Source organism: Molothrus ater, chromosome 1 (assembly GCF_012460135.2).
Source record: "Molothrus ater isolate BHLD 08-10-18 breed brown headed cowbird chromosome 1, BPBGC_Mater_1.1, whole genome shotgun sequence".
NCBI lineage: Eukaryota > Metazoa > Chordata > Aves > Passeriformes > Icteridae > Molothrus > Molothrus ater.
Genome location: NC_050478.2, coordinates 43183334 through 43471691, shown reverse-complemented (window position 1 = coordinate 43471691; position 288358 = coordinate 43183334). Strand labels below are relative to the sequence as shown.

The 288358-nt window shown below is 40.4% G+C and overlaps 8 protein-coding genes across 12 annotated transcripts in view; 4 read left to right on the top strand and 4 right to left on the bottom strand.

Annotated features, from left to right (window-relative positions):
* Positions 1–10958: 10958 nt before the first annotated feature.
* Positions 10959–32747, top strand: PIK3R4 (phosphoinositide-3-kinase regulatory subunit 4). The gene is made up of 19 exons (XM_036406356.2): positions 10959–11775; positions 13013–13146; positions 13318–13900; positions 15207–15341; positions 17210–17431; positions 18794–18967; positions 20109–20254; positions 21377–21580; positions 22368–22569; positions 24102–24301; positions 25239–25449; positions 25801–25966; positions 26419–26583; positions 27646–27857; positions 28142–28273; positions 29444–29544; positions 30547–30635; positions 31092–31197; positions 32136–32747. Exons 1-19 carry the CDS (start codon positions 11046–11048, stop codon positions 32304–32306), a joined length of 4083 nt encoding a protein of 1360 aa, XP_036262249.1. The 5' UTR covers positions 10959–11045; the 3' UTR covers positions 32307–32747.
* A 29678-nt stretch (positions 32748–62425) lies between these two features.
* On the bottom strand, positions 62426–71717 carry LOC129046644 (collagen alpha-6(VI) chain-like). The gene is made up of 6 exons (XM_054514348.1): positions 71274–71717; positions 69294–69384; positions 65740–66411; positions 64825–64918; positions 64348–64619; positions 62426–62671 (listed from the first exon to the last, which is right to left on the bottom strand). Exons 1-6 carry the CDS (start codon positions 71715–71717, stop codon positions 62499–62501), a joined length of 1746 nt encoding a protein of 581 aa, XP_054370323.1. The 3' UTR covers positions 62426–62498.
* Positions 71718–72392: 675 nt separating this feature from the next.
* Positions 72393–129478, bottom strand: LOC118695154 (collagen alpha-4(VI) chain). Its single transcript, XM_054514340.1, has 24 exons — positions 129283–129478; positions 99098–99441; positions 96050–96128; positions 95323–95468; positions 95136–95228; positions 93745–93798; positions 93207–93278; positions 92706–92732; positions 90205–90249; positions 89921–89974; positions 89633–89695; positions 88413–88478; positions 87264–87317; positions 86289–86324; positions 81498–81560; positions 80662–80724; positions 79915–79977; positions 78260–78322; positions 77770–77820; positions 76181–76216; positions 75991–76053; positions 75609–75671; positions 73380–73415; positions 72393–72482 (listed from the first exon to the last, which is right to left on the bottom strand). The coding sequence occupies exons 1-24, from the start codon at positions 129476–129478 to the stop codon at positions 72393–72395; spliced, it is 1920 nt and encodes a 639-aa protein (XP_054370315.1).
* A 123-nt stretch (positions 129479–129601) lies between these two features.
* On the top strand, positions 129602–161857 carry CAPN7 (calpain 7). Of its 3 annotated transcripts, XM_036399565.2 has the most exons (21): positions 129602–129749; positions 133709–133817; positions 134459–134616; positions 136864–136931; positions 138064–138264; positions 138666–138752; positions 139453–139579; positions 139908–139993; positions 141655–141748; positions 143329–143475; positions 145113–145219; positions 146749–146869; positions 147129–147273; positions 148780–148879; positions 150534–150669; positions 151135–151210; positions 153446–153591; positions 154321–154383; positions 156731–156861; positions 158039–158131; positions 158212–161857. In XM_036399565.2, exons 1-21 carry the CDS (start codon positions 129648–129650, stop codon positions 158354–158356), a joined length of 2442 nt encoding a protein of 813 aa, XP_036255458.1. In that variant the 5' UTR covers positions 129602–129647; the 3' UTR covers positions 158357–161857. The 3 variants fall into 3 exon arrangements, with proteins under 3 accessions (XP_036255458.1, XP_036255476.1, XP_036255467.1); XM_036399583.2 differs by lacking the exons at positions 150534–150669; positions 153446–153591; XM_036399574.2 differs by lacking the exons at positions 129602–129749; positions 133709–133817 and having other exon boundaries at positions 134526–134657.
* A 1091-nt stretch (positions 161858–162948) lies between these two features.
* On the bottom strand, positions 162949–214232 carry SH3BP5 (SH3 domain binding protein 5). Its single transcript, XM_036399594.2, has 9 exons — positions 214098–214232; positions 211862–211924; positions 201680–201808; positions 182669–182833; positions 174429–174559; positions 170522–170564; positions 168458–168677; positions 165089–165349; positions 162949–164401 (listed from the first exon to the last, which is right to left on the bottom strand). Exons 1-9 carry the CDS (start codon positions 214176–214178, stop codon positions 164220–164222), a joined length of 1275 nt encoding a protein of 424 aa, XP_036255487.1. The 5' UTR covers positions 214179–214232; the 3' UTR covers positions 162949–164219.
* Positions 214233–245233: 31001 nt separating this feature from the next.
* Positions 245234–254488, bottom strand: METTL6 (methyltransferase 6, methylcytidine). 3 transcript variants are annotated; one of them, XM_036405521.1, is made up of 6 exons: positions 254397–254488; positions 252322–252705; positions 251489–251623; positions 250111–250281; positions 248270–248411; positions 245234–245661 (listed from the first exon to the last, which is right to left on the bottom strand). In XM_036405521.1, exons 2-6 carry the CDS (start codon positions 252601–252603, stop codon positions 245513–245515), a joined length of 879 nt encoding a protein of 292 aa, XP_036261414.1. In that variant the 5' UTR covers positions 252604–252705; positions 254397–254488; the 3' UTR covers positions 245234–245512. The 3 variants fall into 3 exon arrangements, with proteins under 3 accessions (XP_036261414.1, XP_036261423.1, XP_036261404.1); XM_036405530.2 differs by lacking the exon at positions 254397–254488 and adding an exon at positions 254108–254215; XM_036405511.2 differs by lacking the exon at positions 254397–254488 and having other exon boundaries at positions 252322–254217.
* Positions 254489–254506: 18 nt separating this feature from the next.
* On the top strand, positions 254507–274512 carry EAF1 (ELL associated factor 1). Its single transcript, XM_036405542.2, has 6 exons — positions 254507–254614; positions 258067–258161; positions 261463–261599; positions 264123–264289; positions 270740–270970; positions 272875–274512. Exons 1-6 carry the CDS (start codon positions 254512–254514, stop codon positions 272919–272921), a joined length of 780 nt encoding a protein of 259 aa, XP_036261435.1. The 5' UTR covers positions 254507–254511; the 3' UTR covers positions 272922–274512.
* A 12584-nt stretch (positions 274513–287096) lies between these two features.
* The window catches only part of MTURN (maturin, neural progenitor differentiation regulator homolog), a 19980-nt gene continuing 18718 nt past the window's right edge, over positions 287097–288358 (top strand). The window contains exon 1 of the mRNA XM_036406852.2: positions 287097–287265. Within this exon, the coding sequence (XP_036262745.1) occupies positions 287104–287265 (162 nt within the window). The 5' untranslated portion in view covers positions 287097–287103. The remainder of the gene's footprint in view (positions 287266–288358) is intronic.

The following is a 288358-nucleotide window of genomic DNA, read 5'->3' as shown; positions in this document are numbered from 1 at the left end:
CAGCCCTTTTTGCAATAAGAAACGATAACTGTTAACAGGTTTTCTGGGGGAAAATAGAAGGAAAATCCACTTTTCTCGAAAAACTGAAAGGAGCCCTAAGCAATGGCTGAATAGGGTACTAGGGTTAAATATTTCATTATACTCACACTTGGAATTTCAGCCTCTTTTATGCATTCTACTTCCAGCTAGGACATAACAAGTAAAACTGAATTTTGGGTTTAGATACTAAAACAAGTCCATGTAGACAGTCCAACAGTTTCCTGGTGTTGTAATCATATTTCAAAAGTCCCATACCTCCTTGGTGATTTCTCATAGGCAGGTCCTCACAGTACTGACTCATTCTTCATAGCACAACTACAAACTGCAGCTCTCTTCTAGACCAGCTAGCCCACTCTTTTATAGCACTCTTCCTTACTAGTCACAGCTGTGGTCTATCAAGGGCAGGCCTGTTCCTAATCTTTGGTAGTTAGTACAGCTGAAACTCCTCAGGGGCAAGATTACCTTCTGCACCATCTTTATTTTCTTACATTCTATCCCCCCCACATCCTGGTGCAACTATTAATTCAGCTGGAAGTTTTTCTCAGCACTGTCATGTCAGACCTGGTGCTTTCCTTCTCTGCATATTTCTGTCCTATGTGGATGGGAAACCCACAGTCCAGGTCTAGCCATGGCTTTCCCAGGTGTCTGCTGTGCAGTTCTCCAGGAGTAGTGCAGAAAACAGGGATCCAATGTAATGAATGTACCAATGGCCAAATATCAGGCCTGACACTGGAAAGAAGGGTTCTTGACACTAGGCCTGGTTTTGAAAGACATTATGAAAAAAAGAAGACATAACATCAAAAAAATGCTCTCTTGGATAGACTATGAAGGAAGAAACCCTAGAAGATCAAATAAATTCAATTATTTCTTTTTGTTAGGACACAGCTGCATGCTCCTTCTTGAACAGACTGAATACATCTTTGACAGAACACATCCTCTTGCATCTTTGAACTCATCCAGTTTTGGTTGTTTGCCATGAGATACTGCCTTCTGATCCTTCTAAGACTCTTCCTTTCTCAAAGTCAAAATCACAGCAGCATTTCAGTAGCTAAAATAAATTACTGAACACTCTCATATCTTAATTTATGTACATATAGAACCATTGTTTAGTTGACATTTTCATCAGTTTAAATCTGCCTGGACATGGTGGAAGCAGACAGATTTCAATGGGAAATGAGAAATGTGCCCAATTGCATTATGGATTTTTCCCCTCTCTATCTCCTTTGGAAAGATCCATTGGTTAAACCCAACATGTGTGTAACACTGTCTACTAGGATCCAACATTACTGTTTTGCCCAGGCAGAATTCCCAGATATTTGGAAGGTGCACAGGTCAGAACAGATGTTCTCCTTGGCAACTTCATTTTTGTGAACTACCTTTGCAGCCTATAGCAAATTCCCTTCTATTTCTTATGGGTATCTGCAACATGAATAACAGTACAAATTTGTTGTGCTGCTCTGCCTATACCTGTCTAGGTAAGAAAATAAAATTGCCTCTTTTTCCTATTCACTACTTCAGGCTGCCAATAAATATGAAAACTCACAGTAACCACTCACATGATTAGAAGAGATTTTCATTGTTTTATAGCACTCAAGCAACACAGAACTGAGCTAAAGTGCTCAACATTTACATGGATTGTATTCAAATTAAAAACTGATGGGATAAACCCTCCAGACCTCATCATTAGCTCTTCCAAAGTAGCTCCACTTTATTTTGGAGTGAATTCAACCCTATGGACTTGGTATGTAGAACCAAGGGAAAATGGATTCTGGCCCTTTATTGCCTTCTGCCAATGGAAAAAAAATTCTATTCATACTTGACTAGCAGGCACACACAATAGTGCAATTTTGTTAGACTTACTCGCTGTTCTTCAGGAACACAAAAAGCACAGGTTCTTTTTCCTTAAAAAAAAAAAAAAAGAGAGAGAGAGAGAAATTACTTTGCAAAAACTTTTTCTTCATCTATTGAAAGAAGCTCGTGGCAATCTATCTTCATTTACACTGTAAGGGATCTGGCTTGGGTCCTGGAATAGACTCTGGTTCCTTTTAAAACAGGGAAATAGCTTCTAAATACATTGAGCTGCTTTTTAGAATTTATGAAGTAGAACACAAATCTAAGAGCTGGCAACATTTAGTGGTAATGAGGCAATTCTTACATGAAAGAGTTCATTACAGGATCAGCTCATGTTATTTTCCAGCAGCTGGAAAACAGAATCTTTCACAGCCTGGGAATGAAAAATCTCTCTATAAAATTATCTTGTGTATACCCTAATACACAATTAGTATAAGAAGGAAGCATAGCAGAATTCATCCTGCTGCTTCTAATGCAATGGGCTTTTTACTGAAGGAAGAATGGGTGTTTTACTGAAGGAAGAGTGATGTTTTCCTTGTCCAGTGCTGTTGTGCCAGCTGACCAGCAGCACATGGTGGAGAGTGGGTCTTGGCTGTGCTTTGCTCCTCTGCAAATGTTTTGAGACAACCAACATTGCTCCTGTATGAGGCAGAACCTGTCCCTGTAGTCAAAAAGCTCAAAGACAAGGAGCGTGTCTGGCTCTTAGTGCGAAGAGGAGGAATTTCCTTCCAGAAGCACTTTCTTAATCTGCCATAACTCTCCAAGTGGTCTTTCCTACTGTATTTTTGCCATCAGGTGGGTCCACAGCAGAAGTATGGCCCAAGAGGAGCTTGAAGTCTCCTCCCAGTCTCAGAGCTGGAGTGAGTTTGCCAGCACTGAGCCATGTAGATTCCTACTCACCAGTTCAGCCTTACTCTTTCACCACTCAGATTTTGACAAGGATGAGATGCAATCATGCTGTTTTTCTAAGTGACTGCATTGGCCAGCCAGTGGATGCTACTACAGGAGAAAATCCAGCTGCTTAGTGCCTCCTTTTTTTCTTTCATTTTTCTTTTTTTTCTTTCTTTTTTTTCTTTTTTTTTTCCTGGTGGTCTGCAATGTGCATGCTAAGAGATTCTCTAAATGACCCAGGGCTGCAAACACAACCACCCCAAAATGGGAAATATTTTCCCTTTAAGTTGCAGTCTGCTGCTGTTCAAAGTATTTTGAAAAGATGCTAAGATAACTATTACACTTCATTTGCTATCCCCAAGTGTACCCAAGTTCAAAGAATGCTAAAATCAGTTGAAAACAACAGGACAACAAAACATTCCACTCATCCTTTTTAAAGGTTGCAGAGAAGAGCTAGAACTTAGGCTTTCAAGAGGAACCCAGCCATCCAAAGTCAGCTGCAGTTTCTCACCAGTTATTGAGCTGGCTCCCACACTCAGTACTGGTGCAGAAGGGGGTGGTGGAGACCAAGGACAAAAACTGCTTCCCCAGCACTCAGTTCCCCAGCTGGCTGAGGCAGCTGGCTTTCATCACTATTTCCCTCCTCCCCAGGCAGGCATCATGCAAGGCTCAAACATGCCTTAGGAGTGAGGCCACAGAAAACAGCTAGGGAATCAGGAGGGTCTGGGGAAAGGACAAAGATGGACTGAAACCTATGAGGATTTTTAAAGAAGGGCATCTATAAGAAGCTTATTTTCTTGCAGAGGCTTGCAAACCTTACACTAGCAGCCTGACTGTAGTCAACAGATAGGCAAGCTGGGCACAAGCAGCAGTGTGAGTCGATGCCAGCAGTTATCACCATAATTCTTTGTCTCAGAAAAAAATGAATTATAGAGAACTACACAAGTTAGGTAATAAGCAATATGTTTTAAAAACGCATGGACTGCAGTTGCAAAAGTCAAGGAAGCTTGAAAACTCTTGATTAGAGTGTTGAGAAATCACAAAGTGCAATATTAGACTGCTAAACCAAGACAATTTTTTGCTTCAGACAGAAGATGCAAAAACAGAAACCAAAAACAACAACAACAAAAATAAACCACTAAAAAAAGGCTGGCAGAAAAAGAACCAGGTATCTCAGCTGCAAAGAAGGCCAAACTGTGAGCTAGAAACAGATTGCCAAAGAAGATACCCAAGCAAGTCAGCCAAGTATTTATTTTGATTCATACCCATGCTTGGCCCAAAGCCCCAAACACTTTTAAAATATACTACTTGAACAGTAAGAGTATGAGTGAAATTGCAACTTCAGCTTCAGATTAATTTTATAGCAACTTAAAGTTATTGTTGACCTTTAAAGAGCAACTACTAATGGTCTGAATTTCTGAGACAAGTGAATAAGCTCTGAGTGAGACATGAGAGAGAGAGAGAAATAAAATATACTCAAACAAACCAGTACCAGTAGCTTTCCTGGTAAGAGTTTTTTGTTATTGAGACAAAGAGGCTGCAGTTCTTGGCCTACAGCTCACCCAGGATGTATAGGTTTGCAGCAAGTTTCTGGCTGAATTTTTGCCTCTCTCTACAAGAATCCAAACTAGCTGTAGCAGTAGCAATTTCTGTCCTGAAATCCAATCTATAGCTCTTAGAGACTGTCATGTTGTCATGGCTCAGTGAGACCCAAAAAGAATTTCACTGTTGTTTGCAAACAGATTGATATGGATGAAAGTGAGGGTATGTTCTTCTGTGCTTGAGAAGATATAATTTAACACTCTTGGACCCAATTTTACCCTAATTATAGGCAACACAGAATTTTGCAGTGAAGTCAGTGGGCAGAAATCAGACCTCTTACTGTAGCCTGACAGACAAATAACAATCTGCTGCATAGCAGAATGTGATTTACCCTGTATGCTAAAAAATTAGTTTAAATAGCTCTATAATATTAGGGATTCTTCAGAAATGGAGGACCAGTGGATTAAGCTGCAAAAATGACAATGCACTGATTTGAAAAGAGCCAAGATGGTTTGGTGAACACCCTCCTACTCCTGGACACATTAGAGATGCATTTCTTGAAGCGGTGAACAGACAACAGCACTAAGGAATAAAGCCTGAAATGGGGGAAAGGAAGAAGGAGAAGGCAGTTCTCCAAAGATTAATCTGCTATTATATTTTTAAGACCCCTTTGTTATCACCAGCTTAATTATAACTAGATTTGCCTTGCTTTTTCTTACTCTCTTGCTGTAGCCAGAACTGGCAGTGACATTGCTATCCTTGAAGTAAGTGCTGATAAAAAGAAAATCCACAGGGAAGCCTGGTGTGTGGCTTTCCAGGCTCTTTGCGTGCAAGGAGTGAAGCTGTGGTTAATTACCTGCCTCCAGCCACTCCTTAAAAGCTGAAGAGCTTTTCTTTGTATGGCTACAGTAGCCATGGCAGCTGCTCATTTATTAGTTGCAGCACATATTAGAGCAGGCTGGGTAACAAGACTGTGTGCAAGGTGAAGATGTCAAATTTCTATTAAAAAAAAAAAGAGGCCAATAATCTGTTTACTGAGAGCAGGTAATGGAGGTGCCAATCAAAACCAGAAACTGTCATGCATTTCACCATCAGGGAAGAATGACTAACAACTGAATATTGCACTGAAGTGCATAATTATCTTCTGATCTAACTACCCCTGGCATCTGATAATAGATCCTTCACTAAAGATGGGCCTGAGTCCATCATTTTTATCTCAAATTTGAAAAAAATCTTTGACAGCAATATTAGTTGTATTCAGACCAGGATTTGGAGCTAAACAGTCTGACTGCAGCAAGAGAGAGACTCCACAGGCAAATTTCCCTGATATTTTACAGTTGCAGTGGGGAAGGGTAAGAGTGGAGAAGAAAGGGTACTGTTTGATAGCACAGTATAAACATTAGTGCTTCTGTCTCTGCCAGAAAGTTGTCATGGAAAGAATGGAAAGAATAAGGTGCAAATAAGGTTTTTAATGCTGTATGTCCATATGAGAAAATCATGAAGAGCAGAGATTCTGTTCTCAGTCCTTCCTCCTATGGACAAACCCAGTATCACTGTGGTTGCTCTCACACAGAGAGGCAGTATTATTGGCCTGGAGGACAATAACTCAGTTATGGGACTGACAACTATTTCACTGTCCTCTCACCTGACACTCCCATAGCTAACACCACTGACCAGCCAGATATTCCCAGCCTTGCATCACCTCTCCAGAGGTTGCCATTCCAATTCTCCTGTCAGTTGTGTGCCAGGCAAGCTTAAAACCTGACTTTTCTCAGTAGGCTTTCTCCTAAGTCTACCTGTTCCCAAAGAGCTCACTCTCACATCATCATCATCTTCCTTGCAAGGGAGGAATTGCTTTTAATTTCATCCAGATTTCACAGCAACTAGCACCTGCTAGCTGTTTTTCTCCCTGGGACATTTAATATTCAACCCCAGTTCTGTGCTATCTTTTGCCTCTACAATTCCAGCAAATGAGGACATGCATTTGCAACATGATACTCAGCCCTTTGTCAGCAGATGCTTTGAACAGTCTCCTCTATGTCTTGGTAAAATTATTTCCTACTGAGACAGGAACAAGTGGGGCATGGGAAACCAAAGCCCTGGAAATGGTGAGTTATAATTGCTTTGGGAAGGCATCCACTTTCCATAAATCCTGCCTATCTAAAACATGCTTTCAAAATGTGCTGGCCACTCTGTTAGACCCTCCCAAATTCTCATCAGCACACAAAATAAACAGATGAAACACAGAAACCTCTCAGCTTCCAGCAGAGGCCTGCTTCCTTGGAAACACTTGGCATTTCTGTGGGGTCACAGCCAAGACCAAGTCTGGATCTGGCAGAGAGCAACTTGTTTAGCACAGAGCTGGTACCTTTATTGAAGAACATGTTATAGCTCTGCCCAAGAGCCTAGTTTGGCATTTGTACCCTGGATTTCAAAGGAAGACTAAATAGTCACTGAATAAAATAAAAAAAAAAAACAAAATAAAATAAAATAAATAATAATACATAAAACAAAAAGTAAAATAGAATAATTTAAAAATTAAATTAAACTAATTTTATTAGATATATAAGGTGTTTGGCATTGGAGCTTAGGTTAACTAAACTAAGATACATGAAAATAAAAAGTATAAGTTGTTTGGCATTGGAGCTGACTTAGTCCAGTAAAAGATGACCATTAACTAAGTTGTGGCTAATACAGAAGAGCCATTTCTGAGTCTCAGGCAGAGGAATCACATGTAGGAAAGGGGAAATTTACACGCTTTAGTTCCTGAGATTAAAGAGTTACTCAAATTTCATTTGAAGCTCAAAACAGCAGCATTTACCTCAGTAAATCTCCACAGTTCTGCAGAAGAAAAAGAGTAAAGCATTCTTCTTGCTCCACTCTCCCTGCAAGGGGGTGGTTTTAAGAACTATCCACAGCTTGCAGATATGTTTAAGGCTTAGGTTTTTAAGGTATGTAATAGAACTCGCCTCTACAATTTCCATCTTTCTCTTTTTAATTCCCAAAGTTAAAAGTAACTGCAGACACAGAATAAAACTGCACTAGAATAACCTAGTGTAACCATGTGTGCTAGAGCAATTTAACTTGCTGTGTGGCAGAAATACTGAACTTGGTCTGAATGAACCATTATTAGAAGATTGTGTATGAAAGTACCACACATGACTGGATGCTTCTGAGTACATGGTGTGGGAGTGCAAGGGACTGACATCTACAACACAATGTGCTAGTGACTGAAATCAACTTTGTTTAAAATAAATACCATTTTCCCCTTCCATATGGTCTCTTGCTGAGTTTTGTGAAATTAATTTTATACCTGCTGCTTTGGTAGAAGGATCCAGGAGCAAGTGATTCTCATTCCAAAACAATTAGCACATGACTAGGGAACAAATCTGTCAGTATATCAGTCTGGAGACTAAACTTGAGGCAGTTCCCCTACCTTAGGTACTTTTAAAGAAAGTATTCTATAAACCATTTCTCTCACTCATTTAAGTCCCTGGGATCACTGCCATATTGCATGCAGTGCAGTCTTGCTAAATCAGCAGGACAGACTGTCACAAGATGTGATAGCACAGAATGGTGCTGCAGAATGTTTTAAATTGTACGGACATACTAATCAGGGGTGATGCACACAGATCCTGAATCCCTTTGCAAATTAGTAATTAAAAAAGCACCATTCCTAGAAAGTCAACTGACATATTAATGAACCATTTTGAAAGCAAAAAATCACCCAAAATGCTGGCATAGAGAATCATAAGAAATGAAAACCTTACAAACCCTTTTCAGTAAAATATACAGATTTGAGCATTTCAGAAGCTTTGTTCTTATTCCAAGATGCTCTAGATTGAAGACTCATTAAATCTTCTTTCTTCTTTCAAAGCAGTTTTGGTTTCACACAACATAAATATTTCCATAAGCCCTGGTCTGAGTAAATAGGTATAAATTCTTTGTACTGGGGCAAGAGCATTGGAGATCCATAGGACACACCACTGAGCCCAGGCAGTTTCCAGGCAATTTCCAGTCCTCATCCATGATTTAATGGAGACTTCTGATATGACAATGCTCTTTGCTTTTCTGTTTCTAAGCTCTGCTCTGCAGAAGCAGCAGAGTTCTGACATTTTCAAGACATGATGAAAGGCATTGCATTTGCATAGATACCCAAGGATGTTTGCTTTAGAAGGGAAACAGATTTGGGAGACAAGGAAAAATATGACAATATATTTGGCAACTTATATAATTTCTGTTAACTTCAGCATGATCAACAGCTAAAACTCTCTATTTTTGCTTCTTGTATATTTCTGAATAAATGCTGACCAAAGATGCCACAGTGAATTATAAGTTTTCCTTCCTATTTGTTTTTGATTTGGAGGAGCACCAAAAGAGTATACAACCTAGGAAGAAGAGGAGTTGAAAGGGGTGAGCATATACACAATTTGCTCTTTTTTTCCACTTTATTGCTCTGAAGCCATAAATGCACCTCCTCCATTTGTTGTGGCTAGTTTAGCCAAACTTCAAATAAAGATCACGAAAACATGCTGTTGTATCTCTCTCAGCACCTGTGCCCACACACGCTCCACATACACCTGGCAGTATGTGGAGGCTGTCACCCTGACACAGGTGGCTGAAAAACTGGCTTGAAGCATGACTCTAGCCCATCACAATCGTGTGCACAGGCAAGAAATCTGCCTTAGCTCGGAGACAGCAGCTATGGCTCAGCTTGGAGCAAAGTCTGCCTTTGTAGCAGCAGCTACAAAGAGCCCTGGCTATGAAAAAGCCCTGCCCTCTTTTGGAAATGGAACTTACCTCCTACGATCAAAGGCTGGAGTGCACAGCTAAGGTGCAGGGGCTGACAGATGCAACTGAGAAAACCTTCCCGCCCTAAATCCATTTATGTTTTCCATTAGAGAGAGCAACACCTCTGTAACTGTTTTGCAGGAAAGCCCATGGAGATTTTCTGATTACCTTTTTAGTAACTTATAACACAATCAACTACCAACTTAGCCAGACTTTTTAGCAGCCACTCAGTTGTCTCCTTAGACAGCTTTCTCCAGCCATATTATGCTCTAAAATGAGGGAATGAAGTTTTAGGTGATTAGGAAGGCTCATACCAGGGTACCATTAGCATACTGTCTGTTTCAAAGTCAAAAAGGAAGCACAATAGTCACCACTCCACATTCCCTTCCCTACCCACTATGACAGGAGTCAAACAGTGCTGTTTAGAGTGCTACAGCACAAAACCAACCTGCCAAGCTTCTAGCAGAGCAGAAAACTGAGTTATGTGCCTTCTCTTCCAAGCTCCCCTGGCACTTGATGCCTGCCCTACCTGCCCTCCAGGTAAAGGTCTTGTTAATGGAAGTTATGTCCAGATCATGGGATTCCAAAGAGAAAAAAATGGCATGACAGTTATGACCCTAGAAGGAACTGTGCCTAGGCACCAGTCTAACACCAGAAGGTTCCCTGCTTCTCACTCTCCTCACCCTGGTCCTAGTCCTAATTTAGCCCTAGGCCTGAACTAAGATTTCTGCCCTGGGACAGGATAACTCTCCAGGTGTCCATTACTGATGTGTGAGTCCTGCTGGCAAGAAACCCTCACTAGGACAACCCAAACCACTTTGAAGACAGCACGATTAAGTGACCTCACACATGGCTGGTGGCAATCTTGTATTAAGGAAAGTTTTGAGTATACAGGCACTGGTCTGTGAGACCCAAACACTACATCTTTAGTAATGCATCATAGGTAGCAAAGAAAGAACAAGGCAAAGGGAAAAGGTAAAGGAAGAATGAACAAACTCTGCCTTGGGCTTCTTCTTGCTCTCAAGCACTTTCAGATTAAACTGTGAGAAAGGCAATGATTTTGTTTGCCACAAAAAGGCCTTTTTCCTCATATTTCAGATATACCATGCGTTGTCAGGACAGACCTATAAGTGAAGCCACCTGAAAAAGCCTACAGGCACCCAGTGCTAAGGACCAGAAGGAAGCACGGCAACTCTTCTCCTGTTTGCTGAGAGAAGCAAATGACTGATGCTCCTGAGGCCCGTTCCACCAGCACCCCCATCTCCTACAGGCACCTTCCGACCCCGCACTGCTTGAGCTGGCTCAGCACCAGGCTCGCAGGAGACGCTGCACCTCCACAGCTCTTCCTTAACACGGCTAAACAAATAGACGGAAACAACTTGGAGCTGGCCTGAACACATCCCCCAAACGCTGCCGCCCTGGCCTCTTCCCATTGCAGAGCAAAAAAACCCAGAAAGAAATCCTTCCAGGGAACGGAGCTAGAGGGGGAGAAAAAGAAGTTCATCAGGAGGCCAGGCAGCGAGAGGAGCCAGCCGGCTGTCACCGCGCAGGCACCGCCGCGGACTCTCGGGGACAGCCGGGCGCCGCCGGCCGGGGCAGGATGTGAGCTCACGGCGCCGCCCCTTCCCCGCCCGCCCGGCGGTGCCGGTTCCGCCGCCCCGAGTCCCGCCTCGCTCCCTCTCACCGCCTCCGGGGCCGGGGGTCCCGGCTCCGCCTGGGCCGGTGAGTGCTGCGGGGGGCCCGCGCCCCTGGGGCCGGCCCGGGCGGCCGGGCCTGGGCAGCGGCGGCGGCCGGGCCCGCTCGGGGCGGGGAGCGCGGCCCGCGGGCCCGGGCAGCGGGGCGGACCCGGGGCTGCGTGAGATCCGCGCTGTGTTTGTCCGCCGGCAGAGCCCCTGAGCTCTCCGGTGCCCGCGGCCGGAGGAGGTGCCGCCATGGGGAACCAGCTGGCTGGCATCGCCCCCTCGCAGATCCTCTCGGTGGACAGCTACTTCTCGGACATCCACGACTTCGAGTACGACAAGAGCCTGGGCAGCACCCGCTTCTTCAAGGTGGCCCGAGCCAAGCACCGCGAGGGGCTGGTGGTCGTGAAGGTGTTTGCCATTCAGGATCCCACCTTACCCCTGACGAGCTACAAGCAGGAGCTGGAAGAGCTGAAGATAAGGTTACACTCGGCACAGAACTGCCTCCCCTTCCAGAAAGCCACCCTGTCCGAGAAGGCCGCCATGCTTTTCAGACAGTACGTACGGGACAACCTTTATGACCGAATTAGTACCAGGCCGTTCCTGAACAACATCGAGAAGAGGTGGATCGCTTTCCAGATCCTCACCGCGGTGGACCAAGCGCACAAATCTGGAGTCCGCCACGGTGATATTAAAACAGAGAACATAATGGTGACCAGCTGGAACTGGGTTCTTCTAACTGACTTTGCCAGTTTTAAACCAACTTACCTTCCTGAAGACAATCCTGCTGACTTCAATTATTTCTTTGACACATCTCGGAGGAGAACGTGTTACATCGCTCCCGAGCGCTTTGTCGATGGCAGCATGTTTGCCACAGAGCTGGAAAACATGCGGGACCCTTCCACTCCTTTGGTAGACTTGGCAAATAGCAATCAGCGAACAAGAGGGGAGTTAAAACGTGCCATGGATATCTTTTCTGCAGGTACTTGGAGCTATCAGGTGTTGTTTCTGACTAATGCAGTGCAGAAGAACTTTACTGGGTGTTTTTGATTCCTTTTTTCTTTCCTTACAGCAGGCTCGGAGAGCAGCATGTTAAAAACTTGTGTATTTTAAGCATAAAGACCCAAACCTTTTCCATTCACAGAAAAGTACAAAGACAACATAGTAGGCTACGTAAGTTAAGTGTATCACTATTATCTGAGGAGAGAAATCACAGACTATTCTGTTATGGCTCACCTATGCTCTTGGAAAGAGGTGGTTCTTCAAGGCACAGTCCATCATCTTCCATTGGCAGAGAAGCATGTGCCTCATGGGGCCTGAGAGGAGAAACCAGTCCATGGCCCAGTGCTGGGGGGACTGACACAGCTTTCAGGGTAATTTGGCAGTACTGGCTCTAGAAGCCCCTTTTTTTATTTTCCCCACAGGCACAAAGTGGAAGCAAAGTCCTGTTATGGTCCCACTCACGAATACTAGTTAAGAGTTTGACTGTGGGAGACTGCCTTGAGTCTTGGCCTTATCTTAAAAATCATGAGTTTAGCCCTTTTTGGGGGTTTTTTCTCCCCATAAAGTGATTGAAAATTAATTTGAAGGAAATGGTTACTTCATTTTACAAGTTGCTCTTATGGCCATACTTCCAGGACACTCCACAGATAAAGCAGACTATTGGGAGCAACCTGCAGGAGCATGTTCTTTGAAGAGAGACTTGTGTCATGTACACGATACTGGGGGTCTGGTTTTGGCAATCCTGTGTGAGTGAATATATGCTGTCCCCCAGCATCAGCTGTAGGAGCAGAAGTTATTCCTTTACTTTCTGTAAAAGGGCTGCTTAATTTTGACCTACTACCAGACCCGTGCTGACTTACCACTCTCTTCTTCCACATGATGGTGATGTGGGTTCCTTTTCTAGTGATGGATTTTCCAGCTGGCAGGTGGCTGAAGTCACTGCCTCATGTTTTCTAATTCAGCAAACTCCTCTGCTGTTGACATGCTTGAAATACATTACTTGGAACAGATTTCAGGGATCAAGTACAAAAGCCAGGGTTTGGAGCTTGAGATGTTATCTCCTTTCCGCAAATTAATTTGGCAACTCATTTGCCTTAATTTTAATTGAGCAAAGACTTGTTTAGGGTTTGTTCTTGTCTGCATATAGAAAACGAAGTTATAGTGTCTGTTTATAATCTTCTGACGTCTTTGACTTCCTTTTTTTCTTTCTGTCCCAGGCTGTGTAATAGCAGAGCTCTTCACAGAAGGTGTACCCTTGTTTGATTTATCTCAGCTTTTGGCGTACAGAAATGGCCTCTTTTCCCCTGACCAAGTCCTAAACAAAATTGAAGACCGCAGTATCAGAGAACTGGTAAGGATGGGCTACAGAATTAGAACCATCTATGTGTTCTGTTTGTTTATTTCACCTACTTTGGTGACAGATTGCTTATTGTTTGGGTTTGGGTTTTGATGTTTTTGTATTACAAATGTCTAAACCTCTGATCTTTCTCTCCCACTCCCTCCTACTTCTGTCTTTCTCAAGGTCACTCAGATGATCCATCGAGAGCCAGATAAACGTTTAGCAGCTGAAGATTATTTGAAGCAGCAACGTAACAATGCATTTCCTGAAATATTTTACACTTTCCTTCAGCCTTACATGGCCCAGTTTGCCAAGGAAACGTTTGTGTCAGCAGATGAGCGTATATTGGTAATACGTAAAGATCTGGACAACATCATTCACAATCTCTGTGGGCACGACCGCACAGAGAAGGCCGAGGGAGAGACAAAAGAGAATGGGCTGGTTATTCTAGTGTCTGTGATAACTTCCTGTTTACAGACTCTCAAGTACTGTGATTCAAAACTGGCTGCTTTGGAGCTGATTCTTCATTTAGCACCAAGATTAAGTGTAGAGATTCTTCTGGATCGTATTACTCCTTATCTGTTACATTTCAGCAACGACTCTGTGCCCAGGGTGAGGGCAGAATCTGTGAGGACACTAACTAAAGTTCTTGCTCTTGTCAAAGAGGTGCCACGCAATGATATTAACATTTACCCAGAATACATTCTGCCAGGCATTGCACACTTGGCCCAGGATGAAGCCACCATCGTCAGACTTGCATATGCTGGTAAGAGGACATCCAGTCAAAACTCTAAATCTTGGGCTTTTCTGTGTTATCTTAACTGTTTCTGTCAGCAAAACTCGCCAGAAGTCTCAGAAGTGACTGCAGGTATGACACCTGTAGTCACATTTCATTAGCCCTGATTGTTTCCATAAAATGGCCTGATGGAACTGAATAAATAAGAAACTAACTTAAAGCATCAGTGTGTTGCTGGGCTGCAGAGCTGTTTTCCAACAACATGCAATTTGATATGCAGGGGCTGAAATTAGATTACTTGCTCTGTAATAGACTGGCTTATACTGTAACAGATGTTTTCTTTAGATGTTATTCAGATGTGTGAGTTCTGCACAGTTCAGGAAGAAGCTTTGTAGTCATGCCCATGTTTGCTATTTACTCTGTGCCCTTACTCACTATGACTAGCACATTTTTATTAGATTTTGGGGTTTTTTTAGTTGAAAACGTCAAGTGATGTTTTTCTTTTGTTTACTAAGTAAACTGATAAAAATAATTATTGAAGACTTTGTACGCTTAATGAATAGAACCAATTGTTTGTGGTCACCATGATCAATTTAAATTTCAAATACATTAATGTATTTAAAGGTAGTCTAACTGGGTTAATTTCTGTTACACTTTTGGAAGTGGTCAGACTGGTACTTAAGAGTATTTGGCCTGGGCTGTGGACAGGCTCCATTGGCACGTTGCTGTTGCTTTGGATGACACTCAGAACGGCTGCTTAAGTGGGACTTCTGCCTTGATGTTATTGTTCCTGTGCCAGCAGTGGCTGACCCATATAATGCAGCCTGAGTTGCTTCAGCAGCTTCCAAATGGTGCAGAACGGTGCCAAATCGTCTGGATAGATACCCTGACAAATGTTCTAAAAGTGGATTCCAGGGTAACAAGTTGTTATTTCCTAGGATAATGTCCTGGTGTGGTGGTTTGTTGTTATTTTGTCGCAGTCTACTATGTGACAATGTTAGTTAATTCAGGCTATTTGGCCTTTACCTTCTATCAAATTATTTAGTTGCTAATTGGGCTTGTTCTAGAAGAATTACATTAGTCATTGTTACACCTAATATCATTAGGATTTTTCCACTTGTTTACATGACAAAAGTACTGTGTAATTTGATGTACTTTGGTAGCTTTGCTGGGAGTCAACAGCAGTGGGTTGACCAGAGCATCCAGTTTAATTTCAGTCCTGTTTGCCTGTTGTGACTGGTGTTGTCAGTGACTGTAATCTCTCTTCAGGGGGTCACCAGACTGATGTAAATTGGCAAAGTAGAACAATTCTTAACCAAAATGTTTTCCTTTGCAGAAAACATAGCACTATTGGCAGAAACTGCTCTGAGATTTCTGGAGTTAGTACAGCTGAAAAATCTGAATATGGAAAATGAACCAAATGGTGAAGAAATGGATGAAACATCTCACCCTAGTGATAACTATGACACAGGTAATGTCACTTTTTGCCTGCTTATAATAGCAAATCATGGGCCAAGGCTCCTAGGTAGCACTGAGCTATCTCATCTCTCAAAGCTTAGCCTTCCTATTAAATGGGAAGAATGTTTTGCCTTGACCAGTATCAAAGTGTGTGACAGCTTCCTGCGGAGACAGACACCTCTGCTCTGAATGTGGTGTGAGACAAAAAAGTACATAAATGAGCATATTTTTCTTTTCCAGAGGTCCTCAAGGTATTTGATTGTGATGCTGGTTGCTTGGTTGCATATCCAGCTTCACTTCCACCTTATCTCATAAACAAGACAGCTGCAAAAACACGCCTGTGTTCCAAATACTGCTTCTGGAGTGGGAAGCAGCGTTAGCTTTGGAAAATCTGTCAAATTCTAGCATAGTCATTGCACTGTATTTTTCATTCTTCCTTTTCTGTCCCTGTGCTTCACAATTCTTGTCTGTTTGCCTGGTAAAACTAAATGTGTGGATGCCATTTGGCAGTGACATTACTGTAACATTGTATTATAACTAGTGTTGAATGAATTAAAATCCTAGGGATAGATTTTCTTAACCTTTCCCTTTGTAAAGACACATGGTAATAAGCGACCTATGTGTCACCTCCAGTGCCTTTTAGTATTGCATGAATTCCCAGAAGAATGCTGGGCAAAACTAAGCTGGGAAGAGTTTGTGGTTAAAAACTGTCATTTCTCTTCTGGGCTAAGTAGAGCAATCTGTGACTAATCAGAGTTGGTAAACATCCTGCACATATTCCATTTGGGGAAAAGGCAATTATCTCTTAACTAGTTGCAGGATGATACTTTAAAATAAGACAGCAACAAATCTACTAAAACCAAATATAAAAGATCCTCTTCAAATTCCTTCATGTAAGGTGGGGGTGCTAGAATTGGTGAGAGAGAGAGGAAGCTCCATTGTTTGGGCTATGCTTCTAAGAATGCTGTCTCCTATCCCTTGAGATAGCTTGGAGATGAAGGAAATAACACAAAGAAGAAAGAAGCTTGAGTAGTTCTGTTCTTTTCACCCTTTTTGAAACCAAGCATGAGAAATTTGAACCCAGGAGGCAGATATTTCATGTGGCTGATGGACAGGGTCACAACAGAAAGCAAATTAGCTGGACTTCTCACTGCAGGTGACTGATAATCACCCCTCAAAACTGGTGCAGCAGAAGCTGAAATTTTTGTGTTGCTCGTTTGAGATCCTGCCTTGTAGTTTTCAATAATATGCAGTGCATTAACAATCTGTTATTTCCATTTAATAGAAATACTTGGTTTAATTGTGTCATGAAGTAGAAGCCATAGGCAAGGTCATCAAATTTTTCATCAGTATTGTTAGATTAACTGCAGAAATGTAATGAAATTGGAAGCACTCACTTTTTGAAGTAGTACACTTCATGCTTACTGAAGTGAATCTATCTGCCTAAATAAAGACATAGTCTTGATCTGTTGTCAGTACACAAATTTTGAAATTCGTAGTCAAACATATCAAACCAAAATTGCCTCAAAGCTGTGGTAACATTGCTGCTGACTCATTCTTATGCTTCTTCACATCTGCATATCATCTATATGTATAAAATGAGTGGAATGATCTTAGTGAAAGTTACATGTTTAGTATAAATTGATCTGGGTAAAAATGTCTCACATTTCTCTACTCTTTGGCTTTGTCACCACCTCATGCTTAGCCTGAAGTCTTTGGTAAGCCCTTGTTGGAACTGTTGAGGTTCTGTTGCATTACAAATTTTACCGAGCCAGGTGTTGTTCAGGATGACCTGTCACTGTAACTCCTTTAGCAGCAGGTGGTACACATGCGCACACTGTTTCTCCTCAGCCAAAATGCTCATCCTGTTGTCCCTTGCAGAATTGCAAGCCTTGCATGAAATGGTCCAGCAGAAAGTTGTGACTTTGCTAAGTGACCCAGAGAATATTGTGAAGCAGACACTGATGGAAAATGGAATAACACGTCTGTGTGTCTTTTTTGGACGTCAAAAAGCCAACGATGTTCTTCTGTCTCATATGATCACTTTCTTAAATGACAAGAATGACTGGCATCTTCGAGGAGCTTTCTTTGACAGCATTGTTGGTAAGTGTTTGGTTTCGGCCATACAGAGTGGAAAGAAAATAAATAAATTAACAGTTACCAGGATATGAAGAAATAAGTCATATAAAAGTCCTTTCTTATAAAGATTTCTAGAATTTATAAGAAAATACTTTTTCTGAATTATTGGGAGGAAATGTTTCATTAGGGAATGAAGATGAAACAATGTAGATACAAATGTATACTTCTTTTAGTCCAAATATTTAATACAAATACAACTGAAGCATTTAAGTCTAGAGTAGATTAACATTAAAAAATTGGAATTAAAATGTTTTTTTTCTTCTTTGAGTCTCTCCTATAGCCACTAACTTAAAAAGCTAAATTATGGCAAGTGATTACTAGGATTTCTGCAAGCTCTATAATAGATGCATCACTTCACATATGCACATGGTCCCATTCACTTCAGTAGATCCATTCGTATGATGAAAGCTATGCATTGGTATATGCTGAAGTTCTGACTGGAAAGGTTTTTTTAGTGGCTTAAAACATCACCGAAAGATTCTTGTTACTTCAGAATACTTCATAACAATTTAAAAAATCTTACCAATAATGACATCGGCTGTTAAGTATATCCAATGTTCCATGTATGTTGGAAATCCACATGACCATTGCTGAGAGTCAGTGCTCTGGATTTGTGGGTCAAGAAAACTTTCCCAAGTGCAGTTCCTGAGAGCAAAAATGGTACTTTAGGTGCATGGCAGGAAAAACAATCATGATCAAACTTTCAGTGGGGCCAGTATGGTACACATTCCATTGTAACTGGAAACCACAAAATTCTGTGCTGGCAAACTGCCAAGAAGTGATATTGATAACTTAACAGAAATTGTTTAGAAGGAGCAATGGAACAGCCAAAGCACAGGTCTGAGTGTCCTGCCTTCTTGCAAAAGACATAGAGATGTGTGAGGCAATTAAAAGTGAAGACATGTAACCTATGTTTTTAACTCCTTTCCCAGTGTCCATTCAGAACATCCACAGAAGAATTCAGATCAAGTTCCAAAGTTATGTTTTATTTTACTTCAGCCATTTGCACATCTTTAGAACTGAGCTCTCTAACTGGTATTTAAGTGCAGGCACTGCTGCCTGTGGCTGTGAGCAGATGCCCTTCTGTAGCAATGGCACTGAGAGTATTTCTCTTTCTAGTGCTGTTTCTCTCTCCTTCCTCCTTTCCTTTTAGCAAAGGATTGCAATGTCCAGCATTAAGACATAAACAAGTATATGGATTATTACCTTATTAGATTAGAAGCAATAAAGTTATTTTATGTTTACTCTTAATTCTGATAGGAAGACATAGAGTTTTCTGGTGTTTATCAGTTTGCTTTGGATTTTTATGTTATTTTTATGTTTCAGGTGTTGCTGCTTATGTTGGCTGGCAAAGCTCATCAATTCTCAAACCTCTGCTTCAGCAAGGTCTCAGTGATGCTGAAGAATTTGTCATTTATAAAGCCCTCAATGCTCTTACTTGTATGTGCCAGCTGGGGCTCTTGCAAAAGCCACATATTTATGAGTTTGCTTGTGATATAGGTAAGTTAGAATACTGGAGAATACTCTGTTTTCCTAGTAAAGAAATCTTAATTCTACATAAAGCTCCACTGTCGGGTTAGCTGTCCAGAATACAAACCTGTAGTTCTGTTTTAGAATCTAAAGAAAATTGTGGTATGGACCTACTGCTAGTTGAACCATGTTAGTGCTCAAGACTCTAAAATAATAGTTTTGGTGGAACAAATTGGATGCATTCTGCCAGATTTTATATAGGGCAGCAGCAAAAAACATTCACTCCAAAAACTTTCTGCCTTCAGATCTTTCCTTGATCTGCATGGCAACCTGCTGTAAAGAAAAAGTCCAGGATGCTTCTGGTAGTCCATCAGGCACATCGTTTTCAAACACTTATGCATTAGCCTTTGGAGATGAGAGAATTCAAACAATCATGATCCTTTATTATTCTAACACCAGAAAAACCTATTAACTCAATACATCCTTGGTTGCAGGGTTGGTCTCTCTTTCCCGATCAGGCTTATCAATTTAATTTAGATATGCCCAAGATTTAACAGCTATTTATAAAAAAAAAATACCAAATGATCTTTTGAGATGTAGTCTGCTGCTTCTTAATGTTATGGTTTTACAAATGCACTCAGAATTTGGAGCAGATGATCTGTGATTACATCTCATGACTAGATACAGTGCCTCGACAACAACTTCTTAAAGCCCACATAATTAGGGGGACTTCTGGGTCTCATAATTTCATAATATAAGTAGCGACTCTTCAAGGAAGAGAGGGAAAGCAGGAAGGAATAAAGTATTTACTTAAAAAGAAAATAATCTATCACCAGTTTTAGGATTCACTGTAATTGTTAAAATGTGGTTGAGATTTATTTTTGGATTCGTCTCCCTTGCAAATCTGTCGTTGACAATTAGGGATTGAAATGAGCAAATAAGGAAAATATGCTTTTTGGCAAGAGCAAGGAAATTGAGCAGCATGACTACAGTGAAATCCATGAAATAATTTCCTCTGTATGAATGTTTTAACCTTGTTGCTCTGGAAGAGAGAAGGCTCAGTTTGGGAGTAATTCTGTTAGAAGGAAATTACATCACAGGCTGCCATATGCAGGATGATCTCCTCTCTCCTATATGAATGATATATTTTAACAGCCTGTTTTTCTTTCAGCACCATTCCTGTGTCACCCTAATCTGTGGATATGTTATGGTGCAGTTGGATTTATCACTGTGGTGGCACAGTATTTGAATATTGCTGATGTCTATTGCAAGCTAATGCCATACCTCCATCCTTTTATCACACAACCAATAATACAGGTAATACTTCAAATAATATTAGTGGGAATGTCTGGACTAGCCATGATCCATAAGTTTGTTTTGGCCATGGTCCTGGCTGTACGGACCGTATGTACTTTTTTCAATTGAGATTACAGGCAATTATAGATTTTTTGATTTCTGCTATAAATCTCTGGCAGATTTATAGAATGGCCATTGCTTTCCATGTTTTAAAGACTGTTGTCTCAAACTTGTTGCAAAATGCAAAACATTTTACTTTTTACAAGGCCTAAATCAGCAGGTATGTTTTTAATTCAAGCCTTTTGGCCTTGTTTATAGTCAAACTCTTACAATATTGTGCTAGTTTATCGGAGTCTAAAAAGGATGGAAAGTTGGCTGTAAAACAAGTTGGTTTATGTTCTGTGCTTTCATCTACAAGACCAGTCTGTTAATTAGTGATTACCGTGCTTGTGATTTCACCAGAACCACTCCTGTGTTTCAGTGCTTTGCCAGGGGTCAGGGCACAATGCTCAGCATGAATTAATTAAGTCATTTACTATTAGTGCATGTCCAGGAATGACCTACATGATGCTGGTAATATGATCACATAGGCATCTTTGCATACAGCTTCAGGACCCGTAGACTGCACCTCTCAGGTGTTTTAATAGATAAAGAAGAAATAATTGCAGCACATACATTGAGAAATGTATCCTGTGTTTAATATTTTGTTGAAAACCTTGCAGATGGGAAATTCACTATAATAACATTTTTCTGTGTTTACATGTTCTTTGTGCTGTGTTTTAGGCATTGATTGGTAAATTTGTCTTGTTCACTTCCTGTGCCATATTAGTATCTAAAGCTTTTCTTCTTCATTTTAGTATATAAATCTTTTCTCTGCTATGCAACACTCTATTTATCGAGTAGTGGGTAACATGAAGTTGGATTGTCATTTTAAGTCTTCATTCTGGACTCATTTTGAAGTTGTTTTTCATGTAGACAGCCAGCTATGAGAAATACTTGATAGGAAAGAGGGGAAGAGAATGGAGAAAGTCTGACATGACCAACACAGATCTTATTTTCAAGAAAGGAGACAATTGTTGGTCTAGATGATTTGTACAGGTTACGTGGATATTATCATGTTGATTGATCTGTTTTGAATTGCAGGTAGACAAAGAAATAGTCCTGTTAAGTGTCCTTAAGGAGCCTGTCAGCCGTTCCATATTTGATTATGTCTTAAGATCAAAGGATATCACGAGCCTCTTCCGACACCTGCACTTGCGTCAGATGAAGAGAACTGGAGCTCTCTCTGAGTGCCCACCCCCAGAGGACCCTGCCATTGCACAGCTCTTGAAGAAGCTTCTTTCACAAGTAATTGGGTTTTATTTGTACTTTAAAAGTCAGGCTTGAGACTCTTGGGCTCTGTACACCTCGGCAAGCCCTGACCTTGCAGTTCTTCTGTGAAGGACTCCAGTCTGAGGTTCTGATCCCCCAAGCCATTAACTTCACTGATTTCAGTATATGCTTGTGGGACAAGTTGTTCAGAGCTTAAAGATGTTTAAAAGATCTGCCAGATGCAGAGACATACAAATACCACCTAAGTCTTTGAAAAATGGCTGTAAGTCTCAAATTTCTGATGCATCCTTGATGTGGCAGCTTTACAGAGCATTGCTGGATTAAGTGTATTGTGCTGGATAAAGGAGTATGTATTTGTCAAAGTGCTAGACATGTGTGCCAAAAGGAAATGGAGCTGGAAAGTCTTGAGGGTTATGTGTGAAGAGGGGAACATAAAGAATCACCCACGCAAAGTAGTGAGAACTGGGAAGAAAAAGGACTGTAGCTGTGTGGGGTTTTTCCCCCATGGCATGTGGGCTATGGGGTGGCAGCTAAGCAGATTGCATCAGAAAGTGATCCAGCAATAAATTCTGTTCCGCCCTTTCACTTTTCCTTGCCCCATTCCTTAGGAGGAAAGATGTTCTTACACTGCAGTAGCTTACCTTATGTTTTTTATGAGCAATGGACCAATGCTTTGAATTCTGGGAATGTGTTCTTCTGCACTTCTGAGCCAGTCATTAATTTTACTGCTTCTTAACTCTTCATGCCTTGATGCATGTTATTGTTAAGAGAGAGTAATATTACCTTTTCTTTTATTCTGTAGGGGATGACTGAGGAGGAAGAAGACAAACTGTTAGCACTGAAGGACTTTATGTTAAAATCCAATAAAGCTAAAGCCAATATTGTGGATCAGAGCCACCTGCATGATAACGGTCACAAAGGGGTGATTGACTTGTCAGCTCTGGGAATAACTGGAAGACAAGTGGATCTTGTTAAAACAAAGCAGGATTCTGATGACAAACGGGGTTAGTATATTTTGTCATCTATATAGTTGAAGTATAGCCTTCCTTTCAGGGTGTTCTCAGTAAATCAGGCTACATGACTATCACCATCCTCACTGAGTTTGCAATAGGAAAATTACTGCTTCTGTTTGAAATGTGAGGTGATTAAATATTCTCTGATCATTGAAAAATGGGGATTATTTTTTCCCCTGAGAATATTTTAAATTATTTTGACTGCATGTGCAGTTGTTCAGCTGATTGTGACAAACAGGACTCTAGTGACTCATAGCAACAGTGTAAATGTTGGAGGCTACACGTCTGCTCTGTCTCCTCTCAACAAGGGCTAAGCTTTTTAACTGTGAAATTCCTGGGTGTTTTCTTGAGGTAGCCTGAAGAAAACCAAAAACTCCTCAGGCTGGCACTGAGAGTTCCCAGCTGTTGCTCACCCAAGTACATGTGTTTTGGCCCTAGGGTTCTTCAGCTTCTCATCTACTCCCATTTTACTTTTTTTACCTGCTCTTCTTTCAGCTCAAAAACCTCTTACCTTTCCTTGTTCAGATATGAAAACCACTCGCTGCTAACTATTCCAGTTCTCTGTATCCTCAAAATTTTCATTTACCAGACTGTTTGAGCTTCCTCTTTACTCTCTCAAGCTTGTAATTCCCTCCTCTATTACATCACTGGTAGGTTCTGTGTTTTTACATATAGAAATACAGAAATATCTGTAAAACCTATAGCTATTAACATCGTTTTTCCAGAATTAGGGTGTTTTGCATATAATTGTAAAGGAAAGTACAGAAGTGTAGGATTTTTCTTTTTTTTTTTTGCATCCTTGAATTAGGAGTCAACATGATTTAAAACTAGTCTATATGAAGTCTATACTTGAAGTAATTTGTTTCACCCAAAGCTGTTACCCTTAAAGTCATTATGCCTTTAACTTTTCTTCACTGTCTTTGTCCAAATTTAATTTGTTCCATGGGGTTTATTTTTCTGTCTATATTTTACAGTTCTAAGTGACTCTAAAGGAATGCTGGAAATAAATAAATTTCCTATTTAGAGAGATAATGTACTTGAATCTACAGGTGATGTTGCAGTTATGATGGGAACTGATTGTATTTGACACCAACCATGATTTGTGTACTGTGCTGTTACAAATTTTTTCTTGATGCCCTGCTCGTTGCAGGGTGGTTGGACTAAATGATCCATGATTCTCTAAGAAAAATTGTCATATGGTGGAGTATAATCCTGCAGCCTTCTAGATGTAAGCTTTCCCTCTGGTGAAGTGATTTATTACATGAGTCAGCTACATGATCCAGAGGATGTGAACACATGAGGCAGGTGCTTTGTTTGGTTTCCCTTAAAAATGCTGTCAGCTGATCTCCACAACATAGCAGTAGGGATCTGGCCTGTAAACATTAGATTTCCATGTAGTCCCAAAGTAATGACAATCCTGAGTGAATGTTGTCATGGTAATGTTGGGGGTGTTTTGTTTTTTTCTTCTCCCACCTCCTCCTTCCCTTCCCTTCCCTTCCTCCCTCCCTCCTAACTACTTACAGCTAGAAAGCATGTAAAGCAAGATTCAAATGTAAATGAAGAATGGAAAAGCATGTTTGGGTCCCTGGAACCCACAAACATCTCCCAGCCAATATCCAAAGGACATGGGCAAACTACTGATCCTGAAGCCATCCAAGCTGGGAAGCCACTTCGTTCAGAGTCCTCAGCTGGCATTTGTGCCACTTTGTCATCCTCTCCACAGGTATACCTGAAAAATACTCTGTTTGCATCTTACCTAAAATGATAAATTGTTTAAAGTCAGGTGACTCTATAGGGATGTGATGTTCTTGTTTTGTTTGGAGGTTGACCTGGCCATGCTATTGGCTGGTGTCTTCTTCAGCAGAGTTGCTGACTTTGAAGCTTTAATTTTTAAATAGGAACTGAGAGAGGACTGAAATAAGTTTAGTCCCTTGAGCTTCACTAACAAATAGATGCTTTGCAGAGAGAGATGGGGCTTTGTGGATTAGACAATTATTATGTAAACTTCTCTGGCAGAGAAGACTTTTCCTCAACTTTAATGCCCTGATACATGTTGTGAGGAAGAGATATCATGGTTTTAACTTGGAAATCACAGTATAATTTAGACCTCCTGTACCTGTAATACTTAGTACTGGCTGGAGGAGGATAGGCTGGGAGCTCTGTGGGCCATGGAGGCATGTCTTGACACTGAACACTCTTTTCTGTTTGGCTTTTAGTTGGAGATTAGCTTCTGCTAGCTTTAATTGTGTCTACCCTGAACTATAAGGGAAACACTTCACACTTTGGTTTTTAAAGCCCAACATAAAAAAATTTGAGAGCTACCCTTTAATTTTGTCAGTCTTGGGACCAATAACTGCCTCTGTAATAATCACATTAATAGGTGTGTACAGCACATTATAGTTTCTTTAGACAGAATATAGAACAGAGTAGGCAAACAGGATAGAATAAGAGAATGTTAATCTTTTTATAAACAATAATTTTCACTAGTTTTATTGTCTTCATGCAAGCATTTTTTAAAATGCTATTTTACTGCTAATTGATTCAATAAAAAAAGATTTTTGCTATTTTTATTCACTGTGTGTGACACAGAAATCTTGTGAGGGGGATTTATCTGTGTGTAGAATGTAAGGCATATATTTTTAAGGGCTGATTTCCTACAGGCATCTGATGGAGCAGTTGTCCAGCCCAGGAAACCAACCCTGCAGGCTCTGAGCAGCACGATGTCCCCATCTGCACACCAGCTGCGCATCACCACCTGCAAAACTGAGCTGCAGCAGCTGATCCAGCAGAAGAGAGAGCAGTGTAATGCAGAGAGACTTGCCAAACAGATGATGGAGAATGCTGAGTGGGAGAGCAAGCCCCCACCTCCAGGTACATCACTGGCCACTGAGGTTATTAGATAAAAAATTATGTGTATGTATGTATGTATGTATATAATTTGAGTCAAGATATCATCCTTTCATGGAAAAAATGCAAAGAATGAGGAAAAGAAGAAATTCTCAGTTTAGGAAATGTGTTTACTGTGCAGAGCACCTATGACTAGTGTCTAATTTAGAACTGAGCAAGTAGGCTTTTGGCTTTAATATTTAAAATGCCTTAACACTGTTTTCAGTGCTGTCTGTGCTTTGCAGTTGTAAGGAGTATCCTGATATAGCTGTTAGTGGGTGGATCTAGGGGGACTTGCATGTTCCTGATTAGGTTGTGGTTTTGTTTTCCCTGTAGGATGGCGTCCCAAAGGGTTGTTGGTAGCTCACCTTCATGAACACAAGTCTGCCGTGAATCGCATTCGGGTCTCTGATGAACACTCCATTTTTGCCACTTGCTCAAATGATGGCACAGTGAAGGTCTGGAACAGCCAAAAAATGGAAGGAAAAACCACTACAACCAGGTAGCTTAAAAACCTGTGATAGTTGGGTCTGCAATTTTAGAGTGAAAAATAAAGTAGAGCAGGGAGCAAAATACGAATCACTTGTGGGTGTACTGGAAATATCAATGAAGAGATATATTAGTGTTCCTCTTGGCTTGCATCTATAATATTAGATTGCTGTTTCAGTTAGTTAATAAAAGAAAAAAATGCAAAGGGACTGCTTTGTAGCCATAATAATTACAGGCTTTTTGATTTCATTTCTGTACATATATAAATATATTCTGCTGTTGTTGTTTAAAGCCAACACTGGATTTTTTGCTTTCTCATTTTGGAACAGCTAGAAAATGTTATTTTCAGACCTTTCTCAAGAGCCATTGGTTTTAAGTTGGTGTTTAAGAGAAGTAATTTTTTTTTTAAGTGCCACCAAAAATAACCTCTTTTTCTCTCCCCCTATTTGTCTCTGTACTGTTTAGATCAATTTTAACATACTCTCGGATTGGAGGACATGTAAAGACACTTACATTTTGCCAAGGTTCACATTACTTGGCTATAGCTTCAGATAATGGTGCCATCCAGCTTCTTGGTATTGAATCCTCAAAGCTCCCTAAATCTCCAAAAATTCATCCAATACAAAGCAGGTATGTACTTCAAGCAATTAAATTTCATCACACACAGAGCTCAAGCTGTTACTATATTCCTCAGATAAGGTCTAAATTTGCTCTAGGCTTCCTGCTGGCTGAGCCCAGAGTGTACAGGAAGGCTGTAATCCATGTTCTTATCCTGCTTCATGAAGAAGGGTTGAAAGGCAACTCTGCAGAGCTGACCGTTCTTAGTTATAGGATATTTGTACTTCCTGCATCACTGAACACATTATGAGCTTGAAACAGCCATACAGAATAGTTCTCTGTTGTTTTAATTATATACTGGGATTGGTTAGTTCCTTTGTTACAGTCTTAATACTTACAAAGTGATTTTGAAAGTTCTTTTGCAGGTCATTAGACATACAGCATGTGATGTTGCTTGAGACCTGCTGTTTTTCCTCTTGGGCCCTTAATGTGATAAGTTGGTTGAGATACGGGTAATGGGATAGTATGTAAGGGAGTCTTTGGGCTTGATTTAGCTCTTTCTTACCTCCATATGAGCAGTGTTTGAATGTTTGGCACTGAAGCTACAGCTTGATCTTCCAGTTTGAGTGAGAGGTATGTCCAGGCCTCAGAATGGACTCACAGTACTGCTGGTGGGGTCTCACAAGTGTGGAGCAAAGAGAGGGAGAATCACCTCCCACAACCAGCTGCCCACACTTTTGATTCTTCTGTTGTGGGTGGCTTTTTTGGCTCTGAGCAGACATTGCTGCATCATTCTAAGCTTCTCATCAGCCAACACTCCAAGTCTTTCTGCTCAGGGCTGCTCTCAGTATATTCTCAACCCAGCCTGTATTTGTGCTTGGGATTGCCCCGACCCAGGGCACAGAGCTGTGTTTATGTTTGCAAAGGGCTGCTGACAGCCTTGCAGGTCCTATCAGCAGAGAGATTTGAGAGAGCATAAGCATCCATTGTACTGAATTCAGAAAGCTGTTTCTGGCAGATGCCTTGAGAAGTGACACAAAGAGGAAAAAGCTGCTCAGCATAAGATGTGGGAAGGAGTCTTAAACTTGGAGGGAGTCTTACCTGTGCCTAAATTAGTTTATTATTTTAACCCAGGTCGTTAGATCTGAAGGATGATGGCTGTGTGGTAGACATTCATCACTTCAATTCAGGAGCCCAGTCAGTTCTGGCTTATGGAACAGTTAATGGATCTCTGGTTGGATGGGATTTGCGATCCAGCAGCAATGCTTGGACACTAAAGCACGATTTGAAGTTAGGCCTCATAACTTCATTTGCTGTGGACATACACCAGTGCTGGCTGTGTATTGGTAAGCCTGTATTTCTTATTAGTTCCCCTTTCTTCCCTGCCCCCCTCTTCCTTATGGTTTTCTCTTACAGTAGCTACAGCTCAAGCTTTTGCTTGATCTGATTTTACTAGTGTATGCTCTTCTCAAACAAGAGGAGAGAAATATCTTCTCGTCTATTTTTGAGAAGCATTCTGCCTGCTAAGAACTCGAGGCTGAAGGCCATCTCCCTCAGAACATAGCACAAAGATAAGGGACAAAAACTCATATATTTATCCCTCTGACTAAGGGGAGCTTTTTCTCACTAGGAACGAGCAATGGTACCATGGCATGCTGGGACATGAGGTTTCAGTTACCTATCTCCAGCCACTCTCATCCTTCCAAGGCCCGAATCAGACGCCTGCTCATGCATCCTGTCTATCAGTCCTGGGTAATAGCAGGTAAAAGATGTCTTAAACTTACCTCACAGTTGCCAGAGATTGTGATTAAAGCAGCTTTTTTTTCAGCTTCTGCTTCAAGCCCTGGTGGAGAGTTGAAAAGAAGAAAAGTAGGGTTTAGCCATTGTCAAAATGACTGTGTTTACAATTCTCATGAGGGGCCCTCCCTGTGTGCTGTCCACCCCATCCCTTTTTAAGGACAGAATGTTACAAAAGATTAAATTCAAAGCCATGACATACATTGAAGATGATGGACAATCTGCTACCGCCTTCTATAGAGCAGAGATTGAATTCCAATTTCCCTTTCAACCTAAGCCAGCTGGGTCATGGGTTAGAACTTTTGGAAATCTCCAAGATTCCTCATCTGATACACTTACAGCTGCTTCATCCTCACTGCATGTGGCACTGTCATAGACTTTTATATGTTTGTGTCAGGAACACATTCTGAAATGGACAAATACCTTAAACTAATCCTAAATAACAAAATTTATCAAGTTGCAGTAAAACAAGAGTAGTTTGAGTTTATTTTACTTGCTTTAAGGCTTCACTTCCTATTCTGAGTTATTAACCACCCTGGGAGATAAAACAAACTCCTTGAAAGAACATACAAATAAAGCAAGTTTCACTGTGCTTTCCAGTTTGTTTCCTCGCTGTGAGAGACTAAAGGAATGACAGAGTTCGTAATTTTGGATTATTATTTAAAAGTCCTTGCCTGCTAGGTTGCTGCCAGGCTTGTAAGCAATCCCTTGAACAGAATTCTTTACCTGTCCACATGAGTGTGGAAGTTCATTGTAGCTACTGAACTCTGTAACTTTGGGTTGTTTTCTTACATGCATAGGAGTGTTCTCCAAAGTGTCCCTGAAGACTATGCTGAACAAACCACATATCCTTCTCAAAGAACACTGAGAAGTTATCTAGGGAGGGTTTTATAAAACTGAGGGTTTTATACATTTCTAAAAGGGTTGGGAATTAAATCAGGTTTCCTCTAAACACTTGTAAATCCTGCTTTTCAAGCAGTAAAACCAAAGTACTAAAGCAAGACTAACACAAATGCTGCAGGGAGCAACAGAGAGTGTCTCTGTGTCATACCCTCTATATGATGTCAGTAGAGCAAACAGCAAGAGCCAACCAATCTGTTTTGTACTTTTTGCACTGGCTTTATCTTTCCTGCAGCTGTTCAAGGCAACAATGAAGTCTCCATGTGGGATATGGAAACTGGTGATCGACGCTTCACTCTGTGGGCCAGCAGTGCGCCACCTCTTTCAGAACTGCAGGTCTGGTCTCTTTCTTTTCCAGTTTCTGTTGTGTAGCCAGGGTTAGAACAACCTTAGACTGATGCTGTGCATCAGTTCAGAACTTGCCCTGGGATTCATTTTGGCACCATAACTGTTTTACTTGTCAGAATTAAATGCCCTTTGTAAAACAGCAGTGTAACCTAAATCTTCATTGGCACCTTCCACTGTCTATGGAATGCACTTGTCGCACTCACTTGTTATGCCCAGCCATGTTCTTAGAAAACCAGTGAGCTTGTAAAGATTATGAAAAAGTCAAAATTCATGGTGTGGTATCTTGTACTTATTTTTGCTTTCTGTTCCTGGGGCTATGCATACTTCTGTAAACATCTGCTCTTTTACACATTCTTTCTGTAATATAATACCACTACTACACTTAACTGCTAGTTTAAAGCATGAAGTGGTTCTTCTTCAAGGACTTAATTGGAAAAGGAGCAATCTGGAATATGGTTCACAAATCCATAGACAAAAATCACCACAGCTGCTTCTATAAATGTTGTAAATGCCTATCTGGAATCTACTTAAACCTAAGTTTGTATGTGCCAAAAGGATTGCAGGTTGAGTTAATTTCAGTCCTGCCCTTTTTTACACAGGGGTCTCCATGATCTAAGATAGTTTTCTGTTGTATATCTGTCCCATTATGCCTTCATAGCCTAAAAATTTAAGCATCCATGTGCTTTTCAGTAGGATTTGCCTGCCTGATTCTTTTAAAAATAATCTCTCATCATTGAGAATGTAATTTCCAAGATTAAAAAAAAAAAAGATGATTACTGAGGGTTAATTCTGTTGTATTGCTCTGTAAACTGTAAGGGAGCAATTTACATTAATATATTAAGATGTGGCCCACTAAAGTGACTTGGCATTTGCCAGAAAGATTTGGAAACTGGGTGGATGAATGTGGCAAGGAATGCATTCCCTTTCTGAAGCATCATGTAACAGCTATTGCTGATAAGTTATTTTTATATATGCCTTTTTTCCTGCTAGCCTTCTCCTCACAGCATCCATGGAATATACTGTAGTCCAGCTTCTGGTAATCCCATATTACTGACAGCAGGCTCAGACATGAAAATAAGGTAATCAAACTAAACAACTTCCTTGTTTGTCACCCTCCCCTCCACCCCTGCTGGTGTACTAAATTTTGCCAAGTGTTGCCTAAGTAATCTCTAAGAGTCCAAAACAATAATACTGAACATGTGTTCATTAGTAAACACCAGTGGGCTGAGGAAATTGTTCTCAGCAAAAGGACTGCAGAACTTGGTGCTTCTCTGAAACATAATGTGTACTCTGAAACACAGTGGGTATCCTTCTGTAAAATTCTTCATGGGTTTCATGACAAAAACCAAAAATAACTCATGTGTGAGCTTGATATGAGCGTAAATTTATCTGCATTACTCCCTCCCGCTAAGTGTAGAAAGCAGATAGCATTTGAGCCCACTCATTTTCATCGTAAGAGCAAGACCACTTTCAAGCAGCTGTTTTAAGCTGATAGAATTGAACATCTCACCTTGATTTTGTTTCTTCATGTTTAGGTTTTGGGATCTAGCCTACCCTGAGAGATCATATGTTGTTGCTGGAAGTTCTTGCCCATCTGTTTCCTACTACAGGAAGATAATTGAGGGCACGGAGGTGGTTCAGGTATTTTGCTTTGTTTGATAGACACCTATTCTGCTTCCCTTTGGATGGCCCTATGGATTGTACTCTTTGCATGATGTCTTCAATCAGAACTCACTCACTCTTACGTTTTGTGGATGGTCTCAGCATTGCATGTTTTGGGCAGTTGGGAAGAAGTTACTTTAAAAGAAGTACATAATTTGTTTTTGACAGAATTGGGCTCAACAAATACTACTTACATGCAGAAGCCAGAGTCATATGTTCCTTTTGGGATATTGAAATTTAGACTTTTAACACTTTTGGCTTTGATCAGTGTTTGGAATGTCTTTTGGGTAGGACCTTAGCATGTGAGATGTACTGGCACCAGGATAATACAGTACCTGCATGCTGAAGTTTTTGTTACATCCTTCCGAGTGACTTTGGGAACTGGCAGTGTTCCTAGTTGTTAAATAGCACAATGGTTTGATTCAGTTCAACAAATTGAATGCTACTTCAAAGGTGACTAAAACAAGTCAGTAGGGGTCTACCCAATGCACTGTTTTTTAGTGTTTCTTCTCAAACTTCTATATTACGTTCATGCTATTGAAGCAGTTTTTATAAAAGCTTTGGGAAGCCAAGATGTATGTGTTCCTATAACTTTTTTCCCCTTATTGGAATATAAAATCTTAGTGTCATTGAAATAAATACGAGAAAAACCTCCACTGTTTACCTAATCAAAGAGCTATAGTGTCAGTTCAGATTAAGACTTAGACTGTGTATGATGAAAAGAGATGAACCAAGGAGTAATCCTGAGAAAACTGTCAAAAGGAGTGAGGTGGTATGTTTGGACATTTTTGTTTGATTGGCTTTTTGGTGGAAGAGGTTTTGTGGTCTTCTTAGACCCACAACCTAATATGGATGACAGTTTCTCTTTGCAAATGCTCACCCTCTGTAAATAGTATTTCTCACTTTGTTTTTTACAGGAAATTCAGAACAAGCAAAAGATGGGGCCCAGTGATGAGACCCCTCGGAAGGGTCCAGAGTCTCTCCCAGTCGGGCATCACGATATTATCACCGATATCGCGACTTTCCAGACCACACAAGGGTTTATAGTAACTGCGTCAAGGGATGGGATCGTTAAAGTGTGGAAATAAAAATTGTACTAATATATAGTATGTAAATATTTGTAATAAAGAAATAGTGTTATAATGAAGTTTTCAAGGACTGATTCCAGTTAATGGAATGGACTGGACTTTAAAAACTATAAAAACAACGATAAAATCAGTTACCTGTATCCTACCACCCTGTTGGCACTTCCTAATCACTTCTTATATTAAAGCTTTTTGGTATCCATAGCATTTCCTTGAAATAGCAGGGGATCTATGAAGTCACTTAGCTTGGTTTTGACTACACTGTTCTTCAAGAACCTTTCAGAAAATTATTTCAGGATGTCCCACATGACACATTCTAAATATGCATAAAGCAAAGAGCTGGTGTCTAACTGCTCCCGTGTTGAATCTGAGAAATGAAATGAGAACCAGTGCACTGATGTCCCTGTACATTCTAATAACTATAATAAAGTCCACTTGAGCTTCCCTGTTTGGTACTTGGGTTTCTTTACATCCGTGGTTCTGCTGCAGTGAATCCACAGTCTCAGCTGGCAGAGCCATTGGGCTCATTGTCATTTGAGATCATCTTAGCATTGTGTCAATTCTCAGCTGTCCTTTGACAGTGGTGTCCTTGCTCCTCAACTGTGCCTTGCATCCAGCTTGCTTTAAACTTGAGTCTAAGGCTAAGCTCTGCTGTCCTGGGAACCTAAAGCAGCACCACCAGGATGGTCTTCTCTGTCATTCAGTATGGACGTCAAAAATAGCCAAAACATGGCTTTCAGCAGGAAGTACTTTTTCATCATGGAATGTTCATGTGAGAGGCAGTTCTAAATGTCAGACAGGGACAGTAAATGTTCTCACTACTCTTCCACTATCTGATCCAATTCTTCAGATTTCCAAATCCTTGTCATACTTAAACTTTACTAACATTCCTTATCTGCAGTTCCAGGTACTACTTTTTCCCCTAAAACAGGTGATTGACCCCCTCTGCATGGATGGACTCAGAATGTCACTGACAACAAACAACATTAATTTTACATGTGTTCCTTGAGTGTAAGTGGAAAAAAATGGAAGCCTACTTCTCTACAGAGTATCCGATAGAAGCAGGGAATGATCTTAACTTGTGAACTGGGTTCTTTGAAGAGACAACACATGAAATAATGACTTGTTTAAAAAGTCTCAGAATTCAATGGATAGACTCCTTTCCCTAGTGAGTGCATTACTTGGATAATTTAGTGTAGTAGACATTGCCCCAAGTGTAACAAAAGAGGAAGTGGACTCAAGAACAGTGTGACATTTCTTTGCAGACCTTATCATTGCTGCTCCCTGTTATGCTGAAAGAAGATTTTTCTTGGCTTTGTATAGAGGAGCTGGTGCTGTCCCTTTATGTTGTATGAATTCAGAAATAAGGAAGGTTTTCTCAGTCCACTTATATCACAGAGCAGCAAGGAAGAGGGTGGTAAGTCAAGCTTTTTCTGTTGCTATATCCATTTGGTGTACAGTTCTAAACAGGTCCTTATTCACCTGGTGAAGGGAATCACCTTTGTGGCTGCATTGCTTGGTTAATGGTTCTGCCTACTGACAAAGTATTTTGATGAAAGAAGCAGATCAGTTTTCATTTTCAGGTGTTACAATCCACTGACACCATATGAAACTTACAAGACATTTTAAGTATTATGAATACATAGGACACCACAATGGTGGGTATAGTATTAAAAAGAATTTGCACTGAGACTGATCTCATGGAAAAATGTTGCTGGGTCACAGTCCAGGAAGACAGTGAGGTCTTCTCTGGTGTTACCTGTAGTCTCAGACTTTTAAAATCAGAGCTGGATTATTTAAGTTTAGGAGCACCTTTTAGATCAGGGAAGGAAAACACAACCATGATGCACTGCTGCACTGTAGACATGCAAAAGGGGGAAAAGAAAACAAAATTATATTCAATAATATTTATCAAACTCTTACATCTTATAGAATACTATTATATTAGTAGCATGGATTTTTCAACTTCTAACTTACTGTTCCCTGTAACAAGGAAGGCTTCCAGCTAAGTGAAAGTGCTGATTTACCCAGTAATTCAGGACATGTCTTCATTTTAATATTTCTCAGAGTAGCAATATTGGTTCAGTCCCTGTTTTCCCTCCCAAATCTAGAAATGGCAAATAAAACTCAGCAATTTCATCAATATTTAATCAAAAGCATCTTAGAACTCAGGAGCTTGGTGTTTCACCCACAATTCAAAACATTTCAAGCAGCTGGCTAAACCAGTCCCAAAGCCTGAAGTGCAAAACTGTCTTAGGAATTTTGCACAAAGATACAGGACATTGTGTACAGAAGCAGAACTGAGATTCAGTGAGCACAGGGGAATAATTTGTAGCTCCTTCAGGAAAAGTGGTCTTAAACTAAAATTATACCACACTGCTGACAGTTACAATTAGACAAGTTTTGGTGAAATACTTAAAGAAAAGACAAGGGGAGTGGAGACCGGATGTGAAAGGGCATGATATTTTCAGTGACGTTTCCTCTGGGTTTGTGTCAACAGAAGCTTTGTGTCCTCAGATTTGGCCTGGAGCAGAGCTTGGCAAAACTATAAAGGGAGGCTGAAGCAGTAGAATCCCATCAAAAGAAGGCATGGATTTTCTACCAGAAAGGCAATTCCATCTGTGCTAAAAGAAACTACAGAGACTGCAAAGGTGGAGAGCACAATCATGAAAGACTCCATTTAGCTGCCATGATGATGATGACATCCTATTGCTGTGTGACATTTAAACAAGGATAATGTTTTCAGATAACATATTCACAGTAGCATATTGAAGACTAGTATGAGGTTAAGAAAACCTTTCAAAAGTCATAAGTTATGCTGAAATAGAAAACACAGGAAAATAAACTTTGGAAACCATGTGTAAAACACAATATAGAAAATATATTCTCAGGAAAACATTCTGCAAGACATAAAAACAAATAATAAACTCCTTTCCAAATATATTGGGAATGAGAATCTGACAGTTTCTGTTTGGCCAATAATTGAGGAAGGTGTAAAAGATTTCAAACAAAACAAGGCCATGGTAGATAATTAGAAGGGTACTTTCCCTCTGTGTTCACTGTGGAGGAATTCAGGGGGGTTCCTGTGCTAGAATCTTGTCCCTTTTCTGCATATGTATGTGATGTGCCACAGGATCTCCCTGCCTGAAACATCTGCCAGCTTGGTAGGAGAGGTTTCAATCAGTAGTAAATTGCCAAGAGCAGAAAATTCTCATCTAAAAGATGATGTATTTTAAAGGGCATTAGGAATGAAACAGCCAAACTGCCAACTATGGTTTGGAGCCTCTTGCTTTAAATTGCTCTAGTTTTAAAAAGGTTGAATTCACACCAGATCTTTTAGAAAAATCCTGGGGAGTTTTAAGACCAGCCTAATGTATGCAGTAGGCAAAATATTATTAATTATAAAAAAAAAGCAGGGTTGGTAAAGACATCAATAAGTGTGCTCTATCAAGGAAGAGTCAAAGTCTAAGGTGGAGTCTTTTATCATAAACTCATCTTTGAAAGAATTGCTAGCCATGTGAACAGTACGTCTGGCAAATTCTCTTGCTTTTCTGGAAGGCTTTGGACAAATTACCCAATGGAAGCCTTCCAAAAATAATTAATGCTGTCATCTGATACAAAATATTCCCAGGATTAACACTGTTAAATACAGTTGTTAAATACTATTTAATTCTAGTTAAGACACAATATGTGATACCACAAATAGATCAGTTTTCACAGTGGAGTAAAGCCATCAGTAGAGAGAGATGACCTCTGTTTGCATAATGTTTATCAATGACTTAGAAAAGAGAAAGGAGCAGCAATATGCCCAAAGTGGCTGAAAACAGTAAGTTACTCGGGGCAGCAGGAACAAAAAAGTGGCTGCAGAAATTTTACATAAAGATTTCATTGTGATGGATGGCTGAATGATCCCATGTAAAATTAAATTATTTGGAGGTACAAATGGTGTACATGGTAAACACAGCCCACCCTTAACTTTGTGTTTATAATGAAGAGTCCTGAATGAGTCCTGGATACATAGTCCTATTCAGGGAAAAATGTTGGAATTATAACAGACAGTCCTATAAAAAGATTAACTCAGTACTCAATATTGATCCAGAAGTTAAATGTTAGATATTACAAGGGAAAGAATAGGATAATACACCAGTGAACAAATCCATGGTGCCCTCTTACTGCGAATAATGTGTGTAGTATTTCCCCTTAATAATGAAAATATATATAATACAACTGTGGGAGGCCTATTGTGGGTAAAAAATGGTTTCCACATAAAGAACCATTAACCAGGCTCAGAGTCAGCATCTGGAAAACAGAAGCCTGAAGAAAGAGATAACAGATCTGTAAATAAGCAATGGCAGGAAACACTGAATAGGCAATAACTGTTTGCTCATGTATTTAAGGCAAGAACAACAGAGTATCACCTAAAAGATGAGATAAACATGTACAAAAGAAGGTACTGTTTCATAAAACATGTCATTAAGTGATGAAACTCATTGTTTTGGGCTGTTCTGAACACCAATGTTTGCCTGTGTTCAAATAATACTTAAGTACATTCAGAGCCAAAAAGAATCCATTAAGGGCTACTGATAACAAAACTGATATATACAAAAAAGCCATATTGAAAATTAATGTTGTGGATTTGCAACAATTCCAGACTGAATTTTTACATGAGTGGCCTGTGAAAAAATAATAAATTTTTATTTGTGTGCACACAGTTTTCTGTAAAATGGGAGAGAAAAATGTATTTTTATTAAAATAACTTCCTGAATGGAATTCAGTTGCCATGAAAACAGAGATGGTTTGATGTTAGCAAGACTGTTATGAATTACCTGACTATTCTGCAATTTTAAAAATCCAGCCAGAATCACAAATCCCATTTCCTTCCAACTTTAAACACTCATGGGGTAGTATATCCTGACTACATAAAAAGCAGAGACTCAGTTTTGCTCAGATAATTTACTTGTAGTCAAAATTAGACCAGCTGGCATAAGGCACAAAGGTGCCATGGATTCTGGGAGGCAGAAAACCATTAGCATTACCAGTAAAGGAAAGCTGGCAACAGCTCTGAAAGTAGAAGGAAAAGTTCTATTTTTACCTGTGAAGATAACAGTCCAGATTTTCTTCTCCAACTAGGAGAGGGAAAAGCAAAGTGTTAAAAATCACTGTTTTTCATCCTGCACTGTAATGGGTTTGTGCTGTGCTGGTTGGAGCCTCCAAGAGACTCTTCTATTCCAGCTGACACCACTTTGGCAGCCTTCCTCAGGAATGCAGTGTAGGGATAATGACTGAAATGAAGCCCATTTTCTCACCTTATTATTTCCATAGCTCATTGATTTCTTCAAAGTGTCAGCTTCAAAAGAGATAATTACACATTAAATCATCACCTACATACATCTGTAAAAACTAGGTTTTGAACAAGTGAATCAGGGGCTAGAATAAAGTGAAATAGAATAGTATTACAATACATTACATTGGCATTACATAGAAGGGATTTGATAAGAGATACCAAGTACAGTCTCTTGGGAAGAGACCATATCACAAGAGACCTGGCTAGCATAATTAAGGAGAGAGAAGTTAATATTCTTAGATCCACAGAAAAGAAAGGCACTGCCAAAGAAAGTGGTCTCTCAAGGATTTATGGAAAGCAAGGACAAGAAGAGTATGTCTAAAAATCACAGGGGCGACAAAGACCTGAGAATTATGCAAGCGAGCAGAGTAACAGAAACAACTTGCTCTCAAATCCCAAATCCCAAATCAAGGATGGTTGATGTTACTGTTGCAAATGATCAGAAGGAGAATATTACATCTTTGAAGGTAACTGGGTCAGATGGGCTAATCTGCAAATGAAATTGACTTCATCCATGTACACACTGTACGAAAAGGTGACATTGCAAGAAGAAAAAACCTTTTTGTTATTTATCTCATTAAAATAATCACCACTGAATCTGAAATTAATTAATAAATACATGAATCAACATGAGTTACAGTAAATATTCTGAAGTGGTAATGGCAAGGACAAAATCATCTTCTATTGTTTTCAGAATGTCAAAACTTCCATTAAAAAATAGGAGCTTGAGCTTCCCACTAATCTCCTCAAGATGAGATTTACCTTGGCAGTTCTGTGTAAATACCACATCTGCCTGTGAGATGCAGTTTAGAGGGTCCACTTCTGGCACAGTTTACATGATCTCAGTGGAACCTGTGCTTGAGCCAAAGGCAGAATGCTTAGGAAAAGGTTGGAAATGAAAGTCAAACCATAACCATCTGCCAGCAGCAGCCACCAGAAACCAGAATGTAGTTTATTCTTCTGTGCTTCATCCCCTGAATATACTACTAACCAGGTTTGGACATTGCATTTTTATTACTACTTCTTGCAATTTTGGGGTGCATGAGTAAAGGCATCTATTTAAAATTACATTTTTAAATCCTTCTTTTTGATATCTCGCTTGTGTGTGGTTTTAAAAGAATGACTTTTCAAACAAAAATTGCAAGACTGCTTTAGCATCTGAAAAAAAAAAAGAGTAGCAAAAGTGAAAACAGAAATAATGTGTAAAGTCAGGAAATTCTCCTGGATGCAAAGCAAATTTTAAAAAGAATCTATTTCTAAATGCCAGCTGAGTTAACTATGCAGGGAAGAATGAAAAAGATATTGCCAAGGGAGACAGAACACTTGACTTTTAAAATTCATAAATCCTCATCTTGCAATAAAAATGTAACACAGCTAAATGTATAGCTCTGTATTAACCAGCACAAGCCAAAATTTTAATCTCAGACTGAGGCAGGAAAAGGCCATTATGTCCTAGGCCATAAAAAGGCTGAGTGAAAGAAAAAGCCCCTGGCATTCAATGATGCTTTTCCATCATACACAAGCCTCATACTGAAGAGTAGCACGTGCTTCAGAAGTCCATGCCTGTCAGTGTATCATAATACAAGACAGGCTATGCTGGAACATAGAAAAACCTATTGGTTTTTCTGTTTTGCTTGGAGAAAATGAGCATTTTATGCTGTATTATATTTTGTGAATATAATACAAAAGAAGAAAAAAAGGGATCAAAAGAGGAAAAAAAAGAATCAAAAAGCCAGAGTGAGTTAGTCAGTACAAAGCAGCCACTGGAAATTATACAGTCACAAGGAGTACTGTGGTTACCTTCACAGCAAGCTCAAAGGACTCAGGATCCAGAACCACAGGTTTAATCATGTATGGCACAAATTATGAAATAAATTTCTGGAACAGCTTTTATTTGACAGTTTGTCAGAGAAGATTAGCTGGAAATCTACTTCTTGTTTCATTTTCAGTTTAAAAATATGGCATCGTCCTGTAAAATTCTTCACAATCTCATAACCAGGGCTAGTTTTAAGAAGAAAGTTTTCAAAAACAAGTTTGCACATGTACAATGAAAATCTGGCTATTTTGAGAAGGAAGGGTGAAGTGTACCAGTCCTGTTTTTTACAGTTCTTTTCTAGCCTTCCTTCCAATGAAAATGACGTTGATATTGTTACAGCGTCTGTCTCTTTATTCTTGCCACAGTGGAATTTTGAACATGTTGGCCAATTTCAACTAAATGTGATGGAAAGGTAATGATCCCAAAGTTCTGAAGTTCCTGCAGAGTTTAGAAAGATGACAGCAGTACAGAGGTTAGGGACAAATTCAATGGTCTATTAAGAGGAAAAGCAGGGTGTGAGCTCAGATACTGTCCAGGAGAGATGTGAGTTCCTGCTGTCTAGGAGACACATCACATATACCCAGCCATGGCAATGAATAATTCTATGCATCCATGTCATTTTAGAGCTTCCTTTTGTTTTACAGTGCAATCATTACCAAGAAAGCCCAAGTACTTCTGTGCTAGACATGCTAAGACACGTGAAGTAAGAATCAAAGGTAAACTTCATAAAGAAAGGGGCAGATGGATCAAACAACTTCAGCTGTGTCACAGAATTAAGATGTCTCCAAGTAGTGAGATGATTTTTTGTTTGGTTTTAGGTTTTGTGAAATGGTTAAAATAGATGTAAGTTTCTTACTATAAATGATCTCTTTTTTGAAATATTTTGACTGGAAAAGAAAAGAGAAGGGTTTGAAAGAACAAGAACTGGCAGAACTGAATGGATTTCAGTGTTTAACTGTGCTCTGAAAGAGCAAGGAGAGAGAAGAGGAAATGATGCTGACAATATCATTATAAGCAGAATCAGGACAGTTGGGGTGATGACAGAGATCTGAGTGGGAGAGCCCCACTTTCAATTCTTTTCCTCCTTTCTTGCCCAGCATGGCCAAGGACACAACTTTTGCAAGAAGAGTATTAATTTTTTTCCCCCCATTTGAATGAAGAAGTAACAAATACTTTAGAAAAGACTTCTTGAACTGTAGAATGGAGAATGTGCAGTTTCCTTATTCCCCCATAGTCACCTATAGCTTAATGAAGGAAACAGTAGCCAGTCTTTTATGAATATCCAGATCCAATTCTTCTTTGACAGCAATTATACAAAAATTAATCTCTTCTATAAAGTTAATGTTAGTCTCCTTCTGTAAAAGAGGTTTAGTAGCTTATATTTAAGAGAAGTTTAGATCAGCGAGAAACCCAGTATATATGACATATCTAAAGTAATTTTACTGGCAATTCTGATAGTATAATATTTTTTTGTTTTGTAGTACAATTCTTCCATGTCATATTGGGTACAGCAAAATTCCACATTAAAGAGTTTAATATGTGAAGTGGTTGGTAATCTTAATAATATCAGAATTGACTGATCTATAAAAAGAAGCTGATATTCTGTGTCGAATATATTAAAATTAATAGGCTCAAAAGAGTGCACAAGAGAGAGCACATGCTCATTTCTTGCTGTTAATTTATTAAAATAGTCATCTGAAGCTTCATGAAAAGTGCAACCTTTGAGCAGTCAACATGTTTTCCAGTTTTATGACTTGAAATTACATAACTCAAATGACACTACAGTGTTGTGTCCCTACAAATTTCTTCTGTTTTTCTGTATCAGAATTCCATTACAGCCCAGCTCTTCACAAGGTTTCCTGGAAGATAAAGAAAACTCTTTTTTCCTTGCACTCAATCCTCTCATTTCCTTGATTCCTATACCTGTGGGGGACAATTCCATACTGTGAGATATCGATGAGGCTGTAAATAGCAAAAGGGATACATACATGCTATCTCACAAATATGCCAAATTTAATTTTTACTTCACAATTCTCTTTCATCTGAAAGAAATTGTCCTATGGATGATTTTCGTGCAGCAGATTTTAATAAGGAAGGATATACATTTTAGAGCAGCGCCATCAGGATAAATGGAAATTCTGCAATGTAGTTTTTTAACAGCAATGACAACAAAACAAAAAGTAAAAAGCAAACTTCACTGCACCTTGCAAATCAATTATCACCAGTAAAGAATAAACACAGGATAAACACTGTGGTAGGATGAAGCTTCTCAGTAGTCTCACCTGTGCAGTACAGAGGCTGCATATTAACATCAGAGCTCAAGTATATTTTCAGGTTTCTGAAAGCAATGGAGATATTTTATTTCTCTGAGGCATGAGGAACAGGTACTCTAATTTCAAAACTGTACTGTACTTAAAGTATCTTTCTAGGGACCTTGGACTCTGTAACTCTTGGAAACACTGAAGAGAAACAGACATCTCTCTGGAATGCAGCGTACTTCCAGAGTAAAATCATGAACAGCTTCTGCCTGTCTTCAGGTTACTGTGTGCCTTTTAAGCACATTCCTTCTCCCTTTCCCAGACATCTGACAAAACAAACACAAACATCTGCCTATGAAGACAGAAATTTATTTCTTTGGTCATTTCTCCCTATCTTCAGCGTCCTCTTTGTTTTCAAGATACCAACTATTTTGTTGAGGGAATCTCTTCCCAACTCATGTGCTTGAATGAGACTGTAGATTTAAAGAGTGCTCCTCTAGGAGCCTGTGATGGAAATAGATGGGAATAAAACATCTCTCATCACTGTGGAGCACTGTAGTCCCTAACAGCAAAATATAACTCTCTTTTTCCTCTGAAGGTTGCATGAGAAAAGAAAAAATGAAAAGCTGAAGATATGGAAAAAGATATGAAGATATAGAAACTGGAGAATCCATGTACTCCACCTACAATTAATTTGATATATTCTAAGTCTCTGCCCAAAGGACCTGAAATCCCTGCCTTCTGGCCCTCTTTTTCATAGAAAACTGCTGAAAATGATTTCTTGTCTGCAAGTTTTTAAAAGTGCCTTCATCAGATCATGATTTCAGCAAGCATTGCTGATGCATTGGGATGGGATAACAAATAGCAGAAAATTGCAAGGAAAAAACATTTCATCTCTTTATGGTGCTGACAATTTTCTTCTTATAACATAGTATCTGTGGTTGAAATTCACACCTTGAGAAAGGCATGAAAGCTAGAAAGAATTCAGAATAAAAGTTACAAAGCATGTTTTAACATTTGATTGCAAACCCCAAAACCCATTCTCAGGAAATGCAATTCAAGGAAAAGCTAAGAATGATTTGTAGGACTTTGTCTTGAAGAAGATACATTCCTTTTAGCTAAGCAGCTATTGACTATTCTGACACCTTCTCTTCAGTTCAGTTTTTATTCACCTAAATCTTGGAAACAGCATGGAGCTGAGAGAAGCCAAAACACAACCTTGTACTTTAAAAGGCTAGGTCTCAGCAGGTGAGTGGAAAAGCATCAGGCTTTTTGTCCCCCTTAGGGAGGATTCACTCAGAAAATGGATGGAGGCTTATGTGAATAATTCACTTGCAAATAGAGAAGGAGAAAAGCAATGAAAAGAACAGCTTGAAGCAGGGGCAAAACCAAAGTTGACTGTTACAAGTCAATAATAGTGCTATTATCAGCCATGATCCCTTGTAATGTGAACTGCTGCTAGAGAAAACTCAAAACAGGTAACTGCAGATAAGAGATGGTGATTCTAAACCAAGAAAATGGAAACAAGAACTCTCAACCAGCTGTTCTAGCTACTTTCCTCCAAGAGTAGGCTTTCAAAATCTTTGGTTTTTCTCATTATTATCACCATTTTTTCTAATGCAAGAATTCAAATTCTTCTCCAGGTTCATGCTAAAGCTGCCTTAACAAGTAGCTGTAAGAAGACAAAGTGCCTGCCTACATAACAGAGATCCTTCTGTACAGTAGTAATGGCAACCAGGAAAATGTTAGGAATTTTCACACAGTTCTTTGTTGTGCTTCAGGGAAATAAGCCTGAAGACAATGGCTTGGAAACTTCATGTTTCATAATGTCTTCATCCTTTTTTTGCTGATCAGAACTTTGGCTCTGCAGTCCTTTTGCAGCACTTTCCAGTGTGTGTCCTAGTGGACAGTTCTCTAGTGAATCTCTGCATTGCAAGTGAGCCCTTTGATTCAGTCTCAGAACCAACCAATGCCTTTGGCAGGAGAAATCACAAAACTGGTTGTCACCAGTGACTGTTTTCCTCAGTTTTGACTTCTCGTTTTTCATTGTGTTTATGCCTTCGTGTAACAACAACAAAAGCAGCATTTTAATATTAATATGTTGCAGCATTGGAAATTTTAGGGGCCCAATGACTATTTTCATGAGATTGTAAAGGTTTATTTAACCACAGAAATAACACAAGGGATGCCATTAATTGTGCATAACAATTTTAGACTTTTTCGAACATAGTATGATGTAAATTTCTAATGTGATTTTATAGTCCAGTTCCACTCTTTCTCTTTGCAAATCAAGCAGACTTTTACCAATCAAACAAAAAACTTTTTGAAAATACCCATGAAGGACAGTGCTCTGAAAGCAAATCTTATCCACTATTAACCCCTAATGTCCGAATAATTATTTAATGGACTTACACAGCTCTTTTATTCTGAAAGTGGAGTCTACGGTGCTTTTCCTTGGGCTCTTCTGATGTGTAGTTGTCCTCTCCTGTTCAGAAAACAGTAATAAAATGCATTAGTTTTATGGGATTCAGAAGATTTTGGCAAAGTTTTCCCTTTATCCAAGAATAGCTGCAAATTAAGTGACTAAATTCATTGAATTTATTCATTGATTTTAAATTCATTGATTTTATTCACTTACAGCAAATGCTACATATATATAGGAATGCTGTGGTGGTCTGATTCTGCACTTGTCAATAGGAAAATTTGAAAGAAAAAAAATGAAGGACCTAAATAAACTTAAATTTTGATGATTCTGAGGATTATATTTATACCTTATTTATTTCCTTAGTAAGGTGTTCTGACTTGTCAGTTAATATAGTGACAAGTCAGAACACTTTTTATATGGTCTATACACAATTTAACACACTTTGTAAAGGATACAGACAATCACTAGACTGTTCTCACTCTTATTTGACAGGCAGAGTTTATATCTTTACAGTAGCAAGAAAATTAGGTGCTAGAATTAATTCTGAACACAGTCCCATTTGCATTCTCTGTTTTTAAACAGCCCTGATGATGGCTGAATTTCCACTCTAACTATATGATGAATCTACAATATATGATCCCCAATATCTGACTGAACAACTTTCAGGAGTTTGTCACAGTCATATTTTCTGGAAAAATCCCTTTGTCCAGGATTCTTCTCCTGGGAAGTTGAGAAGCCTCAGAGAAAAGGAAAACAATAATCATCTGATTTACTTCTCCTGTGTTTTGCTCCTTTGGAATGTGTTTGGAGATTGTTTACCAACAGGTGGTTGTTTATTGGTTTAATGTGAATTGTTCTGACTTATTGGCCAATCAAGGTGAAGCTGTGTTGGGGTTCTGGAAGGAGTCACGAGTTTTCATTATTACCTTTCTAGCCTTCTGTAAGTATCCTTTCTGTATTCTTTAGTATAGTTTAGTTTAGTATTCTTTAATATAATATAGTATCATAAAAGAATAAATTAGCCTTCTAAGAACATGGAGTCAGATTCATAATTTTTTCCTGCCACGGGGCACCCTGTAAATACAATAGGAGTTACCCCAACAACTCTTCAGAATAAACAAAGGTAGTATTTTTGATTTCACTGTCATATATACAGGGGTCTAATGACCAGAATATCACCTGTCTGGGACAGAAACCCAGTGAGGCTTCCAGGTCATTTGGTGGCAGCTTTTTGGATCACTTACATTCTTGTTTATGAACTATGTCTCCAGACAACTGTTCATCCTTATGGAAAGACCTGAAACAGCAAAACTAGTTCTGCAGTGCCCTGTCTGTGTCTGCCCTCACACCACTGACTCTGCTTTAACAGATACAGCTTGAAATGAACTTCCTCGCATTTTTACAAGAAAGACAGTAAACTCCCTCTCTGCCCAGCACGTGACACAGAGGAAGCAGCAGCAGTGATCACTGAGATTTTACAAGGTGAACAAAGTTTGAAATTGTGCTGGATGCCAGAGTACACTGAACTTTACCAAATTACATAATCTTTTATAATCTTTTATTGTGGCATTTTTAGGCATTTTTTTTTTTTAATTCATTGGTTAAAAAAAAAAGTCACACCTTTTTGGATGAAGACAAAAAGTGCTTTAGGAAATAAGTTAAATCCAGTGAATGTGAAAGTGGCAGGTGAGGTCCCCCTGGACTCCCTCCCATGAGGAGGCCTGAGGCATATGAGCAAGAACAGAGATTTTCAGTAAGCCTCAGTCTCTCATCTGTTAACCTCTAAGCTGAGCATGATACTTGAGGAAAAGGAAGAGGTTTCCATTTCAAATAACTCATCTGAGATAGAAACCTCCAGAATGGGACTAAATAATTCAGTCTTAATGAGAAACACAGTTCCCCTTCGGGCTTTTTCACATGAGTTACATGGTACCTAATATAGTCTTCTCATAGACTATGTGTCACATGGAAGCACATGGAAGTGTGCTGCTTTTTCCCAGTTAAGATTATTTAATTATGCCAGTCAGAATGAAAACCTAATAGCTTAAAATAATCTTGGACGTTTCTCCATGAGTTTCAACTGCATGCTAGAGAAACACCACCTAATACATTTTTAATAAAGAGTTTTTCTTTATAATATAGAGCAAAAATCCTTAAAATTCATAAAATCCTTCCTACATAGCAGTATTATTATAATTTCTGCAACATCACATAGTATTTTTGGTGAACATTAACAGAATCTAAATCAATAGCTCAGTTTTCTTAATGTAAAAATCTTCTGTGTCCTTCTTACAATTAGTTTTTCACATATGCTTTTGCCCATTCCTAATCTGACAGAATAATACCTTACTCTCAACACAAAATTTATAGTTGTTCTACACTATTTTTAATATTTTTTCAGAAAAATACACCCTCATTCCACAACATGTTCTTTAATTCTAAGTATATGTTATTATATTTGGTCTTTTTCATCTAGTATGAAGTTACATTATTTCCTAGAACATTTATTATAGACAGATCACACTTCCCCGTAGGGCCACAGGGCAGTATTAAATTAATCACTACAGTAATGAACTCCTAACATTTTTTTTTTTTTACAGCATGTGACAAGAGTATAAAATCCTTTCAGAAACTAAACAGCAAAATAATAAAAAATAATCCATACTTAAGTGAATTTACAGCATGCAGTAATTTATATTAGAAGAAGAGCGTACCTATAGTAATTCTACAAAATGCCCTGTTAAGAACAACATGATTACTAATAATTTTGAGCTTTATTTCTTAAAATATAAGGGAAAAAAAGTAGAAAAACACCTCAAAAGAGGTTTTGTGTTCTTATTAGCTGCACTATGGGCACTACTAATTTCACCTCAAAATTTACAAGAGAACCAGTTCACTGGCTTGAGGATTTTGAAGTCATCAGTGACAAGGAACATCTACCTCAGCAACATAACTAATGGAGTTTTTGCAACAATGGATAGGAGAGATTGCAATGTAGATAACAACATCCAACTAAGTAGCCAGGCTGCTCAGCTGGTCCATGTGTCCCAGTTCCAAAGACTTCCTATGCTCATGCTCTTTCATAGTTTCTCTTTTGTGAAAACAGGGCATGAACTGTGTCAGTCTCACTGCCTCACAAGGGTGCTTTTTTCCAGTGTAGCTTCCCTGAACTCTGCTCCTAAAGCAAGATGGAAGAAGCCCATTTATCAGCCTTTCATCCATTTTCTTTAAAATAAATGGCAGAGAATGAGAAATAAGATCACAAGAGGAAAGCACATCAGGTGGAAGAAGGCAACTAATTTCTGAGAACTCATTTTGTAAAGTGAATCTGCATTCACTCATAGGCAAAAGTAGGTCAGACACATGTGAGAAGATGGCTCTTCACCAGAACAGACAAGTAGAGGCATTTTGCAGTTTTTCTCATGAAACAGAAGCTCCACACCCATTCATGCAGTCCCTCAAAACAAGAAACTTCATAATAACTGCTGGAATGACTTCTACTGCACTCATCTCAACAGCTCTCCGTAACAGCTTGTTTCACAGAAGAAGATGGTCCATGACTGTAAATCACAGCTCTTTTTTTCACTTTAGCACCTTGTAGTTCTCCTGAAAACATTCATGGCAACAAATCTCATCAAACATCTAGTGTCCTGTTCACTGGAGGATCTCTGGTGAGAAATATTTTTTAGTGCTTTGAGTAACATACTCTTGTTGTGAAACTCTGAGACGTAGATGAGGTGGTGGTAACAGGGTTGCAGGAAACAAAAAAGACCCCCAAATTATTTTGTTCTCTTGCATCTCAGGCACAGAGAGTAATACACATAAAAGCTATGTAACACAATGATAAACTACGTTCCACACTTGATAGAAGCTCAAAGAAAAATAGGGAGATGGACGAAAACCTGTCCAATGTATACTGAAGTGAAGCACAGAAGAATAAAAATTGTTCGGTTTTCTGAAAAGGTTTTACTAAGATATTTGAAAAATAGAGGTAAATTCTATTAGCACTATTTAAAGCTGGATAAGCTGCAGCAGAGAAAAGAAGTTGCTTTTCCAGCACTACCTAAACAACAGGGGTAGAAATAATCTTGGGTTTTGTCCAAGTTCTTGCAGGCTCAGATTCACCTGCACTCTGAACCTCTGGTAAATCTGCTGCAGCCTGAGCCCCCTTGCTGAGTGTGCCTGCAGAGGAAGGACCTGCACTGACCTCAGAGTGAGCCTGCAACAGTCTGCCTTGGGGTGTTTAGCTGGACCCTGCAATTTCAGCACACAATATTCCCTTTTAAAGCTCCTCTGTGGCACAGTGTGGGCCTACAATAATTCAAGTTCTGCAGTGAGGTTCAGATAGTCATTTGATGGTATTATTACTGCATTATTACTAAGAGAATTGTTCAGGTTTTATAATGAATGTGACATTTCTGTTGTGAAACATGTTTCATCTTGTAATTACTCCAGCCATTATATTACATCTAAAAGCAGAAATTGTGCTGATGAAAATAATCTGCTGCATCATGAAGAAAAATGTAATTTGAAAAAATCACAGGCTACAGCAAGCAACATAACTACATTAACAATAAGATAATTTATCTAGCACTAGTGAAGGGAGGAGATTACTGACTCACCATTCCAGCCAAATTCAGTGTAGGACAGGGGTTTCCATTATCATTTCCTGTACATAACTGGGATGGACACATCTGGGCATGGAACACGCCCAGTATAGTTAGTTAGTTAGTACTACACGGAGTATAGTTAGGGAAAAAAACCACACAAAGTAAAACAAAGGAGAGCAGTATTGAAATCAGAACAAATAAAGAGAACAAATAAACAGTTTTAAATAATGGCTGTGATAAAATTGTCAGCTCAGTGTGAAGCAGTGGAGGAACTGTTGGGTGTGAATTTAAAGAGAAAAGAGGGTCAGAGAAGGGACAAGGAAGGGCAGGGCTGAAGCTGCAAGACAATTAGAATTATGAAAGGTCAGGGAAGAATAATGCAAACTGTATGTCTCAGGGAAAAGTAGAAAGAAATAATAAAATAATAAGCACAGAAACATAGAGAATATGGGGAAATGACAAAGGAGGAACTCATACTACTTCATTATTGCCAGCAATACCCTTATAATGGTGTTAAATAAAATATCACTGAAACAAAAGGATACAAGACCCTAAGAAGACCCATGACCATTATTGTAAATAAAAATTTGTGATATAAAAAAGATTTGAAGAAACTACATCTAGTTTTAAATGCTGTTTTTCAGTTCATTTTCTCTTGCTTACAAATGGATGAGCAAGCTGAAGCTGCAGATCAGTAAACACCTGGCTCTATGAAGAATTTAACCCCTGTTAAGGAAACACGCAGCTCAGAGTGTTTGGTTGAATGGTCCCTACCATTACATAGGCAAAGTAGTTCACAGCTTATCAGATCTCTGCTAGGACAATTTGACAAATAAACAGTACCATTAGTATCAGTAACATAGGAGTAAGATGTACTGACCATCCCAGAACGGTAAAGAAAGAGAAGAAGAAAGTTTAGTTGAAAAACATTGCATCTAAAAAGTTTTTGAAACAAAAGCTGAAATCACTGTTGGAACACACACTGAATTTATTTTCCATAGTTCTACAGATTTTAAATCTTTCAGTGATTTAAGATGCATTACTGCCTTCCACTGCTATGTGTGCTTGCTAAACCCCTTTTGGTTTTATTGGAGAATGGAGAACAAGCAGGACCTGGGCCTGCTCCACACCAAACATTTTCATTGAGAGGTTTCTCTCAGATTTTATTATTTACTATTTTACTATTTGTATTTTAATTTTACTATTTGGCACAGCCACCTCCTAAGGAAATAGGATAGATAGACCAGGAAAAAGAGTGCCAACTTACCTCATGGTAACTGGAACCACTGGATACCAAGACACTTAACTTTTCTAATAGATTATGCTACAGTAACTTCAGTAAAATAAAGTAATCTAAACAGGCAAAAAAATACTTTTGCATTCTCAGCCCTAACATCATTTTTCAAGCACCTGCCTGCTAAGATCATACATTCACAGGAGTGCTGAACACAGAACCAATGTGATATTAGTAAATCAGGGAAGAAAGGGATTACTCAGCTTTACAATATCAAAACACAATTGAATGTTTATAGCTGTCTTTCTAGATGTAGGTAATGAACTGTCTTTGTAGATGTAGGTAATGAGTTCACATGGACAAGAACAAAAAGCCATACATGAGCACAGGAGTACTTGGTGAGGTGGTGTATTGTGTGTGTTTGTAACATGGACTTTGCTTGAGATATGTACAGAAAATCAGGCTTGTCCATTCAGTCATTTGCTCCCCTAAAAAAAAAAATAGAAAAAATTACAAGTTATGTTGTCTTCATCTCAGTTAATTGCTCAGATATTTTACTAATCATGGGGGAAAAAACCAATCAAAGCCAACAGTTATTTGCATTACACATTTTTATTTGTTTTATTTCATGTCTACTATGATTTGGGATACTGAAATTCCACAATAGAACTGAAGGTTTTACTACCTGTTATCTGTTATTTTAATTAAATATTTTTATATATAAGTATATATACACACATATACACATATATGTGCATATACATATAGATATATAATGTTTTTTCCATTTAGGTTGAGAAAACATCTGTTTCTTTGTTTGCAAGGACCAACCTCTAGTAGTTAGAAGAATTTTTGAACATGACTGTTGCAATTCATTTCACCTTTAATCCTATTTTGAAGCTGTAAGAAATTCACAGTATATCATCTCTACAAAGAAGTACAGGGAAAATACCACCTTAGCAAGAGCTGCAGACTTCTTAGCAATGGTAACAATTAGTGAGTGGAAAATGAACCCAATCTGTCATTTATACCGTGTTGAACTTGCAAAGCTGAAAGTCAAAGAGGAAATAAATATTTCTAAAGTGAGCCTCCTTCATTTGAGACTAAAGATACATACTGTTGAAGTCCCACAATGGCACTTGTAAAGAGTTTGTTAGAAGCACATAATTGCAAAATTTATGGTGCTACTGACAGTAATTATTCTCTTTTGTGTTACTTAAAAGGAGAGGCTCAAAGCATGAGTCAGGTACACTTTTGAAACGTGCACAAATCATGCATTTAGATGGTGACCTCTGAAAGTTACATTTATAAGTATACAATTAGCCACCTGCATTCAGAAGTACCTGATTTGTGCTTGCATACAGATGGATTCCCTGCTTCCTTTATTTAATAAAATATTGAAGTTCACAAGGTAATACAGTCATGCAATTTACAATGTATGGGCAATACATCATTGGAAGTCATCAGAACACTGCACAAATAACTACTCCAGACCACCACAACAGGAAGAAAATGTTCTGTTTCACTCCTTATTTTCCCTTAAAAATGAAAAAGAACAAATATAGTTTCCAGTAATGGCAAAACATTTGGAGTCTAGGTCTTACCCTGCATCCTGGAGATCCTCTGTCACTTCAACTGCCTTCCAGACCAGCAGGTCCTGGAAGAGTTCTATGAATAGTAGCACTGTACATATGTGCCATTCAAACAACATATAGAGGCAATATAAATTTTTTATTTTCTATTGGAAATTAATAGATTTCTTTCCTTCTTCTCTTATTTTCAACATGCTGAATTAATGGTAAATGAGAAATAAGAAAGAAGAACTTAAGGTCTGACACCATTTTCACTTATAAGACAACCTGAATGGATAACATCAAAACACCAATTTTCTTCTAGAAGTTCAGCTCATTTTTGTTAACTGAGTTATTCATCCAATATGTTCAAAGTCCATTTAAAAATACAGTCCTTAAAATAAAATTAGCACATGCTTCAGCAGGGAGCAGCCAGCCCTTGTCAGTCCCTGTCATTGCAGAGAACATCTGAAATTACTATTCAGCCATGCAAAATCTTGTGAAGAAAAGGGAGAAAGAAGCCACAAAAAACCAGGACAAAGAACTTAACGGGAAATAAAAGTGATCATCTCACTGCTCTTAAACCAGCTTATTTCTTCTACAGCAGTTTTTTACCTAAAAGGCAAGAAAGGAAGATGAATTGGAGCACATATAGTAGGAAATTCAGAGATGGTCATTGCTTCTGTTTAGTGTGACTTACACAAAGACAGAGTATTAAAAGCTTTTGCAAATGAGAGACATAACATTTAAAAATCAATACAAGTGTGAAATCAGCACATGTAAAGAAGGAATCTATTAAAAAAAAATTAAAGAGTATCAATGATGATGTACTTGTCATTCTGCCTCTATATATTTTTAGTCTGTGTTCTCCTGCAAGTCCCTTGTCCCCAGCTTTACCCTAGTTAGCTGGAAAAAATGCAATTAAAATCTGACAAGAAGTTCTTCTAATAAAAAAAACTAGCTTCTCAAGAAATTATGACAGCATTTTCCCTCTGAAACACAAGGATATGGAATAAAAAAATTAGTCATAGATTTGTGTAAAAAACTCAAACCAATTTTGCACAGTGACTCGTCAATAATTTTTTACTGGAGAAAAGGAAAATGAGATGCAGCTGTTACTTTACTGCAGCATCATAAGATAACAAAAGACTTGCAACATCTTGTTTCACAGAACTGAAAGTACTCCTCCTTTTAATCTGCCACAACTATCCTGTTGACTGGTGTGTTTTCTCCAAGTAATACTGTCTGTGGCAGAAGTGGGCTTTTTCCAAAGTGTGATTTATCTACTTGTTTACTGAAGCACACACTGATTTCCCATGAGAACAGTGAAGAGCTGTCAGTTCAATTTATTTAACAAAACTTCTAATTGCTCCCTAATTGCTGTGTAAGCACAAATCTTGGAGAAGATATTAACAGGCAATTTCTGTGCACAGAACATTGAAAATGTCCAGTGAGATCAACAAGAACAAGCATCTGGCAGATTTTCTGTATCCATGGGGCAATGCCTATCAGTCAGAAAACTGTGGAAACATGAAGTACTTCTTACTCTTGTTTATCCCATATAAAAATGACAAGTTACCAGAAAGCTTTGGGTCAGAGGTCTGCCCACAGTGTCACCAAAGCATGGTGTTCGGAAGAGCGAACCAGCTTTTTCTGTGGTGATAGCTCTGCATCCACAGAGAGTACAGATGTTAAGAATTCTTATTGTTTGAAGCCTAAAGTGAAGTACCAATTACACAGATCAGTCCTATTTATGCAATTTTCATTGTTTTGAGAATTGATTGGGGTTTCATACTTCACATTCAGCCTGAAAAAAAAATTCAGTCTTTTGTAGGGCTAAATTATTCCATCAGATAGTGAAAATCAGTTTACTTACTCTGTTTTTAAATTAAATACTAAACCACAATTATGCAGAATAATTGAGAATGCCATGAAGGAAGTGTGAGCATGAACAACAAAAAGATAAATACACACCTATGAAAATTCCAACAGCTCTTGAAAGCAAGTCCTTGCAAAAGCCCCTGTGCCATGACACTTGGAGCAAGAGACACAACCAGAAAGGAGACCAAGGAGCAAAGGTATTTCATTTCACTAATGAAATAACTGGAATTCCTAGAAACAAAAATTATTATAATTATTAGATTAATGGCATCAATTCATACTTGATAGTTTCTGCATGACCAAATCTGTGACCTTTCATCTTGTTTTCCGTCTTTCTTCTTACTGTAAGAAAAATTATTGTTATGAAAAACATTCAGACTTCAATCCTCAGCTGGTTACACATCCAGTACCTTATAATTAACATAGCATACTTTCAGTATATTCATTACTGGAAGACTCTTAGTTCCTGGTTTTTCTGTCCTTTTTGACCGTAAAAATCAACATGTACAAAAAAGTTCAGTTAACACACACAAATCATTAATCTGAGGGGTTTTTTCCACTTGTGAGTATTAAAAATGTTTACCTGAGGTCCTTTGTATCCCTTTTTGCATTGCAAGCCACTGTAACCAGGCTGTTCACAATTGTTCTGTTTCTAAATGACAACAAATCTTTTTCTTGTTAAGGCTTTTTTGTGTGACCTAACAGACAGCATATGTCAGATAATGACAGATAGTATGTCAGGATCCATTGTATCAAAAAGGTTTAACTTTTTCTTTACATTTTTCTCCTATGTGTAACATACTTCCTTGCATTTACAGATGTCAATGAAGATTCCAGAGGATCTATCTATTCAGTCTGATTTAAGCATTGAACACTGCAGACACAGAAAGAACTAGCAATCCACACAGCAAAAACAATTCAAAGTCAGTAATCCTGAAATTATACAGTGGTAATACTCTTGAAATAAAATCTTGTGTATGGACATTAAAAAATCATTTCATACTGTAGTCACCTGAAAAGACTTGCTAAGCACTAGGGCTGGTGGTGGAAGCTGACACAAATAAATGAAAAAAGAAATTTTATATATCTAACAATAATTACATGCAAGCTATAATTACCTAAAACTTGCAGTTTTATCTGTGCAATATTTGGAACAAATATAGCTCTGTGTATCCTTCAGCACTTCTATAAGGACAGAAAGGGTAAGAAAGTTTTATCTGGAAGTGAGGTACCAAGCAGTTCGTTTAGAGCATTGCACATGTGTTACAAACCACCTCCTGATAAAGACTACTACAACAATCTTATCTGTTTTTTCCCCTGTCCTACACTGGCCTCTTCTACTGAATGCATACCCCATTTTCAAAACTACCCACTGGCTATTCATCAGTAGTTTGCTCTTTTTCTGAAGAGCAAAAAGTATTTTATGTCCTATAATATCTCTTCTGACAGAAATTCTAACAAAAAGAAGTGCAAATAACTTTTTGGTACAAAGTTGTGCCTTGTGCTTGAGAGTTTATTAAAGACATTTCTCACAGGGACAGTTCCATGAAATAGCCATACTATTGTCCTTAAACCCAAACCCTGAGCAATAAAAGGTGACTAAGTGTTACTGATATCCAAAGTCACCCTTTTCTCCTTTCTTTCCAGGAACACCAAGAGATCTCATAGAGACAAAATATGGTATATTATTTCATTTTTACCACTCAGCAACTTTGAGGTCAAGAAGGCAAAAGAAAGGAAATAATGTATTTCTTTCCTCTAATTCCATCACCCCCATCTTTGCCATTGTTCCTGAAATAATAGACATGTGCATTAATTTTTTACATAAACAACCAACCAACCAAACAGAAAAAAAAAGGAATAAAAAAACCCCTAAACACAGGAATTAATGCTTGCAGATAGATTTCCAGATTTCCCATGTGTTTCCTAGGCAAAACCACAAACTGGGCACTGCAATAGATATCTGCACACAGCTTCAAAAAAAGTAACATTACCGTAATACTCACTGACATCTCTGCAAAACTCTCAAAATCTTCAATTATTGCAAGAGAGAACCCTAAAGAATACTGCATTCACAGATTCAGATTGTCTAGAGTAATACTCTACCCTTTTCCCAACAAATCCTTGCATCCATTAAAAGAAAAATTATGGCAAAAGATAGAAAAACATGTAATAAAAACATTGAAGAATTATTCTAAATCACAATTACACAGGATTTTCAGAATTTTTGTTTAATTTTTAGACCTCTTTTACCTGGATATCCCCCTGTTACCTTGTCTTCCTTTTAGTCCTGGTGGTTTTCTCTGAGCATCCTCTCTGAGGGGGATGAAAAGAATGGCTACAGTCAGAAAGCTGAAGAATCTGGTTTAACCATGCATGTGTAACAGGAAGAGCCAGCTCTATCAAAGTCTAGGTGCACCATGATTTTTTCCTCCAGTTTGAAGGAAAGTGGAAAACACTTAACTAGCCACCTATTAATCAAACAGTAACTATTTTTTTAAATGTGTTTTGAAGTTATTAATAAATGCCCTTAATAAATGGGCATGTTTGTGATTTCAGGAAGGCTGGGTATCTTATATTGCTATACCACTATTTTCCAAAAAAGGTTTTCATTTTCTTTTTAAAGTAATATGTGATGAAAATCTTTTTACAGAATATTGAGTGGTCACTTCAGTTACACTAATTTTAGTGGGAGCAAGTCTGTGCTCTAATATTTGATTTATGTGAACCTATTTTAGTTGAGAAGAATCCATTCCTATGAGTTTACTGATGACAGAACACTTGCTGCAAGAAAACATTTATTTTTCAAGATTATTAGTAAAGATGTGTGTATAAAAACACGTATATGTGTATTCAAGTCATTTGGAAACAATTGGCAGTGCCAACTACTGCAATGCAATATTTCTGGACATAAAGCTCTTTTAAAACCTCAGCAAGGCTACAGCCAAGCACCTAACTTCCTCACGAGCTCAGGCTCTGCTGATCTAAGGACTCTGGATGAGTCTCCACCACTTCATTACAGATACTGGGGGCAATCTAGGCACAGCTGAGATAGGGAGGCAGAACAAGAACAGGGATAAGATAATTGCAACATGGTCTTCAACGAAGAGAACATCTTTTTTGCAAGTGCTGGCAGTTCTGACTTTCAACTTCAATTTTTGTAGTTATAGAGTTGGCTCTTGATGGCCCTTCAGACATGCCCTTTCTTGGGGCTGTGGCTGCTAGCACTGCCTTGCCTTGGGAATTCTGTGGCACCTCAGAGATTTCTTGCCAAAGAAAGCGAAAAGATAAGAGAATCTAAGAACTTGAAGCTGTGGATTAAATTAGATGAGAAAACTAATTAAAGAAGAGGAATTATATGGTATTCTCCCCTTGGATCCAGCTAGAGAACATTGTCCTTCATGTCTCTATTACAGTAAACCCTTGACCTCCCTTGCTGTAGATTGCAGTTAATTGGTTTTTCCTGTGTTGTCAGCTATTTCTAAAGGTTAGCAATAAATGTCTGGAAAGGTGTAATACACAGCCTTCTTCAAAGAAGTGTTTTAATTTGAAGAAGACATCAAGCAGTGTCTGGTTGTCACAATCAAATACCATATTTCTCAGATGAAACTTGTATGATCTTCCATTAGACACACTGAAGAGCTAAGGCTTTTCTTTTTTCTTATTTATTTACTTTTTTTTTTTTTTTTCAGAAAGCAAGAATGGGATTTGGAAGTAAAAAGATTTTCCCTGAGATCTTAAAAACTGCTGACGGACATTCCTGGAAAATGAAACATGCACTCACCCAGAAAGAAAGCAATCTTGGCAGAAAAGGGTCATACAAAATGCTTCACTACACTACTTGACTCAGGAAACAGTGGATATACATGGCAAAGGTGTCTGTTGTCCAGAAGGTGCATCCAGGTTTGATGTGAGTTGGACTATGCCTGCTGCCTCTGAAGTCATTGGGATCTCTTGTTTTGCTTCCTGTGAGAGATACAGTGATGTACACCTGCTAACAGGCTGTCCTGCACAATTGTTGGAGAGCAGCACTGCCATGAGGCTGCCAAAAGACTTGCCCAGAGGTTCAGAGACTGTTTGGAAACTTTCTTCTCTCTTCTTTCATCTCCTGGGCAAGGTCAGGTCCCAAGAGCAGAAGACAGACCATGCAGGAAAGAGCACATAGAGCGCTCTCTGAAGGTAAAACAGTCAGGGAACATTGACCTTGGCAAAGCAAAGGTGATACCAATGAGCAGAAGGTGTCACCTAGAAGAACTTGCATCTGCAGAGAAACCTCCTTTGACCAAGGACCCCAGAGTGGTGCTACTCTGTCAAACCAGTTTCTCGGCTCGTGAAAACTCTTGGATTTGTCATTGATGGACAGCCTGATACAACACTAAAAACAGCTTCAGGCACTTGGACATTCCTTCACCTGACAGGCCTGACAGAGATCTGGACTTTGGCTATCCAGGCATGAAATTATCAGCCTTTACAAAACTCTATCAAAGACTGCGACCAGATTTCCACAGTAACTCAAGATTTGCTCAGAGATTTGTCCTAGTTGAGGGAAAGAGGTGAGGCAGGTAAGAATGGCTGATGACAACTATAACATAATCCATCTACAGAACTGCCGCTTTATGTAGGGCTTTTAAAAGGGCACAGAGAATCTATTTGGTCTATAAATAGAGCAAAAAACTTGAACATTGTGATGGTGTTCACAGGGGTTCTTGGATGAGGGAAGAGATGAGGATCTGACTCCGTATTTCAGAAGGCTTGATTTATTATTTTATGATATATATTACATTAAAACTATACTAAAAGAATAGAAGAAAAGGTTTCATCAGAAGGCTAGCTAAGAATAGAATAGAAAGGAATGCTAACAAAGGTTTGTATCTCAGGTTCTGTGTCCAAGCCAGCTGGGCTGTGATTGGCCATTAATTATAAATATCCAAGATGGGCCAATCAAAGATCCACCTGTTGCATTCCACAGCAGCAGATAATCAAAGTTTACACTTTGTTCCCGAGGCCTCTCAGCTTCTCAGGAGGAAAAATCCTAAGGAAAGGATTTTCCATAAAAGATTTTTGCGACAGAACATCAAGAAAGTTGGTCCCTTGGAGAGAAGAGCACACTGGAGCAGATTTGCTTGCAGGACTGGTGACTCTGTAGTGGTCCCATGATGGAGCAGCCTCTTCCCCAAAGGACTGCACTGTGTGGGAGGGACCTCACATCAGAGCAGGGAAAGAGTAGGAGGAGTGGCTTTGTGGTCACCTGGTGTCCAGACATGGTCAGCTCATGACCTGTAGGGGTGGAGAATCTTCTGGTGTTTGTTGGCTGGGGTAAAGATGATTTTCTTCACAATAGCTGGTATGGAGCTTTGTGTTTGTGATGAAAACAGTGTTGATAATTCAGGGATGTTCTGGTTATTGCAGAGCAGTGCTTGCACAGAGTCAAGGCCTCACCCTGCTGTGCCATCACAAAAGCTGAAGGGGCACAACGAACTGGGAGGGGACACAGCTGGAACAGCTGACCCCCACTGATCCAAGGGATGTTCTATACCACATGGCAACATGCTCAGCATCTAAAGATGGAGAAGATCAAAATGGAAGGTTCAGAGTGATGCCATATATCTTCCCAAATAGCCATTACACATGAGACAGCTCTGCTTCCCTAAGGATGGCTGAAATGCCTGCCCATGGGAAGTGATGAATGAATTCCTTGTTTCGCTTTCCTTGCATGCATGATTTTTGCTTTAACTATTAAATTTCCTTTGTCCCAACCTCTGAGTTCTCTCCCTTGTACATTCACAATTCTCATCCTTGTCTGCATGGGGCTTAGTTGCTGGCTGGGGCTAAACCATGGCAATCCTTTCTAGCTGCTGGACTAGTGTACAATGGGTTTGTCTTTGCCTGAGGTAGGAATAACCCAGACAGTTTTCCTCAGCACATTTTTATTTGCACTACAGGAATTCTATCCTCTTCTACAGTATGAAAATTATTGACTGGTCAAGGCCAGTCTGATAGGCACATTCCCTAGTGTTCACTAACCAGGTGGCCTTCACTAAATGCCAAAGCTGGTATTTGAAGATCCCACCACCTACTGCTCTCAGTGTTGTCTTTAACAGTCCATTACACTGTTTGATTTTTCCAGAGGCATGATCAGGAATGTGATACACCCACGCAAATGCCATGTTCTTTGGCCCAAGTGTCTACGAGATTGTTTAGGAAATGAGTTCCAATGATTCATTTCTTTCTGGAGTATACTCTGTCCCATAAGAACTGCTTTTCAAGGCCCAGGATGGGCAGTGGCATGGAGCACAGGGTATGTTTCCAGCCATCTGGTGGTTGCTGCCACCATTTTAAGCATGTGGCTCTTGCCATCACAGGTTTGCAGGAGTGTGATATAGTCAATCTACTATGCGTCCTCATACTTACATTTAAGTCACTGTCATCTGTACCAAAGAGGTTTCAACAGCCTGGCTTGCTTAATTGCAGTGCATTTTTCACATCTATGGATAATGTCTCTGTCTAAGTCCACTCCTCAGTCATGAGCCCACCTATGTGCTGCATCTCTTCCTTGGTGGCCCAAGGTGTCATGGCCCCACTGAGATAGTAATAACTCATGCTTATATTGTCAATCCACCTGTGCCACTTCTGTCTTGGCAGCTGCTGGTTATTCTTACGTACTTCAGTGGCCTGACTCTTGTGTAACATGAGCATCTACATGACATACCTGCACAATCAGATTCTCCACAGAGGCAGCAATATTTTACCACAATGTGGCAGCCCTGATGGGCTTAGCCCTATGCTGCCAGTTATCCTGCTTCCACTGCTGCAGCCAGAACCACAGGGCACTTGCTACCATCCAGAAATCATTATAAAGTGTTGACTACTTTTCCTACTCAACAGTAGTACTCAACTAAAGCCAACTGTATGGCTTTGGCCTCTGCAAATTGACTCAATTCACCTTCTCCTTCAGTAGTTTCTGTGGCTTGTAGAAAGGGACTCCAACAGTGGCTTTCCATATCTGATGCCTTCCCACATGATGGCAAGATCCAGCAGTAAACAAGGCATATTGCTTCTCACATTCTGCCGATTTATTATTTAGTGGGGTATTATCAACATGTGCTACCTCCTCCTCAGGTGACTTTCCAAAATCTTTTCCTCCTGGCCAGCTCATGATCACTCCCAAGATTCCTGAATGACTGAGGTTTCTTATTTGAACTCATTATGTGATCGGTGTGACCCACTTGCTCTATGTAGGATTAGTTGCATGACGTGCAGAGGAACATCCAATCCAACATGGGTAATCAGGATGCCAGGAGAAGCACCTAAAAATTTGGATCTCCTGTGCAGGTCCCTTCACTCTATTTTTTTTTATTGCAAAACTGGCTCTCAAAAGGATTTTGACTATTTTCTTCCCTTTCTCAAAAACTTTCTTAGCTGTATTGCCCTATACAATGGTATCATTGATGTACTGCAGGTGTTCTGTGTCTTCACCCTGTTCCAGTGCAGTCTGGATCAGTCCATGGCAGCAGGGCTTTGTTCCCACCCCTGGGGCAGTTGATTTCAGGTGTACAATGATCCCTCCAAGTGGAAGCAAAATGTGCCCCACACTCTGCCACCAAAGGGCTGAGGAAAAGGCATTGGCAGTGGCAACTGTGGCACAGCACTTGGCTGCCTTTGACTGCAGTTCATATGGAAGTTCAGCATGTCTGGTCCAGTGGCACTGAGCAGTGGCACCAGAATGACTTCATTCATAAAGTTCCCTTCTGATTCCTTCTACAAGTGGACAAGACCTTTCCATAGAGTCAGTATTATAACCAGCCCTTCCATTTTGCTCACTGTTGTGTATGTGATTCCTCTGAATCAGCAAAGCCTATATTTTCAAAGGGAAACTTTAAATTTTATTTAAGAAAAGCTGGCACATATTGTTTATATCCAGTGGCATATATCTTCATATATAGAATATATGTCATTATTTCCCTTTTTTTCTTCAGTAAGAAAAAATTTCTGCATAATTTTTACAGCTTTTCTTCCAGTTTAATCTTTTTTCTTTTTTTTTCAAGGGAGCATATAGAAAGATGCTGCTAGATCAATTCTTGTATCTTGTAAGTGAATCCACAGAAGAACAAAATGCCAGGTAAGTACAGCCACCTCTGCAGAATGGCCTGTGGTGACAAAATTAAATGCACCATGACTTCTACGGCAATAAAATGGGCAACAACAGAATTTCAGTAAGTCATCAGAGTATGAAAGCTCAGCTAAGTCCTACCCTTCTGCAGGGCACTGCATTTATTATCCTCAATCAGATGTCTTCAGGATTTTTTCTTTTTCTTGAGAGTAGCCATGAAAATCTAATGCTCTAAAAAAAAAGCACTTGTCTAATATCTAGTAACGAGGACAGTGGAGGACATGCTTATTTACCAATAGGAAGCCACACCATGAGAATACACTTACTCCTGCTTTAAGAACTAACAGCAGAAGTAAATAATTTGAGAATGATAGATTTTATTCACATGTTGGATTATTCATTAAAAAAAAAGAAGCAAAAAAAAAAAAAAAAAGAAGCCAAGAATGATGCTATGGTAATAAATCTTTTAAATCCTTTAAGAGAATTAACTTCTACGAATTCTGTCATTTGAGATCAAAATGCTTTCTGATATTTTCTACAAGCAGGATAAATGTGAGCAAACATCTCAAAACATTTTGATGTCAGTGTCTTGCATCTGATATTATTAATGTAAATCTCTGAGGCACTGCTTTGTTCTATGCAGTATACTCAGAAAGTGCACATTTTGGTACTTATGGAAGAAAGTCAGGTTTCAATACTTTTATGCCTTTTAAACAGCGTACCCTTGGCTAATTAGAGTTTCTCAATACTCAACACGTTAGATCAATGGAGAAATAGCCTAAGTTTTATTTTCACAATTACATCACCAGATAATAATTTTATAATCAAGTATTTCTTTCAACTGAAACATGGGAGCTGAGTGGGTATGTAAAGCTTCCTCTTTGAATGCCTTTTCCACATCAATCTGATAGTGTTTAACTGAAGAGTTAACTTAAGTGTCTCTACACTAGGAGGATTCTATACACAAGAATCCACATTCTTCTTGTGTTTCAAATCTATTTTTATTGCCTCCACAGCCCCCATACCAGAACTGACCACACATTTTCTGCTCTTTGTCGTAGTACCACTTCAAAATGTAATTCTGACATTCTCCACTATCTTGAACAAGGTCACATGCATCTGGAAAAGGGAAATAAGAGACAGATTTAATGAAAGAAAAATCCACCCTTCTCAGCATTGTAAATTCAGGGAAAAATAACATTCAGTGCAAACTGTCAGACAAAAGGAGTAGCCAGTGTTCAAGGTCTTACACAGATTCACTAAGTATTCATCTAGAACTCCACAGTGCCAGTGTGAAAACCCTCTTTTTATGATTGCTTTGCCCAGAAAGAATGTCTGAAACTAGATTTTTCATTGCCATAAATAGGACTGCTAAAAGGTGTTTAGTTTTCTAACGAAAAAAGGGTTTTTTAATGATTGTAAAATAACTATACCTGGTCAATAGAAACTAGGAGAATAAGCTTTTTAATAATTCCCCTCTTCTTTATTGCAACTTCTTATACTGGTATCCATCAATAAAATTTCATAAATTAGTATACATAGGTTGTTAAACTATCCATGGTAGTCTCTTAGTCAAATCCAAGAGTATTACAGATTAAATTGCATAAATTAGCAAAGTAGGTGAGAGGAGCATACTTAGTAGCAATCTGGTATTCAGTGAGAACAGTTCTAATGATCTTTCACCAGTGTAAATTCAGAGTTACTCAAAAGAAGACAGAAAGGCAGCTCTAGACTTTGGTGTCAGTACAATATTAAAGAGGAAGAACTGAGAAATAAAGAAATATAATGATACAACTTAAAGATTTAAAATTACATAACCTTCTCCTAATCAACTGAAAAGCAAAAATCTCAAGCAAGAGATGAGCACAAAGTACATCTCTCAAAAGGCAAGTTCTGGAACTGGGCTACATGTTTTTAGAAGTAAAATGTTGGGTCACTAATTAAAATACAGGATTGGGGAAGGCAGTTCACACAGCTCTCATAAGTGGCTTAGGTAGTTTCTTACTTAAGTGCAGTGACCATGACTACTTCATCAAAGGAAATATTTTATTAGTAAAGTATAAACAGTAACATATCTTCCCTTTACTGATCCTCTTTCATCCTGAATGAGGCTACAATTCCAGAACCATTCTTGAGTGGAGAGGGATGAAAAACGAAGGGATAACATCTGTTGAAATGAACTACCACACCCAAATCTATGCAGACACCTTTTCATTTATTTTCACATAACTTCTCTCTAATTATAGTTTAAACATAATATTCACTCAATAGTGTTACAAGAACGTTGGTGCCAAATAATCTCACAATCAGCTTCCCATGCCTATGTCTAATGGCAAATCTGCAATGAAAAATGTATCATTAGGAAGTACAGTTAAAACCATGAAGAATATATCTTTTGATACCTCTGCTGATGGATCCTGTTCTTCCTACTGGAACAGAATGTAGCAGAAATGTAATTAGTTCCTCCATGTTGAGCTAAATTAGCAACAGGATTAACTCACTAATTACAGAGCAACTTGGGGATTTTAAAATTATTGACTATTTTAGTAAGGGGGATTAGAACTTTACATGATATTATTACAAAAAGTTATAAATCAAAACTGAAGTTATAATGACACCTGTAGTTCAATCTTTAACTACTATATAGGTTTGGACTAAATACTAACATATGATGACTAAGACCTTTGGAAAAATGTAGCTGTAAATTCCTCATCTTGTAAAAATATTCAGTTGAGTCCTTCACAGTTTAGTCTTTTTACTGAATTAAAAAAGATTTTCATATTCTAGAATCATACCATAATCATTACAGCCACTTCTAGTTTCTGCTGTTGTCTCTAAGTTTTTCTTGTTCTTCTCCTGAGCTTTTCCACACTCTTGAGGCTTTTCCCTTTTAGCATTTTCCTCTGTGAAATACTCATTCTCCTCATAATCATCTCTCATTTCTGGCACTGTGTATACAGGTTCCTTGGTGTTCTCTTTCATACTCTTCATGACTCTACTTTCATTTTTTTCCATGTCTTCAAAAACTTGACTGGAATCACTTTCAGCCATTCCAGGAAAAGGTATCCTTCCAAGGAGAGGGGGAAAAAAAATTAAGCACCAATTTGACCTTAGAAAATGCATCTAGTTCATTCCTTCTGAAAAACATGAAAAAAACTTTTGACCCCAAGCCCATTTATGTTATAACTCCTTTGAATGTAAAAACTAACCCAAAGGGATAAATCTTACATTCAGAGGTATGTTCTCAAAAAGTTAAATAGGCAATTTCCAACCTTTCAGTCATGGATGCTTCCTGTTGTATGTCTCCCCGATCTAAGTTTTCACATTCTTCTTGAAGTTCAGGTGAAGGATAACTGTTCATTTCTTCTGTGAGAAAGCACAGGTGGCAGGGGTGAGTTTTAAAGTCCTCAAAAGTAGGATTAATAAAAACCACTACATGGCTGTTTTTGTGAACTGGAGTTTGTGTCTTTCAATAAGTAACACACTATATCCAGAGTGACTGACACTATGCCCAGAAACATGAAAAATATTATAGAGATCAGATAGATGAGAATGACTCCTGAACCAATCTTTTATATTTTGTCTTACTTTTTAATACACTATTTATCTTTCTATAGAAACTTTGACATCTCCAAGCATATGCTTATGATGAGGATTTTAAATAAATGGCAATTTCCTTTTTGTTATTCTCTTGTTTCCATGTCAAAGCATTTAAGACTAAGCATCTTCATGAATGTGTCCTGAAAAGTAAGTCCTGTGTCTGCTCTGTAGAGAGGTTGAAGTCAAATGTGCAAAATATTTATCTTGTACCTGCCCCAAAGCCTAAATAGGCATAAAAGCTCAGTAGATCTGCACTTGCCAATGGTCTGAGGAGAAATGTGGGCCTAAATCAGGAACATGACAGTTTTCTTAGCTGAAGAATGGTCTGTCTTTAGTGAAAGTGGAGTACACAAAGCCACACATTAAATAAAAACTTAAGGGGAAAAGACTACTTTAGAATAGAATGCTGTTCTGTCATTACTGGCACTTTTATTAATGTCCAGCATCTGAGGTAAACTAATCATGAATGATTAGCAGCAAAGTTATGACCAGGAAATGAATGACAGCACATATACACTGACTACCTTTTTCTACACAACATTTGTCTTTTTCCACAAGTGAAGCAAATGCTGCTGTGTGATACTTACGTTGTAGAAGATTTAGGAATGCCCTGCTAAACCTCTGAGCATATGCCATCTCTGGGGTGGAAAACCTGCCCAGTGTCAGTGAGTGCTGATCTGTGGGGGAGCTTGACAGCTCCATCAGCTGATTGTCACTCACATCACTGCCAAGTGCAAGAGTGAATAAGGTGAACCCTTGGCACTTGGCTCCAAGTGAAATCTCTCTCAGCCTTTCTCTGTCCCATGTGCTTGTTTTGCTTCCAACTATTGTAAATATGACCCTGTGTTTTCTTTGTCTGGGGGCTTTGAAGAATACGTTTTCAACTGTCCACTGTAGAGCAGAAGAAATGGCTGATGGCCCTTCCAGCTGGTGAACAGACTCTTGGATGTGTTTCTTCATCAAATCTTTATTGCTGTATGTGACTAGGTCAAACTCCAAGGCCACAGGTGTCTGGTTTCTGTCAGGCAGGAAGCCCCTGGGAGCCTGTTGCACCAGTGCCACTCTGATGCCTCCGTATGATTCGTTTGGCTGTGAGGAAACGACAAACTGATCCACCATGTTGCTCACAAAGTCTTTGGCTCTCTGAAACTCTTCACTGCTAATGCTGCGAGAGCTGTCCATGATGTAAGTTATATCCATATCCATCTGAACCAGGGGAGAAAAAGGCACCTCACAGTTGGTTCTTGGATTGCATTTATCTAAAGAGGAAGACCCAATAGCCAGTGAACTATTTAACAATACAACAAAAGCAATGATTCATAAAAATTTCACACAAAGTCCTGTAGATCTGTATTAGGTTTGTAAGGCCAAGTTTTGGTAGTGGGGGGCACTACAGGGGTGGCGTCTGTAAAAAGATGATGGAAGCTTTCTCCATGTCCAGCAGAGCCAATGCCACTAGCTCCAAGAGAGACATGCTACTGGTTAAGCCAATTAGAAATGGTGGACATGCCTCTGTGATAACATATTTAAGAAGAAGACAAAAAATGCTATTATGCAGATTTAATTGTGGCCATAGAAAAGCAGAGTGAAAATATGTGAGAGAGACAACTCTGCAAACACTAAGGTTAGTGGAGAAGGAGGGGAGCAGGTACTCCAAGTACTGGAGCAGAGATTCCCTTGCAGCCCCTAGTGAAGACTATGCTGAGGCAGCTGTGCCCCTGCAGCCCATGGAGATCCAGGGGATGCAGAGATCTAATTACAGCTTGTGGATGAACCCCATGCTAGAGCAGGTGGATGCCTGAGAGGAGGCTGTGAAACTGTGGGAGGCCCATGCTGGAGTTGGCTCCTGGCAGGGACCTGCAGACCCATGGAGAGAGGAGCCCAGGCTGGAGCAGGTTTTCTGGCAAGACTTGTGACCCTGTGCCTGAAAGACTGCACCCCATGGAAGAGTGACCCATGCTGTAGCAGTTTGGAGAGGACTATTGCGCATGGAGCAATGAACTCACATTGCACCCTTTTGAAGATGGGATGGACTTCTGTTGAAGAAGTTCATGAAGAACTGTCTTCCATGGGAGGCACCCCATGCTCTCCCTGAGCACTGGCAGAAACATGTTTGGTGAACTGACCACAACTCCCATTCTCCATCTCTGTGTGCTGCTGGTAGGGAGACGGTAGACCTGAGAAGGCGGGAGTGGGGGGAAGGTGGTTTTAAGGTCTAATTTTACTTTTTGTTGGTCTGTTCTTGTTTTGTTAGTAATAAATTCAATTAATATTTGTAATTCAACTTTGTTCTGCCCATGGCAGCATTTGATGAGTGATCTCTCTGTCCTTATCTCCTTATCCCCTGCCCAGCTGTGGAGGGATTGTCTGGCATCCAGACAGGGTCAACCCACTACAAAAGCTTTTTTTCTTTTTCCTAAACTTTGATCTAAAAAAATCAAAACAAACAAACAAAAAAAAAAAAACAACCAAAAACAAACAAAAAAAATCTCTAATCAATTTGGGAGCTGTAGCTGTACTTCTATACCCCCTCCTCTTTACCACAGGGAACTGGTCCATAAATAGATAATCTAGAGGCTGAAAGGCCCAGCAAGGGGTTTTCCTTGGTTCCAAAAGGGCTCAGGCCTCAGCTAGGAATCAACAACTTAGTCTGGAGAACAGATGTGGGAAGGGATAAAGGAAATATTCTTGACTGAAAGACACTGTTTAACAAACTATAAAAGACACACAGTTATCACAGAGGCAGAAGCCTTCTACACACACACCCTGAAACTGTGGGAGACCTCTCCCCAGAGCCTTGATGCAGGTTCTGTGATTACTTCCCTGGGGATTGAGGGAAAGGATCTCGATGTGTATGTGCCCCACCAGGAATTGGATGGTAAGATACATTGAACCCATTAAAGTTATATTATTTCTTCATTAGCTGTGACATTAATAGGTACCTTTAACTTCATGCTGTATATATCTACTAGTAGTTTCTCTTTTTATCCTTATTCCTGTGTAGTATTAGTTTGGTTTAAGTCTTATGTCTCTTAGTTTTCTGCCTATTAATTAAATTATTCATTCTATAATAGACCAAATCAGCCATTATTAAAGAACTTGTGAATGAGAGTGGGTTTTGGGGTTCTGGCTGCCTCAATAAAGCTATTGCCTGCTGCCAGAGGCCTGGGCAAAAGGCAAGAAATTTTCTAAACCCCTACTTCCATTTGTAACAGGACCTTGAAATATTTTTGTTCTAGTAAGGAACAACAGGACGAGTCTTGCTGAAGAAGGTTTTGAGGTACTAGGGGAAATTATTCATGCATGAGAGCAGAAAAACATTCGTAGGAAAAATTTCATAGGTAACAGTTCCCTGGAGAAATTTTTTTCTCTTGAAATCTGAACATTGTAAAAGACACAGAATCAAACTCTGTTTTTTCATCTCAGATCATTGTTCAACATTTTGACATATTATCATTTAGTATCTTCTCCCCCTCTCCCAGCATAGAACTTACAGCAAATGAGCCTGCCTTCCCAAAATCTTTTTGCTATTTTAAGTGCATTTCTGTAAACAAGGAAATGCTAAACACAATAATTCATTTCACATGGCTGAGACAGAAATTAATTAAACATCTTTTGTGATTTTGAGATTCTATTTCTTACCATCCACTGAAGAGGAAGTTAAAATTGTAACTCCTCAGCAGTGGTATTCTGTAACCACAAAATTATCTGTCACAGAAGGCAAGAAGGCCCAGTTGCAGAAGGGTTCAGCTGGCTGGAATGTCAGAGACAGAAAAAGGAGTAAAGTTTCCTCTGTAAAGGAGTGAAGTTTCTCTTGGAAATTATAAGAAACAGCCATAGCACTGTCTTCTAACCATCCTGGAATGGGAACACTCAGACATCCCTACTGGCTGCAGAGCTGGGCTGAGTTGCTCCATGCAACCAACCACACAGTTCTTAATACATCTCTGCAAACTCCTTGTAGAACATTCATGGCAGTAGGATTCTGACCAGTTCATTAATATTTTTCTTTTATATTTAAGCACAGATGTGTTTAAGGTGTACCAGAAAAATTCCCCATCACATTGCAAAAAAAAAAGGTGTAGAATTTGTTATTGAAATGGTAAATAGACCAACAGATGCAATTTGCAAAATGTCTTACCAAAGCACAGTGCACAATATGTGATGCCCTCCAAATTTTCGTCCTGTTGTCTTTCCCAAACAAATAACTGAAATCTTCTTGTGTCATCAATCTGTGTTTTAGAGCAAACACAAAAGCAACATTAAGAAGAAAGGCAAAATATATGAAGACTGTCTTTTTTCTTTTTTTTCTGCCAGGGAAGGATCATCACTTTTTTATTTTCTTAATAGGGTGCTATTTTCCTACAGAGAAAAGGGCAGGATATCTCAGGATATCCCTTTTTCTGGGACAAAGGGTGAAGATGATTTCTTGGAGGGAAAATTCTAGCATTAGAAAGTTGTATTATGAGAGCAACCTATGTGTTTCCTGGGATCACCTGAAGAAAGACAGTCTCTCACAGTGGAAGATTTGACCACAGAAATGCTTGAGGAACTCTGAAGATGCTCCAACATTCTACAATTTCACTGACCACCACCCAACCCCATCCAGATGTGATCCAATGGAAAAGCATTTCCTTGTAGACTAAGATAAAAATGGCTTTAAAATATCACAGTATTACAGGAAATGAACATATATGAATAAGCTATAATGGTAAGCAAAGAAATAATTACTTCTTTGCATTAAACTTTGGCTTTGTGTGTTATACACCACACAATTAATTTCTGATTAACATCTGTAAAGAATATTACAGATAGAACTCTTCAAGGGAATTAGAATTGGCAATGGCTGCATGTGGTCAATAAACTGAAGTTCCTGAAGCAAAGTAAAGCCAGTAAGTATCTGTGGCTACAGACTTGTAGGATCATAGAGATTACACCACCTCTCAATTCCAAGGGCAGAAGTCCATCAGAAAGGAAAAGGGAAGTTGTATTTACGTGGGGGTGGTGGTGAGGTTGTTTGCCTTGCCATCACTGTAAACTTAAAGCAGTGCTGGGTAGTGAATTTTTTGCCTTTCCCCTGCTAAGCAGCTCTTTTAAACTCTTCTACTCTGAAGACAGATTTATGTAAAGTCACCAGATGTCATCACATGCATTCAGAGTTGTAATCTGCTTATACTAAGTAAAGAAAATACTGATTCTTGCTCCTGTTTATCCTGTGGAACAACCCAGGCAATAAACCATAAGTTTCCTTCTCATGTGTCAGCAGAAATTTTTCATTCTGGTAAATTATCATTTAGTCAGAAAAATACATGAATCAACTAATAAATATGAGGCTGCATGAGAATAAATATAGCATAAATAATAAAGGACTGACTTAGATGTTGCTAGATCAGAACTTAAACTCCAAGTTTTGCACTTTTATCATGCACAAGTAAACATATTTCTTTTTAAAATGACAATTTTGAGGAAACAGCAGCTGGAATGAATTTTACTTTGAAAAAGTTAAAACTGAGCACGGATGATATTAAAACAAATTCAAAGGACAGAGAACATGCAATCTATATTATGAAACCTTAAATAAATATAGAATTGCTTTCCTTTTGTACCTTTTAAAATGGACAGTTAATTTTTTTTACTATCTTTTAGATTAAGTCATATTTTAAAACAAAATTTCATAATTTTCTCATGTATAAATGGCAATAAAGATATCAAGAGGGGCTTTGCTAATTTAATTTTCTTTTGAAAAAACAGAAGGCATGCTTGAAGCCTTCTACTAACTTTTCTAGAAACTAGGGCCAGAGTTTGTTAGTTAAATTTTTATTACTTGTTACAACTTCAGAAATATAAAGGCATAGTAAATAAGTGAAATTAACAGATCATTATGGAAATTCTCTGATTTTCCCTAAAAGCACAAGACATTAATAATTTATGTTCAGAAAAAGGTCAGATGGTGATCACTATGGTCAAGGGAATCACTGCTGCTTTGTTAAAATTGTACCCCTTTCTAGTAAGGGATTGGACAGTTCCTATAGGACTTAGGCTGGAGAACAGGATTCACTCAAATCCTAGCAGATACTCAGCAAGTGGGTGACTGACTCAGTTTTCAACAGGCTCTACTTACAGAGAAGGTACGTCTGACATTTGGCACCTCACTGAAGGCAATAACCACTGGAGTGATATCCAAGGCACTCAACTCAAGCACAGCTGTGCTGATGGCAACATCATCCTGCGATGGACCATTGGCAAAAAACAGGGCAACTTTTCTTGTGAGGATGCCCTGACGAACACGTTTGAAGACATTTCTCGCAACAAATCTCATGGCTGCCCCAATATTTCGTTTTCCACTGGATCTCTCAAGTGGGATTCTCTGGATGGCTTGTAGCAGCAAGTTGTTCTTTTGGAATTCAGAGAATCGGATGAGATAGTGTATGTTGGTATTGAAAGAAACAACAGAGACACGAGCGCCTGTTGGGCAATTGCTTTCACTGATCTTAATGGTCTTCAGCAATAACATAACAATGTTCCTCATTCTTTCAAATGCAGCTGGTGTAACATCATCAGACATATCCAAGGCAAAAACCACTTCAGTTGGATAAGCTGGGCATGTGTCTGTATATCAAAGCACAAAAGCTACGTGAGAACCTTTCCACAACTCAAACATTGTTCGTTTCTTCTTCAAATCTATAAAATAATGGATATTCAGAGACCAGATGGGCTTACCTGATGAGCATGCTGGAAGGAAGAGAGGGAGAGCAATTAATTATTTTGGACTCATATACATTAAAATAGTGACTTATTCACTGGCTTTCAATGAAGAGCCTGGCCAAAGTTCAGACAACTGACAGTCTGTCAGTGCAAGGCCACATTCCTCTTTTACAATCAAATAGTCAAAATAATGTCATTTTACTGGATAAGAATTTTTAAAATTATCCTGGGTTCTGCTGAGCACACATATCTGAGAAGGAACACACCTAATCTGGGTGACAGCTGTTATAAAAATATTGTCTTTTCTCAGAGAACTCTCCAAAGGGTGTTGGCACAATACCAAAGATTTGTTTAATCTTTAATGAGGAAGAAATATTTGCTATAATTTTTGTAATAAACAGATAGGAAAAATTATCAAAAAGCATAAGTTTGCTTCATACACCTGCTGAAAGCCCTTACAATTAACAACTACCAGTCAAACTGAACCTAGATAAAAACTACCCGTTTATAGGGTTTCCAATGAAGGCTGTTCCATTCAGGAAGAGTGACTAGGTGAAATCAGAGGTAAAAGAAGATTTCCCCACTTACGGCAGTTTTTTCGGGTAAAATTCACAAGTTCACAAGGCTGCAGGTTCAAAATTAATAAAAAAGGAATTAATGGCAAATCCCAGACCACCCCAGACTGGGAATCTTACTGTTGGTTTGAGCTGAAGGTAGTATCCCAGCTCCTAAAATAACTTTCATTACAATAAATCCAGAATCACAGAGTCGAGTCCCTTTTTATAACAGATAGTACAGGAACTCTCTCCCCTTGCGGCAGAAACTAGGCACATTTTTTAAGACGTGCTCTGTTGGCATTTAATGATGTTCTGAAGCATTAAAACAATCATTAAATTCTTTATGAATGAGTGCCATCCATTCTTTATTTTGTATAATAAATTGATCTAAGATGTCATCAGTCAATGGCACTTCCATAAATAATGGGCATTCCAATAGTGACTCACAAAGGAAGTGAGAAGCCCATGAAGGAGGAGAGATGTCCTCTGGACACAGAACACACCTGCAATAGTACTGCCTACAGGTAGTCATGCATGCAAGGATTAATGAAGCCTTTACTCAGAAGTGTTCCTTTTACATGGGATTAGGATTCTGAAGAAATCCTGCACTGTAATTCCCAGTGAAAATAACTGTTGCTGAAGAAATGCCTTCCTTTACAAAAAGGGAAATAGTAACCCTAGCGTGAGCTATTGTGTAAACTGATATGAGTGAAAAAAACAGATAAATGAATATTAATTGTCCAATCATTTGTAAAAGTTTGGACATGGTGTTAATCCACATGCATAAATGTTTCTCATTCCTTGGTTGCTTACAGAATGGAAGAACCCACTGCACACTCTGACAAGCACATGGAAAAGATACTATTTTATAACAGCTAAGTGTGCTCATTGCTGTCAGGGATTATCAATGGAAACTAAACCAGATAATTCCGTGCAGTATAGTTAGCTGTAAGGTGATTACTTACTTCCATTAAAATGGTGCCCACTGGTCCCTTGGCGCCCTGAAAAAAATTAAAGATAGATCCATAAAACCAGACCCTGCTAATGTATTCCCATGTGTTACTCTGTAGCCCAAAGAAAATCCAGGCAAAACAGTGTTTCCCAGCAATCATTTATGAATTTGAGAGGAGACAGCAGTTCCCAGTATATATATGCTCAGAGCTGCAGACTACTTGTCAGATTTATTTCTCAGTCCATTTTTCTTAATGGTTTTTAAATGTTCAATACTTGCTGCTCTTGGGGAGCAGTAATTGGGTTCCCTTATAAACAGCAGTTTCTGCGCTATGGTTCTGTTACTTGCACTTCATATATTTTCCAACATCTGGTGTGTGACAAGCTTTCCCTCTCCTCTTGCACATTACAATCCCCACAGTTCTACCTTGAAAGATCCTGCAGACCATACACACATCATGACACCTTTGCCTACTCTGCAACTTTCTCTTTGGGAGCTGTGGAAAAACAACAGCACTCCAAGCATTTTTTTTTCAAAATAAAAGCGTTGTTTAATCTTCATAACAGGAATGAAATATAGGTAAAATAACTAATTTTCAAGGGAGCTTGAGTACTCATCTTGTGTGCATTTCAGATGCATAAGACTACTGAAAAATTTCCCTTACTCCCACGGAGCTGCAGTGAGATACAGCAGGAAAATTTTAACTCCCCATCCCACTTCTTTTCCTCACCCTCTCTCTACCATAACACTACATTTTACCAAATTTGTATACTTCCTTACATCTCCAAATTACAGCCCTGTCCCCATATTTGTTCTTTCCCCTTTCAGTTAACCTTCTATTCCTCCATCTGCCTGAGCTACCTTCCTCACCTCCTCTGCTGTCTTGCTGCTAGCACCATCACTGCCTTTCCATGCTTTTTTTCTTCTATGTTTCCCAGCAGATCCATGTTCTTTGGTACTGTTCAGCAAGAGTTTACTGTGAATTGCCTGGGTCCTAAAGAATGCTACTGATAGCAAGTCAGAGGTGGTGACTGAGCTGTGCAGACCTGACACGTATGGATAATCAAACCACCAAGGATGGGTGAAACAAGCCTGTTTTGGCTGGCCCTGTCAACTACCTGTGCCTCTTCCTGCATTCCTACCTCTTCCACTTCTTACAGGGTTCCTACTTTTTCATTTCACTGATGTACTGCTACAGCAATAAACCCACCAAGCCCATACATCCCAAGCTCTATTCTCACCTGAAGAGGAGATCTTGAAATATCTCTGAAGAGTTCTTGGACCATGGACTGGCAAAGCCCACAGCTGTGGCTCATCAACTCACAAGATCTATCTGTAAATTTTGTGAGTGGCCAAGCAGCAGAGAGGGAAATGTGCTCCAGCTGGCACTCTTAACCATTCTTGTGCCCAGCATCATAGAATAAATTGGGACAGGTACATTCATTAACCAATACAGTGTAATGAGAAGGGAAAAAAAATGTTTACTAAGTTACATACATCCTGTGATCCATGTTATTCAGGTAAAGACAGTATTACCAACAATGTTCCACATTTCAATTTAAAGAGTAAGCTAAAGAAAGTTTAACAAGAAAATCATTAACAGTAGGGATTGTTTCTGGTCACTAGGGATCTAATTTTCAGAATTGCCGCAGGATAAAGATAGACACATACAGGGATTTTCCTAACTACTTAAAGGGTTAGTCCTAAATCCTATTGAAATCCCTAATCCTTTCACCTGCTTAGATAAAGAATAAAACATTTTGTTGTATAAAATGCAGAACACAGACACTGGAAAATACCTCAAGACATCTGCTTGTATTATGGATTAACAGGTTATAGTCAATTTAAATTTTAAGTAAATGCCTGTAACTGCAAGTTTCATTTCACCTTGCTTTTCTTTTAAATTTAAAAAAAAAATTGGCATTTAGCAGACCTATTCAGTTCTATATTTCAGTATTTTCTGTTCTTTTAATTAGACATGCACACAGCCTGAAGAAAATACCAAATACTGTGGAAGAAATTCCGGCCAGCATTGTTTTGTTGCAGTTTCATTTCCAGCAGCTGGTGCTTCTGTGCACACACATCCACAGGCAAGACATAACTCTGTGCAACTGCCAGGCTGACTAAACATAGTTTACCATGTGAAACACTATTAGATATTCCATTAATCTAATAGTAATTTTAAGAGTAATTTAAGGGTGATTTTCTTAAAACTAAAAATTGTATTAAAAACAAAAATTACCATAGGTCCTGATGGCCCTTGGTCACCTGGATCTCCCAGGGAACCTGGTGTGCCAGAATTACCCTAAAAATAGAAATACAATATATTATTCTTTATAATCGCATGCACAGGTACCAAACTTCATCACGGGAAAAAAACCTCTGTAATGATACTTTGAGTTGGATCCTGCATTTTCATAAAGATAGTCTACCACTCCTGACAATTATTAGCAACTAACACTTCTGAAGATTTCGACCCGCACTTTCTCAAGACTTCTTGCCCAAATTATGGCAATAAAAGATCAGAGCGGTAACAAATTAAAAAACTTCTGATAAAAGCCACTTTTGGTGTGAGGGTTTTACTTTTAGAACTCTCACAGAGTTAGCAGATTTATCATTCTTACTCTTCTACCCCTAATTCCTTTGGGTCCTTCAGCTCCTGGAATGCCCTGATCTCCTTCTTCTCCCTGAAAAGAAATTAAATCCAGAATTTATTGGAAAGGAGAAGACAGACAAAAACACAGGCAATGTTTTACAAAGAAGAATAATGTAAAACAAGACAAAAATAAATGAAATGCGCCCATTTAGTCATACCTCTGGACCAGGATATCCTATGAATCCAGATTCTCCCTGTGAAAAGAAAGGACAAAGACTTCATAAGAAACTAGAACTTTGTGATCTGGTTAGTGTTTGATGCCTTTAAACCAAAAACAATTTCAAAATTATTCTCAGCTTTACAACTCGTCCGAGCAATAGTGGCTGCTACTCTGGTCTCGAATTATGTAATTTTAGATTAATACCTTGTTCATCTAAGGGAAGGGCATTTTAAGAATTTCCATCAGTTTCTAAATTTTCAAGAATATTCCATTTCTCAGTAAGTGTTTTATCAAAACTTATTCATGTCTCCTAATAACATGCAGAGGAATTCCCATGTAGCATGTGAATTCAGATTCAGAACCCAGTGTTTGAATGTAGTTTCAAAATTTTATACCACCCAGATTAAACACTGATACCATAATATTTCCTTGGCTTATTAGAAGTCAATTCATCAACTGTTTTCAGTTACTTCAGTTTCTAGTGTGTTCTTTGTTCCCCAAGAGAAATAGGGAAACTCTCACAAAAACCAATCAGAAGTGAAGTGTATCTTTTCTAAACATTGGAATTCACACTACTTATAGATTTCCTTGTCCTCTTGCATATAACATATGTGTAACCTGTGAAATTCTGCTATCAAAGAAAATTGTTAGAGCTAAGAAGGTAAGAAAAGAGATTGGAAAATAAGAAGTATCAAGAGCCACTTTACCAAAAAGCCATTTTAAAAAAAGGAGTTCATCTATTGGAGAGGCTCCTAGAAAGCCTTTCATATCTTTTCTGCAGCTTTCTTCTGCACTCTGATTCTCTCACAGAAAGGGAGAATGAAACAGATGGGCCTACCAGTGAGATTCACTGGACCCTTTCTGTTTCACAAGCAACAAGAAAGTACTAATGTTGCAATATTGCACAAACTCTTTGAAAGGAGAACTGCAGCTGTTTCCAATATCCTGACCACTTTGCTCATAGACTGATCCCCTGGTACCATGATTTTGACCTCATACTTTCTGTATACTTCTTATTTTAGCTGAATTCTTGTACAATTTTAGAGATGAAGGCATTTATTTTTTTTTTCAGCACTGTGAAGGGAATTATAAGAATTTTTTTAACAATCCAGAGGTTAATCCTCAGATTTGACTGCTGACAGTAGGAACACAAGGAAAAAAATTCACATGAAAATAGTGACGATGTTTGGAGAGTACCACCCCCACCTTGGTAGTTAGGGAATCCCTCCTCTGAAACAAGAAAAATTAAAAGAGCCCATAGTGTCCAGCCCACCAACACTTGCCAATAGCAACGTTCAGTCAGGCAGGCTGAAGTGGGAAGAAAGCACTGTGCACTGCAAGTACAATCCTCCACATATGTATACACACACATATATATATATCAGGGAAAGAGTAAGAGTGAGTAGTCCTCAAAAGAATATCCTATGGAAGAATGTCTCACAAGGACTGTGGTAATCCTGAGCCTCTTACTGAACCTTAGAAATGCACTTTGCATGTCCTACATTTCTTTTTAATCAAATATGAATGATCATGTTTGGTAACACAGTAGAATGGAGACTGAGAGACTCTCTGACTTAAACCACATACCTTTGCTCCTTTGCTTCCTTCAGGACCATAGACATCTCTGCCATCCATGCCCTATGTAAGTTAAATATGCTATGAATTAGCTTTTAATTGAGGATTAGGTTTAGATCCAATTTCATTTTGGAATTAAGATTGTCCCATTACAATGACCTGCCCAAGTTACTAAGACTGATGACGTTGGACAAGCTATCAAAACACAATCAAAAAACACTAGCAAACAGTGGCAAAAACTGTAGAGGAAAAACAAAGATAGAGGTCATAATTCCTTTCCACTGAATGTCCTACCTTTTACATACTTTCTCTCTTCTAAAGAATTTGAGAGGAAAGATATTTCTCTAGCCCACAAGAAATCTGGTGTCTATAAGGAAACTGAGAACCAAACGTGAAATAATTTTAATTGTATCAAATAGAGAAAATAGAAGGGAATGGACATTCCTGACTCAGATGGATAGGTATTAAAATACAGGAGTCCTGAATTAGAAAGAAAACTCACAGGAATGCCTCTCTGTCCAGGGGGTCCAGCTAAGCCCTTCTCTCCAGGGTCACCAGGTTCACCCTGTTATAATTGAAACACAGAAGCCATTAGTTTGCCTCATTCAAGAGAATTCTTCTTTCTGAAATGCAAACCTGCCTGTTAAACTGAAGTGTGCCTATACATTTTATAGACTACTTGATGCTGGGCAAAAGCATTCCATTACAGACCATGTTTCATGGACTGTTCCTGGTGGTAGAACTGGAAAGGACTTGGCAAATCAGAATATGCTGAGCATTCATGCAGCTAACCCCAAAGTTCAATAAAACTCCCATTGTAATAAAGAATTACAAATTAAAAAAAAAAAAAAAGTAGGGTTTGGAAAAAATTATATTAATGGTAGCAGGACATATTCTGGAATTCTACCAGTCTGAAACACCTATTGATAGCAAATGATATTTCACAGGCAGGCTGTCTGCATTGTGCTCTTAGCCCTCTTGCAGGGTTTCTTTTCTTCAGTTCCACTTTAGTTTTCACTTTCTAACTGAACATTTTTCTAACAAAGGCCCTAATATTAAACAGCACAAAACCAGACTGAAAAAATGGTATGTATGATGGAAATTCCCATATATCTTCCCAATGTTAGTCACTGTTTTAATTATGTTTTCACACAGTGATTCTTTTCATGGCAGCACTTTGACCTTCTGATACCTCTCTGTCGCTAAAGGTTACAACCCTTGAAAGAGATGGAAAGACTTAGCTGGCTGGTATTATTTGTGATTTTTAGATTCAAATATACAACAACACCTAAATTTAGTTATTTTGATTAAATAAAATCTCACATATCAACAAACATAAAGGAAAGGTAAGTAAGGATAACATTTATTATAAGTAAGGGAACTCCAGTGTCAACAACCTGTTAGTATAAGCCTTTCTGTTTGCCTTCATGTTTATTCAGTTCTTCTCAATATGTGCATTCCTTCAAAATAGACACCATAACAGCAAAAGTTCCTTGGACTGGTTTGGAATCTTTAGAAAAACAAAGTTAAAATAAGCAGCTATGTTTCTTTGAACTGAGAAGGTCAGATTGGACAGTAGGAAAAAGTTCTTCACCTAAGGGTGAAGTCACCGATCCAGTGTTTGTCACTGGAACAGGCTCCCCAGAAAAGTGGTCATGGCACAAAGCCTGTCAGACTTCAAGCAGCATCTGAATGATCCTATTTATGGTTTAGTTTTAGGTAGTCCTGCAAGAAGCAAGGAGTAGAACTTGATCCTCATGGATCCCTTCCAAGATGAGATATTCTATGATTCACTGGTGAGTATTTTCAATGGATTGGACACATCCTAGGAATCATAAAAAAACCACAAGGGTCGGCCCTGCCATATTTCTGCTCCATTTTGTGAGAAGGCAGGTCCCATTCAGAACCATTACTACAAGTGCAATTAATGACAGTGATCATGGCAACACTAAAAACTTCTTAGTGTAGTTCTGATATGTGTAAGATTACCCTAAGTACATCACTTGTCTTGCCATGCAAGTGAAAAATATCTTAAAAATGTAACATTCCACACATGTCTCACAGCACTGAACTCTTTGTTAGTCCTTGCTTCTTTGGTCAGTCTTGAATGAATGACACCGTTAGATTGCTGCAATAAGATACTTTGAAAATCTTTACCTTTGCTCCTCTTACACCTAACTTTCCAACAGAGCCAGGTGAACCAGGCATCCCCAGACTACCCTGTAATAAGAAGCATCAGTTAAAAGGTGCACAATGAAAAAATCAAGGGCTCACTGCACTCAAGGATTCATTGTCTGCTTCAAATTACTATAGAATCAGTAAAAATATTGGGCTTTTGAGGACCACAAGTAAGAGTTACTGGTCAAACTATCATTCTACTTATTTCCTGTCATCTGTACAACTGCCATAAAATTTTCAAAATTTTATCAATTATGACATAAATGTTATTTTCTATCTACATAGACATCTAGTGAATACACACATATGTGTAAAAAATATTAATGTACATATATAATTGGTTATGTAAGTATGAGCATCATTAGTTGACTGAAACAGATGATCAAGGCTGACAGCATAGGATATTCATTCCTGGGTTACAATGGTGCAATTTCAGAACAAGAATCCCCAAAATCAACAGCATCACAAAAGTGAGAAGTTCAGCAGACAGTTCAGCAGCTCAATAGTTACAACCTCATCACACCCTAGCACTTGCTATTCACACACCTAAATTTATTTTCAAGGCTGTTATTTTACCATATGAGACTGCAAATCAGTTTCCTTAAGTATTACACCAAAAATCCCTGTTTCTACTTTTTATAAGCTTTTTGAAAACTCTTTATAAGAACAACCCATCACTGATAATGAAAAAAAGGGTACAGGTGGAATATATTATTTAAAACTAACCAGAGGGCCTGGCATGCCTTGCGGTCCAGGAGGTCCTCTGATCCCTTGTGGTCCTCTTGGGCCCTGATGTAAAGAAGACATTGAAACACAAAGTCAGATCAATGCTAACAGTCCTTCAATGACTATCATATTGCTGCAATGACCAGAATCCCAGTGCCTGTTTCACAAGCTTTATTTTACAGGTGAAACTTCTTGCTGTTTTGCTGTAAGGATTTGCCTGTTTGAAGCACCTGAGATGGCCTGACAGTCTGATTCAGAGACCCACTGCGGTGTCTAAGGATACCAATGGAGCCATAAACAGCCTCCTATCAACCAGTCATGCTTTCTCCATCCTAAAATGCAAGTTAAAAGCATCTTTAAACTTAAACATCTTTAAAAGTTAGAAGCATCTAAGAGCATCTTTAAACTCAAAGCTACTATAAGAAGTCTATCACAATAATTCTGTTCAAAATTACTCCACCTAGCAAATTTTTTAAACACTTTCTCACTGGTTTTGTCAATGCAATAGGTTTTATGTATTTATTGTTGGCAATTTCTAATGAATTCATTTTGACAGTTTCTGCTTGATAATATCATGTAAGTTGGAGATGTGTTGGCTAAATTACTTTTTTTTGCTACCTATGCTCCTCTTTTAATTTCACTAGAAGTTGCAGCCATGTAACTTGTCACATTTAATTCTTAGGCTTACAGAAAAGATTTGCCAAGAAGGAGTCTTACTCATAATATTCATTAGTTGAAATTAGCAAAGCTTTCCAAAATACAAACAAAACATCAAGGCAGAAAATTTATTTTCTCCATAACTAACATAAAAACAACTCAGAAGTTCTATTAGTTACCTGGGGGCCTGGAAGACCAGTTTCTCCTGAGTAACCTGTTTCTCCCAGATCTCCTTGCTCACCCTGCCAGAACAAAACCCAAGAAAACAACAGTGAACACAGACAAATTAGTATCTCTCATCTGTACATCAAAAGGTAATAATCTAGTATCTGTACAGAGTAACAGTTGATAGAATGCTTTTCAATGCTCTCAAACAATTTTCAAACAGCTTCAAATTCCTATTGAAGAAAACTCAAATAAAAAGCAGAGGAGTAGCTTTTCTTTGGTTTTTTGGAGGGTGTGATGAATATAAAAGCTGCAGCAGAAGAGATCAGTTTTATTTTGCTGAATACATTTACACCATGTCTCAGCAATATTTGTGCATTACCTTTGTCCACTGTGGAGACCAGAAGTCATAAAGCCAGGCCACAAGGCCAGATCCTCTTTCCCCTTATCCATGGGAAATGGCTTTTGGGGGGGACTCATGACTTCACAATCACACTAGAATTAGACTTCTTTTTACTCCCCATCTTTCACTATGGTTATTCAGTGAGGCAAATAAAATCTGCCTTGATGATGCTCCATAAAGTTGCCATCTGAGGATGAGTCAGTTTAGCTGATGTCCATAAGAAATACTCACTGACTTCTGGATTGAGTAAAATGGTGACAATTAGCATCAAGATACTACAGGCCTTGTAGATCCCCTTTCACTGGAGAAATCATAAACATATGCCTGAAGATTCTTGGGAAACAGATGGTTCTGGAAAGAATCTTCTGAGGAAAAATGAATTTTAAAGGCTGAAATTTCATGCTGCACCATATGAATGAAACAAAAGATAACAACAGAAAAAAAAAAGCCGAAAGCAAAAAAGAATGTTAATTTACATCCAGAGTAAGAACACTGTAAAATAGAACATCAGCAAGTATATGATATTGACAGATGTAAAAATAAAATTGAAATAGATTTCCACAAAAATAATTTTGACTATAATAAAAATGGATACATATCTACTAAAATTTAAAACAAATTTAAAGTTTTCGGCTACTTAAATTTACTTTGAATCAAAACCTAGAAAAATTGCTGTCCTTTTTTCTCCCCTGCCTTTTCCTCTCTCGCTTGCCTTTCTATAAGTTAATCTCCTTTTTCTCCTCACTATTTTGCTTTATTTCCATCACATATATTGCAGTGCTGTTCTTGTCTGTGACAAACACCTCTCTGATACCACATCACACCTTCTATTCCTTCTGCCTGCTGACTACTTCTGACTGTTAAGAATGGCTAGCTATGCTTCTTTATGTTCTTTTAACTATTTGAAAAAATTAGCCTACTTTTATCACAGAAAGGCACAGTCAATTGGAACTGCAAGTCCTGGGAGGAGTCCTTTTTAGGATATGGTGAACAGAAGTGTGTTCATGCTGACTGCAAGAGAAGTAAATTACTTTGTTAAAGAGGATGTTATTTCAGTGCCTTTTATTAACAGCTGAAGCTAAACCAAGTCCTTTTGTGTTAGGTGGGTGAATTCTGGCTCACTGTCTCTAACTTGATTATTCGTCTCTGAGTACATCACCACCAATATCCCTCTTATCTACCTGAAAGAGGGATTCTTCTTTATCCCATTTCAGCACAAAACCTTCCTCCTCTAGAGGGACTGGCCATATCTAATTTCCCTACAAAGCAGGATACTGTGCTCCATAGAAGGGCCCTTGAAGACCCCACAAATGTCAAGACTAAATAGATCTGCCTCCTGGACCAGGGACACCAGGAGAGCTTCACAGTGAAGCTCTCGTAACTTCTGCTGATAGAGCTATGCCCTGTGGCAGCTTTGTAACATCCTGCCATGAAAGAGATCTCAGTGGATGGACACAACACCCACAATCTTACCCAAGGATGGATGCCACTGTTGTATTGCAGGGTTTACTGTTCCATCTTGCTTCTCCAGGGATGTGGAAGATAGAAGTGTGCAATTCTCTTTTCCATTTACTTTTTGCAGCTTTTCAGTGATACCTACATTACCTGCATTTGATCATTGATTGGTGCCTACCTTTCAATGCTCAACTGACCCAGACAAATATTTTTTACATGCTTTTAGAAGTCAAAGCTTGTCGCAGACATCTTTTTATGAAAATCCTTTCTTACGATTTTTTCTTCTTGAGAAGCTGAGAAGCTCCAGAACAAAATGTAAACAATGGTTATCTGCTGCTGTGGAATGCAGCAGGTGGATCCGTGATTGGTCTCGTGTGGATGTTTGGATTTAGTGACCAGTCACGGCAGAGCTGGCTCTCTCTCTCTGTCCGACCCAGCTGCCTTTGTTATCACTCTTTTCTATTCTATTCTTAGCTTAGCCAGCCTTCTGAGATGAAACTTTCCTTTCTATTCTTTTTACTATAGCTATAATGTAATGTATATATCATAAAATAATAAATCAAGCCTTCTGAATATAGAGTCGAATCCTCGTCTCTTCCCTCATCCAAAGACCCCTGTGACCACTGTCACAAAAGCTGATCATCAAGTACTTGAATGAAAACAGTTTGAAAGTTCTCTGTTGCTGTGAGTTTCAGTCATTTCTCTTGTTCCCTGTCATTTTACAAAAGTGTGGCTGCATCACTGGCTGAGGGGGCTTCCATGGACATGAAGAGAGTTGTCTGAACTAAGATTCAATGAGTTGAAAAGGTTTAACTAACTCTGTACTCTGTGAATTTACTAAACAAGTTGAACATTCTTATTTTCTAACCACATAAGGTTCTTCTGCTTGTTAGTACAGCCAAGATATAGTAAAGATCCATTTCTACTGACTTCAGTTTTGGTCCTGTTACCAACCATATCTTAGTGGGACTATTTCTTTTTGTTGGTAGGTGACAGAATAATGCAAACATTCATGAGATATCAGCCGCAATCCAAGAGGGAAAAGAAAAAAAACACACCAAGTTTCCTAATTACCCAAGAAATTGATTTCTGAGTGATCAAGCAATGACTGGGATAATTAAGAGGCAGACTTGATGAATATTCTTCAATATTTTAATATAAATGTCTTCATAAACCCTATAAAGAATTTCTGAGATAGAAATAGGAAAAAACTGCAAAATGCTCATATTCTTTCAACTTATGCTGATCCTGGCAATAGCCAAAGCATGGTGCTTTCTCCCTGCTGGCAGATAGTATCAAAATCTTCCAGTCTATTCCTATCTACAATGCCTCAGTGAAAATTTTGGATTCTCAAAGTGAAATCCAAATTGGGGCTTTCAGAAACCAGGTAGGGAAAAGGGTTTTGGCACATAGCATACATGTGTATTGCAAAAACCTGGGAAGTGACCAGACTGTAGTTTAGGGAACTTGCAGGACTCTCCCTTCTGATTGACATTTCCCAGTGAAATATCAATTTAAATCATTCTAAATGTAAAAAAACTGTGTTACTGGGCTGTCACACAGAGGAAAAAAGTAATAAAGGTATAGCAAAACCTCTCAACAGGAGAGGGACAGGAAGCCCAGAAATCAGAGACAAATCAAACACTGTGCTGCTGAAGAAATATTATTGTCATAAAAGACAGTCCTTTTCCTTCACTGAAATTTTTGTTCTATATTGCATCACTAGGGTTATTCTTGCTATTATTTATTAACATTTTACACCTGACCTACTCAAAATGCTGGTTGACCCTTTGATTCAGAAGCTGCAACTCTACCCATTCCCCAGACTCCAACACACAGCGGAACTTCAAGATATATTCCACCCTGTTGGTACTGACAATGTTGTACACAAAATTGCAACGTTTCCTTGGATTTATATGCACTAAGACAAAGAGGGAAATACTGTATCATGGCATATACCATCTTTCTTATCAGGGTTAGCAACTTGGCAAAGAGATTGGGTCAAATGTAAACCACTTGTGCTAAAGCAAGATTTTCTAGAACAATCATGTAACCTATACTTGAGAATACCTAGAATTTAATTTTTACTTGCACTAACCCACCCTTGAATATAGCTGCTTTTAGATCTACTTTGATAACTGTATTTTGTAATCCATACCCTGGGTGAAAGAAAACAAAGAAAACAAGTTTTCTTTTCCAAGAACATTATCTGGATCATCATTTAAGAGAATTGCAGTGATGTCTTCACTAGGTACATCTCAGGAAAGTTTTCTTTCATTGTGACTCTGTGGGGTATAAGGCTAGGAAAACCAGGACTACCACCTAACAATGAGAGAGATTTTGTCATCTCTCAATTACACGAGAGATTTTTCTACCAGAGGATCTTCCTGGAATGATTAGACAGCATGCAGTGGGTTTTACCTATTCTGTACATTCTTCTAGATATTGACTTGGGAAATTATTTCCAAACTCTTGATTATGTTATATGTTTGAACCCATTGTCAGAGCTGCAGTTAACACTCTTTATTTTGAGCAAAGCATTGTGTAGGACTTGCCCTAATTTTATCTGTGCTCCACATGTGTATCATACAAATCTCTGTGCATGCAGCAAAGGAGGAATAAACTGTCAGATTTGCAGCCTGACTTCTCATTCCTGTCATCTTTAGTGACAGTCTTTTCTCTAGCTACATTCCCATACTTGCCCTAATAGTAAAAGTAACTGTCCTTTTATTTTGACTGTCCTTTTATCCCTTCCAATTCTAAATCCTTCAAGTCAGGAGGGTCTCTACTACACCCACCTGAGAAGCTGCCTTGGCTTGAAATAAACTTTTGATTGTTAAACACTTGTGTCTTGGCTCACAATGAAATTTTTCCCTTAAGAGGAGCAAACACTCAGGCTGGACATGTAGCTGCATTTAAACAGGTAGCAGCAGTGTCAGCCACTCACCTTCATACCTGGAGGGCCTCTTCGACCTGCTGCACCCTAGGAAGGAGTGGCATGAGAGATTACATCCAGAATACTGAGCAATGTGTGAAACAGCAGCTTATCATAAAACACATTATACATCCAATAAAACCAAATACAGCTCAAAGAAGCAGAGATTATTTCCACAGAAAGATTTAAGGTTAAAAAAAAAATGAGAAAAAGGTAGATTTGGGACAGAAATTCTTACACAAGTAAGTCTTTCCAAAAAGAAAAAAGAGTTTAGATCCTCTATGAGTGCAGAGAGAAGACATTTCAACAAAATTCTGGAAAACATCTTACCAGTTTACCCTTTGGCTAAAATAAAGAGAACAAAAGCCCTTTTCTCCCCCTATGAGCCCAGAGGTTTGCACCACCTACTGCTGCACACTGCTCAGCAGGTCTTGTGAATGTTACTGCTAAACCTTTAGGATGTTTTTGCAGCCTGATTGAGAAGTGATCATGCCAGACTTTGGCACTAGGCACAATGCTGACAGACTAGAAGAGGGCCCTTCACAATTTCCAATCTCCAGTGAACTAAAAAAGAGGAGCTCAGCTGCCAGTGAGCTTATCTATATGCTTGAACAGACATAGAAAACTTGTAGCCAAGGGCAGAAAGAAGAGATTGATTAATCTAGGGTGGAATCTTGAAGCATTTAAGGCTCATTGAAAAAGAAATTGAGTTTAAGGTTTGTTACTTCACATGAATCAGACCTGGAATTAACAGGAAGGCAAATTCCTGATTTTAAAGAAAAGAAAACACATTGCAATATATATAAACTACCAGATCTGAAGCCAAATGCGTTTCTCCTTGGAAACTTTAGAAGACTTTTCTTCTCTCTCCTTGCAGGAGTTTGAAGGGTGGTTTAAAAGGAAGAAGACAAAAATGGGTTTTCTTGCTGGGAACCCCACAGTGTGTTTTATTAGTTATTTCCACCTCCTATTGATTGCTATTCTTACCTCTAGGCCAGCATCACCCTGCTCTCCTTGGGGTCCTTGTGGGCCTGGGTCTCCCTGCAAAACAAAGTAATGACCAAGCTCTTTAAACACTCTCCTTTTTCTTGTACATGCACATTCTTCTTTATACATTTCTTCTTTGTTTCTTCTGCTAAGAATTTTCATTGCAATCAGTTGTGTCATACTAATGTAAATTCTTGCTTTTTAGAAATCATTTATACTCAAAAATGATAAACCAGACAGATCATGTCTGTTTTGGATTTCCAGTTACTAACAGCCAATACTAAGTAAAGGCTTCTGTGAAATCACTTCTGTTGACTTCAGCCTTTCAACTGGACTACTTGAGATTTGCTTCCAAAGCGTCATCAATCCCAATTATTCTTCCAAAAGTAACCCTCTGAATTTTTCTACTGCTTTCAACACATTCTGCATAGACATACATGTATGCATAAAATCCTACTTGTTCAGAGAGAAACAGACTTCTGAAGCAGTGGATTTTTCCCACATGTTTGCCATCCTCTTAAGCTTTCATTCACCATCATTTTTTTGCTACTGTCCAACTACTTATTAGCTTTGTTTACTCTTTCCAAACAAATTTTAATGGTAATGCAAGCCATGCTTTTCTGTTATGCTTCTTTCCTCACAGTCTTGCTAAAACACCTGTTAAAAACTCAAATATCACCATATATCCCAGCTCTTATATTTTATTTACAGATCAAAATGGGTATTTTGATCTGTAAATAAAATATAAGAGCTGGGATATATGGTGATATTTGAGTTTTTACACCCTGAGGCAATAGCAGTTCCATAACAAAATGAGTATAGCCTGTTGATACCCCATGCATTTTTCCCAGCACAGTTTTTAACAGTATCCTTACAACCCATTACTTGAAGCCTTTCAGGCTACTGATGTCAATTTGTGGAAGAATAACATATTTATACTAAATCTGTGTTTTCCATCAGTTCTACATTGTGAGAATATTTCCATAGTCTTTGTAAACATTCTTTTTTTTCTTTCATTTTTCTTGTATCAAGGAGTTCCTAAAGCTTTCTGTGTTGCAAACAAACAAAAACCTCCTTGTTCACTGGACAGCCAGTAGAAATTAACCATTTTGCAAATCCTCTCTCCACAAAATAAAACAGCTTGCTCACCTGTGATGCTAGGTTTCCTTTTTCACCCTTAGGGCCAGTAACATTACTGTTAGCCCCAGGATCTCCCTGAAAAAGATCAATAGAAAGCTCAGCATTTTCTGTTACCATACCTTTATTACTTTGACTACAGCAGAAGGATACAGAAATAGAATTAATTAGATTTGTAATTGCAGAGAGCAAGGAATAAAAAGGCTATTTTAAATGATGATGCTTGTAAGATCTCAATATAGGAAGTTCTGCAAAGTCCACCAAGTTCTTTTCCACAGGGATTAAAAGCAAAATTTCTAAAGGACAACAAATTAAACTGAAAATGTGAAATTGTTCTGGTTGATTTGGTATAGTTAATTGAGTTACGATCATAACTCATGACTTTCATTTGGGGCTTACACTAGAATGGAGTTCCATTTAGCCACTTAATGCTAGATCAGGTGAAATCCTGATCTCTCAAAGAGGCAAATTACCATGTCACTTGAACTCTTTTTTTTTTCAAAATAAGCTTTAAAGACAGGAGTCAGCGCAATATATGACTGGAACAAAGTATTTGAAATATATGTGAAAAGACAAAGTTGTGTCTTTTCAGTACAAGAATTGTGGTATCTGCACTGGAATTTTAGTCCAGGGAATGCATTTATGTACATCTCCGGAACATGCAAAGAAAAAATATGAATATAAAGAAGTAACCTGCCTTTGCACCATTATAAATTGCTAACCAAGAGTCAGTGCATAGGGCTATCAAGTGATCCAGAATTCCTCTGTAGGGTGGGAACAAACAGGGAAGACTGACCTAGTCCTGGTCTTTCCATCAGACTGTCTGGTCTAGTGTGAGGTGTCCCTGCCCATGGCAGGGAGGGTGGAACTAACTAGTTGATCTTTAAAGTCCCTTTCAGTCCAAGCCATTCTAAAATTCTATGATAAGCAGCTCCAAAAGGAGTTATGTTGCCTACACTGAAAACAAACAAACAAACAAACAAACAAACAAATCATAAACAAGCAGGAGTCCTGAGGCTTAAACATCTGCTTCCAAGCAACACATCAAAACATATCAGACCATCTACATCTAAAGAGTTCAGGACTCCTAGAATATGCTATTATTCTTGCAGAGTACTGCATTTTCTAGGACTGGGAAAAACTCTTCAAATCCTCACATATTTTAGACCTCTCCATCACAAAATCAAGGAGCAAATCAATGAAATACAGTAAAAATAAAGGAATGCACTTACATGATCTCCTCTTAGACCAGATTCTCCTCGTTCACCTGGTTCTCCTCTGGGGCCTTTTCTGCCCTAAATTCATAAAAAGAGCACAAACAATTCAGGTACAAGTATAAATAGTATCTGTGGCAGCAGAGGGCCAGATCTGTTGAAGTCAGTGGAGCTACAATGATTAGAGCAGGAGTGACAGCATATTAGAGAACAGGCAGCTATTAAAACCAACTCACAGTCATTACAGACAGCATTACACTTTGGAAAGATGTTTCCATAAAATCTAAACTTTAAGGGGTACATCACCCGTTTCCCTCTGCTGCCTTTCTCTCCAGAAGGTCCAGGAAATCCACGTTCTCCCTAGACTCAGAAAGGGGAGAAAAAGAATAAAAATTAATATTTGCTCTTTCTGCTAAATCAGGTTCTCAAATTTTTCTGGCAGAATCCAACTTCAATCAGATATACAATTCTAGACTCCCAACAACAGAACTACTGTTCAGCATTAAAGCCCATTCAAAGCACAAAATCTGCACCTTTGAACCCTGAGGTTGTTGTCTTTAGTAGCACTGCACATTTAAAGTATTGTTTACCTGCTCTCCATCAGTGCCATCAAATCCACTCTCACCATGTTCACCCTGTAGCAATAAGCAAAAAAAGAAGCCAGTTAGCATTAGTCCACTTGTCTGTTTGAGCAAGAAGTGTTCACCCTGCATTTGAGAACTTGAATAAGACCTATGGTTTTAATGGTTAGCAAGAATAATAAATTTTAATTACCATAACACTGTCTAAAACAAGTAACTGTTAAGGACGCTAAATAAAAACCCAGATATTTAAATTTTAGATTTCCATCAGGATTTAAATTCTGCTTTTCCTTGTTTTAGCTTTCAAATCTTTTCCCAGCTGCAGCACCTTCAAAATCCAAATATATTCCAAAATAAATTACTAGTATTTGATCTATCATGCTGATAACCTTGTCATTTTGATTTCAGCCATCATATGTGTTTGTGCTGTGCTTTTTTGCTTTTTTACATCATTTTATAACATGAACAGTGGATTGAAAAACCAGAAAGAATAGCCATGATTAAAAAGTAATTACAGAACACTGATCTTAGACTTTAGGATTTTTAAGAAACTTCATAACTCTTTCAGCAAGAGTACATAAATATCAGGGCTACATGAATATCAGTCACCTTCACTTTCAAATTCACATTGGTTTTCTCTTCCCTTTGCCTGCAAAAATTATACACCCCATTTATGGGGTGTATCAAACACTTATGGAAGTCATTTTCCTACAAAATACTCATCCCAGACTAAAGGAGTTTGCAGTGTTAACTTGTGTGAGGCATCTAAATGAAGTTATGACTGTGAGACTCTTATTTCATTTAAGTATGCTCCACGATGTTTCAGACTCAGCCAAATAACAAACTCAGTTTTTACAGGATATTTTGAAACTTCTTCCATCTTTCTTTACTAGGATAAAAATGAAGGAATTAACTGTGTTGGCTTAATTTGTAGTGAGAAATTAATTTAGCAGAGACAACTAACCAGAAAGCTGAAACGATATTCAACAAACACTGAAAGTGGCATAAGAAGAAGTTAAAACCATCAGCAGTCTCACTCTGATAGAGACAACAGATATAATTGCTTTGTAGGTTTTGATGCTAAATTGAGTTTGCAAAACCTCCTAGTTAAAATTCCTGAGGAAGAACTTCTTTCATTTAAAACAGTTCTGTACCTACTACAAGAAAAAAACAGCTGGCTGTACATTTTGATTAGATTAATACGTCACAAAGAAGAATTTCTTGAATAAGCATTCCAGAAAAATTTTGAGCACTAAGTAAGTAATCATGACTTTTACTGAGGTGCTGTTTTTTCTATCAGTCATTTCCTACCTCAGAAAACCTGAGCCAAACTTCATACTATTAAACATTCAGCATTTCCTTTTATTCAAATAGCTACAATAAAATGCCTTCCAGACTTCAGTAACCTCAATAAACTGCTTCAACCTTACTAAGTTGGCACTATTGAATCCCTTTTTTATGTCCTGAAAGTTTCATATTTTTATTAAAAAAACCCTGTGGATATAATGACACAACATAATGAAGATATTCACGTATTCACTGGATTTCAGTAGGGTGCGTGCAACTGGTAAGACCTACTGCACTATTTAACTTTGACAAATTGAAATCATCAGCAAGTACTCTCCCTCCTCTATAATCAGACATTTTGAACATTGTAAGAAGGACAAATTACTTCAGAGAACAGAGGAAAAAAGGAAAAGAAAAGAGAAACACATGAGAAGATTAAAAAGTTACTACAGAGCAGTACTTTAAATAGAGCTGAGGTTTCAGAAACACTCTCTGAACTTTCTCCAAGCTGCTCAGTTATGGAGGCAAACATCTGAATCTTTGAGGCTCATAACTCATTTTTAGAAGTGGTTTTGTATCAAAGCATTCAATACAAGTTAATTTCATTTTAATCACTGTAGCTTAGAAGCTATTACTGTTATAGATCATTGTCTTCCAGGCTTCACTTTTTATTATTGAATTAGTGACCATATCTTCTTCATGTTTGAAAGGTTAAACAAGCAGACTTGAAATATCAACAGATGAGATGAAAAACACAGCTTGAAAAGAAGTTTGGATATTGAAAACATGTCAATAATGATCTAGGGAAAATGATGTCCAAATCCCCAATAAGTATTAGTTACAACCTTTTTTTTCCCTCTGCTCCTCCTCACAATTAGAGTGAGATTCAGATAACCATAATTACCACCTTAACAGATTATCAGACTAGTCAGACAATAAATCCTTTTCCTGTCAGTTAGACTAATAGACGGCAATCATATGAAAATACAATTATGACTGCTGATTTTGATTAATGTGATAGGTACCTTAAATCCATCCTTATAGAACCATAGCAAAAGTAAATTGAATGCTGTTTTCACACTATTTTCACACTAAGTTTTTACACTATTTTTACATTAAATTTTTACGCTATTTGCCTTCCTTGTTGATTAATTTACAGGGTAATGTGAAAGGGAGCTGAACTCTGTTCTCAAAGAAAATGGATCACACATGAAAACACATACCTGACTTCCTCTATAGCCTCTGGCCCCCTGAAATTGAAAATAAATATAGATGAAATTTGGTAAAAGTGTTTTTATTGAGCTTGAAAAGCAGGGCACAATAGCTTGTTGTGCAGAGGTATGCTGAGCTCAGTATTGGTAGTCCCTACTGTAAAACCTTCTACTGTCACATATGGGATTTCCTTTCCTCTGGGAAGACAGTACAGGCTTAATTTTCATTCCCACTCCATAAAGCTTTATAGCTTTAACTAAGGTCAGTCTGGAGCTGATGGTGAAAAAGTCATCATCAAGTTGTTTAGTCAGCAAAATCCTGAGCCATTCAACCATGCTCAGGTTACATAAAAATACTTCTCAAAATTAGACAGCAAACACTGTCTGCCATTCCTACAGCGGGATCTTGATGCTTATCCATGCTTCAGAGAGACAGCACAGGGATTTGTTCCCAGTACAGAAAACAGGTTTATGGGAAACAAATTAGGAAATGTTTCAAAGTTACACACTTGCCTTATGGCCTCTGACACCAGGGCATCCCCTGTCTCCTTGAGTCCCACTGAAACCAGCTGGGCCTCTCTCCCCCTAGGAAACAAAGGAAAATGTTCAATCTCATCTATACAATGATGATTACTGGTTAATTTATCACACAAGACTAAATCAAGACAGAACTGTATCACCATTCACTGCACCATGCAAGTCTCCTGGAAAATTTAATTCAGGCCATAAGAGAACATCAATTACTAATCTGAGTTGCATCTGGTTCTTTGCTCTCACTATCAGGCCATGTTTATAGTGCATTACCAATCTCTAACTCAATTGTCTGTACTTCAAGGTGGGTTGTTTTTTTTTTAACTGAATAACTAACTCACTTTGCTTTTTTAACTGCATAACTACCTATGGTGAGGTGCAGAGGCACAGAGAAACAGATCTATTTACCTGTTCCTCTAACACATTTTGGGTTAACATTGATGGGTATTCAGTGAATAAGTGCAGACAGGTTCAGGCACCATCTAACATCATCATAGCAGGAAGAGAAATGTTTACTTACAATTCCACCTTCCTCACCAGGATGGCCAGGAGATCCTCTGTAACCTGTACTTCCCTGAAAAAGGAAAATTTAAAAGTAACACTCTTCTCCAAGCGCACTGGGTTAATCTCTATCAGATTATTCTGCACATAGAGATAGAAAACATTCCCTGAAAATTAGATCTGGTTATGCTAAGGAGGGCAGCTCTCTGCATTTACACAGACACTCTGTACAGTCCTGTGTATTTGACATGGCTGGAAAAAAAACCCCCAAATATAAACCCAAGAAAAGAAAAATGGTTAATATACAGTTTCAGCTGTTATTTCAGGAAACTCTCTGATGGCTTAACAAAGCTCATTGTGATACCTGGTCAAATTAAACATCTTTCTAGTGATTTGGAAAAGAAAGCATTACAGTAATGAAATCCTAAGGTGAAATGAAAAATATATGGAGTTGGAAACTTGTTAGGACAAAGTTATTGCAATGCCTTGCAAACACATAAGAACGTTTCAACTTTATATTGGAAGTCATGCAAATATCATTACTCTTAAGACAAAATTTGAGCAGAGAGAAACTGGAAGACAGGGAATTTCTAGTTGCAAAACAACTATGTTTACATTCTAAACTGTCTAAGCACCTTAATCTAGTCTTTTAGTAAAACAGAAAGGTATAAGAAAAGCAACAAGAGCAATGGAAACAAACAATAAATGAGTTTATGAAGTCTTAGAAGACTATACTTTTCTTAAGAGATAACCAAAATTTCATTTAACTGCAACCATATAACTGAAGAGTGTGAACTGCAGATATCATTTATCTCACATGCTGCTGGAATAAGTAGAATTAACGGAATGAATAGTAGTTAAATGGAGACTACATATATTAAAAACTTTAATAATTAATTCTACTAATATGCTGTAGAAGTAGTGGTATCTGTAATATTCAAAAAGGCTTAAGAAATCCAATTTTAAATCATAAAAGAAGTAATCCTTTTGGATCAAAACAGACTCATAGAAGAGGACATTTGGAATAACCAGTCACAAAAGGGTAAGGCACATACCGAGTGAAAAAGGGTTATTTTCTGCTCTCAGCTTGTCAGTTGGAAGTTTCTCATTCCCAATAGATAATAAGCCTCTTGATTAATCAGACTTTTTTTTTAATCCCTCTCCATTTTCTGCTGAATTGGTGCAGTACAGTGCTTAATGATTTTTATATGTACAAATCATTTTCATTATAAAAATATTTTGCACAGGAGAATGCAGCAGAGAAAGTATCACATTTAATGTTTCTCCTTCATCTGTCCTAATATTAAATGTTATGGAGACACACATGCATGCTCTGAAATACTACAAAAGGCCAGAAACACTTTGAAAAATGAAGAAGTTCTTATGTAATGTCTATCTTAGACCTCCTACCTTCCTTCCAGGATTTCCCCGGACACCATGATCACCATTTTCTCCAAGACACTTACAAATAACCTTACAGCATTTTCTCTCTGCAACAGTATCCTGAAAAATTACAAGAAACATTTAATTTACATATACTAATCATAAACAAAGACTGATTTCCCCTGCCTTTTATTTATATCACAGAAGGACTTACAAGATTTCTCTGCAAAATATTTGCAATATCTGCAAACCCAACGCTCAGAGGTTCATTGTATCCAAACCCTCTGCCAAACTCTATCTCCCAAAATTCAGTCAAATTCTGTGTATTGTCCAGGCCAACTAACAGAAGTGCATCAAGACCTTCAACATAAGAACAAATTTAAATTAGTGAATATCTGAAACATACAATTTAACCAACAATATAAACTTGAATAGCAGCAATCCCCTGAAAGACTTACATTTTATGTCTTCAATACAATATGTTAAAAGAAATCAAGCTATTGAGAAAAATGTGTAAGAGAAAAATCCAGAGCAGTAATTTTCCAACTGACTTTTCTCCCCAGCTGTCAGACCAGAAAGTTACTCAGTGCCCAAACACAAGTTCATACCTGCTTTTTCCTAGAGAAGTCAGAGTTGTATCTAACATCTGGTGCTATTCTCATCAGTGAGAATGGTCCATCCCGAATTGCTCCACCTGTTGGAGCTGGACTCCAGAAACTAGAACCTCTCCACCCCTAGGCATGTCTGGCATCATCTGCCATATAGTGACAAGCCAACATGTACACTGCTTCACATGGAGAAGCAAATATTCTCCCAGGGACTCCTGGGCAATTCCACATGAGCATGGAAAGGCAGTGTTAAGTGGAAAAGTTGCAATGGGGGAGCTGTTCCTCAGGCCTGTGATACTAGGAGGCAGGAGCATCAAAGTGGTACTGAAATACCTTTAAAGCGAAGTGAGTCTGCTGCTTTCTTCAGGTCTTCCAGTGAATCATCCAGCCCATCTGAAAATACTAACAGAACCTGGCAGGAAAGGGTGTAATGACAAGTCAATTGCAAAGAAATGGAAAGTTCAGTCTTTGTAAGAATTACAGCTCACATAGAGAAATGGCTATGAGATGGTCAAATTGCACTACACTGTGGTAGACCTGAAATATGTGCTGGAAAATGGTAGTGAGGAACAATGAGAACAGAACACAAAAGCCTCTCTTCACTGATAGCATTCCATTTGAGGGATTTTTCTTGCTGAATATAGCATAGCTATTATATTATATCTGTCATCCTAGCATGTGAGGTAGGAGACAAATTCTTTTTTAACTTACCCACTGAAAAACTTTCTGATGTCTGAAGAGTTCTCTTGTATGTGAATGTGGAGAAGAATTAAGAGCAAATTCTCCCATTTCTGCAAGAGCAGATCCCGTTGGCTGCCACACCAGGAAGTGCATCCTCTCTGGGTCTAATCTTCCCCCCATGCAGATATTTATGACTTTTGTCCTTCCACATAGAAGGTCATCACCCTTCTCCATTCTCTGCCCTATGTTCCTTCTTAAGACATAATGTTTAGATTACCTCAGGATGCTAATAATTTGTATTGGATACATTTCCATCTTTTCAGGCCAAAGAGTTATAGTTAAGGCTCTTCCAGGATGGAGGAAAAGCACAATTTCTTAGTTCCCCTTCAAACTACCAGTTCATCTCCAATTCCCTCTTCAAACCAACAGAAGACTTCTCAGGTCCCACTCACAGAGTGGATTAGTTTGCCCAGAAAGAAGCTGCGCAAGTAAATTTTGTCCTATCCCCAATGGCAATGACTTAAACTCCTCCTAAACTCTCTGACCAGCAAGTGCACAAGGACAGCTAGAGCTTCTTCCCTCCCACTCTTCATATTTTACATTCCCTGTGCAAGGCAGAGCTTTGATGAATGCAAAACCTGTTACTTCTGTTAAGGTAAATTTTTCCACAGGTGACAAAAGCAAATGAAGTGACTGCCACATCAAACATCCTACTTCTGTACTAAAGCAGTTAGGAGACAAGAAATCAAGCTGGAGCTAACTGTTAAGTTACCAAACATACAATATGGAGGCATTGGTACAAATTCTATGCTTGCTCAAGCACTGTGTGATACAGAGGGGAGATTGTTAGAGACAACGCTGTCGGCCTGGGTTTGGTTGTTTTTTTTATGATCTTTCCATTTTAAAACCATGGGGAACAGGGAATGTGGGGTTTCACTGCAGGCATTATATGTAAATGTATGTAAAGATATATTATTATGTTTACAAAGCATTTGTTTATATCAAGCTCTTGTTGAAACATATCCATTGTGGAAAAATGCTGGAATTAGGTCCAACTTTTTTGATGCTAAGCAAACATATAACAAAGAAAAGAAGAAAATCAACCAGCAGATAATCATGGTCCCTGATGAGTTTTATAACTAATAATCTTTACAGAACAAGCATGTTATTGCTCAGGATGCTAGGAAGATTAAATTGTGATTTCATGTGCATTCTAAAGTCTTGCACTTTGAATCTGTACGTAAACAGTGTCAGAGAAGAATATTAATCCACTGGTAAAGTGCTGAAATATGCAGCATATTTATTTATAATAATAATGTCTAAGTAGAAAGAAGGCTTGCTTAACACTGATCTCCAGAACTGGCAATTAGGAGGAAAAAAGCACTGCTTTTACTTTTATGTCAAACAAGTTCTTTCTTTGAGACTCAAAACAAGCAAAATCTCATGTGGTCATGTTCCCTGTTCAGACATTTTAAGAAATCTTTGGAAAAAAACCTCATTAAATGTACACTAAATTGGTGCAACCCAAGTTGGTAAATCAAACACATCTATGCAAATGCTGTAAAAAATGGAATGCCAGCTTGCATCTGAAAGCAGAGGAATTTGTACTATGGCTTCCTCACTCCATGCCAGATTAAAATTGGTGTTTCATAAAAGCGAAAATAAAGTTGGAGGAGGAAACCCCTTATGTATGTAGCAAGAACTAACCAGTCCTTCCTTAGTAGGAAGGTCTAGGTCTCCCTGCATGGAGACCTTAGTAAGTGCTAATATTCAAACAGCTACTACAGGACATAATCAGTGCTTTACAGAGTCAGTGCCTTATCAAGAATAAACTGTCAAGGCATTGACCCTGAAACAATCTAATGAGATCTGAATTTCTTGAACTCAAGTTGAAAGAATTACCATTCATTTCAGGAGAGATTAGATGAAGCTTTGTGCTTCTCCCTTCACTTCAAGATGGATAAATTAACTGCAGCATCTAGGCAGAATTTCCTGATCATCAGTTATCTGTAAGTAGAACCCACCTTTGTTTTTGAAATTATTTGACAAGTTAATGACATGAATAAACTTCTGTAAACAAATTTCTCAGATGACCTTTTTCTGTGACTTCTGTTTCGAGCTGTCACTATTCTGGACAAAGATATTGAATCAGGAATAAGAAAATAGTTTCCTTTTAGGAATAAGAGTTCCTGAAAGAAAACTACTTTCCACTGCCCAAAGTACAGTCATTCCATGGTAGATATAAGAAGGTTATCTGTAGAATACTCATCACATGTATTAAGCCAAAAGTTCTGGGTACCATCTCACTACAGGAGTGCCTAGGGAACTGGAATTGATATATCAGGTTATATCAGGTCAACAAATAACTGGAGGTTCTGTATAAACTTAAGAAAAGACAAGGGTGACTGAGCACTGGCACTGGCTGTCTGAAGACATTGAGGAGTCTCCATTCTTGGACATACACAAAAGCCATCAGGACATGGCCCTGGACAGCCTGCTTTAGTTGACCCTACTTGAGCAGAGGGATTGAAGAAGGTGAGTTCCAGGGATGCCTTCTAATCTCTACCATTCTGTGATTCTGTTTATTAGCGTCATCTATTCCTGAACTTCTTTTTGTCTTCCTGGAGTACTCAGCATCAGAGTCTGTAAATATTACACTGCCTAATTTTTCCAAGATATACATTCATACCATTAAGTTACCTTAACTTTAGCAGAAGTCACATTAAAGAAGTTCTCCTCAAGTGCCTGCAAAAAGTCTGCATTCATGTAGGAGTCCACAGTGGTCTGTGCACCTAAGAACTTCTGGATGATCTCTTCATTATAGTCTTCAAAACCAGAGTCAAAGATTAATTGTTTGTTCTGTGCCAGTACTTGGAACTTGAACCCAAATTCGACTGGAGCATCGCAGCTGGTATTTGGCAGTGACTTCATCTGGAGTAGAAGTCTGGGGAGGAATGCTTGCAATCTCTGTTTCAGGAGCATTTTGGCTGCTGGCTGCACGCTCTTTGAAATATCAATTGCTATAGAAAGATCTATACTGCATTCTGAAAAAAAAAATACAGGAAACAAGGAACTATAAACATACATGGTTTGTGATCTAGTTTTCTGTCAGAATCATGGAACAAAATTCAACATAGTAGATTTACAGCCAGAAGTGAGAATCAGTGAGATAGATTTTCCATACACATAAAACATCATCAACCCACAGGTGGCCATATGAACTTGCAAATACTAAATTACTCAACACCTGCACATTCCCAAACTGCAAAACATGTCTGTTCTCCAGCTGCCCAGTGTCCTCAAAGGGACTAATCTTGAAAATGTCTCTATGAGCTTTGCTACCAACTGAGAATGTACAACACAAATTCCAATTGTGAAGGGAATCTTAATGACTGACTGCGCTTTGTCACAAGACCAGGTGATACATGCAAGCATAAAACAGGCCAAAGAAACAAACATGAGAGAGAGAGGCAGCATTGCCTTCATGAAATGTCATAACCATTGTTGAAAACAGCTGTTGTAAGGTGATGGCTACCTCAGTTATGGAATTGCTTGCATTGTTCCTTGTAATAACAATTAAAAGTGTGACGTGGTTAATTCCTCCTCCTGTCCCAATCATCTTGCCTTCATTAAAACCTCAGCTAAACTACATGTTTTTTTCTTCTCTACCTTGATTACTAATTTCTCATGTTGAATTTTATTCTGTGATCCTAGATGCATTATTATTCATTGTTGTACCTCTGCAAGGAAGTCAGAGGCATGCAATTTTAGCTTTATAACAGCACTCTACCTAATTTTATTCTCTTTTCACTCATTGACTCTGAAACACTTAGCAATCACAAGATTGCTTTCTGTGTTTGCTAGTTTGGGCTTGTTCCTATTATTCCACATAATTTTTCTGAGTTTTCCCTCTCTCATGGAAGAGATAAATGTCTTCAGTTCTTTAACCAAATACTTCTAGAAATAATTTAATCTCAGAGGGATCATCATTATGTTTCAATATTTTCACTTGTGGTACAAACTGCCCCCTAGAGGGTATGATCTGCCAGAAAGCAGTGTGAAAATCTTTGAATGTAAAAGGTCCCATTGAACAAGATTTTATGGCTAAAAAGACCTCAGAGCAACATCAAAACTCTATGCCTCTTATCTTTTTAGCTCACAACAAAACAATCAGTTAAATATATCTATGTATACATGCCTACATGTATACATGCCTACACATACATGTGAACACAAAATCTAATGGATATTTCTTCCAGTATGTGTTCTTGTACAGGACACAGAGTGTGCATTCACAGTGAGATTCTTCTAAGACCTGAGTCTTTTTAGCCATACAGTTTGGAGGTAGTGTGAAGGGTAAGCATGAACTCAACAATTTTGCACTTACAGTTGGTCATCCACACTGGTCAGCTCTTTAAATGTTCTCTGTCAAGTCCTCATTGTACCAGCAAGAGCAACAGAACAGCAGTAACTTTTTGTGTTACTATGTCGTGCATGGGGATGTGTAAAACATCTACTGGTAGGTATCCTATACCTTGTTGAAAATCTCTATTTATTTTCAGGAATAAACACCTCTGTGTTGCCAAACTCTTTTTCTCACCACCTGCTCTCCTACATACATCCACATTGTTAAACTGTTCTATCTTACTGCTGCAAAGATATCTTTTTTCTGCTGCCAACATGCTGTCCCTGAAATGAAAATCTTTAAATTGAAAAATCTGTCAGTTTAAGAGAAGGTGACTGGAGATAAGGGAATTAATAGATTTATTACAGGAAAGAAGGTCAGTGAATATATTAAAGCAGATGACAGGACAAGATAAAACAGGCTTCACAGAAAGCTGATTTTCATTTTATGAGACAAATTTATGCAGATCTTAGCAATAAATATGTAGATCACTGAGATGGAACCAATATTCTTTCCTTAACTTCTCTCTCTCTAAACAAGTGTGTAACTGTGTGTATATATATATGTACAAAGTTTACTGCTGTATCTCCCATTAAATCTCCCTGTTCCCTGCCATGAAACACCAGGAGGTGCTACTGCCTCAGCTATGGTCATACTGCTCCATGGCAGCACTTTCCCCTTCCACAGCAGCCCTCTCTCTCGGCTTGCAGGAGCCAGGGAATGCTTTTTCATCTGGGAGTCTGCTCAGCTCTTGATGGGATAAAGAGTGGGTGGAAGTACAGAGCTCATACTCAATCGGACCCAGCTGTTCTCTCTGCAAACCACCTGAGCAGATATAATTCACACGAAGTTTCTTCTGCCTTTAGGAAGAAAAGCTCAGCTCTTCATTTTGGTCCCCAACACCCTGGCAAACACTAGCGAGTTTTGGAGTGTTCAAGATCTCACTAGCCTAGGATGTTCAGCTGTTGTTACAAAACACCTTGGACAAGCAGTGTGGTCATCCCAGTGTTCCTTTCTTAGTAAGTTTCTGATCATAAAGGGAACAAAACCTGGAGAACTGGGTTGGATCAATTTTATGGCATAACAAGGAGAACAAAGAGCATGCATCCAACACGTGTAAAATATCACATCTATGCAAACACAACACACAGGAAAACAACAAGGAGCTTTAAAGGACAGTCACAGTCCTTATAAGGATGAGCAAAGAGAGAAGAAATGCTCCAGAACTGTCTCTTCTTGCCATACCCAACCAATGTCATGCACTTATTCCAGTCAGAAGAGACCAGCTTTTTGATTTGTCATGCACTCCATTTTTCTTTTTTGCAACTTAACAAACACATCTACAGTATTATCAAACTACATAGCTGGTATGAATAGGCAATGTTAAAGAGCAACTGTGTTTGTTCTGTACTTCAGTCTTCCCACATGATAAGGCAACTGGCAATGCAGCACCAAGTTAGAATAAACTCAGACCCAAAACCATCATGTGATATTTGATAAAAGTTGCTATGTTAACTAAAGCATCACTGAACCTTTATTTTCTCTGGGGTTGGCAGCCTCTCAGGCTGTGTGGCATCCAATCTACTCTTGCCATCTAAAAGATGTAATAAGAGATACCACTTTCTGTTTCTCATCTAGGAAAAACTTTTGGGTAGCACCTTACTATTACCATGGATTTGTTATTCACATCTTGCCAATACCTCCTACAAATCCATGGATGGATTTTCTGACACACTCGCTGCACAGTGGCTCTGTGAGACTTCAGTTTTGTTGACAGACAGTGGCTGCTGACAGTCCCACTGAAGCAGTATGGTCAGCTGGAGATGGCAAAGCAAAGTTTCTAGGAGGTTCTTTTTAAAGTATCACTGAATTGCCTATTTCCCTCTTGTTTATTAAGATACCTGCTGGGGGTATCTGCTCTGGCTCCTTTCAGACACTGAGAACTATGAGGGCTTAATGAGGCGAAGCACTGTCTTACTTCAGAAGTTACCATAGCAAGGAGTGTAGTGGCTTTTGACTGAAGCAAAGTACTAACTGCAAATTTTAAATATGGGCAGTACTCTTTGGTAAAACAGTTGCACTGCTGTGCAGTTAGCTCAGGTACTTTTATCAGGGACTGCAGAAAGCTGTGTGGATATTTGTCATTACACACCCAACAAAAGGTTTGTTCCTTACCCTGACCAGGGAGATGTTTGCATTAACAGACCTGATTGACATTATTTATGATGGTTTTCAGTGCATCAAGATTTTCCACTGTGAACTCTCCCTGCATCATCAGCTATTAAAAACGGTTCTCAAGGGGGATTTTATCATCCTTATGTTAGCTTCAAAGACATAGATCCCATTGCTCCTTAAAGCCTTGCTGCATCCTCTACCCTATCAGCAGAGTACTCACTGAAAAAGGCTTGGGACAAGCCTCTTTTTGGCTACCAGCACTTGCTATGAAGTGATTCTCTAGCACTGGAGGCTCTGCCCTGTTTTGGTGCCTCCTTCTTTGTAATGTAATTTTTGTATCTTCAATAAGGAATCATTTTTGTTTTAAGAAGTGTCCAACAAGCATTCAGTGGATGTCACATCATTGTGCTGAATCACACCAACACAGATTTTGTCCTCCATTGATCAGTGTGCATGATCATGAAGTTCTTTGTCCCTATACTGCAGAATCCATCTACCAGGAAAATTATGTCTGTCATGGAAGCTTTCCTGCTGACTGAAGAAATATATTGTAAATTTCCTCTTTCCTTAAAGGTTGTGTAATCTAATAGAAAAGTAATTTTGAATCCTAATTGCTTTTCAGAATCCAAGACCTATTGGCCTTTTGCAGACTTCCATCTATTCTGTTAAATTGCTGTCACCCACTAGTTCCTTCTTTTCCCCTGATTATCATACAGAGGGTCAGAAGCTACCTCCTTCTGCAACACCATTCATGGGAAAAGGAGAGATGCTCAAATCCACAACATGATTTTCATTAACAGTCTGCTCAGAACTTATCTGCAGTTAATGCATATTAAACACTTCTGTATGTGAAACACAACCATTGGAATGTTGGCCTGCTCTCAAGAGTGCAAAGGAAAAGTTAGTCATGCACTTTGAGCTCCATTCTGCATGCATACATTACTAATCAATATTTATTTTCTGAGGGAAAAAAAAAATAAGTTCACACTAACTTAAGGAGTACTAAGCACATTTCTTTGTAGTAGATGTGAAACTCATGCGTTTCCACAAATTCCAGAAGCATATGACACTAGCAGAGCATGAATGGAACAGTATTTCCTCAAATTGACAGTCATGCAGAAAATATCCTGCAGCTGGGCAGAACTCTTCCCAAACAGGTCTTCCAGAAGACCTGACTACCAAAATGGAACTGCTAAATACTGTGACTTACCTTGCTTTTGGCAGTCTTACAACGGTAAGAGCTTTATGTTACTTTTGCAAACATGAAACTTCAGCATGCATGAACAAACAAAATGTAATGAGCTGTTTCATTAATTTTTGCATTTTTTAGGAAAACTATCCTATTGTAGTTATAAGTTTCATAAACTGACCACATTATCCCTAATTATAATTAATAGCTAGAATGTTCTTCAATTCTTCATCTCCCTCTGACATTGGGTGCAAATGTAAAAAAGCAATATTGCCATCAACTTGAAGAGTAATTTCTTTAGTGTATTACCAGACTCCTCTGCCTCTGTAGAGAAGGTGAAAATGTAGAGAAGAAGAAGTGGTTTCCAGGCATCCATTTTGAAAACCTTCCTAGGGAAAAAAAAAAAATCAAAGCAAAAGATATAAGAAATACAGAGCATAATTCCCTAAAAAAGAGACTTTTAATTGTGGAGGAATGGAATAAGTGCATTTTATTAACACCTTGCAGGCTTTCTAGCTGTATGCAATTTAAAGCAGCACTTTAAATTCATAATTTTTCCCCTTAGTTTTTAACATACAGGCTTTGAACAGAGAGCTGTAGGAGTTTGACACTGATGTACAGCATATAACCAAAAGGAACACTTCAATGCTTTGCTCTCACAATCGTTTTGTTCTGATTCACACAGCTATATTTACAATGATCTAAAATTCAACTAAAAGCAAGCTATTCACAGTGTAAGAGTAATGGGAGTTATGCCTTTAAGATTACCTTCTAGCCTTGAAATTTCCCACCCCCACATCAATTTAAAGGAAAGCTTGGTAGTGTTATCTATATATGATACACATAGATAAGAACAAGTACTCATTTACAATTTAAATACACCAGTGGGCCAGTAATAAAGACAGTTGTCATAGAAAAATGGAAATACAGTATAAAAATCTCCCAAAAGCCAAAACTCAATGCTGTGGATAATGGGAATGAAAATCTCTCAGAAAATACAAAATTAAAGCATGTTGAGCTTAAGCACACTAAACAAATGAGAACAAAACAGTTTTGTATAACTTTCTATTCTAGGACACAAGCACACTTGATTCTGCCTTTAACAACTCATTGCACTGTTTATTCTGTGTCTTAGATCTGCAAAGACAACTTAGTAGAAAGATTTCAGCTGGTCTAACATTACAGCACAGGGCTCAGACCAGGTTCTTAGGGTAACAGCATGTAATATTACCCTGGGTCTTGAAAATAACAAAAGGCAATGAATAGAAATTATCTGATTCAATCTATATTCTAACCTCAGGCAAGAGCAAAACTTCATTTCCAAGTATTGCCACACCAAGCTGCGCTGAAGTTCTTGAAGAGTTCTTTGCAACCCTTAGGGGAAAAAGCACCACATTTCCTGTATCTCAAGACATTTATCAGATACTGGCACTTTTCACTTTTATTACAACTGCAGTAACACAGAAATTCCTGCTGCAACTGAGGTCCCTATGCAACCAAAGAGGTTCTAGGTATTATGTAATCCTCAACAAGAACAGACAGCAATGCTGGGGTTGGTGCATTGAGAAAACCTCCTTCATGCCTCTGCACACCACAATTTTCTTCTATAAGCATTACTAACATAAAGGAAACTGTTTGGTAACCATTTTGCATGCTGTGTCCATAATTAAATTTGATCTTGGATTTAATTAATTTTTCTGCATATATTCCTGAGAGTTAATGAATCTCTTAAGAGTTCCCCTTGATCACTTTGACAGAGATTTAATCCTGTTATCTATTTTCACTACTACGCCTAATTATATGAGCCTATTTTTTAGATGTTAATAAGCTAAAACTTTATGCTGAGAGACAACTAAATATTTTAATGGTAGCCCCAAAAAATAATTAGGATTTCTAATTTGCATTACGGTGTTACACAGTTCCTGCTTTGATAGCACACTTATTATGCCAGAGCAGTGTTAACACCTTAAACTGTCTTGTTTGAATAAATTGCACACAGATCTACAGACCCAACTAGACATGTACATATTTAAGGGCAGATAAGTAAGTTGCTGCCAGTATTTCTAAAGCCTCCAGTTAGTGTTTTGCTCTAGAAATTTCCATGACTATGAGTATGTGAAAAACTCAAGAGCACCAAATAGCAAGCTTCCAAAGTATATGTGGCTGCTCACACTCAGATGAGTAAAATACAGTTGGTGTTTTAGCAAGGGGCTAGACTTTCCTCAATTATGTAAATATTCAGATATCATACCAAAATCTAGCTCTTGCTATCATAATATATAAAATAATCTGTGACTGTTTAGCTAGGCATCTATTTCCATGCCTCCCAACAGCTGTGGTCTCTGCCTCCTTTAGCTTCTTCCAGCCCCATGACTCAAGAATGTTCCTTTAGAATGCTCCCAGTTCTTCAGGTCAGATACCCAAGAACTGAAAAATCTCTCCCACTCTTCCTAACAGTGCATGCAAATGGGAACCTATTTACCACTTGCTTTGGTTTTCCCTTAATTAGTCCCTACTGACATCAGGCAGCTTCTTTAAATACACAGAAGCACTGCAATTTAGAAACATGTGCAGACTGATTTTCCTACTTGTACTATTTATTTTGCTTTATCTTCACATACAAAATTCCAATCATGCAGTGCAAGCTGCACAGACAGAGGTGCTTTAGGCCTTCTATGTGTATTCTTCATTACTTACTAATGCAAAATGAGAAGTAATTTAATGGAAAATTCAAATCATACAGCTCATAGATACTATGGATCAAACCCTAAATAAACTCTCTCAGAAACATGCAGTGCTACAGAGCATTACACTGCCAATATCTTCATTCTAAAATTTATTTGAATGTAAAATAGTATATACAAGGCCTTAGCATAAGGTACTTATATTTGCATATCTGTAGTTGCTTATATAAATATATATATAAGCATAATTATGCAAGGTGCTAAGGCAGCAATTCTCCAAAATCTAAGACATCTTTCCACTTTAATTCTGTATTAGGAGATAAAAGTTGAAAATTATTGAAAGTCCTTAGAAAACAGTATAAAATAATACACATTTTAAAGCTCAAATGTGTATTTGAGCTTTAAAATGTGTATTTTAAAATTTACACATTTTAAAATACACATTTTATTGTATTATATAAATAAAATACAATTAAAAAAAAAAAAAAAAAAAAAAACCTGCCAGCATTTTTACATATTTGTTCCCAGATATACACATATCTGTATATAAATCTCAAAGGAAGAAAAATATCAACAGTACTCCTGAATCCTTTAAATGCTTCACAAAGATTACTTGCCCATATATTTTGTTTTTCTTTTTTAACCAACTAATGTCCCAGTCTTATCTTCAGCTGATTCAATACAAGCTACATCCTTTGGCAGGTAAAAAAGGGTTTCTGTAGATTTTTGCTGCCAGAGCCAAATGCACTCTGAAATGAAAATATGCTTCTTAAGCACGCTGTCAAAAGCATGGAGATCTTGAAGCAACATCTCTTTTCACATAGGATTTATAAGCATCTTGCATACAGGATTCTCTCTGCACACCTGACTGGGAACATTTTCCCTTTTGTGTTGGTATATACTAACAGAAGGAACACAATCTTTCTTCTTTTAACTTAAACTCCCATCTCTACCAGTGCAAATAAATGCGATCACGTAGTTTTCTCCTACCTACTGAAGTACTCCAGTTAGATTACTTCAACTTCTACATGCTGATTTCATTCCTTCTGAAGTCTTTGAAATAAGATCAAGTCCTGGAATACAGGGGAGAGAAAGCTTCAACTTACATGCCCCGCTTAGTTATTTCTTTCCTCTCCCTAAAGCAAATTTGAAGCCTGGCTTTAAACTGCAGAATTTCCTGGTTTCACCAAACAGTATAAGAGGAGGAGTCCATCCCACTACAACTCTCCTCATATATCCACCTACTGAACTTTAAACACTGAGAAATCATAGTACCAGAAGAAAGATAAATGCTGCTGTAAGCATAATGCAAAATACTTTCTAGGTGTCAGATCTTTATGCAAAGGAATAAATTTTTTTTTAGTTAATCTCCTCTCTACAGCCACATATTTTTTCCTACAAGTACATTATCTTTTTGTTAGCACTGAAATGCTGCAGGAAGAAAGTTGCTGCTTTACTCATCACAGGTTTCCCGGAGAAAAAGGAGTTTCCTAATGATTCCAGGTATAATCACAGGGCCAGGCATTGATTCAAGCAAGGAGACCCTGGGTGACTTACCTGACTTAAGAAGTCAGTGTGAACAACATGAGGATGCTTCAAGGAAGGGTTTTGTTTAGAAGGACATGCAGACACAGCTGGAAAGGACGTGGCCACAAGGACAGCAACACCCCCACAGACAGACGTAAGTACAAACAAGCACAAAACCAGCCCATGAGGAGTCTACACCCAGTCTTACAAGGAAAAACTGACTGACACTAAAATTCAGTTTCATTTACCATCAAAATCAGTGTCTGCCTGTCTGTGAGCAAACGGGACGGATGTTTATTTGCCGACTTCATTTTAAAGAAAGAAGAGACAAAATGAGTTTCCATTTCAGTATTTGGTGCACCTTTTATAAGCCTATTGCATATTTTTCCATTTCTGAGTACAGCTTAGTAATTAGCACATTATGATCCTATAAGTAAATTCCTTATCATTCATACTTCTATATTCCTGATGGTTTAAACAGAGCAAATTGCAATAAGTACACATTAACAAAATTTTATAAGTAGACCCTAGTATCCTGGCAGTCTCAAACAGTTCTTAACCTACCATGAAATTAAAAATAAAATTACAGTTTCTCTCTTCAGTCCAGAAGATCCCTCAAAAACAAATCTTCTGTCAGACAGCTTTTTTTGACATCTCCATATCTGAAGTAACCATACCATATACCTTAACATATATAACCATAATCATAGTGTCCCCTGAAGTTAAATGTGTTGAATGTATCAAGTACATATGTATATTCCCTTAGGATCAGGACAATTCCCTGAGAAGTCCTGAGCATCCTCTAAAAAAACCTCTCTATTTTACACCTTTCCTTTGCTCATCATGAGCAACCTGCAACTCCCATAATGCATGATAATGAGACAAGCAGAGCTGTCCTTGCTGTCTGCCAGGTGTCAGAAGTAAAAACTTTGTAAGACTCAGATAACAAATTTTCTGACACTGCTATTTTGCTGCCCCAACTCCCAGTACTTTGCTTCCGGGAAATCTTCACTGAAAAGTCTGTGGTTTTTATTCAGAAAGCTATTTTAACACAGAATAAAATAAAACAAATGGCTGAAAACCTCACTAGATGAAAATTAAATCTAACCAGAATACTTACAACATCTAAGACCACAGTTAGCTATTCTGAGAGCCTGATAAGCTTTCACTTCCTCACATTGAACACACTGTAATTAGCTATTTACTAATCACACCCTAATTTAAACTGGTATATTCAGTTGAAATTAATTAAAGCTTGCCTCTAAGTGTATAAATTCAACTAGACTATCCCAAGTTGTCAGTAATGAACATAACTATGCACATTACTATGGCTTTAGACACTCATGTTTTAGTTTCCTCTAGAAAGAGGTCAAGCTGAAGGTTACATTTAACCTTTCATCCCAGATGGGGGAAAGAATCTTAAAACCAAACCCATTAAATGGAGCTGTGAAACTTTAGAGTCTTTAAACCTTGATTCAAATGAGTTCTTACTTAGCAACGACTCATTTTGACCCAGAACTAGCTCACTTTCAAACTCCTAAACACTCTGTTCTTTGCACTCAATAAAAGAAGAGCAGAAGCCTCATACAACAATTTGGGACTGTAACCAATAACCTGTATATACATAGTTCACAGCAAGGTAATGTATCTCCTACTAAGGGATTTGTTAAAAGGGGTAAAGGAGGCCAAAAGAGCTCCTTCATGTGGATGAGCAGTTTTCCCACATCAGAAAGTTCTCATGGAACTAGACATAGTTAGACATAGACATTTGTTATTGTTTCTCTCTCTCTTTCCTATCTGTTCTGGCCTTAGACTTACTTTGTTGTAGTAGCATGTCAGAGCCAAAGAAATATCATGGCAGTGCCACAGATCAAGTTTGTTTACATGCAGAAAAGAGTATAAAATTGATCAATAAAAAGCATTAAAGCAGCAAACCAAAAACATTTCACAGACCTTGTAAAATGGGTCAGCTAAACCTGGAGGATGATACAAGTAACTTTTCATATACTTGCTAGTCCCTTTGACTGGAAAGTAGACAAATGTCAACAGCATAAATGCAAAACCTTACCCACATGTGCTTCACTGACTCATTGAGTAGAGGATATTAAGTGAACTAAACACAAACATTTCATTCATGAAAGCAGCTTCTCAAAGTTCTTAAGAAAACCAGCAGATGTGACTCTCCTACTTCCAGGAATATTGAGTGGGAAAGCATCCTATCCACATGAGTAAGTACTCAAATTCATCTGGAACAAATTAATTTTATAACAATTCTTGTTTTAGAATAAAAATAGTATAAGTCCCCTCATGCTAAACGACCATAAAATGGGGAATTTAAAATTGAGGACAACAGTTTGTATGCAACGTTACACAATTTTTAAACCATCAATTATTCACTAACATATGCTAGATGTACCTTTGGGATAGGATTCTAAAAATAGGAGCTTCCTGGTGGTGGCAAGATGCAGATTCTTGCTTTATGAAAACCTAATGCTAGAAAAGTCTTATCTTGCAATAGTCAATAGGAGTAAAACTTCTGCCAACATACTTGCTTAAAAGCCCAACTAATTATCCTCTCGTTTCTAGTACTGCAAATTATGCATTTTTACCAGAATCTACCACTTTTGATGGCAGAAAAACATGAAGCTAGGTAGAATCAAGACTTCTGCTTGTGAATATCTTCACAAGACTACAATATCACCCATAATTAGTTCGAGGCTCACGTTGTCAAATGAAACATCTTTGTAAAATGAACAAAGCAAAGAGACATACACATTTCTGAAGCATCCTGATATTATTACTAGGTGCTTATTTTACTTTGAATCATTTGGAATAAATTTTGTTTATCCAAAGGCTCTTTTCTTATTCGTTGACATGAAGGAGATTTGTTTGACTGAATGATACTGTATTTGGAAGAATTATGTAAATGATTGTATGCAAGCCAATTAGAGCTGAGTAAATTTGTGGCAATCAGCTTTAAAACTGCAGCTGTTGTAAAACCAATGAAAATTGAACAGCATGTTTTATATATTGCCACATCGAGAGAATAACCCATAATAAATTCTGCAAAGCAAGTGTGGAAATCTGACACTTTCTCGGGTGTCTGCATGCCTATACAGGTAACTTAGAGAATGCATTTTGTGACACTCACCATGCACTAAAGTCACAATGCACCGGATAAAATGTAAGCTCATCCATATGCAAACATTCATTAATAATCCTCAGAAATGCTATCTCACTATAGCAGATCTTGAAAAACAGTTTTGTGAGGAGCTAAGAAACTTAAAAATGTAGCTTCGTACAGAATCAAAATAAGACCAAAATTCCAATTTTTCCCCAAAGGTAAATAAATTTAAATACAATTTGGCACCTCTGAAGTGTTGCAGTTTCTCAAAAATCAGTGTTCTCCAATTTATTTTTTTTAATGCTATAATGATAAGCTTTTGAATGCTGAAATGAGCTACATCACACTTGCAAAATGAGTGTTTGTCATACATGATTAGTCAGTACTACATAGAACTGTCTTGGCAGATGAAAGAATATCACTTGAATCTCCAAACTACTGATGAAGGTGTTGGGTTCTCTTCCTTCAAAGCCTTGTCTCTGATGTTCCAATCCAGCAAGAATTGTGCACATAAACTCTTTCACCACATTTTTTATAATGACAATTCCCACTGAAATTCACTTTATGCACACTGAATAACCTACATAGAAAATGTATTTTGAGATAACATACAATTAATAATAGTCATGGAATTTGGCCTCTACAGCATCATCTACAAAAAGAACCTTCTGTCTCCCTAGGACCACACAAAAGAAAACAAGTATAGCATCAATGTTTTTTCCCTGAGCATTACTAACATTTCCTGGACAATGTTTCAGTTCAAGACTACCATATGCCTCTAATTATTTACTGATTAGAATTCTTGCATGAGCCATTATGCTTCTACATTCTAATTTTGCTTTGGAAGGTTGTAGGTTCAGTTCAGATGTAGAAGCGCTTCTAAACAAATGCTTTTACTTTGTCTGGTGTCAGAAAAGCTGAAAAGAAGTGGAATCTTGCACGCTGTCCTGCACAACATAGTGACATACAGATAATGTAGCTGCAGTTCGGTCCTGTTTTTAAAACATGCTAATTACTTCCAAGCACTGCAACCAGAGCTCCTGGGATCCTCTGAATATTGACAAGTGGGTCAAAATACCACCCAGAGACATTGGCCTCAACAGACAATTCATTCCCTTCAATAAGAGGGAGACAGCAACCACTATGTTACCAAATTTATCTGGAGTTGTAGGCAAGAAAAATGCTTCTTCATGTTACAGAAATGTTTGAGATGTCTCAAACTTAAATGGGAAAAAAAAAAACCACACACTGAAAGCTCAATTGCCCACATCTGAGACATTGGGTTTTCTGTTCCCTTCAGGAGGGAGTCTCACTCACATTTTTTTCTTTATGGAAGCAGTTTTGATGCAGGGAGTAGAGCAACTTAACCTCAGGGACACCCCCGAGTAAGATGAATCATTATCTTTGTAATTGTTCATTTCCACTTGTAGAGCCTCACATGTATTGTGCAAGGGCATCTGGAAAGGGAGGGAGAGAAAGCAAGAACACCTGGAAAAGATGGGATTTGTGCACATTCAGGTTCCTTAGCTAGTCTTAAACCTGATCTTCTCTTAAGGGGCATTTAAGAGGGCATTTTCCCAGTCCCTACCTTTAGATTCTGGAATTGGGTGACATGACTGGAGCACTTGCTAGTGAGGACTGAAGGAAAAAATGTTGTTGAGTATCTCAGTTTTGTATGTGTCAGTCACAGACAGGTCCCCTGTTTCCCACTGATCAGGCAGGGCACAGTCTCTTTCTCTTCCTTTTTTGTCCTAAGTACCTGAAGAAAAACTATTTGTTATTTTTAATTTCCCTAGCCAGGTTCAGTTCCAGATGTGTCTTGGCTTGCCTGAGTCCTTCCATGCACCCTGACTTTTTCTCTTCAGCATTTCATTTTATTTTCAATTTGCTTTAACCTTCAGCTGTGCCATCAGTTTTTTTGTTATTGTTGTTATTTCCCTAGGAAACATCTTCTAAGTATCATACAGTCTCAAAACCCATACAATTTTTGTTCTGTTTTATAGCAATCAGGTGTCTCAGGAAAGACAGGCAGCAACTTCGCTTTTTTTTTCTGAATTTATTTCCTATTCTACATATCCCTTGGGATAAAAATCAACAAAGAACCACAGACTTCATTAGCACAGTTTACAGTAGATAAGGATCTGGTGTACAGATGGGGCTTTTATTCCAACCTCTCCAGTAATGTCTTTCCTTAGAAGGAAAAGGAAAAGCTAATGCACTTGGACTGCCCGGCACAGGCAATGACCACCTATTGTAAGAGTGACTCTACAGGTCACACCGCTTCAAGATAGAAGAGAGATCTTTTGCCTTATTTCCAGTGAAAGATAGATTTAGTAGAAAGTCCATCCCTTCTGAACACAGTAACTGGAAAAGATGCAAAAGCTAAAAGTAGGATGAGCTAATAATGCCATGGTATGCAAGGCTAAACTGGAACAGAGATCACATGAGAAACGATTCATGTGGATCTATCCCTGCTCCAATCACAAGGAGTTCTATATAGTATGGACAACATCACACCAACTAATGGGGCAATTGCACAATTTGGGATGGTTTAGGGATGTAGTGGCTTTAATTCTATTTTTTTTAACCTTTTACTGAAAAACTGATTTCCAGCATCAAATACTGTAATGTTTTGCTAGTGTCTCCTACATTTTGGGGTAGGGAGCCCAATGGTCAGAAAATGAGACAGACACTGCTGAATGTTTGCCCGATCCAACATTCAAACTAAACCTACTTGCAGAATATCTGGAAAAGCTTCTGGATCATCCTGATCCTGTAGCACATTCACATGATGAGAGTAGACAGGTAGTGTACTTAATCCTGTACAGTTAAAAAATCCTCACTTCCTAGGAAGGCAAAAATTCTTCATAAAAACAAATTTTAAAAGCCTGACTTTCAAAACTTCTTACAAGTTCTTACAAACTTCTTACATATTCTTACAAATATCTCGGGCTTAGCTTACAACCCTGCAGTGACATCTCATGGCTCCCTAATAGTTCCAGCACTGAACATGTGCTGGCAGAGAACACTGACAAAACTGAGGAACACAAATATCTACATGTAGAAAACTGGGTAGCTGCCATTGCTATGGGATGATCTAACCCCATTAGCTGGTAACACCAGACTCATTTATGCTCCCAAATAAACCTAATACAAAATACTGCCTGTTACAGGATACTTACATCCGTTTGTATACAGGCTGCATCCCATGTCAAGCATGCCAGTTTTAAATAAAAGGATGAAAGGGATGTGGAAAATAAAATTACAAGAAACTAGGCAGGGAGTAGTGAAGGAGCAGGGTCAGAGGAGCAGCTACTGCTGCTGGAAAAATTGATTCCTACCCTTCCTAACACAGACAAGCCACCATGCCAAGAGGTCAATGCCTTAGGTAGCCACCTGTTTCAAAGGAAAAAAAAAAAAAAGACAGTCTCTTAGTTTAAGAAGCCTGGAGCCATCACATGAATATCATTACAGGGAGCTTCATACCTGCATTGCAGAAGCCAGCAAGAGGTGAATCAATTCCATGTATTAATAAAGCTGACATTTTCTTACAAAGAAAAACTATTAAAATGCTCAGTCAAAACTGAGGACTAAACCCATTCCAGTCTAATCAATCACTGCATCTGTATACCTTTTCAAAATTTAATGCAAGATCAGTCTTTATTCCTTTATAAACTCAAAGCACAATATCATTTTCCAGGTCAAAAGAAACTACTGTATAATTTATTCTCTCATGATGAATAGCAGAGCTTTTAACTAGGTCTCTTAGGAACCTGTTTTGGGGTTTTTTTTCCAGTGCTGGGAACATTAAGGTACTTCATAAATGGAAACAAACTGGGGAGGTAGAGGGAAAGAAATGTTTGAGGCAGGCTTACCTCATTGTAGCTGAGGGTAGTTTTTGAGCACAATACAGTTTTTGTGTAATTATTTTTAAAGGGATCAGACTCAGGCTTATGGTGAAAACTCCACTGTCCCAGCATGCCACCCTTGCATCATTCATTCTTTACTCCAGTGGCTTAAATCTTCATCATGTCTTCAGGGTCTTGATCTGAATGTGTGTGCACTGTCTAGAAGAACACACAGTGAGCTTTAAATAGGCTCTATTTCTGTTACATTAGTTTTGTGACCTACTACAGATATTGAAAATTCTGAGTATTTAAAAACAGGCAATGCAAAAAACGTAAAACCTCTAAAGCTTTAACACTCAAAGGAAATAATATAAACGTTAAGGCTATAGATTCTGCATGATCTCTACATCCCTGGCTTTTGACACAGGTCATTACTGAACTCAAGCCTTGCTGTGGCAGTTTTGGTATTGAGTGAAAATTACTTGGATTTCAACAAGAGGACACATGAAGAAAATCCTCAACGACACCCCCACCTTCCATGGAGATATGTTTTCCTCCTCTGGCAAACACCAGTTTTCATACAAAGAAAGGAAATTAGAACATCTGGCAAAGTGAACTCTGCTATGTTCCTAAGAATGGAGAGTTCATTGAGATCTGTTTAACTGGAATACTTCCCACTTGGCTGGTACATAAAGATGAGACGAGATCAAGTTAATAAAATATGCACAGTTGCACACCTTTACTACTTCTCTTGATTTCCCTTTATTACTTCATAACACATATCATTCTCCACTAAACATTTGTTTTGTTTGGGTTTTTCTTTTGTTCTTGTGACATACTGTTGGTTTTGAAGATTTTGATCTATTGAAGAGCCTAACTTCATTGCAGGGCATCATATGAGACACAGAAAGAAGCAGCAATGTTTACATTTGACTGGACAACACAGACCCCTCAAGCCCATGTATTTCTTTTCCTCCTCTTTTTTTCTCTCATATGATCAAATACTCATGTCTCCATTGAAGTAAAATAACAGTGTTTTCAGAGATCAGCAATAACTTAATAACTTTGCAGATTCATCCAAGCACAAAGCAGGATAAAAAGGATAAATGAAAGGTATGGAAAGACATCCAAGCATAAAGTGACTATGCAGACTACTGGAAAAAAATAGACAACTGAGTGAAGATATGATGGGTGCTTATAAAGCCATGAGCAACTTGGAGACAGTGGCTTGTCAACAAAAGGACAGGATATCAACTGAAGCTAGATGCTGGCAGATTCACAGCAAGCTGAATGGAGGCTCAAGTACTGAGTGCTTAAGTTGTGGAATGCTTTGCAGCAGGGTGCTGGGATTGCTAAAACATCATATATGCACAAAGAGCCAATGAATTGAAAGTAAATTAATCAGAAGGCATTAAAAATCTACCTTTTATCTCTAGAAGTCTCTGATCCTAGAGCATTACTACATTTCTGCTGGGTTCTTTTACTCTTCTCTCACACAGACTTTCAGGGATAGTGGAAAAATTATTTGAAAAAAATTCTATGAACCGAGGATTGGCTCAATTTTTTGATGAAAATTTTATCTTCATAGATAAAATTAGAACACAAGGATTCCTCTTGGGACTCAAGTTAAAGATCATTGCAGAGAGCCTGAAGTTAAGCTCTAACAACAGGATCCACTTTAAAAAAAGTGTACGCACATGCCACTTGTAAAACACAGCAGAAAGACAATTTCCTGCAAGATACACTGGGGATTTTTTGCCCAAAACAGTTATAACTTCCAGGCTGCTCCAGTTCCAGTTCTAAACTGCTTCTTTGTTTCTAGGCAGCAAAACAGTCAAAGAAATGTTCACCTACCAATACTGTTGGAGGTCTAGTTCTGTTTTCCAGACAGTGCTCACTGCCAACTTCCTTGCCTGCAGTACTTTAAAAAGAAATAAAGCACAGGAATTGTCTTAGTTCTGAGGGACATTTTCATATCATTATGCTGCTCATTTTTCTGAGAAGACACAATTTAGTTAAAAACCAAATACTTTATTGCCTTTTAACCTTGAAAAAATCAATGTATAAGTAAAAACATAATAAAAATGAGACCATCACATGCAAAGCCACTACTATGTGGAAAGGTTATAGGATATGACAGCCAGATCAGAAGTGACATTTCCAGGTCATGGTTTTCTGTCCTTAATTCCTTCTGATTGTACTCAGCCATTTTATTTTGGTAGCCTCAGAGCAGACATGCTGCAGCAATGCAGATTATAAAACCCACTACATGCTAGACTTTATTTAGTATTGTTTTATCACACAGTTAAATCCTGTACAATGGTCTCACAGGACTAAAGGGAGACTCTGTGCCAGAAGGAAAAAAATTAATAATTAGGTTTGCATTTGAAAAGTGGACTAGATTTTTGGCATGCTATTTTTTTATTAATATCTGGAGAGTTATGGTTAGGTTAAGAGATTCACATGCAGTGTATCTACACTTTTCTCTTGTTCCAGCTGTACAAACACTTAGCTCCATGAGCAATTTAATCTAGTGAAATTTTCAAGAGTAAAGTAAAAGTTTAGGATTTGCAATAACTGAATGAGGCCCACCATTACATACACATTGGTCTCCTCAGGACTTCAATGTCTTTTTTTTTTTCTGCTGCATTCCTATGCAATATAAATGGCATTATTTTAGCACTCATCATGGAATCTGCCTGCTGCCTGCCTAATAACTGCTTAGAACAATATTTCTGGCCTCCTTTAAAAATACAAACTCAAACAAATAATGTAATTTGATGATTGATGAAATCATGTCATTTGACTTAAAAATGGAAAAAATCTGTAGTAAAAACTGGCTTGACTGAGTACAAGTGTATTTATGCACACAGGGAAAGACTGGAGAAAGCTGAAGATGTACACTTGGTATCTACTCCAAATGCTATCAAATTTGTTCTCTGCATCAATTTATGAGGAAAAATTTTCTCAGAAAAGTGGCAATTACCAAGATGGGTCAAAACTGTCTCGGAGCAATTGTACTCCATCCTCCCATTACAATTATTTGGAGCTGTTTTTCCTCATTCCTTCATGTACATTTCCCCATTCCTTCATACACATTTGTTCTTTTCACCTAGATTATATAGCTTAAGGACATGAAAATGTTTTTACCACAAAGCTATCTCCAAAATTCAGTCAGATGTCATTAGTACAGTAATGAAGTTCATTCATGAAGGAAAAGGTTCTTCAAGCATCCAGTATCTTTCTCACCTGGAAGACAGTTATAAAGAATATAGTTATTTGATGAAATCCTGCAATAATGTACTTTAATGAAGAAGCATTACTTTAATTAAAGCAAAATTTCAGTTTTTAATTAGAGTAAGCACATAAAGCAAAATAATCGAATTTTTACAGACCAACTTCATTAGCAGTATTGGCAGGAGGATAAACTATGCAGTCCTGTATCAAACCATCTTATTTAAAAGCCACATAAACCATTACTGTGATCTCAAGAATTTCCCAAATAATCAGCCTCCCACAGTCCACTGAGCTGACCTTGTTAATCAAGTCCAATGGATGTGAATGTTCTTCAAACTTTCACCATTGTTGGGCATTTCCATACTAGGATGAAAGTTGAAATTTTACCCACTGTGATATATCTATATTTATTAGAACTGTTAAACTTGCTAACAAATCAGAGAGTGCAATCAGAACCTGAGTGCAATGTGAGATTTGGGGGGGTGGGTGGGGGTGTGAAGATTGTAGTCAAAAGAGACCAATCATGCACCTGAAAGACACTTGAGAAAGTCTCAAATAAGGGTATGACATGCAAGCAAAATTACTGTTAGGGAAGGTCAAGTACAAAGTCAATGAACAGTTGTCCCATGTACATTACCCTCTAAAAGACAATATGCACAAAGCAGTTTTACCTTCTCACTGATCTCACTATTTAGCATTGCTTTCAGACAGTACTTGGCACAGCACAGCTGATACATATCAAGTTCAGAAATTTAATTTTGCTTGTAAAACAGCAAAAATATGTTCTTACATGAACCTGCTTCCAACAGGAGAAGACAACACTCTAATATCCAAACATGAGAGCAGCAGCCACAGGAACATACAAACTGTACATGAAGGACAACCCATAGGAGCCATCAGTGGTTTCTGACCAATGTCTCCTTGATCAGCAACAAGGATCTTCAACAAGGGTCTTCCCAGCCAGATTCAGCAACCACCAGCTGAGGCAGTAGGGATTGTTTCCTTCTGCAGCTGTGGATTTAACTTAGCCCAGGGTACACCCTCTGCAAAAAGAAGAGGGTAACCCTAGAAAGGGAACTTGAAATCCATGTATCCCTCTGTAGGGGTCTTGTTACCTTCCAACAGGTTTTCAGTTGTGCCTTACATATGTAATATCAAGCAGTAACTAACCCACTGCAACTGAGTGCCTTAGTTGTATTAACTTGCCCGTTAAAAAATTTGAGGAGGAAAAATCTTTATTTGTAATAATCTCTTGTTTCTCCTCAAGCTCATCTCTTTATGAATACACTGGGCTATAAAGAACTGGGTTTTAGTAGTGGTGGGAGGGGGTTGCAGGAGTGGTCTCAGTAAAAAGAGGTATGGGGCTGCTTGTGTCAAAAGTAGCTGAACCAGCAATGGACCCACAGCACAATGAAGGTGAGACAGAAAAAGTTTGTAACACCTCTCTGAAAAATATTTTAAAAAGGGCAGAAAAATCTAACACTGGGAGTACCAGTGTATGGTGAGCAACAAGGTCATGGCATGCCATCAAGTGCAGGGACGTGCCCAATTGATCCCCATTGAAATCGCAAGATTCTGTTTCCCTTCCCCAAAGGAAATGAAAATAGAATCTTGCGAAACAGAAAAGAAAGGCTTACAAACACTCTGGAATGGAGATAGGATCAAATGAAATGCAATTGAAAAAAACCAAAAAAACCCCAGAAAATCGGGAGATTTAGTACCTTAAAAAATGGTCTCTGAGGAAATGAGATGCAGTGCAAATGACCAAACCAGGCCAAAACTAACTTCACAGGTGTTGCAAAAGCAGGGGAAAAAATCAAGGAGGAAGAAAAAACTTGGAAGGGAAGATATGAGCAACATGGCATGGATACTTAAAAAAAAACCAAAAAAACCCAAACAAATCTTTAGTGAAGGGAAAGCCATGAAAAAGCATGGCATACCATCAAGTGCAGGGACATGCACCAAAGCTTGCCCAAACCGATCCCCATTGAAGGCCAAAACAGAAAAGAAGGACTTACAAACACTCTGGAATTGACATACCATCAAAGGAAGGGGAATTGCAGGGAAAAAAAAAAGAAAATTGGGAAATTTGGGCACTACAAGAAAATGGACAGGGATTACATCAGGTGCAGTGCAAAGTCCCAAACCAGGCCAAAACTAACCTCACAGATGTTGCAAAAGCAGGGGAAAAAATCAAGGAGGAAGACACAACTTGCAGGGGAAGATATGAAAGACATGGCAGGGATGCTTAAAAAAAAGAAAAAAAGAAAAGAAAAATAGTAGGTGATATGAAAGCCATCAAAAGGCACAGCATGCCATCAAGTGCAGGGACATGCACCAAAGCTTGCCCAATTGATCCCCATTGAAATTGCAAGATTTCATTTCCCTTCCCCAAAGGAAATTTCATTTCCTTTTGAGATGGGAAATGGGATCTTGTGAAACAGAACAGAAAGGCTAACAAACACTCTGGAAAGGAGATAGATCAAATGAAATGCAATTGAAAAAAAACCCAAAAAAACCCAGGAAATAGGGAGATTCAGTACCTTCAAAAAATGATCTGTGGGGAAATGAGCTGCAGTGCAAAGGACCAAACCAGGCCAAAACTAACTTCACAGATGTTGCAAAAGCAGGGGAAAAAAACAAGGAGGAAGACACAACTTGCAGGGGAAGATATGAGGGACATGGCATGGACACCTAAAATAAAGGAAAAAAAACCAAAAAAATCTTCCTCACAGTCAAAGCCATCAAAAGGCATGCCACATGCCATCAAGTGCAGGGACATGCACCAAAGCTTGTCAAAACTGAACCCTATTGAAGGCCAAAACAGAAAAGAGGCACTCCATGCTGCAAGAGGGACAACCCCAAAGGGACTAGAGTCAGTGGAGAACTCACACCTGAGCAAAGCACACAAGTAAACACAGCAGAAGAATAGAGAAACAAGGAGGAACAAAGAGAAACTGTTACGCACTGACCTCTAACTCCTGCATCATACATCACCCTCTCTTAAAATCCTACATGTAACTTGCACCAGTTACAAGAGGGGAGGGGAGGTGTCTGGAGTGAAGTTAAGCCCAGAATAGGGGGAGGAAAAGTGTTTTCACAAAGTGTTTAAATGTTTGTTATCTTTGTTTCCCAATGCCCAAATCATTAACTAAATGTTTATGTTAATGGGCAATAAATTAATTTAATCCCCAGCTGGAGTCTGTTTTGTCAACAGTAAAGGGTGAATGCTTTCCTTGTCTTTATCTTGACTCATGAGTTTTCTCACTCCTGTTCATCTGTTTTCTCTGTTCCTCCCCCAGCCCTGTCCTGTTGTGGAGATAGAAGTGTGAGAGCTTGGCTGCCAGCTGAAGCCATCCCATCACGAAGAGGAATGTGTCTAGAGTTTTAAATTTTTAATTACCCGGGAGTACAAATTCGGCAGTATAACAAGCTGTTTCAGTAAAGGACTTCCTTGATCAAATTCAAGTTTCTTGCAAATAACATTATTCATGCTAATTAAAATGCCTTCATTGGAAATGAGAAAATAAATAGCACCAAAGGAACCTTTAAAAAAGGCCCTCCTCGCCCAATGCATGGAGTCTGAATTTTAATTTTTCTTCAAAGAGGAAATAAAATATCAGCCAATACTAACCCTTTAGGAGTTGTTTCTGGTAAAAATTTGATATCCTATAAAGAATAAGGTTTTCTTTACAGAAATGTTTTTCAACAGATGACAGAGACCCATTTGAGCATCTATTTTATAACTTTACTGTCCTTGAAATTGAGAAAATTAACTAAGGCTATGTTAAATATTTTGATATATTATTATCAAGATATATTTGTCTCTTTTCTTCCCTCTTTCTATAATAAGGAACACAGTCCCTGTCACCATGACTGTTTTGAAACAGATGCCACAAATTACAGCCTAGAAAGCTGAGAACCAGTGTTTTAAAAGTGTAAGGAGGAACATTTTGCCTTTTAGAAAGTTGTATTACTTTTTGCAATAAACTAACAAATAAATTTTGGAGGACTGCAATGATCTATGCTGAAACTGCGTTACTTACTAAAAAAATCAACAGAATCTTTAGTAAAATAATTTTGTATTTCATACTTTTATTTCTCTAGTGTTTGGGGGACCAATATTTCTGACCAGTCTGAATACTGGATGTTTGACTATAAAAACCAAATCTAATTCTCTGTGACGGAGTCAAGAAAACTTAAAAACAAAAATAACTCAAGCAACTTTAACCATACTCATAGGTAAATCAAACTAAAAATGTATTTTTAAAATTTCTGTTCCTTTAACCATACAAAAAATTCTAGCTTCAAGCTAATCATAGATGGACACCTAGTGGTATAATATAATTGATTCCTTTATTCAAATAGTTTCAAAAATTCAAAGCCTTGTGAATAGAAGGGATTTCTAGCTTATTAAAAATTAAAATATCATATGCAATCTTAAAGACTTTATTTTCACCTATGCTTTTCCTGACATCTTATTTTCATAAAAGTACCATCTGCAGCAATCAGGGGTCTGGATTCATATTCAGAAGCCTTTAATCAAGGAAAATTTAATTTTGTACCAAAAGATTTTAATATAATCAATGGGTAGGGGGTTCAGTCCTTAAAATAGAATACTTAGATAGCCTATGTAACAATAAATTTGTGGTTCTTTGCACAAAAGTAAACCAAGATCAGTTAGTCTGTTTAAGAAAACATTTTATGCACTGGAGAATATAAACAGAGTTGCTCTGGAACAGCCAAGCAAACCAGGCCCACAAATATAGATATAAGGAGTTGCTCCTACGTAGTGGGAAAATGTGGGCAAAGTTTCCCTAAATTATTGCAGAATCCATTTAACACTTGTGTATACACATTCAACAAGTTATTGATGAAAGAGGTATTGATATTCAAAGATGTTCTGAACAAACAGCAGCCATTCTTTAGTGAGCTATTTTACCATCCTTAGCTTCTTGTCACTTTTTTCCATTCCTCTAAGTCCTAGATGTCCCCAAGTCTTTAAAATATAAACCATCACATGTCTAACATAAATTAACCTGACAAATTATGTATTGAATCAAACTGCAAAACACAAACCCACAATCTTTTTGTGTAGGATAAAGAGATTTTTCAACATACTTCAATGACTAAAATAATACAAATTACATGAAGGGGGAGGAGGCAAATACAGTGATCAGTTTTATTTAAAGTAGTGACAACTACCATAACCTTGCTGTACTTGGAACTAAAAAAAAGGAAAAGAATACCTGTAGTCTGACTAGACATGAAACAGCACAGCCCATGGAAGCAATGAGAAAACACTGCCTGGCTAAGCAACAGTGTCAAAATATGAACAGCATCTCAGGTAGAATGTTTGGAAAACAACTTGTAAAAGGAGAGGAGAGCACTTGGGAAAGGATGTCACTCATAAGAGAGGAGAAATCTGGATGACAGCTTCATACAGGGGCACTTAAAAGCTTACCACACAGTGTTCTTCTTTAACAAATAGAGGAAGAAGTAACCATTGGTAAAATATAGAGGATGCTGATTCTTCAAATTGTGAAGGGGGAGGCCCCTATGGAACCTGAACACAGCATTTCCAACTTCTGTTTCTGAACAAGGTGGTCACCTATTGCAAAAATTCACAAGTCACCTAAAAATGGCAAGAAATAATAAGGTGAAGAGCCAGTGGTGCATTAGAGTATGCAATCTGGGAGAAAATAAACTCGCTTGCATTTCACCTTGATCTCTAGTCTTCAGAGATCAGAGGTGCTGGGCTGCAGGTAGGCTGAATTTCTGATTATAACCAGTTTGGCCCGGTAAGTCCAGCCACATTCAATAAGAACTTTCAAAATCACAAATTCATGACTGGTGCAGATTATTGGAGCAACAGAAATAAAGATTTGGAGCAGCCATTGATAAATGCACTTATTGCATTAGTGATAAATATATCAAGGCTAGCTGGTGATTAATTAAGCTAAATTAACAACTCAAGCTAAAGCAACAAATTCAGCTTTTCATTATGCTTAACTTCACTGCTCATTAGCTCAGTTTCACCAGAGTATGCTCTGACACAAGTCAGAATCACAAATCTTACCAAAAAAGGCCTACCAGCTTTGGGGAGGAGAGAGGAGCAAGCCCAACAACTTGTCTGTGAACTGGGATCATATTTTCATCCTCTCCATAGAGGATTCCAAATGTCAGTGTTATATTTTTGGGTAAATGGGGGTGGGACTATAGTCAAATATAATTGTCAAATGTTGCTGCTGCCATAAGTGGGGGGGCAGCCCCTTTCTCATTTTCATATTGATGGGTGTATTTTTTCACATCCAAAGGAAGGATGATGAGGGGCTTTTTGACCTTTGGTCAAGCTGAGCTATAGGACTTACAGATGAATGAAAGGCAGAATAGAACCTTGAGAGAGCAGCATTGCTTCCTCTCCAAAAAAGTCAAAGCCGCAGTAAAGGCTGTCTGATCTCTGCCCAGCAGTCTGCTTCTATCAGCATGTTAAAACCATACATCGTTGTCTCCTCAAAGGACCAGATACACACTTCTAACAAGGCCTGTTACACCTGGGTGAGCAGGATTCACATCTCAGGGTCAACACCCCTGTACAGAGGTGTCAGTGCTCTTCTGTGCTTCACTGAGACAACACTGGGCTGGGAGACCTCTGCTTCACCCCACACATTATGTTGGTAAGCCTTGCTCTATCCAGGTGCAAGAAAAAGTGTCTCAGCTCACGCTGGCTCAAGCAGCCTCAACAATTCTCTGCAGCAAGCCTGGCAATTTTCCACAGCCACTGATACAAATAGTCTGGTTTGTGAAAGCCTGCTACAGAAAGTTGTGCAAGGATCTCTCCTGTGTACGCAGCCTGTGAAATTAAATGCTGGTAAATCACAGGGGAAAACACACCACATTAGGTACATAATGACAGATGCAAAACCATTAATCCTTTCTCAGAAAAGCTGAGTCATTCTGGAGAGTGCTCAGAACTTGGGTCAATGCTAAGCAGTGGTTAAAAGTGCAAATAGAGTGTTAGAAATCATTATGAAACAGAAGAAAACAATGCAAAAGGATACAAAAGTAATAAGACAATTCTAATACTGCACACTATTCTGGTCACTCCATGTCAAAGGAAACATTGTGAGATTAAAAAGAGATTAAATGCGTGACAAAAAATAATGGTAGGAAGATATAGTAAAGAACATAAATTTATGGAAAAAATAAAAGATGTGAGTGATAGGATCATAATTTTTATAAGAAGGGGAGAAAGGGTGGGAAAATGCACTGAGAAACAGCATGGAAATTGATTTATTATTTTGGGTTTTGGTTTGTTTTTTTTTTTTTAATGGAATGTTATACAACAAATTTAAACATTCCCACAAAATATTTTGAATGCCAAAATCAAAATGTGCTAAAGCAACAATTAGACTAATTAATTGAAAATAAGCCCAGCAAGCAGTATCAGAGGCAATAATGTGAGTTCAACCCACAGCCTACGGGAAGCTGAGACAAAACACTACTTTGACTTTATCTTGTTCCTGTACTCTTTCAACAAGCACCAACTGCACTCCAGTCAGAGGAATAAAGGACCAGAGTAACTCCTGTTCTGACTCTGTATTGCCTCAACAGAGTGAAAGTAACTGTGGAGGAATTCACAGACCAGATCATATCCAAGGTTTGTATCTTTGGGGTTTTCAGTGCCAGGGGCAGGGGAAGCACTGAAAACATTATAAAACACGAAAAAGCTTTGGCTGCAGTCAAATGAAAATAGGTATGGCAATAGACAAAATTTAGGTAAGAAGCCTCATCATCATGCAAACATCCATATGTTTGAAAAAATGAGGAGAAGAGGCAGAGAAGCAAGAATCAAAATCGGGAGGCAGAGAGAGGAGTTGGGAGATAGCAAATTACAGTATTATGTGAGACAAAAGGAAAAGAGGGATGAAAGTATCTTCAGAGGAAGAACAAATGAGAATGAACTGATTCTGTCTTGTTAGTAATGAAAAACTATGACACAGAAACAGAGACCTGAATTTCTTCATCTGATACTGCCTCTGCAAAAAGACATGGGCTGGATGGAATAATATTAAGATAACATACAGAGCTATGATCTTCCCAGAGAATATTGACTGTAAAAGGCAGCCAGGAAGGAAAGAAAGCAAGCATTAGATGAGATTAGGAAGGTAGGTACATAAGGCAAGTAGAAGGTGGGAAGTAAGGGATACTCAGAACAAATATCACCAAAGGGAAGAAAAACTGAGGCAGAAGAGGACCTGGATGTGGAATTGGGATTTGTGACAGTGGAAAAAGGGGTTTAACAATCTTAGTTAGTGGAAGTGGTTTTCTGCACAGTATCTTGGGAGACAAGAGTTAACCATACAAAAATTTAAATGTCTAGGATACATCAACATCAATTGAAAGAAAATATTCTTCCTCATCTAGAAAGAAAATGGGCCAATTTTAATATCTGGCTCCAAAAGTAAAACACCACTACATGCAAAAGGCAAAGAATTTATATGTGTGAAGTCTTAGCTACAGTCATAACCTTAATAACTTACTGTACTTTCTGTACATTTAAAAGCCTTTTGTAGAATTTTAGACAGGATTAGTAAGAAACAGAAACACACAAGACATTTATTATGTGAAAAGGGCCAATCCCAGTGACCATCAAATAGTTAAAAATATAATTCTTCAAAGTGACATTTTTGAATCCCAATTAGCTGGAAGAGGTCCTAGCTTATGTTACAGAATAGGTGGTTTGGGCATGTAGATTTAAGTAAGGAACAGCATTATCTGTTGTTCTGCCCAGTTCAGCCTCCTTTGCATCATGCATGTCACTCTGAGTACTGCAAAGTTGCATTTGATCCATTAATGGTTTAGTCTGAAGCAAAATGATAAACACTGATACACACGATACACAAATTAATTTTAGGCGATGCAAGTTACACCACTATGCCTCACCATCAAATTGAAGCAGACCTTGACTGAAACTCCTTCATTTTCATGGTGTCATTAGGGAAATATGGAACAAATAGAGCTTTATTCAGAAAAACCCCTTAGGGTAATGTGAATCTTTCCTCAGACAAAACCCGTAAAATATACTTTGAAAGAAAAAAGTAACTTTATAAGGAGCACAACCAAAAAGGAAAGCCATGAAGAACACAAGAACTTCCCCATACCTGGCAGATTACAAAAACAAAGTTTCTTTTTGCACAAAACATTACTGTATTTATATAAATGCAGTCAGTAAAGCACAAAAGGGATAAAGAAGAGAACAAGATGAATTGGGAACACTTAACTCTGCACTTAAGAAAATTACAGGGAAAATAACAGATTTCAGTATTTCAGTACCTAATACTCCTGCGTTTAGCTGCATCTCCAACTAAATTTATAATCAGAAAACAGGCTGAAAAGACACACATGAAAAAGAGCTGCAGAACAACTTGCCAGAGAGTATTTTTATATCTCATGAAAACAATGCCTTGCAATAAACTGTATTTTCAAGCAGAAATAAAAGCTTGTAGAATCACAGAATTGTCCAGGGGAGAAGGAACCTCGTCCAGCCTTCTGTGGGAAGGGGAGCATGGAGACTAGCACCCTGCCTATACCCTCTTGAAAACCTCCAGCAATGACCCTAGGGAGGCTGTTCCAACAAATGGTCAATGCTTCCATAAAAATTTTCTTTCTTATGTCAAGATGAAACCTCTCCCCGTGCAACCTGTTCCCATTACCCCTTGCCATGTGGCTCCTTGTGCACAGACCCCACTCCTCAAGCATCCCACCCCTCAGATTTCCCCTGACTGCCTCTTATGGTAGGAAAAAAAGAGAAAATCCTGAACATCCTAGCTAAGCAATCTAGGTTACAAAACTGCTAGCCCGACTTTTTTTTTGTTGTTGTTTTAATGAGGATCAATACAATAAAATGGGGGTTTTTGTTTGTTTTCCATTTTACACCTATATGAAAACAGATGCACACTGAAAACACTCTCTTTTTAAGGCTAGAAAACCCAACCTCAGGGGATTAGCCATGTCCACCTCTATTAAAAATTGAGAAATGGAAAAAAAAGAACAACCCCACTCTGCAACCCCTGGGCTCCACCTGCTTCTTTCACCCGTGGCTGACAACCATGGGAGAGAAGGGACGGAAGAGAATCCAGGGAAGTGATTCTTCACCTGTACTCAGCACTGGTCAGGCCACACCTTGAGTGCTGTGTCCAGTTCTGGGCCCATCAGTTCAGGAAGGACATTGAGGTGCTGGAGTGAGTCCAGACAGACAATGGAGCAATGGAGCTGGTGAAGGGTCTGGCGCACAAATCCTGTGAGGAGCAGCTGAGGGAGCTGCAGGGTGTTCAGCCTGGAGAAAAGGAAGGGAGCCTCTCCTCTCTCCAGGGAGACCTCACTGCTCTCTACAACTGCCTGAAAGGAGGGTTATCTCAGTGACAGGACAAGAGAACGCAGTCTTAACCTGTGTTAGGAGAGGTCCAGGTTGGACATTAGGAGGAATTTCTTCACGGAAGGAGAGATTAGACATTGGAATGCGCTGCCCAAGGAGGTGGTGGAGTCACCGGTCCCCAGGGATGTTTAAGGTTAGACGTGGCACTTAGTGTCTGATTGACACGGTGGTGTTCAGCCATGGGTTGTATTCGATGATATCAGGGATCTTTTCCAACCTAACTCGTTCTGTGATTCTGTAATTTTGTCATTCTGTTACCACCGCCCGGCGCGCGCTCACGCCTCCAGCGCCTCAGGTGGGAGCGCGCCGTTCCCGCCCACCGCCTCACCGGCCCCGCCGCCCCCGCGCGCCCGAGCACGCGCAGGTCTGCCGGGGCGCGCGGGCGTGGGCGCGCGGTGGGCGTGGCCAAACGAGGAGGACCGGGCGCTTTCGGGCGCGGTGGGCGTGGCCACATACGCGGCGGCGCGGGCGGGGGGCGCGGTCAGACGTGGGGGCGTGGCCAGACATGGGGGCGCGGCCGACGGGCGCGGCGGGGTCAAGGAGGCGGGGAAGGCGGCCGGGCGGGCGCGGGGACAGGGTGGGCTTCGACGGGAGCTGCCGCCGGCACCGGGAGGGCGCTGGCCATGGACGCCACCACGCTGGAGCTGGACGCGGTGAAGTTCGCGAAGCTGGCGGTGCAGCGGGACCAGAGCGGGCGCTACCAGGAAGCGGTCTTCTACTACAAGGTACGGCGGGGACGCGCCGGTTTCCTCGGGGCGCCGCCGTCTCCTTCCTCGCGCCGCGGGCTGCATGATGCTCTTGAGCTGCCGGAGGGTTCGCGCTCTCCCCTTGGCCCCCCGAGGGCCGGAGAGGAGTGCGCGGCACACCCGCGGCCCGGCACGGCCCTGCAGGCGGAGGGAGACGCGCTGGGTCAGCGCGGCCGCCCCCGCCCTCCCCCGGCGGGTGTGCCCCGGGAGCGAGCTCGGCCCGGGGAAGGCGAGGCGGTGCCCGCCGAGACGAGAGCGGAAGGCCGTGCGTGAGCGTGGAAAGTTTGTCAGTCTTCGGAGGAGCCGCGTCCTTCAGGGCGGGTCGCGAAACGCCTTTTGCCTGCGTCCTGCTTTTAGGTGGGAACGAGCGCTGCCCGGGCGCTGATGTTTACCGACAGGCTTAGGGAAAGCACTGCAGGTACTCGGCTTCTTCCAGCTGCTGGAGACACAGCCCCTTCAGTCTGCTGGGAAGATTCATCGTAACCTAAAAACGTCTCTGCCCCGCTGGTTTTACGCGTTCATTCCTGGCCTCTCCCCAAACCCTGCCAGGCCAGAAAGACTGATCAGTTTTATGCTGGGCATTTTGGAGAACCACAAGTGGGCAGACTACTGCTCCTGGGTGTGCAGCTGGAAGCAACTCTCTTGTACAGCCACCAAATAGAGAGGTCTGTGGTGAAATACAAGATGCTCGGCAGTAACACAGCTTCAGATCACAAGCTGTCAGTGACAGGTTTTTATCTCGTGTGAATATTCTTTCTGTTAGGGACCAGATTTTATTGTTTCCGTAGAGTGTCAGGTTGGTGTAGCTAAGGGTATAATGAGGTTGATTCAGTGTCTTACTCAATATCTCTAGGTTTACTACTAGTATTTAGTCGTTTTTGTGCAACCATTAGGCATTTTTCACCTATGTAAATTGTTGTTTTATGTGTTGTAAAGTTACATTAAAGTTCCATATCGCATTGACTTCTCACCTGCGAGAAGTCTCTTTGAAGCCTCTGTTTATCCTTATCACAGTAATCATTCCACAGATTCTGTTATCCTGACAAAGTGATTCTCTTCCAATAATTTGTTAAGGGATCTGTAGCTGGCCTTTTATTTCATGAGTACAAGGTGTCTGTGAAACGTTTAAAAAGCATAGTGTTAATATCTTGGTGGCCTATGCGTGTAAGTGTGAAAGAATAGGAAGAAGAGTCTTTTTTTCTTTTTTTTTTTTATCCCAGTTGTTAATTTTTAGAGGGCTAAATTTATATATGTAAACCTTATATATGGAGCAGTTTTAGTTGCCCATAATAACGCCGATAGGCTCTGTGTTCATCAGGAGCAGCATGTGTGCATGGTCTGATAACCACGTGCAGTACTGCTTTAGCACCGTGTATCTCTCCTTTCATCTGGCAGAAATTACTCAGTGCTATTCAGAATGAAAGTATCTTTTTGTGCAAATAGTCACCCCTGTATGCTTTTGAGCATACATCTGTGTGGAAAATCTTTTTCACATGCTGTATACAGGTGATATTCTTGCTAAGTGGAAAAATGCACCCCTGTCAGTCTTGGTGCACTTGAAACTACATGAGACAAGAGGGTAACCTAGATATGTTTGGCTTTCCAGATGTTGCCTGAAGAATCACTGCCATGTTAGATTATACAAAATAATTACAAAATGTCATTTATTATTTCAGGGATACTTTATTTATTTATTCATTTATATATTCCAGCACAGTAGAAGTAAGCTCTGGCCTGTCAGCAGCTTTCTTATCAACTGCTCTAAGAAGTTCAGAGCCCACTGGTGCAATTAATAAGCACGTGAGAAAGCTTGGGTACTGAACTGGCTTCTGTAGGAACTTGACCTTAAGGATGAAATATGGAAAATGCTACAGTTGTTGCTGTAGACAACACCAAAATGTGTGAATGGAGTTCCTATGGTTAGCAAGTATGCTTGGCTTCCTGCTACCATGTAACTTTGATAGATGCCATGGGGAGTGCTGCGTGTGAGCCAGCTTCAGGCAGATTGCTAATTAATGGTGCTCTGCAGAAATGTCAGGATCATATTTGGACACCTATGACTTCAGCCAAAACTGCTGAAGGCTGTTGCTAAGTCTGGCTCTTGACCAGCTGTTAGCAGCTTGCAGACTGATGAGCTGTAGTTAGCTTAGTGTGACTGTGGCACACTACTTGTGACAAACAGTAGTGACATTGGAGAAATCATAAATGCTGAGTCTGAATTGCACATCCATCTGGTCACTGGAAACAGCTGCCATGCTGGCTCCACTAGCACTCTTCTGTCAACTGCTTCAGTTCTTTGCAGATTTGGTTTATAAAAGACTTGTTTCCATTATGTTTACATCTTAAAACCAGGCAAAAACAATTGTGCTTGAAATCGCAGAAGCAACATCAATTATAGACTGATTTTGTAGCACTGGTTTGGAAATCCACGTTTGTTCTTTGCATCATATGTAGAGCACATACCTTTGTGATACAGCACCTGTTTTGTCAGTCTGTACTTGCAGTATGTCACAGACAAATATACCCATCCCTTGAGCACACAGCTGTAGTGCACTTTTTTCCCCTGCAAAAAATAGTTGTGTGCTAGACCTTAGTGGTAGTTAATTGCTACATATAAATGGTACTTCTGCTTACCCTTCAGTGGCTGTGGATGTTTTGTGTGATGTAGTATGGAGATGGATGCTGGCAGGGAGCATGCAGTACTTAGTTCTGGGATGTTTCTCAGTGAAAATTTATCCTGTTAACAAATACAGGCTGTGTCAGGATCAGTTTTAAGTTTGGGCAAACTAAACAGATGGATATGGGAGCAAACTGCTAAGCTTGACCAAAATAGTGGCCATAAAACACACAAGGGAGCCCTGGCCATGGATCTGTGCTTGCCCTGTGCAGGGCAGCCTCTCTGAGCACCATCTCTGTGAAGCAGCTCTCCAGTTACTCTTCTGCTTTCTGCCTTCTTCTCTAGTTACTCTTCTGCTTTGTGCCTTCCCAGCCTGCCTGCTACCCCACCACCTCCTCTCCTCTGCTGCTGCTGGGAAGGCAAGTGCTGCCACAAAACTGGGGGGTTTTCCATGTCAGTAATGGGGACAAAACAAGGTTTCTGTCCTCATTTTTGTGGGGTGACAAATGTTGATTCTCCATGTGGTTTGGAGACTGTGTCAGCTCTGGCTATTTATTGCAATCCTGCCAAACCTTAGGTGTTTTTCATAAATTCAGTGAAGGGATAGACAGCTTATGCAACTGAAGGCGTTTTTTCTTAATAGATTTGTAGAGGATGGAAAAAGCCTTAATGTGGGTAATGTACTGTGCTTCTGAGCCAGAGGCCTGTGCTCCCTCCTGGAAGCAGGCTTCCACCCAGTATTTTGTATACATACAAACATTTAAAAAAAACAAGTTGGAGAAGCTAGGAAGCCTCACATTTGCACATGTTCCAGATTGGATAGCTTTATCTGAGTAATAATAATTTTTAAAAATGCTTACTAAACAAAAATTCTTGGCATTTGATTTTAAAAAGCTTATATATTTGTTTACTTTTGTTATTACCAGATTAAATGCAAATAACTGGAATAGCTACTTTTTTCTCCTAACCTTAAATCCTCAACTTTGAAACCAAACTGTTTCAGTGCATGCGTGAAGAGTTTTACTTAAAATCTCCTGATTTCATACATTACTATATAAACAGGCCTAAGATCTGATGTTACAGAACTTCTGAATGTTTTTATAGTCTTATAGGTTGTCCCAGATGTGAGAAATTAAACATGATCTAGCTTATAACTTGAAACTCTTTCTTTTGAGCAGAATTTCCCTGCAGCCACTGAGTCTTTTTGCAGATGTAATGGCTTGCTTTCATGAAACTCATGGCTGCTGTAGGCCCTCTGTTTATGGTAAGTAATTTTCTAGGCAGCAAACATTAACTTTGTCTCCAATTCTTCTCCCTGCAGGAAGCTGCACAAGCCTTGATTTATGCTGGGATGGCTGGGTCCAACTTGGAAAATATTCAAGAAAAAATAAATGAGTACTTGGAGAGAGTTCAAGCTCTCCATTCAGCAGGTGGGTAAGGAGCTTTCTAATTAAACCTCTGCTTAAATTAATTGAGTGGAAAGTTGTTTGCTGCTGTGAAATACATATCAATGGTGTTTGCTCTGTTTTTATTATTCTGATTTTCTTGCCCTTTGTGAAGAATCACAAATACAATGAGCACATCAATGCTTTGAATTCTGATAGACCATAAATTAAGTGGAGCATTACTTTCTAAGGACTTGGTTGTGGGTGTTCTTTGGTTTTAAATATTCTGAGGAACCACATCTGCAGAGCAAATGTGAGAAAGGTCATTAGTAAAGGTATTAAGTGAGATGGACACTGAAGTATATTATTATAGGTGATGTATTTTCACAAATGATAAAATATTTTACATAATTAAACATCCTTGTTCTCCATGTAGTATGAAAGAAATTTTACTTACATTATTTCAAATCTGAAATATCCTGAGAGCTAACCTCTGCTTCAGGAATTGTGATGGTGTTTCTTTGCCCTTGCATAGATGTTTTTAGCAAAGTTTGGAAAGATTTTGTTAGCAGACAAGAAATAGACATTACCCATCTGATTAGAGCTGCTAGTGTTTTGGTGACATGTTCAGGATGTTTTTACATGTCTGCTGCTATAGAAGGCTAAAGACAGTTTTTTTCTTTTAGTTCAATCACAGAAGACAGACCCTCTGAAGTCAAAACAACAGTTGGACTTGGAGCGTGCACACTTCCTAGTTACTCAGGCTTTTGATGAAGATGATAAAGGCAATGCAGAAGAAGCTATAGAGTTGTACACAGAAGCAGTGGAACTCTGTTTGAAAACAGTATGTTAAGCTACAGGGTAACTTGGTGGAATTATGTGATGGTAAGAAATTCTTCCACTCTCACAAATGACTGACCCTTAAAGGCTGGCTTGAAAACGGAGTACCTGTATTTGTAAAAACTCCCTTTTAAATTTTTTTGTTTGTTTGTTTCACTGTTTTTGGTTTGTTTTTGGTTTGGTTTTTTTTTTTCAGTGTTTCTTACAGTCTTTATTACGTTCTATACAACACTGTAAATTTATGGGGACTTGTCATTTATGTAGATTCTTTTTCTGAACTGGATTATACTAAAAGCTAGAAATATTCTGGAATATTTATTGTGTTGATTTTTGTCCTGGAGCAAATACCACAAAAACAGAAATTAAAAACTGTTAAAAATGAATAGCTGACTTGCCAATGTGTCAGCTGTATTAATTTCTGACTACATTAAAGGAAGTCATTTAAGGGAAATTTGTGTGTGTAACATTTTTTGAAGACGTTAACAGTGATGCCATAACTATTCAAATACTACTTGATTACTCAAGTGTTTAACACTAAAGCTGTTATGAGTGAATTCAATTCACACTGCAATTAATAAGGATTAATTGGCCATTACATAAACAATAAACAATATAACTACAGGTACTGCTTTTCTCCCTTAAGTCCAGTTGCCTTAACTAACTCATTACAAGAAGAGCTCACCATCATAATGTAACTCCACCAAGTCTGTTTTTCTTTTTCTCTTCTTTTCAATGTTATAATGTAAAAATATTTGTGGGTTGTTGAGGGTGTTATGTTACTGTTGCTACATGCTTGAGTAAATCCTTTCCTCTAAATTATGTTAACAGGTTTTACCTAGGCTAAAACCCCTGGTGGTACAGTGTAACCAGATCAAGAGTTAGTAGAGCTGCTCTAGTTTTTCCACTTGAGCTGTTGGAGCAGAACATTTTCAGTCTATTACATAACATTTACTGCAGCAGCATGCTCCTTTTTCTCTGCTGTGTTCCTCCTTCTGTTGTGTCAGTGCATGCAAATATTACTGAAGTTAGTCTGAAAATATCTCATATTAACAGCTGCATTTATTGGGTATTTCATTAGGTACAAGATACTGCTGAAGTTTCTTTTAATCTTGACTAGCATATTCTTTTGTTGACATGATGGTAAGGTTTGTCCCTCAGGGTGACCCAAAAGTCCTTTCTTCTTCCCAGGATGAAAGGAGATTTAAGGGACTCTGCTATCTTGAAGTTTACTCCTGTTTTTCTCAGTATATTCAGAGGGAGAGATTTGTTTCTTCCTTACCCTTGAAGTACTCAGCCATTACTTCTCTTCTGTGGCTGATTCCTAGATGAATGTGCTGGTGTTCCATCTCCATTACTTACCTTCATAAATCTTTTAAAGTGTTTTCCAGCCAGGAACCCCAGAATGTTATTTGTTTGCAAATGAAATTAGTTTCTTACAGAGGGTGTTTCTAGTTTTGTTTCTTCGGGTGAAAGTAGATTGCTTTTTGTATCCTCACTTGACATCCCTGACCTGAAATAATTGTTCAAGGCACAAAGCTAGAACCTGAAACCTGCTTTTAGATGCCACAGGAGAGGCCGCACCTCATCTTGTGCCTCCTGCAGATTGTTTGGCTGCAGAAGCTATGCTTCATCTGTAAGGAAGACAAAAGTATAAACTGTCAAAAATGACCTCCCAAATGAGAGCAGAAGTTAACACTCGTCAGATCTTTGTCACCCTGTCCTAGGTTATTTTATGCTTTTGATTGCAAGTTAAAAATGTTGTTCTTGCACCACTATGTTGTTAGTTTGAAAACACTTATCTTATGAAAGTAAACATTTAAAATCTTTTTCCTAAATTACCATGATCATTTTAACACATTTGGAGAAAAGAATCTGAACACATTCAAGCTCAGCAGTATGTGCAGCGTTTTGTTGTGTCTTCTTTCTGCCAACAGTGTTTGAACACAATTAATTCTGGCAATTCTCTTTGTGTATGGACTGTTTTTCATGTGAAGAATTTTAGACATAACTTCCATTCTATCAAAATTTCACTAGAACAGCAAAATGGTATTTGCTTACATAGTATTTTTTTATGCTGAGTTTAAAAAAAGAAACAACAACAAACAAAGCAAAATATTTGCTCATTTCAAAAAGAGAATTGGAATAAATAGCTAGTTACTCTTTGCTGTAATCTAGAAGTATGACAACTGAGCTAATGAAACATGTTGGTGGTTTTTGGATGTGTAGATTTTTCTTTAATTTTGCACTTTAGGCTACTGAAACCTCAGAAGCAGGACTCCAGTCCAAACTGAAACAGCTGGCTCGACAAGCACTGGATAGGTGAGTACTGCTGATGTTACTAAACATACTAATGTAAGTAAACATACTAATGTTAGTAAACATACTTGCTGTCAGTTCTGAGTGCACCCTCTGAGTTGGATTCTCAGTCTAACATGTCTGTATGGATTCTGTGTAGACTAAACTCCTGCAGAGTTCACCTTGGAGCCAGTTGCCAGCTGCTTCACTGCTGAATGTGGCAGCTGTTGTGCCAACCCTTGGGAATCTTGGGACATGCAGAATTAGGAAAGGACTGTGTGCTTGTTAGAACAAATGCAGTACTTCAGAGATATAATCCAGAGTACTATAATTATTGGCCTCTATAGAAGTTGCTGAATTCAGGCTAGCATGAAGTCAAGGTGTCAATGTCCCTCCATAAGGAAGACAGCTTGGAAACTGGAAACATTTTTCTTTACAATAGCAATCTAATTACATAGGATATGTGTAGTGAAATCTCTGAAACAATTTACACAAGTATAAGGTCAATGTACGTCTTTTTAAATCAGCTCTATGATGGTGAATCCCAGGCTGTGTTGGGCTAAGTTTCAGTATAAACTGGGTTTTAGTATTTCTCAGTCTGTGTTCAGAAAAAAATCCCAATATTTTGCATGTGTGTCACTTTACAGAAGTTTAATGCAGCAGTAACAAAATATGGCTCCTGCATACACGATGTTCAAGCAGTTGAAAGCCTGGGTTGTGAGAATGCCCATGGGTTTTACTACTATTGTACCTGCTAGACAAAATAAATCTGGAAGGTATGAGAGGATGCAGAAAATTTTTTTCTCTGTGTTTCAGTGATCTTGTTCTGAGATTCCACATGATGAACACTTACAGAAATTCTCCTATTAGCATAATTTAGAGGCAATAAAAATCTAATGAGTTCTGTCAAAAGTAGCTTGTAAGAGTTGGAAATGCTGTATTTTAATTGATTCAAGAACAGAAAAATAAAGAAGCACCAACATCAGAAATCGATTTGATTTTTTTTTTTTTTTAAGAAAAAGTAGTGTTGGTCAACTGGGGCATTTGCTCATTCCATTTAATATATGTCGGAACATGAACAAAGAAAATCAATAATTGAACTGTAATTATATTTTTATCACTGTTGTAAAGAAAATACATTCTTTATTTGCTTTAGAGCAGAAGCACTGAAGGAATCTATGTCAAAGTCATCTCAGAAAGAAAAGTCAACTGCAGCCAAACCAAATCAGCCAGTCAGAACATTCTTTCCATTGGGACCTGATTTTTCTTTAAATGATAAACCACAGACAATCAGAGCAGTACAAGCTAGTGAATCTCAAGGTCAGAGATACACTGCAGAGGAGATTGAAGTACTCAGGTAAGTCTAAGATTTTCCAAAATGAGTTCATGGAAGGTCTGACACTGAGAAGCCAAAGTGCAAAGTTGTTTTTATAGATTGCACAACTGCTACTTCACTGGAAATAAAAGCATAATATTTTATATTACTCAGCCTTCTATTCCATCCAGGTCCTTTTACTTTGGTTTTTATTATAGGTGAAATAAGCTACAAATAATTTATAAAATCATTAACCTAAATTGTGACTTTTGAAAACTATCAAATATATAATGTTCAAGAGGTAGTGATCTTGTTTTCAGAAGCACTGTGTATTACTAGTCTTTTTTAAAAACTTACTTCATTGTTACCTTCTGCAAGTTAATTTTCAGAAGATGATTGATAAGTTTGTAGCTCTTTTTTGTTGTTTTTCTTCTGACTTGCAGGAAGACTTCAAAGATTAATGGCATTGAATATGTACCTTTCATGAGTGTTGATCTGAGGGAACGTTTTGCCTTCCCTATGCCTTTTTCGTAAGTATGCGTCAGTTACTGAACTTTACTGAACTTCAGTTTTGTTTTTATTTTCAAAGCTTCCATATTTAGTATTTCTGTATTTTATTTTTCAGTGTTTAAAATCATTTACGTGGGCTTTTAAGCATAATTCAGGCAGAGATATTTAAATACTACCTCTTCCTTCTTCCACTTTGAACTTAAAACTTTATTGTAAGCTGATGCTGCTCTGTAGTGCTTTTGCACTTGTGTCTTCAAGCCTATAAGGATAATATTACATTTGGGTTTTTGGATTATCAGGCTGGGCTGGCAGCTTGAGTCTGTTTTCTGATGCTGCTCCATGCTAATGAATTTAGCTCTGTTGCCTGTAAAATGCAGGTCACAGCTGTTCTTCTGTAAAGGGCTATTCCAAGTAAGAGTGATATATAACAGCTAGATTTTAATTCATAAGCAATAATAATAAGTTAAGATGATACAGCCATAGTAGACAAAGACATTTGGGGTTGGTTGACTTTTTTTCTTTTTAATTTTTTTTCCTTTTCCCCCCCTTAAAAATCACAAACTTCAAAGCAGTGTTCCTTAGATTTGTTTTACAGCTTTGTAATTGTTCTGTGCATATTTTGCACCATCTATCTGACATATTTAAGACTGCACATACCATAAAAAGCACTTCTAAACTGCTACTGATTTATTTCTACTTTTTTTTCTCTCTTAAATCTAGTGATAAATGTGGGAAGCTACCATTATCCCCCAAACAGAAAGCAATGTTTGCCAAGTGGGTGAGACCAGATGACATAACAAATAACCCTACGATGATCTATACCGTATCAAGTTTCAGCATAAAGCAGGTAAATTGTTCCTAAGGAAAAATGTGTGCTGCTAGTGGTTTATCATGGGGGAGCTTGTTGTTCAAAAAGGAATCCCCAAATAGGAGAGTGCTTTCCTTGGCTCTTATGAGGTTAAATAAATGGAAAAAGTTTTGCTCTGTAGGGGCCTCATGTTGAACAAGCATACATTTTCTGCCTCTTTAATAGTGGCTTTGCTTCTTTTGGTCTAAATCCTTCCCTTTTGAAGGGAATTGCTAACTGGCTGTTTTCCTTCCCTCCATCTACTGCATTCATCTCTCAGTAGCTGAATTATTACTAAATGTCCTCACTGGTTTTCTTCTCTTTGTAGACAATAGTGTCAGATTGTTCTTTTGTGGCATCACTAGCTATCAGTGCAGCGTATGAAAGAAGATACAACAAAAAATTGATCACGAGGTAAGTAGCTGTTGCTTTGCAAGATCTTTTCAGATTTAACACTGCCCAGCTTTTGCAATATCTTCTGTGATAGCTGTACACAGTCAAAACCAGCATTTGTTTCACCTTCATCTCCCTTGGACTCGTGGTTTCAGCACTTCTAAGCAGGAAGCCAACTTTATATTGGATCAAAGGGTTTTAAGTTTAACAGCAAAAAGCTGTTATACAAACATTCTTAATAAATATTTTGAGTCAAAATTGGGAACAGATAATGAATTTATTCACCATAGACATGTTCAAAGAAACAACAGTTTTCAGACATTTATTTATGCTCTAATATCCAAGATTTTTGACAGATACCCCCAAAAGTCTGCATAATTTATTGCATCATGGTATAGATGTTTTGCTTCTTTTATTTCTTCCAGAACATCTCATCTATTTTTGTTTAATGGATAACCCAAATTTTATCCAGCCAAGCAGCACTTTATTAAATTTGCTGTCCTGGTTAGACAATTATCATTGATTAAGTTTTCTGGGGTGTAACAAGCCTATGAACTGGCTCCCTTACTGTACCTGCAGTGTATTAATCAGGCTTTCTGGGGTGTATAGGCCTTTGACTCCTTAACTTGCTCAAGATAGCTTTCTTTTTCTATGACATCTTATTTATCTCTAGTTATATGATAACCATTGAATGATTCTTGATTGAATTTTGTTCTTCAACTGCTGATTGAGTTCTCTTAGGGTTATGGGTTCATGGAGTTCCTTTCTGCAGGTGCTGTGAGATAGTTTCTCAGGGTTTTCTTCTGACACTCAGCCAACATAGATCTAAATCAAAGCCAGCTAAAATCAGAGTCAAGCATTCCTTAACTAATTAGTCATAGTTAATTACAATTTTTTAAAAATCACAGAACTCCTAGCTAAGATATAACTTGCTATCAATATAGGTATGAATACAGACACTGGAGTCTAACTACTGATGTGCTTTGAGGAGTAAGAAATAATTTGGAAGGATTTTGTATTTGTTTGGGATTTTTTAAATATAAACTTTATAATGCACTCTGGTTTCATTTGTCTACTTTGTTGGCTGCTGTGCAGCAGGTGGTCCATTTTACAACTCATTGTGGAATTAATGTTAACACTATCACAGCTCCAGTCAATTGGCATCCTATGATAAATTTGCCATGGATTTTCTGGACTTTGCTGGGAGGCTCTTGCCAGACCAGTGTGTGAATGTTTTTGGATTGTTTTGTTTTAATCTATTCTTTTTGGAACTGAATTTGTAATCTTTTCAAAGTTCTGCACAGCCTTCTCCTTTAAAAGTTTGACTTGTCATTCAGGCAAATACTGTATTTATATTATAGATTTGTAAATACTGCTTGTTTAATCATAAGATAAATTTATTTGCCTTGCTTCTGTTTGAGAAACAGTTAGGTTACTTATGTTCTTTTTGCTACTATATTAAGTAGAAAGCTGCAGCAAGACCAGGGCCTGAAAAAATAAAACCTATTTAAGCATGATTTTTTTTACTAAATTTGAGTTGCTCTTCATTAAAAATGCAATATTTCTGTTCAGTGTAAATTCCTTAAACAGACTGTGTTAATCACACTTTTATCTTTGTAAGTGTAGGTACAGCCAAGTCATTTATGTCATAATTTCCTTCCTTTTTTTTTTTCTGTTAACAGTATAATTTACCCTCAGAATAAGAAAGGAGAACCAGAATATAATCCATGTGGTAAATACATGGTGAAGCTTCATATCAATGGTGTTCCTAGAAAGGTAAAGTTTTTGGGGGAACTTACTGCTGTTACTACAAAAGTCATGTGTTTTAAAGGCTTGATCAGCTTCACTATGAAGTGTTTGCATAGCAAAAACTTTAGGCCGGTGTTTTTGGAAAGTATTTTTTAATTGTTAATCCTTTTTGAGATTCATTTTTGGTTTTGAAGTATGCAACCACATACTTCTTCTGTACTTCTATACTTCTATGAACATTAATAAAAACAGCCTTACATTACATTCATGTTAAAAAATGCCTTATATTACTTAACAGAATTGTGAAAACCAAATAGGAACAAAGCTATGTATCCCCTATTTATGAATTAGATGTGCACTCTTCCACTCCATCTTAGAATTAAAAATTATAGAGGGGGATATCAGGAAGAGTGTAGCTATGAAATGACCACAGTGGAATAACTTGACTGATAATTCAAGCAAGGCCTTGGTCAACTACAGATTTTTAGTAAGAAGAGGAAATGCCTGAAGATAAAACTTTGCAAACTCACGAACAATTTCATTTTCTTTTCAGTGCAATAAATAAGAACATAAAATAATGTATTTCTCCACATCATACTTAACTGTAGCACAGATCATAGTGACTGATGAATGCCTATGAGAGTCAGAAGTTGAGTGGTCATATTCATGGGGTGGGGAAGTAGGGGAAACTCCTCAAAGGTCTTAATTGTTAAAATATAACCTCTGGGTGAGGAAGTCCTTGAAGCTGCAAAAGTCCTGCAAATTCTGGAATCTGAATGTTCCAGGAAAGTATAATTTTTGTATCTGCCTTGCTCTTAATATTCTTCCCAAAATATCTCCTAAGGGTTGCCTTTTGTTAGGATGAATGGCCATTTGCTCTCCTATGAAAAGGTCTATTCATTCCTGCACAGACAGGATTTGACCAGAGAATGTGCTGTGCTGGTAGCCTGTATTTGTAATGGACCAGTGCCAACAGAAAACTGAAACATCTATTCACAGAAACTGTTTCAGATTACTGCAAATATGCAGTAAGAATCTGTAGTGATGATGAATATATAGTACCTAATTTAAAGAAGAAATGTTAATACTGTCAGAGCTGCTGCTTTTGAGGTGTTCTTCCTTTTCAGAGAGAAGAAACTTAAATCTGGAACTAGAGGCTATGAAAGTGATATGACACAGTTTCCTTAAAGATAAATAAATACTTATTTCTCTGCTGGCTACCAAGCATCATCCATGCTCTGATTCCTAATTAGATGAGGAATATTGTTAGGCTTTTCTGTACTTTTTATGCTTGTAATTGCATGGAACCTTTCTGCAAGTGCCTTTTGCAGTAGCTATTGCACACTTTATAAGAGTGTACTGTCACCATCAGTCAAGGCAGCCACTCACATGTCACCCAATTAGGCCTGTGCAATCAAGAGCTGACAGTGGAATTTCTTGTTCACTTGGGCAGACCACTGCAGGGTTGATAGAGGTGTCCATATGTGAGAATAATGGTCAGGTCTGGCTGTGTCTGAAAAGCTTTGTATTAATGAGGGTTTTGTTTGATTTTCTGATTACTTTCAAAATACTTTTTTCATAATACTTACTTCATTCATTTCACACAGGTAATCATAGATGACCAGTTACCTGTTGATCATAGTGGGGAACTTCTCTGCTCTTATTCCAATAATAAGAATGAATTATGGGTGTCACTAATAGAAAAGGCTTACATGAAAGTCATGGGAGGATATGATTTTCCTGGATCAAATTCAGTAAGTATGAGATTATTTATAAGAGGAAAAAAATCCACTTAAATAGTAATGGGTAAAATAATTTCATTCTAGTGAAATCAAAGTGAGCAGCTTAGGGAGACAAGTATTTGGTATGACATTTTCTTAATTTTTTTTCTGTTTCTTTTTTTCACAATTATTTTTAGCTGTACTTAATGAAATTAGTCCATCAAAATAGAATGAGCAAGACATCTTGATGGTCAAAGTTAATCTTAACTCTCAGATTTCAGTATTGATGTTTGTGGGTAGGAAGTGTTTCTATAGAGTCTAGATGGATGTGTTGGATGAAGTCAAATTCTCTTTGCCTATATCAATACTGCTGATTTTGGTTTCTAACTCTTTCAATAAATAGGGCAGTTCTTCCTCATTAGGTAGTGGAGTCAGCTAGGAAAGGAACAGTCTAGAAATTTAGGTCTGTATAGAGGGAGCAAGTGCTTTGATCTGTGTAAGTTTGTTTATCGATTGTTCCACTCATCTCCATAAATATGCATTGGGTTTCTGTAATGTGGTTACTAAAGAAACAGTCAACATACATCATACAAGTGACATGCAAGTTATTCTTTAAAGAGGAATGGTTTGCTGAAATGAGTAGCCCACATAATTTGTTACTTAGGAAGCCTTTCTGATTTGAACTTTATACTATTATAATTTTAAAGATTTTTTTTAAATTCATGGTGCTAATTGGTGTCTTGACAATCGCATTCTTGGTGGATATACTTAGTAATCATCACCTCTTGAAAAATTGTTATGGAGACAAATGTGGCTTTGTGTAAGGGGTAAATGTAGCACATATTTTTAAGTGTCAGGACACTTAAAATATTTGTTTTGAAGGACAAAAGCTGGTGAGAATAACGTTATTTAATTCCCATTGTCATCCTCTAACTTGCTATCTGGAAAAACAGCTTGACTGGTGACATTTAATCTCCACCCTTCCTGCCCCCTCCACTTTCCACTGTATTCCAGCTTCCTTCTGTAATCTCAGGGTTACTTACAATCAGGCTGGGTTGTATTTGTAATTCCTCAAGTTCCCAGCCCCCTAGTGCTGGTTATTGACACTTCAAGCATTTACAGTCTGCTTTTGCTTTGAGGAGTACAAAGCAAAAGAATAGGAATTAAGCAATATTTCAAGGAGTTGGGAGATTAAAGCATCTTTTTATGGAAATACATGTCAGTGTCAGCTTTACCAAAAAGAATAAAAAACCCAAACCCTGAGCTTTAGAAATAAAGCATAAATTATTTAAAATGCATATATAATAGCAAGGTACCAATAGTGCTTCTGACTATGCTTTAAAAGTCTGTAAATCAATGAAATAAATAGAACACATCACACAGTTAAACATGACTGATAATTCTGATATGCTTCCATTGCTCTGGAACTCCAGTTTATTTCATCAGTTCACTTTCCAGCTCTTTTTTTTAAGATACTTGGAAACGTTGTCCTTGTATAATCAAAGAATTTTTTGTTTGTTAGTCTTAATCTTGACCCTTTTATGTGTAGAGCTGTACTGTAACTTAAGTGTACTTAATTTCTTTCAAGGTGTTTTATAAGTTGTGTACAGACATCATATGTTTATATGTGGATTATCTGTTCTGATTTCTTTTGAATACTTGCATTTCAGAATATTGATCTCCATGCACTGACAGGCTGGATACCTGAAAGAATTGCAATGCACTCTGACAATCAAGCCTTCAATAAAGACAGCACTTTCAGAATGCTTTATCAGAGGTAGACAATTGTTCTTTCCTAAGTAATTAAAATGCTTGCTGTGTAGTAGCTGTGTTACCACTCTAAGAGCAATACAGTCACCACAGATACTTCAACAGCATTTTGGTACTGCTACAAATTGTGCTTTATAAAACCTCCATGTGCTTTCTGGAAGAAGAAAAATGAGATATTGGTGGCTTTGTTAGAACAGAAGATTAAAGTTCTGGGGAATTTTGTGTAATGGAATTCTTTGTCTATATGTATGAATAAAAAATAAATATCCCTTTCCTTGATAAAGAAAACAGAATATGAAATCAGAGAAGAGCAGTTTGGAACCAATATACCAGTTATATTCTAACTGGTACCCGTTATAATATATACCAGTTAAGTGTTTAAAAAGAAGAAGGATATGTGTTCTGTTTTTCCACACAGTTCCCCAGAACTATATCTGCTGTCCTTGGCAAGCAGATAAGCAGATACAATACATATAATTGTATCACAAGGTTATGCCCCATCAGTAAATCTCCTGGAGGAGCAGCAAAAGTCTATCAAAACTGCAATACTGCTTTTCAGACCTACCATAGCAGTTGCATTTTATGGTCTTAAGGGTCCAAAGTAAATGATTCTATTCTTTTGCTTATGGTGAAAGATACAGCTGTAAATTATAAATGCCAGGTATACCAAGTACTTTGATTTCTTTCCAAATGGTTTTGTGCAGCCAGTGTCGTATGTATTTCAATGCAGTAGAAGGGGGTTATTCTGTTGACTGAAACATCTGCATCCACAATAAAAAGAGTCTTTCTACAGATTTTTTTCAGTTGCTTAGGAGCTCTCAGAGCTGTCAGCAATTTTTCAGATGTTCTGGTGTTGTAATTTGAAGGTATGACTAAAGTTAGGATGGGATCTAGCCATTGGAATATTGCTCTTGTCCACCTGGAAATGTGTTGATCCATGCAGTCCAGTGATCCTGTAATCTGTCTAGGGACACTGAGTATGTACTTGGATTTTTAGTGTAGGATAGAAACATGTTAGTGTGTTTTCACAACAGTAATTGTTCCAAAATTAGCAATTGCTATTCAGAACACTAAACTTGAGTATAAACACTTGCAAAAGTACAGAAGCATGAACTTCTCCTTCAAAATCCTGGGGGTGTGACAGACTTAATAATTTGCTATATGCAGTCATTGACTGAGTGGTGATGAAACCACATTTGTGCTCAGCTGTGGATCTGTGAAGAGTATCTTTAAAGTGACACAGGCTGAGCTTCAGGTTGATAAATGCTGAATTTTGTTTATGAAAATATGAAATTATATCTAAAAGAATAATTTTTAGTTTAAACTGTATACTTAATTGTGGAAGAAAAATAGTTCCACTTTCTCAATTTTTTTTCAGGAGTGATTTCTGTTGACAAAAACCCCTATATCCCAGTTTTTATAAAGCAGGGTCATGCTAATGGGCAGTGTATAAACATGCTATTGCAGTGTCTGGCAAATGTTAGATTGCAACTTGTGGGAGTTAATTAAGCTATTTTTTCACCTCTTTTTGAACAGATTTCACAAGGGAGATGTCCTTATCACAACAGCAACAGGGGTGATGTCTGAAGAGGAAGGAGAAAAGTGGGGTTTAGTTCCAACCCATGCATATGCAGTCTTGGATATAAGAGAATATAAGGTATCAAATGAAGCTGGGGGTATTTACAAACTCCTGTTTGAAACCTACCTATGTTTCTAGGTTTACCCTAGATGGGTAGCTACTGTTTTTTTTGCTCTAATGGCTAATTTATTTTATTTTGTCTTGGAATTGAGCTCCACTGGGAAATTTCAGAAAACTTAATGATTCTGTGTTTTTGTGATCCATATGAAAGCGCTTTCAATATGTAAAAATTACCGTGACAAGCTGAATTGACAATTTTCCTTTGTGTTTTTATTAGGGACTTCGATTTCTTCAGCTAAAAAATCCCTGGAGCCACTTACGTTGGAAGGGACGATACAGTGAAAATGACACAAGAAACTGGACCCCAGACTTACAAAAATACTTGAACTTTGATCCCAGAACAGCTCAGAAAATAGACAATGGTAATAAGGTTTTAAAAGTCATTATCTTTTCAAATAGTATAGACCTTTGTGGTGAATCCCTGCAGGAGGGTGGAAAGGAATGCTTAAGCACAAGGAGAGTAAAACAAATACTAGAAACTAAATAGTCCAAAAGTTTAGGAAGTATTTTTGCATTTAGATCTGTCATTTCAGGTTTATTTGGGGTTTAAGTAATCTAGACTGTTAAATATATATCTCAAATTCATTGACAAGAAAGTACCTCCTTGTCAAAGTGTGCTGTGTCAGTAAGTGGGAGTTCAGTGCAGAAAGAACATTCTGACAATAAGCTGTGTAATGCTGCTTTTTAATATGTGAATGGACTTTCTGTGGGGTTTTTTCCTCTCCAACGTTTTCAAATATATATCAACATGCTTACTGTAATCAGTATTTAAATCATTCTTTCTGGTGCATCAGCTGCATTTTACTTTCAGAAAGATGTTTCTGCTTTTTGCTGTGTCCTAGTTGCTGCCTGCAAATCTCTGAGGGAGCCCCTTTGTTCAGTGCCACTGTTTTTACAACACTATGCCTCCAAATCCATTAGATTATAGCATTTATTGATAAGCTTCGTGCAAGTGCCTGATGAAACTTTTGATTCAAACATAAAAATAGCAGCCCTGGATTTGTGACAGTTATAATAGCTTATTACTTAGTTCCCACTTCATTTAGTAAGTAATTTGTAGCATCTGGTTGTTAAAATTTTATATGAAATTACCTTAGTAATTCTAATGGAATTATTTCTTCTAATTGGATTTACACTTTGGCCTTCTTGTTTTTGTGTAGTTATTATTACTGCTTTTTAGTGCTGAAAGATCTGCAACTGCCTTTGTCAGACACATGATTTATAAGGCTGCTATCATTTTAAAAGTTCACTCCACTAGGAATTTGTTGGCTTGAAGGGACTGTTGTTGGCTGGAGTGGCAATTAAGGGAGCTATGGAGAACTAGAATAAATGCATGAGAATGTTGCAAAGATAAAGCAAATTTAGGGTGCAAAAACCAGTGACATAGGTGTTGGATGAAGTACCTTAGAAATACATTTGAATATACTCACGTGTTGGTTGAATATTTGATTGTGCTGGATGACTGCTGAAGTTGGTTGTTGAATTGCAGGAACCTGTTTGACTGTGTATTTTATTTTTTTGGCTTTAGAAACCCAGGAAAGGGGAAATCAGGTCAGAATCACCTAATGATGTCTCTTTCAAAATAGCAGATTTTCTTATACCTTCTGCTGAGTGCTTGAGAATGGAAAAGCATTCTGACAGCTTCAGAAAGTGAAGCTCTGATAACAAGAGACTAACTTGCTTTTCCTTTCTTTAACTTGGTTTGGGGGGCAAGTTTAAATTTAGCAATTTAGGCAGTGCAGACATTACTACTACATTTTGCAGAAATGTGTCCTTATATAAGCTGTATCATTGCAGAAAGAGACTTTTGAGAAACAAGTAAAATAAAGGTATCTGGTAAGAAAATAATAACAGCATTTCCTTTTCAGGCATTTTCTGGATTTCCTGGGAGGACCTGTGCCAGTACTATGATGTTATTTATTTGAGTTGGAACCCAAGTCTTTTTAAAGAATCTACATGTATTCACAGGTTGGTCCAAAAGATAAAATTTTTGTTTCAAAATCTCAGTAAGTGTTCTGTTGTGATGTTTCCTTCCTTCAATTCTTCCAGGTTATAGCTAGGGGCTTGAATTCCAACCCTGTTCTGTTGAGCCTGACTTTACAGTTTCTCAGCCCAGGCTTTGTTTTTGACTAATTCTGTAACATCAGTGGAGCTCAGTGACCCTTGTGATGTTTCTGTGGAACTACAGCTGTGTAACCAGATCCTGACCTCAGTCCCACATCTCCCTATCAGAATAAAAATCAGTTTTTTTGTGCAGTCCATCTCTAAGCAGTGCCCAGACAGTGCTTAAGTGACCTAGTTATTATTTGAAATTAATTTTTTGGCCAGTTGCAAGTGAGCTCTGTGGTGTGTGTTGTCTTTACAGGGTGTGTTCACTGACATCAGGGTAGTTTAACCAGTTCTGGGTTTTAGCAGTTGTAGTTATCATAATCTTCCTTGCTTGCTGATTTGTTTTCTGAGTCTGAGTGTCTCTTACTGAATATCCATTACATTCAGGGGGTTTGTCTCCCAGTTTGGGGATAAGTGTGTGTATCTGTGTCTCAGTTTTGGAAGACAATGCTTTCTATTCTTTCCCACTCCACTAGACTGCATTTCACCACTGCTTCCACACTGTCCCTGCCTGTGTTAGCTCTGCACAAGCTCCTCCATCCACAGTGTGACTGCTGAGCTTATCTCTAAGGGCTCCTTCCATCTTTGCACTCCAATTATTTCTAAAGTACACTGTGGTGATGCAGCAAGATGAGATAATGTGTCTGCTAATGTCAGAGCTCACCTACTGGTCTGTCTGTCCTTACATTATCAGTGATTGTCTTCTCTCTGTGTAGGGAAAAGCCTTAGCGCAGTGGCAGTTGCCATAAAATGGAAAGTAACAATGGTGATAATTTGAAACTTTTTTAATGCAGCCTTCCACACATGCTGTTCAGTTTTACAAGTGTGAGAGGGACAAGGAGACTTAGGAATCTCTGTGTACATTTCTGCTTCCAGTGTGCCGCACTTTGTGTTCAGTCATCAGCACTTTTTGTTTTTTCTCACTGTATTTTTCTTGTCTAGACACTTCACAAGGCAGCAGGAAGATTCTGCAGTAGGGCACCTCAAAGATCTGCAGGGCACCCTTCCAAGCATGAAACAGGGCACATTTTAAAATAAAATTACACCAGGAAAAAAATAAAAAGGAGGAAAAATATTTGGCAAGCTTTTGAAACCAACCATAGCAAATGGATAGATGGATAGATAGTTTTCTACAATTACAAAAGTGTAGGTGTTTTTTCATTTAATATTGGTGGGTGCAATCATGGCTATGGCTGTGTAGCCCAGGCTGCTTAAATGGCTCAGCTTTTTCTGTGCTTTGTGTGATTGCAGTCACCAGCCAAGCTGTTTGTATTTAACATTTTTTATTATCATACATGAATTGTGATGAACTCATTTATAAAACAAGGTTCTAAGATAATGCTTCTGATGTGACTGTGTTATGTAACCACTGCCATAGATTCCAGTAGAAAACTAGGCTTTGGTAACTTGTTACTGATAATATCACACTCTGCATATGTGTAGGATTTGGAGTTCGTTTCAGAGCACAAATTAATTTCTTACTGGTCTAATAACGTGTCTGTATCACTTTCAGCACGTGGGATGCAAAGCAGGGCCCGGTGAAGGATGCCTACAGCCTGGCCAACAACCCTCAGTACAAGCTGGAGGTGCAGTGTCCACAGGGTGGTGCTGCTGTCTGGGTCCTGCTCAGCAGGCACATCACTGACAAGGTGCTGGTTCTGCACTGCAAGCTCTGCCACAGCTTCTATAAATCTTTCTGTATGGCTTTCTCTTATTATTTCTCTTATTATTTCATAGGCAGTATATTACTGCCTGTGTTCAGGTGTGTATGCCTGTGTACATTTGAAATTTTTAATTCAGCAGGTACGTGTACCTCCAATTGAAACAGAGTAAAATTTGAGCTAAGCAATTCTATTCCACTGTAAAGATTCTGTGAAGTAACTTTGAATCCTAAGGCCTGAATAAGTTCAATTAGTGGATGTTTGTTTACTTCAGGCATTTGAAAAAGGATTCTGTTGGGTATCCCAATAAATACAAATATCACATCATATTGTGTGCTGATTAAAAGGGATGGTAGAAGGTGTTCTTGACTCTGATTAAGCATTCATGAGGTTTCACAGAATATCACAATTCTGATTTGTGGCTTTTTGTGTTTGTTTTTTTTTTTTTAATAGGATGACTTTGCACACAATCGGGAATTCATTACAATGGTTGTATACAAGACTGATGGCAAAAAAGTTTACTATCCAGGTTAGTGTGCCTTCATTGTCAAGAAGCTGATGTTATAAATAAATGAAGGACACAGAATTTTGTGGAGAGGAAAGGCCCTTTTTTCTTTAAAACTAGATGCCTCATTAAGAGGTCAGTCTTCTGAAATCATTGTTTTGCTCTGTTTGATCCTACCTAAAGTCTACACTGAAGGAATAGGCTATTCTAAACATGCTGTAAGCACTCTTAAGAGGTCTACATAGTCCTGCTGACACTTACTTTGATGCAACATTTTCTTTATTTTTTCTGATTATTTTTCAGTGCCAGTAGTTAATGCTTAGAGGGAACAGATGTTGTGTGTTAGTTTCTCTGATAGCATAATTATTTCCTACAATTGTGAAATTTTTAAAGGTCTACAGCTTCCACAAAATGAAAATAATCAGGGTTAATTGTCCCATGAACTTGGCTTAGTAAAATACCTAAGCAAGCTTATGAAATACAGGTAAACACTTCATCATATTTCCAAGTATCAGGTACGGAATATTAAAAATGTTCAAATTTTATCAAAATGTCACTCTTGGTCGTTATATGTCAGATTCTTTTCACCTTGAGGAGAAGTGGTTTGCTGTAGCTGTGACATAACCAAGTATGCTTTATTTCAAGAGAGACAGCAGATCTGAGACACAGTCTGAGACACAGGGTGTAAAGGTAATGCCCAGGTTGAATGGATAGACTGAAACTTTAAGGTAGAGCTAGGAAGATAATCTTTTTATTTATTCTTTCTTTTAAGTTAGAGATTGCTAGAAATATTCCTTGGAATTATTCAGTGGAGGTGCATCCTAAAACAAGTGGAATTTGGCTGGTTGCTTTTACAGATAGGAATCTCTTTACAACCAGGTTTGCATTCAGGTAGCTGCTCGTGCAACAGCCCCCTCAGTAGATTTTAAAGCCTTTTTCATCCAAGAGTGGAATTTGTGAGACTTTTTCTATTGGAATGGCTAATGAGCATTGCATTGTTTGCATCTGATCTTGTTCAGTGAACTCTGCTGTCCAGTTCCCCCAGAATCCAAGCTTCCCTGAGAACCCAAGTCCTTCTGTGGAAAGATCTCTTGACACCTGACATTATCTGATTTTGCAAGAGCTCCTCTGTGAGGAGAAGTAAACTCCCAAGTTGCTTCTGGTGTTCCTGGTGGTTGGAGCAGTGCTTATTTCACGCTGTGTCTCACTGAAAATGTTCTTAAGTGAGCAAACCCAAACACAATTGTATAGTAGAGGGAATTGTTCAGTTGTGCTTGAAAGAGACAGCCGAGCAAGACCAGCACCAAAAACTGAACAATTTGTATGTTTTGTCTTGCTACACAAACTCTTAAAAACTTCTGATCTCACGAGCTCAAACTTGTTTAAAACCTTTTTCCATGGAAATAGATTGGTCAAGCTGCACTATTATCTTTAACCATCTGTTAAAATGAGATGAGAACAAAAAAGCTTAATCCTTTGGCAGCAAGGCCGAGATTTCCCATTCCTAAGCTTCTTATTGTTTTATATTAATCCTTTCCCCTCTCCCATGTTGCTTTGTGGAAGAAAATAAAAGGACCTGATCTTGGACCTATTGAAGTAATTGGCTAGACTTGGTCCTGCTTCACTGAAATTAAAAGAAGTCTGGAAAGAACCAATTAGAGGCCAAATAACAAATTACACTGTCTAATTATAAAAGCAAACATTTGGGATCTTTCTGAGTACCACATGTGCATTGGTATTGGGATGCAGCTACATCTGTGTAATGATCACAGGGATTTGAAGAGAGAGGGGCAGAAAGTGTGTGTGATTTAGTTACAGGAATTAACATGTTTTGGAGTATTGTTTACAAGGTGGCCAAAGTTCTGGCAGCTGGCATTCTGGAACTGTCCAGCCAATGGAGAAAGAGCAGACACTTCACAGATTTTCAAAGAGTGCTTAAACATTCATTATCTTTGTCTTGAAATTTCAACATAATTACAGCAGTCTTCTTTGAGCATTGGCATTGGTGGGAGATGGATAAGCAGTCCTTGCACGTCTTGGGATTTAAGCTGTACTTTCAAGGATGGAATTTGTGTCTTGTCATGTGTGATGTACCCCTCCTGAAAACAGTAGCTGATGTTAAGACTGTCCTTTCTTTATGTAAATCTTGAGGCTCTCATCTGTTCAGAGCACTCAGGTCTGTTCATTCTAATCTTAGAAGTTTGCCAAGCTGGGGGGTTTTTTGGTCAGGAAAAAAATGTTCATCCTTTTCTTTTTCAGCTGATCCTCCTCCTTATATTGATGGTATTCGGATCAACAGTCCTCATTACCTGACCAAGATAAAGCTGACCTCTCCAGGTTCCCATACATTCACCTTAGTGGTGTCCCAGTATGAGAAACAAAACACCATCCACTACACCATCAGGGTATGTGCTGTTGTTCCATAATGAATGTAAGCAATTAAACTGTAAAGTTTCCTTTGCTTTTAAATTTTATAAAAAGGGTATTTCTGAATTAATATTGCTATCTTGGGGAGGGAAGCTATGAGTGATGGAGCAGAACCACTGGATGATGTGTTTGATAATGTTTTCTATTTGTAGTAACAAAATTTTAGTAACAAAAATCAGCTGAAAAATACTCCTAGTTTCTAGAATAAAAAAGTATCTATGTACAGGCAGATCATTGGCTCTCTATGTATCCAAAATAAACCTATTTTAGATCCTGGTTAAGATTTAAAGGTTTTTGACTTCTCTAGGTCTTGACTTAGGATTTGGGTTTTTCTCTTAACTGTTGAATCTCATAATGATCAATGCTAGATTTTTTTTTCACTGAAAAAAGAGTAAAATGCAGATTGTTTCCATCTTGCTTTTTTTTGTTGGTTGGTTTTTTTGGTTGGGTTTTGTTTGGTTGGTTGGGGTTTTTTTGGGGGGTGGGGAGCAGGACTGTTTAGAAAATGAAATAGAACTAAGTCTTAATCCCAGCACTATTCTGAATTTTGAGTTTGACACATGGTCATCTGGTTGGTAATACAGGCATGAAGTGAACAAGTATCTGAAAATGTTGTGTGGGCAATTCTCCTTTCTTTAATTTGTCGTGATTTCATTTGAAAAGTGCAAGATGAAATGTGTGACCTGCTGCTTCTTTTTACAACACAGGTGTATTCCTTGTGCAAGTTCACCTTTTCCAAGATTCCTACACCTTACACCATTTCCAAACGGGTAAAGAAACATTTTATTTTATGCATCACTGGTTTGGCTTTTCCATATTTGAGATGTACAAGGTTTTAAAATATATTTTGATACTACTGCCCCACCTCCAGCACAGAGTGTGTTGTTGCAGCTGTGCCATTGCAGACATGCTGCAAAGCCTTTTTAGAACAGACTGGCCTTTGGAACAACAACCCATAACCTAATAAGTCATCACTCTGCAGAAATCAGGTTGTGCTAGTAATGGTGCAGAATGAAAACTCCCCAGAAGTGTTGCTCATTTCCCCTTGGGAGAATTGCATGATTTTCTTGGAAAAACTCTTGGCATGATGGGACAAAATCAGCAATGCCAAACAAAAGGCACCAGTAGCAAGACCATAAGAAACAAACCTAGGATGGCAATATCACAACACATTACTGTTCCTAAATTTTTCAAAGATACCTCAAGGGTCCGTAACAACTGGAATAAGCACTCCTGTTGCCAGACAGGATCAAGGAAGTATATCCATTGTACACTCCCTGAGAGTATAGGAACAGGAGGAGAGTGAAAAACTTGACTGAAACTAGGTCAGAAGCTCAGGCAGTTTTGGGGCCAGCTGCTCTTCATATTTCAGCTGTCAACATGGGCTGCAGTTACACCTTCAGCTGAAGTATAAATATAGCCAAGAGCTCACAGGATAAAGGAACTTGCATGTATTTTCACGTTTTAGCAGTTTTATCCTCAGGATAGAATAAACCAGCAGCTTTACCTCTGTACCTACCATGCATACCCTGGGGAATCCTACTGTAGTCAGAAGTCTTGTGTCCAAACAGCAACTTGTTCAGGAAGAGAGAAGCAAGGGAGTTTGGAACAGTCCATTTGCTTGGACACTCATGCCTGAAGGCCAGGACTGCATTACTTTGTGTGCTCAGGGGGACATGCTGGCTTGCAGCTTGGCTCTCAGGTTCAGACAATGTTCCATACCAGCTGGTATTTCTGGAACAGTCCCTTGAAACCTGTTCTAGAGAAAGGTGAGTGAATAGAGAGATTCCTGGGAACAGCAAGAGGGTTTGTTTGGTTCTTCCAGAAACCATTGTCCTATATAGCTGTTAAAAACTGGGCTTACTTTGAGGAAGTGTTTTAAGAGGTTAAAAACATATTCAAGGTGAAAAGCCTGTTTGAGGAGGGACATGCATTTTATGTTGTAATACATTTGAAAAGAGAATTAAGTATGTAGAAAACTCCTGTTGATTATTTGAACATGTCTCTCTAGTATTCAAAAAAAAAAAATGTAGCTATCCAATGCCAGTTCTGTCTTTAGGATTGAACACAAAAAGTCAGTTACCTGTATTTAATGCCCCTTTGCTGATTGCTTAGCAGTCATCACACTCAAAAACAAGCAGAGAACTAAATGACAGTTTAGCAGTAAAAACAAATTCTGTTAGATGTCCGATACTGGAGTCAAGTGGTCACCTCTGGAGCTCACCAAGCCCTGATGTGATGCCTGGAATTAAGTGCAGCAGAAGTGGGAAAGGGCTAGAAAGCTCCACAGCACACAGCAGTTTTAGGTTCCTGGGTAGTAGCTTGGTACGGGGGCAAAATTGCCCTTGCTTCTGTACTTACCAGGTTTGAGGGGTTTGGGCACTGAGTGGAGAAATTAAATCAAATGGGAAAATGCTGTCCCTTGGTGCTTTGACAAAGGCAGGAGACATGGATCTCAGCTATAAATCTGTGGGAATGCCTGGCATGCCTTATGAGTCTAACCTTTCAGTTTAATGACTAGCAAGAGGAACTTGGAAACAGATGGGCTGCTTCTCAAAGTCTGAGCAGCATTTTTCCCCTTGAGTGTCTTTATCCTTGCAGAATCTGTCCTTGTAGTTATCTTGTCATTGCAGTGCTGGTTCTCAGAGCACACAGAGGTGATGGACAGGCTGGAGGCAGAGATCTTTAAAAGCAAAGCTTACAACACTATTGGCATTGTAGTGCCTGTATCACTGCTGTTTCTCATTTAATCCGACAGGGGAGTGTCTGAGGACAAAAAAAAAAACCTCTGTAGTCTAGTAGGCGTGGAATAGATGGGAATGTGAGTCTTCTGTTAGCTGCAGTTTGTCACAGTCAGAAACAGTCACTCACTGCTTGTTTAATGTAAGCTGGAAAAATACAGTACAGGGATGGGATGTAAGCTTTGATCGAGGGGGAGAGGGAACTGCACGAGACTTCATGAATGCTTAACACCATCTTGCACTTCACTTTAAAAATTAGGAGAGGTCACTAAAGTCAGTAACTATTAAAGTGAGAGGACCTTCTTGTCTTGTCTGTGTGTATATATAAGCAATAAAAATCCTCAGGAACTGTTTTCTGTATTTTGACTTCTTTCAGGTTAATGGACAGTGGAAAGGTCACAGTGCTGGAGGATGTGGAAACTTCAGAGACACCTACAAAAATAACCCCATTTATCAATTCCAGCTAGACAAGAATGGGCCATTGCTAATTGAACTACGGGGACCGAGGTTTGTAGAAAATAATTGTGCATCAATACAGTGAAAGCATTGCATGCCAAAGATAAAGCTTTGTCAGTATCCCCTTGGGGAGGGTGGCAAGCTCATGGAAACTCCAGAAAACAAGGTGTGGGAGTTGACTCAGGTTTAGTACTATTTGTTTCTATCTTTACCATCAATAGTGTTTTAAATCTACAATTAACTACTGAGAGAAATCCTTGACCTATAAAGAAAGCAGCAGCCTTCATTTAAGTTTTGGGGTCTGAGCAGAGCTAGGGAAGAAGGTATAAAGGATTTCTTCTTAAAACTAATTATGATCATAATTCCTTTTATTTCGTAGTAGAGCTAATATGCAAGATACTAAACCCTTACAGCTCTCAAACACCTCTGAAAGTGCATTTACTCTGCAACTAGCAGGCCAGGAGAAGTGCTGGATGTCAATGTCCCATAAAGTAGACTTAGGCATGCCAAATTCCTTTGGCACAATTAATGATTACCTCAAAATACCAGTATTCAGTACTTCTGAATAGCAACATCTCCTGACCTGGAGTCAACTGTTTATCCTTTGCAAAGCTGCACAGTGGGCCCTACAAAATGGCAGAACTTTTCTATCTCTCTTCCCCTCTTTGAGGAAACTCCTTCTCTCATGAAATGAAGATGAAGGCAGAGGTGCTGCACAGCAGCACGGTTCCATGAATTGAGCAGTTCTTGTTTGCATTTTTTCCTGCACTTGTACATCATTTGGGTAGTTTGAAGGACAGAGGCAATGGTGCCTGTCACATGCATTAACAGGAGCAGACAAAGTGTCCCAAGTTGTATTGCAACATGAGAAATTCTGCTGAGATCACTGACACTAAGTCTTCCAATAGCAATCTGATCAGAGGCCAGGATCTCTGCCATGTGGCACAGGAGTGTGTCACAAGCTTAACTACTTGAATTCTGCTTGAGTGCACAGGCAGGCTTCTAGCAGGCATTTTCCCTACAGTCTAGTTCTAAACCTGAACTGAGTTCTGTCTTCCTCCAAATACCACATTCATGTCATGGTAAATTTGACTTTTCATTTTTGTCACAAATGTGGCAAAACTTCTAGATGTCTTTCAGTTATACTGTATAGTTTTTAATAACTAGTCCTCTTCATGATAATCCTGATGAACCAAGTATCTAAGGAAGCCTGTCATGTCACTTGCAGGCAATACAGTGTTGGTTTTGAACTTGTCACCGTCTCAACAGTGGGAGATCCTGGTTCCTATGGCTTTCAGAAAAAAAGCAGTGGTGACTACAGGTAACACTTAATGAAGTCTGTACAGAGGTTTGAAACATACTTTAGATCCCATTTCTAACAGGTAGTTTTCTTTATCATAGGTGTGGATTTTGCTACTTGGAGGTGGAGAACACATTTGCTGGAGTTTACAACATTATCCCCACCACATTCCTGCCTCAACAAGAGGGGCCTTTTTTCTTAGATTTTAACAGTACTACTCCTCTTAAGGTGTCACAGCTGCAGTGAGGAGACAGAACTGTGCAGTGCTGTTTAAGGAGATGGTTTTGATCTGTCCTACAGCCTGAGAACAGGTGAAGAACCCTTATTACACCTGCACAAAAGAGAATTACATCCCAAGTTACAACCAAAAGCATGGAATGACAGATTGCCAGGTAATTGTGGCAGGCAGTTAGCTGTGAGTTTGCTGCTATGGTCCAGGAGTGAGCACTGTTCAACAGGCTTGGGAATAGGCTAAAATTCATATATTCAAATGAACCAGCAGAAGAAGAATTCAATTTATTGCAGTTGTTCCACACTTTGAATCAAAGTCTAGTGGGTTACAAGAAAAACTAACATTGAAATTCCCTCCTCCCCACATACAGGGTATATGGGCTAAAGATTCTATTCTTAAAAGTAAACATATAAGAAAAAAATATTCTTGTGTATTCTGCTTATTCAGTCTCAGGACCAAATAGCTTTTATTACATATTTGTGCTGCTGTCTATGTTTTCAGCACTGAACTGGTTCTCCCATCTAAATGTAAATGTACTACTGCTGAGCCAGTAGTATTCCATGTGTCATCTTCTCTGGAATATGTATCTAAGAGTATAGGAAAAGGAAGCTTCCAGCTTTAGCTAATTCTAAAAGCAAAGCAATTGCTTTGCTCATGTTATGTGTACCTTGAGAGCTGTAACTTCATATCTGTATGACTTTAGTACATAATACAGGAGGAGGGTCTGTGGCTTTCTTCCTGCCATCTGCCAGAGCTAGGCTGATCCTGACGAGCAGGAAGGACAGGAGGTTATCCAGCAGAGGTGACCAGGCAGTGCAGCACAGCCTTCCCTGAGCAGCTGTGAAAGGTTTTCACCTGAAGATCCCCTCCCTGTAAGATTCACTATATCTGCTGAGGGTAGTCTCAGTTGCTGGTGCAGGGAGATGCAGAACTGCCCACCATCAGCAACTCTGCAAAGAAATATTTTATTTTCATCACTTTTGTAAGTATGCATCATGTAGGGAAGGATCATATAAACCTTTCTCCCAATACACCACAGCTGCAAGGAATGCACTTGCTGATTCCATTATGCAAAACATCTTTGAAAAGATACTTTTTCCTTTTAAGTTGAAAGCAGTGAAGGAATTGAGCACGAGGTCAGTGACATCAATAGAAGCAGGATCAGAGTTCTTAAGAAAATAGTGGAGGTGAGATTAATGCAGAACAAGTTATTTTTTTAGTGGACCCCCCTACCCTGTGTTCTTCCTCTACATCTGTATACATTGTATCTGAAGAGGATTCAAGATGAGTTGTTGTTTTTTTTTTAATACCAACTGCCTCACAGATTCTGAAATGGATTAAATTTTGTCATTTTTACAAAATTTACAGTATTTCACAAGGGGAGAGAGGGTATTTTTAAAGCAGCCATGGGAATTTTGCTGCCATTCATACTGGTTTGGCAGTTTTCCAAGCAAAAAGGTAGCATTTAAATCTTGCTTTACGTTACAGGTGTCACTTGGCCATTGGGAAACTGAACATATATTCTACAGTGGCACCAGAAATAGCTGTGGGCTAAAATTATTCCCACAGAAATCTGCTATTAGTCCTCTCCAGAAAGTAGAAGAACCTTTTGTTTCATTTCCTTCATCAGACAGCTGCTTAACAAGTGTCTGGCACTGAAAGGGCCGGGATAGCTCCTGCCTTGGAGAACACATGCCTTGCTGACTGCAGTTCTCACAGAGACCATCTGGGCTAGGGAATTTGTGACAAGTTTGTCACAGAGTGACTTACCTTCTTTTGCAGGGAAATTTCTGATGGCTATTGCAATAAATCAACAGAAGGAGCAGCATGGGTGCAAGCTGAGAATAAAGCAGATTAAGTTCTTTGTGGTTATGCTTCGCTTTCAGAGTATGTGCCAAGGACTGCCCCAGCCCTAGAATATGAAAATTTCATTCAACTCCCATTTTCCCTACACATTTCTGTTAAGTTTTCAGCTGAGGCTAAACCAGAGTAGCAGTGGAGTCCTCCATGTATCTTATCACCTCCAGAGTTGGAGGTAGTGAGGAAGTCTCAGCTGAGTATCTTTTTGGCAGTACAAAAGGCAGATGCCAGAAGTGCCAGCTTTCAGCACCAAGTTCTTGCACACTCTCCGCTGTTTGAGATCAAGCTGGTAGACTTGCCTAGAGGAAAATCTGTTGTTGTTCTTCAGTAGTTGGTTCCTATCCGGCAGGAAGGAGTTTTTCTTTCCCTTTCCCCCTGAGCACAAGTTAGTGCCAAAGCTTATGCTGCATGAAATGAGAGCATAAGGCTCAGCTTCCATACTGTGCAGAACTTAAACTGAACTGAAAAGTAAGAAATGTACTCACTTTCCTAATGCCAGACAAAGACATTAAAGCCAAAGGAACCTGTCCCCACCAGGATATGTCAATATTTCTTACACATTTGGAACAGTCAGTAGATTGGGTTAATCCCCATTAATGCACAGGACTTAGTTAGTGTCAGTCTTATATATATAAAGCAAAGTCTATTCAAATATTGCACCTGCACTGGGTACTAGAACGCCATCACTGTGCATTTCCCTTCAGATATAGGACAGAACACTCAGGTGAAGTATTTAAGTGGTACTACAAAATATCCATATAAATTGCAGCCTAGGGATTCTGGTTATGGTAAATTAATTTTACAATAAAATTTTCTTGCCCTTTTTTTCTTAAGAAAAAACATTGATGTAAGCATTTAGGATTTGCTTTAGTATTTTCTGTCAAATATATACTTTCATATATTTTCCACAAGTAAGTCTGAAAAAATTATTGCAAAGTGAACTGATCCTTAGATTTTAACACGACCTCAGGCCACTAAGTTAAGCTTTTCTTTCTCCTGTACTGTAGCATTTTTTGAGCCATATGACAGAGAACATAGTTTGTTCTGTTTGTTCTGTTAGGAAGACACAGGTTAGCCCTTGGTTGATCCAATCCCTCAGTTCCCAGAGATTCAGTGAGACACAGTACCATGGATGAATGGTATCAACAGCTTCCATCCCAACTGCCCCAGACAGTGAGTCTGAGCTCAGTCCTAGTCTCCTGCTGCAAGCTTCATGTAACTATTTTGTACAGTAATCATGCATTTAACCACACAATCTCTGCAGCCTTTGAACAGCCACCTATTTAGAACTAAGTTTGTGTACATACAGTAGGGGTTTTCATTGCTTCATCTAAAAGGACACTGAAATTGTTTGATAATACCAAAGAGAAGTAGAACTCCTAGGTTAACATTTGCTTTATACATTCTCACATCAGGGCAGATGAAGCAATCATGTATACTTTGATACACCAGAGGCTTATTTTTATACCCATGAAGGCAGCTACCATCATGTTACCCTTCAGAATCCATGAAGAGCTTAAGTAAAAAGTAACTGGAGAAAGCTTGTTCATTTGCTTGTACTCCATAGCAATGTATGTTCATTTAAGTCTGTCATATTTATAATTATGGCTTTTATGAAGTTTAAAATAAAATGAGTTTTCCATTAATTTATTAGACACACAGTTGTGCCTGTTTGCTTGCACGTTTGAAGGGTGATTTACCTGCCAGGTCTGGGGCTCACCAAAGGAGGAAGGCTGCACCATGATCTTTCACCTACTCTTGCAGCAGGGTGATAGAAAAGGAAGGGCAGAGTGGATACCACACCCTTTCAAACTTCCAGATCAATGGTTTTTACCCAGCTGGGAGCTGAACCCAATCAGGACATAGGCAAGGCAGCACACACACAAAATTAATTAATTGTGCCCAAGTGCGGGAAGTTTGGGTTTCCAGTCCCAACTGGCGAGATGAGAAGAAATTTGATAACAAGAGAGGTTAAAAAAATAAAAGGAAAAAAAAATCACCACCAAAACGACCATTCAGAGAACCCAGGAACCTGTAACAGGTGTTGACTGGGAGGTCTGCAGAAGTGAGATTCAACCACAAAGACCTCTGCTAGTTTACCAACTGAATGCAGCACAGACAACAGCTCAGCTATGACAGTTTAAGTAAAAACACTTAATACAATGTGGCAACTCCTGTACTGCTTTTCATATTTAATACTGTCTATCCCAGCTTTTTCCTAAGTAATGATCACATCAGAAGCTGGAACCACAGACTTCTTTCCTAAGCATTTTTTGTGCTTGGAATTGCTGGCAGTGAAAGATTTCAGCCTTAAGGTCTTCAGAAGATGTAAACATATAAATGTCTAACAAGGTTACAGCTTAACAGCTATAATGTGATGAATCTATTTTTCTATGAAAACAGGATTCTTTGCCTCCGATTCTGCATGGCTTTACAGCATGCATTAAGTACAGAAGTCTTATGTAACAGAATACCTCCCTCCTCCTGCACACTAAGGAGGTTTTGGAGAGCCTGACAGAAGCCCTGATCTTGTGGCACAGTTCAGAATAAACTGTGAGCCACATATGCAGGGATTTGGGAAGCTGGAAAGAGGCACCAGTTGCCCACGTACCTCAGTGGATTCTAACACCAGTGTGACCTCAGCCTGCAGTCTTCAGCTGGAAATGGATATTTGGAGGCTAAACTTGCTGTGGGAGAAGATTGGTTCCTAGCACTTGAGATAAACGTCACTTGCACAGACTCAAAATGTGGAAAACAAAAATGTTTACTGTAGTGTGAAGAATTTTACATTAACTTTGAGAATAGATACACAAGCTGTGGCAGGGATGAAATACAACAGGACTGCAAAAACAGAATAGAAAATACTTTGGGCAATACTAAGATTCCCATCAAATCAACAATATAAACTGACATTTTAGAGAAAATGGTGCTTTCAGAAATGCTTAGTCACCAAAACTGAAGAGTCCTAGGATTTTTACTACCACTTATTAGCATAATTATCAGACACTACTACTGCCTAACAGCTGCTGGCAAAACATGCCCGTGCCCTTTCTAGTTTTATTGAACACTTTGTCTAGGGCATACTAAAATCCCATGTCCCTTTAACAGTTATAAACCCCCACACAGTACAACCTACAGAGAAGCTTAAGAACACATTGTCAATCTACACTGGCAATTCCTTTTCTTCATGCATATTTCAAGGGCAAACCCCTTATCATCATCATCCTGAAAACATCTATGACTCCCATTTTTGAGGGGGAAAAAAAACCCAAAAAACACTTAAAGTGCTGAAAAATAATTCTTCACTTCTCAGGGAAGCAGAAGAGCAAGGGGCCAATCAACTCTTTTTGGTCACTGGAATCACCTGCAGAGTCCAAGCCAGACTCAGGAAGGTGTCTAGAAAGGGCCTCCCACTGCTGGGCATTACCGTCCCCTTCCTGTCATCCGTCTGTTTTATAGGCTTTTAGAGGCATGACTCATTTTATTTTCTGTGAGCACCAAGGGAAGAGTGAAGGCTTTCAGACCCCCCACATGCAACAGCTTTCCTGTATACAAAATATTTCTACAGTTTCAGCATAATAAAGACCAATACAGATGTTTAAAGATTATGCCACTTGTACTCAAGAGACTGGTTGTATCTAAAGAGCATTTCATTCTACAAAACCGAAGCCAAACCACTCTGCAAAAGTCTGGCTTGAATTTCAGACCCCGACTGGCATGAATTTACACGGGAACATTACTAGTTATTGCTTCAGCCAGGCTGCTACAAAACAATTTACAAAGTCTGTGAAATATGAGCACAGCTTAAACATTTGATAACTCGTCCGGCCTACAAAGGATTTACTGAATAAAAACTTCAGCCCTCCACATCAATTAAACTTCTTAGTGCATTTTTAAATTCTCAGAGTAAACGCTTAAGATTTGGCATATATTATTGGCACAACGTTCTTCAAACACTTAGAAGTTCATGTATAAATATTTAGACTCCCATTATTCAGGACGGGGCACGAGAAGGCCTCAGCCAATCTGGGCAGCTTTCCTGCCTGCACAAATTCCCTCTTTGATTTTCATGCACTGCAGGGAGAGCTGCTTCATTCGGTTATCCAGAGCCAGCCCTTCCGTGGAGCTGCTCCTGGTGCTGCTCCTGTTCTTGTTTGCTCTGTCGCTTGTCTTGTTCTCAGCCCCTTCCGCCCTATCCCCTGCAAAGAAAGGATTAAACTGCATGTTAAACCCGGATTTCATTCTGCAAGTTAAGCTTCAAGCAGGTGCCTCTGCAGCTTCCTTTGCCAAAGCACAAAGAAATTACAGGAGCAGGAGCAAGATGCTGTAACAAAACCAAGTTGGCCTTCCAAGCCGTGCTCATCTTGTGCACTGCATCAGCAAATTAGTGAGAACAGCCTTAAAATGGAGCAGACAAGGGCAGTGGTAATCCTCTAGTCTGAATTAGTCAGCCAGAGCTGGCAGAGCCTGCAACGAGCTCCTTCTGGCATGTTATTTTTTGTGGGGATTTTGGTTTGATTTTTTTTTTTCCCCTGGAAAGCAAGATTTTCAAAAAGCAGGACAGTAATTTAAATAAATGAACTCAGATTTTCCTCCAAATAAATGTACCATGACAATCCCACTGATCACTTATTTAGTGAGAAATCTCAAACCCCTGTACTAAGGCAGAACTGGGGAATGTTCCCAACCAGGAGAACAGTAATTAATACATGATAGACATTGCTGTTAACTCTGAGACACAGGGCCTTCCACAATTGCCTTCCCCATAGAAGCAGCCAGCAGCTCTGAGCATTCCCTGGCATATGCCTAGGGGAGCTGGGAAGGTTTTCCTGCTCCCTTGATGAGGCTGAAGAGCACTGGCCCAGGGTGTATCCAGCTGTGCATACCTCTCTCAGCTTCACACTCGGGGGAGGAGGCCCCACTGCATTCGCTCCGGGGGCCCAGGACAGGGAAGATCATCCCGAACTCAGAGAGGGAGACGGGGCTGGGCAGGTCCAGGCTTCCCGGTCGTGTGGCAGGAGGAAACTGAGTGGGCACCTCACAGGGACTCGTAGGACCAGAGCTGAAGCTGGACACTGACTGAGTTTCTGAATCTTCTTCGGACACAAAGCTGCTGCCGTTGTCATCCTCAAACACTTCTGAAGCCACTGCAATGTTCAAAGAATATTCCAGTCAGTAATTCAGCCTCCTGTCCTGCACCTTCCCAGGCAAAGACAGTTTTTCAGGTTTTCATCTTCCATACACAGACACACTGCTAACGCATGGGCTGCCCCCTCTGGTTTTCCATTCCCTGTGCAAAGCCTTAGCCTGGTTCTGCCCTGGGCAGCAGCACACCTGCCAGCCAGGCCCTGCAAGGCCAGCACTGCAGTAGCTACTGCTCCTCATGCCAAGAAGCTCTTGGATTTTTACCAGCCCTGCTGGCCTTGTTCATTTGTGGTTTTCAGTAGGCAACTTAGGACAGAACCTAATTCCCTGTGTCTGCCTCCCCCAGCATTATCTTGATCCCTGTGCAGCCTCCTGGTTATTTAAGCTGCTAAATTAGAAAGACACAGGTCCCAAGATTTCTTTTTGAATGAGGATCACCAAACAACACCTAAATAAAAAAAAAACACAAAACATATATTCCCTGCTTGTGTTTGCTCAGATCTGAATTCTAATTAAAGCAAACCCGCTCCAAACTGTCTGTCTGGGTTAAGCTGCAGGGTCCTTATGAACAACCAGAGCAGAAAACCATTAAAGAAAGCTCCATTTTGTGCAACACAAGGGTGTAGATTTTGCTGAAATTCAACAGACTTCAGAGGCTCATTGCAGGCTGGGGACCAAAGATTTCTGCACACAAGCAGTCCCACTGGGATCAGAAGGTTCTCTACACACATCAGCCTCAACACCACGTAAGAGTGTGCTGGAATCCCACTGGCCTGAAGAAGTCCCAGACACTGCAAGACATCCACAGTGACCTGAGGTTATCTCCAATTCCTCCTCCTGGTGACTCCTGCCATTGTTAGCCAGGCTCAGAACCACCTTGGAAGAGCAGCAGGAGCAAAGCAGAGGTGTTAACAAAATGGCTCAAAGGAGAAGCTTCAAAGAAGTTCAGCTGTCACCTTGGCAGCCTGGGGCTTGCGGGCACCACTCAGACACAAAGGTGCCAAGAGAGGCTGTTCCTGCCATTTCTATGGCAGAGATGTTCAGCCTCTTTCTGCTGGACTTGCAGATTGCTGCACTCACAGCAGTTGCAAAACTGACCCCAAAGGCTTTGAGCATGAAATGGATAACAACATTATCCACCTCTCTGAGTTCTCTCCAGGGCACTTCATACTCAGAGACAGCTTCTCTTGTGGTTTGGGTTTAGTTGTTTTGTTTTTAATGAAGTCAAATCTAAGACTGCAGAGGGGCCTTTTTTCTCACTTGCTGTGTTTCATCAATATATGGTGAGCAGTATAGATAACTTTGTGGGGGAGAAAGCAATAAAAGTTTTGGCAAAAAAGGTGTTTCCAATTAAAATCCTCTGCTTGGCAAGAAGCACTGACATCAGGCAGTCTACACATGGCACAGCTTAAACTGTAGCTTGCTTTTCACTGTCTAAAAATCACCATAATGCACAGGAGCATCTGCAAGGGCCAAGAAACTCCTGCTGATGACGAGGTGTTATCCAACTCCAGCAGACAGAAATCAAGATACAAAAGGACCTTGGTGGAAAGCTCCCTCCACATTACAATGAGAACTTAATCCAGGCTATTTTATTATTTAATCCAGTCTGCTAGTCCTGCCCTGTCATAACCCAATTCTGTGTTGGCACCAGACACAAGCTGATGTCCTTCCACTCATGTCAGACTGTACAGTTCAAAGAGAGGGATGAGCCCACACTGCTGGTCCTTGCCTGCAGCCTCAGGTGAGCCAGCAACTGATACTAACATTAACTTGCCTGGCTCTTTCTGCCCCTATATCCCAGGTCCCTGAACTCCTTCAGCACAAAATACCCTAAAACTCAGTTATACCTAAGGCTTTGAGGAGGCCTTCTGCATGAGAGGGGGGACTTGCAGATATCCAAAAGAGGCAATTCCTGCCTAGGTTGGAAAGGGTCCACCTCAGAAATTAAGGGTGGCAGAAGATAAGCAGCCATACTGAAACTTGGCTGCATCAGCTGTCCAGACACAGCACTCCCTTGCTGCTGCAACTCAGGTCCCAGCTGCACAGTACTGAGAGCTCCAACACATCATGCAGAAACTCCTGCCATTGCAGAGGGTGGAGGCCAGCCCAGGCCTGCTTCCCAGCTCCTAAGGCTGTACCTACAAGGCCTCAGTGCCAGTACACATTGGTGTTTATGGGGAAATTGCATCTTCTGCCTGTAGGCACCAGGGTTGTGCAATCATCAACTCCTGCAATCCTGACCTAGACTTTCCCCTGCAGAAACGAAGCTGAAATACAAATTAAACTGGAATTTGTGGGACTGGGCAGCAAGAAAAAGACCTTCTGCATCAAGAAGGGGAAAAAGTGTCCAGGAAGGAGGCAAAAGTAGGCCACATGTAATGTCCATCTATCCACTTCCACCCAGAGCCAGGACAAATGCAAACTCATCATAAAACAGACTTTGGTGGCACATGGGGACCTTGTCTTGCAGAGAGCAGAGGTTGCCTTGCTTGTTTGGAACCTCCTTGGAGGTTGTTGCTGTCCCACATTTCTCCTACAGAGCCCCTCTTGCTCACAGCACGCATGCTCTGCTGAAATCACACCTTGGCAAAAGACTCTCAGCACAAAGGAGCTTATCCTTACTTGCTTCCCTGCGAGCATCACACCTTTCTCTACTACTGTAGCCACAACTTTAGCTTCCTGTGCCACAGGCCCAGCACTGGAAGACAAGCCCTTGATCCAGAAGGTCTGTTCCCAGACTGGCTGAATGATCTGCCACAGCCTGCAGCCTCCCCAGGCACATCACTGCCAGCAGCACCACTGGTGTAGAATTAGACACAAGCTTTGGAGTGTGTTCATTTTGCTCCTTTCATACAGCACTGTGCAAAAAACTACAGGGATGCAAAGGGAATGGCTGATGCACTTTAACTCATTACCCTTTCCCTTGAAAATTGCCTATTAAAGAATGTAATCAACTCCTGCAATAACAAGAAGCATCACAACTTAGCCACAGTCCCAAAACAGCCAGCACATTTCAAAACTGCAGAACACAGAGAGCAGCCCTAACATCAGCATTTCTAACAATGCCCACAGGATGCTCCCAAGGCAGGAGAGTGCTCTGTACTCACTGGAGACGGTGTCTGGCTCCGGCTTACTCGCTGCCAGGTCTTCCACAGAGGCGTTGCTCCCCTCGGCACCCACGCCACACCCTCGGGGCCCTATGGCACTGGACCTTCTCCTCTCATGAATCTCATCGGAGATCATCTCCAGATTTTTCAAGGCAGTCTTATATTCTCCCTTTGCCAGGGCCAGTTTGGCCTGCAGGTCATCCACTGTTTTCTTCAGTTGCTAACAAGGGAGACAGGCATTAGATGGACCTTCACTACAAACAAGGCACAGCACACAGCTCCCTGTTACACGTCCAGGCAAGCACCACCTGGGCTGGTATCTAGGGGACAGCAGAGTTCAGAACTCAGAAGCACCCTGGCCCAAGCAGTGCCACTTGTGAAGGAGGCAACAGCAAAGCAAACCATGGGAGCCAGGGGCTGGAACTGCCTCTGGAGTGTGGTCACGGCCCTTGGCTAAGCACAGAGCAGAGGCCCCGTTAAGATGTGAGCATGCAGGATCTCTCCTTAACAGGAATGCAGCTCTCAGCTATGTCACTGCTTATCCCAGAGCCACCCCCAAGGCTTGCTGGCAGCCCTGGTCTGCAGGGCACAGCAGAGCTGGGGGCCACCCCTGAGGGGGCTGAGCCTCACTCTCTGCTGAGCATCAAACCCATCACTTTGCTCACTAAACCTGCAGAGCAGAAAGCAGCAAACCTCAAACCCTGACAGCTGTAACACAGCAGTTCCTGTGTCCCCAGGCACAAACACCACCCTACAGCAAGGGCAGAAGTGTTGTGCATCCTATTTCCCAAAGGGGAAACACTGCTTGTGTGTCTGTAGTTCTTTCAATGCTTGCTTTTAATGCACAAAAAAACCATCTGTGCTTTCTTCATACAGTTTTACACAATCACCTTGCTTCAGGAGGGCACTGAGCAGCTGCCATGGAGAAGCAACAGGCACACAAACAGTGTGCCTTTGCCCGTGGAAAAAAGGGAATTTCTCAAAAGATGCTTCTGGGCAGCAGGGATTACTGGCCTGGCAGCCAGCCCAGGGCAGGCAAGGGCTCAGCTTGATGCAGCAGCAGCTGCAGGCAGGCAAGGCAGAGGAGGAGAGCACACCCGAGCCTGGAACCTGGCAAGGAAAAAGGTGCACACCAGAGTCTCTGAGGCTTACAAAATGCTGCTGAATCTCAGGCAGGAAAGGGCTCACAAAACCATTATGGGATATGCCTTGCACCCCAGACAAGGAATGGGAATCCTTTTCTAGCTAGGGTCCTACTGACCCAGCACCACACCAGCGAGTAATCCAAGGCAATGTGCTCCACTCAAAGCCTCTGCCCATCCCACACAACAACAGCACCACTTGCAGGGCCACTACCCTGCAACTGTGAGGAGCCAGAGTCCCCCATTTTAGGGGCCACATGCAGCAAAAGTCACACAGAGAGAGAGTGATTCTTTTATTTGAATTTGTATGGCTGCCCTGCCCTCCCATCCCTAGCAGCTCCAAGACTGGCTGAAACAGCAGGGATTACCATCCCACACAGCGCTGCCATGCCTGGCCCAGGGCCACTGTGCCCTGCAGGGCATGTGCTGTGCCCAAGCACTGGCCAGACATTGCTACACCACACAGAATGCAGTGCAGAGATGCCAAAAAGCCCTGGAAGCCTATCCAGCCAAACCCCGAATCTCTCTTATGCCAAACCCCAAATCAGAAATTCACATCTGCATGGTATCGGAGCACTGCAAGCAGGTTACTTATTCTGTTAATTGATCCAAGCATAAAACATAGGGGGGAAAAAAATCAAACCCACAACAAACAAATCCCAGACATATTAAACTACAAGAAGCAAAGATAGTCAGACTGTGCTCTTTTGGTTCTGACAGAGTTCAAACACTCTTATTTCACACAAGGAAACAAAGACTCTCTTAGTCTTTTATCTTTAAATTGTGCTTAGCAAATTACTCAAGAGGTTTTGAATTGGTTTTGTATAGAAACACAACATAGTTGTCAGAGCACTTGAGATGTAATTTCAGTATTTACTGTAAGCAGTAAAGAGTTTCAGATGGATGTGAATTACATACGTACCTCTAGTTGAACATAGTACTTCGCCTTGAGTTCAAAATAAGGTCTGTGGAAAAACAAAGAACAGTTGTTTACAATCACTGGGACTGAATGCCATGTACTGGCGTGGGAGTTGCTCTCTTTGTAGCATTAACACAGCTATTTTGTGTCTCACTGCAATCCCAGGAGACCACTATCCAGATGATGGAACACCTACACATGCTCTCAGTGTCTCTCTCTTACTCCCTAATGCATCTATTCCTCATGGGTCCTTTGACCTAAATACAAATTGCAAAATTCCAGTTTTTGGAGTTGACAGCATAATTCCTCCAGGCCTAGATTCTGCAAGATATTTAAATGTAACATCCAACTTCAGGCATAGGCATCCTCTCTCTACCCAGCTACTTTCTGAGCCCACGGCACATGTGAATTCCTACAGAACCTTCTCTGTGTTCAGGTGTGGGGGGTGGAGGGGCAGTTCTTGGGTTTTTCAGTGAAGGAGAGGGTGTGAAGGGAGGTCAGAGCACCACACACAAGGGCATAGCACCTCCCAACATGGCCCACCAGGCACTTCCCCAAACTTGCTTATAAGGCTGTAAGAGGGCAGGGGTACAAGAGGTGCAGTGCAAAGCCAAGAAACCACTTTCCACCCTCAAAGTTTTGAAGCCCACAAGCCAATATCATCTGATACAACTCTGAGCAGGGAAAAAAAAAATAGCCCTGTTATTTAGCAGGGCTCACTACCCTCCTCCCCTCTCAGAAGCTCTCCTGGAAAGTAGGGGAGAGATAAACAATCAGATATGGCTTTACATGAAAGTAAAAATGTGAACTACCCCTGTTGTGTTTCTACCCTGACAGCAAGGCTCTTCTGAGCTCTAAGCCCTACTGCAGCTGCAGTTTGGACTGTGCACTAGAGTTCAGGAGTGTGAAACTGGCTTTCTGATCCTATATTCTTTGAAGGGCTGAATTCACTACATGGTCACAGACAAAATAACTGAGTGGTGTTTCAATGAGAGTAGGTTATTTCCAGCTCTGATAGTTTTAAGCACCCTCCCACCATCACCAGGAGCACACAGCCAAGTCTCAATGCTTCCAGTGACACCAATCCAGCCAAAATGCACCTCTGCCTTCCCTTAGTGGGACGTCACCCTGCCAAAGGCTACACAGATGCACTGCCAGGCCAAATAAAACACTGCAGTTGAGAATTTGGGTCCAACAGATCAAGGACTCCTACAGCCCTACCCCAAAGCAATGGCAGCACACAGATATGGACAGAATGGTGTTGCAGGGAAACATGCACAGGGAAAGCAGTGGAAACCACTCACCTCAAATGACCTGATTCTCAACCTTCCTTACCCTGGTGCCAGTTGGGATGGAACAACCAGGCTCGAGTCCTAACCTCCCACCAGCTTCCACAAGCCTTGGGAAAAGTCCCCTCTCTATCAGTGACAAGCACAAGTGTGTTTGCATGGTGTGAAAAAGCAATCCACACATGCATGTGTGTGTGTACACAAACACATCCCTGTGCACACAGGAGCAGGAATGTCTCATTGCAACAGGTGAGAGAAACCCCAGCTCAGCAGCACAAGGAGAGCACGAGCCTGGTGTGCAGGAGCTGACATGAACACTCCTGCTCACTCATGGCTCACAGCTGGGCACCCAGTGCCAGCAGGAACCAGGGCACTGGCAGAGACACTCCCATGTCCCAGAGTCCCTTCATTCCCTGACATCCATGGCCCTGTAGTCACTGGGGGCTGGTCTGTAACTCGGCAGGGCTGGAGAGCTGCTCTCTGGTGTCCGACAGCTGAGCCCAGGGCACTGCACTGACAAAGTGCTTTTCAAGTCAGTGACAGGATGAGTGAAAGGCATTTTGCTCAAGTCACCAGAGCAGAAAGTGACTTCCAGAAAACAGCTAACACAGGCAAGTTCATTATCCTACAGCTCAGAGGCATTGAGCCAGAAGATCTGGTAACTGTTAAGAATGTGCAGCCTATGCACATTCATAAATCACAAGCAAGTAAGTACCCAAAAACTAAAAAGCAAAACCAAAACAAAACTACCCAATAATCCTTTGCTCATCAACTTTACCCAGCAAATCAGCTAAATTACTTTCCTCCAGGATGCCCCAGTCTTGCTTTCAAAACAGTAATGCTTTAAGCATCTTAATCCCAACGGAAGCAAGCAGCAAATGCAAATCATTTTCTGCCCAAAAGAGAGCAACTCATTCAGTGTGTCTATCCATAAGTTTAAAGAGAAGATGAAGAAATGGTCAGAAAGGCCTAAATTACAGCCGGTGCTGCCAAACCTCACAGGGAGGGGGTCAGAGCAGGATGCTGGTATTAAATCCTTCCTGAAGAGCAGCTAGAGGCCAGCTACACCCTACAACACAAACAGCTGCAAATTCAGCAGCCTCATTTTGCAGTTTCTGTAGCCACTTGACACCTCTGATGTTTTCAGCTCAGCTGCAATTTTCCTTTATGGGAAAATTGCAATGCTGGGAGACAACTGACCTTTCCAGCATCCCTATGTAGCATAACTTCAAAGACATCCACGACTGTTTATGCCACCAGGCATCTTTCACATCAGTACTAGGTTAGAACTGGCATTTCTGTACACCCTTTATTAAAGGATCTCCAAAACACCCTACCTAGATGGTTTGTGCTGCCATCAGCCCTGCTGTGAGACAAAAGAGTACACTGGGATCCTTCCACAGAAGTGGAAACCAGCTTGGCCCGAGGAGAATGACACAAGACACCCCTCTGAGGGAAGTTCCAGCAAAGAAATGAAAACTCAGATGCACATCACACAAGAGGCAGCTGGGAAACCAGGCTCCACACCATGATAAAAAGCTGTGTAGGACCCCACTGGCAAGTTAATAATGGTCTTTATTTTAAATCTTATTGCAAGGAAGGCATTCCTGGCAGCCAAAACTGTTCTCAGCTATTGCCCTTATCCAGAGGGATCTGTCATTTAGGGAACTGATGATGGTTTTCACAGCCCTTGTGCAGTGCTAGACAAACAGCATGCAGCTCATTCTAGAAGTCACACCACTACACTGTTTCAGCAAACATGCTTGAATCTTGCTTGAGAAGTGCTAATCCTTTCTTGAATTGAGCAAACACCAATCAAAATAGATTTTTAGTGGACCAATTTCACCAAAAAGTCATTTTTAGATGGAGGGGATTAAAAGCTAAATGCAACAAGCAGATTGTTTAGACAAGCCACAGTCTGGAAATATTAGGAAAAAAAAGACTGTGAAATATAAAGAGGATTAAGAATTGGTTGTAAACAGGGCCAAAATTTTAAACGGGTTCTGAGCAAAAAGCTGTTTCACTTCTCTGCAACAGAGCCAAACTGCAGAGTAAATGCAGACACAATTATTAATGACACAAGCTGCTTAGCTATGCCCACTGAAGGGTGTTTCCTTCCCCAAGAACAGCTCTCACACAGCTTTGCCATGGCAGCAGGAGGAAGTAAACAAGCCTTGTGTGCAGCACCTTACACCCGTGCAGTCTCGCACCTTTCAGCTTTCTGCCACTTGCTTTGTTGCTCTCCTAACTAAAAATAAGAACTGTGAACAATCCTAGGCTGTGAAACATCCACACAGAGCTCTGCAGACAGCACTTGTGTGGATCCCATGTGCCTGTTCCTCAAATCACACACCACCAAGGAGTTCAGTGCACTAGAACAAGACCAAGATGCTGCTCAGAAAAGGTTTCTTATCCCAGTTCACCAGTCCATCAAGTCAGGTGTTTCAAAAGACACTCAGGACAAAAAGGACAAATACCAGTGCCAATTGTGCTGTGAGGCTGCTACACACAGAGAGGAACCCAAAGAGCAATACACTTTCACAAGTCCAAAAACCCCGTAGGACAGGTATTTCCCCCAAACAGTTTTCACCACTAAACTCCTCTCCGAACATAAAACATACTTTGATTTATTGATGGCTCTTTTCAGCTTCTTCTCCAGTTGTTTCATCCTTCCCATGGCAGCATTGTATTTGGCTGCAGTCTCCTTGTGAACCAGCTCACTTCTCGTTTTGGTCTGTTCTGCCTCCATGACCTTCAAGAGGGGGATAAAAAACAGGTTCAGCAGCAAGACACAGTGATCCACTTCTTATCATTTCAATTAACAGCAACTTCATAATCTCTCCTATCAGCTCACGCCAGGAAAGTGAGGGTATAGAAAATATTACTTCCAGTGAACCTACTTAAAAGTCTTTCCCAAAAAGAGCAGCAGGTCTTCAAATATTGCGTAAATTATGACAAAGGTGTTACAGCATTTCACACAATCTCTCTCACAGGTAGTTTAGAAGACCCTAAGCTTTTGGGAACATCCATTTTTAACCCAGTTAGATATTCACAAGTGGAGCAACACTAGCTGAGGTCGCTCAGTTACATAGCAATGTTTCTGTTTCCTCCTGCTCCTCTCCCAGGAACCTGACATCCCCAGCAGAGAGCTTGCTGGTTGCTCAGCTCCCAGCTGCAGCCCCACCACTCTGGAAAGGGCTGGACACCAACCACCACAGAGGGAGGACTCAAACACAGTTTGGCCTGAACAACCAATCACTAGAAAACTGTGTCCAAGACGGCTCTTTTCTTAAAACCAGCTGACATGCCTGAAATCACAGTTGCAACACTGAAAATGCAAAGGTTCAAGCCCTGAGCTGACACTCCCACCATGCAGACAAGGAGAGTTATGCTGATGACCAGCCTCCTACCCTCATGTATCAAGATATCTAGAACACAAGTCTGATAAGGAGCAGCTGAGGGAGCTGGGGGTGTTCAGCCTGGAGAAAAGGAGGCTCAGGGAGACCTTATTACTCTCTAAAACCTCCTGAAAGGAGGCTGTAGCCAGGTGAGACTCAGCCTCTTCCTCCCAGTAACAAGCTACAGGGAAGAGGAAAAGGCTCCAAGTTGCTCCAGGGGAGGTTTAGATTGGATATTAGGAAATTTTTTTCACTGAAAGGGTTGTCACAAGCATTGGGAAAGTAAATGTCTCTCCATTAGCTGCACTCCTGGTATCCCACAGCCATGCTTTGCCGGTAATTTTATCCAGGGTATTTTATTGTTCAAATTTGAGACGTCAGAGGTGTACTGTAAGCACTCTTTACTGCTTACAGTAAATACTGAAATTACATCTAAAACCCAGAAAATGTGTTCTATTTGGGGCGCTAGCAGTCAAGATCCGGGCAGGGAGGGGACCGATTTTTTTGAAGTCAGGAAAGTGGTGACACTTCTTTGTTGGTCTGGCAATGAGGGGAAAGCAGGTGGTTTTTTTTAAGCTTCCTGTTTGCAGCTATAAAGATATTCACACAAAAATGGCAGGACTTGATTCTCCCCAGTTCTGGATTTTGAAATGCCTCAGCTGCAATACCAACTACTGCACAACTTCACATAAATTTGCTCCTCCTGGCTCCCACCACCAGACTACATCTGAGCTCACATATGCAGAGAGAATATTCAAAATATCTTGATTTTAAATAACCTCACCCACAAAGCTTTAATTTATTTTTTTAAGGTGTGCTAGTCCTCCCAACCCTCAGGCTGAACTGAACAAGGAAAAGATGTCCAACTCTGACTCACTCAGATCACTGTTCCTCTCAGGAAAACTGTCATATTTGTCCTTTCTGATGCCTAAATGAAAGAGTGAAACTGCCAAAGCCATCAGCATCAACTTGGAGCTCTTGCTGCCACACTTTTTGCTCATCTGCACACACTACTCATTATTGAAGAAAGGAATTGCTGGAGAACTTTAAACTGTGAGAAATAAAGGTTTTCAAAGGATCTTCTGATCAGGTATAAAATAATATACTCAACCCCAACACCCTTCAACTTTCTCATATATATAAGGCATCTATTTTCAAAGAAAGGGGGGAAAAATCTATCAGGCTCATAACATATTCTCTCCTGCATCCTGAAAAATAAACTGCAGCCTCTTATCTCAAACAACTGTTTTAAAGTCAGTTGGTGCAAAGACTTGCCTTAGTGAAACATGTCAGACAAGGCTGGTTTTAACGTGGAAGTCCCTTAAATCAAACTGCAGTCTCCAAAGACTGCACAGAAGGTGGCTCATCTTCTTTCTCGTGTGGCAAGGAAACTGCAATTTAAAAACTCTGCAAGCTACAAAATAATGGAACAACTGGAATTTGCCAATGCTCAGTTATGTGTCAGTCCCTCTCATCCATTCTTAGGGCAAAATTAGCATAAACTTTGATATCTGAGATAAATCACATGATAAGTATGACCAACACCAGAATCATAAAGCAGGTTAAGTGTCCAGTACTGTGCTGATTTTTCAAATGTCTCATATCAAACATCACAGAAAAGCTGAACCCTGCAGAACTGGGATTTGAGGATGACACATTGCAAACGCCTCAAAATATCTGACAAAATGTGGAATTTGCTACCAGCCATATACACCCACATTCATTACCTTGCTCAGAAAGAAAGGGGAAAGAAAAGGCTATACACTTCATGCTTTTGAGAAATCAGTGATGTAACAAAATCTCTCTCTCCCCCTACAGCCTTGTTTTCCTGTGGGAATTCTGTCCTCCTGCTCACGTTATCCACCCAAGTCTGCAGAGACTGCCTGTCCCCTTTTCCTGGGACAGCAGCTCGAGGTGCATGCCTGAGGCTGAGGATATGACCTGGGGGATTATAAGGTGCCAGGATATTACCTGGGGCATTGTAAGGTGCCTCTGCAGAGATCCATCACCTGCCAAAATGCATTTAAGCACTTCATTCAAACAAGAAGAAGCAAGAGAGATCATCCTCCCTTCCGAACAGCCTTTAAATGGAGAAGTGTCCATCAGGGCTGGCAGACAGAAACAAACTGCAAATGATGCTGCCACCTCTGCAGCTGGGAAGTTCAATGTAAGACCAGCTAGCCTAACTCCTCACCTCCTTAAGAAGGCTTAGAAAAAGACAGATAGTACTTCTTTTCTACACTAGCCTTTTTATTAGAGCTAATAATACATTTGGTGAAAAAATTGCAGTGTCATATGGACTTGTAAACAAGCTCTCGGTCACAGCTGCCAAATAAGCTGGTTTGTCTAACCCAAGTGCTTCTACCACCCACCTTGCCTTGTAGATGCTCTTAAGCCATCACAGATGCAGCAGCATCCCTTAGAAAAAGGCAGACAAATAAGTGAGGACGACACCTCTTCAAACAAAGGCTGCTCAAGACACATCTCGCTCAAGACATCTCGCTTCCTGACATTGTACCTGCCTTTCAGCTCAGCAGGGGACATAGTCTTGGACAAAAACACCAGGATGGATGAACTTCCAGGATACCCACACAACCACCAGACATTCCTGTAGCTCTTGCCTGTCTACTGGATCACCTACCCCAGGCAGAACTAGTCACTCTCACAGGCAGCACAGGCTATAAGATACAGGTAATGGGAAACAAAGCAGGCAAAAACCCCCAACACAGGGATTGATCAATTCCTCTTCTCTCCTCCCCTACCCTCTATTTCCTACCCTGGAAACCTCGTCTGGAAAAAAAGGGTCAGTGTAGAGTATGTATTTACCATCAATAAGTCTGTACAAGTAGCTTTGTTCCACCCAAAATGTTTCCATAATCAGAAGTAAAAATGGACTCCAGGCAAAATTTCAGTAATAATAACAGATTCAAAAGAAAAATTTTATCAGTGGAGCTGAGCAAAGCTGACCATCTAAGCCAGAGAATTACTCTGAAGGACTGCTTCTTTCACAAAACATTAAATTGATTGTTCTTCTAGGGGAAGAATTAAAAATAAGAGAGGAAGGAGACAATGCAGTATCAGTAAACCAGGAGGAGAGAATCAACCACACAAGGGATCACAAAAAATCACTGCATTTGCAGGATAAAGTGACAGAGAGATCAGGACAAGGAAAGATGTGGTTTGTTGTTTTTTTCATAGACTTTTCTTCTCCCCTTTTTTCCTCTAAGTTCTTCTAGCTGCAGGAAGTCTCTCTCCTCTCTACATCACGAAAGCACCCACACATTTTACACTGACAGATGGTACTTCACTGTGTAATATCAAAGGGAGCTTCACAAGCCAAATTAATCCAAGAGGGAGCATGCCTCCTCCCTCTTTACTCTCCCCTCATCCTCTCCTTTTTAAAATGTCTCATGATCAAGAGCCAAAACATTTCTTCTCCCTGCCAGAATTTATGAACTCAACATATCTCAGGAAAGACTGTAAAAGCAGAACCTTTTTAAGACTGCAGATTGCATCAGCAATTAGAAATTAGCAATTTCTCTTGAAATTCATGATGCTCTTCCTTTCTGCTCCAGCTTGTGTCAAACTAGATGCAACACATCTGTCAATACTATCTTTTTGTACATCTTTATGAATTATTTTCAATAGAAGCATAAATGTGAAGATCTTTTTCCTCCATCCCTCCAAAATTCAATATCCTTTGGTCCTGTCACAGGACTCTCTTTCATAGCCCTGCTCTCTGCACCCCAAACTGCAGCATTACAACTCATGGTACAAACAGGCTGGTACCACTAGCAAAAGCATCGTCTCCAAATTTTAAAGAGACACTGCAGTTACCAAAATCCTGGTAAGCCAATGGCTAAGAGTGAACAGTACTCTTCCTCCCCAGGCAGCTTAAGAGCTCATCAAGCCTGTCTACATTTCCATTATAATCAACAGAGAATTTATCTTTTAATGAACTTGCCCCTCTGGCCACACGAATTGCTCTCCAGACACCACTTACTGAGCAGATCGCCTTTCATCATAATGGAAATTTGGCAAGTAATGGTGATACACAGCCAGGTTCCAGACATGACACCATGAGCTAAATTCCAATCTAAGTGTCATTACACTTCTCAGATCTCTGGAAAAATGGACATTTAGGAAAAAAACCCACAGGACTTTACCCCAAAATACACATCAAGTTAAGAGTAGAAGTGGGCAAAGCAGCCTCCTGACTTGCAGGATTGCACCACAGTCCAGTGCTTCTCTGTGGTGAACACTTAGCTCAAGCCAGACATTTGCAGAGATTAGTTGCATCTTCAGAGGCAGGTAGGCAGGAATCCAGCTCCTATTTATGCTCCCAGCCTCCTTTGGAAACATAGCTCAAACTGTGAGGTGCAAAGAAATTTCTGAGTGATAGCCTATACTCCATGTACATGTTCATGCTGGTTCTGCCTGCTCCATGAATAGAAAGATTTTCCACACATTATGCTCCCAGCTCACCCACGAAAAACAATATTACAGTAACTGTCCCATTTTGCAACAGTTGAATTGTATGATTTTCTAGATCAGTGGCTACAAAAATCTTGTTTGCAGAAGCCCAATAGCTTGTTACATTAAAAATAGTGTTAATAGCTTTTCAGACTATCAAGACGTCAAAAAGCAATTACAACATACAACCCTTATCTCTATTTCATCCCAGTGAGGGTCTGGAAACAGCATTTCCTGTTCGGTACCCTGGAACTCAAGTCTTTGTCTATATCCATCAGGTGAAGTGCAAAAGTAACCTGGCAACATTTTCACACATAGCTGTGTAAAAAATCAGTTTCTCGTTTGTTCTCTCGCCTACGCTTTTTCTTTATGCTTTCTGTTTACAGTGTTTGTCAGCTACCAAGCAGCTACAGGGCTCAGGTTTGGTTCCAAGTTTCAGATTCATTCAGTAAAGCCTGCTCTCTCAGCCTAAGAACAGCAAATAAAACCACTTGACTCTGGCCTGACATTTCTATCAGAAGAGAAACAAATGAATCAGTTGCCCACTTCTAACATTTAGCTCAGAGGTGCTTTTCTGCACTTGAGTCCTTGCTGTAAAAGGCCTGGAGCAAGATTATTCTCTGCCCACTACAATTGTCATCTATAAATGCATGCCAAAAAAAAGCTAGAAAATCCAAATAACCAGAGTGCAAAAGTTTTCTCCAAGAGCAATTTTATATGTGCCAGTAGAAGATGTCTATTTCTTAACCCTCAGCCTTCACCCACAGAAACAGTTTTTTCCATGAGTGATTTCTAATGTAATTTATAGTTAATGATCTGAGTTGTCATCAACACTGTGGCAGTCAAGGAGAACTTTTGTTCTAAAAGATTTCATTCTCTAACCTCTTTTCACCCATAGCTTGGTAGGCAATGCCAATGTTTCCTCCTCCCTGAGATCCCAATCATTCTGTTTGCCTCACTGAACACTGAGCACTTCATTAATTGCATGCACTGAAGCCAAGGGAAGCTTTCACCCCACTCTTAGAGAAGACACAAAACTCAGTCAAGCACTCCAAACAAACTAATGCTGGGTGTGCTCAGTCAGGACTTCCAAGAGCATTTTCACCCTTCTTGGCTCTGGTCTCAGCCTTAAGACCTCCACCACAGCCAGTGAAAATCACAAGACAAACTTCCACGGAACTCTCCCAAAACCTGCTGCACCATGCAAAGGTGCAGATGGGTGCTTTCTGGGAACTGAGTTTGCCCAGACTATTTTAAGCACTGGGAATTGTTGCTTTCCAAGTTTTCCGTTCATGGAGCCCTCAGCTGCTCTACACAGTCCACTCAGTGCCCAGGAGATTTTACAGCTGCAGTGAGTACACCTGAGCACCCCATTTACTGTTCAGCTGTAACAACTCAGAGGCATTATGGCTTGAACCAGCCCCCCAACAAGCAGCTGTCCTGCAATCACTGACAGCACCTATCAACACCACCAGCAGGACTCCACCAAACACTGCCAGCTGCTGCTCTGAATCACTGGGTTTGCTCATCTCAGGTGCACACCTCTCACACGCTGTCAGGGAACGATCAAGGGCTGTAGACGGACTCAAGGATGCCTTTGAAATATCCAAGGAAAAGAAGAATTCATTTGTACTCTCAAGTTGCCATTGTTTCTTTTGTCACCCACCCCAACACAAGTTTTTGCTCTGCCAGCTAGAGAGAGGTAGGTGGCAGATGTGATTGCTGTCACTGTCCACCAAAACTCAGCAGTTTAGCAGTCAGGAGCTCTAAGCAACTCCTTAGACACTTCTGGTTTTCTCATCTATCAATTCTGAGAATCAAAAATTATCTATTTCTGGACTTTGTTCGCATGGAGTAGGGATTACAGCCAGGAAAAATGACAGCTGGCACACACACACTGCAAAGGTGGGGCTCCCCTCATAAACACAGAGGTCACCACATCTGCAAACACCAAATTATAACAGGGACAGTAACACAAACAGTACCCTGGAGTTCATTTTCTCATTAATATATACCAGGTTTTCTATCTCTCCCCCTACACACAAGCAACATCCTTCTCTTCCCTGTTTCTTCATCAGGCAGCTGGATTTTAAAATTCACTCTGAAATAGACGCTTTTTTATGACTGAGACGCTTCTGCAACAGAACGGAGCAACTGTTGCACTGAGGGCTGCAAGACAATATGAGCATTGTATGGCAGGATAGCATGTTTGGAATAGCAAGTTCAGCTTCACTGGCATATTAAGTATATGTAGAACAAAGGTTTTTAACTTGGATTTTTGGTTCTTTTATGTTAAAAAAAAAGCCAGAAAGGTTTCTTTTAACAGCGAGAAGACAAATGACAGGAAAATTCTTCCTGACATCTGCTAGAAAGAATACTGTCTTTCTTTGTTAGTGCATCTCTTCTGTAGGTTTAAGAAGACTTTACAAAGGAGGTAGGACCTTGTCTAAATTCCAAAGTTAATTCAGGATAAAGCAGCATGCAAGCTTAAAATGCAACACACGATTTTGAGTAATTCCACATTCAAACACGCATTTCTGAAGCAAAGTGACTTGTTCAATGTAGTCCATACAAACAACAGGTTATACTAAAACTGGAACATGTCCCTGTTTTGCCAGGGTAAACACTCCCATAACACACATATTCAGGAATAGGCATCCCCATGCAATTATTCTGGCACAATTCCAAATGCAGACATGCCTTAAGACATTGTTTATCCCTGTAAAATAGATGGTAATAGCTTTTTTTTTTATTTTCTGTAGAGAGCTACTCCACTACTCCAGCACCACCAGGCAGAGAACTAGAATTGTCCCAGAAGCAGCCAAGGCCCAGACCACTCAGGCTTAGGCTTCACCATTTCCATGGCTTCATTTCCTACCTCTCATGTATCTGGACCAAAAGGAAAATCTGGTCTTTCAGAAACTGGGCCTCATAGACCACAGGGGAAACAAAATATGGAAAAGGCAGGTGCTGGGGCAAGTTGGTGTTACCCTCTGAGTAGCGTGGTTGAGCATCTCCTGCCAGGCAGAGTCAAACTGGCGCTTGTCATCCTCCAGCAGCCTCTGCTCTGCAAGGGAAATGGTCTCTTTGGCAGCACGCAGCACTTCCGTGGCCCTCTGGAAGTCCTGAGTCGCCCTCTGAGCCTCCAGCTGAGCCTAAAGGGGCAAAAAAAAAGTCTGGGATTAGAGACAAAGGAACCCTCACAGTCACATTTAGAAGATCTGTGACACAAATCCCAAGACTTTTATGAAGAGTCACACCGGCGTCACTGTTTCCCAAACTTTTATTTGAAATGACAGATTTCTCACTGCAGTAAGTCCTGCCAAAGCAGCAGTTCCCACCCAAAGAGGTCATTTGCCAAGAAATTTAATTTGTAGCTGATGGCCTACAAATAAGCACCTGGCTGAGAGATAATACCAAATGATGCAGGTTTAATCACTGATGAGCAAACCAAAAGAAAGTGAAATAGCAAACTAGTGGCATGGCAAGAATACACTGAGAACAGCACTCCCTGAGTTTAGTCAGGGTGGATTTTTATCTGATATGCCATTAATCATGCTGAGGAAATATTTTGGAATTATTAGCATGCTATAAAGAATAAACAAGTTCTCTGAGATGGTGATTGCTTAATTCTTTGGGTGTTTTTTTACTTTGCTATCTCTGGTACACAACTGGTACAGTAAGTCCCCAGCACACAGACACAAGAATAACCAAGGGAATTAAAAAAAAAAAATCTTTACCTGATTTTTCTACATTAGGTATATTCACAGAAATACATTAGGTATTTCATTTTTTATTTAAATTAATATTTTTGAGCTGTTTTGCTCAGAAATACAACCCTTCCAATGTAAGCCTCACACACAATCAACTGAACATCCAGCACTGTGAAGAGAGTTTTCATTTACACTTCAATGATTTTTCAAAAATAAACTGGAATTACCCAGTACATACCTATGAAAAATGTCTTTGACCAGACATCGCTGACAGAACAAAATAATGAATAAAACGTTAGGTATCATGATATACTGCAGAAGGAGTCTGACAATCAAAGATGAGAAAGGACTTTATCTTCCTCAGTGTAGTATTCTGTATGTCAAAGTCTTATGAATAAAGGAGGAGGTTTTAGCTTGAAGAAATGGTGGTCATTTGGGAAGTGGCTAAAAATTCCTGATATAAATTAAGTTGAACAACAGTGTATTTCTTCAGCAAACAGCTGGCTACACCCCCTCAATACCAGTTGCAAATACCTCCACACTTGAGACACCACAGTTATTTGTAAAGGTAATGGAAAAAGCCCTCCCTCCCTGCCCCATGGCAGAGGAGATGACTCCTAATTTAAACACAAGTCTCAAAAGGAAATAAAGTGTACTAAGTTTCCCTCTCCATGTCCTGAAATAGCAGCAAGCTCTTCTTACTTCCTTTCCTCTCTCACATGGAGGTACTTCACCCCAAGGTAACCATGCAAAAATAGGAATTATGTGTCAGAGGTCCTTCACTTACTAGCTGGAGAGGGAAATCAAAATCATCACAATCAGAGCAGTAATTTCCTTCCAACCAAGGTCCCTGATGCATTTCCTTCTTAAGTAGCTGGTGATGTTTTCCACAGAGAAGTTCATCTAACCATGCCCTTTGTTGTTTTCCAGGCAGTTTACACCATATCACCCTGCCTACAGCATCTGTGAAGAGGCAGGGCACTAAAAGTGTTAATTTCCATGCAGAACTGCACATTCCAAGGCAGCACAGATCCTTTGGGACAAGGTTAGTGCATGCACAGCATCCTGGTTATCTCTTTATCTCTTATCCTTTCTGAAAAAAACCCCACATTACACCTCCTCACCACCCCAGTCATCAGCTGCCTGCTTCAAATATATTAATACATTTTATAAATTCAGAATAAGCCTGACTATAGAATATTTTTATTTAGCCACTAACTTACCTAAACCATGATACCCAGCAAGCACAAAAATTCACCAATCCAAAAAGCCATCTGAGGATCTTTAAACAAGGCTCAACCTGGGCTTCCAACAAAGAATACATCAAAAATCCTGAATACAGCCAAAAGTCTGAATTTAGTCCCCAAAATATCTACTAAATTTTGTAGAATCTCACAACTTTTTTTTTTCCATCCAGTAAATTTGACCTATGCTAGTAAAGAAATCAAATACAAATAAAGGCCAAAAGTTTCCATAGAAGTAGTTTGAGATTGTTTAAGACAGGAAATAAAATACAAGGCTCCAGTGAGAGCCTGCACCAAGTACTGCAGAACAATGATGAGGATGCCTGGAGAAGAGCAAGACCAATTTTCATGAAGACTCTACGAGAGGGAGCCAGGCCCCAGCAGCTTCCAGCAATAAGGCTGTGAAGCTTCTGCTGCATGAGCAGGCCTGCCCATGTGAGAAATTAGTTACAAACACACAAAACCAGACTGGAGACCCATTCCAAGCACAGCCAGAACCTCCTCAGAGAGCAACTGCTTTGGAAACTCAGTACAGCCAGATCCCAGTGGCAATGCAAGCACAGAAGTGCAGTTTTCTCACCATAATGCATCAGCACTTGGAAGTTTCTGTTGGCACACATACCTGGGTCAGGGATCAAGACATCTGAGCCAGCAAAAAGCCTGCAGAGCATTAGGAGCTGAGATACTTAATCTTCATGGAAAACAACACTTACTGGTAGCTTGCAGTACTAGCAGCCCTTCTGATGAAGGCCTTAATGGCCAATTGACTCTAAAAAAGGAAAACTGTCTTTATGATAAAAAACCCAGAAGCCAAATTTACAATTTAGTTAGATTTCTGCTTGCACCTGGACCTGTAGGACAGTGACAGCTGGAGCTGTTAGCAGGCAAGCCCACAACTCTAGGTCCATAATCCATTCAGATTCATGCCCTCTATCTGTGTGGGTAAATGGAAAACTGAAACAAAATCACACCTAAACACTCCCTCCCAGCTGCATTTGTTGAACACTGCTCTGCACTGGCAACTTGGAAACACTGTTAGGCTAACATAGTTGGACTAACTATGGTTAGTTGGACTAACATAGTTAGTCCAAATAGCAATTTAGCTCCAACAGTTATCTGAAGTCAGTCTACAGTCTTTACTTTAAGCAGCTTATTGAAAGTCTGAGAAAGAAAAAAAAAAAAAAACAAACAACTGCTCAGGTAAAGAATGATACATTTGTCATTAGGAAAACATCAACAGGTTTGTGGCTTTGCCAATGTGAAGAAGAATACTCCAAGACTTTCTTTTGTCTTCTAGTACAGTTACCCAATAATTAGCCCTCATTTAAAACTGCCTCCAGCACATACAAGTTGTTCTGCACCATCACCAACAGGTTGCTCTCAGTCCTAAGCCTTCAGGTCATTCCATTTGATGGAAAAGAGAGTAGCCATGTTCTTTATGTGCTTTGAAAACCACAGAGAAACCAGCAGGAGCTCACCTCTCCATCCAGCCTCCTTGTACTGCACATAACCTTCACCACTTTAGACAGTGGCTGTTTCTCTCAAGACTAAAATCCAAAATTCAAATGAACGGCTGAAAACTAGGCTGTCTTTCATCACAAACTCGTGTTTGAGTTGAGAGAGGCTTAGCCTTGGGGTAGAATGAGAGAAAATGTACTAGGGATGAGGACAAAAATTGCTGAGGGAGGTTGGAGGCAAGCCGGATGTCAACTTTCTGCCTGTCAACCATATCACTGGTGTTTGATGGAGTCGACCCAATACAGAAGTGAGGATTTCTTTCATTACAGTCAGAAGAGCCAGTCCAGTGAAGCCTCTTTTTGAAAATGAGCAAGCCCTGACACCTTGGGAACTGGGGTACCCGTGCCCCAGCTCCCACTGCCAGGGTGACAGTGCTCCTTGTCATTCATGATCAGTACTTTCTGCCAGGAAACTCAGCTGAGTGCCTTCACCACTGCAGACACTCCCTGCATCAGTGGAAAATACAAAATGGGAGTCCTAAAGAAACACAATTAGTCAACCACAGAGAATGAAGCTGAGGAGAATCCCACTGTCACAGCACATCTGGCACACACTGTCCACACAGAGCATCAGCTCTTCCTGCCACTGTGTTTGTCCCTCCTCTGCAACTCAGTCTTCTACAAGCAAGCAGCTACAAACACATCTCCCATGACACTAAATCCCTTCCCTACAACCAGCAGCACATGCAGAAGTGCTGCTCTGTCCACTCAGCCCCCTCCTCATGGCCAAGAGCTCTCTTTACACCGCTCTCCACCCTGTGCTGTTCTGCACATGTGACCTACCCTCACCAGCTCATCCACATCCCTGATCTCCCTGGCTCTGACAGGCACAGCCCTGAACTTCCCAGGCAGCTCCCAAAGACCCAGAAGTGACATGCAGTAGCAGCACTCACAGAAGCAAATCCTGCACTGTGGTATAAAATGTGTCAGCTTAGAAAATAAATTATGTAAAATTAAAGGGGTACTGGCAGAATTCATAACTTCAAGCTATTAATATATTGCTGAAAGATGCTCAGTCCTGACAAATCCCTTTTGGGGGACAAAAGCTGCATCCCCATAGGCAGTCCTCTGCTTAGCCTACCCAGGGCCTTGCACAGAAGGGAACCAAGCACAACAGACAGATTTATGTTGTCAGCTGGAAATTAAAAAAACACTAGGCCATGGCAAGCTAACAGAAAACAAAACCAGGCACTTTTTAAATGCAGTCCTTCTGGAACTGCCAGCAACATACTGACATCTGCTTGTCCACTTTCAAAGCAGAAAATTGTGCGCTCTTTAATTATGAAATACAATTTTCTGATTAGTCTACATTAGCTTCTATTGACCCAAACCCTCTTTGTAGTCAAGATCTTGCCCAGTTGCTAATAGAAGATTTTTCTCCACCTTCCCACATATATCTTGAACCTATGACATATCTCATTTCGCATTTCATCTCATCTCTGATTTTTGTTTTTGTTTCTGCACAGTATCACTGACACTGAAACATGGTACAACACAGCTATAGCATTCCTCTGAGGTTAGCCAACATCTAATGTACCCCTGGTAGGCACTGCTCAGCCCCTGACACGTGAACACACCTGCACACAGCTCACAGCCCAGCCAGGCTTCCCCAAATAGATGTAGAGGGCTCATTTTGTGGAGAGAAGCCTATGCAGAATTTCTCCCCTTGGCCAGCCTCACCAGAGGATCAGACCTCAAGTATAGATATTAAATGAAAAGGACGTCACAGCACAACTAGAAATTTTCCCATTAGAAACATCAGTCAGCAAAGAGCAGATATTTTCAAAATTGGCTTCTTATTTATCCAAGTGAATCTATCCCATCCTGCACTGCCAAGGCCTTGACATCCACTTTATTTCAGCATCTCTGACTTATTGCCAATGAAAGACACGAACAATTTCTGTTTATAAAATCACCATAAGCTGGAACATGAAGGGAACACACAGCTGCTGGTCAGAACAAGGCAGCAGCACCCCACGTGCTGGCCCAAGGCCTTTGCTCTAGAAAGCACTTGTTTGTTACTGTGAAACCAATGTTTCTCCCACCCATTAATCTTTAAAACAATAGTTTAATTGCCACTAGCAAGCATGTACTTGCTTACTAGCAAATAGATAATGATTAACTGTGTTCCAGTCCCACTCTCCAGAAGGAATCAAGTTTCAGATGTTTTCATTCTGGCCCCCTTTCCTTCTTGTAACAACATCCCACGTTAATTTGCTGTGCAAAGTACAAGAGGGAACGTGTTTTGAAACAGGAACTTTACTCCATCAATCGCCCACCAGAGCTGCTGTGGCACTGCCTGTCTTCAGGGATCCCTCTGAGTGCAGGGACTGCACCAGGGCACTCAGCACAAGCTTCTGGCAGGAATGGGGACAGCAGGATCATCACTCATTGACCACAGCATCCCCATCTCCCCCAGCCCTGCAGCAGATTCAGAGATTCAGAAGCCCCCGGGGTGAAGGCAGCTGAGTGCTCATTGCACAGCTCACAGTAACCAGCCACTGAGTGCTGCTACTTCAGCTTCAGTTTTCCTCAACCTGTTTTAATTCAGCTGGCAGGAAGGAACAAGAGCAGCAGCCCAGATGCCAGCACAAGGGCTCATCATGCTCAACATCCAAACAAATAACAACAACCTGGGCACTGGCACAGCTCCATCCACAGCAAATCTGCAAATAACACTAAGTCAGAGGAGGTGGCTGAAAAGGCAGAACTTCAGCCTAGATGGACCTTGGGAAACCTGGCTGGGCCAAAAGACACTTTACAAGGAGACCTGTGGACTCCTGCACTTGGGGTGGAACAATCCCATGGTCAGCCCTGTCAAAAGGACCTGCACATTACAACAGGTGTCAGGCTGAGAAAGCTGAGAAGGTGCAGTCTCACTGGGAGTAATGCAAACCATGTCCTAGGCTAAACTAAGAGAGCCATGGCTGCCAATCCTGCAGACAGGTTACACAGACAGGTTTCAAATCCTCAACTCTGGCAGTCTTCAAGACGTGGCAAAACCATGGCTGATGCAATCCAGCAATGTGACAGTTCTGCTTTGAGCAGAAAGTTGGGATCTGATGACCCCCAAAGGTCCTGTACAACCACTATTTCAATCAAATATCATAATATTTTTCCTAGTTTCTCAAAATCTGAAGAACGTTTCTGAAAAAACTTTGCAGTGATGCTGAATGTTCTCCTAGATACTCAGATGCATTTATTTTCCTGAATAAACAGACTAGTGATGCAACTCAGGGGGAGGGGGGGTGTAAGGGTTCTGTTTGCTTTTTTTAAGGACCATGACCTTTCTTTCCCCTCTCTCAACAACCTAAAAACTCTGATCCAAACCAGAACTGAAAAGTAGTAAAAACACTCCAGAAACCCCTTCTAGCTATACTTTTCTAAACAACTTCTAAAATCCAAGGCCATGGTTGTGCCCTCATTTTGACACATCTACAAGGACTGAGCTATATAATCATGATGACTGTTTACATCAAAAAATACAGTCTCTCAAGAGTCTGAAATACTCTTTAGTTCTTTAAGCAGTTTATTATAAAGCTATATAATTGAACATGAGTTAGAATTTGTTTTTTCAAAAGCAGATTGAAAGATTTTTAACTGGATGGAGAAGGCAGAGGGGAGGAAAAGGTGAAAACAAGCCTTGCTAGAGTTTTGTGAAACACAAACCATTTCCTCCCCGCTGCATAACTAATGAAATGCCTATGGAACACTAAAACCATGTGAAGCTTAGTCTCTGCTTTTGATTAGGTGTTTTATTCTTGTGCTGAGCTTTTTGGTCCCCCACATGCATCCACCCCTTCTCTTCTAACAGCCAAATTGTTGCAGAACTGACCTGACTCCTGGTTGTGTGTTACATTCCTATGTAGTCTATAAAAAGGCTCAGGAAATAAGAGCAGACCTACAAAGCATGCTTCCAGAGACATCTAGCTCTGTGCTAAAGTTAGGTGGCATGTGCAACTCCTTTAAGACAGGGTCATGAGTGTGTTCAAAGAGCCAGAAGGTTCAGGGCACAACCAAGAGCTCATTCATTAGCTGCTTCCTTCACCAGCATGCAGACAGCTGGACTCCTCAAGGCAGAATCCCACCTCCCTTCTTTGGGAGCTGTGGAAGGAAATGAGAAAGAACATTTCTGAACACACAGTTCCCTTAAACACTGTTAAGGCCGGTACTGAACTGGGTCTGAACAATCAGCTGCCAGCTCTTCTCTGTTCTCTGGCAGCTCCCACCTAGGTTGTAACCAGGATCTTGAGAAATGAGGGCAAGGATATTCTCTCTGAGCTGATCACTGCCACAGTGCAGTCAGTCATCTGAAACCTGCTGGTCTCCTTGCTGGTTTTAATCAATGTAGCTCCTTGCCTTACAGGAACAGGGAGGTGATGCTCACTTGGGTGCAGAGATTGCATGGCAGACACTACCCCAAGCCTTCTGCCCCTCCTTTGTTTTTCATGTGGTTGTTGAGAGATGCTGGTGTGTTTGGAGTTACTCACACTAATTAACAAGTCTGTGGCACCAGAGCATGACACATGGTTCAGTCTAATACCATCCAGGCACAGCCTTCTTGGGCATTCACCGCCATCTGCTTGTTAGCTGTGCAGTTGTTTGTGGCTGAAATTATTAAGCTGTTGCTTTCTGGAAGAGGGGATGATAGAATATGTCCAGGTTTTTATTTCAAAGGTAGAAGATCTTATTAAGAGAGAAAAACACTGAGGTAATCCTCCCTGCTCTATGCACCTGCATCCTGAGAGCTTAGGCAGTGAGTCAGCGAGTCTAGGGCTTACAGCTGGCTTCCAGGTTTACAGAGGCTCTACATGCTCATCTGCACCTGGCAGCAGCCTGCTTTGCTGGAATTAAATATAGAAGCAAGGAACAACTCCCATGAATACACCCTGGAAGAGAGACACCGCCTGCATTAGTGGCTTTTTTTAATGATCCAAGATAATCAACATTCAGCACACACAGATGCAACAGGCATGTTCAGGAGAAACACTGGATCCTTGTCTCATGCAATCACCACCAAAGCAGCCAATGTTCTTAAGCAGAAGTTTCCAGACTGCTGGCAAGGGATTGGCAGCCTGGTTCTGAAAGCACATCTTGTGCATTCATACTGGCATAAGCACAGACAAGGCATGTGGGTAGGAGTTTCACCTGGCTGATGGGCTGTTCTGGACATGTTCTCCCAGTTCCCAGAAAGCCCCACACCCACAGCCTGTCCTCAATACCAGGAACACGCTCTGGAAGAAAGTTCTAGGCTGACCTTGTCCACCTTTGCATGCTCACAGATACTTTTTAGACAGTCATCCTCCTAAGGGACATGTTGAAAATAACTATTGACCCTTCAACATTTTTCCTAGTCAAATTACACAACTCCACAGCACAGGTGAATAACACCTGCTACACTTAACCAAAAATGTTGCAGGCGGTGTCCTGGACTAATGAAGGGCTCAGTCCATTCCTCGAAGGAAATAGTCTAGGTAGCAGCAGGAATAGGGACTATGTCAATTATACTTCACAGCAATAAAATCCTCCTTTGAGAACAAGCCATTAGCACACTTCACCAAATTAAAAGAACCTACCAAGACAAACCAAACAACAACAACAAAACAGAAACCAAACAACCAGACACAGCTAAAAGAGGTGGACATTTCTCCCACATCCTGGCAGCGAAATTTCTTGTTGAGTAGTACAACTTTTTGTTTGCTGCAATTGAGATGTATTTCTTATAGAAACTAAGTCAATGCAGAGCCATTCCCACATGCTAATTTCCTAATACAGAAATTAGAGTCTTCAGATAATTTTTTCCAGCAAGAACAGACAAAAGCTGCAAAATTCATACTGTTTTACTAGAAGTCATACCAAAACACATCCAGAAGGCAATAACCATCATCCATATCACATCTGTTTTGGCAGCAGACCTCAGCATGAGCATTTATCACTCCAAAATAAACTCCCATCTATTTAGACCACTGTACACAAGAAATACTTGGTTGGCTGAAAAAATTCCCCGAAGTTGCAAGACTTGTGCTGCCTTCAGCAGTCATCCCTGAGCAATTATCACACAAAACAGGTAGACAGGATATCACCCTGACCTCAAGCCACCCAGGCTCAAATGCCAACTACTATTTTTAACAGATGATCCTGTCTGTGGTTTACAATCTCTTGAAATAGACTTTACTAGAGGCCAGACAAAAAAAAAAAATCAGGGGAGAAAATGGTGACAGACAACAAAGCAAAGCAACCTTTCCTTTAAATTGTTTTGTTTTGGTTTCTTTTTTTCCTGTAGATCAGTGTTCTGGCAATAGCTGTGCAAGTGCTACAGTCACACAAAGGAATGCACAACCTAATCCCTCAGGTTTTTCCAAATTGGAGAGGATGCAAAATGATGTCCCTCAAATCTTCACACAACAGCAGAGGAAAAAATCTTCACATTCCAGCACCCTTTGAGAGCTGCTTATACCTTCCTGACAGTTCCAGCATCTGTTATTGTATCTGTGGCTAAACATAATAGCCAGACCACCTGTATCACTTCTTTCTGCTTAAATCAGCTGTCATCTGCAAAAAACCACAAATTTTTCTGCACCAGCCTTCTCCTTGTTACTCCAAAGAACTGAGGGTATTTCCACACCAACTTAACCCAGTGTTCCATTACTTCAGACCTACTTGCACAATACTTTAACTATTTCACAACAGAAAAAAAAACATTCTTGAAGGTAGGAAAAATAATTAGGTCATTTGATTCCCAACAATTAATGGAGAGGAGGTTGAACAGCTACCTTGCTTTGAGCTACTGCCATCCACTATGGCTGAGAATTGATGGAGGCTTTGTAGGGTTGGAGAAAGTGGGAGAGACACCAAAAGAGTATTTTTTTTCATCTCTCCTAGATAAATCCTTCAAAACAGATTAAATAGCATTTTCTTCTGCAAATAAAAGCAGAAGAGGGAAGAACCTCTAATTTACAGAGCACAGTCAACAAATTTACATGACTGGAGCCCTTCAAGGCACATCAGCAAATAGGCATAAGAAAACAGTTTTTGTATCAATGGCTTATACAACCATCCCTCAAGAGGATAGTGCTCACACAAACCAGAAATGCAGGGTGATTTAACTTTTAGAGAGGGAAATGCACACACACAGAACTTACTGACATAGGTATTTCAACAAGCAAGTGGTTAAAATTAGTTCCCACTATCCAAATGTGCCAGGAACATTGTACTTGCAGATACTGTTACAGATGCCACCTCTTCTGCAGGAAATAATAGCAACAGAGCACTAAATTTGAATCAGGTAAGGATTTTTTTCCGTTGATCTGAGAAGCAGCAGTTGTCAGTGCTCCCAAACATTGGACAGACTAAGAGGGTAAAAACTTGCCAGCCACACTGACCTACTGTCCCATTAGTAAGGTTGATGGGAAGACAAACACATTAAGGAGCTTTCCTCCAAAGATCAAATCTTTGGCATAGCCGACCAGGCAACATCTGTCATCTTCTCAACCGTGAAAGGACACTCAGTTTGACATAGTCCAATATCACACTCTTCAACCAGAGACAGAGCCAGAACACAAAAGCCACATTAAGTCAGGCTTTAAGTAAATAAATAATGTTAATAAGTCAACCAGGCAAAACCTAGCTTGTTCACCCAGGTAAGTGACCGAGTTCCCTGCTTCCTAGGCTTTGTTGCTACTTTGGCCTGAAGGAAAATGCAACAGAACCATGATTCAAGATTTAAAATACAGTTTTCAATTTTAAGCATTCAGGAGGAACAAACAGCACACCAAGCACAAGCTCTGTGCAGCAGCAGTGATGGCAAGGTAGTCACTCCCCCACACGCTGCTCACAGGGTTTCAGATCCCAACTGTGCAAACACGACAGGAGACACTCCATCAAACTCTGAGCATGGCAAAACATTTGCCTGACTGAATCCAAAGTACATCCTGCCTTAGAAAAAGCTTACAAAATTCAGTGGATTCCCTGGTGAAAGTCCAGGAAGTGACTCCTCACCCTCAATAATAAAGTTACAGATTCCCTTGCTTGGCTTATGCCCTCTTCAGCCATGCTTTGTGTGGGAAGGGAGATTATTACAGTGAGAATGCCCTTTGGGATCACAGCAGTGGGAACTCCACATTGCACCACAGGACTGACGTCACATCGACATGGTTTCCCCAAGATTTAATGATGTGTTTTGTAATAAAAAAACCAAAAACATTGGTGGGAAGAAGGGGTTCAGACCTAGAGCAGGCCCATAGGGAGCAGAAAGGTAAAAAGGACACACGAAACTTCAGGCAAACAGGTACAACACACAGCCTCAATGCTTCATCCTTTCAGGCACTTCTTGCACAGCTCACCTACGTTTTCTTCCCTTACCATTTCTTCATAGCACTGAGCTTCCTGACTGCTCACGCAGCAAGTTCCATGTCTCTTTTCCCTTCAGAGCACATCAGTCATCTGTTCCCAAGCAAGGCTTGTGCCTGCCTGCCTCCCTCTCGTGCCTGCCACAGCACCAGCCGAGGCCATCACATCAGCATCCATCCCACAGACAGGTTCCTCAACCAAAAAGCCCCAGTTCAGGAAGGGAGCTGCTCCCCTGCCTCTCCACCAAGTAATCTAAAAATCACAGCCACTTCCACATGGCTGATTTACAGACCCAGGGAGTGAGCTGCTTCTCATGCACCCCACCTTCCCAATGCAGGCATCATTCCCTCCCATCTCCCAGTGCCAAGAGGCTCCTCGAGAGCCACCAGGGCAGCTGCAGTACAGCATCCTCAGTTCAAAGGACAAACAGCACAGGCAGGGCACAAACAACACAACCTACACTGCCAGCCTAGACTGCTTATTGCAAAAGGCCAGAGCAGCAACATCCATCCAAAATACAAATAACACAAAATGCAAAAAAAAAAATTTCCTAGTGATCAGACAAGGGGAGCAGTTCTAAATTAAAAGGGGAGAGATTTACATTACACGTTAGGAAGAGATTCTTTACTCAGAGAGTACTGAGGCACTGTAACAGGTTGCCCAGAACAGTTGTGAATGACCCATCCCTGGAAGTGCTCAAGGACAGGATGGCTTGGGCATTGAGCAACCCAGTCTAGGAGGTGGCATCTATGCCCATGACAGGTGGGCTGGAACTTGTTGATATCTAAGGTCCCTTCTAACCCAAACCATTTCATGATTGTATGATTACTTAAAAACAATAACAGCACCGAACTATAGCCACAGAAAGCAGTCAAGTGCTCTGGGCATTTGGTTTTTTCCTTAAACAGTTGGGAGAATTTGCAGAAGGTTTGTCAAAGTTTATTTTCAAGTCTCTCTATTCCTTCCTTTCAAAATGTGAATCCACATTTTGGGTAGTTATTTGGTTTATGAACAGTTAACCAGAAACACTCCTTCAGCCAGGAAAGGTCAGCTCATTGCTTCGCTGTAACTGTGCCAATAATTTTGCTTTTTACTAGCTCCATGGCAAGTCTCCAAACAGGAATGCAAGTCTGTCACAGTTCTGCTGACATTTAATTTTTGCTTCTCAAGTTCCTTCTCCCTCCACCTTTTTTTTTTTTTTTTTTGCCAAGATAAGCTTACCAGATTAGACAAATCAGACTTAACTCCTTGTTGTCCTTAACATGAGCATCAGGACTTCAGCTCCTAAAAGGAGGATGGAGAAGGAGATTCCTTATGACATGGGAAGTCAATATCCTGATGGATAACACATTTAGTGTCTAGGAACCAGAGGGAAAGACTTGCTTATCTACCACTGGTGGACCCAGGAGTTGTCATCCACATTCAATGCTGCCCTCCTTCTCCCAGCAGGGCCTGCTGGTGCTGTGATCCCATTAGCTCTCACTCACTGAGGGAATTTGGATACAAAACTTGGGTGCTGTGGGAATTGAAGTGGCAAGACCACAGTTTCCAGTTCCTAATTAATCTTTAAGGATGCTCGGCAGTTTTGAACCTCCAATTTACATGAACTTAAAAAGCTTTTGTTTCCTGAGCTAAGGAAGTCACCATCTGCAACTTTCCACACTTGCCACACTACTTTCAGACATCTCAAGCTGAACACTTAGCAGCTGAGATGCAATGGCCACCTCAGAAAGTTTTGTTCATTTACTGGCTTGATCTCTACAAAGAAGGGTACCAGTCTCATCTGCTGAGGAAGACTCTTCCAGCTAGGTAGGTGAGCTCTTATCTGCTTACACCCCTCCCACCTTCACCACCAAGTGGCTCAGTTCCTCCTCCATTCCTGTTCTGCAAGATTACAGCAGCTACTTTTCATCCTGATTCACTTCGAATAAAAAATTCATTGAATCACATCAAAACTCAAATTTGAGAGAGGAAATAATTTCCCAGAGATAACTGGGCTCCCCTAAGTTTTGTGAAGACAAGCAGAATGGAGGTGCAGGATCTAAATATCTGAAAGATCACCTCGAATTATTCTTTATTCTCTCTGCTGATTTCTTCACACAGATGTGGCAATTCAGTTACAAAATACTACATGAGTAAAAGATTATTAGTGAGGTGAGAGAAAGGAGCTCTACAACATAAAAAGTTGCAGTGAACAGGATGGGACAGCTGTCCCTACTTGTCTATCAACTGCACTTCTCTTGGGTATGCCTGGACATCAAAGGAGAAGAACCACTGTGAATACTCATTCCAGTGGGTTTTTCCAAGCCTTTTCAGATACAAGAGTGCTGCTTAAGTATGCCAACAACATGAAAAAAAATAATTAGTTGTAAAACTTAGAAGACTGACCCAAGAGAAAGCAGAACACTTATATCCTGCAACATACTGCTGTATGAACACATGGTACAGGTGGGTCCTTTACTGAGACACACACAGGTATGACCCAGCATAGATCCTTCACCTATTTTTGCCTGAAGCAAGTTTTCTGATACTTTTTTGTAAAAGCTAAATGAGGTAGGGGGGCAGAGGGGTGAAGGGAATATCACAAAGCAAAACGATGTCTCTCCCAAATAGGCTCAGTACTAAAGCTGAGCAAAGCATCCTCACTCCCAATCTGAGCCAATAAAATGTAACCCCTCATCCTGCCACAAAATCAAACCAAACCAGCCCACCACCAAATAAAAACCAACCAACAAAAAAGAACCAAAACCAAACCAAAACAATGTTGAAGCTCAATTAAAAACAATACTCCCAGGGCTTTTAGTCAGGTTAGGGTCACGAAAAACACATGGATTGTTTTATTTGTGGGGGTGGGAATACACTTTTATCAGATTATTTTTCCAGCAGAAGCAAAACAGAAAGGCACGTCTCCTGTTCAATTTGTCTATGAGTTCACAAGTGATGATGTATGGACAGCAGTGTTTAAATGGCACCTCTCACCCAGTGACCCCAAAGTGCTTTTACTTCCCTTAATGAACTCAGCTTCACAGCAGCTTGACAGCTTCATTTTACATGGGAACTGAGAGAGAGATGAAGTCATTCATCTGTGCCATGCAGCAACACAAAATCAGCTCCTGCCAGCCCAGTGATTTATGCATTAGACCACATTTGCTTTTGCACAGCATCCTGTCACCAGGGAGGTAGCACCCTTCCCAGCGCTGTCACTTGCTCAGACACTACTGTGAACACCATTGCATAGGCACTTTCCAGCCTCAGCCCTGCAAAATGTTAAGTCAACAGTGGCTTAAGACACTCCTTACCTCAGAGGCTCAGGACTTCTCTTAACATTATTAATGTTTCCTGGCAGCTTCACCCTTTTTCCCCATTAGCTTTGGGTAGAAAAGTCTCATTCTTTGACTAGACAACTAGGGAAGCAGCTAGTAGCGGGGAAAAAAAAAACAAAAAAAAACAGAAAAGAAAAAAGAATAAACCACCATCTAAACCAAACAAACATGGGAAGTTTGGTTTTCCGAACATTTAGAACCTGGGCCATCTTCTGGATTACAGGAATTTCATATTGCTGCAGCGTGGGCATTGCTTGTGTACATGCACAATCCTCTACAAGCCAAGGTTCTTCCACTGAACATGGGCGTTACTGCTTAAGTTAAGGAACAACATGAAATGACAATATGCCAAACAAAAAATGTTCTCACAGCACAAGTACCTCAAAATTTAATTAAACAACATATTGGAATCAAATTTCTCCAAAACAGTAAGGTATTGTCTGCAATCAAAAGGCCCACTGCTGCACCAAATGAGGAATCACAACAGTTTTGTCTTGGCAGAAGTTACATGAAATTTCCTTGAACAAGAATATGAGCTAGATCTCACTTGAGTCTCAGCAAAAACCAAATTTTACTGCTTTGGTACCAACAGACAGCATCCTGACTCCCTGTGCCACCATTTCAGATGGCAAAGTACTCAGATTGTAACACCAAGGGACCAATGTTCTGGTGAAGCAAAGTTTCACCCTGAGACAGGCCAAGCCGTGGCTCTCTTGGCAAACATTCCAGAAACAAGATCCTACAGGACCTTTGCATAGGAGAGTTAATTTGAATTCCCTATCTTCTGCCAACACAGGATTGCACAAGATGGGGATAAGGGTGAGTAGACAAAAGGGCTCAAGATCCTAAAGCTTCTCCAGTGTTATACTTCAGTTGGTGACCTGGTTTTTGGTGACCCCACATCACTGCCCTTGTAACTTTTTTAATGGGTTTTATCTTGATAGATAAAGCATGCATTTCCAAAAGAGATTCGTGCTGGTGCCATGTGAAAGCAAACTCCTCAATATGACTTACTACAGTTTGCATTAGGTAACTTACCCTGCAGCTGACATCTTAAACTCAAGTAACTCTGGACAACTCCTGCATTTCTGCCAAACTAAGAGTCATTAATTATGCAATTCTGTGTTTCCAAAAGGCTTAAAATTTACAAGGTCATAGTTTTACTTCCCTTTAGTGAGAACAACAAACAGGAATTTACACTTCCCTTTCTCTTACCAGTAGAGTCACTCATTTTTCCCTTATTGTTTAATTAAAGCTCTTTCAGCCCTCAAGAACCTTGTTCCTGTATTTCTGGAGGCAGCCTAATGGCTCTAAAATAAGTGTAAAGAAAGGAGGAGGAAGACAATTCTTCACAGGCTAGATGTTATTATTAATTTAAATTTAAAAAATAATAATAATAACAAGCTCTTCCCATTATTTCTTTACAGTTTTGCAAATCAAAGTAAAAAGAGAAATGCAAACTGGCACCTAACCATGTTAATACTCTGGTACATTCCTTCAGTTTCATATTTCCTTACCTATTCACCCCTTCTCCATGCTCTATCACAGTGGATTTGCTCCCAGTTATGTGGAACTTTTCTAGATTAAATTAAAACTAGAAAAACTCTTTAGGCAGATGCTTTACTGATGATTGGCACCAATCTTTCCAATCTCCCAGCTTTCAGATAGATCCATTGTTCAAAGCTTGCATTCCTCTTGGCCCTCACATTTTCCATTTTAAGATGTTATTAGACAAAGGGCAAAAGGGAAACCAGAGACCATCTTCTATCCCTGTCTGCTGAGCAGATACAAAGTGGGAACTCTGTTCCATGACCAGATCCATTAAACAAAATGAAAAAAAGGGAAATTAGTGGTTAGAAGGGCAACTCCTGCTTTAAAATAAAACGCTATCAAGGAATTAAAACACGAATGTGAACGAATGTGAAGCAAATAAACAGATCTGGGATAAATAGCATTTAAATCTAGCTAGTGACAGAATGGATTGGGGAAAAAAAATACTGTTCCCTCTAACAAGCCCTACTGCTGGAGCAGTGATTCTACAAATTTAAGGACCTTCAGGAGCTTGGGTTTCTTAGTGGTCTTGCAAAGTACCTTTGAACCAGAATGACTGAATGGGTTTTAGGGGTAGCAGAGACATAACAATATAAAATTCCATTTCCAGAACATAAACTGCTGCCAGCTTCAGGACAGAGGGCAAAGTTCGCTGCTCTGAGTTTGTGATGTTACAAACCTCAAAGTCAATTGATCTTTTGATGGTTTTTTTTTTTGTACTGCAAAGTGTGTGCTTGTACCATTAACTCTTCCAAGTGTAACTCTTGAAGTCCTATGCATGCTGTGCCTTACCCAGCTATTTATAGTAACAGAAGTATAAGATCATGCTCAAGGCAGGGTCACAGTGATTGTTTTTCCAGAGTGCACGTACTAGTTTACACAATCACTAACTTCTGTAGCTCAGCACTGGTTTATCTCTAGCACACCCCATAGCCCTCAAGAGCAGGGTTCCAGAGCACTTATAGATGAGAGGCAGATACTTCAAAGCACAACAAGCAGGGCAGAGTTTACCTCTTTGCCACACTGCTTCTAGTCTGCAGGATTAAGCCTAATACCCCCTACACCTCATCCCCATCACCTGAGACAATGCATCCAGAACAATGCTATGCAATTTAAAGCATCAACACAGTCACATATTACCTTGCATGCCACATCCCATCAACCCAGTTCCTGCTCCACCAGCTTTCAAGGGAATGAAGCTTCCTCATTCCTCCCTTTCCGGTGTGCTGTTCTGAGGACACATTCTCCTCTCTCCCCTTCTCTTACCCTGAGAGTTTACTCTGCCTCCTGGCACACACCGACTCCTCTCATCCCTCTACCTACTTTTATGAACAAAATCCTTCTGCAGTTTTCATGGATTTCACAGATGCCACCCTATCTCTCATTCTCCCCTTGAACACAGTCACATCCCAGCTACCCAGCCACAGATGCCACCCCACACATCCTTCCAGCCAAGCACAGAAGTAGCAGCTCTAAGCAGCTCTTCCTGACTCTTCCTGCCTCAAGAGAAAACAGAAATAGCACCTAGGAACATGCTTCCCTTGGGGAAAAAACCAAAGAGCCTCACCCTCAAAAAACCCTCAAGCCCCACCACCACAAACACCCAGCAGAAGCACTGCCTAAGCCACCACATGCTCAACTCTCAGCAGCTTCTTTCCTAAAATGAGATGCTGCCTGACATGTCACAAGCTTTCTGACTTTCTCTTCATCCAGCAGGTCACACTCTTCCCTCCCCACCTCATGCCTCCCTGAGCTCCACAGGCCTATCAGTAATCAAGCAGTAGTTAGGGCATGGGAAGTAAGGCCCTGATGACAGAGAAAGCCAAGCTCAGCTTGTCCCCAAACCAAAACACTTTAGAGACACATTTAGCACATTCCTACTTCAGCACAACCCAATCAGCACCAAACCCTGCCCCACTCCAGCCTTTTTCCCTGCAGCTTCCAGCTGCAGCCATTTAGCTGCTGAGCATTTTGCTCTAAGAAGAAAAAACACACACACAATGTCTACACTGTATTTTCAAATAAGTACAACTACTGATAGGAGAGAGCTCTGAAAGGCCATTTATTATGAGAGAAGAGAGCTAGTCTTTTTGCTATTGTGTCTGCTGTAGCTGTTCTGGGTTTGAAGGGCATGTGCAGCTGTGGCTGTGAAGAAATCCATTTTGCTATTGATTCCCATGGCTGACATGCAACTGAAGATGTAGCCCAGTGTCAGCCAAGTGCATGTGCCTAGGATGTTATTAATAGCAGGAAAGCAACACCATCAGTGTGTGCCCTCCAGCTTATAAGGCAGAAAGCTCTTACCTGCCTGGCCACCCTCCGAGCTTCCCAGTAAGGTTTAGAGTCTTCTACAGCTTTTCCAATCTTCTTGACCAGCTCATCCAGTTTTACTGTGGCCTCGACCAGCACAGAGCGGAACTTCTGGCGTGCATCCTTCAAAACGTTGCAGGAAGGAAAGAAAGGACAAAGGCAGATTAGAGCTTTAAAACTTACTTCTACCTCTTTGTTCCTACCTTCAGGTTCCTCTTTAGATTCACACAGGAGTTGACGCATTCAGAACAATTACTGGCATTTGGATTAAGGCAGAATTTTTCAGCAGGGATCCCTGGAATCCAGAGCCAAATCCTAAAGCCGGCATCCTGGACACCAAATCTTTGTCTTTCAGTGACAGCTTTTACATAAAGCCTACAACAGCCTGCTCTAGATGTTACCTCTGGCAGGGTTTCTCAGAGAGGAATTGTTTGTAAATTACTCACTCTGTGAGGAGGCAAACAGCAGTGTAACAAACTCTGAGAGGGACTTCAATGGCAAAGACATCTCACATACATAACGCTAGAATGGTGCTAGCAGGCAGGCCAAACCCCCACAGCAGGCTGGCACATCAGCTGGAACTGGCACAGAAAACCCATCTTTTCAGCTGTGGTTTCTATCAATGGAGAAGGGCACCTACATTCCACTTCACTGCTAATATTTTCTATATTTAAAAAACCCAGCCACTTCCAAACAGGATGAGTTGTGCTCCTTACATGATTAGCTAAAGCAATTAAAATATTTTCTCTGCTCCACTGAAATTTCCACACATGTAAGCAAAGTGATTCTGATTTCAATCTCAGAATCCACTACAGACTCTAAATATATGAAATTATTGCAGATTGATGCAAATTCAGGCTGGGACCTGGCCCAGGATTTAAGGAGATGAAGAGGAAGGGTCATGTGAGCTCTCAACAAGGCTTGTAACTCTAATTAGAGTGCAACATTTATGCAGGCTGCTGGAGTGACATGTTGATAATCAGGAAGCAGCTGGCTTCAAGAAGTGCCCTAATTCAGGAGGGTTTTGTCATTATTGTTGACAATTTCTGGAATGCAAAACTGCTTATTCACTGGAAGATTTAAAATACATTGCAAGCTGCCACTATGCTCTCAGAAGTGGGAAAAAAAAAGCAACAATACATCAGTTTTTGCAGAAAAAGCAATATACTTCCGTAAAAGCTTCTTTGCTTCCTTTTTAGTGTTATGTAAAACCTGAACCAGCATCAGCATTATCTTAGTCCGGGCCAAATAGCTTTAGATTCTCAAGGTACTCCAATTTATTCTAAGGAATTATTTAAATGGGTAACAAGGTCAAAAATGGAGAATTAAATGGACATTAACTTATTATTTCATTAACTCAAATCCAGTCAATAATCTCATTTCTCAGTGAAAGTCTGAAATGTATCATTTAAACAATATTTATTGAGTCAATGATTTTCTCAGTGAGAAGAATTTGAATATTTCCAATTAAGTTACTGGACCATACATGGTTCACTGCTCAAAATGAGTTTCATAAGTAACTGAAAAAAGACTCCAAGCATGATGACTATATTGCAAGAAAAATAATAAGTACTGAAGTATATTTAACAAAGAGAAAAATTCTTTGCAGGTGTAGGAACAGAATTAAAAGCTCATTTCTAAATGAATGAGCCAGAAGATTTCTTTTCACTCTCTTTGTGAAAGCTGCCTTTAAGGATATTAGTTAGGCAAAATAGTTTAAGTAAAAAAATCCCTATGCAGTGATTCATCCAAAAGTTCAGTTCCCATGTTTGTAAGATCACTTGGAACAAAGAAACCATCACTACAAATCTGTGCTTGGAGACCTACCCTAAATTTACTCATGTAATAATTATACACAGTCTTATCCCATAGGAAAAAGATGACTAGTCCCCACTTGGAGTTTAAAAATACAAAACAAAAGAAAACAAAGGACACTAAGAACAAAGCAGTCAAATTAACAGCAACTTCTGTACCCATTCATCTCCCTTTAACTCTGAAGCATATACAAATTACTGAACTCCAAGTGCTCCTCTAACTGGTGCCTGAAGCACAGGTCTTACAAATGGTGAAACAGACATTTGCCCATGAGCAAACTCCACTCCACAAAGTGGTTAGTTACACAGAATAGGAAGCTTCAGCTGAAGAACACACTGGTGTGAAATCCCAGTTTATCATTTTCCTCCAAAGATGACTGGTTCTTCTTTTAAGGCTTACTTTAGGTCTGACCACCTCATTCTTGCAGCGAAGAACCATAATGAAAACCGAAACACCCCGGAACTTTGTATCACCCATCACAACTTATTTTAGTGACATTTATTCTCAGGCTCCTGGCTGCCAGGAACACAAGCCTGCAGGCTCCAACGCCTTCTGCACGACAGAACAAGCAGATGCTCAATTCTCTGCTGGTATTAGTTCCCCACCAAAGGCTTCCAGCCATCCCCTTCAGACCCAGCAGCAGGATGCCGAGGTCTCTGAGGTGGGATGCCAAACCCATGCCCTCTGCAGCCCTACTGACACCACTTTAGCACTCCACCAGCCCCAACTACACTACAAAAGCAAATGTGTGTGCTCCTGTGGGAACCCAGTGCCTTCCCACCACCCAGCCTCCTCAACCAAACTGACCCGGCTCTCCTGGCCATGCCTCTGACCTGGGAGCTACGGCAGCTCCTCCTGAGAGCAGGGTCACAGCTGCCTCCTGCAAACACCCAGCCACACTCCTGGTCCAGGGTGTGGGCCCTGCCACGTGCTGACAGAGCACCTGCAAAAGACATTCACCCCTGGGACAGCACAGAACTCCCCTGGCAGGTAACCCTGGGGAAGTCTGAGTGAGAACTACAGGTGCAGCAGTTATTTTATGCTTCATGTGAAAACGGGGAGGTCAGAAGCACCAAGGCAATTGCACCAGCCAGCAGGACTGGGCTTGCACTTACTCCTTATGGGACATGAGAAGCACATCTGTTGCTCACGGAAATGAATGGGCCTATGCTCAAGGCAGTAACTTGGGAACTGATTTAATTCACTACTTTTTATGTCTGGCTTCCCATGTTACTGTTAATGAGACACTTCAACCCACATGTGAAGTGGTTCAAAGCTATAAATCCTCTTAACATTGTTTTCTGTAAGGACACTCACATCAAGAACTTAGAGGCTCAGAACAGCACATCACTGCAGCTCATTTGTGGTCCCCAGCACAGGGTAAGTCCTACATCCATGTTAGAAAGACAACCACAACGTTTTCAGGCTACTTATCAAACCCTCTGGTGTGACTTGCCCCTCCAAACAAGTGTTACTATTTAACTGCCGAACTCTTGCTTCATTTAGACCTTTATCTTGCACACACAGATAACAGAGAAAGGAAAATATGTCAATTCCTGCTACTTGCTGTCGTGAGCAAAACCAAGACAGTGCAGCATATGCCATAGAAATTTTCAAGCACAGTCTTCAATCTCCAGTTTCTGTATTTCAGTTTCTTGAAAGATAACTCATTCCAGCAGAAATGCTATTCATTGATAACAGCAGCCTTAGGTGACATGTGAGTCACGCTCACCATTTCTGGGTGAGTTTTTATGTTTTGGGGTTTTTTTCTTTTTTAAAAACACATTTTGTTTTTTTCATCACTGCACTGAATGCATACACAGACTCTAACAGAAGCAATGCAACTGACACCAGACATCTCAAACACCCTGACATTTTTAAAGTGTGTTTTTCCCCTCTACTCATTCCTAATCTTATGTGATCATTTTTAAGAACACCTTGCTTCTGATTTCAGAAATAGAAAGGTGACATTGAAAATGTTAGCCAGTCAGCTTTCAATGTTTTTTTCCCCTCCTATTTGCTCAAATGAGATGATGATAAACCTTTTACAAGCTGGACAAAAGCCGATTAAGGCATTTATCCTCAATGTGTGTTGCAAGGTAAAAAAAAAAAAAAAAAAAGTAGCAGGAGAAGCTTCTTACTTTAATTACAGCCTTGACAAGTAGACTCTCACTAGCTAGGTGTTTGTCATACACACACTATAGCAGGCAGAGCACTTAGTGTAGCACGTGGACAGCTGCAGTTTACATTTCAACATCTTGTTCTATGGCTGCAAGAGCTCCATGCTCATCAGCTTTCTTTCTGGAAATCCTTAGCACTTTTCTTTCAAAAGAGATTTCACTAGCACTGTCTTAAGGAGCATGCCAGACCTCTACCCCATATATGGTTTTGCTGCAATAGTTCATTATTAAAAGCCGACTTTGTTTTGCAGCTTTTTGATACTGCACCAGAAAGAGGGACCACACTTAAGGACAGGTCATCCTTACGGCAGCATTTTGAAGATCCATTCTCAAATGTGGGGAAAAAACTGAAAAACTAAAATACAATTTTCAACCTGTACTGCACCTGTCAGAGGAAAAAAGCATGCCTGTTTTCCTCACTCATGAGTGATGGTGATGAGCTGGTGTTAGATGCCAGATGACAAGTAAATAACTATTTCTGCCCATCAAACTAAACATGTATTTTCAAACAATTTTATTTTTAAAATGAGCTTTACATATCAACCATGTCTGAATCATCCTAGTACCAAGCACATCTAAATTTCATTTACAGAGGTTGTCTCATGACTGTTCTGCCTGTCTGGTGTGCAAAACCTCTGGCAAGCATGGGAGGTGCATGGAAATGGAATTGCTGGCTGAGAGACAGCCTTCATCTATTTCCAAGAGGCTGACAAGATCCATACCCATCTCCTCTGCTACAAAGACCTACCAGCTGCAAAAGCTCATCTCCAAGCTAAACCAGCATCAGCATCATACATCCACGCCAAACAGATGCACAAGGTGTGCTCAGAAACCCACCTTCAAGCATCAAACCAGTTAAAGACACTTTAAATGTCTCTTTGGTACCTGAGCAGTTCAAGTAAGCCAGACTGGCAACCAAATCATAAAAACAAAGTGCAAGGAAGGGGGAAAGCAGTATCTCCATTTTTAAGGGATAAGAAAAGCCTTCCCTTTGGTTTTTTTTAGGCAGCTACTAATTTGCCATCTAAGAACAATTAAAAAATCAGTACCTGAATGTTGCTCTAACCTCCTGCTTGCAGACAGTTACAAACTGAGACTACTAATACTTTTTACTACAAATGTTTTTAATTCTCTTCGAAGGAGAGAGAAGAAAGCAGGCATGGAAGGGTACTGGGTGCTCCTCCCAAAGCAAGATTTCTCCACCTAACCCTTCCTCTCTCAGGCTGGAAACCCATCTGTACGTCAAGAACATGAATCAAGTAAAGCCCTTTGACTCACTTGGTTGACAAAATCTTTCCAGAGCCACAGCAGAGGAAGAAGCCTTCCTTTACTCATCCTTGGATGAAAGCAGAAGGCAAAACAACAAGGAATTCACACACAGGAGCCATTTCCTATGGAAGCAAGTAGATCATAAAGAAATGTGGAAAGATTTGTCCTGATAGTGCTGGACAAATCCATCACACATGTACATCCTCCTCCCAAAGCCAGCAGGAACACCAGGCAGTGAGCTGCTTTGCCTTTATCTCTGCATTCTTTTGTGGACACTGGAAAATGCTGCATAGGGATACTGATAAGGTGGCAGATGTTTCCACAGATAGATGTTTCCTCAAGCCAAGCAGGCATGCTCAGAATGAGATTCCAGACACTGAGAGGTCATTTTTCTAAAATCTGAAAGATAGAGGATTTTTTTTTATCTGCTTACATGTTTTATGTGTGACAGGGTCAACAGCTCAAGTTTTTTTCCTAAAACCAAGTATTTTAGTGAAGAAGTAAGAAACAATTCTAAATAACTGGTGAATATCTGCCTGCCAGTGGGAAGTAGAGAATTAATTCCTTGTTTTGCTTTGCTTGTGTGTGCAGCTTTTGCTTTACTTAACTGCCTTTATCTCAACCCACGGGTTTTCTCACGTCTACTCTTCTAGTTCTCTCTCCTGCCCCACAGGCAGGGAGGGAGCAAGGGGCTGTGTCATACTTAGCAGCCAGCTGGGGTTAAACCATGACAAAAAGTCCTTCCCCTTCTGAGAGGGGCTCAACTGCTGACAAGGCTCACCAGTGAAAGAGCACCACAGCTACCCCTTCCCTTATATCCAACAACCACCCTGGGTGACCTTTATGATAAGCCCAGGACTAAAGTGTAGCAAATCAGGACTAGAAGATCTAGGCAAGCACACAAGAAGGATCCCAGCCAGGCCCTCTGATAAGGGCATGGCTGAAAGCAGCACTGTTCAGCTCCAGTTTTCCTGTGCAGTATCTCCCATGAACAAACACTGGCAAGCTTGTAGCTCCAGCAACACAAAAAACTCTCTCTAACAAAAACCACATTTGGGATAGCTGGGATTCCAGTGGTAACTTTAATGGTATGTGCTGCATTTCCCCTCCCCACAAGGCTGCCAGAGGGTCCCCGGGTTAATTTGTTACAGCTGAGTTGTACTTTCAGTGCCAGTCCAAGCCCTCTGTGAGCTGGCTGGACAGACAAATCCTGCACATTTGTTAAGGACATTCAAGCTCCTGATGCGAGTTCAGATGGAGATGCACTTCCAATAAACAGGAAAAAACCTCTTGCATTTGGCCAAAACACACTTGTATCTCGCCTGCAAGACGTTTCCCCCAGCCCTTCACAGACACTTCAAACATAAACAGGGACATTAGCGAAGCCAAGTGTTAAATCCCTCAGAGAACCCTTATCACCCTTCTGCTGTGTCAGTAATGCTCAGTGTTGCACTTAGGATGAGCAGCATTATGGATTTTAAATCAAGTCTAATCAAAGATTCATTAACAGGCAATACATTAACGCAACATATAACTACGAGCCACTCGGTGCCCTTCAGCAGCTCTGCAGCTCCTGAACAGGCAGTGAGTGTCAGCAGGTCAGGGTGTTTCTTCAGGGCTTAATAGGATAGGTCAAAAGAGCAAAAAATGAGTAATTCTTCCAAGTGAAAGAATATATGCATCCAACTTCAATGTATCTGCTCAAGTCATGCCATGCATGTATATCCAGTGCTCTCACAGGCGGTATGGGTGCAGAACTTATTTTAAAAGATTAAAAAAACCCAGGCTGTTCAACTTAAAAACAGGTCATACAGCAGTTTCAGTGCAGAACTTAAAGAAGTGGCAGGCTGGTCAACTGAAAACAGAATTCCCCATTTTATCACCTCTGTAAGCAGTAGACATCAGTATTTTCTACATTGCCCAAACAAGGACATTCCTGTGGCTACACCAGGCCAGGCCAGTGCAGCCTCAAAATCCTAGAAGCCTCCACTGAATTCAGCCCCATAACATTTTCCACTGGGTAACACAGCATTATTACTTCCATTCTGCAGAAGCAGACCTGAGGCACAGCAAGAACAGAAACATGGGTTTAGAAAGATTTAACAGCTTTTTTTTTCCAGTTAATGGGAACTGGAGACAGCCAGCATTCTCATTTAGAGCAACGCATGCAAAGCTACATACAGGAAGTCCAGAAAAGTCTTGCAGAATTCAGATGCCATAAGGTTACCCTTCCTGCTTATCAGACAGTACATCAAGTCACAAAAACATGGGTGTCTTTTTCTGAACTTCCTTCAAAGAAATATACCTTCTACTCAAACACTCCCATTGCTTTTCCAGATTATTCTGGGAAAAAAATCAACAGTGGGAATCTATGGACCACAAAGTAACATTACAGGAAGCTGGTCGTCAGCAACTTGTGCTCGAAATAATGTAATGATACATCTATGTTCCCATTAAAGATATTGGAAAGATAAGAAATTATACTAGCAAAACAGGATAAATATAACTCCATTGTCTGGTTAAAAAACACCCACACACATCTTTCTTCCAATGAAATATAGCAGGAACACCACAAACTAGGAAGGGGCAGCAAGAGGGACCCAAAGCAGCTAATAAGAGGCAAAAGTGCAAATCTTCAAAGGGAAACTCAGCATGGCTCTCCTAGAAGCCCACATTTTCAACAGCATTCATGGATTTTGGAAGCCTTTGAAGCAGAATGATCCCAATTCCAAACTCCTCCTTCCAAACTTTCCTATAAGGCTGCTTGGCAAATCTTTCTTTTCTTGTGCTGAGTATGAATGCAGAGATTTTCGGCTAACCACAAGTGTTGGGTGTGGTGGGATTTTTTATTCCTTTCCCCTAAAAAGGTTTTAAGTCCATTTAAAATGCATTTATCAACCTGTATATAAATTAAGCCTTGCTTACATCATCCAACTGCATTTATCGATGATATTTAAGCAAATAAATGTAATGAAAATCTTTACAGATTAAAAATTATGCAGTTGCATGATACCACAAACTGGCATCCATCCAATAATAGGATTTTTGGATGAAAAGCAAAGAGGAAACATTCAAGAAAGCATCCTCTTGGTGGTATTTCACCTTAATGCCATCAAAAACTGCTTACAGTAGGTACTACAGACAGATCTGCAGTAAACACTTAATGGCAAAGTGCAGAGAATGATTATATGATTTTCTACCTATCTAACACCTGCTATTTACCAGGCTGAGTAAGCAACAATGTAAGACCAAGCTAATGTGGAAATTCTGCTCCTTTATTTACAGTTATATTTCCAGGAGCCTTTCAGCCTCTACAGCTCAGCATGTGCCACACACACAGTAGCTACAAATCTGCAGGCTCCACAAACACTTGATCACATGAATAATTTTAATCAAGCAGCAAAATCCCATCTTAAAGTCACTGGGATTTATTTCACGAGGATGCCTTTGCATTATTATTACTATTCCATCTGCTTCATAATATGTCCTCAGTGCAAGGTTATGACAAAATTAATGAAATCCAGGCAACTATCCATAACACCATCTTTCAATTTCAGTACCTCGGCATGCAATAAGGAGACTGAAAAGATACGTATGATAATTTTTTTCAATATATCTATATAAAGATTCCTGAAGTCCATTTAATTGCCACTGTTGCAGACTAGAATACTGATTTTTAAAGTTCACTCATAAAATTTAAATCATGCTAGTGACACTGAACAGTTCTCACAGCAAAAATACTGTTTCATTATGCATAGCAAATAGTTCCCCATTTAACTAAGCTTATTAACCAATGAATTCATAATCTACACACCACAATGACAGAATATGCAAACAAGTGGAGATAAGAAAAAAGCTACAAGACAAGGCTTGTCCAAAGATCATAACTCCATTTTCTGTTCAGTGCTTTCAGTGGATACTCCAGTATTTTAAAATTCTACCAAGAACCACCCCATGCTTGAGGTATCCATCTCATGAAAAGACATACAAGAGGAAAAAAAATTAAAAAGAAACAAACAAACAAACAAACCATACTTTGATATTTTGAAGGTACAGACAGAAATCTACAGATGTACTTTTATAGTATGTTCCTCACTGCAATATCAGAATGTTTTAATACAGTATTCAAGACTTTGTAATGATATCAAAATTATTTAGAATGTAAAGTCATATTTTATGCCAGTTTTTCTTTAGCAGCATGTTTATCCTATATTTTCATTGCGTTTATCTTCTTTGTTTTGCAAACAAAAGAAAATTCAGACACACACAAGATAGTTTGTTTTGCTTCACTATTAAATCAATAATGCTGATCCTTCCAGAATAACTACCAAGTAGATGAAGCTCAAATTTGGGGATTTAGAAACAATTTCTTCAGAACTTGCTTTAGATTCTTAAGTATCCCTGAAAATCTCTCTGTATAACCAGGAAGTCTTATTTTCCAACTTTCCTTCATCACCTTCCTTGCTCAGGAAGTGATGACAAAAAAGGCAAAGATAACAATCTAAAAAAACCCCAAAGAGCCACCAAAGAGAAGATCCTGGCAGACAGCTGTACGGCAAAAACCTCTTAACCAAATAACTTTCCCTGTCTATAATCAACAAATGCAAAACAGTGACTTGTAAAAATAAAACTTGTCTAAGCTTAGTGTCAAAACCTAAAAATAGGTTCTGGCAGTGGTTGTGTGTGAGGTTCTCCACACAGGGTTTTTATACTGTCAACATACCTCTACCTTTTCCCTTTCTATTTAGCTGTTAGGTCAATTCATACCTTTAAAAACATCATCACCAGACTCTTGCTGCAAAATTACGATTCAGGATGCACAAATTCAGAAGGCAACGTACTCAAAAACACTGTACTTTTGCTCACAAAATCCAACATGCACAAAAGGAAAATGCAAGGATAGATTCTGTACCTCCAGCTCCGTCTCTCTGCGATTGATATCATCTGTAGATTGATTCAATTTTTCTAGCTCCCCCTAGAAGGAAAGAAAGTCAGATACATAGTAAGAAATCAGGGAAAAAAACATGTCTGAGAAGGCTCATTCAGCATCCCCACTGAAAGCTCACAAGGGCTGCAGCTAATGAGTTTAGTGAAAAGAGGAAACCTTGAGATGCCCAGCTTAACTTTGCCACTGGTCTTCTACTTAGCTACTTAAAAGAAAAAATAATCAGAGAAGCTCTATAGTTTTATGTACAGGCAACACATTTCCTATTCTGGTTACTTCTTCATTATTACAAATAAACACAAGGTACAGTAAGCTCTGTCTCATTAATCAATATAGTCAATATCAGCGAGGTACTTGACAGACAGACACACCCACCCCAGAAGATTAGCAAAGTTTGTACTATCACAGGAGACACGCAGTGAAAGGACAGAGCTGATAAGAAACACATCTTGCTGCATGAGAAGTATTTTAGTTTGGATTTTGGCAAACCATTTCTTAACCCAAGTCCAGTCCATGGGACATACAATTATGTTAACATAATTTGCCTTCCTGACAACATTTTGATCCCTTAACAGCAGAAACAAAGGTGTTAAATCCCTTGAATAAATATGTAGTAGAAGTGGCATTGGCATGAATGAAGTTACTGTAAAAATAAAGCTCATTCTTACTGACTTTCTTGCCTCAAAAAGCAACCCTCAGGAGGAGATGTGGTAGCTTTCTTTATCTGGGCAACATGATTATAAGATTTTTAACAGGAGTGTTCTCCAATTTAAACATTATTTAATTGTCAACCAATGTAACAGAACACGCCTGGAAATGTTTTGCTGTACAAACCAAACGTTGTAAATTGATTGTCACTTGAGCAGCTTCCCACTGGACTACACGAATGACTCTGGTTACAACCAGAAAGGAATTCATTACAACAGTTTAGCTCTCTTATCCTCAGCGGTCAGATTTCGTTTCCTAGTCCTAGGACTTGGAAAACACCTACTTGGGTATCCATGTTGTCTGAAACAAACACTCATCCAAAAATTACCTAATTGTCTCTTACTGTAAGGCTCAAAACCTCATGGCTCTCACGGATGCAGACACAGCAGCTTGTTTTTCAAACCAAACAAAAAACTGAACAAAAACAATTGTTTTGCCAACAGTTCACAAATCGTATACGTGGAAACGAGTAGCAAGCTGAAGAACCTAAGGCCAAAATTAGACCAATAGATGCCAATCAAGCCTAGCCTCTTAAAATCAGGGCAGTACCAGGCTAACTTTTGGCTGAGGGCCTCGCTCTGTGTAACCATGTTTTGGGAATTTTGCAATGGCTCTGCACAGCCCTGGAAAACAAAATGCTCACGATGGAGAAAAGAATGACAATTACAGCGAGCAGGGACCTACGCCAAGGATCCTCTCAGCATTGTACACACGTGTTATATTCATTCATGACAAACAGTACCAGCAATGCTGGAGGCAAAAGCCATAAATCTGCAGAGACCTAAAAATACATTTCATTTCGGGGACCACAGCGTGCTGCAAGTTTGCACCGTGCTATTGGTCGAGACACGATTTTGGGGAGAAAAGCTTTGTTAGAAACCATGCAAGAATAAAAACCATTGCAGAAGGCATTCACTGAGAGGAAGCACCATATTCCACTAAAGCTGCTTTTTACAAGAAACAAAAAAATACGGATAAAAATAATGAGACAAAATTTTAACCCCACATTTTCCCGCATTTATGAATTTCTAAGCACCAGCCCCGCTCCACGAGCAAGGTCACGCTGTCATGGTCAAAACTAAAAAGGGGAGGGGGGGATTTCAGCAGCAGGAGGAGGAGAAGGAGGGACGCCCAAAAGAGCCGGGCGCGGAGCGATGCCCGGGGTAACAAAGGGCTGGGGCGCTCCGGGGGCGCTTCCCCGCTCCCGGCGGGCGCCGAGACACCCGGGAAAAAAAAATATAAAAATAAAAATATATATACGCACATATGTGTGTATGTATTGACGTATGCGTGAGCATATGTATGTGTATATATATATATATGTATATATATGTATGTATGCACATACGCAGCAAAAGCAATGAAATAAAAGGCAACCATTATTACATACATTACATTACATTGCTTCATACAGCCGTAACACACATATTGAAACGAACTTAAGGAAACGCAGCCGCCCCTCGGCAGGCAGGCAGGCAGGCAGGCAGGCCCTCACCTGGATGCGGGGATCCACCTCCTCGTCCTCGGGCCGCGCTGGTTCCTCGGCGGGGCGGCCCCGCCGGCCCCCCGGCTCCATGGCGGCTCCCGCTCCCGCAGCCGCTGCCGGCGCCTCCCGCTGCCCGCTGCCGCCGCTCCCGGCCCGGCCCGGCCCGGCCCCGCCTCCGGGGGAACCCCTCCCTCCCCACAGCGCCCCCGTCTCTTTGTGCCTTCGCAGCGCAGCCGGCAAAGCAGCGCCAAATTGCGGGGTTTCCTTTTTTTTCCCCCTTCTTTTTCTTTTTTTTCTTTTAACGCTGCCTCACGCCCCGTTTTTTTTTTCTGGCCTGCTCATTCCTGGGTCCCCCCCGCAAGGGCGCTGCGTGAAAGCAGGATGAGTAGTTCCAGGTGCAGGGAAACGCTAAGGACACCTTGCTGGCTTTTTTAATTTATTTTTTTTCTGCCCCTCCTTCTTTTCTTCTTTCCTCTTTTTCAAGCTCTGCTGGAGGCTGACATGCCCATGGAGAGAAAGAAAAAAATTTAAAAGGGAGAAAGGGAAAAGAGAAAAATACTAACGGCACTTTCAACAAGCTTGAAAATTCAAATGAACCCCAGATTTCTATTGTGTGGCAGCTAAGCGGGCAACTATTGTACCTACTGCATGCAGTAGAAAAAGACATACTGAAGACACATCCTTTTGTTGTCAGTAAAAAGGAACTTTGTACAAGAAATATGTACGTGCATGGCCCATGTCTAGCAGAGCACTTCAGATTAGTGTCTCCCTAATCATAGGGGTGGATAACAAGTAATTTTGAACAAATGAGGAATATATTTCCACCTTTGAAGTATCACTATTAATTTAACCCCATTTTTTTTTGTTTGAAAAATCACCAAAAGATAGTAAAAAAAATTCAAAGTTTAGATGTAGTGAAGAAAGGAGCATCCTTTGTGAGACTGAAGGTGAAAAAGAATCTCATATCTCTTTATAAGATAGAAATAAGAGGGAGGTAAAATAAGAAGAGAAAAATTAACATTGCTAAAGTAACTAAGGTTAAAAAGGAGGCAAAAGAAAAGCAGTCAAGCTCTTCCAAATGCTATAAAGCAACCAAGGGGAAAAAAACAAAATATGGGAAGAGAGTGACATAAACATTTGAAAATAGTACAAACATGCAAAGTGACACCAACAAACTAAAATAATCAAGGAACAGAGGAGGTGTTGCAAAAACGCAGATGGGTTGTTTGCAACATCTTCACTGCTCACAGCAGAAAAAAATCATGTTAAGGGGGGGAGAAAAATAAAAACAAACCAAAAACCAAATTAGCCAAAGCCAAGTGTTTGCTCTTACTGCTGTCTGTTAAGGGATTCCAGTGTGTACACACAGCCAGAGGTTCCCAGGACCTTGGCGTTTCTTTTCCCTAGTGTGCTGTGGCTCATGCCAAGCTCATTTAACTGCAGTGGTCAAATATCCAACACTCCCATCATCCTAAAACAGCACAGAAAACACAAAGCTGCACATGGAAGACTTAGTGTGGACAGTCCTGCTGTTATCACTTTGATTTCTAAAAAACAAGACCATGTAAAAGATTCACTCCAGCCATGCCCTGTTCCTCCAAAACCTGGACAGGCTGACCCATGGCGATGTCACAAAAAGCACTGCCCACTGCTTGGGGTACAGAAGTGCTCCTGCACACAGGTGCTCTCCCAAAGAGATTTGTTATATTTGCACAAAGGACCCTCTTCTTCCATTACCACTGTGACAATCCCTGTAATTGTTGCAGCTCGAAAACATCCAGCCAAACTCTTCAATCTGCCACCATCAAGGCACAGCAAGCTGTCTTCTCCTTAGATTCAGAAAGTTGGGAGAGCTGCCTGCAGAGCTTAGCACTGTGCAAGAGATGGTGTGGATACACAAGCCCCTTTTCCCATGAATCTGAAATCTCTCATAGAGCCCGAGGCCATTGAGATCATTTTATATCAAGCCAATACGTTGGGCAGATCTGGATATAATAAATTCAGTGAAGAAATGCACCTCTGTCATTCCTGCAGACATCACCAAGGCATTAACAGAAAAGTAGCCTGAAGGAAAAGATTTGACAGAACAATGAAAGGGAGACTATTCAGTACAATAAAGATCAATAAGAGACTCAAGGCTATTATTTACATGTTCATTTTCTTCTCTTTGCCATGGAATGGGTTTTGCTGAAGCTGCTGTCCTGTGCAAAGGGCAGCAGGACCCGAGAAATACCCAAGGAACAAACCTGTGTCTCACACATGGGCATGGTCTCCACGGGTTTGTTGGTGACACCAAGCTGTGTGGTGAGATTGACAGCTTGGAGGGAAGGGACACCATCTAGAGGGACCTTGACAGGTGTGAGAGGTGGGTCTGGACCAACCTCTTGGAGTTCAACAAGGCCAAGTGCAAGCTGCTGCACCTGGATTGGGGCATCCCAAGCAAAAATACAGGCTGGGTGGAGAATGTACTGAGAGCAGCCCTGAAGAGAAGGACATGAGAGTGTTGGTTGACAAGAAGCTCAACATGATTCAGGAATGTGTGCTTGCAGCCTAAAAATCCAACCACATCCTGGGCTGCTGTCCAGGACAGCTGCATCAAGAGAAGCACGAGCAGCAGCTAAGGGAGGCGATTCTCCCACTATGATCCATTCTGGAACGGCGTATCAGATGAAGTTCTTTACTGTGGGGCTAGTGAGGCACTGGCACAGGTTGCCCAGAGAAGTTATGGATCCCCCATCCCTGGCAGTGTTCAAGGCCAGGCTGGACGGGGCTTTGTGCATCCTGGTCTAATGGAAGCCATTGATTCCCCTGGTTAGAGGATATTTCAGGTCCCTTCCAGCCGAAACCATTCTATGCTCTGCTTAGGTCAATCCTGTGCAAGAAGTGAACTGCAGTAGATGGCATTTGGGTGTTACTTTTGCCAAATCATGAGTGATCTCAGCCCAGTAAATCCCTCCTACACTAACTGTTGAAGGCCAGACTGCTCCCCAGCCCCACCCCACTCCCAAAAAGCCAGTCATGCTGACCTTTTCCTTCCCCCACAGGCCCTACATGCGCCAAGGCGTCTGAGCAAAGCTTGCACAAGGCCTGACCGAGACAGTCTGTACTTTCTCCTGTATCAATATTTCAAAACCCCAGTCCCAAGTATTCAATATTTGAACAAAGCACTCTGAAGTCAAGGCAGGAAGAAACCACTTGCTCTTTCACTAATGGGATTCCAGAGTGGCCACAGTAGAGAATTAATCCAAACTTGTCAGGCTGGGCAGCAACTTAACATGAGCTGTGCTGAAGAGGGTACAGCTCAACTAAAAAGCACAAGGAGAGGTTCTGGTGCAGGAAAAGCCACGATCCAAGCTGCTTCAGCAACCAATTTAAGTGTATCAAGCAACACCTTATATTACAGCAGGCATTTAGGGTGCAAGCTTTATCAGTAACATCATGCCCTGGAACAGAAATCCCTAGGCAAGGGTGATGTTCTGGCTGAGAGTACAGCTACAGCTCTACTTTTGGGGGAAGTTAAGCACATTATCTGGTCCCGTGGAAATCCTCAGTGTACAGGCAAAAGGAAGATTTGGCAAGGGAAAGATTGAAATGTCTGTACTTTGAGGAAGGAATTCAGAGAAGAATTCTCTTCCTCATTCTGGAAGATGGTTTGTAGATTCAGTATTACATTGCTGAATAGCCATTGGGGAACTAGAAGTTGCATTTTAAATAAGATCAGCTGGGAAGAAGTATGCATCAGTGAAGAATTGCCTGAGGAAACATTCTAATGACTATAGTTAATTTAGGGATAAAATTCAAAGGGAATGGATAGAGTAATTTTACATATATTTGATAATGGTAGATTCTGAATGGATTTTAAGGAAGATTTTTTTTTCCAAATCTCATTTTACATTCAAATTTCTGCTCATACTTGCCCTCAAAGCTTGCTTCTGCCCCAGCACTAGAGGCAAGAGCCTAAAACACAAATCAAAAGTTGCATTTCCTTCCTTATAAACATGTATCTTCTCTTTCTGAACATTGATAGCAAATTAAGCAAAGTTCAGGACTAATTAATGCACATTTGATTACTGAAGACACATTTCAGCTCACAGAAATGTTCAAGAAGAAAACAGCCTAAGAGACAGAGTCCTGCTTACAGAATACTGCCCCTCTCCTCACGGGGACTGGAGAAACAGTTCTGCTCTGAGAAATTCTTCTGCTTCCCTTGATGATGGTGCTAGAGGCTAACTTTCAATTGGCTTCAAATGTTGAAGGGCTGTTGTAATTCAATTTTAAATAATTTACCAACAAACGAACACAGAAGTATAAACAGTCCAATTCTAAGGAGTAACACAGTCCCCAAAATACATTTATGAGCATAAAATCTACCATGTAGCTTCTTAGCTGAATTAACCCTGAAGACCAGTTTACTACACTGACTTTTGCAATGTTACACCAGAAATTAGTCTAACTCAGGGAATGTCTCATTTAAACACAGAGCTACCACCTCTATCTTCCAAGATGCAGCAAAGACATTGCTCTGCCAGTGTTCAAATCCAGTATACTTTCCTGGTTTTCCAGAAGTCTACTGCACATGTTGGAAACATTTTTAAACATTAAGTGGGATCTCACCCACAGTTATTGTACATTTGAGATCTGGGCCTCTATCACTTAATCATTTATAGGAGGCTAAGCACAAAATTTTTATGGAAGATATGCACTGCATTTATTGAAGATTTTAAATTTCTGGAATGCATATGCAGGGTATTAAACACAAAGTGGTCAGAATCAAAATTTCCCCCGGCTTATTTCTCAATAAATTTCACGCTTCCATACTCACAGTGGTTGTGGCATGTTTGTGCTCTGCAGTTTAGAAAGCACTAAAAATCAATTATCTCTCCTACACCAATCTGTAAGATGGTATCGCCTTATGAACTTGCACACAAAGAAATATTAATGGAGCTTGAGCATCTGTGGTACAAAAAACTTGTAGATTTCCCCACCTACAAGGAATGTATTTAAAGAAAAGGCTACATTCCAAAATACCCTTTGATTTCACTTCTCTTTAACAAGCACAATTTAAAATTAAAAATAACCTCCAGGCTTCACAGGGCTACAAAGAAAGGAGGCTCATTTTAAAGAGGTACAATCTATTTTCAAGCCACACTAATCTTAGTATCTTCCATAAAAACTAAATACAAAGATTATTAGCAAAATTATCCACTGGGCTATTTTCTATTGTATATACATTTATCTCCCATCATATCATGAGTTACTTTTCTTATTATTTTGAAGGCTGAAATTGATGATGCTTCATACAGAGAGTGTGAGTGCAGTATAGTTTTTTATACACACACATAGACACACTCACATGCACTATGCTATATATATGTGTGTGTGTGTAAAAAAATGCATGACTAACAGCTTGATGGATTTCCCTGCTGGTTCTTATTTCATTGGGAAAGAACCGCCATCATCACAGGAAATTTTCTCCTCCTCCAAGCTGTCCTTTGGCAAGGCTGGTGGTGGTGGAATTTCCCACTGGAAAAAACCATCCATGCAATGACACTACACTTGCAGCAGTCCTGCTGCTCCTCTGGCCACAATGCAGAGTGTGCTGCACTTGCAGATTTAGAAAATAACAGAGTAACATGAGCCTCTTCCTCAGATCTGCTGCTGAATGATAAGGAAGATCTCTTTCACAATGCTTCATACTTGAACAGGGAAAAATCCTAGACTGCACCCTTTTAAGTTGAATATATCCACCTAGGTTCCCAGTCCTGCTATCTGCTTTCCTTGATAAGCAGCCTCACATCAGTTTCAATGGCAGCAGGATCAAATGCAAAGGTGTTAGTCTGTACTCAAAATGAGGCCTTAGACAAGAGGCATTGGCTTGTGAGAGCCAAAATGAGATGCAAGTGCCATCCTCCTCTAGCCAGCCTGGCAATTCACTGAGGCTTTGCAGCGGTGTGGATACATCATTGCTATTCAGTACAAAAACACCCACCCTCCTCCTTTATTCTTTGTACTTAGACATCTATGCAAACCACATCTAAAGCATTTATTTAAAGAACCACCTCTGACTCTCAAATGACGTCAGCCACGTGCAAGAATACATCTCATTTTTTCAGTAGTGAGCTTGATGTTCAGACCAGTTCCATATTTGTGGCTATTTAACTGTATCAGTAGATTTCTCATTGGTAAATTAAAGATAAAATCAATTCACAGGTTTCTTGCCATCAGCCCATGCTCGAATGCAACACTGACAGAAGGCAGGAGTTCCTGTGAAAATGTAAGGACAAACAAGAAACTCCAGGTAGTGAAGCTCCTGTGGCTCTGGTTCAGGGTATTCATGTGTCTGGTGCACTTTCTGTGAGAGAGCCAGGAAGGGCTGCTTAAAGCTGGCAATTTCCACAACCCTTCCCTCATGCAGCATGGCTGCTCTACATGCTTGGCACATTCCAGCTCAGCAGGAGAGGGTCTCCATGTGTCTCCATGTGTCTCCATGTGCCTCCTGGTCACAGGCAATGCTCCTGACAGATGCTTTGTGACACCCGCTCCCTGCCGTGAGTCATCTCCCATGGAGGAAAGGTACCTGGAGTGGGCAGGCTGGAGCACAGCTCTGTGCAAAGGCAACCAGGTGACTGCTGAAGGCTCTCTGACCACAGACTTTGCTTTCTACTAATCTTGTTATCAGGCAGGAAATTCACTCATGTCCTATTTTAAGCTGCTGAACACACAATATCAAATTCTTGAGCTTCTGTCAGAGATCTCAGAGCATTCCTTCAAGCATGAACTATCCAGAGAACCTTTCCCTTTGGATCCCAGCACAAATCCCATTTATTTTACATGCCAATTGATTAATAGAGGGAAGTAGCATAGACATTTCAAGTAAAAGCATGGCCCAGAGGATGAGGGAAGCAAATACCTATTCAAAACTAGCTCCCTGAGTAGACCAGATAGCCACAGGAAGATTTGGGATTTCATTATCATCATGAACAGCTCAAGTGCAAAGAGAAAAGGCAGAATCATGGTCTATATCTAGAGAAAAAAGGAAAAAAAGACAGGGATGGGCAACCAAAGGGTAACTCCTGCCTGTGAGTTGTGAAGGCAGACTGGCAGCCAAGAGGGAGACAGCTGGGAAGCCCAGAGATAGGGACAGACCCTTCCACAGCCAAGTCTCATTAGCAAGATATTAAGAAAGGTCTTTGCACTGCCTATTTGCTTCCTAACCACATTTGACTGCCTATAAACAGTGACGGGAGAAATAGGAAATGTTTTTATACCCTCCTCTATAGTTTCCAGGCTGGTTATAGGCTATTTTACCTTGTGCCAGAAAATATGAAGCCTATGAAGTATCTAGATACAGAAAAATTTGTCAGTTTTGCAAACTGAATTTGATGTGTGCAAGATCCTAAGTGTCCACACTTCAAGTGTGCCCTTCCATATATTTATGTATATAGGAAATTCAAACCTTTAAAATACTTGAATTAAAAATATCTGTCTCAGATTTGTACAAGTGAAATGCTTCCTGTGTACAAAGCCCCTTTTTTTCCCCTCTCCCAGCATTAATAGCTAGATTTTCTGCTCTGGCAGAATCAGACTTTTCAGTGCTTCCTGTTACATTAAAAATGGAATGATTGAGCACATTGTGTGTAGGAGTGAAGCAGAGTCTGTTTTAGCATCCAACTTTATATGTCAGGAGAAGTAGTGATTAACTGTGATCCCTCTCCTGCCTTCTCCATGCCATAACCTCCAGAAGCATGCTGCTGCAGAGCCACATCCCTGCATTTCCATCTTGGTGCCCGAGAGCAGCCTGCAGCAGCAGCACCAAGGCTGTGAAACTAAAGGCAGTCACACAGGGCAGGTTTTGAAACCTCCCTGGCACAACCATGCTGCAGCAGTACCTGACCAAATGCCTCACATCTCCTAGAGCTTAATAAATACTTTGGATTGCAATGCAGATCTCACCTCTGCTCCTCACTCCTCAAGTCTGTCATCTCTACTTCTCCCTCACCATCCAGCTCAGCCTTGTTTATTCCCCAGTCTCAATACCTTCCCCTTCTTTCTACCACTGCAAGTATCATTTAAGCCATTGTTTCCCTCCGTCCTCAATTTGTCTTTATCCTTCTTTTCTCTTTTCCCCTTCTTTCATGTATGAACTGTTACACAGCAATTGCCATTAGCTATGCTAATGGTTCAGCACCACCATTTGTCAAAATGATGCAGCTTCATCATTTCACCTCCCACTTTGGGGTTGGGTTTGCTCATCTGTTGCAGAGACTGAAAAACTTTTGCAGTGTCATTTTAAGTATGTTCATCACCCCCAAAGCAGAGCAGTGTCTTTTGCCACAGGAAACATATTCAACCCTAGCTGCAAATTCCTCTCCACTAAAGTCTCTCCAAGATGAGGGCAGTTTTGCAATCCCAATGAATAAGAGGTCATAGGGACAGAAATGAAACATTTTAATTTGAAAGTCCCTGCAACTCCCCCAGTGGTTAGAAATTGTTCTTTTTTTTAAATGCCCTCTAGACTTCCAGAGTGGGATTCATTTTGTGCAGATAACTGGGTTAAAAAACTACTCCCTTTTGTCTAAAAGGGCATTCATTCTTTGGTTTTCCTTCTTCTGTTGACACAAGAAGATAAGATGACAATTCCTTTTTTCTCTTCTAGTGACTATACCAGAACAGCAATTTTCCAGCTCAGGTTGCAGGTATAGTTCCTAGATGTAACAACCATTACAAATCTCAGGAGCAAGTTCCACAACAGCAGGAAGAGATAAGGGAACACACATCAGCCCTTTGGAAAATCCTGCCCAAAAGGATCATGTTGAGCCTGACAGATTGTCATTTATTAAGATGCAGATGAACACAAATCACTCCACACTGGGGACTGTGTTCCTCTGATCTAAAATGTGACCCCTGAGCCTCTTTTTTTAGCTCCTTGGCCTTTCCTCCAATTTCCTCCCACCCCTTTTTTTCCTACCCTCCCACAGGGTAACTCCTTTCAATTGAGCTGTTCACACCAGAGGCCACACATACACCCCTGCACCCACACTTCTGTCGAGGCACCGAGGTACAAACAAATCTCCTGTGATGCAAAGCATCTGAATTCCCTGCAAGTGGTAGGTATGCTGAATACCTGGGGGAGATTCTGAGTAGGACAGTGGGATTTTATATGTCCAAAATATGATTTCATATGTCCAAAAAAAGAGTACCTTCATTTCTCTGAGTTTTTCACATTACTTTCTGTGAAAAAGTGTTCAGGTCTTGAAAAGAAAAAGCTGCCTAGGTGATTTGCTGTCAGGATCATTTCAGCAAATGGACTTTGGAAATCAATGTGGAGGAAAGTAGTTGAAGGGATTTGTGTTTGATGGTTCTGTGAGGATCATCCAGCCCTTGTTTGGAGAAGGATACACACATTGCAAAATAAGCTGAGAAGATGTTTGGCATATCAATCTCTCAACCTACCAGAAAGGAGAGGGATCTGCCTCCTTGGTCACAAGAAGGTTTGGTGTGCTCAACACCCTGGGGACCCAGAAGGCATCTGTCACAATTCCCAGACAAATCGGGAAAACTGTCAATAATGCAAACAAAAGCTGCTCAAATGCAGTCTGGCATCCACACTGCTCCCCAGCCCCAGCAAACAGGAGTGGGAGGGCACCCCAGTATAGCAGCAGGGACAGACTCAGTGTTCCCACTGCCACTGCACAGTGCTGGGATGAGCAGTGGGATACCAGCACAGGAACATCCTCTCCAAACAGCAGGAGATGAAAGTGATTTTCAGGTGCAGGCATTCTGCAGACAGAGCAAAAGGAACAGAGCAGATGTCAGGCAGTCTGCAGTACAGCTCTCCTCTTGCAGGCACCCCTTTGCAGCAGTAACTCTTTCAAGGGGGGAAGGGGAAAAAAAACAGCCACCCAGCAGTGTGTCAATCTTCACAGATGGAGCAGCTTTAATGCTGTCTAATCCTCCAGAGGGAGGAAACAGCATTTCCTTTGTGCCAAGGATATCAAAATGGTTGAAGATGGCAATCTCCACTGACATTAACTTTATTAAAGGAGGGGTATTTCCACGAGCTTTGAGAAGGCTTGGTCAAGAGCCAGCTGGAGATGCACTGAATGTAAACATCTACTCCTAACAACAGAAAATAGCAGGCAGTCAGGAATTCCTGGAAGAATTTACAGGCACCAAGCATGCACACAAACTGGAGATTGCATATCACAGCCACACACATCAATTATACAGCTATCAAACAATTGCATAGCAGCAGCAATGTGAGCAGGTAGTTACTGCTTTTTACTCTTCTTTAATTTGGCTCCTCTATTATTTTGTTGCAGCTATATAATCAACTTGTACTCTGAAGAGGGAAGTGGTGCCCCTGGGTTGTCATAACTAGAATACCAAACCTTCTTGAGCCACTTCCTTGACAGTGAATGATTTTTATATGTAAATTGGATGCAGAAGTGAAAGAAAGGATAATCTTTCTCAGTAAATTTTGAGTATCAGGAGCCAGCACTTAATTAAACTTTACTTTAAATAGCAGTAATATTTACATTCCACTAATAGATGCTTTCTTGCATCTAAATATCAAACAACTGTCACTTCACAATGGAATTGCATACAAATTCAGTTCTCAAATAGTTTAGGTAGTGCACAATTCAAACATCATTTTAGGTGTCAGTACATCTCACCCAGCCTGCTTGGGAAAAATGGAAAATTAAAGCTCTGAATCGAGGATCTGAAATACAAAGCTCCACTGTTGTAACAGAAGCAGAAAATGCCCACGCATTCATCTCCCCTTCCTGGAGGACAGTTCAATTATCATCATGTCCCCAAGCAGATTTTTCACTGAATCACTGTGACATCTGCTAGGGAAATGAACACAAATCTATATCTGCATGCAGCAAATACATTGGCAAGGTTGCAAAGGGGGGAAGGGAAATAAGTGTCACTTTTCACACAAACTAGAAAATGACAGCTTGTCACATCCATGAGTAAATACTAGCAGAAGTGAGAGGAGGCAAGATGCTTCTTCACCTTTTCCCCCTCCATAGTATTACAAAGATACAGATTAAGGACAAAACTGGCTCCTCCTTCCTTGCCTACAGTAGCAGCATCTGGACATTTCACCATCTGGGAACACTAACAATAATGGATCATATCTGCCATTGGCACAGGTTAGTAGAGCTCCCCTGAGTTCAAGGGAGCTGTGCCTCTTTCCTAGCTGAAGGACAGGCCCAACATGCCAGAGCTGGGGAAACAGAGACTGGAAGAGCCCCAAGGAGTGAGAGTGCAGAGCAACCTCCTTCAGGTCACTTCTGGCAAAGAAGACTTGCCCATTGCCTTGTCAGCAGGGGACGATTTTATGATAGAGAAGCAAGGGGTTTAGTCATGACTTGCATGCATGCAAAAATCACGATGCAATGTAGTACAACTCTCTTTGTACAGACAAAAAAAAAACAAACCAACAAAACATAGAAAAAGTATAAAGTTAGCTTGAACACTCCTGTATTTCCCCAAGGAGAGGTGGATGCCTAAGGACTACTGCTTCCAAGCCATCCACACATTAAAGCTGGTCTGTGGTCTGTCTGAGCCCATGGGCACCTTTCCTATCTTCTTCCAGTCCAGCACATGGGTCTTCACCAGTTGCATCACATGGCAAGGCACAAAGTTGACTCTCCAGTGCAGGATGGAGGAAAGGCCATGGTATGCAGTTACTAAGAGAAATCACATTCTAGCAAGAGGTCCTTGGCTCCAAAACCTAACACAGCTGCACCAGAACACTGTGACCTCTCCTCCATTGCAATCATACGTGAAGTTGGAGATGAAGGCAGCACAGCAGAGCACACCTGAGACTCAGATACCTTAGTCTCATGCAGGATGTGCAAGATGGATCTGACTTTACACACATAGAGGAAGCAGCAGCATCCTTCTAAGCTCCTTTTAAGTTAATGATACCTTTTACACAGGGTTACAGTAGCTGCAGCTGTTTTAGAAGGAAACAGGCTCTCTACTAAAAATACATTAAATACATAAAAAACCTCTGCATGCCACACCCTCACCTGTAACAAATGCATTGCATTAATATCTAACAGTATCTCACTGCTAGAGCAGAGCAGAGCAGAGCATTCTTTCATCAATCATGGTTTGTTTTCTGGTGCACCTTCCCCACACCCAAAAGCTTGTGTTCAGACATCTCTCCTCAGATATTCCCCAATTCAAATGGCATGATTAACATGACTGTAAAATGGGTATCATTACAGTTTCTTTTTAAAGAGATGTACAACCTTCCACCCACTCTTTCTTGTGCTTTTGCAGTGAGAATTTCTTCCTAATTGGTATCCAAGTGTGCAGTCAGATCAATTTCTCTTCAAAAAAGAGTGCTGCTTTTTATCCAGATGAAAACAGATACTACAGACTTCACTTACAGGCTCTGATTTTAAAAATTACTCTAATCAGACTTTGATAGTACCACTCTGATAACAGATGTGTGACTAATGTGTTTCCTGATGTTATGATAATTCAAATACTAAATAAATAAATAAATGGTTTAAAATGAGAGAAACTTTAGGAATTTGGACAGCAGCAATGAATGCCTTATTCAGAATTCAAAAGTCTCCTCTGAAATGTTGTTCATATCCTCCTACTTCTCCACAACCCTGATCTTTAAAACTGAGGATAAAGAAAGCTCTGAAATTTGGACTCTTGATCTGAATACACTTTTTCATAAAGGAAATAAACTTTAAGCTTTCAGGAGTTACATATTTAGAGTCTGGTCTCACAATAAAGAATGTTGATTCTTCTAGTCAGTAGTAAAATAGAAACAGTTTCTCTTGAAAACTTTATTACATAGTTTACAACTAGGAACTGCCTGGAAAAAAAAAGTAGAAAAGAAAGACTAGAGGGCTTTTTTAAGCTATGTAAAGGAAGGTTATTATTAGAACTGCCAGAATTCTTTACATTGGCATAATGCAGTAGGAACATTGAAATATTTCTCTACTAAATTCTGGTTTTCAGCCAGGCACTTTAAATTGCTATGTTCACAAATCCATATGGTCTAACTCTTTCTGGCTAGAGCCATGCCAGAAAGCAGAGGTGGAGAACAAGAGTATGATCTGCCAGGTACCTCCTTGTGGGCTTGCCACAGCCTGACCCACAGCCAGGCTGCTGCTGCTGCTGCTGCCACCCCTGCCCCAAGCACTGCCATGGAAAATTGCAATATGAGCAGGTACAGGGACAGCAAAGGAACACCTGTATGCCCTGAAGGGGAAAAATAAATGCAAGCAAGAAAGAAAACTTCAGGTTTAAAACTCACCTTCTTCCAAACGATGCATTAAAATGGTCTCAAAGCTATCTTACACACAGATGTATCAGCAATAAAAAAATCATTGAGAAGTTCAAAAGAGACCAGTTTGCTTTTATCTGCCACACATTTTGCTTTTAAGCCTGCAGTTTCTCAGATGGGGTTTGAGCCTGGGGTTTCTCAGATGAGCAGACCTCTCTTCTAAGTATTTCTAACACACCTATTGACTTAGATTCCTATCCTGCAAATCCTGACAGTCATTACATGCATAAAATCCTTGTCTGCAGTATCCAAAATGTATTTTATATCTCTTTTATCTACCATATATTATATCTAGGACATCTTTAAAAGTTTCAAGCACATGAAACACAGCAGAGTTTTGTAAAGTATTTCTGTCACAATACAAAAAGTCCAGCAGTTTTTAAATCAAGAAATCCTAGATAGGTTTCCCCCATCAACTCCACATAATCTGGTACATTTCCCACCTCTTCATCTACAAGAAATATAAGTGGGGGAAGAGAAGGAAGATAATTCTGCAGCTTCTGCATAATACAATCAAATATCCTCCTCCTGCCAAAATGGCTTAAAATAGTTTCACAGAAGACTCTCCATTTGAGGGTCTTACTATCATGCCATTGTTTCAGGCTCTGCAACTCAGAGGATTGGGAACTGAGGTTGTATTTCTGGTCATGAGAACTGAGTCTGTAATTCAACAGCCTGAACCAGGACTCCAAGAAGAAAAACAAAATAATGAAAGTAGGCTGCATATTGGGAAGACAGCATAGAGATTTGACACTGCACACAAAGCCTTATTTCCACACTCCTTGCTTAGTTTCTCTTCTACTGGTGTCCAAACTGAGTTTTTGTCTTTCTTCTACTGCATGTATTCCCTACTTTCAGGACAACTGAGCAACTTTTCTTTGTAGAGACTTTGGAGGAACTCAAAGCAAGACAATGAAATTTTTCTTGAGAGCTAAAGCCAAGTCATGCCAAGTGAGCAAACCTTAATATTTATACTGATTAGGAGTTTGAGCCTCTCACTACTGTATTGTATGTTATATCAAGAGCCTTGAGTCAAAGGAAGAAGCTTGGGAAAAACAAGAAGAAGGGAGTCAAGTCACCTCTGACTGCCTGAAGCTCTCAGCCGGGTCTCACATGAAGCCTCAAGGAAAACCAGATCCTACCTCCCTCTGGTCCTCTTTTCCTATTCTAAACAGACTGCAAGTGGCCAAAATACATCCAGAGCTGCTTAACTCAGCACTTTCTTCTTTGTCTATGCCCTTGCAGCTATAAGCCCTAGCTAGTCTCAGTATCTCAGCTCAGTGATACAAATCCCATAGTGAGCCTGACCAACACTCTCTACTGCTTAATCCCCCTCTGCCTCAAGAGACTGAGGATGGGACCTGCAGTTTAAGTTTCTCCAAAGAGATTTTCTGTGTGTAAGACACTACCATGCATTTCCTAGCCAGCTTTATGAAAATCCTGCACTGTCCAGGTAACTCTAAGGAACAGAGCAAACTGTTTGGAGAGCAGATAGCAGGAGCACTTATGTCTTGCACCACTTGACCTTTGTGTTCATGACACGTAAGGATCTTCAACCAAATCCACTCTCTAGGCAATGATTTACTCTACCTGTGCTTCTCTGCTGGTTAAAGATTCCATAGTCTTTGTTTTTTTGGAACCAAAGCACAACCCACCAGCCTCTGTTTTTTCTCACACATGTCACGTGTGGGAAATGGATTTGTAATTCAAACGTAATTCTCCTCAAATCTCTCACTTCTTCATCTCAGCTGGGCTGCTCTTCCTCTCATGCCTACTTTCTGAAGGGAACATGACCCAAAATTGGAAAATAAGCACTTGGAGTGAATCTAAGAGCACAGGTGCTTTCTTTGCACAAATATCTGTAATAACCACTTGGCTAAAAGAACTTCAAATGCTATGAATGAGGTTTCCCCTCTTTCTGTGCACCCTCACAAACCAGGCTACATTATATGTCAGCTCACAGACCAATTAATGAAATTTAGGATCTTTTTTAGACTAAGAACTTGCTGAGATGAGGGCAAATGGCTGAAGGGAAGAGGCTGGATGACACACTCTGCTGAGCTGTATGTGAAGAGTGATGTGAAACTGTTTGAACTCACTAGTCAGCAGAACAAGATGACAGAGAAGGCTCTTGCTGCTCATATAAGAAAAAAATGTGAATTGTTTACATTTTTCTGAGGGTTTAACAGAAAAAGGAGAAATTAAAAGAAAAAAAATAAAATAGAGATGTTGAATAAGGGTATAATAAAGTGCAATTTAGTCCATGTTGTGTGTAGAGCAATTTCCTCCAACACATCCTCAATGCAAATGAGGCACAGCAAGAACCAAGGTCAGTGGAAGAAGCAGTGCTTTTTACAGAGCATTTACCTGTGGAACTTATCTTTTATAAAGGATAAATAAGAATAAGGATGACTAAATCCTGATAGTTTCAGCCCAAATTTGGATTCTGCTGTTGTAAATACCATATAAACATACAGGAAATCAAACCTGCCCTCAAATATCTGCAGTCTAAAGACAATAAGCTAGAGAAGGAAGGAAATGTTTATCACATGCAGATAACAAGGGTTAGTTACATGGTAGCTTGCATCACTGAAGGGAGAGAGCCAGGCAAGTCAATTTCCTTAAGGGTAGGAGGATAATAAAGAAGGACATTATGGAAAATGGGGAAAAGGGCTGGATAGGGGATGACTTGTTGATGAGCTTGATTTCCTGATTCAGAACTCACCCTGAGCCAAGCAGGCACAGAGGTCTGCCCTGTGCAGCCTGCTGGCTGCAACCATGAAGCCCTGTGCAACGTGGGACTCTGCAGAGGAGCCTCCCAAAAAGTGCAGCACTGTTCCCTTCCCAAGGAGCACAGCCAGTGCTCCTCAGCACCTACACTCTGCACAGGCTTGATCGCCCTGAGCCTGCATCACTCAGTGGAATGTCTGTCTCACCACTGTCTCTCAGAGAAGGAGACCCAGGCAGTGACCCAGGCTGACAAAGCAATGCTCTGTAGAAATATTTGCTCCCCTTACCATTTACTGTTCTTGGCATTTTCCAGTGAAATTTCTCAGGAGCCAAGAAATCCCAAGTGGCATCTTAATGCTATCAGGATGAGTATACTGCATAATACAAGGCAGTACCTATGGAGACCTTTCTGGCTTTCTCCCTTCCTGCACAGATATTCTCTTTCTTAGTGAAAACAAAGACTTTGAGAGAGAGAAGGGGAAATGGTGCACAAACAAGCCTATCCCAACATTCAGTCATTCGGGGGCCATGCTGCAGGTCCAAGTCCCACAGTTTAGCTGAGAAAGCAGTGTCCCAGCAATGCACGAGGTTTAAATGCATGTATGCATTCTTTTTAGGCTTTTGGAACTTTGCTGGTACACCAAGCTTAAAAAAAAAATGTTTGAATTCTTCAAGCATTTTTCTTCCAGGTCATGGAAAAATGCTCCCTTTCTAAATGCTTATTAAATTTCTTTGGGTTCATATTTGAAGTGGATAATTCTGGATTTCTGCCTTCTCTCAGAACAATGAGCAAATGGGTATCTATGCTGTTAACTCCCCTATTGATTTTGTGATTCACAGTGTAATCAATTTGCCTGTCTCTCCCCAGACTTCTGCCTCAGGGCAAGGAGAGCTATACTAATGGTATGGGACAGTGGGGCTGTCTCTGTTTGCTGCTGTTGCAAATACTGCTGATCTTTGGACACACACTCTCAATTTTCTTCTCTTTTTTTTTTTTTTGGCCTCCTTCCTCTCTAATGGCATATTCACCTTAGGAAGTCAGCAAGTAGGTAAATCCCAGATTCCCATAACAATTAGTATCCTCCCCATGTCTGCACTGAGCAAACTAATAGAGCCCACTCATAGCTTACCAAGATTGTCAATTTGCATCCCTTACCACCATGTCTTAGGCTTTATCTGTTTCTCTTCAGTCATATCAGCACTGTGTCTATGTTGATATTCTTGTATTTGTGGATCATATCAGCTTGTGACTCACTGGCTAACTCTTTGCTAACACAGCTGTGTGGTTTAGGAGAGATTTGCTTCAGCTGAAGCAGTATCCACTTTTTCTTTCTTCCTGAAGCTCACCATCCTCCAGTCCAACCTATACTCTTTGCATTCCACTAGCAAGTAATACAACCCGTGGGTGTTTTTGCATCCTTCTTTCAGATGTTGCATTGTCTTGGCTAACAATGTTTGCCAAACTCTCTACATCAGCACATTTTTAGTTCTGGCATGTCTTTTTGCATTTCTTCTCGTTTTTAGATTTCATTTTCTAGTGCCTCTGCAGTACTGGACAGTTGCTCAACTTTCTTAAATTTTCTGAACCCACCTGGGGGTTTCCCTCTGCCTTGCAAATTATGATCAATCAATATAACTGGTCAGTTTTGTGTTGTCTAGTTAATCATGCTCTCTGACCCCCCTCAGTGCACAGCAATTCATCAGGGACCAAGTTAACTCCCTTGATGGAAAAAGCTGGTGTCTCAGTTTGCATTTTCAATTTGTATTCACATACTAAAAACAGAACAAGAAAATGCACTCTTCACCTCTTCTCTTTACTTGGCCACAATTCAAAAGTCTGAGACATATCAACTGATTCAGAATGGGAAGAAAGAAAAAGTCTCATGACTGTCTCCATCTTTTGCTGGTACCCACTGTCTGCATGAAAGGCTTTTTCAGTTGGCCTCTGCTTCTCCAGAGCCACGTCAGCTGTGGTGCCATTTTTAGCTGTGACATTTTCCCCACTCAGAATATTTTCTCAGCCCATTATACCCTGTGTGCCATCTGCCATACAATAGCCACACAGTGCCAAGAAGCCTGGTCACAGTCTGCTTTATTCAGTGGACGAGCCCTAATTGCTCAGCCTGGCACAACATGAGCCTGCCCACAGCACAGCCTCCCGTTCCAAGCGCTCGTGCCACGGCTTCTCCAGGGTACAGCAACCCAGCCCAGCCTGGCAGACAGCTGTGACACCGATTCATTCCAACACAGAGACACAGGGGGTCGTGCTTCCAGTGCTTCCATGCGCCTGCTGTGAGCACAGGAGGGAGCAGCCACGCTGCAGGCCCCCAGATGCCCTTTGTTCCCAGTGTCACACTGAGAACATGGCAGGCAGGAAGAGGCTGTGTGGTATTTTTGGGGTCCCCTGTGGCAGGAAGGAATGATGAATCTGACTCCATGTTCTTAGAAGGCTAATTTATTATTTTATATTATATTATATTAAAGAATGCTATATTAAAACTATACTAAAGAATAGAGAAAGGATGCAGACAGAAGGCCACAAAGAATGAGAATGGAAACTCATGACTGTCTCTCAGAGTCTGACGCAGCCTGACTGTGATTGGTCATTAAGTTAAAACAATTCACATGAAACCAATCAAACATCCACCTGTTGGATAAACAATCTCCAAACCACATTCCAAAGCAGCAAAACACAGGAGAAGCAAATGAGATAATATTGTTTTCCTTTTTCTCTGAGGCTTCTCAGCTTCCCAGGAGAAGAATCCTGGGCAAGGGGGTTTTTCAGAAAATATGATGGTGACAAGGCTGTGAGACCGGGAGCCCAGGAAGGCACTGCACATCCTGGATGCAAATTGTCCCAGTGATTCTGCTGTCCTGCCTGGTGCTAAAGAGTGCTGGAGGGGTGGGGAACAGGAAGGCTGGAGTAGTAGTGTTGTCTCTAGCTTTGTCTTGGATGCAGCCTCAGTAATGTGAGCCAGGATCATCTAACCTGTTGAACAAAGGGCAGATGCCAATTTTAGTATCTCCCTTGCAGGCTGTACAGTTGTTGGCTCTGAAAACCTTGGTGCCAGCAATGTAGAGTGCAAACATCCAGTCTCATCCTTCTCCCCCTTGATCTGGCCATGGCTCCTGGAATCCACAGGCAGTGACACAGACCAACCTGCCAAGAGAAACACCACAGGGTAACACTCAACACCCTTGTTCCACCTCTGCTTCAGTGTGTAGTGAAAAAAGATGCCAAGGCTGAACACAATCCTGACACAACCAGGGAAACCTCACAGTCCCACAGCTGTGACACCCATCAACCTGTGCTAACCAAGGAGGGAAGACTTCTTGTCCTGCCCAAATACACCAGTGCACTCTGAGCTGCTGCTCTCTCTGGGTCTGCTGCTCTCAGCCTGTACAGACAAAGGAAAGTTTGATATGACAATGACACATTTTCTTTTTGATCACTGAGTATTTAGAGAAGAAGTGGTAGGCCAGATGCTACTTCTATATCGTGGAAATCAGAACAAGTTTGGTGGAAAGGGAAGGAAGAATAACACAATGTACCAGGAGTCCAATACCACAGTATTAGTACTCACCTGTTAACCCCCACTGTAGCTCCCAATCAAAGTAACCTTTCCTTGGAATGTCTCAAGGCCCAAATCTGTGGTATGGTGTGGTCCCACCGTCAAAGTCAGTAGAAACTAATGGCACAGTGCAGCATTTTGTAAGATCAGGCCCTTGTTAACAAGTCAGAGGGCTCTGAGCAAGAGAACCCACCAGATGCATTTGTAGATAGCCATAGTGCCTGTCCTCTCTCAGTCCTGGAGAGGGGCCAGGAAAAAACTGAAAGAGCCTGAAGAGGCTGTCTGTGGGAAGCAGGTGCTTTGTGGCACTTCTCCTGGGCTGAACATACCTGCCAGTGCACTCACCACTGCCTTGGGAAGTAGGAAAAAGCAGCTCTCAGTCTTTTTCTGCCTATCATCCAGTTGCTGGGAAGGAGCCATTTGGATACAGCCTCTGCACTGTGCTTGGTGATAGGTTTCATTCATAGAGGCTTTTCCATAAAGTCATGTATTTTGGGGTTGGCAGATCCCACTCACTTGTGCAAAAGGCAAGGAGAAACTAGCTCTAAATAAAGAGAAGGGAAGGTGTAAGAAAGGCCAGGAGAGAAGCTATGTTGTTACAAATCAGTTTCTGCACTGGCAGCTAATTAGCATTTACACTACCTCAAATATTTAATATCCAAAAGAATTACTGTTCTTAAAATGAAGAATTGAAGAAGAATTACTGTTCATAAAATGCAGTTGAGGCAATTTTACATGTAGCTTATTAGCAGTAATGGATTATACTGAACACACCATGCTTAAACTGAGATATAAAGCCAGCAATATGTAAATGTAATTTTATTCTATTCTTCCTCTTTCCCTTGAAATGAGAAGGGCTTGCCAGAGACAAAATGGGGATTACTGAAGTAGGAGAAACTGTAAAATGGCAAACTAAACTGCAGCTGACTTCACACAGTAATTAATGAGAGAGACACTGCCTCTCTGGTCATGTGCATCCTATGCATCTCTGCTTGAATGGCTGCTCAACTGGAGAGCAGCTTGTCTGTAAAACGAAAGAAGTGGGACAAAAATGGGAGCAGTTAATATAAACAGAGATTCGTCCAATATTTTTGTGGAATTAAAGAAATCTTGTATAAAGGCACTGCATTTTGAAATTTGTATAAAGCACTGCAGTTTCTAAGGTATCAGTACAGTGGGACACAAATGAAGCAGAAACAAACAGCAAGCTGTCAATGCAAAAAATTATTGCCTCATGGGTAGAGACAATTAGAATCCAAGCTGCCATTAACAATAATAGTATTTCACTGTACCCTCCCTCACATTATGCTAAGAACATTCCCTCTAACTAAGCATCTCTGAGATGCAACTATATTTTCTTTAAAAAAAAAAAAAAAGTTTACATTTCTCTGATATCCAAGTGCTATTTAAGTAGACAAAAAAGAGGACTTGACTGAATGTAAGAAAACACTCTTAGTTGTCTGGTCTACAGTTAATCATTCCCAGCTCTTCCTACCACCCTGTTAAAGAGTTAGACAATTCAGTGCTGCGACTTAAAGGAAGGTAGCACTGGTTAGTGGCTAGTGCCACCTTGTGAACAAAATCCCAAACACCCTTCCTTCACCATTTCTACCAAACTACTTATGCAGCAAAATAGAGTAAAAAAATAAAATTCAACTTTTGCAAGAATAAGTGACTTCATGCTAAGAAGTTTATCCCATAGGGATAAACATGAGACTAAGACTCCAGCCAGGCCAGACAAGAGCTTTACAAAATAGAGACAGTCTAGAAAGAAGAGAAATATTTTACAGTACAACTGATGGTAAAAGAAGCTATTCCTTTTTCACTGCATTTCAAACAACACAAACACAGGAATAACCAACCCTCCAGCTTCCTTATGGACTCCACAAGAGTGGGATTTGCAGTGCTCTGATTAGGAACAGATAGGAAAGACAGGGGAGATCAGAGGGAGAGCAGCACTGACACTTTTTGTAACATACTAACACAAGATCTGTGCCTGGCAGCATACAATTGTAATTGAAACTGTGCCAATAAAACGAAAATTATTTTGTATTACTTAAGGCACTTCAATACATTTTTCTCCTCCTCACCCACCTCTCCTACACCCCCACTCCATCCTATGGATTTTGAGTACCTACTTCATCAGGGGTTTTTTAATCAGGTTTGTCTATATCAGTGTTTCCTCTTTTCCCAACATCAAGGGTCAGCAAGGAGGAGGATCCATTAGATCCCCCATCCTGAAGTTCAAGCCCTTTTGCCATCCTAGAGGTGCAAGCAGCTCTCAAGGAAGTCAGATGAATTTTCCCCTCAGCTTCCAGTTTTGTCCTTTTACCCAATCCTTTCCTTTTCAAGCTTGCATTATGGTTAACTCTCCATCTCCTACACTTTAAAGACTTGATGTTTATAGCAGTAGGAAAATAAGAATTAGAACTCACACCAAAAGTATCTCCTGGTTTCTTATGAACCAGGAGGGGGGACTTATTTCTTATTTCTTGTGGGGGCACTTCAACTTTCCAGGTGTGTGCTGGAAAGACAATGCAGCAGAGAGGAAGCAGTGTAGGAGGCTCATGGAGTGTGTGGAAGGTAATTTCCTGACACTGCTGATGAGGGAGCCACCTGGGGAAGGCACTGGACCTCTTGTTTGTGAACAGAGAAGGAGGGATGGGTCATATGATGGTAGGAGTTGATCTTAGGTATGGTGATCACAAAACTAAATGATAGAGTTTTCTATTCTCAGAGAAGGATGGGGAGCAGCAGAATGACTAACTTGGATTTCCAGAGGGCAGACTGTAGCATGTTTAGGAGACTGTTGATAGAGTCCCTTGGGAAGCAGTCCTGAAGGGCAAAGGAGCCCAGGAAGGCTGGACATGCTTCAAGAAGGAAATAATAAAGTTGCAGGTGCAGGCTGTCCCACTTGCCTAAAGAAAAGCTGGAGTGGAAGAAGAGAAGCCTGGCTGAACAGAGAGCTTTGGCTGGATCTCAAGGGAAAAAAAAGAGGAGAGTTTATGAGCTTTGGAAGAAGGGGCAAGCTTCTCAGGCAGACTACAAGGATATCTTGAAGTTATACAGGGAGAAAATCAGAAGGGTCAAAGCCCAACAAGAACTTATTCTGGACACTACTGTAAAAGAATCAAAATGTTCCTATAAATACATTAGGAACAAAAGGAGAGCTACAGAGAATCTCCATTCTTTACTGGATGCAGGAGGAAACACAGTGACAAAGGATAAGGAAGAGGCTGACATATTTAATGCTGCCTTTGCTTCAGTCTTTAAGACTAACATTAAGTTGGTCTCCAGGTATTCACTAAAATGGAAGACAGGGACAGGGAGCAGAATGAAGATCCCATAATCCATGGGCAAATTTTCTGTGACCCACTACACCTGTGGAGCCAGGCAAATGATCATCCTCCTGTATTCAGCACTGGTGAGGCCACATCTTAAAGCCTGTGCTCAGTTTTAGGCCCCTGAAAAAGGCACTGAGGTGCTGGAGCTTGTCCAAAGAAGGGCAGCAAAGCTGGTGAAGGGTCTGGAGCTCAAGTTTTATGAGGAGCAACTGGGGGACCTGTGGGATATTTAGCCTGGAGAAAAGGAGGTTCAGGGGGCACTTTATTACTCTCTACCACTGCCTGAAAGGAGGGTGTAGGCAGGTGGGGATCAGTCCCTTCTCCCAAGCAAAAAGTGATAGTACAGGAGGAATTGGCCTCAAGCTGCACCAGGGGATGTTTGGAGATGAGGGAAAAATGTCTTCACCAAAAGGGCTGTCAAGCACTGCAGCAGGCTGCTCAGGAAAGCAGTGGATTCACCATGCCCAGTAGTATTTTGGAGACTTGTAGATATGGCACTTAAGGACATCATTTAGTGGTGGACTTGGTGGTGCTGGGTTAGTGCTTGGACTGAATGATCTTAAAGAGATTTTTTTCTACCTAAATAATTTTATGATTCTTCAGTTTTTCACTCCAAGATCTTTCCCTTTTCCCTACAAGGCAGAAAGTGAGAGCAAAGGCTTGAAGTCACCCAGGAAACCAACAGCAGGGCTAGGAATGGTACTTGCCATTCAAATTGCAGTGAGAAGTCATTCAGGAACCAGGTTTTCTGTCATCAGAGCCAGTATCTCCCATCTCTGCAATAAAGGACCTGCTCTGCATCAAGATGGCTTGCTAGTTATACACTGAACCAAGATAAAGGAGATAATTTCTTCAGTCCCTTAAATTTGAAGTAGGGAAATTATCAATCTCTGTGTTTTACCACAAGGGGGATGTCCTTTCTTCCTCTTCTTACCCATCTTGCTTAGTTGAATGGTTACAGTTTTTAGGACAAGGATTGTCTCTTACTCTCTGAGTCCACAGCACCTAGGAGAATGCTGTCCCATTCAAGGGTTCCCAGACATCACCCCAACAAGCATGTAGTGAACATTTTTAAAGGAGTTTGTTCAATAGATTCCTTGATGGAAGATGACATGTGTTAAACTTGTCATTCAGGCTCCATTCACCCTGGTTTCTTTGACTCTTGTTGCACTATACAATCTATAATTCCAGTAATTTATATTTCTTTCCATGTCCTGTAATATTTAAAACACCCACCATAAAAATCAATAGCAACATAAAAGTAGCTAAAGTAAGGATATATTATATGAAAGGCTCCAGGAATTGACAAATCAAGCCACAAAAGAAGATTTCTCATACTTTGCTTATATTTACTTTACTCATATTTATGAATGTAATCAGCAGTAACATATTCACAACTCTCTACAGGGTGACATGAAACAGAAACCATATCATCACAGTAACAGATAGTTACACTACTGCTACCTATGCTGCAAAACCAAACAGGAGCAAAGTCTGGCATTGCACATCTTCAGCTCTGTTTAGTATTTAAATATGAATAATGCCACTGTTGCAGCTACAGTTTATTTGCATGCTCTTTGAATATGCCAGGCACATTCAAGCTCCTCTCTTGAAATTTTTTAAAGATGTTTTTTTAAAAAAAAATTCTTATTTTTAAGGACATTATTTTTGGAATTCTTTTTTACAGTACAACATAATGCTGCCTGACACTGAATTTCCTGCCAAACAATAAGCTGACCTGGCACACGAACAAACAATGTTGCTGCTAGCATTAACAAAACAGTCTTGCCCCTTCATCAGTCATTCACAGGTAACTTTTTTTTTACAGAAGCACTAATATATCTTAAGATTTGTTCTAACTGCAAAATCATTTTGTCTCACTGATCTACTATTGGTGATTGAATCAGGCAAAGATCTCCCATAAAGAAGTCTGTGAAAATGAAGTACAAACTGCACATAATGGAATTGAGGTTAAAGCTCTCAGTTGCTAAGCTTATCCCATCTTCAGTGGGCTTTTGAGAACACCACTGCCCTACTTTAGGAGGTGCTGTAGGGTCTGTTTGTGGTATTTTCTTTTCCTTTAAGGTTTATGGGTTTTGGAACTTGGAAAGTAGCTTGGAAAGGAATCCTTAAGCCTAAGGGCAGGTTAGTATTTTGTATGGAGGAAAATCTGTAAGAGGAAGAATTTTCACTATTTCTAAAATACATTCCTGGCTCTGTATTAGCTTGATTGTTTCAGTGTACTTTGAGGTGGGTTCTTGCCTCTTCTGAGCTTTATTTCTAACAGGTTTTTTCTTGGCCATTGTTTCCCAGCCAAGTGCAGGTCAAGATTACACAGATAATTGCTGATCTAATTTATTAGCTGCTTTCAAAAACAAAACCACAGCCTGAAACTGTTACTGGAAGCTGATCCAAAGCCAGCAAAAGTCCTTAGTGGCATACACGGGATGGAGCCAAGAGGGCATGCTGCTGCATCAGGTGGCAAGTCCAAACATCTGCATATTCAACTCTCAGGGACTCAGATTCATCTGGTCAAGAGGTCACAATGTGATGTTCCCTGAGGCCAGGTCCTAAAGGACTCACTCAACCAAGCACCCTCAAATTCTAAATGTGAGATCTTTGATTAGAGACTTCACCCAGATGGTCACAGCCAAGTTTATGAAGTTGTACAGGATTTCAGAACTATCTTCCTGAATGTAGTTCTCAAAAAATGGTGGCAATGGTTTTGAGGCATCTTCAAACTATTTTCATGTTCCTGTGAAATGTGGTTTGCAAATAAAACAAATAGAACAGAACATTTCCTTGTTGTGTAATGAAAACAAGCCTCCTTTCCTCTCTCCTTAACTTCTTCCATCCTGCTTTTGAACGCTCTGGTTTTAGCAAAACAGCAACAGGTCTGTTACATTTTAATGAAAAGTACTTTTATTAGATGATAAGAATTCCAATTAAGCATCCTATTTCAAACAGAAGTTTGAAGACAAAGCTGGGGGGAAAAGATCCCAAAAAACCACATGACTATCCTTAAACTTCAGATGCACAACAATCCCATATGTTTGAAGATATCATTATCTCTTTGAACAGCAGCTTCTCTGCTGTACCAAGTTTACAACAGCAATCCAAGGGTCCAGAGAAATGGGCTGTGGAAAAATACTGAGTGGAGCCTAGACAGTAAGCAGGCTTGTCCACCTGTAATTTGCCTACTTTCTGACTTTTCCCTGTAGCTACCCTCATTTATTTCCACTCTAACTTCTCTGGCTGCAACAGGCATCAGAAAGCAGAGCTGCAGTTGATTGCTGCCATCTGACTTAAGACAGCACAGCACCTCAAAGTGGGAGCTGTGAAAAAGCACTGAAGTGACAGTGAAGTATGAAACTTCTTTCAAGTCAAAGGAGGAAAACAGTGCTCGATTTGTATTTTCAGTCACATAACTGCCTTTTAAAATATTTCACATCATATATTTTTCAAGCATATAAGTTAATCCTATGTCTTTGGCAAGGATTTTCAAAAGCGATCTAATTTTTCAAGGATGAGACCTAAAATTTGCTGGGAAAGAAAGTAAATGGTAACAAACAGAATCATTTAAGTAGAAATACACAAAATCACTATTAACTTGGAAGAATCATGTAGTCTTTTACTTGTGCCCTTGTCTTCCCTGATTTCACAGCACCCTGCTGCAAACACAATGAACAGTGCACATCAGCCTAGGAAGTGGGAATGAAAAAGGTTCCCTAATGGAACATCTTACTTGGCTAATAGCTTCTATCTTTGCAAGCAATGGCTCTGTGTGCCTCCCCACAGTGCAGGCTCACCATCTGCCTGTGCTCTTATAAATGAATTCACATTGCAAACACAGAGCACAAACATACTCATATCCTGAGCCTACTGCACCCAAGGGTCAGATGTTTTTGCAGTATGTCTAACTAGCAAATGTTTGCTCCCAAATGTTTGAAATGGCTCACAATCTTTCCTAATAACAATCATAACCAGTGAAAAATTCATCACAGCTATATTATGGTAAGGTAAAACTCCTTAAAAAATACTTATCTATTTTCACCAATTGTATCTCAGCAATGTCTTTGCAATATAAAATTCTGCTTCCCACAGAGTCTTGCATGTATTACTAATACCACATACAATCAGATGCCACTTTCCTGCCTCCCTGGAACATCAGCCTAATTTTGGAACCTGCAGGCTTCCATTTCCAAAATTTCATTTTTCAGATGAACAGCTTAATTTATTATATGTCATCCCTGATCTGTGAAACTCGGGATTTTCTTTTTCTTAGAAATTTAAACATAATCTTACCATTTTTCCTTCACACACTGATGCTCAACATTGATATCCTCTCCAAATATATATATATATATATATATGTATGTATATACATTTCAGCTAACTCTTCCATAAAGCACTTCCTAATTTGTAATTTGTATCTCTCAGTATACTCAAATGTATGAACTGTTCAACAGATCAAGCAAAAAAAATTATAACAGGTGAGCATATTAATGACATTTTCAATTTCATATACCAGTTTTCTCCTAGGAGACCAAGGCTGTATGTTTTACAGTTGACTGCTGCTGCTTACAGCTGCTGGAGTTTTAGGTCTCACTTTTATAGCACTTGGTTTCGTAGAAGTGATGCACAATCAACCATGGCTCTAGTATTATATTAATTAATTAAATATTCTGCCTTTGGAACCCAAGGAGCTTTCAGGTACCTGAAAGATGCACCTGAAATAGCTTTTTAGCTACCAAATGAACCACATAAAACCTGCTGTGACACTATCACCTTAAAGCTGAAATGCTTTTTTCTCAGTAGTGCATATTTCTAAGGAAAGAAAGCTCACCCATCCATACGGTACAGACACAACACCTGTGTGGATTTCTGTCTAGTCCTAGCTTGTTGTCACACATCAGACTACATCAATCAAATTTGACAGAAGCTGTCCTTTGACAGAAAGGACACACAATGTCAGAGAACTCAAAGACTTCATACTTCTGTAAATTTGATGAAAATAGATGACAGTCAGACCTTACCCATGTCCTCATTACCATCATTCCTTAATACATGATGTCCAGTTCCAGGAGGAGACATCAAAGAGTCCCACACTGAAAAGTGGTATTTAAGATTCCCTGACTTCAGGAAAAACCTTAATCCAAGTTCATACTTTATTAAACATTAGAGAATGTAATCTCAGGGCACCAAATCACTAAAAAAAAAATGGGTTTTCTCAGTCCCATTACTTCAACAATTATTTCCTTCTATTCTAAGTATTGCTCAGAACAGGGTGTTGGCATAAAGGAACTTACTACTTATGCAGCAGCTAGTTCATCTTAAGGGGAACAAGAAGCAGGTCTACAGGCAATTGAGTCACCTCAGCAGCCTCCACTGACTGCAGACAAATCAAAGAACAATCAGGACATTTATAACAATCACAGCACAGTGGCTTGCTTGTGCAAGGTGAGCATGATTCAGTGCATATATGCTTTTTTCAAGTCATTTTAACACCATTATCCCTGATTACTACATCTCCCCAAGGACAGCTCTACACAGAATGGTTTGGGTTGGAAAGGACCTTAAAGAGTATCTAATTCCAATCCTCCTGCCATGGTTGTTCAAAGCCCCATCCAGCCTGGCCTTGAACACTGTCAGAGAAGGAGCACCCCCAGCTTCTCTGGGCAACCTCTTCTGGTGCTTCACCACCCTCAGAGTAAAGAATTTTTTCCATATATCTAACCTCAGTTTCCCTTCTTTCTGAACCAGTAACTCCTTGTCCTATCACTGCAGTTTGGTCAAGTAAGGATACAAGGTACAGGTATTGCTGGCATGTGCTGCTGGTGAGCTTCCTTGAGCTTGGAAAGCTGAAGAGTTGGGGGAGTAGATTCCCTTTAGCCAGCACTGCAGCAACCCCATCAGTTACTATGTCTCACATGATGAGGCAAGGATTTCTTAAAGCTGACTCAACTTCCTCAAACTTTACCACAGTTACAAAAATTTACCATGATTTAAAGTCCACAGAAGCAGAGTCATAGAAACTAAATTAACCTTTCTGACCATTCATCTCAAAATAACTTCTGCTTTATGAGAACTACAGCAGATGATCTTTCTGGCAGGGGCCTTAAAGCATGCTACTTCATTTTGCAGGTCTGACTGGAAATGAGACTGAATGAGATATAATAAAAAAGTTAGAAATATTGCACTCCGTTTAACATGCTGCTACACAAAAAAGTGTACACAGAAATACTGAAGCTATAGCCACACACAAAAACATGAATTATTGTTCTGGCAGTAGTTCAGTGTAAAAAGGAACTCAGTGGTTGTCTGAGTCTATTAGCTAAGTCTATTGGGCTGACTCAGGTCTTCTGATTAATATTTTTGATTCTTGCCTACATCTCATTTCCTTTTGGGGACGAGCAGTTCATTGCACTTGGATTTGCATGTGATGACAAGCACACAGCCCCACGATAAGGCACCATGCAAGGCATTCCTCCAGTCTCATTTATGTGCTGTATACTCCAAAAGGACCAAGCCTGCAGTCCTGAAAGGCACTTGGAGTTACAGGCTGCAAGCACCACTAAGTATCAACAGAGCTCAGACTACATATAATCATTGCAAAACTGCCATGCTAAAGATGAACATGTGCTGATGAAAGCAACCAAATAATGATAACTCAGATTAGGATAGTGCTGTCATCATTATATCTCTTTTTAGCAATAGCTTTTCATTTACTGTAAGTGTTACTCGATATTTATTACTAGCATGGCAGAAAGAGCTAATGGGTAGCACAGCAGGGGCCAGCAATGCATAAATCTCTGGGATAATATTCTCCATAAAAAAAAAGGAGATGACATGTAATAACCGTCCTTAAAGGGTCATTAGGAGAATTGTGAATGATTTAAGCATTTTTTTTCCTCAGAGGCCAAAGATTTGTGATCTGTTGCAAATTTATTTCTAACCACGTCAACTGAATAAGACCTTTAGCAACTCCAATTTGTTAAAAAAAATTGACTGGTTAACTTTTTAACATTAGCTTCAGGCTGGAAAATTATTACTTCTTTCGTTTCATGCACAATACACCCAGTGTTAAGAACCTGGAAAAAGAAAAATCCTTATTATATCCTATGTGATATACAGAGGGAAAAAGTCACCTCTGGTCCACATCAGATGTGTATGGCTGGGTCATCTAACAACACTCGAGTCCAGTGGAATGACAGCTTGAGTCAAGCAATCACATATTCGTATATACAGCCTGGGATTAAATCCCTACTGAGAACAGGGCCACCCTCAAAGTCACAGGATGCTCAAGGCCTTGGCCAGTCTTATTCCAAGTATTCCCAAGAATGAAGGCTCCAAAACTTCACTGGGCCCTGCCCCAGCATTTGCTCTCCCCTTAGTATTTCACTGGAATTTCCACTGTTGCACATTGTGTACATTAGGCAGGATCAGCACAGGCCATTGCACAAGGCACCGGATACTTCTGGGCTTCCTCTGCTGCAGTGCCGCTGCTCAAAATGCAGGTTAAAGACACAGGCATGATTCTGAAACTACATCATCCAAGAGCACAGAAAAGGTCCTGCAGTGCAAAGTGCCACAGTGCAAAGAGCTGTAAGGAAAGGATGAAGTTCCTTCAAGCAGTTACATCTGCAGCAGCAACAGTAAAGTGGCTTTTAGTGGCAGGAAGAGCAAAGACCAACACAACTTTCCTGGGAGTGATGGAAAAGAATTAAGACCTTTTCCCAGGAAAGAAGCAGCTGACTACACTTCATATCAAAGAAAGTACTCCTGACTTGCTGATTTCAGTTTCAAACGGGAAACTGACTTGCAAAACGTCAAATATTTCTGCATATTAAATGAAAAACATCTTAAATTAATTAGGGATAAATACAACCTTATCCACTAACATGATTCTTCGAGCATGAAATCAGATAAATTAGGATCTGCCTTAGAATATAAGCATTTGTTTATAGATCTAAATGCTAAGCATATTAAAAAGATACCATTATAAAAAAATATTAAGGCAGCTTACACTATACTGCTCACTGAGTCTGTATCACTCCTGTATCTGAGAAAGTACACTCAGAAGTCCTACAAGTACTGAAAGTAAATTAAATACTATGACAAGCCTCAAAAATCACAAGTGACAGGAAACACAGGATACTTATTTAAAAATAGTTTTTAATAAAAATGGAAGTTTATTTATTTGCTTTACTTGCTCCTCCAACAATGTGGCAAAGGTTTTATTTTAGAAGCAGGAATACAGATGCTCAACAGGTTGCCTGCATCACTAAACCGTCTTAAAATTGAATTAGAAATAGAACTCATATTTTGTATCCTAGGATGGAAACCAACAAGAGGTACTGAATGCCAACATTTTTGGTGCACCAGAAAGATGAGCACACAGCGAGCTTCCATTTCAAACAAGCAATGCTGCTGCTGATGAGCAAGAACTTATGTCTCCCTGAAAGGCTTTTGAAACTTGCTTTGAAGAAAAACTCTTGGAACACGCAAATCTTCTTTCCTATTCACAGTTTCTCGCTGCACATACTCATTGACCACTTGCTCATATCCCTCAGCCTTGAAAAGCTGAGATAAGAACTCTGAAAGAGAATTTAAAAAAAAAGAAGATAAAATATTACGTTTAAGCTATTTATAAAACACCAGACAGCATTTATATAAGCATATGTTCTTATGTGTTACAGCATGAAAATCACACAGGCCTTCAGATTTCAAGCTGTTCTATGTGGGCAGACTGCTGAATAAAAATCAATAAAGATCTCTTTTGGAAACATCAACCTAAGCAAAACAGCTTGTAAAACTGGGGCTTAAGCTAGTTACTCAGTTCAATTTCCAAAATTTGCCACATCTCTTATTTTTATTAAGCCTTGTCGTTCTCATTGTGACTGACACCAGTGCATTTTCCCTTCGTGCAGCTGACCTTCCCTAGCTGAATACATCACTTACCACAAATATTTCAAAGGTAATCCAGCTGTGCAGCTGCGCCTCGGCTCAGGGAAGAATAACACCCCATGTTACATGCAACTGCTCAACAGAAAAACTGAAAAAATGGCAAAGAGGATATGGTGGCACCAAGAGTCCACTAAGTTGAACTGAAAGTATTTTCCAGAAACAAAAGAATTTCACTCAGAGCCTATTTCCCTTATGGAAGGCAGAAGCACCTCACAAACAGAGTGACCTGTGCAGCAGGAAGGTCTGCTCATGCTATTGACTTGTCATGTTAATTAAAAATCATAGTTTTTCCTTTCCTGCACCTCAGTTCACTAAGTCAGGCAGCAATTCCACAGCAAATTTAAGCTGTTCTAAACTTCTGTTACTTGATAGAAAACAAAGACATTCCATTTTTGACTGCTCAGGGGGATTAGCTTGATGAAACAGTGATCATGTGGGTACAGGAAGCACCACCAGAGATGGTGTATTGAGGAAGATGAGACCACCCCTTTGGTGGCACTGCAGGATTATATCAACCCAAACCCACCATGGCTGTAAACATTGTGTGTTCATGTAAAATGGGGACCGACACCAATGAAATATAAATAAACAGCACTCCATTGTGGACCTATTGAAATCTTTTTGTAAGGAAGTTGCACATATTTCATAATACAAGACTACAACCATGCATTCCTCCACAAATTTAATATTATTTCAAACAGTAGAAGAATGGATTTTTTTTTCCCATGGAAGAAGTTTGGTGTTGCCATCTGCCATATTATAAACAAGTATAATTCAAATCACCCCATGCAGCATAACTTGGTGTTACCAATGCAGTGCTAAAGAAATGAAAAATAGCAAGGGTTGCAACCTCTGTGGAAATGATGGGAGTCATGTCTCCAGTAACAAAAGAATTCTCAAGTATTAAGCAATGTTTATATGAAAATCTGTGAAATGAATGAGATCATAATGATTAAAAATGGGAATAGAGGTGATCTGTGAGACAGTCACAGACCAACCCAAGGAAAAACAATTGCTGACATGAGCAATATAAAATAAATTCTCTCTTTTCTCCTTCCTTCCTGTTCCTTATCCCTACCTCAATTCTTTTTGCAAGGGAAACATGCATACTAGCAAAGAACTTCTCATTCAGAAACTATTCTAAAACACAATAAAAACGAGATTTAAAATTTCACAGATAGGTCAGTCTCTTATTTGTTCCCTTTAGCATCCATTCTCTTTGTAAGAGCTAATTGTTTAAACAGAACTAAAAATCAGTAAATAACAGTTCTAGAAATGCTTCAATGAAGTTGTAGCACTGCATTATCTTAGATTTCATCATTGTCCTATGAAGAATAGGGGGAGCTCAGACAAAAATAATGGTTTTTATGTATCAGAAGCAATTAGTCAATATGTTATGGCATAAAATATGAATAACATTTACTTGGCTCCAAATCGGTCTCTTCAGCAGCTGTATCTTGCTTTAGACTTAAGAACAAAGTACCCCACATAAATAAATTCACAGCTCTTGTTACACAATGCTCTACAAGTGATGGGGGGAGTAGGGAGTTTAGCATGAGGAATTGGGAGTTAGAAGCTATAGCCAAGCTGTAAACCCAAATCATTGTAAAAGTCTAAGCAAATTCCTTCGTGTGTCTGTGCTTCAAATTCTCCACCAGTAAACTGCAATAACTACCCTTCCTCCTAAACCATTATGAGCACTGAACAAAAAACTAAATACTGTATCACATGGAAATGGTTTTTTGCATTGTCTTCACTAAAAAACAAACCCTAGAAGACAGAGCTAGTCAGTGCTATCCCAGCAGGATTTGTGCATGAGCTTTTCAGTGCTGCAGTCATGGTTCTGCTTTTAGAAGTCAATAGACCTCATCCTGCTCACCTGCACAAAGAATGATGCCAAAAGGACTGCTTACTTGCTTCATGAAGATGATTAATTCTCTTACTGAACATAGGTCTTTTCTCCTTAGGTAACAAATCTGAATGAAATTCAGCTAATTCAGGAACTCCTGCTCTTGGAGAATTATAGCACATACAACAAACTTATAAACAAGAAAGGGCTCCACAAAGTTCTTTCAGTCTAAATAACTGCTTCTTCCCAAAAAGGATGGCAAATGAAATAAACCACAATTTAACAGTTCATCCACACAAAATAAAACTTCCCTGGGCATGTTGGCAGTTTGCTGGAGAAAGTTTGAGAGAAGATGCACAGAAAAGAAAGCACTCTACAACATGTCTTACCTTCAGTAAAAAAATACGACCTTGTCCCATCTTGTCTGACATAAAAGTTTTCCCCAAGTTTGCTGCCTGATTTAAACCTGAGCATTGCATGATCATACAGGCCATAGTCTCGGAACAGGACACACTTGCCTGGTTTTAATACCTGTCACATAATACACACGTGCTTTAATAAGCTAAACAGATGTAGTAATATATGGGTATATTTATTTGTGTACACATACAAACACAGGTAACTAAGACAAGGTAGACTAACATAGTCAATACAACAGTGAGATAGATATCTATATCTATAGACAGATATACAATTCATTCCCTGTGCAACAAAAAGGTGGTGCAAAAACTGGATTGACTCTTAAAAACATTTCCCTATGAATAAAAGACTACAACTAGTTTTAGAACACCTATTTGGGTGCTGATCAGCTAAATTGGCAACGCTCTTCAAACACAGAAAAAAGAAGAAAATACAAAGTTTAACAAAAATTCCCATCAGCGCATTTTTTTCTGTTGGCTAGTATCCTGTTTAGCACCTGATTTTGTTTAATGGTTAACAATAAAATCTGGAATATTGTGACATTTCTTTTTTCATGGGAGAAAGAAACATGTTGCAATATGTTGCGAAATAAATAAGAAACCATTTTAGCAAAGTGCATAATGGATTTTTAACATTGCTTTTTGGTAAAGAAAGCAAGCTGTAAAGAGTTTAAAATTTATAAATACATAGTCATTGCCCACGCTGATTTTAGATATCTAAATATTTATAAGAGCTAAGAACCAATCCTGATTTTGGAAAACAGCTGGAGATATACAAAAAAACTCCTAATACTCCTTTTTCAAACTGCTGATAGTAAGCCAAATAACATCAGGAAATACAAGACTTATTATACACACATGTGCAATAGTAAAAAAATGTATTGATTGTTTTCCTCTGCAGTCAATATATGACATCTCAGGAAAATTCAGAACAATCACAGTTCAGGTTGTTTAAATCACCCTTTGGATGGGCCTGTCCTAGTCTGTCAACTAACAAAGACAGCTTAGAGGGATGAGTCTCTCTAGGTTAATGTTGACTTCTGAACACTCCACTGTTAAATCACCACAGGTCAAATAGGTTTCATAATAACAGCAACATCCTAACTGCAGGTCACTGGATCTCTGGAAGTTAATTTTGGCTCACTATCATTCACATCTTATGAACACAGACAGCTCTGCAATATATAAACATTATTCACAGCATACAGCCCAAGTCACAGCTTTAAAGTCACAGAGTCAGAGAGTGGCCTGGGATGGAAGGGGCCTGAAAGATCACCTGGTTCCAACCCCCCTGCCATGGTCAGGGACAACTTCCACCAGATCAGGTTGCTCAAAGCCCCATCTCTCCCGGCCTTGAACACCTCCAGGAGTAAGGCATCCACAGCTTCTCTGGGCAAGCTGCACCAGCAACTCCCTAAAGAATTTCTTCCTACTATCTAATCTAAACCCACTCTCAGTTTGAAGCCATTCTCCCTTCCTTGTCACTACATGCTCTTTCTTGTAGAAATCTCTCTCCATAATTCCTGTAGACCCCTTTCAGGTACATCAAGGCCATACTTTATATATCTTTTTGTTACACTGACAGCATGAATTAGGCCTCAATCCAAACAATCTCACAATACCAGAAAGAAAAAAAAGGAAATTGTAAAATATATTTTAGTCCTGCATACTTGGTGAACTAATGAAATACATCCATGGAATATAAGATGAAAACTCACCATTGCAAGAGAGTAATTTTCTCAGAAAAAAATATACTTTTGAGCTAAAAAGAAGGAAAGTGCTTTAAAGGCTGTAAAATCAGCTGGTTTTACCTTGTAAATGTTCCTCAGGACAAGATGCATTTTGTCAGGATGAATGGCAGAAAGCACAAATATAAGTGTGACAACATCCACGGAATCTGCTGGTACATTGTCTAGAAGATCATCTTTGGTAAGATCACACTGGAACACTTTACATCTTTCAGTACTATATAAGGCATTTTTCTAGGGAAATTAAAAGAGCAAGCTTTCACTGAAAATTAGCAGCATATGTTGCTACAATAAAGTAAAAATCTTGTGAAATTAATCAGTAGAGAGACACAAAACACAGTGGCAAGATAATATTAACCTCCAACAGGTGGCTACTGCTATCAGAAATTCTTTGCTGCTAACTACAATAGTGAAACTACTACTAGAAGAATAGCCTGTTCCCATGAATTTGAGAAGGAATGTGCATTAAGACAATTCAGAAAACATTTCTGTTTTACTCCTGCTTCTACTTTTTAAAGAAGACATAAACTCTGTTGAAAGAAATTACATATTACAGGGTGATGAAAGTAAAGCTCTTGAGCTACAGGTAGATTGCAAACATTTGGGGTTCCTGTCACACAATCTGCAGCTGGGCTGCTCTAGCCCCAGTTTTGCTATGGAAAAAAAAAAAGAAAACCCGGTCTTGGCAAAAAAAATAAATTCAGCAAGAGCTGTGGAGGCAGATGCCATTAAGTCATCCAAAACCCAGGGCACAGGCTCAGCCCAACCTCATCTTGGGGTGCAGCCACAGCATCCCAGGGAGCTGCTGTCCTCTTCTGTTTGCCGCAGGTATTTCTTCCCATCTTTTGCATGATAAATGCTGTCTGTGCCTTGTGGTTCTTGGCCACAATGCTTTCAGTTAACAGATATATATAGGAATTTACCTGTGATTACAAACTTAATAATGGCTTTTAATGCCCAAAGCCCCCACCAGCCCTGCTGCAAGACTCCACTTTGGACTGCAGTACCCACGATTAAGTGTAAACATACCTACTCCTAATCAGGTTACAAACCCCTTTAACAATAATTTCCAGCCTTGTTTTTAAGGTTCTCCTTGGGACTCCCTCTATTAAGGGCAAGCTTCCATGACAAACAAAATTTTGGTTTTACTGCACAGTCAGCAGAGACATAGTAGTGCACCCAAAAAAAAACCTATCTTCATAAATCATTCAAGTAATATACCATAATGCTCTAATTTGACACTGAAAAGCCAAGTTTTGAGCAATGATTTGGCTTCTTACATAGGATCTCCACTGAAATGCATCAGTCTCAATTTTTTTGGCAAAACATATTCCACCGTTCCTACAAAAAGGAAGCCAAGAGAAGTCTGTTGTTACAGTCATTTGTAATTTTAGAAGCTTCTAAAAAACACTCTAAAAGAAGTTCCAAATATCACACCAACCTTCACATACTCAACAGCTCTAGGAGAGAAATCACAGGCATATGCAAAAATATTCTTATCTTCTTCTAAGAGTGGAAACAAGCAGTTCCCAACCCCGCAGCCTGCTTCCAGAATGGTCAGCTTTTGATCTGCAAACTGGGGAGGAAGCAATACAAGACAAAACATAATTTTTGTTTTCTCATCATGTGAGCAGAGGCACTGTTCAACCAGCATTTTAAAAGCTATAATCAATTTTAATTACAATTCTTCAAAAAAAACCAAAGTAGAAGCCACTGCATAATCTGACATTAAAACCCAGACATCCTGAATTTCCACGGAATTAGAAATCATTTTAGAACATATTAATATTTCTTCAGTCATCTATCTCTTAAGTAATCAACAGACTTGTGCTATTTCTGTCTTGTCTTTCATTCAGCTGTAAGGAACAACAGATGCATCTGGCTATCCCCTTAACCGTGTTCAGCAGTCAGCCTGCAGTTCTGGATGCTTTTCTCTAAAGCAGTGTACTGAAGTGCACCAGCTTGCACACACAGAGACAAGCTGTCTACTCTAGGACTCAAAAACCAAATATTCCAGACTGCACTCTCAGCATCCAGGATGCTATGAACAGCACCCCATCCAGTAAGGGCCAATTACACACTGAAACTAAACTGATGCATATGATTCTGAGACATTATCTTTTATATTAAAAGAAAATACACAGTGCACTGCAAACTTTACATGTGGCAGCTCTTACCCAAATGGCTTTGTTCTAAGTATTATTCACTCCCCTGGAAACAACTTATTGGAAACAAGCAATCCCATCTTTTACAGCAGAACTGTACAGACCTCACCTCACGACATGCCTTTAACTCTTGAAACTCTCTGGTTGTCCAATGTCTGTCTTTGAAGAAGTTGGTGCTGTTTCTTTTGTAAAATAGATCCCAGTTCTTCTGTGCCTCTTTCTCCAGTTTTAGCTGTTTGAATTCAGACACCAAAACCTGATCTTTTGCCAGTTTTTCTGCTTCTTCTGGGCTAAGGACTCGAGCACTGTGGCCTTTCTTTTGGAAAGCACCATCTTCAGTAGATGTTGGTACTATATTTAAGCAATTTGCTGATGCCTTTTCTTGAAACATCCTAGATTCTTTCACACAAACATGAACACCAAAGACCCAAGGATGATATTTTTTCTTTAGTGTATGGTTCCATCACTTAACTTAGGTTAAATAAGTGAGGATCTAGAAGCAGAATTAAAAATGACAAATAATTACAGTATGCACTTACTACAACTTTAATGATGTGTCCTACCTGATGGACTTACATCTCACCAGATTTCTCTTAATTTCAGAAAACGTTCATCTAAGCTAAGAACTGTATACAACATCACACTGATGTCAAAGTTAAAGAGGATACTTCAGAGTCTCCTGGTCTTCCCGCTGCATTCTAGAAACCCAACAAGAAAAAGCTGGTGCAGCTCTAACTTTATTTTCACTAAAAGAGACTTAAGAAGGAAAGCAAGGGCTTTGTTTCTCATTAACCTCACTTGGAACACTTCCGGGAAAAAAAAAGGTAACTTAAGAACAGATGACATTTGAGAGTCACATTCAAATTAATGAAACAAAGTGTATTCACATTAGCATTTCTCCTTCCTGCTCTCAGCTCTGTGAGAAAACACTGGTGAAAACAGTATTTATAACATGTGACCTAAGGAAGGGGACAAAACCAGTACTGCGGGAAAAATGCCCAGAGCTGGCCTGTGCCAGCATCCATCCCACTGCCTCCTCCTGAGGATTCACGCTGGTTTTAACAATCACAGGTGGTTTTACTTTCAGAAGTTAACAGAAAGAGCTTCACATAGGCTGGGAAGGCAGTCAAACATTTTCTCTGATGTTAAACTGGTTCTGACATCTGCCTTGTCATAAACATGCAGATCCTGCATGATGGAATATGGCAATTAAATCCTGCATGGCCCTGTAACTCGCAGGGAAGCCCAGGTAGCAAACACACACCACTCGTGTACATCAGTGCCCAGAGCCAGGCATTGGTGTCAATTTACCAAAAAGGAAATGAGAAAACCACAACAATACACACCCTAAAACAAACAAACAAACAAACAAGAGTAATACTTCACTTGCGTATTTTATCTTATGATAAAATACATTCTATTACACATAACATGGATTGTATGTACATGTTATATATGATGCTATCATGATATATACGTCATGACACAAACATAAAATACGGAAGCGTGCAAATGAAGAACTGTCAGAATTTCATCCAGTGTCACAGACACACCCTCCTTTCCTCCAAGAACAGCGCAAGAGGTTATGAAGAAGAGGCTCCTTCGAAAGGATGTCTCTTCAAGAAGAGCATATCATCAAAACAAACAAACAAAAACTTAATCAGCAACATTTCTGCCGTATTTCTACACCCGCCTATATCCCAGGCACGCTCCATTATTTCATCACAGAAGGAGCACAAACGCAAACAAACAAACGCGAGCCATTCCTTTCAGTGACGCCTCTGCTGCGGTGGGAAAGCAGCGCGATGATAAACTCAGTCGCAACAGCCCATGCTTAGGGTAAAGAGCCTTTTAAAGGTGTTTAATCCAGAGCTAAGCCCACAAACATGTAACACCTCCGAGTGATCCTCCGGTCCCCCCACGCGGAACCGGCTTCCCTCCAGCAGCTCCTGCCCCAGCGTAGCCGGGGCTTAGATACCCCGGCAGGGAAGGGAACACCTCCTGCCCTGCCCTGCCCTACCGAGGGCTTGGATACCCCGGCAGGGAAGGGAAGGGAAGGAAAGGAAAGTCCCTCCTGCCCTGCCCTACCGAGGGCGGGGAGCGCGGGGCTCCCACCTCCCCGGGGACCCTCCCCGGGGCAGCAGCCCCAGCCCGGCCCCGGGCGCCCGCCTCGCCCCGCCGTACCCGCCGCCAGCCCCGGAGAGGGTTCCCGGAAGGGAAAGCCAAGAATTTCCGGGAGGACGCCGGGCGGCCGCGCACGGAGGAGAGGGAAGGGACCGGCCGGGCCGGGAGCGGGGCCATGAACGGCTCGGCGAACTCGTTGCTGGACAAGGAGGAGCACCCGCTGCAGCTGGGCGAGAGCTTCGAGCGGCGGCCCAAGGCCTCCTTCCACACCATCCGCTGTGAGCGCCTCCCCCGCGGCCGCCTCTTCCTCCCCGCTCGCGTCCCGTCCCCCGGCTGCGCTGCTCTTTCTGCCGCGCCCACCCCGCTGCTCCCCTCGCCTCCCTCGCTCCGCCATCGCGGGGCTCCGTCCCCGCTCCGTCCCCACTTTCTTACCCGCTCCCCTCCTGCCCCCTTATCGCCCGTCTCCCCCTTCCCTTCTATCCCATTCAGCGCCGTGCTCCCCCCGTTCCCCGCTGTCCCTCCACAGCCGTCTCCCCCTTTGCCGCTCCCACGGCGCCCGTCTTTTCTCCCCACGAGTGTTTTCCCCACAGAGGGGTCGCGCCCGGGAGGAAGGGGAGGGTGGATGCTGGCGGGTTTGAGCGAGGCAGGCCAAGGCGAAGGAACAGCTTTAGAAAGTTTGCCATTAATCGCTCGGAAGCATGAGTTCCCCCCGTAAGGGGTGGCTTTGCCATCTTGTTTTTTTCTCTTTGTGGTAATTAACTGCAGGACAGGTGCCACCACAGGCCCGGCCTGGAGAGGCAGCCCGAGCATCCAGAGTTGGGTTTTTAGCTGGGTGTTTTCCTGATGAAGCAATGTGTATCCCAGAAGAGCTCTCCCTGGCTGTCCCGACTCCAGCCAGCTGTAATAAGTCAGTATGCCAGGAAAGCAAGCAGAAGGGACTCAGACACTTACAGTAATGCCTAATAAATGCAAGATAAATCCTGAGGTAGATTGTTTTGAAGAGGAACACATTGTATTACTGTACTTGAATTCTGTGGGGCAAGAAATCTGAGCAAAACGAGTCCAGTTTTTATTACTAAAATGACTGGTAAACCATCAAGAGTAATTGTAAAGAGTACTAAACTTATAATTTAGTAGGGGAATTTATACAAAAACAGTAGGATATTTTGGCTTATGATACACAAATACAGGCCTGGTCTCATTGCCCATATTCATACATCACAAATAGTAGTTTCAGTGATACTGGTCACCCAAGTGCCTGATCCTGTGTGAATTAAACCCTAACTATATCCAGGTGGAAATATACTGGATTTCTGAAATGGAAAGTGCTTCAATAACCAATTTCCTAAGGGATTGCAAAGCCAAAGGTCTTCAGACTACAACTGGAAGAATGCAGTTTTATTTCAGAAGATCTTTCTGAATGCTCTATTTTCCATCTGTGACTTTTAAATGAGATTTCTTCATTGTCTTGGTATATTTTTCCCCTAACTGTTGTTCTGGAAAGATTTATCTGGGTTCCAAACATTATATTATTGCCATAATCCTCTTCACACGAACTACAAAGAGAGGATTTTGTAGGCTACATTTGTTTCAACCTTCTTAAGATACTTCATTCCTGTACTGAGAAACTGGATTATCCTTGAAAAACACATCTTGAAACATCTGATTTTTGGGAAAAGAGCTGTGGGTATATTTGGAGGGAAATATGTGCTCTCCATCTACATGAGCATTAGCCAGGCACGTGATAACAAAATGAAAACAATTAGTTGAGTGTTTGTTTAAAGTAATTCTATATTGCTGTGCCCAGGAAAGAAGTCTGGTAGTGATATTCCTTTTAAGTTGGTGACTATGCTGTTGGAACTCTTGATCCCGTTTTGGCAAAGACACTATCTCTTGTACAGCTGGTTTATTTTATTTAGCAAGCTTGCACATAAAGTAGGTGGGAAACAATAGCTAGAAACAGATTGCTCAGATGAAATTGAAGGCAATGATTTGATCTGGCAGTTATGGCATGAGGATTAAGTCAAGTGTGTCTGATTCTGCTTGTTGTGCTGTCAAAGTAAAACTCAATTAAATATTAACATCCTCTTGATGAGAATTTATTACAAGCCAGGGTGTGGAGTTTTTCTCCTGCAAATGTGTTTTTCATAATGGAATTATATTTTAAATTTGTTCAGAGGTATCAATTTCATAACTAATGTGGTAATTAAAAGCCTTGATCATGAATATAATTGCACCTCTTCAGATGCAGGGATGCTAGAGTTGAATGCAGGCTTCTTATAAAAACAAACACAAGGCAAACTAGCCTATAGCTGTGTGATTTTATTTCAACTTGTCTAAATCCTCTCTCAAGATATTAGAGGTTCTGATAGGTTTTTTTTTCCTGTTATAAAATTGGCTTACCAGCACAACAGAATAATGAGGGGAAAATACTTTTAACTTAAAATATTCTCAGTTCAAATGAATACATTAAACAGAAGAGCCTGGTTGGGAGACAAAGCGTTGCTCAACAGAGCAAAACTACCTAAAACAAGTGTAAATTTAAGGCCAGTACAGTGCCTCCCCTTACTGGTGCTTTCTGTCCACAGTGGCTCTGGACCAGCATGAAGCTGCTGTAGTAAGATCAGCACCTCTCTCTTTCCTTCTAAGTGGGAGCTGAGATCTCCTCCACCCATGTGGAGCTTTTAGCACTATTGTGGAGGCAAGATGGCCATTAAAGAAATTACTGAAATATCAGTAAGACTAAATAAGTGGGTGTCATTAAATTGGTGTTTGTCACAGAGGAGTCCTCAGTGTTGCAATTGGCAAGAGCTAAGCAGAGCCCAGGGTTTTGGAAGTTGTTACTCTCTTGAGTTTGATTGGTACAATTTACACTTGCCTGTAAAACCAAGTGCCACTCAAAGCTACAGTTGTCGTGGCAGGCGGAAGTGGTGAGAGTGCTGTGACCTTCCCAGAGAAGTGTCTTTAAAAAGACATCTTGGGTGGAAGGGACAGAGTCTTCATGTGGGGTTCCACAGAAGGTCTTTATTGAGCTCCTGCCAGGAAAGGGTGCAGGGAGCAGGTGTTTATATAGGGATAGCGAGGGGTGGGGCAGAACATCAGAACAAGTGAGAGGAGGGCCCAGGCGTGGAACAAAGGGGAAGAGCCAATGGGATACATAAAATCAACATATGGCAATATCACTATGGCAATAATGCATTCTAGGGGAAGCTTTTTCCTCACCATGACCAAGATGTTGTTGCTTAAGGACTGTCCTTCAAGAGGACTGTAGTCAGCTTCTCAGCCAGTTTGCCAGCCTCCACAAGTGTCATTAAATTAGTGTTTGTCACAGAGGAGTCCTCAGGTTTGCAATTGGCAAGAGCTAAGCAGAGCCCAGGGTTTTGGAAGTTATTACTCTCTTGAATTTGATTGGTACAGTTTTACACTTGCCTGTAAAACCAAGTGCCACTCAAAGCCTGGGGGTTTGGAGAAGTCTGTTTTTGGTGTTCAAACACAAGATCTACAACCTTATTTCTATTTTAAAAAGGAAGCTCAGAATACGGTACCACCACATGACAGAGTTGCTACATGTAGACACAATGTACTGGTGTGTTATTCTGCCCTGCTGTAAACACTAGTGTGTGTTTTACCACTCCCTGTAATCACAGTAAATGTATGGTGGCTCTTTGCAAGGCACATTGATGCTTCTGGAGACTCTAACAAATGTAATCACAATTGTTTTCCTCTTCAGATGATTTTAAGCCAGCATCGATTGATACGTCTTGTGAGGGGGATCTCCAAGTGGGTAAAGGAGATGATGTTACCATCACTTTGCCACATATTCCAGTAAGTCTCTTATATATATGATCCTGTTTTCTCTCCAACACATTTGCATTGTTGTTACATTCTAATGTAAATGCTATTTTCACTTTCTTTATTAGCACTGTGGGTTCAATATTTAAGCAGCCAGACTTATAGTTTACCACCTTAGGAAAGGACTGTACAGTTGGCTCTTTGTAAAGGGCTCTATTTGTAAGGTTGAGAAATTGTTCTTTACTTTTGATTCCTTCCTTCCTACTCTTCCTTGAAAGGCAAGGAGACTTTTCCTATTAGCTGAGCTGTACACCTGGTTCCCATCCATTTTTAGTGCTGTGTAAATGCAATGTCACTCGGGCTTCAGTCAAGGTTGGATGTTCAGAACCCACAGTCAGACCTGTAAGCATGCTCCTGCCTTTCTCAATCATGTACAGATAGGGCATAGAGGGTTCCCTGCCTTCAGCTTTATCAGTGGAAGCAAGGGGACAGTCCTGGTGAGTGGCCATGAAGTAGTTTCCCATCCACTTCCTTCCCTAATGATGCCATAAAGATCTACTGTGTGAGGATGATGGTCAAACAGCAATAAAGTGATCAATCAGTTTATAGGTGCAGCTGGTTTGTAATTGAAGATTCAGTGGTTTCCTTACCAAAACAAAAGAAATTGCTCATGTGCTGGAAGTGGATTTATTAGCTGAAGTTAATGCTATGTGTCAAGCCAATAAACCAGAATTCACAGACATCAATGGGTCTGGTAGCTGCAGGGGGCACCAGTTTGGAAGCCGTGTGTCAGATCCTTTTGGTATTGTTGTTCCCAGCACATCTGTGGTTTTAATTGGTAGGTGATGGTATTGTGATAATTGTCACTGAGTGAAGCTGTAGCCTGCTTCACCCTGCTCCTGTTCATTATATGGCTTTGGTCACCTTCAGTGCTGCAGGAGGTCACACACTCCTTTATGTGAGTTTTTGTCAATAGAAATGATGAGCATGGTAGTGCTATTGGAGAGCAGGTAACAGCACAACAGCAGCATTCATCTTGGATTAGTTGGAAACAGAGTTGCTCATTCATTTTTTTGTGTTGAGCAGCATCACTTGTAATGTTCCTTCCAAATCTCTGTACTGAGGAGCTTAATTTGATTATCTTCCCCTCAGTATGAGCAGGCTTGAGTTTATGGTATGCTGCAAAGGCTGAGGCAGCCAAGCCACTCTGTGTATGTAGTTCCAAGGCAATGCTGCCTGTGTTCTGGACAGAGAGCTGGAAAACACTTGGCATACTGGAAAAGAATGAGAGGTTCTGAGATTGTTTCATCCTGACAAGTTTCACTGAATTTCTTGGATGCTGCTTTGCTTCCCAGTTGTCCAACAATTGGATAGGATTCAAATTCTGAGTTGAGGTTTTCTTTTTGAAACTGCCTAGTGCCTGAGAATATCTCTGATAATTTGTTTGGTGGAAATATTTTGGTGTCTCTTGCAGCTTGGATAAATTGAAGTACTATTTCTACATGTGGATTTAGTGACTTTAATACTTGAAAAAAAATCTGGATTGGGGAAGGGAAAATTTCTGCTTGTTAGAGTACTACAGAAGAAGATCATAGACTATCATGAGTTGGAAGGTCCCCACAAGGATCATTAAAATCCAGCTAACCCAGCACAGAACAATCCCAAGAATTACATCATGTGCCTGAGAGCGTTGTCCAAGTGCTTCTTGAACTCTGTCAGGCAAAAAACCCTCACAGGTGAAAACAGTTCTGTCCTGTAATCAGCAAAATCTATAAGCCACTGTTACTTAGGCACCAACATAAACCCTAAACATTTAGTTTTAAGTAGAAGAGTGGGACTTAATTTGCTTAAGCACTTACACTTCTACTTATTGTTTAGCCAAAATCACAGTCTTTGCTGCTTTAGGAGGCTTCTGGGTAGCAGAATGATAGCCAACAAACTTTGATCATTATACCTTTCCTGGCTTAGTTGTCAACAGCAAGCAGGATTTGACTTTAAGCTTTCTTTTTACTCTCTTAATTGTTGCTTTCCTCTCTTAAATGTAGGAATGATAAAAATGTAACATGCCTTTGAAGACTAGACTTTCTTGAGACATCCTTTCTGAATCTCTCTTACTGTGTCTTTTGTTAGGAGCTCAGATTTTTCACACTTACTGTTCAGAACCTATTTTAAATTCAAATATATTCTATCTGTGAACAACATGGAGAATAGGAATTGCTTTCAGAGTAGCTAAAATGTGATTGTTCATTTTTGCTACTCAGAATAATATATAGGAGAGTGCAGGATTTTTTCATTTGCTCCCTGGTTTCAGTTGCTTTCCTGCAGTATGTGCAAAGGTGCATATGAATAAACATTTATTTTTAAAACCACATTCTTTTATACAGTATCTACACATTACAGAGAAACCTGAGAATGTTTTATAGTTGAAACATAACCCCTTGAGTAACAGCTTTTTGACGTGGCCAGGTGTGTATCCATTCTATTATATGCAGATAGACCATGGGTTCAGTTGGCTGTAATGTCAAAACCAGGTGTATGGACCAGGCTGTGCAAGGATGCAGTACAGCTGAGCATAATCTCAGCATTACCAGTTAGCCAGTGTGCACCACCACATGAGTTTGTTGTCTTTTTTGCTTCTCAGTCTAAGCCTTTAGACTTCTAAGGCTCTGTGTAACATTGTGTGGACTTGGGGACTTGATGGGAAGGCATCAAAATACCCCATTTGCCTTTGAGAAGACATTTCAGTATGATTGCATGGGCATATGCATGCTAATCTGACTTTGAAGAAGGCAGCTGCTCTTACATAGTTCGTAAGTGACAATTGCTTGTAATCCACTGTGAAAATACTGCCATATGTATTTATGTAAAATATATGGTGCAGTTTAAATTATTTTTCAATTGACCGCATATTTCCTTGGGCAATAGTTCTGCTGCACAAATAATTAGAACTCTATTTCTTATCCAAACCCATGATTTCCAGGGCAGAAACATCAAGAAGATTTCTGATACTTGTCAGGGACAGCTATGCAAATTTAGTTACGCTGCCATTTTGGGAATGAGAACTGTAAATAAAGGCAGCCATGGCGAAGATGTTTTGTCACAACAGAGACACTTAAAATGATAAAAGGCATAATATTGCTATGAGGAAATGTCTGATCTACTGCACATTTTCTCTGTATTTCTCTCTTCATGAATGAATATTTTCTGTAGGTACTAAACATTAAGTTCTTAGCCTGTTTTTCAGAACAAAACATACATTCTTTCCTCTTAGTATTCATAAATTTTTGGACAGGGTAGTATAACCAGACAAATATGTGCTCTTTCTTTGTACCAGGGTTCAACTCCACCAATGACTGTCTTTAAAGGAAATAAAAGGCCGTATCAGAAGGACTGTGTGCTTATTATCAATCATGACACTGGGGAATATGTGCTGGAAAAACTTAGTAGCAGCATTCAAGTCAAGAAAACAAGGTAAAGCTGGGGACAGGGTTAATTGATAGGATTAATTATTGCTGAAGTTTCAAATTAAGACTGGGTTTTGAAACAGAACTCTCTTATTTTGTAGTGATGTTTAATTACCAAACCTTAGCTTTACATGGCCAATTATCATCCCTAAAAATGCAAATAGGAGTGTGAATCCAAGAGTAAAGAATTTGCAAATTCTCCACAGCTGAAATGACATAATTATAGTTTGCAGTGAAACACCTGTGATGGTTTCAGGCTTAGACACTGGCTGAAGGATGGGATGTGTTTCAAGAATCTCTAGTTAGCCAAAAAAATCCATGAAAATATTAGGCTGTCAAAAGGATTACTGGACTTTCTAGGTTTGTTCCCTACAACTTCCTGTGGGAGTCAGGATATTTCAATAACATAATCTTAGGGAACAAGAAACACTCATTCCCATATTGGATAAGCAATATATTAAGTGAAACACAAGTACAAAGCCTCCAGCTGGTGAAGGTGGGCAGAGAAATAATGGTTATGGTATTTTGCCTAGAAGAATTGATGAAGCCAGAAATACTTTCTGACCCAATACTCTGCTGCACAAATGCTACAAAGTATGCAGCTGGAAAGTTTTTGTCAGTCCTATTGCTCAGCAAGTACCTGAAGTGTCTGGATCTTTCAGCATCACTGAACCACAGGTTGACACATAAAGAGAAAACAGTCACTCGAATATCTTGTGAAGAAAAGAGTCTTGAATAAGTTAACAAGTTTTACATTAAAAACCACTTTGTTGCAGTATAGAACCCCTGGCTGCTAAAACTACTAGAAATGTGGGTTGCTGCTCATTGGTAGTTGGCTGGGTGTTTGCCAGGAACACCTTGAGTTCAAGGTAAATGGACTGTAACACTCCTCTGAGTCACTGATGTGAAAACTCATCCATGTAGCATTCATCTTGTCCAGTGGATATGAGCACATCAGAGATGAGATTGGAATTCCCAATTTCAGTTCTGCTGGACTTTGTCTGGGTGAAGCTTAAGTCAGAAGGGAGCAAATAAGTGCAGGAGGGCCTGAGTTCTGTGAGATTGGTTACACTGAGTCTTGAGTCTCATGTGGGTAAAAATACTTGAAATTTTCTCAGGTAGTAAAAAGTTTGGGGATCCCTGTTTTGATGAACAGTGCTTTGCAAAGTCATTGATTTTCTAGATCAGAAGTGCCTTTTATTTTCCATGGCTACTCTGATCTTTAATGACCTGTTGGCACTCTGTGGGAACAGGGCTTTTAGTATTAATACCTTGATGAAATTCACAGGGGAGTAAGTGAACTTACTCCACATAAAACCATCTGTAGTTCCAAGAACATAATTAATGCTGGAAATCTTTGACTTTTACCATCCACTTGATACAGTGAGTATCTTGCCAACTTGTCACTTCTGCTGTAGGTAAACTTTAAGCTGCATTAATGTGGTATCTAACAGCTGCATGTCACTGATGAATGAAGAGAGGGTTGGTTCTGTGTGAGACTGAATCTAGAGTTCACTGAGGCACAGAGATATCCCAGTAAATGCTCCATGTACCAGCTCTGGTACCACAGGTGGTTTAGGTGAATCCACACGACGTTGAACATGGGCTAGTTTAACTTATCTCATATTATGGGATTAGTTTCCAGACACAAAGTGGAACACTACTGAGGTGGGACCCTCCTAGAACAGAAACTGAGCTCTCATATCCACAAGCTGCTTCTGTGCTGCACTGCACAAAGCCATAACCCCAAAGGCTTTGCTGTTATGCAATAAATACACCACACCCTTTAGACTTATTATGGTGTACTGTAAAGGAACCTACTTTGGGTTTGTGGTTTGTTTTTTGGGTTTCTTTTTCTGCCAAGGGTATTGACTGTTCTGCAATCTCAGTCACATCAGAAGTTTAGTAAAAGGCAGAAATACCTCGTTTGAACTGAACAGATTGGCATAGTGTTATTCTGGAGACTATTTTCCTCTAAGGAAATGGCTTAAACTGTTTTGAAGGGCTAACAGCAAATGGATAGAACCCAGGAATTAAATGCTTATATGCTGTATTTAGCAGTAAGAGTGATTACTCTAGCCAAGTTGACCTCTAAGAGAGTTCAGTTTGAGATTATTTAATTGCAACTGAGAAAATTGTTTCTTTTGCTGTGACTGTTTTAAGCAGGATTTTGTTGTGAATGGATTTGTAGTTACTTTAAATTACTATGATTGATCATTCTTTTTTTAAAAATTCAGCTACTAATTGCTAAATTAAAGCCTTTATTGTTGTTCAAGTAGAGAATTTGGCATCACTGAACCACATCTGGATTTGAAAATACATTTTGTAAGGGTGTTGCAGTGTAGTATATGTTTCTTTGTTATTGAAAGTAAGTGTTGCATACAGAAAGCTGTAATTCAGTCTTCATCTTTGTAAAACAAATTAGAGATCTGTACAAAAGGAAGTCAGAGATGAAGCATTAGTACAAGGATATTGAAAAAGCTGGACATAGTTGCACAGTACCACTAAATGTGTCTGGTTGTTTCTTCAGAGCAGAGGGCAGCAGTAAGATCCAAGCCCGAATAGAGCAACAGTCTGCCCGAGCATCTCAGCCTCCTTCACAGTTCAGAGCCCCGACCAAGCCAGCAGTTGGACCTAAAACTTCTCCTTTGAAGGATAATCCTTCACCAGAGCCCCAGCTGGACGATATTAAGAGAGGTAAAGAAGGGTTTGTAGTTTCTTTGTCTTTCTTCTTTATAATAAAAACTATGACTGTGCAATTTCTAAAAACATTCAGGGATTAAAAGATGGTACTTGATAGCTGTGTTGACTTCTTTATATCTTGTTTCTTTATTCATCTTAGTAAACTGATTATTTATTCTCTTTACTAGAATAGATCTTTATATTGCCATCTTCTCTGGAGTGAGAAAACTTCCTCTTTCTGGGTAATTTTCTCTCTTCCAAACTATTTCTCTGTTAGGGAAAGAAGAAAAAAACGTAATGTGAATTCAGAAACCTGTAGCTCAGTGCTGGACCAATTGCAGGGGTGTCTTAGGCCACCACAGCAGCAATAACAAAGTGTAATGGTCCAAGGTCTCGTTACACAGTCAAGTCACTTGGAGAAGGTTACCCTGCACTGAGTAAGGCTGGGGGGATGGAAGGGCTAGGCAGCTGTGTTCCCAGTACAAGACAAGCTTGCACCATGGCAAGCACTGCTAGTAGGGGAGGAATGAGAGAGTGAACAAACCTGCAGCTTACCCTCTTCCACAATCACTCCTTTGCAGCTTTGACACACATGCCTTATGGCTGCTAAACTTCTATTTAAAAAGTACTTTAAAGAAATGATTGGCTCAACTCACTCTTTTGCTTAGGCAGAGCTTTGTCTTAGTGTTCTGCTGTGGGTAGGGCGCACTTTCTTTGCCCATGCCCTTCTTTTGCTACTGATGGGATACCTGTTTTTGCTGTGGATAATACAGTCAGGATAAGGAAGACTTTAAATTTTTGTTTGGTTCTTCTCTGGCACCAACACCAGACACAATTATTTTATTTTAAGCTAGTTCTTTCTGTCTGCTTTTTTTTTTTTCTGGGTTTCTTTCTCTTTTTATCTGTCCCATATAGCTATTTTTGTCTGGAGACTTAGCCTATGTTAATTGCCCAGATGAAGTTAATTACTCAGCAGGGTGTTTTTTCAGTTCATGCTAATCCCTAGGTGACACTTTTGCTGCTAAACTGTGTGTTTGCATAGGTGCTGACTGGTCTCACTTTTCTGCAGCAGTAGTGTTTTCAATACTTGGATGCTGGTCAGCAGCCTGAATCAACCTCTGAGAGATTCTGTTAGCTACATTGTTATTTTTATTTTCTGTATAATAGGTAAGAAAAAAGATAATAGGTGATATATCAATTTTTTAAAATCAGATCAGTTGTGGATTTTAAATGTCTTTTCCTATAGGGTATAATAAGTTACTTAACCTTTGGGGCACTCTTTTGTATACATACAGCAATTTGTAAAGATTGTATTACAGTAAAATAATTACATTTGTCTGGGGTGACACCTATTCTAAAAGATAATTTTCTAGTGGTCTAAAGTATAAGTCACATTGTTCAGAGCTATCCTAATATTTTTTTGCCACCTGATAATCTTTTATATGAAAGTACCTCCAAATAAATAACCTGTGGGGTTTTGTTTCCAAAATCCAGAGTTAGAGCACCTGACTTGTACTAAAAATAGGACTTTAATTTGGTGCTTTATAGGGGGAGTTGTACAAAGCCCCAGAAGAGCCAAAAGCCTGGGCAGGGGTGTTTTTGCTTATAGTCTATAACTCTTTCCAGCACTGATGATCTAGAGTGTCAGCCTTGCTGAACCATTTATATCATAAGAACCTACTTAAAAGAGGTAGAATTAAAATGACACCATTCCACAATGAAATGCGGACAATGACCTGTAAAAGCTGTAATGTAGTCTGCAATCCTGTTATCTTCCCTTAATGTGTGTTTTTATGAACACAGACTTGTAAGTTCAGAAGAGCATGTGTTCTTTGCATTCAAGTAGAAGCTTTAGTTTTGGTTGAAGTACTTCCTCTGTATGAGAGAAAGATAAACAGAAAGCTGAAATTCTGTGGGTTTTGTTTAATGAACACAGCACAGAATTTAAAATTCCCAAAGAAGCTTCTTGAAAGGATCTCTGGCACTTTGACACTCTCTTGCTTCCTGTATGCCCTACTTAAGGGTGTGGTGAGACACACAGCCTTCATGATGGTTCACAAAAGTCTTAAGATAACCTCTGGGCAGGTTTCTGCTTTCCCTGGTACCCTCAGCTGTGCATTTCCACCCCTCCCTTACAGGTGAGCTGGAAATGAACTTTCAGGTAGATCAATTCTGTCCCAGTACACAGCTGTCCAAACAGCAGTGTCTGAGGACAGAGTCAGAGCATCTGGGAATTGAACCACTCCCTTCCTTCATGGACAGAGGCTTTTGGGAGGCTATGTTGAGGGTTTTGCACAAGTGGAATCCTTTCCTCTTCAAGCTTCTATATTTTCCTCGTGCCTGATGGGAGCATAGGAGAGGGTAGGAGCTTGTTCTTTTCAACACTCAGCTACACCTGATAATGTCTCATTAAGCTGTGAACATTTGCACGCATATACCACAATACAGCCATTTATTTGCACAAAATAATTGACATTTATCAGACCAATTTGACCATAGCAGAAATGTTTTCAAAAGCATTGACATAATTACAGCATGCAACATATTGATATATGTCAATAATGTTGAAAAATCACAGCATGAAATAATATTGACATGATTACAACATCTGAGAAAAAAACCCACAGAAACATATTTCAGGTTTGAAGACTGAGTGCTTAAAAATCTGAGCAGATTTTATTTACCTGGAATGTAGCTCTGGTATGTGAAGATTATGCCATAGCACTGTTTGTCTCTCAAGAACACCTCAGTCAAATTTTCTGCACATCAGTATAAAATACTGCCTCTTTTAGCTGCCATCTCCACGTGCTCAGGGTGCCAGTATCAAGTTGATTTCTCCACCTTGCATTCTATTATTACCAGTAAGTGTTCTGCTATAGGCATTCAAACTTAACCCTCCCTAAAGTTAAATGACTTTTTTCTGGCAGTCCTTGGTATTCTTGCAGTCTGAGGTGAAGGCTTTAGTTAAAAAATCTGCACAACCTATTGGAATTGAGAGAAGTTGGAACAGTTAAACACTCTTATGGTATTTGATACTGAATACATACAGAAGACAGCCCTATTGAGAAAGGCTGTTCTGTTTGGATAATGATTTCTGACCTTGAATTTATTTTTTTTTACTCTAAAACCTGCATTGCCTTCCAGTGTAAAATGGTCATTTTGTCTTCTTGAAAGAAATCTTACAGCTGTAACATGAAATGTAGAGAAGTTAAGGTTCCCAAAGCATTGTCAGCCTTTTCAGATGATGTAGACTCAATTAAGGCAAGTGTTCAAAACTGTACTGTATGGAAAGCTTTTTTAAAAGTAACTGCTGCACATCCTGACTCTTGTCATCTTTCAAACTGCAAAGGTGCATCGACATGAGGTGTTTGATTTTACGGTGCAGAAATGTCTAGGAAAGGTCAAATTCTTTCATTGTTCAGCTTAGAATATATGTGCACATACACACACAGCTATTTTAATGGAAGCACCATGAGGAAATGTTTAACCCACGTCTTCAGTACCTATAGCTGTACTAAGCATAGCAGTCAAATGAGAAAATGCAAAATTGAACCATTGTAAAGCAGCTGTGATTTTCCTATAAGGCTTTGATGTCGTCATTGGCTTAGTCACTGACAGTGTGAGACAAGAGTGTTTTCAAAAGAATTCCTTTGTGGTCTGGCTGAATTTCTCTTGACAGAGTTCTCGTGTTGCAGCAGCCACCAGAACATTAGTGGAAACAATTGCTTTTCTCTCATCTCCTCAGACAAGATGTTTAAAATTCTGGGCTCAAGGAATGAGAGACAACAGAGATCTGAGGGGAAGCTGTCAGCCTGTGAGGCAAAAGTTGATTAGAAGATGGGCTCTGACCAAGTTTCTACCCGTGACCAGTGTCACTGATAACAACCTTAACATCCCAGTCCTTGAAGCTTGTGGTACTGCTTCTGTTTTGCCTTTTCTTGCCTCTGTTCAGCATAGCAGGCTTTAGCACTACTTCCAAGGCATTCTCTTATTCCTTTCTAATAAGCAAATGTCTTTTATGGTCTCTTAGTTTTCTGCTTCCCCAGCAGAAACCTCCCATTCTTCATTCTCACACTAATCTCCAATTCTGTTTAAAATTGGCCAGGCTGATCTTCCTTTCCCACTGGTCAGGCAGCATCACTTCCTTCAGTGATCTCCTCACCTACTGTATCGAGTCTACACTTCTTGCTTAGGTTTTTGGGCTTTTTCCTAGTTCTCTGCAGTGTGTTTTTGTTTTAACTTTTCCCTCTCACTAGCAATGCCTAAGATCACCTCACCTTCTTCACTCTATTTTACATATGGGCTCTATGTTCTCAGTCCCTGTGCCAACATTCTTCCATTCCACAGAGTCCAGCTTTGTAGTGATGTATGTGTAATTCTCAGGCACTTGTCCTGTGTTAGACTTGTCTGTTATATCTTTTTGCACTATGGATTGTGATAGGTGATTGTGCTTGCTGCAATCCAGGATATTCTAACAATGTATTAGAATCACTGTAATTTGCAACTAACAACTCCATCACTAGAAGAATGCAGAAATTTTACATCATTAAGCCGGGGGGAAAAACCTGGGCGTTTTAAAGAGAAAGTACCCTTAGTCCTGGTTACCTTTCCTTTAGCTTTCCCCTATTAATTTCCTAGCCTTAAATACAAGGAACATTTATAATTTGAAAGCCTCAGTATGAGTAGGCTGAGAACAGTGATTCACAGGTGCTCATTTGTTTGTGTATCAGACTCCAGGCCTGAAATGTATTTTTAAAGCCTGCAAGACTGTGTTGAGAGGCCATAAGGGAGAAAGACATTACAGTACAAAGTAGTATCTGCTGCTGGCCAGTTGAATCAATATATGATTCTGTTGAATCATATTTTCTTTCTCTTCCAATGGTCTCTTATGCTAAGTCTTCAAGCTGAAAGAGTAGGGTTTACCTGGCATACTGGTAAACTACAGAGAGCACAGATGGTATAGGTAGGGATCTATATGTAGGAAATAAATTGGAGAAACAGCACTGCTATCCTGAAATACCCAGCTGGAGTGTAACCATAGCACTTGAAATTGAGCTCTAAACCTTGAAAGTGAAAAACAGTGATTTTAAATCTGGCAAAAGAAAACACAATTTCTCAAACTGATACACGATAAGCTAGAGGAATTCTCTCCAGCAAATATTGCGGAGGCTGAAAACTTAGCTGTTACTCTTTTTTAGACTTATAAAGTTCTCTAAAGTTTAGAAAACTTTAGCTGTTACTCTTTTATTTTTGTTGGGCTATTTTTTAGCCCAAGGAAAATGAGTCTTATTAAAAAGGAACTCGTGACACACATCTGACCTAACATGAATTACTCCTGGCATCAGTTCTTCACTTGTTAGGTAGGGTTGATAATACCTCATCTCTCCCTTCTTTCATTCTTGTCCCTTTAATCTGAGTTTCCAGGGCAGGCACTGAGTTCTAACCCTGTGGATATAGTACTGCTAGAACAACAAAAGCCTAAATTTTGAGGGTTTCACATCCCATGTTTAATATATGTGTGGATGTTCTCTCATGGAAACCTGCCAAAATGAACTGAGTCATTAGATACTCAGCCTTGTGGGTGGATACAAAGGAGTTGTCCTCTACTAGTGTTTAGACCACTTATAATTATGACAAATTTAACAATATTGTATAATTTGGGGTGACATACCTTAATAGCTCTTTAGTAACCAGTCATTCAGCCAACATTAGCTGTTCCTGATGAGGCTGTTGTGGGGCTTGCATGGTGTTCATTGTTTCTTTGCACTGGAAACCCTAAAGTAGGCAGTGTCTTGAGTTGTAGACCTTCCTAGTTTCAGAGTAGTTTTGTTATTTCCTGGCTACTTGTAAGCTCATAGCAGGTTGTGGTATTTTTGCCACTCCCCAGTATGTGAAAATTCTCAGCTATTCTCATCTGTCCTACTGCAAAGTTATTTGATGTCATCCATCTGCTTCTGAAGTTTGTTTACATGGGCTGTGTGACTGTGCTGAAGCAGTTTCATACATTATCTGAAGTCAAGGCAGTTTCTGTTGTAATCATTTGCCAATGTCCATGTACCCACCCCCAACACACCATTTTTTGTGTTTTCCAAAAGCCTAAATGTCAGCAGCATCTAACAGTTCAGATTTAGATTTCCGTGATCAGCTGATGTGCTTACTTTGTATGTAGACCATAGCCTGTCAGAAATAATGAAGCTGAAAGTGCTTTCAGGAGTGTGAAGTAGATGAAGAATAATTGTGGAAGTGAAGGTTTTATGATAGTAACCTATGCTGTTGTTTCTTAAAATTTAGCTATAGCAATAAGTTTAAAAGTTTTCAGGATTTTTTTGTTTCCCTTTCCTTTCATGTGAGATATTTTGGTGTGATAAACTATACTTGACAAAACCATCGCATTTGCACATTCTTTCCAAAATTCCGTGGGGCCCTGTTTATGGTATCAACCAGATGAATTCCTTTTTATTTCAGAACTGAGAGCAGAGGTTGAAATTATTGAGCAGATGAGCAGCAGCAGTGGAAGCAGCTCATCGGATTCAGAGAGCTCATCTGGGAGTGAAGATGAAAGCTCCAGCAGCGAGGGGGAAGAGCCAGCACATGTTTCCCCTTCCCAGCCACCACACCAGCAGTACAACAACAGGAATGCTGTTGCTAATGGCACCAGCAGGCCACAAGGAAGCAATCAGCTCATGAACACGCTCCGTAAGTAAATGCTTGTGTCTTACCACTGTGATAGCTGATTATGACCACTCATTTACTTAGCATGATAGGCTAACTTCATGAAATGCCTTTTGCCAAATAGTAGTTCCAGGGAGCTGCACTGGCTGAAATACTTAGGCAGATTTTATGAGCAGGGGGCTGAGACTTGTCTGAAGGTGTGGAGAGCCTGTGGGCATCAGTGCAGTGGTCCCCATTGTCCCTGTTGGGTCTGGATTCAGGCCTCCAGGTAGCCACTGGTGTGGGAGGATCTGGTGCACTGGAAGATGGGATTTATTTTCATGTGAGTACACAGATTAAATGGAAATACTGGGGTTGACACATGTCAGTTAAAGGTCTGTAAAGAGCTGTGAACAGCTCAAGGCTGTTCTGGGTTCCTAAGTCCAGTCTTGTGGTCTTCAGTATTGCTTTGTCAGCAGATTTATTGTGTTGGTCTCAGCTGTATTTTCACAGATACCACATTTTGAAGGGAAAATTTAAATGGAAATTATGTTAAAATATTGCAGCTATGGTGTTGCAAGCATTGAATCAGTACAAGCTCACTTCACCCTTTAAGAAGTGTCAGGAACATTTTTAAAGCATAGTTCTGTCCCATGAGACTCTCTCTGGGGACGTGGTGTGCCTCTGTGTTGCTCTTTCCTTACGCTACATCAGGTATATTCTAACTCCATGGAGTTAGAATATTGAATTTACAATTGCCATAAATTGTTCTTAATTCCTCCTGAGGCATATTTGCACACATCTCTTGGCACCCATTCATAGGGAACTGGTGGAGTCTGAATACAGGTATGTGTAGGGTTTCCAGCTTTGAGAAGGTAAGTATATTGTACAGACCCCACCAAAAAGCCCTGATGGAAAACTTAGAGACCTGTCAGTCTTGCTGCCAGTAATGAAGGACTAAGTGAAATCCAAAGTTCAACAAAGTCATTAGGACTGTGTCCATTTCCCTGTTTCTGGTTGTGAGCAGCCTCCTCCCTGCTTCTCCTCGACCACAATACTGCATGGGTTTAATGATCTGAAGCCTCTGACTGCAGGAGAATCTGGGAACTACGAGGGTAGCTCCTCTCTTCATGCAGTGCTTTTTGCCTTTGGATTTAAAATACTTTTGCTGTGGGAGAATCACCCCTAACCCAAGTCCTTGTCTCCCATGTCTTGTCTCTATGTCTGTTGAATAGATGCCCTGCAGCTCCTTTGAGGGGAAGGCAGTGGGAGAATGCTGGAAGAGTTAGGTTCAATTATCAGAACACAAGCATGATTCTTGCCCCTTTTTATCCCCTCTATCTCACCAAATCACAAGTGCTCTGCAAAACAGGATCAGAGCCAGTAGGTTTGATCCATATCCTGGCCTTTCATCCAATCTCTGCACTTTGGAGGGCAGCCTTTACCATCACAGCACATGTCAGCTTCGTTCAGCCTTGAGTTGTGATGGCTTTAACAGCCCTTTTGGTTTATTGACATGTGGAGGCCTTGCCTTGGCTACCCAAATGGCCTTATGCCAAAAAAAATCTGTTTTTAAAGGGTAAAGAAAGCCAAGGAATTCCCCAATGCCTTGTCCCAGAGCCATATATGGGAGCTTTGGTGGGTGGAGACTGTGGAATGTTTTCTGCAGCTGTTAGCTTGGAGAGGGCTGTTGTCCCACCAGGGAGCACCTTTGGTGGCTCTGGAGACAAGGATACTTGATTTGGCCTGAATCCAGCTATTAGCCCCATGCAGCTCTTTATGTTCTTGGGCAGTTTCATTAAATCACAGATGATGTTTGCATTCATTTAATGTGTTATTCTTACTTAAATCTTCCAGTGTAAATGTGACTGTTCTTTGGTTTGATTGCCATGAAATGTGAATTGACGCCTACTCACTTGTTGTGTTTTGTTGGTTTTTGTTTTCCATAGGAAATGACTTGCAGTTGAGTGAGTCTGGGAGCGACAGTGATGACTAGAGGCTGAGCTTTTGCTGTTTCTGTTACATATACATGAAGAACTAATTTACCTTGAAGTGATCCTATTGCTTATGAAGAGGAGCTGGCACAGAGATGGTTCCATGTGTGGAATTTTAATAGAAGAAATGCATAGCCCTACAAAATAGCAGATGTTGAGGACTGTTTTACTGTGTGAATTACGTGTATATATTGTGTATATTCTTATTCTGCTAAAGCTTTGAGTACATATGTACAGTGGGTGAGCCAATGTATGTTCCTGTCCACCATCTGTAAGTTTAACATGTAATTATGTGAGGTCATCTAAAAATCTCTTGTTTGTAGGGTATGTTCAGCGCATCATGACTTTGTCAGGGGACTTTTGTATATAGGGTGAGCATGTGCCTACAATGAGTTTAAAAAAACATCCAGGAGCTAGTGTGTGCACTGAAGTGGGACTTCCATAAATTAAGTTTCAATACTAAATTGATTTCTTTGGTTTGGGACTTTTTTAATGCCTTTTTATTGCTATTTATGGTTGATTTAATAGACTGACTTTTAAACAGTTGGACAATAGGAATGATTAAACCATGTTCGTCACAAACCTTGCTGCATCAGTGCCTTATAAGCAGGTTTTTTAAATAGTGCTTCAATTCCTGCCACCTTCCCTGTATGGAGCAATACTGAAACCTGAGATTGCTTCTGAAACAAGAGCTGTGTGTCACATACAGGCTGCTGTGCTCTGAGGGCAGTGACTCTAGCAAGATGAAGGATACACATCAATCACCTAAACTCATCCAAGTAGGAATCAGATAATCATTCTCTTAGAAACTGAAGGGTCTCATTTAACTCAGACTTTCAGACCTAGTCTTCAGAAATACTTACAATCCCAACTACTAGTGACATTGCAATGCTACAAATGAAAAATATTTGACTTACTGAAATTCTAAGACTGGAGCCCTCTTTGCAGTTTCCTAGAGAGTGCAAAAAGAGGTGACAAAACAAGTAGCCATGAACCAGCAGAAGTCTCTCTCCCACCACAGTTGTAAAGGTAGACTTTAGTCCATGCTGTTCATTGGACGAGACCTCTTTGTGCTTGACAGGAGTACACAGAACATGAAATATTTGCCAAGGGTGAAATTCACCCCTGTTTAAGGGTGTTTAAAGGGTGCTTAGTTGGATTATTATTAACTTTTTTGCTCACATGGAAAATGAGTGCCATAGGCAGCCTCTTGTGACTTTTTAAAATCAAAATTCTGCTGACATAGGACAAGTTGCACCTTAGTTGTGGTGTAATCCTGAGGAATGGGAAGCTGAATCAGATGCCTTTCCATTCTCAGGTCTCTGCTTTGCACTGCTCTCATCTGTCAGTTTGTGTTTTAACTCCTGTTTGTTTACTGAGCTCTGTCCTTTTTTTTAACATGTTAAAGAGCAAGGGGACATTTGAAGGGAGATTTTATTAAATGGTTTATTTTTTTGCATTAGATACATATTTAGGCATATTTTTGCATTATTGTACATACATTAAAAATACTTGCTTTTTTTTAAAGTGTTTTGTGATGTAGGTATGTATTTTAATGGACAATTATGAAATATACTTGATGAAAAGCCACAATTGCTCTTCTTTTTTTTTCCTGTTTTCTTTCTTTTTCCCTGTTCTCCCTCTTACAGTAAAAATGGCCTGTTTTACAAGCTTGTACCATTTCAGGATTTCACACTTTGGTACCAGAGATCTGCTTGGTATGGTTTGCAGTCTAATAAATGTTAATGCTGCTCCTGACTCTCCCCCAGCTAAAGATCTGAATAAGCAGGGAGACATTTTTCTGATGCCATTTCCCCATTACTGGAGTGAATGCCTGAGTTCTGTTGATATTATTTGCACTCAATGGAAAAGCAGCAGAGTGCAGCATATTCATTCCTTACCATCCACTACCTTCTCATGTATTCTAAAATCCAGGACATGTCATAGGAAGTTTATTAATTATGTGTAAATAAAAGATATGAAACTTTAGAGGGTAAGATAGCACCAGGCTACATTGATTTGAATTGCTGCTTTAATTGCTGATTAGGTCAACAGCTGGGAAAGCTTCATTCAGATAATCAATTTCTGCCTTGTTTTTGTACTTTAGGCCATATTTTCCTGCTCACTCGTCCCTGACAGATTTTTTCCCTTTCTCTGTTGGTAACCAAATTAACACACAACTGCACCACTTTTAAACTCCGTTTGGCCATGCTTTGCATCCCCCTCAGATGCATCATATCAAGGGTGGCCTGTTGTTCATGAGCTGTTTATGTGCCCTTTTCCACAGGCAGGTGAGTGAGTGGCCACAGCCTGCTGGAGGGTGTGAGCCAGCCAGTCCCTATGAGTGTGTGACCAGCCCCTCCCTCCCTGCCGTTGTCCCAATCGGCTCCTGGCATCTCCACCCTTCCCACAGTTCTCAGGTACTTGGAATGTATTTTGTGGAGGTGAACCATGCACAGGCAACTTCTAAGATCAGAAAAGGTGGCTGCCACCACCACCAGCAATATGTTGACTTCTTTCTGAATACATCTGTGTGTTGTAAAGCCATTGCCAGCCTGGCATTTTGATTGAAATTTTATGGGTTTTTATGTATTAAGAGACACTAACTGTTGTCTGTCTGTTCCTATTAGATGCCTGCTCATTGGTTCATAACTTGCAGTAAGTTTCATTTGGATGGAAAAATTGAATCCAAGCAATTATTTTGAATTTTCTTAATTAGTTAGCAATATATCTAACATGCTGGAAAAATTGTTGACTAACATGTTTTGATTAGGCTTGTTAATGAAATAAAGTATTCCTGATTATTTGTGGTAGGTTCTAATCCTGCAGGATTTTAGCACTAGCACATCTTATTACCACACAGTAATTCTTCCACATAAAGCAGGAATTTCTTTTATATGCCAGTTAGTTAAAATGTGGATTAACAGTGTATGTGGAGTACAATTATGAGAATGAATTGAAACTGAGGATTTCTTTGCATTCACGGAGAGCTGCCTGCTGGCCACGGCAGGGTGAGCAGTTCAAGGCAGCTTTGGTTTCTGATGGTTTCTTCTGTTCAGTGACTTCATCCATTTCAGTGGTTTGGTTTTCCTTAAACTTCACCAGCAAACATGGCCTGCTTATGACTTCCCATAACTAGAATTGCTGTAGGAGTAATAAACAATCATGATTTAAGTAGGTTGTCACAATTTCAAATATTGTTACAATTTTTTTTTTTTCATAAAAACGCTTGGTTTCCAAAGGGACAAATTCAGTCATCTGCTTGTCTGGGTGGGATGTCTTACAATACAATTGCAGCAATGCCTAAGCCCATGTCCCAGATTTTAGTCATGCGCAGAAAAACATCCACCCATCTCTGCCCTTGTTCCAGCCCCAAGGGCTGACCAGCCCTGCCAGCAGGCATGGTTTGAATCACTCCAGCTAAACCATAGGAACAGCCACCTCCGGGCAAAAGGTGTCCAAGGCCCCTGATGAGAGTCACATGTGGAAGAGTGGGTGGCACTGCCCTTTTTCATTCCACCAGAGCATCCCCTCTTCTCACAAGTCTTGGCTGAACTGATTTTGTGGGGAAGGCAGTCTGATGGAGAAAGGTTTTTCTTCAGCATGTCTCGGAATAGCTCTGTGTTTGACTGTGGGTAGTGCATCTATTTTGAAGATGCTCTCCCTTAGTTGATTTGCAGTTTCCTGTATATACACTAGATATAGATCTGTTTATGTATAGAAAGAGTTTGATGTGCCAAGTTTTACAGTCTTTTTTCTCCTTCAAAGTCCATTTGCTTGAGTTGTCAAAAAAACCCAAAAAGTTCAACAATCTGTGCGTGTCTACTTTTTTTTTTTTCCATTTGAAAACTGAGAGAAACATAGCCTGGAAATGCATGTGTTGGAGAACACTTATTTTCAGTAATTGCCTATGCTTCATTATTCAGTGTGCTAGCTGCTGAGTCAGAGATCCTGTGGAAAACACAGCTGCCCAGGAATGGGCATCTTGATGGGATGAAGGCTTCTGATGATAACTGTGGATTCAGCTGCTGACGGTGAATGACGACATCTTGGGTCTGTCTGGGTATTTACAGTTCGTTATACCCACACAAATATGTGTGCCATCAAAAGGAAAAGAGTCTTGTTGATGCTTGCCTCACAAACAGAAGCTGCCATGTGGGGAACAGACATGTGGACTAAAAGTTGTTGATCCTACACCCGAACCCTGTTCTCAGAAGATAAATGATCAACAAAACTAACAGTCAGTTAGGCAATAGCTGCCTCTGGTTTATGTGAGAAGGGTGTGTATATAAAATGGGAAAGTCTCTGTTTAGCTATTGCTTCCTATTCCCACTGCTTACACTCCCTTCCTTTCTTTCTTTTGTAATTCCATTACTTCTAGCATAGTTATGCTTTCTGCTGCCAAAAAGTCCTGCAGGAATTTACAGGAAAGGGGGTAGGTGTTGAAATGTTACAAATGCACTGGCTGTATTCATCCTTGCTCTAAACTTACTGTAAATACTGTAAATGACAAAGTCCTTGTGAATGGACCCATCTTCCTCCTCCTCCTTGTCTTTGCTTTTTAGGACTAAGCATTGTTCCTTTGGACAAGAGGAAGAAAGTGCAAGATGGCAGAGGGTGAAAGACCTCAAGCTGATGCTGCATATGTTGAGGATGCTGTCATGGAGCCATGGCCTGAGCTAGCCTGACTTGATCTCACAGCATTGCTGTAAATTGGACACAAAATTCATCGCTACCACTGCCCTGTGGCTGGGATGAGTGGAGGTTGGAGAAAAATTAGGTTGAAAATACCTTGCTAAAGCGATTTGTGCAAGAGTTTTGAGGGGATGATTTGCCTTGCTAAGTTTTGTTTAGCTCTGTCAGTGAGTTTTTGTGTGCCCTGTGTAGTGGGGGTACCCACACTTCCCTAATTTTTTAGGCAGATGCTGGTGGAAGCAGGGACTGGAGTGAGGCTGACATGTTTTGTTCTTCTGTGTGCTGTTGGATTTCGTTCAACTGCATGTTTTTTACATGGCACTGACAACTAATGAGACACTTGATGGGATATCTCAGAAGGAATTATATGAGTCTGACCAGAAATCCCACAGAACCTGCAGGTTCTGGTAGCTCTGACTGCGATTTTCATTCTCATAAGCTTTTGTAAAAATAGGGCTTTGTGAAGCGTAGAGTGTAAAAATGCACTAAAAATCATGCTGAAGGTTTTACATGAAAATTTTGACCTGTGTTTCTTCCCAGACCAGCTAGCTCTGTTGTAGGATGCTGTGTGAAAATCTTTGATGCACACTTGTACAGGGTCAGCCCTGAAGGAAAGCATGCCCTGCGTGCTCACAGTAAGATATAATTCTCTGCTCTTTGCCACCCCAGTCAGCCCATAAATTCTGCCATCACCCCATTCATAACTTGGGAATTGGCTTTTTCCTCTATAGCTCTGACACCTCCTTAACATATTCCTACTGCCAGATATTAACAACACTATCAAAACTGAACAAGCACCTGCTCAGGCAAACAGCTACCAAATACTTCAGTGAGCATCATGGATTTTGCTCCAGTGCTCCAAATAAGTATTAAGATTGTGATAGTCTGCTAGGAACACAGACTGTGCTATGAGCCCTGCATGCTCATCACACATCACAAAGATGACAAAAAATTGTGTAAGTGTATGGGACATGTACCAAAATGGTCAATTACACCAGAGCCACAGGCTGTGCCACATGTGCATTGGGAAGCTGAGTGGGAGGAGATGTTTGGGAGTGGTTTGCACAGAGGAGATGACAGCAAGGCTATTGATGGGACTGAAGTGGAGAGAACACAAAAGTGAGAGAGTACCCAGTGATGGCAGCCACAGTGTTCTGTCAGCTGAGTCAGACCATAGCCTCAGAGCAGCCCAGCACAATCAAGGTGAGAGATCACCTTTATGGTGGAGAAGCTTTGAGTGCCCTGAGAGTTACTGGTAGCTGTCACCTGTGGGATTCACATTCTCTGAACCTGAGAGAAGCAGCGAGAGAAGCAGAGAAGAGAATGATCAAAACAATTCTTATCTCATTTGCTGCTCCTGTGTTGTGCCAAAGTAGAATGCAATATGGAGGTTGTTTACCCAAAGTGATGCTGTTTTGTTTCCTTGGCCTATCAGGGCCAAGCGCGTGTCCAGACTGCCAGTCAGCAGACAGACACGAGATTTTGTTCAGTTGAGTTCTTGTTCAGTTTCAGTTTAGATGTAATGTAATATAGTATAATATAGTATAGAATAATATAGTATAATGAAGTAATTAATTAGCCTTCTGATATCATGGAGTCCTCCTCATCATTCCTCCCACCAATCGGGCGAAATTTCACCGATAGTCACCCTCTTCTTCACAATGTGAGAAATGTTTTATTTAGGTATGCAGTCATTATAATTAGGGAAGAGAGAGTTATTTAGGTCTGGGCTCTGGAGAGCGATGGCAGAAGGGAAGGGTAGGGATGGGGCTCACTCAGGAGCTACAGACTGTGGTGGTTTCCTCTCTTTTCCAAGAGGAGCTAGTGAGTCTTAAAGGATATCACAAGTTCCCACCGGGAGTAAAGATTCTGATTGAACTAGACTCCAAGAAGTGACTTCCAAAGCCAGCTCTGTTCTAACCCTGTCTTACTCCAAATTAATTTTTCAGGTTTCTGCAAGACACTAAGATGTCTTACCTCAGAAACAGAGCCAGTTTTTTCCTCCATACTACTGAGGCTGGACTCAACATCATAAACAAGATGGTGTAAACTAGAAAATAAAGCCCCTGATTAACCATTAGCCAGTCAAAATACCAAGCTTGGTGGTTAATTAATCCAGGCAGTGAACTCACCTCCCAAATGCCATCAAGAGATTTTTAAGGTGCAATAAATATATTGCAGCTGTGTCTGTGCTAGTAAGTAGTACAGCCCGGGAGCAGATCCATAATGCAGGAGAGTGCTGAGATTGCAATGTGCACGCTGTCCGCCTTTCATCTGAGAGGAAGCCACCTCTTGTGCCCTCTTCATGATGCAAACCACAGCAGGGTAAGTAGGGATGATTGGGGCATTCACTCTGTAAGTGCTTTCCTGACCTGGGCTAACTATTAATGTGTAGGCACATTGCATGAACTGGCCCCATTCCAGCTTCTCTGCAAAAATACTGGGATAAGAAACACATTAAGAAATACTGCTTAATCTCAGAAGCATATTAGGCCTTATGGAGACATTGGTATTGCATTAATATATGAATCATACTGAATAATAATAACACAGGATCTAACACCTAAGACAACCATTTTTTTAAAAAAATCTTTTTCTACATGAGAAACTCATATTTTCACAAGCTCTAAGGCATGAACAGTATTCCTAATTAATACACACAAATCTCCGTCTTATAAGGTGCTAAGTGACTATGCCAAATCAAAAGGAAGGCTGTCAGCAGCACAGCTAGGACCAGGCTCGACTTTCCCATCTAATCCTATCAGCAGCCTCATGCCCATGACATCAGCACAGGGCTTGCCCTTGCAGGAAGGCATCCCAAGAGACTGAGGCTGTATGCTTTTAGGAGCTTAGGCTAACCTTGGAAAGGAGGGCAGCTTTCTTTTCCACAGGGTGTTGGCCCAGCCAATGTCATTGCTGTCACTGCCTGCGCTCGGTTTTTCACTACTCTTCCCCTAAAGCAGTGGCTGTGTCAGAAATAAGGGATGCTTCCAACATCACTGTGAACTTACAGAGCAATTGCAGCAGAAGTTAGGCCAAGGTCTGGGCCAGTGCTGTGCTTGGGAAAAGACCCTCAGGGTATGATGTGCCAGATACTGTGCTATCTGTGTCAGTTCACACCAGTGCTTGTACCAGTACCTTTTTTTTCCCCTCGTACACAATACAGTCAATTTTCCTCTGCTTCTCCCCTCCTTTAGAAGGAAAGTAAATTGCTGCAGTTAAAATCGTAAGTCCTCTTAAAAACCTGCTTGTGCCCAGAAAGCTAAGTATCAGAGCTTGCCTAAAGCTTAAGAAGAAGTGGCATCTTTTTCAATAAATTTACATCTCTAAATAGATGGTAAGTGTTGAATCAATTTCCATATGTTAAAATAGCAGAGCATTAAGGATTCTGGCACTTCAAGCAATCAACTAATTTGTGACTATTATGAGAATATCTTTTATATTAGTGGAGCAATTCATTTGAAAATCAGGGACAGTCTGCAGCTCTGTGCCCTCTCAATATCATAAAGGATCACAATTTGACAAAAAAATCCTGTTTGTTTGCCTGAAGAGATTATGGTGCATTATGACATTCAAGTCTTTGCAAAGTCACCTTTCAGCTCTTAATAAGCCAATTCGTAATGTCTCCCCCACCTGGCTTTCCTGGCTGCATGGTCTGCTCATGGATACACAGATCCAGCAATAAACAAGAGTGTTGACAGATACTTCCTGGTGAAAAAGGCAGGAACTGTGATGTACCAACTTCTGTGTCCAAAAAAGATGCAAGGGCAGAAGGTATCCAGTGCTCTGCTCCCAGTTTCTACCACCCCTGTATCCAGTCTGGGCTCACTAAGCCTCATGTCTGGCCATGTTGGCTGGCTGCTTGCTGAGCCTCAGGTGACAGGCCCTAAACAAAGTACACAACTCTTCATTCCTACCACTGTGTCTGTGTCTGAAACATACCGTTTCCAAAAGGACACAGAATGTTAAACATGTATGCAGCCTGAGCTTCAGAAAGCTTCAAGGAAAATCAACTTCTTTCAACATCAGCTGGTGCTGGTTTTAACAGCATGTGGCAGGATGAGGGCTTTGTACCAGGCTTGGAGGGTCAGAATAAAGGGAAGATGGATGAAAAGTTTCAGGTGAAGGGATCCACAGTTAATCCAGCCTTGTATCACCCTCAGCTTGCTGAGTCATCAAATATTCCATCACATCTCAGTGCACTGTTCACAAATGTAACATGCTGTTGCCAGTAAGTGCATGGCACTATCAAGCCGGTGGGGGGACACTGTGCTGTTCCTGCACAGCACCCAGCAGCAATGTGGTGTGACACTGCTGGCCTGGATGTCAACAGCAATACAGACCTCAAAAGTGTCTGCCCAAAGACCAGGAAGATGACAGCACATCAGTATATTCTCCCTCACATTTAACACATGAACTTCCTATTCCTAAAAAGCAGAGACTAGGAGGAGGACGAAGGCAAGGGTTGTTTGATGCCTTTTTAAAATTTAAGTTCATATTTTGGAGCTGGCAATGCCATCAGGGAAAGCTGCTAATTAAGTAAGTGGATTTTTCATAGCCCAGATCTTATCACTATTTATGTGTTTAATTTCTTACTGCCAAAGAAATAGGATGTTGAACCATTGACTTCAAAAGGAGGATTTGTGGGAGCAGCAGGATCTTTATTTTATATAGATTTCTAACTAACATTTTAATTTAATTGAGAAACTGTGCATTTCTAACTCACTTTCCCTTTACAACATGTTCTTGGCTTGGATTATTCCTCAAAGTTTTCTTGCTCTATCCTCAACTCCATTTACCATTGCGTTTAAAAAAAAAAAAAAAAAAAAAAAAAAGGGAACCCAAAGCAAAGAGGACAGCCACAGCTGTGCTCCTCATTAGAGACAAGGAGACAAGATAAACACAGACTGCTGTCTGGAAAGCTGAGTATCTCTAGGAGCAGGGAAGTAAGGTGTGGGAACAATTTGCAAGATACCAACATGTTGGCTCTTGGATTCCAGCCTAGAACTGATCTGTTGGACAACAGTCACTCAGCTTGAGTCCCTGGAACAACACCCTGCTGCTCTGCTGCAGCAGGACATGGAATGGTGTTAAAGTTGTTAAAGGCTCAGTGGAAACCTGTGAGGGTGCAAACACCACTGGAAGCCCTGCACAGACCAGGCTTTTGCAGGGACAGCTCTTCCAGCACCTCTCTCAAGCAAGTGCAAGTGTGAAGGACACTCTGGATGTGTGAAAAGCATGTTTGTGAATGAACCAGTACTGATAACAGAAAGAAATAATTTCTTTTTAAAGGTTCATGGTATAAAGGTCTATGAGGGGTTGTCCATGAAGGAATGAACCCTTCTCACCTATTTTATTTCCCCTAGGATTTCTTGATGCTTTTGTTTTCTGGAAGAAGGGAACCAATCTTTCCTTAGGAGACCAAGCTGCGGATACAGTGTAGAGATGCCAGAGAACAAGCTGACACAGCACAGCAGCTAAGGGTGTATCTCTTATAATTTACTGGAGCTCACCCTCCTGACCTTTCTGTATTTGGATCAGCAGGGAGGGTGCTTAATGAGGGCTGCAGGAGGGCAATCGGGTTCTTACAGCTGGTCAGGCGAATTAATGCGAATTGCTCGGCAGCTCACCAGAAGCAGACCAATGAGGGCACTTCATCAGGAAAAAAAGAAAAAAACCCCAAATCTTGAAGGTGGCCAGTCCATGAGTGGAATTTGTCAGATTTCTAACCCACTGTAGAGGAGAGCAGTGGCTCGGTGTTTCAGAGAGACACCACAGCTGCGGGTGAGTTGTGTTTGTCTGGCACATTTCAGAAACCCTTCTGCTCCTCCACCTTCCACAGCTTCTCGCTTCGCTTTCCCTACATGTCTTTTCCCAGTGTCATTGTGTCCAGGAGGAGCAGAGAAATAGAAAACACCTAGCAAGGTACTCTGAACCTCTTTAGCCTTCTAGACCACACTCATCACCAGGCATTGCAGAGGCAAGGGCTTTTGTAAAGGTAACTCCTGCGAGCCAGGTACTTGGAAAACCTTCCCCTCCACACCTCCTCCAATCCATGCAAAAGGCAGAAAATTGGTTTATCCACTCAGCCCTCATGTTGACGCTCCCCTCTCACCTGAATCTTTAATTTCTGTGGAGGTGTAGAACCTGCAAAAACCAGAAGTCACCTGTAGAATGCTGGTATTTATATCTTTGTTCCAACTAATATGGCTATGGCAACGTACGTGGTCTCCCTTCCTAATGCTCTCCATATGCTCTTCAAAGTGAAATGCCTTTTCTGGCTGGTCACAGTTATTGACTACTGGCATCCCTCTGAAATGATCCAGCAATATTTCCCTCCCCTCTCTATGGCCTGGATCAGGGCAATGGCAAGCATCAGAGCTGCTGTGTTCCAGAAGGAGATGGAAACAAAGTGCATCCCCTTAGGATAGGGGAAACTACTTTCCCTCTGGTTTCTCTTCTGTAAACCATCTTTGCTACAGCAGATAGCTCCTTGATCCTCCCCTCTTCTTTCCCAAGAAGGTACTTGCTCCCCTTATGAGGCCATGCTCTGGGGCATGGATGCTCATGGGTATTTGAAACAAGTAGGAAGAAAAACCATGTGTGTGATTTCAGTAGACACTATTCCAGAGAAGCTGAGGCATTGCACACACTGTTGGCCATCTCCTCATCTTGTAAAAGAAGCAGCAGGTGCTTCTGATATTGACTGCAGAGAGGCTTAAGGGTGTTGTGAGCATTGCACCTGCCTGTCATCCATGTGTCCATCCCTCAGCCCCTGGCTTCAGCACAATGGTCAGGACCACTGAGCCTGGCTTGCTCTGCAAGCAGCACTTCTGCATTGCCAAAATCACTACCCTTTACCAGCCTGTTTTTATAATCTGCTTTTGGGGAACAGGTGTTAAAGCAAAAAGACTCATCACATGTAAATAAACAAATAATCACATCTGTCTGATTTGAATGGCTGCACCCTCAAACGTGACAAAGGATTTTGCAGTGCATGCTGCAATAAGATATTTAAAATCTCGTTTGAAACCTGTCAGCTTCCCTACTCCACAGAAGGGAGCTAATGAATACCACATACTTCAAAGTGATGTTTTAAGGACTAAAAAGATGTTCATGTGGGGCTTTGAAAATGCACATAAATTGTAAGAGTTAACACTGAGACCCAATTTATTTGAAACTGTGCCTGTTTGCAACACAGCCTTGACCTCCCCTTGCTGTTATGGGCCAGGGCTCTGCGAGACAGGAGGACATGGCTGCCTGGCTGCCCAACTTGGGGGCCCCGATGGCCCCAACAGTGACAGGAAAGGCCAAGGCTTCACTCCCACCACCACGTCCTCACCCAATGCCAGCATGGTCTTTGGGGAGAATAGAAAACAAAGCCAGATCTCTGGGAAGCACAAAGAGACATTGGGATTGGGATTGACCTTGGTGGCTGAGCCCTGTGGCAGGGGAGATATCTGCCCAAGTGGTGGCTCCCTGCCCACTGGTTGCAGGCAAGCTTTTGTAAATGTCACATATTGGGAGAAAAGATTTTTCCATGTCCTATTTTTGTGCTAACTACTTAAATGTGTTTGGAAAGGAAAACATCAAATACCCAATGATGAAAGAATATTAAAGTTGAGAAGTCCTGCACAGGACTCACAGCTGTGCCAACACCTGGAACCGCGACAGCCTGCAGTAACCTTTGGTTTTCTGCAGGACTCCTGGCTCCTTCAGGAAGTGGCAAAAGGTTTAGGATTTCCTTTCCAGCTATTCAGGACTCACTGCTCCAGCCCCAGGCTGCCTGCAGAGCCACAGAGCTTCCACAGGTACCACACAGAGTGAGTGCTTTGCAGGTATTACTGCACTCACCTCCCCAGACTCATGCAGTAGGAGACTGATGGTGCTTCATTTTCCAGGACCAGGATAAGTACCTAATACAGCACACCCAGATTGTGAGATTTAAGGCACCTAGACCTAGAGGAGTTTTGGAACAATGGTAATTTTTACCATGTTTTGCACATTCAGAGCACAGCTCTAAGTGTAATGAGGAATGTTCAACACTTGCCACTCTAAGAGCACCCCAGGAATGAGGGCATTATCCAAACTATCTGTGCAGAATAAATGAAAAATCTTTTGTTGGAAAAAACAGCAAGCACTGCCATCCCACCACGCATAAAGGAGCTGAGTTACAGTTGCACAAGCAGTCATGTTGTTGGCATTTCCTGACACTTCAGTGCTCGGCTGCAATGCCAGTGGAGGATTTTCTCCGTGGTATCACTAGCACTGAGTTCTGCTGCACTCACGCCCAGACCTGTGACAAGCCAGCGGCAGCAGACAGTGACCGCGGGGCTGAGCACAGCAGCGTGGGTGCTCGGAGTGTGCTCCAGGGTCAGCCAGAGGCAGTGGGAATGTGTCCTTGCAGCGGCTTTGCTGGTGCTACCCTGCTCAGTCACATTCCCTCTGCAGCTTAGAATCACAGAATCGTTATTGCCACCATGCTGTAGCCAAGCCAACCTCAGGGTCATTAAGGCTGGAAACAGCCTCTGGTGACCTCACCATTACATCGAGTGATTTATGCACCGACTGATACATAGGGTGGGAGCGCTCGATGTGTGACACCGACACAGTCAGCTGGGCTTTTGGTACCTGCCATGGGAATGCAGTGGAACAGCACTCAGGAGACCAGAAATAGTCACTGGGCTGTTTCAGAGGCCAGTGTTCTCTTTGTCCGTGCAAACTTTTCTGCCACTGCCACGTACGGGCTCTGTGCTTCCCGTTCACCTGTATGAATTCCTGTTCACCTCTATGAATTCCTGGGCTTCCCGCTGAAAACCCACACAGGCCTGTGAGGATTTGTTTTCCTTTGCAGCACAGTGCATGCCAATGCAAAGCTAAGGCCCTTTATAAAGGCGGATCAGCTCTGCTATCTCTTATGCTTTGGCTGGACATACAGGTAATCCCCTGGGATAAGCTTGGAAGAGTAATGCAAACCTCATTGTAAACCCACAGGTCCACTTTAACAGGACAGTGGGCCAGGAGGAACTTCTGTAAAGCTTTCCAATGTCACAGGGTGATTCTGCCTGTATTTGGACAGCCCAACAGCCCACACGTGGGTGGCTCCCAGGGAACCCAGAGCAGGGGGTACCCGTGTGCCCAGCACAATGGGCGCAGCCGAGATTACGGCCCAGTTCCAGGGAAAAGGGATGGGAAGCGGCGAGGCGAGGCACGGTCTCGCCGACAGCGCCTTCCTGCGTGGGGCTTTCCTTTATGATTTATTTTTGCCTTCCCCTCTGCCCCAGGTTGCCAGAAGGAGTCAATTGTCTGCGCGGATCCCGGCGGGGCCGGTGCCGGGAGCCGCGCGCGGGTCGCGAGGCGCGGCGCGGGGGGCGGGAGGGGCGGCGCGGGGGGCGGGCGCGGGGCGGCGCGAGGCGCGGGCGGCGCGGGGGACGCGGGCGGGAGGCGGCGGCGGCGGCGGCGGCGGCGGCGGCGGCGGTGGGGTCGGCGATGGCTTTCGAGGCGCTGGCGGAGGCGGCGGAGCGATGGTGCGCCCGCACGCCCTTCCAGCTCATCGCCGCCGAGGAGACGGAGCGGCGCATGGACTTCTACGCCGAGCCCGGCGTCTCCTTCTACGTGCTGTGCCCGGAGGCCGCCTGCGGCGACAATTTCGTGAGTGCCCCGTGAGGGGATCGGGGGTCACGGGCGTGCGGGGCACCCCCCGCGCGTCTGCGGGGCCGCGCGGGGAGCCCTCGCGCCGCTCCGGGACGCTCCGTCCGTGCGGATCCCTGGAGCCCGGCGGGAGCACCCGAGGGGGGAGCGCCGGGGGGGGCGGAGGACGGGGCCGTGCCCGGGAGGGAGGGATGCGGTGATGGAGGGCGGCGGGGCCGGGGGGATCCTCCCACAATCTGCAAAATGGAGTCCGCTGCCGGTGGGGGGCGGCCCCGCGGGCAGGGACACCCCCCCAACCCCCCCGTTCCCCATCACCCGGCCCGGGGTGGCTGCGGGCTCCGGGCGGGCGGGGAGGAGCGGTGCGGTGCCCCCAGCCCGCCCCGCGGGGGTTGCAGCTGCCGCTTTCCCCCGCGGCCCCTCCATCCTCCCGGGGTGCCGGGGCTGGGGCACGGCGGGGGGACGGGAGGACTGGCAGGGCTGTCACGGCAAATGGAGAATGGGCAGGAATAAAATGGAGTCAGGATGACAGGAGGGCCGCGCCCCCCCCCGCCCGCCGGGCCCGCCGCGGGATCCGTGCAGGTGCCGGCCGGGCGCCCCCGCCCCGCCGCCTCTCGCGGAGTTCAGCGCCGAGTTTGTGCGGAAAAGGCTCCGGCACCACAAGCCCTGTCTTTGGGAAGGGTCGGAGGGTGCTTTTCCCCTCGGCAGACCCTCCCGGTGGTGAGCAGAAGTGCAGGAAGAGTCACGGAAAAGCGGCGCCTCGCCACGGGGTTTGTAAGCTGCCAAGTGCCAGTTAACTTCAGTGAAAGGATTTTGGTTTGCTTATTTTAACAAAACAGGTCCTAGCACCATTATTGTAGGAATCTTGTAGGTTCTTTCATTCACGAAGCAAGTTTCATCCCTCCACTTGCTTGACAAATGTTCGCTAATTCCCTTTCCAACAGGTAAGTGGGGAGTGAGCCCATTTGACAGATGGGTCCGTGGAAACAAAGAGCAGTGGAGTGACTTCTCCAGGAGCACAGATCCCAGCGAGCAGGACATTTATTTATTTATTGTGTAGAGTAGATGGTCACACTGAATTATGAAAGAAGATGTC

What these genes read in the sequence shown, in the direction of transcription:
- LOC118695154 (XM_054514340.1), bottom strand. Translation starts at nt 129,478, where the DNA reads ATGTGGCCACGCCCACCGCGCCCGAAAGCGCCCGGTCCTCCTCGTTTG. An exon ending in TGAGCGCGCGCCGGGCGGTG is followed by an intron (nt 99,442 to 129,282) that starts GTAACAGAATGA and finishes TTTTTTTTTCAG; the next exon opens with AATGCAGTATAGATCTTTCT. An exon ending in ATATTTTGCAGAGAAATCTT is followed by an intron (nt 95,229 to 95,322) that starts GTAAGTCCTTCT and finishes GTAATTTTTCAG; the next exon opens with GATACTGTTGCAGAGAGAAA.
- CAPN7 (XM_036399565.2), top strand. Translation starts at nt 129,648, where the DNA reads ATGGACGCCACCACGCTGGAGCTGGACGCGGTGAAGTTCGCGAAGCTG. An exon ending in GCCTTCCCTATGCCTTTTTC is followed by an intron (nt 138,753 to 139,452) that starts GTAAGTATGCGT and finishes TCTTAAATCTAG; the next exon opens with TGATAAATGTGGGAAGCTAC. An exon ending in CAAAAAAGTTTACTATCCAG is followed by an intron (nt 151,211 to 153,445) that starts GTTAGTGTGCCT and finishes TTTCTTTTTCAG; the next exon opens with CTGATCCTCCTCCTTATATT.
- SH3BP5 (XM_036399594.2), bottom strand. Translation starts at nt 214,178, where the DNA reads ATGGAGCCGGGGGGCCGGCGGGGCCGCCCCGCCGAGGAACCAGCGCGG. An exon ending in GCAGAGAGACGGAGCTGGAG is followed by an intron (nt 201,809 to 211,861) that starts GTACAGAATCTA and finishes AACGTTTTGAAG; the next exon opens with GATGCACGCCAGAAGTTCCG. An exon ending in CGAGTGTGAAGCTGAGAGAG is followed by an intron (nt 164,402 to 165,088) that starts GTATGCACAGCT and finishes CTTTCTTTGCAG; the next exon opens with GGGATAGGGCGGAAGGGGCT.
- EAF1 (XM_036405542.2), top strand. Translation starts at nt 254,512, where the DNA reads ATGAACGGCTCGGCGAACTCGTTGCTGGACAAGGAGGAGCACCCGCTG. An exon ending in CTCCTTCCACACCATCCGCT is followed by an intron (nt 254,615 to 258,066) that starts GTGAGCGCCTCC and finishes TTTCCTCTTCAG; the next exon opens with ATGATTTTAAGCCAGCATCG. An exon ending in GCTGGACGATATTAAGAGAG is followed by an intron (nt 264,290 to 270,739) that starts GTAAAGAAGGGT and finishes TTTTTATTTCAG; the next exon opens with AACTGAGAGCAGAGGTTGAA.
- METTL6 (XM_036405521.1), bottom strand. Translation starts at nt 252,603, where the DNA reads ATGTTTCAAGAAAAGGCATCAGCAAATTGCTTAAATATAGTACCAACA. An exon ending in AGTTAAAGGCATGTCGTGAG is followed by an intron (nt 251,624 to 252,321) that starts GTGAGGTCTGTA and finishes CTTCCTCCCCAG; the next exon opens with TTTGCAGATCAAAAGCTGAC. An exon ending in GTCGTATTTTTTTACTGAAG is followed by an intron (nt 245,662 to 248,269) that starts GTAAGACATGTT and finishes ATTCTCTTTCAG; the next exon opens with AGTTCTTATCTCAGCTTTTC.
- LOC129046644 (XM_054514348.1), bottom strand. Translation starts at nt 71,717, where the DNA reads ATGTCTGATGATGTTACACCAGCTGCATTTGAAAGAATGAGGAACATT. An exon ending in ATATTGTGCACTGTGCTTTG is followed by an intron (nt 66,412 to 69,293) that starts GTAAGACATTTT and finishes CTTCCTCTTTAG; the next exon opens with ATAAATGCAATCCAAGAACC. An exon ending in AAGTGGCTGTAATGATTATG is followed by an intron (nt 62,672 to 64,347) that starts GTATGATTCTAG and finishes TCCCTTTTCCAG; the next exon opens with ATGCATGTGACCTTGTTCAA.
- PIK3R4 (XM_036406356.2), top strand. Translation starts at nt 11,046, where the DNA reads ATGGGGAACCAGCTGGCTGGCATCGCCCCCTCGCAGATCCTCTCGGTG. An exon ending in CATGGATATCTTTTCTGCAG is followed by an intron (nt 11,776 to 13,012) that starts GTACTTGGAGCT and finishes TTTCTGTCCCAG; the next exon opens with GCTGTGTAATAGCAGAGCTC. An exon ending in ATTCATCCAATACAAAGCAG is followed by an intron (nt 26,584 to 27,645) that starts GTATGTACTTCA and finishes ATTTTAACCCAG; the next exon opens with GTCGTTAGATCTGAAGGATG.